This window comes from Engystomops pustulosus, chromosome 6 (assembly GCF_040894005.1).
Source record: "Engystomops pustulosus chromosome 6, aEngPut4.maternal, whole genome shotgun sequence".
In the NCBI taxonomy this organism is placed as follows: domain Eukaryota; kingdom Metazoa; phylum Chordata; class Amphibia; order Anura; family Leptodactylidae; genus Engystomops; species Engystomops pustulosus.
The window spans coordinates 88,385,865-88,674,222 of NC_092416.1; the positions used below are offsets into that span (position 1 = coordinate 88,385,865).

At 41.5% G+C, this 288,358-nt stretch overlaps 4 protein-coding genes across 9 annotated transcripts; 2 read left to right on the top strand and 2 right to left on the bottom strand.

The window, feature by feature from the left end:
• Nucleotides 1–23,508: 23,508 nt before the first annotated feature.
• On the top strand, nucleotides 23,509–38,128 carry SPIB (Spi-B transcription factor). The gene is made up of 6 exons (XM_072110291.1): nucleotides 23,509–23,647; nucleotides 27,668–27,689; nucleotides 30,330–30,417; nucleotides 34,547–34,749; nucleotides 35,994–36,147; nucleotides 36,775–38,128. The coding sequence occupies exons 1-6, from the start codon at nucleotides 23,625–23,627 to the stop codon at nucleotides 37,092–37,094; spliced, it is 810 nt and encodes a 269-aa protein (XP_071966392.1). The 5' UTR covers nucleotides 23,509–23,624; the 3' UTR covers nucleotides 37,095–38,128.
• A 1,333-nt stretch (nucleotides 38,129–39,461) lies between these two features.
• Nucleotides 39,462–84,422, bottom strand: AP2A1 (adaptor related protein complex 2 subunit alpha 1). 4 transcript variants are annotated; one of them, XM_072110290.1, is made up of 24 exons: nucleotides 84,319–84,422; nucleotides 66,592–66,660; nucleotides 65,576–65,718; nucleotides 63,908–64,101; nucleotides 63,672–63,801; nucleotides 63,214–63,315; nucleotides 61,044–61,152; nucleotides 59,684–59,834; nucleotides 58,531–58,699; nucleotides 58,287–58,424; nucleotides 57,342–57,524; nucleotides 55,197–55,294; nucleotides 54,454–54,685; nucleotides 54,156–54,320; nucleotides 53,864–54,021; nucleotides 53,339–53,401; nucleotides 51,094–51,159; nucleotides 49,828–49,910; nucleotides 49,621–49,711; nucleotides 47,805–47,927; nucleotides 47,607–47,723; nucleotides 46,482–46,551; nucleotides 46,102–46,236; nucleotides 39,462–44,150 (listed from the first exon to the last, which is right to left on the bottom strand). In XM_072110290.1, the coding sequence occupies exons 3-24, from the start codon at nucleotides 65,624–65,626 to the stop codon at nucleotides 44,073–44,075; spliced, it is 2,706 nt and encodes a 901-aa protein (XP_071966391.1). In that variant the 5' UTR covers nucleotides 65,627–65,718; nucleotides 66,592–66,660; nucleotides 84,319–84,422; the 3' UTR covers nucleotides 39,462–44,072. The 4 variants fall into 4 exon arrangements, with proteins under 4 accessions (XP_071966391.1, XP_071966388.1, XP_071966389.1 ...); XM_072110287.1 differs by lacking the exon at nucleotides 84,319–84,422 and adding an exon at nucleotides 83,894–84,260; XM_072110288.1 differs by lacking the exons at nucleotides 53,339–53,401; nucleotides 84,319–84,422 and adding an exon at nucleotides 83,894–84,259.
• Nucleotides 84,423–84,447: 25 nt separating this feature from the next.
• On the top strand, nucleotides 84,448–116,766 carry TSKS (testis specific serine kinase substrate). Its single transcript, XM_072110292.1, has 8 exons — nucleotides 84,448–84,459; nucleotides 104,514–104,595; nucleotides 106,744–106,887; nucleotides 109,580–109,763; nucleotides 112,153–112,251; nucleotides 112,798–112,881; nucleotides 115,035–115,333; nucleotides 116,519–116,766. Exons 3-8 carry the CDS (start codon nucleotides 106,760–106,762, stop codon nucleotides 116,715–116,717), a joined length of 993 nt encoding a protein of 330 aa, XP_071966393.1. The 5' UTR covers nucleotides 84,448–84,459; nucleotides 104,514–104,595; nucleotides 106,744–106,759; the 3' UTR covers nucleotides 116,718–116,766.
• A 2,510-nt stretch (nucleotides 116,767–119,276) lies between these two features.
• Nucleotides 119,277–177,494, bottom strand: CPT1C (carnitine palmitoyltransferase 1C). Of its 3 annotated transcripts, none has more exons than XM_072110294.1 (19): nucleotides 177,354–177,494; nucleotides 155,652–155,815; nucleotides 155,292–155,431; nucleotides 153,121–153,292; nucleotides 152,213–152,314; nucleotides 150,156–150,293; nucleotides 148,944–149,021; nucleotides 144,433–144,540; nucleotides 142,907–142,994; nucleotides 138,591–138,786; nucleotides 136,274–136,462; nucleotides 135,508–135,613; nucleotides 134,635–134,751; nucleotides 129,740–129,904; nucleotides 126,224–126,358; nucleotides 125,658–125,810; nucleotides 125,450–125,563; nucleotides 122,832–122,924; nucleotides 119,277–121,981 (listed from the first exon to the last, which is right to left on the bottom strand). In XM_072110294.1, exons 2-19 carry the CDS (start codon nucleotides 155,790–155,792, stop codon nucleotides 121,904–121,906), a joined length of 2,313 nt encoding a protein of 770 aa, XP_071966395.1. In that variant the 5' UTR covers nucleotides 155,793–155,815; nucleotides 177,354–177,494; the 3' UTR covers nucleotides 119,277–121,903. The 3 variants fall into 3 exon arrangements, with proteins under 3 accessions (XP_071966395.1, XP_071966396.1, XP_071966394.1); XM_072110295.1 differs by lacking the exons at nucleotides 142,907–142,994; nucleotides 177,354–177,494 and adding exons at nucleotides 142,100–142,184; nucleotides 162,185–162,314; XM_072110293.1 differs by lacking the exon at nucleotides 177,354–177,494 and adding an exon at nucleotides 162,185–162,314.
• Nucleotides 177,495–288,358: the final 110,864 nt, after the last annotated feature.

Consider the following 288,358-nt stretch of genomic DNA (forward strand, 5'->3'; position numbering starts at 1 on the left):
ACCATAGACACAACTACACACACATGTATGCAACCAGATGTACCCACATGACTACACAAATACAAGGCAACATAAACAAACAACAACAGACCCTCCTAAAAACTGACAGGCATTTATACGGCCATATGAGAGTTCAGGTACCATTGTGACCGGATGAGCTCCAACTTATGGGGACACTTCCTGTTAATATACACTGAATGATAGTAGCAGGATCCATCAACTCAGAGGAGGAGCCTCCTGGTCCTTCCAGGACATAATCACCACCTTGCGGGCAAAATATAAGATGAAGCGGAAGAAAATCTTTTCATAATGACCATGGGCTATCTCATTTAGTATTTGATTAGTATAGGGATTGGTTACAAGAGTAGTGGGTACGGCTATTGGTATTCATCATATCTCATTTAGTATACTGAGGAGGCAGACCTGCGGGACATAATGGGGCATATTTATCATTTCTAGTTTCCCATGGCAACCAATCACAGCTCAGCTTTTATTTTACCAGTGCTCATGAATATTTTAAAGGGGAGCTGTGATTGGTTGCCATGGGCAACTAGAAATATTCTGACTTTCAGACAGCTTGATAAATCTGCCCCCATGCATGGGAAGTGAAGGTGTATTTTAGGAAAGTTCAGTACCTCCGACCAGAAAACGCTAGTCCAAAGGGCAAGCCCATACACAATGTAGGAAGCAGGAGTCACCTGGCATCACACCCATGTGGTGGAGTTTTGCAGGAGTACAACAGATGCAGTGTAGTGGCGCTCACCACTGAGCCAAAAAAAGACATCTCGACTTCACTCCAATCGTCGTAAGAGAGATCAGGAATGTCTTCTTTCCAGCACAGGAAAGCCTTGTCAAAGGGTCTACAGCCGTGATGCTGCAAGAGAGTATAGACCTGGGTTAGGGAGGGCTGGAGTTCTAAGCAGGGACTCAAGTTTAGAAAATTCCCCTGTCAGGGTGGTGGAGCCAAACTGAGCCCTAAATGTGTGTCTCAATTGTGAATAGTGAAAAGAGGCTATGGCATGTAGAGTAAATTTTTCACACAACAGGGTGAGAGAGAGCAACTCGGAGTTTAAAGACAGGATTTGGCCGAGAAATTTGCCCCTAGCAGCGCCCCACATCGTCCATCTTGGTAGAGGGAGGAAATGGGAAAGCCAGGGGTTGATCCACAGGGAAATACGAGGAGACAAGGGGGGACTGTGACTGCCAACCAGTACTTGAGCACTACACAAGCACACCACAACTATTTGCAGAACAGCAGAACAGAAGACTGAGACTTGTACCGATAAAGAAGATCACAACAGGGACACAAGAGAATCGCCAGCATCCCCAAGGTATACCAGAGTGCTGTCGGCATATGGAGTATAGAGATACTTTTTCTGTGTTGCCACCACGAGTAATAACCTTGGTATTGTCAGCATGGCAAATAGCCACTGCAAGGGGTTCAATGGCCAGTGCAAAGAGTAGCGGGGACAGTGGGCACCCCTGTCTGTTACCCCGGGTCATTGGGAAGGAATACGAGATGTTGAGGTTGTTCTGACTCTTGCTTGGGGAGCACGATATAGAAGCTGAACTAAAGCCATGAAGCATGGACCCACTCCCATTTTGGGCATGAGGGCCAATCAATAAGGCCACTTGTCAGAGTCGAAAGCCTTACAGTTGTCTAAAGAAAGAATAAAACCAGGGTCCGGTGAGCCATCAGCCATTACTATATTGAAAAATAGCTGCTGTATGTTAATATCCGTCCACTTACAGTGCATAAAGCCAGTTTGATCCGGATGAATTAATGACAAGATGATTTCGTTTAATATCATGGCCAGGATTTTTGCAAATATTTTAATATTAAAATTTAAGAGTGAAATAGGGAGATAGGAGTCAGGGACTGTGGGATTCTTCCCCGACTCAGGGAGGACTACAATCAGTACCTCACATATAGAGTCAGGAAGGAGGCTGCACTCCAGGGCTGTAGAGAAGAGGTCTAGCTTCCGTGAGGCAACCAGTTCACCACTATCCCTGAACATCTCCCCCCAAACCAACAAGGACCGGTGTCCTACCCAAAGGGAGAGATTGGATTGCGAGTTCCACCTTTTTCCGCCAAGACTGGCGAATCCAGACCAGCTGAATGGGCAGGTGACAAATGCCAAAGTGGAAGCCCATTTAGGAAATCATCAATCTCGGTCCCCGAGGCGGAAAATCTGGGGCTATAGAGAGAAGAGTAATAAACATGAAAAGCATAATTTATGGACCGTTTATCAAAAGTCAAGACACCCCTAGCATCTACTATAGAGGGAACAAAGGCACATGGGCGTTCAGTAAGTTAGAGATATGCAAAAAGGTTACCATTTTTATCCCCAAATTCAAATACATTGTCCTCAGTTGCCAGAAGGCGCTATTTGTACGTGCTTTAGCCAATGCCAGATGCTCCCTTTGTGTATGGCCCCACACTCACCTGTTGTCCTAACAGGGGTCCTCTAGATACCGCTTTTCAGAAGCTAGCAGGGACCTAGATAAGTAAAGAAGTGAAGGCTAGGTCTATATGAGAGAAGCTTCTGTGGACCAGAGAGTAAAAGGAGTACTCCCTATCTATGGGATGTTTGCTCCACCAGATGTCAGTCAGGCAGATGCAAAGTCTAGGCTGTTTCCGCATTCAGGTTTAATATTACTTAGTAAGTGACAGGTTCCTTTTAAAGATCAATTCTAGGTGTACGAGGGTCCTGATCTGCCACCCAAGCATCTGTGCCTAGTATTCTACTTCAACACCATTTATTAAGAATTTCTTCCTTCTGTATCCACTGAAATCATAAAAGTTTCTGTTTAAATTAATTTGCTGAGTTTTTTTTTCTAAGGTATTATGCTACCCTGTTTCCCCGAAAATAAGACAGTGTCTTATATTAATTTTTGCTTCTAAAGAGGCACTAGGTCTTATTTTCAGGGGATTTCTTATTTTTCCATGAACAAGAATTTACATTTATCGTTGAACAAAAAATCAACTTCTCCAACTTCTTTATGACTCTCCAAACTCTGAATTTCATGCAGTATGTCTTGTGACTCGATTTTTATTGGTATCATTGGCCCCAATCTCTAATGTTTAGTAAAAGTAACTTTACATAAATGACCCTTCTTATCCTGGTAAATGCTGGTATCACGTTTGCAGCACAACAACCAGTGATTTACTTCCATGAATTCTTCCCCATGTCACATCCTTCTGCAGCATCTAAAAGATTTCCATATACTAATGTATGGCGCGAGGGGAGCTGTAGCAATGACTGCCGCTAGGTCTTATTTTCAGGGGAGGCCTTATATTTCTAAGCCTGAACAAAATTGTACTAGGTCTTACTTTCGGGGGATGTCTTATTTTAGGGGAAACAGGGTATCACCTCTTCACTGTACATCACTTGCATCATAGCCAGGGGGTATTCATTTCGAAGTAATTCTTTTAAGCCATTCTAATCATTTGCTGGATATATGCAGGGGCTTTTTATAATAAGTGACCGCGCAACAGGTGATTTTTCTTTCTTTTTTTGCTGCAGTTTTTTTTTCCCTGCAAACGATTAACAGCAATGAATGCTAATAAAGGCTTATCTAAACTGTAGTAGTCTAGTGCAAAATAAATTACGTTGTAATCCAAAAAAAATGGGGTTAAAGATGTTTCACATTTAGAAATGTGCCTTTTGCTATACTTGATAATCTGTAACTTGTTAATGCTAGAGAATAACAGGTATAGGACTAGCAATGTGTGGCATCAATAAAATATCAGAATACATATCTATTTGGAAAAATAATACTACAAGAATAGATTGAGCTATATTTTAACTTCAGTATGAAAATAATACAATTATCTGTAAATCAATACCTATTTATCTCTACATGCATCTATGTGCCCTTCTATATTTATATTATGTTACATTTATCTCTTTCTACACTTCAAATTTATACTATAAACCTATAACTCTGCCCTTCAACTTGCTAAACAGGTCTATTTTACTTATCTATTATCCTTTCTCTCTAACAACCCCGAAAGGCTCTTTGATACTCTTCACTCCTTACCAGGGGCGGACTGGCCATTGTACCCACCGGGAATTTTCCCGGTGGGCCGGTCGGTCCTGGGCCGGTCTGGGGCCGGTCCGGAGCTGGTGCGGGGCCGGTCCGCACTCGCTAAAACTTTTCACATAATCCATAGTACCTGCATCGTACGATCGTTCGATGCAGGTACTATTGATTAGTACACAGACGCAGCGCAGCACCGCTGCTTCTGCGTCTGTGTATAAACCCAGCTACACAGGTCGCGCAATCGACGTCATTGCGCGACCTGTGTAGCGTGGAGGAGGCTGGCACTTACCATGTCAGCTGTCGCCTGCCTCCCTGTAGCTCCGCGGCTTGGTGTGGAGGCGCGGAGCAGTGACGTCACTATCCCGCGCCTCTACACCAAGCCACCGAAGACCGAGGAAGACGGGAAGAAACTGCACCAAAGGGGTGAGTATGATGTTTTTTTTTTTAAATTACAGAACCGGGGGCATTAATTATATGTCTGGGAGGGGGGGCTGCATTATTCTATATTTGGGAATGGCAGTGGGCATAAATTATATGTCGGGGGGGGGGGGGATTATTATATATATGGGGCTGGCAGGGGGCATAAATTATATGTCTGGGGTGGGGGGGATTATAGTATATATGGGGCTGGCAGTGGGCATAAATAATATGTCTGGGGGGTTATTATTGTATATATGGGGCTGGCAGTGGGCATAAATTATATGTCTGGGGTGGGGGGTATTATTGTATATATGGGGCTGGCAGTGGGCATAAATTATATGTCTGGGGTGGGGGGATTATTGTATATATGGGGCTGGCAGTGGGCATAAATTATATGTCTGGGGTGGGGGGGATTATTGTATATATGGGGCTGGCAGTGGGCATAAATTATATGTCTGGGGGGGATTATTGTATATTTGGGGCGGGCTGTGGGCAAAATTATATGTCTGGGGGGGATTATTGTATATATGGGGCGGGCTGTGGGCAAAATTATATGTCTGGGGGGGATTATTGTATATATGGGGCTGGCAGTGGGCATACATTATATGTCTGGGGGGGATTATTGTATATATGGGGCTGGCAGTGGGCATACATTATATGTCTGGGAGGGATTATTGTATATATGGGGCTGGCAGTGGGCATACATTATATGTCTGGGGGGGATTATTGTATATATGGGGCTGGCAGTGGGCATAAATTATATGTCTGGGGGGGATTATTGTATATATGGGGCTGGCAGTGGGCATACATTATATGTCTGGGGGGATTATTGTATATATGGGGCTGGCAGTGGGCATACATTATATGTCTGGGGGGGATTATTGTATATATGGGGCTGGCAGTGGGCATAAATTATATGTCTGGGGGGGATTATTGTATATATGGAGCGGGCTGTGGGCATAAATTATATGTCTGGGGTGGGGGGGATTATTGTATATATGGGGCTGGCAGTGGGCATAAATTATATGTCTGGGGTGGGGGGTATTATTGTATATATGGGGCTGGCAGTGGGCATAAATAATATGTCTGGGGTGGGGGGATTATTGTATATATGGGGCTGGCAGTGGGCATAAATTATATGTCTGGGGGGGATTATTGTATATATGGGGCTGGCAGTGTGTATTAATTATATGTCTGGGGCGGGGGGGGGGGCATTATTCTATATCTAGGGCTGGCAGGGGGGAATTAATTATATGTCTGGGGCGGGCTGGGGCCATTAATTATATGTCTGGGGATGGCAGGGGGCATTAATTATATGTCTGGGGCGGGCTGGGGCCATTAATTATATGTCTGGGGATGGCAGGGGGCATTAATTATATATCTGGGGCTGGCAGGGGGCATTAGTTATATGTCTGGGGCGGGCTGGGGCCATTATTTTTATGCCTGGGTCATAGTAGGAGCTCTATCAATACTGGGTTGGGTCAGTGGTGGGGGGGGGGGGGTGTTAAAGGAGAGAAAGAAGAAATAAATTATCCCTCCCATTACAGTTACATTATGGGGCACTATTTGTGTGGTACTAATATTGTAGAGGGCTCTATTACAGTATTTGGGGCACAGTATTGGTGGTAGCAGAAGAAGGGACAGTTAAGGGACAATGGGAAAGTGCAGAACATAAGACGTCTGTGTGGTAAACTCTGCAGGAAAGCTGTGTACCTGGAGGAAGAGACAAGGTGATGGTGGAACTAATGGAGAAAATGAGGAACGAGAACAATCCGAGGAGACGTCACCTGATGTCACTGGATGCAAAAGGTGAGGATCTCATGTGTTTTCTGTATATGATAAATACTGATTTTTTTCATGTTCGCTTCTGTGTATATATGTAGTATTATAGTAGTTATATTCCTGTACATAGGGGACAGTATTATAGTAGTTATATTCTTGTACATAGGGGGCAGTATTATAGTAGTTATATTCCTGTACACAGGGGGCAGTATTATAGTAGTTATATTCCTGTACATAGGGGGCAGTATTATAGTAGTTATATTCCTGTACATAGGGGGCAGTATTATAGTAGTTATATTCTTGTACATAGGGGGCAGTATTATAGTAGTTATATTCTTGTACATAGGAGCCAGTATTATAGGAGTTATATTCTTGTACATAGGGGGCAGTATTATAGTAGTTATATTCTTGTACATAGGAGCCAGTATTATAGTAGTTATATTCTTGTACATAGGAGCCAGTATTATAGGAGTTATATTCTTGTACATAGGGGGCAGTATTATAGTAGTTATATTCCTGTACATAGGGGGCAGTATTATAGTAGTTATATTCCTGTACATAGGAGAAGTATTAAAGGAGTTATATTCCTGTACATAGGGGGCAGTATTATAGTAGTTATATTCTTGTACATAGGGGCAGTATTATAGTAGTTATATTCCTATACATAGGGGGCAGTATTATAGTAGTTATATTCTTGTACATAGGGGGCAGTATTATAGTAGTTATATTCTTGTACATAGGGGGCAGTATTATAGTAGTTATATTCTTGTACATAGGGGGCAGTATTATAGTAGTTATATTCCTGTACATAGGGGGCAGTATTATAGTAGTTATATTCCTGTAAATAGGGGGCAGTATTATAGTAGTTATATTCCTGTACATAGGAGGCAGTATTATAGTAGTTATATTCCTGTACATAGGAGGCAGTATTATAGTAGTTATATTCTTGTACATAGGGGGCAGTAGTATAGCAGTTATATTCTTGTACATAGGGGTCAGTATTATAGTAGTTATATTCCTGTACATAGGGGACAGTATTATAGTAGTTATATTCTTGTACATAGGGGGCAGTATTATAGTAGTTATATTCCTGTACACAGGGGGCAGTATTATAGTAGTTATATTCCTGTACATAGGGGGCAGTATTATAGTAGTTATATTCCTGTACATAGGGGCAGTATTATAGTAGTTATATTCTTATACATAGGGGGCAGTATGATAGTAGTTATATTCCTGTACATAGGGGGCAGTATTATAGTAGTTATATTCCTGTACATAGGGGGCAGTATTATAGTAGTTATATTCTTGTACATAGGGGGCAGTATTATAGTAGTTATATTCTTGTACATAGGAGCCAGTATTATAGGAGTTATATTCTTGTACATAGGGGGCAGTATTATAGTAGTTATATTCTTGTACATAGGAGCCAGTATTATAGGAGTTATATTCTTGTACATAGGGGGCAGTATTATAGTAGTTATATTCCTGTACATAGGGGGCAGTATTATAGTAGTTATATTCCTGTACATAGGAGAAGTATTAAAGGAGTTATATTCCTGTACATAGGGGGCAGTATTATAGTAGTTATATTCTTGTACATAGGGGCAGTATTATAGTAGTTATATTCCTATACATAGGGGGCAGTATTATAGTAGTTATATTCTTGTACATAGGGGGCAGTATTATAGTAGTTATATTCTTGTACATAGGGGGCAGTATTATAGTAGTTATATTCCTGTACATAGGGGGCAGTATTATAGTAGTTATATTCTTGTACATAGGGGGCAGTATTATAGTAGTTATATTCCTGTACATAGGGGGCAGTATTATAGTAGTTATATTCCTGTAAATAGGGGGCAGTATTATAGTAGTTATATTCCTGTACATAGGAGGCAGTATTATAGTAGTTATATTCCTGTACATAGGAGGCAGTATTATAGTAGTTATATTCTTGTACATAGGGGGCAGTAGTATAGCAGTTATATTCTTGTACATAGGGGGCAGTATTATAGTAGTTATATTCCTGTACATAGGGGGCAGTATTATAGTAGTTATATTGTTGTACATAGGGGGCAGTATTATAGTAGTTATATTCCTGTACATAGGGGGCAGTATTATAGTAGTTATATTCTTGTACATAGGGTGCAGTATTATAGTAGTTATATTGTTGTACATAGGGGGCAGTGTTATAGTAGTTATATTCCTGTACATAGGGGGCAGTATTATAGTAGTTATATTCCTGTACATAGGAGCAGTATTATAATAGTTATATTCCTGTACATAGGGGGAAGTATTATAGTAGTTATATTCCTGTACATAGGGGCAGTATTATAGTAGTTATATTCTTGTACATAGGGACAGTATTATAGTATTTATATTCTTGTACATAGGGGGCAGTATTATAGTAGTTATATTCCTGTACATAGAGTGCAGTATTATAGTAGTTATATTCTTGTACATAGGGGGCAGTATTATAGTAGTTATATTCTTGTACATAGGGGCAGTATTATAGTAGTTATATTCCTGTACATAGGGGGCAGTATTATAGTAGTTATATTCTTGTACATAGGGGGCAGTATTATAGTAGTTATATTCTTGTACATAGGGGGCAGTATTATAGTAGTTATATTCCTGTACATAGGAGGGCAGTATTATAGTAGTTATATTCTTGCACATAGGGGGGCAGTATTATAGTAGTTATATTCTTGTACATAGGGGGCAGTATTATAGTAGTTATATTCTTGTACATAGGGGGCAGTATTATAGTAGTTATATTCCTGTACATAGGAGGCAGTATTATAGTAGTTATATTCTTGTACATAGGGGACAGTATTATAGTAGTTATATTCTTGTACATAGGGGGCAGTATTATAGTAGTTATATTCTTGTACATAGGGGGCAGTATTATAATAGTTATATTCCTGTACATAGGAGGCAGTATTATAGTAGTTGGCTTGCACATGGGAGAAGGTATTGTAGTAGTTTTATTTTGTATATAGAAGGCAGGATTGAATGTGTTATTCTAAATGTGTTATTGTAGCATTATTCCTGTACATAGGAGGCAGTATCAATATATTCTTTCTCTGAATTCTACATGTATGGCACAAGGGAAAGGTAATTAAGGCATAATTTACTGATCCACAGGTCACAATCCTTGCACATTCTATTCACTTACTAGCAAAAGATGTTCTTGTTTTGCATTAAGGCCATCTACCAACAATTTGTCTGTTATAACTCCACCCACATTATCTGACCACACCCACTTGTTTTGACTCCGCCCATAAGATGGGGCCACTTTTATATTTTTTTCCAGGGCCATTTTAAATTCCCAGTCCGCCCCTGCTCCTTACTAACACCAAAGGTGCAGCCACTTGTCACAGACATTGGGGCTGAAGATCTGGCCCCCTACTTTAAAGATAAAATTGATTGCATTCGCCATGAACCAGCCTAAAGTGGCAAGATTTGTTGGACCAATACCAAAACAACTGTAGTGTTTGTACACACATCCCCTCTTTTTTTCAAGCATGCAGTTGTTTCTCCATTACTAAAGAAACTGTCCCTGGACCCATCCTGTGCTACTAACTACAGACCAGTTTCTAATCTCCCTTCATCTCCAAACTCCTGGAACGCCTGGTCTATTCTCGACTTACCTACTATCTCTCAGCTAACTTACCTCCTACAATTTGGTTTCTGCTCTATGCACTCCACTGAAACTGCTCTTTCTAAAGTCTCCAATGATCTCCTCACTGCTAAATCCCAAGATGACTATTCGCTCCTCATTCTTCTGGATCTATTGGCAGCGTTCAATACTGTGGACCACCAGCTCCTCCTCAGGATGCTTTGCTCCATTGGCCTGAAGTACACTGTACTCTCTTGGTTTATTTCCTATTTCTCTGACTGCACTTTCAGCATCTCCTATCCTGGATCTTTCTCTTTTCATCTTCCTTTCAGTGTTAGGGTTCCTTAGGGCTCAGCCCTAGGTAGGTCCTCTTCTCTTTTTTCTATATACTGCACACATTGGACAAACCATGAGCAGATTTGGTTTCCAGTATCCTCTTTATGCTGATGACACCCAGCTATATACTTCTTCACGTAACATCACCCCTGCCTTAATCCAGAACATTAGTAAATGTCTCTCTCTTCTTGAAACTTAATCTATCTAAGACTGAACTCCTTATCTTTCCACCATCTACAAACAGACCCAACCATGACTTCTCCATCTCGGTCTTTGTAATCACTATAGCACTGAGGCAGCAGGCCCACTGTCTTGGGGTTGTGCTGGACTTTGACCTCTCCATTGCACAGTATATTCAATCTCTTACTCCCTCTTGCCTCATGCATCTTAAAAACATCTCCAGAATCCGCCCATTTCTGGCAATTGAAACTTCTAAAATGCTAATCGTTGCTCTGATTCACTCTCAACTAGACTACTGTAACTCCCTACTAATTGGTCTTTCACTCACTAAACTCTCTTTTTAATCTATTCATAATGCAGCAGCTACGCTCGTTTCAGACCAAACGCTACACGGATGCCTCCAGTTTGTGCCAATCACTGCATTGGTTCCCTGTCTCCTTCCGAATTCACTTTAAAATAATAACCCTCATCCATACAGCTCTGAATAATGCTGCACCTCCTTACCTCTCTTCTCTCATCTCAGTCTATCGTCCAACCCGTGATCTTCAATCTGCCAGTGATATTAGATTAATCTCTATCTTAACCCCTTAACGACCTGGCCTTTTTTTGTTTTTTTTTTTCATTTCTATTTTTCACTCCCCACCATCAAAAATAACTTTTTTATTTTTCCATGTACAGAGATGAGTGATGGCCTATTTTCTGTGTAACAAATTGCACTTCATAGTAACAGTATTGAAAATTCCATTCCGTGTACTGGGAAGTGGGAAAAAAATTCCAATTGCAGTGAAAATGGTGAAAAAACTCATCTGCGCCGTTTTCTTATGGGCTTGGATTTTACGACTTTCACTGTGTAGCACAAATTACATATCTGCTTTATTCTCTGGGTCGTTGCGATTATGGGATTCCAAATTTGTATAGGTTTTATAATGTTTTCATACATTTACAAAAATTAAAAACTTCGGTACAAAAATATTTTTTTTTATTTTGCCATCTTCTGGCACCAATAACTTTTTCATACTTTGCTGTACGGAGCTGTGGGTGGTGCGACTTTTGGTGACGTTTTCATTGCTATAATTTTTAGGACTGTGCGACCTTTTGATCACTTTTTATTGATTTTTTTATATTTTTTAAAATGGCAAAAAACTGCCATTTTCAACTTTGGGTGCTATTTTCCGTTACGGGGTTAAACGCAGTGAAAAACCGTTATTATATTTTGATAGATCAGGCATTTTCGGACATGGGGATACTTTTACTATATCTTTAATTTCACTATTTTTCAGACTCCCTATGGTACTTTAACCCTTGGTTGTCTGATCGATTTTCCTCCTCATTTATTACAATGTGCTGATAGCACATTGTAATGAAGGGGTTAAAACGAGAAGGCTGTCATGGCGTCGGATCACCACTCCCCGATGAGGTCATGGGGAGCGATGATTCACGGCAAGATGGCGGCGCCCATGTGCCGGCGGCGATCGGCGGGAAAACCTAATTATACTATTTAATGACCTCTGCTTCATAACATAACATCCATTAGTAATTTATCTTATCTTATGAATTTGTATATTTTTACTATCCACTACTTTTTTTTTTTTAAACTCGTTTTATTGAAAGTGTACAACAATCACAATAAAAAGGAATTTACCACAGTATATGATATTATGTTTTACATATCATGCGTACACAAATAAATACAACCAAAGCAAAAAAAACAGCAAAAACAAACTAAAAAGGAAACCAAAACTCTGCAGTGCTGCTGCTAGACCACCTCCATAGTTTTCAATTGTAGATGGGGTATCAGTTTGGAAGACCAGTTCCCACAAGTTATTTAATTATTTCATCCCTCCAATTCTTTTAATATTCGCGTTGTTAAACATCCTGTAATGCCCTTAACTGTGACGTGAATGTATTCACGGAATAAAGTGTAGCCGAGGAGTCACACCATTGTCCCCACACCTTATTAAACTTATCTGGACAGCCTCTTCCCTTATATATCAGGTCATGAAAAGGGAGGACTGAATTCACTAATTTTCTCCACATTGATAGGGATGGTGGTTGTGTCGCCATCCATTTTAAAGCTATGACCTTCCTAGCCAGAAACAGTACCTCTCTAAGAAATATCCGCTTGTGATGTTGCCATGCTTCTTCATCAACCACCCCCAATAAGCAGAGCTCTGGCGTAGATTGAACAGGCATATTAAGTACATTAGTTAGCAGTAATATCACCTCCTGCCAATATGCCTGAATGGTCGTACATGTCCATACCATATGCCAAAAGTCAGCATATACTGCAGAGCATCGCAGACATCCAGGAGTCTGCTTCCTTCCCATTCTATATAGTCTGGCTGGGGTCAAATAACATTGATGAAGAAAGAATACTTGTATTAGCTTATTATTAGCTGCTGGAGACACTAACATGGCTGACTCCAGGGCTTCCGCATATGTCTCGTCCGTCAAACTAGGTATAAGGGTTTTCCATTTTTCCAATGCTGAAGAGGGATTGGCCGAAATCTTGTCAGTAATAAGATGGGAATATAATGTGGACACTAGTCCCCTAGGACCTTGTGATCTAAGCACCCCAATAAGTGGATAGCTTGATATGAGTAGGGGAGAATTTGGGTATTGTACCCCTAGGGCGTGCCTGAGTTGCAAATATCTGAAAAATTGTGTCTGTGGAATATCATTAGAGCTTTTCAGTTGCTCGAAGGAGTATAGAATAGAGTTATCATAGAGGTCTCGCAATTCTCTAATACCAAAATCAGCCCATATTCGCAGGTCTGGGAGTTTAAATATTTCAGGCAAGCTCGGATTATTCCACAGTGGAGTCTCCGCAACAACTGCCGTAAATTTTAACAAAGACTTAGCCTGCTGCCAGATTGACCTAGCCAATTTGTGTATTGGCAGCAATCGGCCCGCAATAAGATGGGGAGTTTCTAAAACAGGCCACAAACAGTCTATCTTCAAGAAATGAGCCAAGTGGTTTTCTGAATTTGGCAGCGGATCGGGAAGAAGCCAGTGTCTAACATGCCTAAGTTGTCCTGCCAAATAGTAAGTATGGAGGTCCGGAAGCGCAGTTCCTGCCATACTTTTTGGGCGTTGAAGGGATGTCAATTTTAATTTAGCTCTAGAGTTACCCCACACGAATGAAATCATTAAACTATTCATCTGTGAAAAAAACCTTTGAGGAACTACTACCTCCATGTGTTGCAGGGCATACAGACATTTAGGTAATACAATCATCTTTATGAGATTAATCCTGCCCGCTACAGATAGTGGCAGGGAACCCCATGTTCTAAATTTGGCTTTAAAGTGCTCCAACAATGGGAATACATTCAAATCTAAAGGGGCAGAGGGAATAGTCGATATATAGATCCCTAAATATTTAAATGTGTCTGTAACCTTTAGTCCAAGTACTGAACTGGGCCTTCCTTCTGGTGGTTCCGGAGAGAGAAAGGTTAACGAGGACTTAGTCCAATTTATTCTAAGCCCAGAATATTTGCCAAAAGAGTCAATCTGCTCCATGGCAACTTCTAAAGTAGCTAATGGATCTGACATAAATAACATCATGTCGTCAGCATATAATGCCGTTCTGTCTTCCCTTGGACCAATCTGCACCCCCTTATATTGTGGATCTCTTCTGATTAATATAGCCAGCGGCTCAACTGCCAATGCGAACAATAAAGGCGACAGGGGACATCCCTGTCGTGTTCCTCTATGTAGAGAAAAGGGGAGAGATGGTAACCCATTCACCAGGAGGGCCGCTTTCGGATGTTTATATAGTATGTCCAACCAAGAGATAAGTCCCGGGCCGAACCCAAATTTAGTTAGTACTATCCACTACTTTATTACATATAATTCTTCTACTTGTCTGATGTATTGCTTCATTGTGGTTGTGCTGCAGGAAAAGTGATGTGTTGTCACATGTTGCACTTTCCCAGCAGTTAGTTGTGGTGGCTTATGTTATGGCAATGGAACTTTCCTGTTTTACTGTATTTCAAGTGTCTGTATTCTTCTTGCATGCTAATTTATTGGCTGCCCCCCTTTATGATCTAATGTCTCTAATAGATACAGTAGTATTGGAAGGTACCACTAATCCTTTGAGAAAACTGAAGAGTTTGTTTGTGAAGTGTTCAGTTGCCTACAGTCTGTGGCTTTCCATTATGCTCTGACACGCCGCACGGCCGCACACACGCCGAAAGATAGAGCATGCTCTATCTTTTTGCTGTGTGCGACCCGGATCGGTGCCACACCTGTGTGGCACCGTATCTGCGCCGTGCCCCTATTGCCGTCTATGGAGAAGTAAATGCAGCCACAAATTTGCGGCCGCATGTACGTCCCCGCAGACGGCCATGTGAATGAGCCCTCATGTTGTAGATCAATTCAGTGAAGAAAGTTTGGTTTTCTGTAGACCCTATGAAGCAGATACAACTGAGAGGTCCTCAAGGCTTCACTGGTAGATCTGTGGGACTAGAATAGTTTTCCAATGTTCCTCTGAAAGTGAACTAACATTATTTTCCCATTTCTGTTTAATAGCGGAAATGTTCAAGATATTCAGTCAACAGAAAACTATAAAGTGTAGAAATAAGTCCTGAGGTTAATCCTTGGCCAGCCAGAATTGTTATAGCAGGAAAAGAGGTAACATCCAGCTCACTATTCTCCAACTGCATTTGCCAAGCGTGCTGTAATTGTAAGAACCTGTAAGTTTGGCTATTCGGTAAAAGGGACAACAATTTCAAGAAAGAAATCAGGTACAGGTTACAGGTAACTTGCTTGTAGCTCTCATAAGTAGGTCAAGATCAGGGCTGCATCTGCCAACTTCTGGGGTACTGAGGGTATTGGGGGCCTGTGCATAATACTTCTGGGTGAAGGGAGAAGTATATACTACTACTAGGGGAGGGGGATGTGCATACTACTACTGGGGGGGCCTTACGTGGAGTACTGTATATAATTTAATTTGGTGTATGTATATGGGGGCTGTTATATATAAATGAGGGGAACTGTATATAAATAAAACAGGTATGTATATTAATAAGTAGGGTGCTGTAGTTCAGGGTGTCTGGTACATATAATAAATTGTGGGTGCTGTACATACTATCACTTATTCAGGGGGATTATATAAATTATGTTTTATGTGGGGAATAGTTTGTTTAGTGGTGTTATGAGGATAATAGATATTTAGGAAAATGCCTTATTTTACTGTAGGTGACTGTGGTATTTTTAGGGGCACCATGTGGAGTTGTGCTGCATGGAGCTGAAGACGTTTGATTGTGTATTCACCAGAGATAAACCATGGCCTGGAGAAATGGTAAAGAAGTCCTCTTCCTGATGGAGCAGAGCATCACTTGTAAGGTACTAGATACTGTATGTCACTAATGCCTACTATGTCATTGACTGACCACTGGGCAGGGTCAAGATCATTACTAAAATATTAATGAAAGGTTTTAAAGAGCTATTAGTATTGGTAGGTGGAGGAGCTAGACTTGTCCTGTCTTTCTCTTGTGCTGGAGCTGTTACTAAGACATTTGTATTTTTTACCCTTTTTTATATTTCTTAATCTAAAAGGTAAAGTTGAATAATCCCAAAAAATCACCAAAGTGCATTAAAAGCAAATCAACTGCTTAAATAGGTAGAAAGGCAGGGGAAAAAAATAAACAAACATCTTTTTTAAATAAAGTCAAAGTTTCCTATAATCATTTGCACTATTGATCTAGGCAGTTTTGTGAAAAATTTAGTTACACTTTAAAATGATTTGGTTGTTGCATTGTGCTTCTAGTAACCAGACAAGGGTGAAGAGCAGCTTTGCAATAGCCAAGCCATAAACAAATACTTGTTAGTCGCTCCAACTACAAGTTGATTGAAGTCTAATTTACTGAATGGTCTGTCTGCCTGCCGCAGTAACATGTCATAGATTGCATAATATCCTTTCCTACTAGGCGGCTGTAAAGATATGGGATGTGTCTACAGCTGTCTGTACTAGATAGACCAGGGATTGCTTCATCCTTTTGTAAGTGTTAATGGTAAGTATAAGACCAGTAAATTTCCCATTTCACTTAGGTGTCAAGCTCTAAGGGGGGTGTCTCGGAAAAGAGAGCGGCAAAGATTTACTATTTCTGTTCAATTTTTAAATTCATCAGCATTGTCCTCAGTATGATCCAGATCCCACTTGTGAGAGATCTCATGGCCACAATCAGGCAATACTACTTGAAGGATCTGTAATTCAGCCAGCGTCTAATGTAAAACATAACCCATCTTTACCCATATTATTGCTCTTTATTGGGTGAGTTACTAAGGCTAGTAGTAAACTACCAGCCTCCCTGGGCAATCTGAAATACTGCAATCTCCTCACTTAAGAGAACAGAGCTGGGGAATAGAATGGTGATGGTCCATCACACAAACGCTGGAATGAAGTCCACAACAAATAGTCTATAAGAGCGTAGAAATATATAGACTATTTGTTACTAACATAAGCTCATTGCATTTTGCAGGTTTTTGTCAATGAATCCCCATTAATAACAGTGGACCTGTAGCACACTGACTTTGTTTTATATGTGATGTGTCCTACATCTGGGGTGGCTCTGACAATACATTCCAAATTTTCCAAGATAGCCATCATACAGCGAATAATGAAGATAAAAATATTTTTTACCACAGGAATCTATTATAAACTTATGGTTATTAGTGGACAATTTAATTAAAAGAACTAACCTACAAAAATAATCTACCCGATAATTACTCAAGTACAAATATATGGACCAGATATGTATTTACATGAAAAGTAAGCAAACAGAAAATCCAACATTTATTCATGATATAAAAAATATATAACACTTTATTATTCAATTAAAAATAGCATGAAACAGAATGAAAGTCCCAATATAAGGATATCTATGGCTACCGCTCCCTGACCACTATACACAATAAGATGTACCATTTTAAATTGGATATCAAGTTAAGGAAAAATGGGAATTTTATTGGATCCATACCCTTTAATCCTTGGCCTCTAAGGTACTAAATAGGAAATATGACTTACTAATATGCGATAACCATAGAGCAATGATGTGCTCACTGTATTCAGATATCATTTTTTGACCCATAATCTTTTACCTTATTACCTCATGTTATTTTATAACCAATATGTATTTTTCTCATATAGACCCACATATAAAGCTAAGAACTCTAATCCACTAACAAGTAATAAAAACTGTCCAAACTCCTTTGTATTCTATACTTAACCGCTTAATTCCTCTAATTGTTAATTGCTTTATTCCTAAACATATAACATTTACTGCCCCTCACAGATATTGCACTTATACAATTAGTATATTCAAGTTCTATGTCCATCTACATCAGTTATTATGAGCACCGCCCCACATAAATGTGGCCCCACATAAAATAGTGCCACTTAATTAGATGAGTGGCCATCACAAATGATGTCACTAGCTGATCCTTCCTACTGGCTGCTCACTACTGCCACCACACAGTAAGAAATAACAAGGTAGGGGACTGTTTATGCTTATATCGCTGCACATTCAGTCCTAATAGGTTTGGGAAGTTACACTTATTCATCCTTATTGACCCATTTACTATCTCGGTAATCCTTCTCTTTTTGGGTAGGTATGAATATATACACAATGGTGCATGTATGTGATATGCACCATTTCAATATATGTTGATTTGCACAAAAACAAAGGGCACCTTTATCATTCTGATACTGTATTTTTCGGACTATAAGGCGCACCAGATTATAAGGCACACCATCAATAAATGCTTGCTAAAACGTCTAGGTTCATATATAAGGCGCACCGGATTATAAGGCGCACCTGACAGACCTGTCAGTCAGACCTGTGTTCAAGGCAGCTGTTGTGTGTTAGTGCGGTTCATATATTAGGTGCACTTGACTATAAGATGCACCTTTGATTTCTGAGAAAATCAAAGCTTTTTTTGTGCGCCTTATAGTCTGAAACATACGGTTCATTGATTTGAGTGCTGCGGTATAAAGTCTGAAGATAAGGTTCCACATATTATTTAGTGGAGTAACCCCATTATAATTTTTTGAGTATGACAAAGGTGGTACATTTTTAGACAACTTTATTCCAACTTTCATTTTTAAGCCAAAGTTTTTGCACTTTAGGCTGGGTGGAGAAGGGAGCACTCCTCACCCCTTCATTCTCCATTTAAAGACGAGCGGCTGTGTCGCAAATCTGACCAATTGACCCATTTGCTCACTACATCAGGACCGGCTGCCATAGACCTCAATTGTGTGGCCAGATCAAGGCCACCATTATGGTTTACACAAAATTGGTAAGTTTTAAGTTAATTGGAAATGTATGTTTTTTCTGTATATACATCTAACAAGTCTTAAATAAGATGCAACACTGTGCAAGTAAATATGGCACATCTGGACATATTTGCAGCCAGAATTTAGGTGCTGCAATAATCCTCACTCCTATTGTTCCATATGACTGTTTGTACTTTGTAATGTAATATTATATTTGTATATGTCTCCTATGATCTGCAAAGCACTGTGAAATTTGATGGCGCCGTATAAAGATGTTTATTGTTATTAATTTTAAATGCTGGCCAATGCCTAGAAAGATATTGTGGCACTTAAATGTCCAGTTAATGCTGCTTGCCTCATTTCCAACCATGCTGAATTTAGAACATTTAGTTAGGAACCATTTGTTGGAACCCAAACAGACTGTTATGCTTTATATTAAGGAAATCTACCACCAGGATGAAGGACTGTAAAAAAGCACACTGACATACTGGTGTGTGCCCCCTCTGGCAGAATCCGCTGTTCTTTTAGCTTTTTATGCCCTTGTTTATACAATAAGTGCCCCTCACGCTCATTTGCATAAGTTTCTAAGCCTTTTTTTTTCCAAAAACAAGGGCATAAGAATCTAAAAGAAGAACCGATCCTCCCAGCATGTATGTGTGCGTAGTTTATCGTCCTGGATCCTGGTGGTAAATTTCCTTTAAAGTGGCTACTTTAAAAAGTAGCCAAGAGGAAATGTGTTCCTTATCCCATGCTGGGTAACATATTGGCATACTTCACAGAACCCCCCAGTGGATTGTCAGTGGCTGTCAGTCCCCACACACCTATAGAGGTGGCCTTTAATGGCAAAGTCTTCTTACTTCCCTGAACTATTTCAGAAAATATTGAATATAATATTGAAAACATACTTCATTAAAATTTCCTTTCAACTCTCTAATACTGTTTATTGTGTATAAGCAAGTGATTCATTGTCTTAATAGGTTGGAGATTAGTCACACAAGTTTTTAAAACATAATTAAAAGACAGAGCACAATCTGTAACTCTGCTAACAAATTTCAGGAACTTCCCAGTCAGTATTGTTTTAATAAAAAATAAACTCCAGCTGCGCAAAGCAAACAGAGAACTTCCCTATCAATGAAGTTACACATTACAATACAGTATTACTCTGCTCAACTGTCCATCCACCTTACACATATACACATAGAGGTTGACAACCTGTATAATTAAATTGTTATTTATATCAGGGAGCATATATTGAATTAGTTAACTTAACAAAAGGCGGATACATAGATGATGAGATAATACTTTGAAAATGTACAGTTATACTAATATAAAATGCACAAATATCTAAAATTAATTTGCACTGGATGAAAGATGTGTTTAGAAACTTATTTTATAACTTTACACCACCTATAGACTAACTTATATCTAGGGGCATTGCTTGGGTAGTAAAAGATCTGGGGCACGGGTCCCAAAGCATGTGTATTGTACTTTCAGTAATGCCCACTCCTGTACATGACGGCACCTTTGGTTGTACCAATAACAGCTATACAGAAAATACAGGAGAAATTGTTACATCCAGTGACTGCAGGTGATCCAAAGCCCCCCAGTAATGTCCTCACAGACCGCAATAGTGTCCTCACACAGCCACCGTAATGTACTCACAGCAACCATTTATGTCCCCCACAGCCCCCCTGTAATGTGCCCCACAATACACGGTAATGTCCTCCACAACCCCTAGTTATATGCACACACAGCCCCCAGTAATGTCCCTCACACAGCCCCCAGTAGTGTCCTCACACAACCACCAGTTATACACTCACCGGCCACTTTATTAGGTACACCTGTCCAACTGCTCGTTAACACTTAATTTCTAATCAGCCAATCACATGGCGGCAACTCAGTGCATTTAGGCATGTAGACATGGTCAAGACAATCTCCTGCAATTCAAACCGAGCATCAGTATGGGGAAGAAAGGTGATTTGAGTGCCTTTAAACGTCGCATGGTTGTTGGTGCCAGAAGGGCTGGTCTGAGTATTTCAGAAACTGCTGATCTACTGGGATTTTCACGCACAACCATCTCTAGGGTTTACAGAGAATGGCCCGAAAAAGAACATCCAGTGAGGGCAGTTCTGTGGGCGGAAATGCCTTGTTGATGCCAGAGGTCAGAGGAGAATGGGCAGACTGGTTCGAGCTGATAGAAAGGCAACAGTGACTCAAATCGCCACCCGTTACAACAAAGGTAGGCAGAAGAGCATCTCTGAACACACAGTATGTCGAACTTTGAGGCAGATGGGCTACAACAGCAGAAGACCACACCGGGTGCCACTCCTTTCAGCTAAGAACAGGAAACTGAGGCTACAATTTGCACAAGCTCATCGAAATTGGACAGTAGAAGATTGGAAAAACGTTGCCTGGTCTGAGTCTAGATTTCTGCTGCAACATTCGGATGGTAGGGTCAGAATTTGGCGTCAACATCATGAAGCATGGATCCATCCTGCCTTGTATCAACAGTTCAGGCTGGTGGTGGTGGTGTCATGGTGTGGGAAATATTTTCTTGGCACTCTTTGGGCCTGTTGGTACCAATTAAGCATCATTGTAACGCCACAGCCTACCTGAGTATTGTTGCTGACCATGTCCATCCCTTTATGACCACAATGTACCCAACATCTGATAGCTACTTTCAGCAGGATAATGCGCCATGTCATAAAGCTGGAATCATCTCAGACTGGTTTCTTGAACATGACAATGAGTTCACTGTACTCAAATGGCCTCCACAGTCACCAGATCTCAATCCAATAGAGCATCTTTGGGATGTGGTGGAACTGGAGATTGGTATCATGGATGTGCAGCCGACAAATCTGCGGCAACTGTGTGATGCCATCATGTCAATATGGACCAAAATCTCTGAGGAATGCTTCCAGGACCTTGTTGAATCTATGCCACGAAGAATTGAGGCAGTTCTGAAGGCAAAAGGGGGTCCAACCTGTTACTAGCATGGCGTACCTAATAAAGTGGCCGGTGAGTGTATGCTCACACAGCCCTCAGTAATGTCCCACACACAGCACCCAGTAAGGTCCTCCACAGCCCCCAATAATGTCCTTACACAGCCCCTGGAAATGTTCTTACACAGCCCCCAGCCTGAAGCAGAAGACGCTGCATGATGGAGTCAACATCTCCTGCTCTATGTAGTGGAGGGTTTTTAACCTAGCAATCCCCCTGCTTATAGGCATCAAAATTCATATCAAAATATATGTCAAAATATGTATGCATCTTAAGCAGCAGTATGTGGGAGGAAACTGAAGAAAAGATTATACTTACCTTTCCAGAGGATGTTCCTGTTTTTTTTCCACAGTGACCATCCGATGACAGTTGAAGATGACATCATATTAATTGTACATAAGATGTCTGGGCCAATCCTTGCATTAATGTTTGAGGCTAGGTATTGGTCCAGGCATGTGTTGAGGAACACACTAACTGTGTTGTAAGCATTGTGCTGTCACTGCAGGAGGCAAGGACACCCTCTGGAGAGGCAAGTATAGATTTCACTTCTATCTCTCCCAAAATCCTGCCTCTAAAGGGGTTTTGTGCAAGAGCAGAAAACTTCATTAATGATCGCCATCTTGATTGACCATGTTGATATGCAGTTCCTCTTATTCCATTAGGTTGCAGCCCAGGGAAACCAAAGTGCAGAAAAGATCTAAAACATATGAAATGGAATGTAATTTTTTTTGGTGCACAGTAAGCAAGAATTACGGCACATTTAACTTAGCAGGTGTATTTCCTTTATTCTCTAAGATCAAGATCTCTGCTTCCTCTCAATACATGGAAGCATTCTAGCACAAACATGCAAAGACCTCAAAAGTTCTATTGGTGACAATAGATCTACAGTGCTCAAAAAGCAGTACAAGTAACCAGATAACATAGTGATAAGTCCCCCCCCCCCCCCCCTCCAAATTGCTTCATGTAGCACACTACCATCAGGAGAGAGAAAGGTAAATCACTGGTGGGTTTAGTTTACAAATGGTAATCCATAAAACCTATATTTGTAAAGAAGAACAGACAGCTTAATTTTTAAAGGCTGCTGGAACCCTAAGATTAAAATAAAGGAAAATGGGATAACATTTAGCTGTTAACAGTATACACATTGACCAGTTAAAATTAGAATAGGTTTATAATGGGTAGAAGCCTGACCCCAGAATACTATCCTAAGTACTACAGTTCATCCTCACCTCTGAATGGAAAACTAGTGACCTTAGCAATTACCTGCTGACCGGACTGTGATTTTGCCTGCTGTTAGGACATAGCCTACCGTGGTAAATATGCACAAATATTCTTTTTCTAAATTTTTATATTATTAATGTATTAAAATATTGAGCAGGAGGAGCCAAGCAGCTATAAACTAATGGGACCAAAGTTTTGAAAGTACATTTCAATAATAATATTCTCATTTGTAATATTAACAAAATACATTCTTTGGAAAAACCTAAAGGTTTCGTAAAAATGATAAAAACCCATTACAACAACCGCAACAGAATAAATATAGACATTTACATGTAGTACTTAATTATCAAAGAAAAATTAAAAATAAAAGTTATGTAAAAATTTCGTTGGATGGTAAGAATCCAAAAAATTAGTAAGGTCCTAATATACAAAGTTATCCCCTCTGTGGTAATCTCTAAGAGGTTAAACATCTCTGTTGTTCAGTATAGGTGAGTGTCAGTTCAGTAGGCATTGTCAGTTTAGCAGTGTTATCACTGTGTACATGTGCATCTCCTCTATTGTGAAACCTAGGACTCCTCCTATCACTTGTAGGGATCTTGTCCCTCCCTCAAGCAAAAAAGTTAAAAAGCACGCCTCAGGTACATATGTGTGATATTACACAGTGCAGGGGGTGCCATAAACACTGACATTTTTCTCTGCAGCAAACTTTACTGCTAAAGGCGGCTTCACTGTCCTGCCAAAAATATGCTGTCTCTGGATTCATTACGGTAGGTGATTTTTACATTTTTTAATTCACTCTTATTATCGTTTCTACTAAACATATGTAGCAGAGTTGACTTATGTATACCACAAAAAGGTGATTCAAAAAGTGCAACTACAGCTAAGTCTATCCTATTCTCAGATGGCATATTGTGATATTATATTAAGCTTCATCAGTAGAGGTACTTGCCATAATCTATGTTTTCTTCTGAGAGAGATGTGATAGATGACCAGTAGACATGGTTATATTAGTTATAATTGAGATGATACTGTACACACTGGTTCTTCTACTGAGCTGCAGTCCACGGTAATGCAGGAATAATGTGATTTGTTCCTTATCACTCCATATATCCATTTTAAAGAGTTTTGTCGCTTTGTATTTTTGTTCCCCTGGTTGCCCTTTGCACAGTATGAGCTGTAGCGACATGCCAGTGTTATACTCTAAGTATTAATGATTCCTAAAATATTGATCTTTACACAATGGAAAACTGTTTTGGGCCTAGACAAGATGGTAAAGATTAAAATATATGTTTAGTTGAAATCTCCCTGAATATTAAACTATATATATATATGTTAGTAATGTGTTTTCTGAACGTGCAAGTAATAATTCATATAATTAATGTATATATATATATATATACATATATATGTATATATATATACTGTATATAAATATATATATATATATATATATATATAAATATATATATATATATATTGTAATATCATATAATTAGGATTATTATGTTGCTAGTGCAGTTTCTATTCAGTATTGAATGATTTGGTTAATGCTTTGTGATTGATGCATTAGCATCAGTGTAAGGCTGAACTTCATAACTCTAGTACTAATAGACAGATAGATGAATAGAACTAGGAATAGCTAGCACAACACAGTTAGAAAGTGAAAAAATCAATAGATCTTTATTACATATTCAATTTTACAGTTCACAAAAGAGAACTTATTCAAACATAGATAGCTATAGCCAATGTTTTTATTCATACATATATCCAAAAATTCTAGAAAGCATCACCGATAAGGAAAGAGAAGGTGCATACAAGATCACAAAGGCCAGACCTGATCCAATAATTCCACATAAAAAGCACAAAGTAGGCACAACACCCCAAAAAAAAATGTAAAAAATTAAGTGGTTCTTTTATTAAGTGCGCAGCAGTTCAGCTCCTGATTCAGAGCTTTTCTTAAGTTATTTCTTAGGAGGAAAAATATCCTACATTAAGGTGAATAAAAGAAAATAGCACTCTTTTTTGGTATATGTATGGCGATTGTTAGACAACCTGATGCCACACATGAAAGTCATTAAGTGTTGGGAGGAGAATATATTTATTTTGGAGCCAACTACAACTGATAGGAGGCCCCAAACATACAGGGTACATGCCCCTCCACCAAATCCCCAGCATGTGCGCAATCAGCCTGGCTAGAGTTTTAGTACACAGTGCATTGTACTGAGATAAGTCCTCACCTGCTCCCCCTAGTGGTCAACATTGTATCTTTTTGGTAATGAAAGAACCTATGTATTCAATTGAAAAAAAAGTGTAGGTTAGAACACGTCAGCCACTGCAGAATGTCTTAAAAATTAGAAACATTCCATGTATCACATGATATCCTGCATATTATACATGCGCTATGTGTATTTCTGGACCCATATTAGTTTACTTGTGGTTTTGCAGCATATGTCTGTGTAGGATCAAGATGGTGAATGATAATTTAAGCCACGACATCACTTGCCAAATTTAGACACGGCAGTGAAGCAGAATTATAGACCCACCAACTCATCTATCTATTCTGACTGCTGCATGTCTTTGCACTCAATTGCAGCAAACAAGATTATATTTTTGTAACTTTTATGGTATCACCCTTTCCCTGTTATGCAAATACTCTCCCTTGGGGTAGTAAGAAGCACAGAATGAGAGCCAATGTGGGCGAGTGGAACCGTATAGGCTGTGATCCATGAAGTAGAAGGTAGCACAAATGACACACAAGTCTAGCTTTTTCGTGGTGTTGCACTTTCCATTTGCAACTACAGTGATTCCGGCAGGGCTAGTACTGTAAATTAGAGAAACAATATATAAATATAGGATATGTATTTATAGATATTTTAAAAATCCTCAGCAGAGACTTAAATAGTCAAATCCCGCCTACAAAAAAATGCATTTTTTTCATAAGCCTTTTATATGATTAATGTGATGGGAGATTTTAATTAATTTAATTGTAAAAGTGCTCCTACGCCTTTATTAGGTGTTCTTCACAATCCCATCTAGACACACACAGGCATGGCATGGTCAATGGGAGAGTAACCCTTTTCTATCAGCAAAATTGAATTGAAAAAAAAAATCTGACCTTATTCATAAGACCTCCTATTGATTTCACAGTATACAAAATGCCCAGGACCATTGTTGCCAATAAACAAACCAGGGTTTTGTTTCAGGTCATTATTTTCAAAGTAAATCATTTTGTGTGCTTGAAAAACTTGGGGTGCTGTGATATAAAGCCCAACTTCATCTTGTCACCCAAGGGCCCACAATTGGTAAAGTGAAGACCAGATCAGTCATGGTAGAGGCAGAGGGCTAAACCACTAGTGGAATGTTTTAGTAGGTCATGTCAAACAATCATTACATATAACATTCCAGAATATCATTAGAATAGCAATTCTTGTGTTGCCATGTTGTTATAAAATGGTCTCCACAAATTATATTAGGCTTCAGCCGTCTTGGATTCTTTTATTAATAGTATAAGCCCAGCACTCAAATATTAATCAATTGCAAATATACCCTATTGAAACACACACCGATTGGCAAGCCACAATTATTTTTAACGTTTTGGTCACAAGACCTTCTCCAGAAACCGGATTGTTTGTGGGTAAAAGGAAGGGAAGTTAGATGGCCCTTAGTGGGATTGATCAGCGTCTTGTGTAGTGTGGTGCAAGGACCACTCAGGAAGCAGAGCTCGGGGCTCTGTTCAGGGTTCTGCTTCCTGAGCAATCCTTGTGCCGCATTACACAAGACGCTGATCGATCCCGTTACAGGCCGTCTAACTTCTTTTTATATATATATATATATATATGTATATATATATATATATATATATATATATATATATATATATTACTTCTTTCCCTTCCTTTTGTCCACCAGCAATCCGGTTTCTGATGAAAGTGTGTTGACCGAAACAATATGAATAGTTGTGGATTGCACATTGCTGTGTTTTAATAGAGTATATTTGCAACTGATCTATATTTGAGTTCGGGTTTATACAATTAATTTGAATTAAGTATTGGTACCCTTCTCGTGCACCTACTACCTCCCCATTACCTATGGTGAAGTGAAGTGTTTGAACATTTTGATTGGATTCTCTTATTGTCTGTAGGCAATTAAAATGGCAGTACCCATTCTATATTTGGAATAGTCACCAAAAATCTAGCTTTCAATGTCTTTTTTTTAACAACCCCCCCCCATAAAATCACAATGCATTATCTGTAAATCTCTGTAAGAGAATGTAGAAAAACACACAAACTTTCATGTATGTAAATCAATGATCTTTCAAACGTTAAATTTTTAATCAGCACATAGCCCCTCATTTCAATCTTACAACATCATATCTTTATGCATTTCCATGGAATAAGGCGAATCCTTAGCATCATGTTCACTTCTCATGTGTGTGGCAGACAACTTTCTTATGCATGCTTGCTAGTCCTTCTGCATGCTTGCTAGTCCTTGATATAGAGACCTGCTACATCTGTACATTTATCAAAGCCTATCTCAAGATGAAAAAGACCCATGAAAGTAACAAGTATTGTTAATGCAGAGTTTACCTCCTCATCACCTCAGAACTTCAGCTATTTCTGGCTATAGGATAATAACATTATTCACTTCGATCGTCTGTCTCATTCGTTAACCCATTTCAGGAAGTGTGATAAGGATATTAATTGGCAGTTAGGAAGCATTGTGCTCAGTGCTCAGTGCTGTGATGTGGACTTCTTAAATGACTCCTTTTCTTTTTCTTATTCCCACAGTTTTGACACTTTCAGTTGCTCGGTAAGTCTTCTCTGTATGCACTAATTATCTGTTATTTATGTATACATTTATTTAGGTGTTGCCATAATAAAAACTCATACATGTAGCTATATATAAAATAAAGTGCATGTGGCATATGACTTATTTGTGGCTACAGAAAAATCTGCATAGAGATAACCAAAGGAATATTTTTCTGTATTGACCTCTGTTTAGTATAAAATAGTTGATGATTTATCCCTAATATGTCTTATTAATCTATTGAGTGTATATGAGAATGGACCTTGCTCACTATAATGCAAACTGTCCTTTGTACTTAATGCAAGAATCATTCATATATAAAACAGTTAATGGGTGGTCTATGTGTAATACATAGAATTTCCCTGGGTGTTTCAATTTCTCTCAGTTTAAATCTGCCATCCTGCTTGTTGGCGGTTTCCAGATAACTGTAGACATTTACATTGCTATTTACACTCCCTTAATGCTTCTTCTTATGAAAGGGACTCTGTCAGCAGGATAATGATATGGATAATAAGGATAATGTCAGCTGCTGAATGTCCCATTAAACACAACAGAAACTTTGTATTTGACCAAGATATTTGCGGGGCTCGGGCTCCAGGAATCACATTGAAATACATAGTTTTTATAAATGTGATTTCTCAAAATCAAATCAGCGGATAACTTAGTCAAATATAAGTTTATGTTATGTATAATCAGACCTATAGTAGCATGCCATTAACCTGTGAAATCCTACTGATAGGTTTCCTTTAAGTGTGCCTATACAAAAACATTCAAGTATCATCATGTATTTGGTCATTTAAGGGATGAAGGTATGACTTCTCCAAACTGACCTTATATTTACCCATCAATGGGCACTATAGGGCAACTATAATATTTCAAGGCAGGTAATAACATAAATGACTTACTTTATACAACTGGGTAAAACTGCAACTATGTGAATGTCATTTTAGTAAAACTACAATGCACAGCGATTTTTCTACATGCTCAGGGTAGAGTGTCAGTACGTGGTGAGCCAGGGCATGCATAGTGTGCAGCAGGGTGAAGGCTAATAATAACTTCCCTCTATTTTAATGTTTATCACTAACACCAGGCAGGACATACATCGATATAACAGATAATACTTGGTATTTTGTTCTTACTATGGCAACTGTACTTTTCACTCTTTTTTAGAACATTCATGACTTTAACACTTCTAGGGTGTATTCACATGTGGCACAGTTGTTGTATACTTTTAAAATGAATCCTATTGTTCTAAATACAGCTCTTTTAACAGCAGCACATACTTTTCTACAAGCCACATTCAAATAAATGAAATATCTTGTAAAAAGCCACTCTGGCACCAGGGTTAAAATTTTTAAACATTTATGGAACCCTTGAACCCCACCAGCATGACTTCCATTGTGAAACTAAATTGGCAAAGACTAAATGGAGAGCTGGCCAAATGGATCTCCCAATTAAAATTGCGGAGGATGCCATAGATATATATGATAAAGTAAAACCTTAGGCTAGGCCCAAGAACACAATAATAAGACCCAGTTACAATTATGTACAAGGATTCTACAGAGGACAACACTGTTTAAAGTTGACCATATCATTGGCTGATAGGTGTACGATGTTGGGGTTCATTGACACATGGGGTCACATTTATAAAGCAATCTGCGCCTATTTTCAGGCATAGATTGCACATATATACATGTGCAAACTGTTTGCACATATGTTTATGAAGTGTGTATTTAAAAGACATCTACCACCAGCATGAAAGACTGTATGCAAATAAGCCTGAGGGGATCCAGGCTCCATTTACACCTATGGAGCCTGGAGCCCCTCAGGCTCATTTACATACAGTCCTTCATCTTGGTGGTAGATTTCCTTGAAAACAATACTGTGCACAGAAAAATGGTGAACTCAGTTTAAGTACCTTGGTGCCCACAGTTTGCGCCAGATTAATGAAGATTGTACTCACATTTGCAGTTTGCCTCGCTATTAGTAAATGTGGGCCATTGTGTGTTATTTGACATGTGTGCCTGACAAGAAAGAGGGTCAAAATGACCCACTAAGAAATCCTGTAGTTATCCCAGGATCTGCTAGGTCAGTATATTTGGTGCTCCCTAAAGTATGTTCCTTAAGGTCACACATGAATCCCAAAAAAAAAACAATCAGGGTATTGATCATAGGTATGCACATGCTTTGAGTATCTGGTGAGCAGGAGTGGAATAAGACCGCCATGGGCCCGGGGATGTATGAATTCACATCATACATCTGGTACTAGAATCAGCTTCTTGGAGAATGGAGGATGTGTCCCTTCTACCTGATTTCAATCTGCGGTTTCAGGACTGTTGGCGGTCCATCAAAGGTCCTGGCAAGGATTTCATAAAATTTGTTGGGGGGTTTGGGTGGCTATGGGCCTCCAATGCCTATATTATAATCCACTAGTACTGGTAAGCTCTCAGACCCACTTCCTTTTATGGCTCCAAGAAACTAAACATTGTCAACTAAGTAATAATTAGTAATATCTGTGTGTTTATAGCTGCAGAGTTTTCCTTCAGGACTAATTACTCTTGTTGGTCTAAAGTATCCAACCCTGCACATTTAGTACTTCTTTTTTTTTTTATAATCAACTCTTATTTGCCTCTTTTTGCTTAGTATTCCGATACCATGCTTCAAGACTTGGAGAACTTCAACAAGCAACCTAGCAACTTAACACAGACCATGGAGGCAGAGCCTCACATAGGTAAATTGCACATCCTTCCCCCTATTATGCCACTACTAGTTACTTTTTAGGAGTTCTGATATCTTCCTTATTTAACTATCAAATTTTTAGGATACCTGATGCGTAAACAATAGACTGTTGTACTGTGTAGCTGCATTGTCCCCTCAAAGGCAATCCATAAGCCATGCAGTATGGTTCACACATCAGTAGGATCGCTTGTTCCCTTGTTCATATGTAGCTGTGCAATTGTTATCTGGGGCCCCACTCTTTTTTCAGTCTTGGACCTATGGTTATATTTTGCAAAGCATTACTGTCCCTACTTTTCCTATTAAAATGATGGTGGACATTACAACCACCGATTTAACCCCTTAGTGAACTGGCCTTTTTTCGTTTATTCATTTTTTCACTCCCCACCATCAAAAATCTATAACTTTTCATAACTGTGTGATGGCTTGTTTTCTGCGTAACAAATTGCACTTCATAGTGATGGTATTTAATATTCCATGTCGTGTACTGGGAAGTGGGAAAAAAATTCCAAATGCTGTGAAATTGGTGAAAAAAAACATTTGTGTCGGTTTCTTGTGGGCTTGGATTTTACGACTTTTACTGTGCGCCCCAAACGACATGTCTACTTTATTATTTGGGTCGGTGCGATCACTGGGATAACAAATTTGTATAGGTTTTATAATGTTTTCATCCATTTACAAGAATTAAAACCTCCTGTACAATTCTTTTTTATTATTTTGACGTCTTCTGGCGCTAATAACATTTTCATACTTTGGTGTACGGAGCTGTCGATGGTGTATTTTTTTGCGACTTTTGATGACGTTTTCAATGCTTCTATTTTTAGGACTGTATGACCTTTTGACCACCTTTTATTGAATTTTTAATATTTTTCAAAATGGCAAAAAAGTGCCATTTTCGACCTTGGGCGCTATTTTCCGTTATGGGGTTAAACGCATTGAAAAAACATTATATTTTGATAGATTGGGCATTTTTGGATATGGCGATAGCTAATGTATTTATGTTTTTTTACTATTTATATGACTTCTAGGGAAAAGAGAATTTTTTGAAATTTTTTTTTACTTATTTTTTTTTTTCAGACCCCCTAGGGTACTTTAACTCTAGTTTGTCTGATTTATCCTACCATATACTGCCACACTGCAGTATGGCAATATATGGGGATTTTCCTTCTCATTCATTACGATGTGCTAATTGCACCCAAATTGCAACCAAAGACCCAAGGCTGCCATGGCAACCAATCGCCGCTACCCGATGATGTCACGGGGAATGACGAACTTCACAAAGTTGGGCGCCACTATTTTTTTGAAGCCGCCAGCAACTTTGCAGGCGTCAATGGACAAGATAACATCCACGATGAGTGCTAGCACTGATCGCAGGTGTTACCGCTATGTGTTTGCTGCAATATGCAGCAAAGACTTACTGGCTCTGGAGAGGGCTCAGCCCTTGAGCCCTCTCCACGCACCCACAGCCGAGGTTAAGGTGTTTTATTGAAATTATATGTGATAGTGTATTTGTGAAGTGTTAAAAAAAAGTATGCATGTTTTTCCAAACAAAAAAAAAAGAAAAGCATTTTGTGCAAATGACCCCCTGGAGTCATTACTTTGCGGGACCACCTTTAGCTACACTGACAGCTGCTGTTGGAAGGTGTCTCTAACAGCTTCGCCCAACTAGATGCTGGAATTTTTGCCTATTTTTGTTTGCAAAATAGCTGTAGCTCAGTTAATTTGCTTGGAGAACTTTGAACAGCAATTTTTGGGGCAATCCAAAGATTCTGAATGGGATTACTGTATATACTTGTGTACAAGCCGAGTTTTTCAGCACAAAAAATGTGTTTAAAAAACGTCCCCTCGGCTTAAACACGAGTCTATTAAAAAAAAAAATTCCCACTTAAAAAAAAAAAAAAAAAAAAATAATATACTCACTCTCCGATGACGGCGCGGCTCCCTGATGTCAGCACGTCCTGTCTTCTTTCTTCTTGCTTCTGTCACGGACGCGTTCATGTTTTCTTCCTGGCCGTGCATACTATAACGTCAGCAGCGGCCGCGTTATAGTATGCGCCTGCTAGAAGAAAACATGCCGGAAGAAAGAAGAAAGAAGAGGAGCCGCGGAGAAGAAAGAAGACGGGACGCACCGACATTGGGGAGCTGCACCGACATTGGAGGTTTTTTTTTTAAGGGCTGTGGGGACAGGCTGTATGCTACTAGGGGCTGCTGTATACTACATGGGGGAAGGCAGTATACTACTTGGGGGCAGGCTGTATACTACTAGGGGATGCTATATACTACATGGGGGCAGGCTGCATACTACTAGGGGATGCTGTATACTACATGGGGGAAGGCAGTATACTACTAGGGGCTGCTGTATACTACTAGGGGATGATGTATACTACATGGGGGCAGGCTGTATACAACTAGGGATGCTGTATACTACTTGGGGGCAGGCTGTATACTACTAGGGTATGATGTATACTACATGGGGGAAGCCAGTATACTACTAGGGGATACTGTATACTACACGGGGGCTGGCAGGCTGTATACTACTAGGGGCTGTCAGGCTGTATACTACTGGGGGCTTGCTGGCTATATACTGGGGGGGATTTGACCAATGCATTTCCCAACCTCGGCTCGAGTCAGTAGTTTTTCCCAGTTTTTGGTGGTAAAATTAGGGGTCTCGGCTTATACTTGGGTCGGCTTATACTCGAGTATGTACGGTAGGTCTGAACTTGGACTAGGCCACTTCGACACATAAATATGTTTGGATTCTGACTCATTTTGAAAAGTATTGAAAATGTATGCGTTTTGGTGAAAACACATATGTTTTTATAGGATGTGTGTTTCAAATGTGTTTTAAAATGCAGCAAAAACACTACATGTGAACGTGGAGTGAGGGTGGTTGTCCTTCTGGAAGGTAAACCTACATCCTTAAGATTTTCCTTCATTGCCCTGTATTAAGTGTTCATCTTCCCATCAACTCTGACCAGCTTTTAGCATACTCCATCCATTTACACAAGCAAGGTTGGACAGTGCTCCATGAGATGTTCATAGCTTGGGCTATTTTTTGTTTCATTTCTGTTTTTTTAAACCTAACCTTGCAATATAATTTAGAGCAAATCTTCACAAACAGCTGTGGTAATACTGGGAATAAATGACCTACACAGTACAATACTAATTGACTTCTAAATGTTGGACACACTGGGGGAGATGCATCAACCCTGTCTCTGGAAGAAGAGAGTTCATTGTATCACACTCGCAAGTGTGGAACCAGCCTTAGTAGCCCATCCAAATGCTCACATACACATCGGAGTAATGGTGATGGGATTGTTTTTCAGGACATTTCAATGCTCCATTGATATTGGCAGACGTTGTAGCACATAAAGCAATTAGATCTAAACCTTCCTAAGCTTTGTTCCCAAGGGATATAGACTGCTCCCTCTCTCCATGAAGCAAGCAAGAATGATTGTCTGAGCTAATAATGTAATAATGTATGTAGTAATGTATATGTACAGCAGAGGGATTGTGAGAGGGACACAGAAGCTGCTCGGCACCAAACCACAAAGTTTGTTTCATTCTACAATCTATCCTTCTGGGCCAAAGTAGGAAATGTAGGTTACGTATGAGGATTCAGGTGGCAGCCGATCAGACAATAAAACTGTACAGAGATGGAGATAGTGAAGACAGAAGTGATAGTGATAGGGTTTATTAGAAGGGAGAGGACAAAGCTTCCTTTGTTACTAAACTGTTAAGAAACTGCCAGCTCCCAGTTTCCATACAGTCTTGCAAATTTCCAAGAGGATTATTTGCATGTCACATTAAGCCCTAAGAAGGGCTTTGTATTTGGGCTTGGTGCATGAGAAATGCTTTACAGCTTCTAGTAGATGTGTTACATCTAGAGTTGGTATTGTGGTGCCTTGGTGCCTTCCATCAACCGTAAACTTGTGCAGGAAATAGACTGCATAAATTTGCATCTATTACAATATTTTTAGTATAGTAAAACACGCAGTGCATTATAAATTTACATGTTATATCCTGAGGGGAGAACATTTTCGTGTAATAACTGGCCTTGTTGTACGGTCAGTAATTGTCTTTCCTCATTTGTAAAGCGTTTATGTCATCATGTTCAATTCTAGACTTTCTTTGGAACTGGTTGGATCCACAGGATGCCTGTAACGAGGAGTATGAGAATGGTCAGCTAACACAACTCCAAAATGTTCAAGTTTCCTATGTTCAGGGAACCTACCCCAACTACTGCCCAGAAAACAGCCAGAACCTCAATGGGCCAACCGCTTGTCTAACACAATGCCCAATGCCTGAGGATTTCTACAATACTGAGGTGAGGATGTGGCTACTTTTGTTGTTAGTAATACTGTATGTAGTCTGTGTGAATCTTCATATATTTAGATTAAACTTCCAAAGCCAAAAGTAATCTTTATGTTTTTAATCTCAAAGTTGGCAATCTTAAAAGTTCATCAGTCATGTTAAGCTGAGGAAGTACATATTTGCCTGACTTTGGGTAATAAGTCACATAAAAGAGGGGATTCTAGAACGGACATTTCATACCCCACCTGAAGGGAATAGTAGTTTCATAGGGTAAAACCTGGTGACAGGTTCCATATGAGCCACTTACTAAACCATTCCACTTGAAGATATTGGTGGACTGGTTAGACAATCATATTTTCAATTAAAGAGGACCTTTCACCACCTCACGTATGTGGAGATGAGCATGCCATTCAGTGGCACTTTGAAATTTCTTTCTACACGGTTGTGGAGACCATTATAATCTATGTTTGGTCTGGAGGGGGCTGGAGGCGTGTGTTCTGCTAATCTTCTCTCATACTACAAACAGTAGTGAACTGTAATTTTTTTCTATGTTCACACAAAGGCTATGCTCACACACAGTTGACATTGTGATTATGTAAACAGTGTAAACGCAATGTTCTGAAATTGCATTTGTGCCACGTTTACACTTACAAGGCATTCACGATGTGTTGCGTTTGTGTTCCATTTGAGTCATGATTACACCACTGAAGGGTAACCGTAATTGTGAATCAAATGCAAAAGCCTTTAGATGCACATAGAGAAATAACATCTCACTACTGTTCATAGCAGTTTTTCTGACATTGCCTGCTACTAATTGGACAGTATGAGAGAACATTAGCATAACCCTTGCCTCCAGCCCCAGCCACTCCCCCTTCTCTCTGACAAAACACAGATTAGAATTGTCAGATTCAGGGACTGATATTTCCACAACAATAGGGGGCTAGAAAGAAATCTGTAAGTGCCCCTGAATCTGTGTAGCAGCCCCTACAGAATAGTATCCTATTCTTCACATGTGTGAGGTGGTGAAAGGTCCTTTTTAACAATTAATAGATATCTACGTACTTCCATTTTCCACTGCCTATCATTTTTCTTTGCAAAATCATGAAAGCATTGAATTAATAGGTGTCCTTTTTCTGTAGAATGCTTAGTTCTTGAGTCTACATAGTATAAAAAAAAAAAAAAAAAAAAAAAAAAATTATATATATATATATGATCTCCTCTATGGTGACTATACTCAATACTTTTGTCCTCCTACAGCCGTTTAATCCATACTCTCAGGCCTATCCGTTACCATGTAGCCTCCGGAGCCCTTCCCTTTCTGAAGAAGACGAATTTCCAGACACAAATCTAGAGGTGTCAGACAGCGATTCTGGTGTGGGTTCTCCTCTGGGTTTTGGGGGTTATGAACCAGGTATGTGATAATTACATGCTATTATTATATATTAAGCAGAAAAGCTTGCATATTTTATATTTCATCACTGAAACAAAATCCCAAAGTGGCAATTTTACTCACCCATGAGTATGAATAAAAATCGCCATTTTCTTCAGGAGTGGCGGTTTATTATGATCATATTAGACTATAGAGTCCAGTAAAATCTGAATTGGGCACACAAAATAACGACACTATCCGACAAAGGACAACCTGAAGGTCATGCATGCATACAACAGGCCATTAATCTTTGTTTTTATCAAAGAATGACATGTGGGTAGTTCATCATCTAACAACCGTTATCCTGAGCTAGTCAGTGACAACATTATAAACCCCAGCCATGCTAAATACACATAGGAAAATAAATTATGATGGTCACATAAATCTAGTAAGATGAGTAACATATCCATCACTAAACAAGAAATATAGCTACCATAAAGTAATTTCACACACAGCTATGGCATTTCTTCAGCCAAGGATTAGTTGTTTAAGCAATCATGAAACTAACAAAAATGTATTCATCTTTTGCATGACACTAACTTTGAACTTAATGTTAAATCAAGGTCTTACTTTATTCATTGATTTTATTTAAAAAAAAAAAAAAAAAAGGTGTTCGGAAGAAGGTTCGTTTGTACAAGTTCCTCTTGGAGCTCCTGCAGAATGGTGACATGAGAGATTGCATCTGGTGGTTGGATCGTGAGAGAGGGACCTTTCAATTCTCCTCAAAGCACAAAGAACTGCTTGCCCATCGATGGGGGCAGCAAAAGGGAAACCGCAAGAAGATGACCTACCAGAAGATGGCCCGGGCTCTGCGTAACTATGGCAAGACTGGAGAGATCAGGAAAGTGAAGAAGAAGCTGACATACCAGTTTGATAGTGTATTACTGAATGAAAGGAAAGCAGAACCTGCCAGGAATCCACTTCTTTAAAGCAACCATCGGCTTTCATTTATCTTTTTTTTGGTCTCCTCTTATTCCAGTAACGTTTTTTTTGGATATAATGCTGGCCAAATATATATGACTGACTACTTCCATATTAATATTGCTGTAGAGAATTCTGTTTTGTACACCATGAATAAGTGGCAAGGAAGGCATATCATTCCCACCACAGACCTCCTTTAACCATGGTACCTGAACATCACATCTGGATTACGCCTCCACAGATTTGTTGGGGGCATTTTTCCTCAACTTGTCAAAACTAAGCAGTACAGTTATTCATTCATACGATGGACTTTTCAGTAAAGCTATTATCTTCATAATAGAATTACACTCTTTTATTATATGCTGAGAGCCCCAAGTTGAAGGTACCATAGAAAGACATTTGGGCACTTTGAATTATTTTTCTTGGCTACAGTCTAAAGTGCCAGGCTAGTCAATTGCCTTCTAAACTCATGTCATAAGCTTTTTCACTTTTCCCTTCCTGTGTTTAAGGATTTTTTTTTTTCTTCCATATTGGACAGATAAAGAATACAAATAATATCCATTGATGGGAGTGTAAGCATGTCTGCCTTAAGAATGTTTTTTCTATACAGACGATTTGCAGTGCATGAACTCTTGTCTTGTTCCCTCTTAGTGGAGGAAACAAGGGTTTAATACAAGACAGAGTCCAATAAGACAACTGAAGGATTCATTCTTATCTATGTGGAGTTATGCACAGCAATGGTGTAAGGGCGTTTTACACATGAATATCAATCATAATGTAAAATGAAATAAAACAAACATCTCTGAAATAACAATAGTTCTGTTTAAAAAAAGTCAGAGAATTGCAATTTATTTTTTTTTTTTGATACAAGAGCATTATACTCAAATGGTACTAATGTCATATATAGAGCTCCCAGGTGATCATACATATGATGGAGATGTTATATGTACATACTTGTATTTTTTTTTAAAGGATGTTAATATATAAATAAATGTAAATTTTGACAGCTTTTTCTTATTTTAAAAAATAAAATGTATCTTTGTGTGTTGATACATTTCACCATCTTTTGGCCATTCCTCGTGGATTTAGCTATCCTCTATGACAGGGGTCAGGAAACTTTTTGGCTGAGAGCCATAAGCGCCACATATTTTAAAATATAATTCTGTGAGAGCCGTACAATATTTTTAAAGCTATTTAATTTATAGCAGTGTCCTAACATTTGGCAGAACTCTTATAGAAAATGGGTCCACGGATTGCATCAACAGCAATATGCGATGAAATCTGCGAGAAAAAAAAAGTTGAATCCAGCTGATTTTATCTGCCGCTCAATAGGCAGCAAATCTGCTGTATAGGGTTTTCCCGTAAACAAGACCCCTCCAACAGGCCTCACCCAGGGCTCTCCCGGAGTAAAGGCCTAACTTTTGGGAAAGCCCATATATTATATAGTATTTTTTTCTAGGGTGTTTCAAGAGGTTTTTGGGGAGGGGGGTGGGGGCTGCATAAATTATATTAATATAATTATAATCTGATGTAATTTCACGACTGTGTAGAATGAGGTGGGTCCAGGATTCATACCTGCCATAATAATCACCTTTGAATCTGCAGTTATATGCTACTGCAGAACAGGGGGTTCTGTCCTGCAGGCAGATGGAAAAGGTGCTTGACGCAGGTGCCGAGTCAGTGAAGCAGGCGGTAGGACTACAGAGGGAGTGATGGGAAACGTAGTCTGAGCCACTGTGCCACTCATCACTGCCTTCAATGGGGACAACACCAGCCGAAAACTACCAATACCAGCGTGTACCGCGCGCAGCCTGTAGGAGCGCGGCGCACGCACGCATCCATCCTATTGCCAGATTGGAGCCCTGTCTGAGAAGCCATCAAAAGATTCATCTGGCTCGTGAGCCTCATGCTTGTATCTGTGAGGTTTATATGGTGTATATACTGTATGTGTGTATAAATACTGTACATCTGTATAAGGCACCGTGTGTATATGTGATGTGTATATGCTCTATATGTGTATAAGAGTGTAAATGTGTATATGAATGTAGAAATGTATGTACATAGGCATGTTGAGGAGTGCAATATGTATATTTTTAAGCGGGAAAAGGGGGCACCATTCCGAAATCTGCCTCTCCAAGTTACGCCCCCGTCTACACCACTAAGCAGTATTAAGGTCAGTAGTTTCCAGAGGAGATAAGCAAGCACATGTTCAGCCTTGCTCGTAACATAAAAATTGTAGTCGGATGGATGGACAAAACAGAAGTGATGTTTGCGAAAGTTTTTCCACTATGGTCTCTCAACCTTGATGCAAACTTCAAACGTTATTACCAACAATTTTAGCACAAATCACTAATTGTCGAAAAAAATAAAAAGGATTCCATGGCTCAACCTTTTATTCCAGGACTTTGGGTGGAAATAATACAGTTTATAAAATACAGATAGAAAATATGTAAGTCTAATATGATACAGAACACACTAAGCTTCAGCAATACATCCATATGCAGCTACACACACTCTCAGGAGCCGTTTTAACTAGAAGTGCACTACACAAAGTAAGGAACAGCACCAGCGAGAACCACACTTCATAACCACATTATAAAAAAAAATAATAATAAAATAAAAGGTAATAAAAGCTGAAAAGAAAATAACTGAACTGACTCCTATTGCCCTCAAAAGCATGTGAGCAATGTCAGGATAACAAAAGAAGCTGGTGTCTTTTATCCAGCCATTTAAAGGCCACCACTGCTAAAAAATGGAGGAAAGAGGGGATACATTTTTATAAAGGTTAAATGAAAAAAAAAAAAAAAGTTTGATTCTTTCACAGGCTTTGGGGTATAACCTCTAGGTATGTCATCTGGTCAAGCCAATTATAACTCCAATACCAGATACAACCCATACACAGGACTAATGTTATAAATAGCATTATAACAGATGAACTATGGTGGATAGATTTCTAAGCGTTTTTCAGAATGTTTGGATAGGATCCATAGGCCCCCTGAGGACCAAAATATTCAACAGATTGTCTTTTTGATAAAAGCAGCGTATGGAACAATTTCCAAGCAATCACTTTTTTGGTGCACAATATACTGTGAACACAGACTGCTGAATGGAGAGGAGTGGACTTGATGTCTGCATTTGGACACTACCCCCGGGGGTATTGCCAGTCGAACAACCAGTCTGGCAAATAAACGTCCCCCATCACAACTACTAGCCATGGCTATTATTGGCCAGGGGAACTCCTTCTAGCCAACCATAGCTATGACTACTGGCGTTCATTTGCCAATGGAACTCCATCTTGCCAATCATAGAAAAGGCTAGTTACTAGGGACGATCAATTGCCAGATTTGCAGTTTGGGCACCAATCTGGCAATACATCAGGGTCAGGCAGCAGAATTCGCTCATCAAGTTCGCTCATCTCTAATGCTGAAACAAAGCAACTTCGTTACAAAGAAATAAAAACAATAAAAAAGACAAACCACTTTAAGGCTACATTCACACTACCGTATGGAGGACGTATATACGGCCGATAAACGTCATCCATAGACGGCAATGGGTGCACGGCACCCTACGCGAGCGGTACGTTGCTGCACACGTGCGGCACCATACCCGGGAAAAAGATAGGACATGTCCTATCTTTTCCCGTAATATGGCGCCGTGCGCCATGTATCTCTATAGAGAGGGGCGGTTGTGAGCTGTGCTCACCTCCTCCTCTCCCCGTGCACTGCCGTTGCCCGCTAAGGTACGGGCGGGCAACGGCAGTGTGAATGCAGCCCAAGGGTTTCCCACAGCTGCAAATATCAACCAGATCTCTCCTAGGCACAGCCCGTGCATGTACAGTCATGGCCAAAAGTTTTGAGAATGATACAAATGTTAATTTTTACAAAGTCTACTGCATCAGGTTTTATAATGGCAAATTACATATACTCCAGAATGTTATATAGAGTGATCAGCTTAACAGCAATTAATTGCAAAGTCAATATTTGCCTAGAAAATGAACACATTTCAACTTCTTTGCAGGCCTGCCTTAAAAGGAGCAGCTAACATCGTTTCAGTAACACAGGTGTGGGTGTTGATGAGGACAGGGCTGGAGATCAATCTGTCATGATTAAGTAAGAATCACACCACAGTGCTTGGAATCATTGTTTCTCTTCTGTTAACCATGTGTTTAACCATCTCTAAAGAAACACATGCAGTCATTATTGCACTGGACAAAACTGGCCTAACAGGGAAGAGTATCGCAGCTAGAAAGATTGATGACTGAGGTGCAATCTATTGCATCATCAAGGAATTCAAGGAGAGAGGTTCCATTGTAGCCAAAAAGGCTCCAGGGCGGCCAAGAAGGACCAACAAGTGCCAGGACCGTCTCAAGTGTGTTTCAGCTTTGGGATTGGACTACCAGCAGTGCAGAGCTTGCTCAGGAATGGCAGCAGGCAGGTGTGAGGCGGAGACTCTTGGAGCAAGGCCTGGTGTCAAGGAGGGCAGTAAAGAAGCCACTTCTCTACAGAAAAACATCAGGGACAGACTGATATTCTGCAAAAGGTACAGGGAGTGGACTGCTGAGGACTGGGGTGAAGTCATTTTCTCTGATGAATCCCCTTTCCAATTGTTTGGAACATCTGGAAAACAGCTGGTTGGGAGAAGACAAAGTGAGCGATACCACCAGTCTTGTCTCATGCCAACTGTAAAGCATCCTGCAACCATTCATGTGTGGGGTTGCTTCTCAGCCAAGGGAAACGGCCCTCTCACAGTCTTGCCTAAAAACACATCCATGAATAAAGAATGGGACCAGAATGACCTCCAAGAGCAACTTCTCCCAACCGACCCAGAGCAGTCTGGTGATCAACAATGCCTTTTCCAGCATGATGGAGCACCTTGCCATAAAGCAAAGGTGATAACTAAATGGGAACAAAACAGAGATTTTGGGTCCACGGCCCGGAAACTCCCCAGATCTTATTCCCATTGAGAACTTGTGGTCAGTCATCAAGAGACGGGTGGACAAACAAAAACCAACAAATTATGACAAAATGCAAGCATTGATTGTGCAAAAATGGACTGCTATCAGTCAGGATTTGGTCCAGAAGTTGATCGAGAGCTTCCAGGGAGAATTGCAGAGGTTCAGAAGGATCAACACTGCAAATATTGACTTGCTGCATTACCTCATTCTAACTGTCAATAAAAGCTTTTGTTACTCATAATATGATTGCACTTGTATTTCTGTATGTGATAAAAACATCTGACAAACACACATAAAAACCAGAGGGCAACAGATCATGTGCAAATATAATATTTGTGTCATTCTCAAAACTGTACTGGTAATAAATGGGCAATGTGATAGTGCCAAAACAGTAGTATCTTTTCTACAGTGTTGATGGCAAAGGCGCATGACCACTCTGTGCTGTGGAATCCCAGGACTACAGGATCAAACCGGCCTCTTGAAGAGCAAGTGGCTGCTGGGCGAGTGACTGTTTCACCGGGCTGGTTGTGTGTGAAGTCTAATTCCGGGATGTGCATGGATGTAATTTTTGACATTATCTGTGTACCTCTTGATTATGTATTAACATTTATATAATATCTTATATATTTATATATACCTATATACACTGGCAGGTAAAATGCCCACCTAAAAAGAAAAAAAAAGTGGCAATTACAAGCCATAAATGAGAATAAAACTAAATAAGCAATAAATTGCATGGCAGGTTTTAATGACCTTCAAGGGGAGGTAAATGAGATAACCTGCAGCAACTCGTTACGAGATGGATACGAGAACGTGACATTGAGCTTCCATTTCTTGTTACAATGCGGGGCTCGTACTTCTGACTAAAAACTAGGATATGTGCACCACCTTCAAAAGTTTGATGTAAGGATTTAAAATCCCCAGACAGGGATGGGTCAGACATTCATTTGTGCATACTTGGAATGACAATACGAGGTAAAAGATCAGTGTGAAATCACTGGATACAATACAAAGGCATGGAATGCTTCAACAAAAAACAGACATGACCGCATGGACATAAAAACATACAAGGAACTGCGGGGGTTCATCTAAGCAACAAGGCCGCAATGTACAGCAATACTCATTATTACTAGGACAGACTGAGGACTCCTCACTTGAAAACACTAGTTCACTGCGCAGACAGACCCAATGGACAGAAGAGATGGTCTTGCATATTTGTGGCAGTGACTTTCCCTTCTAGAGGTATCCCATGGAATTCCCACACTGAAGTTTGGCAAAGTTTTTAAGAAACATCTTTTCAGGATACTATGAATATTAAAAAAAAAAAAAAGGACCCGTCATAAATCTTGAGCAAACCCTGGTCACCTTCCTTCTATCACTCGTTCTACATCAAAGCTTAATGATAGGAAGTGCTGAAATGCAGATCACCCTTTACTGAACTTCTCTTTGAGAAGAGGACTTTCAAGACATAAAAAGAGAGCACATGGGGAGCTCTAAAGGAAGAATACAGAAGACTTTTGCTTTAGGCTTCACATCTACATCTCAGTAATGTGATAACCTCCAGGGTTTTCTCATTGCATCCTTCTGATAAACAGCATTTCCACTGTTCAGCAAGTGCCATGCCTGTGGGTCAGCATGCTGACTTGTGATCCCTTATCCACAGGTGGCATGGAGAGAGGTACCCCATGTCTGCTTTTCTGAGGGTCCTCGACTTCATGTATCCCTTTCAGTCTAGTAAATGTATAGTCACAGCAAGAACAACAAAATCTAGTAGAACAACCACACTTCATATGACGATAAGAATATTAATAGTTAGCCTTGTCTTGGTTTTTCTTTTTACAAGTTCAAAAGTCTTTTAGACTTTACTGGACATGGACCGCGCACACACACACAAAATAAAGACAATCTGTGGAGATAGGCAGAAACCCCCCGCCATCACATGCACACGGACACACATTTTCTTGATGCATGGTGAACCCTCCTTGTAGTGTTTGCCAGTTTTACTGTCTTTAGCAATCACATTTGTGTTGGCTTAAAACTGCTTGGACAGGAGCTCACATAGGTGCTTGGAAACACTTTCTTTGCTGGTCCTCAATGTAAGTCGGTACATCTAAAAAGGAAAAGACAGGGACAACTTGTAATCTCTTGTTGAAAACTATTTTCTAGTCTCAAGTCAGCAGATACCAAACCCAAGAACATTGCACACAAATGAATATATAGGAGACAGTTCCATTCCAAATGTGCTTATGCCCTGCCCTAACTATCAAGCTTAAAGGGGTTGGCCTCTTTACCTCATGTTTTATGTATTGTGTTTTGTAAGTGTGGGGGCAGGGTATTAGGTAATTTACCAATATACTGTACATCTAGTAATAGTGCTGCATTGCTTTCTTGATATGTGAAGTGAAGCCTCCTGTCTTTTACCTCATCAGCCAGACATCTCTGTCCATAAAATGGCCACAGAATGATGGACAATCAACTTGCCAGAACCTTGAACTTGTATTCAAATATGGTCGTGGACAGACAGAGATCACATGACCCTCCATCTGCAGTCATTTTATGGACAGGAATGTCTGGCTGATGAGGTAAAAGACAGGAGGCTTCACTTCACATATCAAGAAAGTGGTGCAGAACTTTTAATAGATGTTTACTGGAAAATTACCCAATATCTGGCCCCTCATAAAGTAAAGTGGGCAACCCCTTTAAGAGCCCAGTGTTTTTTGTTCTGCAGTAGGTGTGGAGAGTGAGTGGGCACTGTGAGATGCTTCATTTCTTCTGGGGTAGTGTTGCCATGAAACTGAAGACTTATTTATAAATTTGCCCACTAGAAGATTACAGGCAGTCCCCTACTTAAGGACACCTGACTTACAGTCGACCCCTAGTTACAAGTGGACCTCTGGTAATTGGTAATTTACTGTACTTTAGTCATAGGCTACAATAATCGGCTATAACGGGTATTAAAAAGGTGTCTGCAATTAAGATTTATTGTTAATCCTTTATAAAAATCCAATGGTCACAGAGACCAAAAATTTTGACTGGAGCTACAATTATAAAGTATACAGTTCCGACTTACATACAAATTCAACTTAAGAACAAACCTGCAGAACCTATCTTGTACGTAACCCGGGGACTGCCTGTATAGGCGATCACAGAGACCCAAGCACTGTGTAGAGAGCTCTTTTTGAGATAAGAGACCCATCTGATAAGCAATGATTTCCAAAACACACAAGTCATTTTTGTTTTTTTGCGTCTCCATTTTCACTCCCTGTCTTTAAAAATCCATAGCTTTCTTATTTTTACTTTTACAAAACAGTGTGAGGGTTTATATGCCTAGCAAGTTGTACTTCTTAGAGGCGGCATTTCATATTCCATGCCCATTATTGGGAAGCTGGAAGAAAATGCTAATGAAAAAAAACGCTTTTAGGATATTTGGGCACAATACCAAACAGGTTTATGATTTTATTTGTTTTTCTTTTTTTTTTTTAAAGTTTCTTTATTTTTTACATTAAAATATGAATAATAATCTTTATTTATATATCAGTGGCTCATTGTAATGAATACTGTGTAAAGATGCCATATTAGGAAAATCAAGGGTTAACCCTAGAGAAAAAATAAGTAAAAAAAAAAAAAAATCTAAAAATTCAAATCACCCCACTTCCCTAGAACTAATATAAAACGTAATAAACATTAAAAATCAAACAGGTTAATATCGCTGCATCACAAAATGCCAGATCCAAATATAAAAACAGTTATTGCCGGCAGTGAACCTTCTACTGGAAAATAGCACCAAAATGTCCGAAACACTACTTTGACACCATTTTACATCACATAAAACATTTGATAAAAAGTGATCAAAAGGGCGCACAGTCCTTAAAATGGCAGCAATAAAAAAAATCAGCCCTCATTGCAAAAATGACACTTGATACACCATAGTATGAAAAAGTTATTAGTAAAGGCGGTTTTAATCTTAAAACACAGCTATTCTGAAATTGAAACTATTACTTTTAAGTCTCTAAGTTTTGTCAAAAGTTTACCAGAAGACCACCGGGTGTAACTCATCTTACCTGAGCTTGGATATTGGGTTCTAAACGAAGCAAGCATCCCACTTGTACAGACTTTGTCTGGATGATGCCAGCGCCAACATAGTTGTCTGGATTAGGATCCACATTTTCTAGTAGTGCTGTGCCAAAGCCTAATAACTAGGTAAGACAAGAAAAACTTCTATGAGTACAAGAGGCAATCACCCAAAAGAGAAAGTCCATTATTATACCGAGATTTTACAGTGGTAAAAAGCAGTTTTTGTGCCTTTTTTAAAAGTTTTTATGTGTCATTGACAACCAGAGTGGTAAGCACATTGCCGAGTAACAAAATAACCAAGCTCACTACAGTCCAGCTTATTCAAGAAATAAGAAGAGGTGAAAAAATACACAAGCACAAAACTTACCTTTGCTTTTGTCACTTCAGAGTCCATGGGGTGGTTGGCCTTAAAAATCTTCTGTGCTTCTTGTTGTGGCCTGTAAATGAGGAAGGCACTGTTAGTGGGCTCGGTACTTCTTGTGCAAAATGAAAAAAAAACCAAAAAAACACTATCTACAGTTCAACAAACAGGTGAGGTCATTATTATATTTACTATTTTTTGTATTGAGTTTTAATGTGCAATAAAATTACGCTTTTTGTAATTGTGTCTTTTTATTGTTTCTAATGTTCTTGTGTGCACAATAAGCTGTTTTTTTGAAAAAAAAAAAAGAAAAAAAAAGAAAAAAAAAAAAAGGAATGCTTTCAAAGTGCTATTGCTACCTCTGTGAGCCACCTTGTACAAGGAGACAGCACAAGCATCCTTTCCGCAGTGGACTAATACTCAAATATTAATCTCTCCAAAAATAGTAGCTTAACCGCAAAAAAGGCTATTGCAAGAACAGACTATACATAAACCAATCACTTTATTGAGGCACAGTAATAAAAAAAATATATATTACTTTCAAGACCAAATAGAAGAAGCCATAAAACGTGCCTCCTGAGAAGCCAGAGACTAAGAGTGCCCTGGGCGCACACAAGGATCCAACGGAGTTGCCACTAGTACATTGTAAGAAGGGAATTCATTTATTTAATCTTTAGGACGTACATCATTGTGTTAAAAATTTTCCTGGCCGGTTAGATACAGCAGGCATGGTTTTCCATATAGGTTTTCATTAAAACACTTGTTTTTGTGGATTTCTGCTGACACCTAGTGGTCTCTTATGGCTATACATTCTTACACTTGCATACATTTTTTTATGGCTTGCAAATAATATATTTTTTTATTATTTTAATATAAAGTGATGATTTTTAAATGGACTGTTATTGCAATAGCCTTTTTTGAATTAGAGGGCCACTATTTTTGGGGGGATTATTATGTGTTGATCCGGGACGCCTCCGTAGGTACAATTTTGGATAATGTCCTAAGTTTGAAAAAACTCAAATATGTATCCAATGAGAAGAGTACAGGAACCTCTTTAGTTTTACTTGAGGACAGCAAAAATGCTTATACAAATATTAAACATTGTATTGTAGAATTAATAGTCTCAATTACAGGCTAAGTTGTTTCCAGCGCTGGAAAAAGTCCTGGGATGGCATCTCGGTTGCTTGGAAGAACTTGTTGATGGTAATCGGCAGTTTCAGTGTAATGTTTTGTAATGTTCCTCCATACCTACAGAAGACAAAGACAACATTGAAGTACTTGTGATCAAAAACATCCTGTGTTAGCAATCACAAACTGTAGATGTACTACCTGAACTTTATATTAATGAGAGGCGCATCATCAAAGTCTGATAAGCATTCAATGTTCAACACCTGCTGAACTTGTGCTCCTCCTTCCACCATCGGGTCCACTGGCTTAGTCTGAATATTGAGCTGTAATGCTGGATGTTAAGAAACACTACACAACGATTCTCCTGGTACGACAATCATGTTCAATCTCCCTTATGTCTCAGGTACTGTAGATTCCTTATATCCTTGCTACATTTACAGATACCTGCAGATCTTGCATGCAATTTCTTATCCCTAAAGAAGAAAATATGGGGCCATTGGCCATAAATTTAAAGTTGTACGGAGAGGATAGCCCCCTCCTCTGATGCAGATTAAAGGAAACCTCTCCCATGAAACTGCATCTAAAGGACATCTACCACATGGATTGAGTGGATTCAGCACGTACACATGCTAGGGGTGTGCCTCCTGAAACAGGATCAGTTGTTCTTTTTGCGTCTAATAGCTTCATTTTGAGAGAAATGCATTTTAAAATTATGCAAATGGGACTCAGGGGCTCCTGGCTACATCACAGAAGCCGCTCCTGGCTACATCACAGAAGCCGCTCCTGGCTACATCACAGAAGCCGCTCCTGGCTACATCACAGAAGCCGCTCCTGGCTACATCACAGAAGCCGCTCCTGGCTACATCACAGAAGCCGCTCCTGGCTACATCACAGAAGCCGCTCCTGGCTACATCACAGAAGCCGCTCCTGGCTACATCACAGAAGCCACTCCTGGCTACATCACAGAAGCCACTCCTGGCTACATCACAGAAGCCACTCCTGGCTACATCACAGAAGCCACTCCTGGCTACATCACAGAAGCCACTCCTGGCTACATCACAGAAGCCACTCCTGGCTACATCACAGAAGCCACTCCTGGCTACATCACAGAAGCCACTCCTGGCTACATCACAGAAGCCACTCCTGGCTACATCACAGAAGCCACTCCTGGCTACATCACAGAAGCCACTCCTGGCTACATCACAGAAGCCACTCCTGGCTACATCACAGAAGCCACTCCTGGCTACATCACAGAAGCCACTCCTGGCTACATCACAGAAGCCACTCCTGGCTACATCACAGAAGCCACTCCTGGCTACATCACAGAAGCCACTCCTGGCTACATCACAGAAGCCACTCCTGGCTACATCACAGAAGCCACTCCTGGCTACATCACAGAAGCCACTCCTGGCTACATCACAGAAGCCACTCCTGGCTACATCACAGAAGCCACTCCTGGCTACATCACAGAAGCCACTCCTGGCTACATCACAGAAGCCACTCCTGGCTACATCACAGAAGCCACTCCTGGCTACATCACAGAAGCCACTCCTGGCTACATCACAGAAGCCACTCCTGGCTACATCACAGAAGCCACTCCTGGCTACATCACAGAAGCCACTCCTGGCTACATCACAGAAGCCACTCCTGGCTCCATCGTCTGGTAATTATTCACACATCCATTTTGAGAGTGAGGAGGTGGGCAGAAATGCAGAATAGATCTGTGAATAACTAGCAGACAACTGAGCTAGAAGGGGCTTCTGTGATGTAGACAAGAGCCCCTGAGGCCCAATTACAAGTTGCAAAAACTGAATAGCAAAAAAGGTATGAGTAGCCAAGGAGAGAAAACTGACACATTTAGTCATCTACTGAAAATGATTCCTGCAATTATCAAACAAAAACAGAATATATTACAGCTAAAGGTGAATAAACCTATACCTCAGATATCGATACATTACTGGTTACAATAGGGAAACCCCTATAAAACTTATTAGTAAACTGACTTCATAAAAGGATATGATTCTGTAGGTCACCTGGATACGATACATTAGGAGTAAAGCTCTGGAACTGTACAGATGTTTTGTTACCATAGAACAGATACATGCGACCTAAAAACAAAAAGAAAATACAGTTACCTAATGGAAAAGAAGCATGCAGAAGAAATAATAGACAACTTATTTGAAAAGTCAATTTGAACTTTTCGGCTTCTATTATCACTGCTTACCAAGGTTTTGTCGGAATTCAGACTTTACTCCAATCTGCAAAAGTTGGTTCTCAAACAGGACACCATTATTCTTACACACAAATCTAAAAGAGCAACAACAAAGCGTTATATTATCCAGTGAGCAACAATACATTTGGGAGACCAAAGGAGGTGGAATCTACACATGTTGATACATGTACATGCAAGGAACAGAAGTGCTGCCATCATGGGGACACATAAAGAAAAGCAGACAGAGATTCCACAAGGGGAAATCTATGAAACAAATTAGCCAAGTGATCTGAAAGTCTGTAGCTAACAGGCGTTTCAAACAACTCCCCTCTGAGCTTTGCACCTGCTCTGTGTGTTCAGCCAAACATGGCTTTGGCTTACAACAAAAAACGGATGAATATTTTGAACAGGTCCATACTTGGAGCCCTCGTTTTCTACCAGACAACCACATTTCAGTGCAGGACTCAACCTTCCTGGGACAGTAAAGCGCGGCTCAGATATGTTGAAAACACGCGTTAAGTATTGTCAAAATTGTAGTTATGGCTGGAGCATTTCTGTAATATGATGAATAACAGGGGTAAGGTCAAAACACTTCTGATCCAGGTTATAAGTTAGAGATATTATAATGCCAGTGGTGCATTAACAAATACTGGACTGCCTACATTGAAGTGCATAACAAAACGGTACTCCAACGTAATCACCACTAATATCTAGAAAACAGCTTTTCTCAAAAAACAAAGGGGTTCAGCACTCTATAGCGATCCGCAATAACTCCTCAATGGAGGTGGCATAGAACACACGGCCTTGAATGCTTTGTTGATCACTGACTTTGTGGTGGCCAGATTTCACAGACCATACACCACGACAGGACTCATATAGTTATAGATGATGCAAGAAGCCCCTTACTTGCAGATGTGTCACACTGCATTGAAGTTTTATACAGAGGGGAGGGGGAGCAGTCAGAGCAACTAGGTCTACACCCGCCAGCTCTGACACACCCACAAATGACACATAGAACATGCAGAAGGTAAAATAGATGTACTGTTCATGTGTATTCAATTGATTAGTAATATGTGGACAGAACTGTCTGCTTACAGCTTTATCCCTGGAGTCAGCACTAATAAACTATAAAAAAAAGGTCATTAGTAGTTAGAGTGCCAGGAAAACCACTTAAACTAATATGAACATGAAAAGAAGACAGCACATTAGTTAACAAACTGGCCCTACGTTAAGATCACCTACAGGGGTGACATGCAGGAGTACACATGCCTGTCTTACTTGTTTAGGAGCTCATCAGCCTCTGCGATAGGTAAAGCAGGATCCTCGGAAGCAGCAGAGCCAGAGCTGAAAGCGAGGAGGGAGAGAAGAGAATGGAAAGAGACGAGGATGTAACCAAAGGAAAAAAAAAATTAATGTATTTGTTAGAGACACAAAAAGTATTAGTCCCAACATTAATAGACCACAAGGATGTGATAGAAAAAGGGCAACTGAGGAGGAAGAAACCTTCATGCAACACATTTATCTACAGGAGTAGAAATACTACATTTAGTATGTAAGGTGGCAATAAAACATTCATATAGAAAATCAATAAGGGGGAATTGCCTGCAATGATGTGCCCTTAAAACCCATCAAAATATATACCTCAATGTTAACCCTAGCCTATTTTCAGACCATTTTCATTTAATCAGTCACCATCTTTTAAGTGATTTAATCTTTTCATTTTTGTCTTTTTAAGCCAAAAGTTGGTATAACATTGGAGATAAGAACATGTATAGTCTTTGTAGCTGCATTTCAAGACCTAAATGTTTAGCATTTTCACTTAACTGCAGTCAGTGAGGAAGGGGAGCTTATCAGCATTTTTAATACTCATTGCAGACAAGAGGAAGACTGGCAGGTCAGTGGCTGACAATTCATCAACACTTCAGTGGGCAGAGAGTGAAAAGCCCTCTGCTGCACCAATGACAACACTGTGAATGGTGCCAGTAGAGCAGCAATAAGCACAGGGCCTTCCTGTCCCCACTGTCAATATGACACTAACTTGATTGTATTATAAGGGTATAGTTTGTTAATTTCATTGGATTGGCGTGACTGGCTTGCCTACCAACAAAATTAAGCATGATAAAGCAGGGACACTTACTCATAGATCCAGGTAGTATGACTGTAGTAATCTTCTTATATTTTGTTTTTCATGGCTACCTTCCTTCTTAAATCAACTTTTAAAATGATAATCTATCAGAGGGCTCTGGGGGCATCAAAGGCTGTAACATTTTGACAGAGCACTCCCCTCCCACTGTGTGCTCCCGGCTGCCGAATTTACAGGAAAGGCAGGGGAGGGAGAGAATCACGCATGCTGCCGCAGTGTAACAACAGATTGTAAAAGCAGAACAGAGGAATTCTGTAACATACTCATAGCTCTTCAGGCTTATTAACATAACGTTAAAAGTTTATTTTAGAAGAAATTAGGTACTGAATAACAAATATAAGATTACCACAGTCATGTTGCCTGGATCTAGGAGTAAGGGCTCCTGGATTAGGATATTTGATTTTGATGGTAGATTTACGATAAGGGTTAAACCCACATGGCAGAGCTTGGTCTGTATAGTGGCTTCATTTCACAGACTGAACAGGGCCCTGGATACAGGATTCCAAGCATTTTATAAACTTCCACAAGATGCTGCAGCCAACGATGGACGATGGCAGTCACCAGCAAGACATTGGCTGCAGCTGGCACATACAGCATAACATCGCTATAGGAAAAGTAGTAGTTCATTTAATTAAAACAAAACAGACATTTGGAAAATGGAATTCTCTCTAAATGAAAGATTGTTGGGGAACCAGAAAAGTTTGTCTAAAAAGCTTATAAAGTACCACGTACAATTCAGTTTTCACTTGTAGGGTGTTACACGAGCTAGCAGATTCCCATTAAATATCAATAGTGTGCAACAATTAGATGCCAGGTACAATTCATTCCTTCATAATTGTGTAATGGCTACTTTACTTTATATACTATGGTTTGCTATAAATCATTTAATACTTTTCAATGTCTCAAGGTTTTTTTTTTTTTAATTTCCATTCAGCATTGTATTGCCCAGAATGCCCCATGCATCCCCACCTCCCCCCAAGAGGAAATGGCAATAAAAGAAAAAGAGTCCAAGATTTTAAAAATAATTACATATGACTAATGAAAGCAGGGGGCTATTAAATATTAGCCACCATAAATCAGTCACTACCGTCCTCTGGCACTTCCTTCCCCTCTACTGCCGCATGTCTCCTACAGCTTGAGTTTCATTGTGAATCAGACACCAGAATACAGTGTTAGTATACACCAGAGTATACAGTGTTATTGTTTTATAGCCGCACCCAGCCATGTGGTGTTGTTTTTTGTTTTGTTTTTTTTAAATCCCAAACAAGCCCTTTAAAGGATCATTTTATACTTGAAGAAAGAATGTGGCAAAAGAAAACAAAAAACTATATAATATGAAAATGTATGAACATGCTATAAGGTTACTGAATCAGCCCTTACTCTGCAGGCTGGGCTGCATCGACCAACAAAGATGAGGGACTCCCGGATGGCGGCTCCAAGTCACTGAACACCATCCAATTACAGGCACAGAAAGACAGACATAGACAAGAAACAATCCCACCAGCGGCAAGATAGAAAGAGAAAAAAAAAAAATAAAGACCAAGGGGGAAAAAAAAAAAAACACAGGAAACTGACATACAATTAGACAGTCAACAGACAGAAAATCAGGATACATACAACAATGTAAATGGGAGAATGGACCGAGTAATCAGCATACACAGTGAGGCAGACTCAGTGAAAGCCTTTAGTAGAATATTCTAGCTCGTGTTGCAGTCCTACACACTGTTTCATGTCAAAAGTATGTACACAAGTTCTCCTCCGCAAAGATGAAGGTCTGTTGTGTCAGAGACCTTTTTTACCCCGTTGGGCAAAATTGTTTTTCAATGAAGTAAACATATTTATTTTTAACTCCATGTAACAAAGAATAAGTGACTTGTTCTGTGATGAATAACAGGAGGACCATACCTGAGAAAGTTCTCTTCAGTTCCTGGAGCTAGTGAGGCAGCGGCAGATGGCGTATCTGAGAACACATCAACCAGGAGATTGCCAGAACTTGGTGCCGCTGATCCTGTGACAGGGGCACTCCTCAGGTTCAGGAGATCAGCAGACGGTGAAGGAGTAGACTGTAAAAAACACAAAATTTAGCAGAAACAGGTAAAATATGTGAAAAAAGGCATGTAAAATTTGTACAAATTTTATGTGGAGTCTGAAGCCAGACTCCTATTGCTGCTTCACTGCCCTATATTGAGAATCTTACTGCTGTGCTTGGTGTCGCTTCCACTCCGCCATTAACTTCAGAGTTCTGATCTTTTTTCCCTTCTTCAAGCTCACTGACAGCACCAGGTCCCTTCTTCTTCTTAAGTTTTGCGAGAATAGAAGACTCCCTTTCAGGGAAAGGGGGCATCTCTTCCAAGACTGTAGCCTACACAACCAAAAATGAGACAAACAATCTTTACCCTGCCACATGTACTTGCATATGTGAAACATACATATGTGACACGGAAATCTTTGACAAATCATTGCAAACACAATAAGGCAGAAACAGAACTGCTTACCAGGACATCTGTGCTGGCAATGGAGCTGAGCTTTAGGTATTCTACTGCCCTCTGCTGAAGCTCCACATCTGCATTTCTGATTTGACTATCTGAGCGCAGCACATCTTGGATAGTAGGTTTAGTTTCCGGAAAAAGGTTTATAAACTTTATGTATGTGGACAATAGAAGGGCTCGGGTGGATACACTGCACAGGTGAAATTTAGAATGCAGGAGGTTAAACTGCACAAGAGGGCTGCAGAGAGAAACAAAAATAATTGAAAACTACCATGTAGCCGCATGCATTCACATTAATAAACATACAAATAAAAGACTAATGAAAAAAAGCCATTTGATTCATCCACATAGGAAGGTCTCCATCAGAAGCTGTATTTTACCCATATTCCATAAGATCACACAGTTATTCTGGGATTGTAAACCCGTGTTGCAGTAATCAAACCTCTGCCATTAGTTATCCGTAGAAAAGCCTTTATAACTCGTTCTCACCAACAGCAGATAAGCTTTAACATCTATATTTAGATGTCATTGTCCCCCAAAAGCTTGGGCAGTGGGTCAATAGTAAGAGTTAGGTAAATACTCTCCCCTCTATCATAGCTCACGTATGCACTACAAATGTTGTCCACTTAATAGGACACGTTACTGTTGTATGTAAAATTTATTTTTCTTTGGAAAATCAAAAAATCTTTTACAAAAAAACCCCCACACATCTAAATTTAGAGGGGAAAATAGAAGGCTATGTGTCTCACCTTGATCTAGGGTCTCCAGCAATAAGGTTACCAAATTCACCCAGGATATAACCACCAACTTTAACCATGTTCTCATGACATGCAGGGGCCTGTAAAGCCTGCAAATATAATATAATATAATATATAGTAGGTTCAGCAGTCTTTTCAGAATTTACTATTTTGGGGATAATTACCAGTCTTTATTAAATTTTAAACATATAACATTGAACCCCAAATAAATCAACCCATTTTTAAATCTGCACCCCTCAAACTATCAGAAACAGGAAGATTGTTAACCCCTCAAATTTTGTTGGAAATGTGTAAGATTAAGGGCTAAATGAACGTATTACCAACAGATAAAAACGATCTTAAAATTTGCTATGCAATTTCTCCCAATCCCACCAAATGAGATGCATTTTCCAGTGTTAATAGCTATCCCTATTGTTGAAAAGTTACCGTAATTATTTTTTTTTTAGGGTAGAAGTAGAAATGCATCAATTCGGTTCTTGATTTTTTACTCTTGGTGTTCACCATATTGCCAAATAAACATGTTATCTTTATTCTATGGGTCAATACGATTACGGGGATACCACACTTAGATCCCCCCCTCCGCCCCACCTTTAGGTTTTATTTAGCAAACTTAGTAAAAACGTAAGAAAAAAAAAAATCTATAATTTTTGCATCACCGTCTTCCAAGTGGCATAACATTTTTACTTTTTTGGATATGGAGATGGTTGATGGCTTGTTTTTTTGCGGGGCATATACTTTGCAACAGTATTATTCTGGAGTACATGTTTTTTTAAATCACTTTTTATTGGATTTTTTTTGGTGGGATGAAATCTATAAAAATCATAATTTTTGGTGGGATGAAATCTATAAAAATCATAATTTTTGGTGGGATGAAATCTATAAAAATCATAACTTTTTTTTTTTTCTTTTATAGCTTTCATTGTGTGGATTCCATAATGATTATTTAATTCTACGGGTAGTTACAGACACGGTGATGCTATATATGTTGGGTTTATGTTATGATTCAGAAGTTTTTTTTGTATTACATGTCTCATTGGTGGTCAGGCATGTTAAATACCCATGGGAAAAGTAGGTGAATCCAGCAACCAGGCAAAAAATATATTACCGTATTTTCTGCCCTATAGGGCGCACCGGACTATAAGGCGCATTAGTCCGATGCGCCTTATATATGTAATAATTACATATATAAGGCGCATCGGACTATAAGGAGCGGGGTCCGGCGGCCGGGGGCGTGGCGGAGGTCCGGGGGCGTGGCGGAGACCCGACGTGACGCGGCGACGAGACGCGACGCCGAGACGCGACGGGGAACGCGGGGAAGGTGAGCGGGGAAGGTGAGGGGGAGGTGGAGGAGGGCAGCGGACCATACTTACATAGGTCCCCGCTACCGGAGACAGCAGATCTCCCGCTGGAGATCTCCGGTAGCGGGGACCTATGTAAGTATGGTCTGCTGCCCTGTGCCCAGCGCCATACATAGGGCGCACCGGACTATAAGGCGCACTTTGGATTTCCATGGAAATCCAATGCTTTTAAGTGCGCCTTATAGTCCGGAAAATACGGTAAATCATAAGTATAAAACTTAGTTTTTATTTCATCCTTTTAAAAAAAAAGGTACCGTGGTAATGACATAAACTGACGCGTTTTGAACTAAATGCTGTTCTTAATCATAGTCAACGTAGTTTCTGTCATTACCATGGTACCTTTTTTTTTTTTTTTAAAAGGATGAAATAAAAACTAAGTTTTATACTTATGATTTTATATATTTTTTGCCTGGTTGCTGGATTCACCTACTTTTCCTCCGAATATGCACTGAATCGGCTCAGTTTATCCGAGCACCGGCTCTCAACACATGGCTACAAGAAATGGGTGAGCTGAAAAAAAACTTCTTTTTGTTTAAATACCCATGTTCGGATGTTAGTTACAGCCGACACTGTATTCTGATGCTGGCCCAGCTCCGATCTAGACGCTGAGCATTAACTGGTTAAGAAAGGTTCTCAAGATTTTTATACTGGAAGGGAAAGTCTAAAATTAAACAAAGTTACAGTTCTATGGATTTTAGGTCTATATGATAAAAACATTTAATAAATTAAAGCCTATTATGCCACAAAAGTACAAAAAAAAAAAAAGCATCACCCTTACTTCGAATACAGTTTTGGCTGCATAACCTTGCACATCATCCCGGTTTATCACAATCTGGATGACACGGTACCAAACTTCTTCACTGACATAATCTCCAGCAATACGGATCAGGTTCAGAATGGTGTCCACATACCAGCTGTAATCCACAGCATACTTTTCAGCAAGGATGGCTACTTTCAATACCTGTGGAACAAATCCATTTGAAGGAAGTTAAAAATTTACAAAATAAATAAAATCAGTTTGCCATTACCACTAAAGGGGTATTCCCACGAAAAAATTATTCTTAAATATACTAAGGATAACAAACACAGTCTCTAATTCTCGTTTAACAGCATTTCAGAAATATAATTCAACCTAACCTGTCCCGGTGTTTATAATTTTGGTTGCGCTGTGATCCGACCCTGGTCAGGCAGGGCAGATTCTTCTCATGAATAGCTGTTCCCGTCTGCTGGAGACAGTGTGACTATCCCTCCCCCCTGCTTTACAAGACCAGCTCACATAGACACTATCTGCTACCAAGCCGCATCATCCAGAGACTTACTCTACAAGCTACAGACAGCATAAAAGGTCTTTATAGTAGGGGAAGAAGTTTTAGCAGAATAGACTGTGTGTGTTACAGTCTAGATGTAGCAGTGCTGGAGTGTCATTGTGAGTTATATCAATCTCATCTAATCTCTAATCTGTCTCATCTCTTTTTTCCTATGTGTCAGATACTAGTAGAATGTTCAAAAGCTAAATGAAGGTGTAGATAAACCTTGTACCCTGATAATCTAACCACCTAGTCAGCACACAGCATCTCATAGCACAGAGGGGTCATAATGTGTCTGCTTAGAGAGTTCCCGCCCACACTTACCATCAACGAGTTATAGGATCTAAAACAGCAATGTGTGCGTGCAGCCTGAGATTGCAATAAATTCAATTAAATCTGCAGTACTAGTTACTTACAATCTCCTCCCGGATAGAATAATCTGCCGTTTCCAGATAGCTCAGCATTTCAGACACAATCTGCTTTGCATTTGTACGGTCACACATTGCATAGAGGAGATCTGCCGCTCGCTGCCGGACGCTAACATCTCTCTCTGTCTGTTGCAAAACATAGCAGAAAGAAAAGTAGAAAGGCATAAAATGACTACCACATGTCTAACCCCCCCCCCCCCAAACAAAAAAACTCTCACTCTTGGACTCTCACCTTTAGAGCATTAATGACTGTTTCGATGTGTGTTTTTACAGCTTCATGAGAGAATTCAGAGCTGGCCAGTGTACACATGCTTTCCAAGGCTAAATATCGCAGGTTAGTCTCTCTGTGTTGTAGAAACTGGCCCAGCTGGTTGCAGGCTCTCACCAAAAGGTTGGGTTCGCTGACGAGAGAAAAAATAAATAGAATTCATCATTTGATTTCATTGAGGATATTTGTGGCAACTATACAGGAGATGCTTGTTTTGTTCATAGGGCTACAGTACCCTACAAAGCTGAGGAATTCAACAGAAAATGTGAAAAGGGTGATATTGTAAGCAATGGTTGTTGCAAGTGTTGAATAATTCACAATTTAATAAATAGGAAGAATAATAGAGAACAACACACTTAGGCCCCATTCATATGTTGTGTGTGAATATAGGCACTAAACCGGCTGGGGAAAGGGGCGGGGGTGAGGCGTGAGTGCCCTCTCCATAGGGAGCTGTGTGGCCACACTGGAAACCTGGACAGGAATAGGGACTGCCCTATCTTTTGCAGCACGGCTGCGCGGCTCAGGTGTGGATAGACACGGTTTGCTCACTGCACTCATGTATAGTGCACCTCTATGTTGCCTGTGAGCTAGCCGATTTTGCGGCTAGCTCATGGCTGCCATATACAGACGTCAAAGAAAAAGAATCTCTAGAATTGTTAGTTTCAAGAAAGCTTAAATATTTATACAAATAGACATAGCAGTGTGGTATTTTTGTAGTGATCAGTTATGATGCATAGAATTTTGCATTATTAAAGGATGCACATAAAAGCAATCTATCCGATGTCTACATAACTGAAAGCGTAGCTTACCTTTTGATAATCCTTGTATAAATAAATACAGGTCACTAGTCTAATATGTGTATGTAAGGGGAAATGCCATTTCTACTGCATAATGGGACTTGTTTTCTGCAGCTTCTAGGCGTTATCCCCTCTGCAGGCTCACTTTGTAATCTGCAGTTGCCTCTGAAGTGAATTCAGCAGCAATTTTATCAAAAAGGGGCAGAGCAGGAGGAGCCAAGCAAGTGCACATATAGAAACCTTACAATAAGATATTACCATTTCTTTCTTTGTACAATTTGTTTAATATATTAACAAGCAAGGTTATTCCATACACCTACCTGTCATAATGTATAATAAGGCTAATAGCCTCAAATAGTATAGCATTCTTTGCGTTTGAGTGCTGTACTTTTTTTGACTTTGGGGGCTCTTGGGCTTTGTTTAAGATGGTCTCCAAGCATTCAACAAGTCGTCCTTTCACTGCTGCATCCTCTGAGAACACAAAGGTTAAAATTTAAGACACACGGTCAACATAACGTTTTTAGAGGAATAAAACAAAGACCTGGAAAATCACAAAACTACATTAAAATCAAGAGATCTATGGATCGATTTACAGTGCTTTCTTTATTAAAGGGCTGTGTGTCTGATCCTTTAAAACCTACAACATGTCACAGTCTGGTCCATCTTTCACTGATGCCTCAGTCTACAGTTCATAAGGATCAGTGAAAAATTAAAGCAAACTGAAAGTGTATCAGCATCGTGTGCGAATATAGCCTGAGACAATGATTACAAGTAGTAGAAATTCCTGCAACTGAAACTGTCCCATACATGTGCCAGTCCCATCAGAAATATAGAAGAGACAGAAAAGTCTTTAATTGCCCATTCCAAACCTAAAGACAAATATGAACAAATGGATCATATAGAAGATATGAAAATGTACTATTAATTGGAGAATAAAATCTCTAAGGGGGGGCATGTACTTGCTGGCTATATACTGGGGAGACTGTGACCAATACATTTCCCACCCTAGGCTTATACTCAAGTGAATAGATTTTCACCGTTTTTTAATGTTAAAATTAGGAGCTTCGAGTTATACTCAAGTATATACGGTACTCACTGATAAAAGCACTGTGACTGTGGAAAACTGTTATCCATGGCCTGCTTCTGTCTAAAATTATGTTAATGAGTCTGAGGTGGTGTTACCTAATGAGGCAGAGTGGTGTTTCCAGAGACCCTTTAGTGTTTCTCCCTCCCTCTGCTCCCTCATTGCATCCAACTTCCCTCCACCTAATGTAATCCAACTAATGTAATCCACCTAATGTAATGCCTGTAAATCTGCAGCATGGAGGGGCTCAAGGAACACATCCCTGAGCTCTTCAGCTTAATTAGGACAATTTGATTTTAGAAGAAAGAAGGCCATGTATAACAAAGAATATTTGATGGTAGATTTCCTTTAATTACAATCGGATTTGTTATACAGAAGTCATGATCTATATCATATAAAATATGGACTGAACTATAATATTGAGATTTGTCATAAAAAGGCAGCAATAATGCAGTCTTTAATAAATGTTCAATGTTAGGACAGCAGATGTGCCGCTACCCCTTTCTGATACCTTAGTTTTTTTGCACTTTTAACATATTGTCAGACCATACAAAAAAGTTCAAATAAAAAAAAGTGGGCAAAAAGTTCTTTATTACCAGGTGGAGGGTAACACTGAAGAAGACGTAGCAGCTTAACAGAAAGCCATGGTGCTGGGACAAAGTAATATGTATAATCCTGCAGGTCAGTTGATGCTGAAGACACAATCTGTGTAAAGGGGAAAGAAGGATTCTAATAGGAGCCAGCATAAAATATTCATGTGTTGTCATAAAATATTTGTTCTAGTTTAGCAGCTTTGGAAAATAGAACCCATTTGAATCTATATAATGCTTCCTTTAGTAACATTTCTGCTGTAAAAATTCCCAGCCGTGCATCAGATTTGTTGCAGGGTTTTAAGGTCTTAACTGGAAATCAAGTTGGTATTACAAACCTTTATGCCATTGATGTCACATCTCAGAAGCCAGATGTGTCAGGACCAGAATACAGATTTGTTGAAAGATTCCCTTTAAATAGTTACTGATAACATATTTTATTACAGTGGTATTCCAGGAATAAGCATAATTCATATACAAAAAAAAAATGTGGACATACACTATAATGAAGAATTAAAATGCTACTGGCCCCTTAATAAATCCATTGATTTTGTCCCTGTAGACACAAGACAGAAGATGGCTGCTGGTCACATGTCCACATCACATGTCCTGCACCTGCCTGGGAAGGTCATGTGATAATCACTATGTTTGGCTGTAGTTGTAGTTTTGTAGGGACAAAATGGCGGCACGCTACGTGATCCCCCTAAGCCACACCCCCAATCACTCCCTGGCCACGCCCCCCAAATTTTAGCCATATTATAATAATAAAAATCATCTCAATAAAAAAAAAAAAAATACCCTCATTGGGATTTGAACCTAGAACCTGCAGTGTCCATGAACAATAATGACGCAGCGCCCCAACCAACTGAGCTATGACCTCTGTGATTGTTAAGATTTAGAATTTTGGTAACTAAGAACTGTGACTGCTACTGTTACACTGTGATAAAAAGGCTGGTATATGGGGAGGGATCTTCTCAGAGATTGTAATTATAGCAACTATTATTATTATGGAGATTATTATTATTATTTTTACTATTATTAATAATAGTCTCCATAATAAAATTTATAATAATAATAATCTCAATAATTACAATAATAATCTCTGAGAAGATCCCTCTCTATCAGTGGATTAAGTCACAGTGTAACAGTGGCAGATAACACTTCTTAGTTACCAAAAATCCTTTAATAAATATCACTGGGCTTATAGCTCAGTTAGTTAAGGCTCCTGTCTGCAGTGCAGAGGGTCCCAGGTTCAAATCTCAGCCTGGGCAAAACTTTATTTAATTTAATGAAATAAAGAGCTTGTGTCTGGGGAAGTCCTAGGAGACCATATATGGACAGATGGTGATCTGAACCTGATGACGTGGTCCCTGCTCACTGCTAAGCCGACACATCTCTGAAAAGGATTCCCTGCCCGATGTCTGCTCTGGGGAACCCTAGGAGATGCAGTGACCATATATGGATAGAGATCTGAACCCGATGACGAGGTCCCTGCTCTCCGCTAACCCGACACTTCTCTCAAAAAGATTCCCTGCCCGATGTCTGTAGAAGCCATTCTGTACTATGAATTCTGGTTTTAAAAGTATTTACTATGGGGACACAGCACCGGGACATGCGGGAAAATCCGTGACAATCTGACAGCTGCCCGTGACGCGGGGCAGAGGTAAGAAAAACGGGACTTTCCCGGCAAAATCGGGATGGTTGGGAGCTATGTATAATGTGCAGTGATGGCAGTTACACACAGCATTTCTATGGTAACAGAGCAGGACATGTTATATAATCACTGGGAGAAAAGCATACGTGGGAGGGGCTGTTACTGAGAACTGAGGGATCATGGGAGATGTAGTGTACTCAACCTATTTTAGAGAGGCCGTAATATTTTGTGAAGCCTAAAACCAAACTAAAGCTCCATTTTCTGATAAATAGCATTGAATTTTGTTGTATTAATTTATTCATATATTCATTGAGTTTTTGTATCAGATGCTCATATTCCCAGGATACCTATTTAACCATTTGAACCCAGTTTGTAACTCACAAGATGCACATTAGGTAAAAGCATCTGATAAAAGCTGGTAATGAGAGTAGGGGGGAGGGTCAAGCTGCATCGCAATGTCTAAGCCTACACAGTGAACATAAATGAGAAAGGAAAAGGGAAAAACTGTGTTATGGTACATACCCTGCTAAGTCTAGACACTGCCAAAGAGACACATGTCTTGAAGTCATCTGGATTCTTCCTGCAGAGGCAAGTGATGAGGCTTACAGCTGCAGTCACCACTCCCTAGTAAGATAAAGTGGAAATATATCAAACATTCTTCAAAGATGCAAATAATGTAGCCACATATGCTCCACACCAGTAAAAGAAATACACCTATACTGTCCTTCTTATAGAACTGTTTTAGCAGATTTATAGTTTAATGGTTTAGTAATCTATTAGCCCTTATCATTAAAACCATCAGTACAGCAGAAGCCAAGCAGGATATTGGAAGAACTATAGAGTAATATTTACTTGCTGTCATGTAGTTCTAACACAGAAATCATTGTGAATTAACCATTCATCCGATGGAAACGCCTTCATATTTTTATTTTTATTTAGCCATGAGCCCTGTATATGTTCATATACCAAAAGCCAAATACCATGTGTTGATCATTCAGGAGATGAACTACTCGTGATGTCCATTCACCCATTGGCACAAGGTCAGGTGACGTCTTGTATAGTCTTAAGAGGCAAAGAGCAGCACTCTGCTTCACACTATCCATGGTGTCTCTATAAAAGGACAAAACATCAACTTTTGTTAGACATATGCCTGGAAGCATCCAAGAAATGAATAGTAGAAAAATTAATTAAATTGAACAGAGAATTGAAACTGTACCCTGCAACGAGAATTCTAGGGATCTCCGATGCAAAAGCTTCTGCCATTTCCCTGCTGCCAACATTTGCAATGCAATGCAGAGCCAGGCACATGAAGGTGGGGTTACGGCTGGCCAGGTCATTCTTGATCGCATTATTAATAAGACGAATAAGCTCACTGTTGGAATTCACCAGGACAGAGATAAAAAGATAACCCTAAAATCAAGAGAGAAAGATTCATCATTATACATTATAAACACGTTAATCACATATAACGTATTCCTACTTAGAGATTGGCGTACATTCCCTTAAGCTACAAGCAATGTATTCCACGGCAAGTGGATAACCAGGAAACATGTAAAAGGGATTTTTTTTTTTAGAGATATCACATGCACAAAAAGCTGCCAGGCCCTTTCAAGTAGAGTGATCAGCTAGTCACTCTTTCATCTAAAGACAGAGACTTTGGGTCAAGCCACAGACCATTAAAAGTCTAACTGTATCTTCAGTGAAAACAGAGCAATTCACTTTAAAAAAAGGGCTATCCTCACGTCCCATTGATCCACCTACCACCCGATCTACCTTTATAGGTAGATTTGTGGTGGTAGGTTCCCTTTAAATTGCTGTGCTGCCACTTTGTAATAAATAAGTGGCTTTTGGTTGAATTTTGGGCACTCAGGCTCTAAAAAGTTCGCCATCACTGCCATATGGGGAACCTGGCTTGATACCCCAGGCTTAGCTCCTTTAACCCTTACTAGGGACAGAATAATTAGTGGTAGTGTAGGATAAGCATCATCGCCTTTCTACTAAACCATGGCAGATAACGTGGATAAAGATCTATGACTCTCGCTAATTGAAGCTGTATCATTAATATTTGTTCTCTATGCATCTTATTGTTTGCTCTAGTGTAAATTGTGTAATGTATGAAGCTTGCAAGGCTTATGGGCGTCTTGGACTGACTTTCTCTCAGGAACTTATACGCCCAAACAGATGAGCACTGGCTACGAGCTATATACGAACGCTTGTTCTACAGTGATACCTGGACATTCTACCCTCTAAGCAGGGGAAGGGAGGCGGGTGGGGGAGAGTGTTTGTTTACGGTTTGTAACGTTTAAATGGGGAAAAAAAATGGAAAACTACTGTCTGGTTTTAAAAAAAAATAAATTTTTTTTTATTTGACCAAAAAAAGAAGCCATGCGAATCTACAAATCAAGAGAACACCTATTCATGTTTACAGTGAAGAATAAATAATATTCTGTATCTATGTACCTAAATAGTAGAATAGTACTAAGGGTAAACAGTACTAAGTGCTTTTGTTCTAGTCTGTGGGCGCCATATAAGTCTCATATATATGCCATATATGGCTATAGTGTCTGAAAAATGGCATGTATTAGCTGAAAAATCACACTATGGAGATTGTGAAAGTGAGATGTTAAAAAATCCTCCAAATTCCAACAACCAGAATCAGCAAGCTAACGCCTTATACCACCTCCGATAACTTTCACCGTTCATGGATTTTATTTATAAGGTCCCCTTAAGAATAATCCTTGATTTAGCACAAATTAACTTGCATGCATATTAGTGATCATTACATTTTAGAAAAGTAAATAAATAAGAGACAAACACCGGATACATCTCCAGGTTAAAACTTGGAAACTGGAAGACAACAAGGAAAACTTGTCGGGTTACTTACTATCTGCTTCTCGGTGTACTTATTTGAGCTCAACAAGTTTACAGCTTCCATATGCCCAAAATCAATGTCATGGCCGAGCAGGAAGATGAAGAGGAGCTTACACACATATTTCTTCTTACTGTAGCCATCCAGGGCTTTGTCTCCTAGTAAACAAATTCAAAATAATCAGTGTAATAAAATATGTAAAGCAGCCTTCTATATCTCACTGCATAAACAACAGAAGCCTAGAGTACTACACATATACGAGGGCGGTTCAATAAGTACCCGTGTTTGACAACAGAGGGCTTTCCTGAGGGAAGTTGGCGTTATCATTGTGTGCTGCCAACTATCAAGTGAGGGCAAAAAATTGCAGACTGATTGATTGGTTACTTTGGATTTGGCAGCCGTTTGAGTAAGATGTGTTTCGTGATCAGTATCGTTCGGTAATTCGCTTTTTGTTTTTGGATGGGAAAAATGCGAGGAGATAAAAGCAAAGTTGGATGCTTTTTATGGGGACACCTTGCCATCTATGACCACAGTTAGATATTGGTTCAACCAACTCTGGCAGATGTGGTTACCGAGGAAATCATTCAAAATGTCCAGAACGTGATACTCACTGATCGACGATGGTAAGTGCATGAAATAGGCTGTAGTTGTGTCGACCAGAACGGCAGTTAATATTTTACATAAGTTGGCGATTAAAAAATTGCCGGCCCAATGGGTGCTCACGGTGGAGAACAAGCGGATGCGGCTGTTAACTTTGAAGCAGTTTTTGGAGCTATTTAAGTGAGATTCGAAGGAGTTTTTGCGTTGAGTTGTCACGGTTGATGAAACCTGGATTCATCATTACACACCAGAAACTAGGCAACAATCAAAACGGATTTCTCCTGATGAATCTGCTCCAAAAAAGGCGATGACAGTCCCATTGGCCGGAAAGGTCATGGCGGCGATTTTTTGGGATGCAAACAGGGCCATGTTCATGGATTTAGGGAGCCAACACACAAATCACAAGGCATCCATGAAGTTTGGCCACTTACCCTTAAATTTTGAACGGATATTGGCCAACTCTTTGTTTATTCTCTTAATTTCTGCTTCTTTGCTCTTACCTGAAGAAAAAAAAAATGACATACTTAGTCCAATGAGACCACAGTATATGGGTGTTAATCTATCATTTATACCGAGAATGGAGTCCTATTCTCTTTTCTAAGACAGAGGTGGACACATATACAGCTGCCCCATAACAAGCATCTCTTATGCCATCCCAGCTGTCTACACGTACTGCTAATGTCTTCTGAGAAACCCTGACTAAGGCCTCTTGCACATGACCATAATGGGGTCGTGACCTTGCTGTGCAATTTGTGGTCAGATCAAGGCCTCCATAGAGGTCTATTGCACCCAATCATGGAGCAGTGAGCACACAGTGTTTTAATGAAAGTGACTTCGTCGTGGCTGTATTACGGCAGCAGATGCTTATCTTTCTATGGAGAGGGGAGTGGTGAGGAGCTCTAACTGCCCCTTTTTCTCCACCCAGCCATGTGCTATACCAAGGTTACAGCCAGGTTAAGCACATGGCCGTGTGTAAGGAGCCCAACTATTGGACTCCACAAATGATTCAAACAAGTGAAGCCAACAAGGGCGCCAAATGGATTTTTTTTTTTTTTTATTGTGGCAACCAAAGTCCCAAGCAGGGCAGGGCAAGATGGGAGAACGGGAAAAGATTGAACTGTCTAACCTACAGGAAAGGACCCGTTAATCACGTTGTACGTATTTCTAAATGGGAATTCTATGCACTGTACCATTTATATTCCAGTTATACAAATTTGCAATACTTGCTGTATCAATTTTTTTTACATTTTTCTAGATCTCGGCTTGCTGTAATCCAACGATAAGCTTCATGGTTTACTTCCTTTAGAGAAACACCAGTGCATGGCCGCAGTGGCATGGTGCGCAGCTCGTTATATCACACTGCTCCGATTACTATCCGATATAACGACCCGTGTACCTGTGTGACGTGACATCACATGACTTATAGACCAATATTTATTTACAGGTAGTAAACAATGAAGCTCTCTGTTGTATGACCGCATACAGCGATTTAGAAAAACCGTATTACCGTATATACTCAAGTATAAGCCGACCCGAGTATAAGCCGAGATCCCTAATTTTACCACCAAAAACTGGGAAAACCTATTGACTCGAGTATAAGCCAAGGGTGTAGTATACAGCCAGCCTGCCCCCCTCATGTATACAGCCAGCCTGCCCCCCTCATGTATACAGCCAACCTGCCCCCCTCATGTATACAGCCAACCTGCCCCCATGTATGTTGAGCACATTTAAAAAAAATAAACTTAATTCTCACCTTCCAGCGATACTCACCCCCGATGCTCTGCGGTGGCTCTCGATCCCCGGCAGCGTCTTCTGTCTTCTTTTGCCGGCGGAGGCGCGTCCATGCGATCTCCCCGGCGGCGCTCACTATGATGCGGCGGTGTCGCTGCTGATGACTTCACACCGCCGCATCATAGTAAGCGCCGGCGGGGAGATCGCATGGACGCGACTCCGCCGGCAAAAGAAGAAAGAAGACAGCCGCAGCCGGGGATCGAGAGCCACCAACGAGGATCGGAAGCCGGCGCCGTGGATCGGGGGTGAGTATCGCCGGAAGGCGAGAGCTAAGTTTATTTATTTAATGTGCTGAACTTCGGGAGCCGCCACCAGTGGATCCGGGCACCGGAGGGTGAGTATTAACATTTTTTTTAATTGACTCGTGTATAAGCCGAAGTGAGGTTTTTCAGCACATTTTTTGTGCTGAAAAACTCGGCTTATACACGAGTATATACGGTAATAAGAATTAATAGAGAAAGTATATTGGATAATTGTAAAACTTTTTTTTTTGCTCGGTACAATCACAGGAATACAAAATTTATACAGGTTACAAATTTTAAAATAAAATTCACCATCTTCTGATGCTATTAACTTTTTCGTGTGCACGCCGCTGTGCGTGTGGTAATTTTTTTTTTGCGAGCTGACATTTTCATTGCTACCATTTTGAACACTGTTTGACCTTTTGATCGCTTTTTATAAAAAACTTTTTATGTGATGCAAAAAGGGCGAAGAGATACACGGCTAGAAATAACTTATATTTTGATAGTTTGGAAATTTTAGGATGCAGCGATACCCAACATGTTTATGATTTTATTTGTTTATTTTTATATTGATTCTAGGGAAAGGGGGATTGGTGATTTGAACTTTTAGTTTCTTTTTTTTAAAACTAATTTTTTTAGAACCTTATGGATACTTTATATAATCCGATTGTTCCTATCACATACAGCAATAGTATTCTATTTTGGTATATGGATAATTTGCTATAGATCAAGGGGTTAATGACTGCTGCAGTATGGAGCACACCTCAAGTCTGTATGAATACTGTTTAGCCAGTGAACCTTCTTCATACAATCTTGACATCTCCATTACATACACATCCGTCATAGAACGTCAAGTGGTTAAGCTCTCATGCACACTAATATGTTTATGTGACCCAACTTCAACTGGAAGTGTCCAGCCAGCAGACGCACTGCACCGTGACCACGCACAATAGACCTCAATAGGGGCCGGGAACAAGCTGAAAAATAAAAAGGATTGCATTTGCCAGGAAATAAGCCCCCTTCTCACCGGTACCTCACCCTGTTCGCTCTATTCCTTGGACCCAGTCACAAGCTCCTTTCCTCTGCTCGCCACACTACCTTCATTAGTGACCCAATCCCCTCACATTTTGTACAGTCCTTTTCACCTCACCAAAATATTCAACCTCTCTCTTCTGGCGTTGTTCCCTCTTCTTTGAAGCATGCAGTCGTTACCCTATTACTAAAGAAAGATTCCCTAGAATAATCCAGTGCTAGTAACTAACGGCCAGTCTCTAATCTCCGTTTCATCTCCAAATTCCTGGAACGCCTGGTTTATTCTCTATTAACCCGCTATCTCTCAGCTAACTACCTCCTAGATCCCCTACAATCTGGTTTTTGCACTATGCACTCTACTGACACTGCTCTTACTAGTCTCCAATAATCTGCTCACTGCTAAATCCAAAGGTGACTATCCCTCCTCATTCTCCTGGAATTTCTTCACAACTTTGACTGCACTTTCAGTGTCTGCTTTTCTGGATCTCTTCTCATCTTCCTCTCACTGTCGGGGTTCCTCAGGGCTCAGTCCTGGGTCATCTTCTCTTTTCCTTCTATAATGCCCCTGTCAGACAAACCATCAGCAGATTTGGTTTCCAGTATCATCTCTATGCTGATGATGCCCAGCTATATACTGCTGCATGTGACATCACCCCTGGCTTAATCAGAACACTGGAGATGGTCTCTCTGCTGTCCCTAACATCATGTCCTCTCTCTTCTTGAAACTGAATCTTTCCACCATAAACTAACAGACCCAATCCTGACTTCTCCATCTCTGTCTGAGGGATCACTATAACCCCGAAGCAGCAGGCCCGCTGTCTTATGGTTTGTGCTCGACTCCAACCTCTCATTTGCATTGCATATTCAAACACTAGCTCACTCAGAAACATCTCCACAGTTTAAAATAACCCTCACCCAAAACGCTGCACAATGCTGCACCGCCCTATGTCTATGCTCTTATCCAAGTCTATTGCCCAACCTGCGCTCTTCAGTCTGCCATCTTAAATCGCTACCTTTTTTTTTTTTTTTAAACATTTATTTGGTTTTCAATACATAACAGAAAAAGAAAAACTTAAATGTAAACATTTTGCCTTTTGCTGGAGGCAGAGTTGACGCTCCAATATCATTGATCTTGATACATTCTCCGGTATTACAGGTGAAAAACCATACAGAATAACGCATGAAATGACATGAGATACCTTGCCAGTAAAGGCTGCGGATATCCCTTTACGCTTCTCACTATATTGCTAGGACCCACTGCTTGGTCTATCGTGGGTTGGGGGGGGGGGGGGGGGGAGAGCATTGTTTCCCTGTAATGTGACCACTCTGGATATTATATTTGTAGAGCTCCCAATGTGCCTTTCAGAAATTGTGTGTTGTACCATTCAGTTAGACGGAATGGTGTGACTAGTTCTATAATTTCTGCCCTTGACATATGTGTGGTAATAAACATTTCCAATTTTCTGAAAAACCTTTGGCCTGCTTTTCTTTATGTCGTAGGGTTTCCAGTCGGTCTAACCTAACCAGGTTTCTCATTTGTGATACTACATCCGTAACAGTGGGTATAGACGGTTGAATCCAATGGTTCATTATGCATCGTTTTGCTACTAATAGTAGGGCATGAATGTCTAAGTGAATGTTGTAATCCTCTTCTTGATCGTCCCCTCCCTCTTCAATATGCAAGAGAAAAAGCAGTGGGTCCATAGGTAAGTTAACTTTCCAGTGAGTATGGATATGGTCTTTGATTGATTGCCAGTAGTTTTGTGAGTGATCGCATTGCCATAGGCCATGCCAGAGGTCAGTATTTGGTTCGGAGCACTTCGGGCATGCTGTTAGTCTATCGCAGTGATGGTGAACCTTTTAGAGACCGAGTGCCCAAACTACAACCAAGACCGACTTATTAATCGCAAAGTGCCAGCACAGAAATTTAATTTGTGATTTATTCTCCCTGTTCTGTCACAGCTTCCATTGATACCAGCACCTGGGGAACACCAATAAAGCAGAAAATAGAAGAAATTTGGATGATCATTGTAGTTTCCCTCCAGAGTCCCATAAGCAGGAAGAATTGTCAGGGTCGGAGCAGGAGCTACAATGATAATCCAGATCTGTCCTGCTCCTCCAGTAGTCCCAGGTAGAGCTGTCACTTTATAATAGCTCTGTGCACAGCAAGTCCTGGACTGTCTAGGACTGCAGGAAGATACCTGGAGTCATCTCTGGTGATGTGGAGTGCCCACAGAAAGGGCTCTGAGTGCCACCTCTGGCACCAGTGCCATAGGTTCGCCACCACTGGTCTATCGGGTTTTGAAGGTGTCTTGGGTATGTTGAAACCATAGTAGGCGTGATGTAAAATCCTAAAAAAGGTTTCCCTCCATTGTTCGCTCGCCACACATCTTCTGACTTTGGCCCATCCCTTCATGCTACCCTCATAGACTTCCCTCTCCGGGAACTTTCTAGCCCAGCATTTTCCCACTTGTAATTGGGTCCCTTTAAGCAACTGTGTTTTTATGCCTGTGTACAGCGAGGAAATGGATCGAATGCTCTGTGGGGTCCCCATGAAGGATGTAAAGGAAGTCTCTGAAGCTTCTTTTGTTACATCAGCTACTCTTTCCCTGAGAAAATGGTGTCATTGGTGGTATGTAAATGTTACGCACCCAGTCAGTGTGTATTTATCCTGCAGCGCCTGTTCCGTTAACCATCTTGGTTCAGTCTCGTGGAGTAAATCTCCTACTTTCCTAATTCCCTTTTCTTTCCATGGTCTGTATAGGGTGCTTTCAGTGCCTGGAGTGAATTCTTTATGTCCCCATAGGCCCAGGGGCATGTGCTTAAGAGAGGAGGAAGGGGAGAGAGTATAGTTTGCGCACTTCTTTCCATGCTATCAATGTGTCTCTCAATACTACCGAGGCCTTTGCCATTGTTGGCCATTTATTGCATTTTGTGTGTAAAAGTGATACTAAATCATGTGGCGCTGCGAGGGCTGATTCTAGTTCCACATTGGAGAATTTGTTAGTGGTATGGACCCAATCTATTACGTGGCGAAAGAGGCTCGCCAAGTTATAGCCCCTAATGTTGGGCAGATTGACTCCCCCCTCTGATTTATCCAGCATAAGTTTTCTGGCTGTTACCCGGGGTCTCTTCCCCCTCCATATGAAGGACTGGAATGCTTTCATGAGTTTGTCTACATCAGAATGCTTTAATAATATTGGTATGGTTTGCAGTGGATACAGGAGTCTGGGGAACGGGATCATTTTAATTAGGTGACATCTACCCAACATTGTGAGAGGAAGTCGTTTCCAGCGCATTAATTCTGCTAGAATTTTGGTTATGAGTGGTGGGTAGTTGAGAGAATAGATCGAACTCGGTGATCTGCCTATTCGTATCCCCAGGTATGTTATATGTGCATGTGCCCACTTGATGTCAATATTATCAGGGGGCCAGTCGGGCCCTCTATGTTGCGCGCAGAGGTCAAGGGCTTCACTTTTTGTTATGTTTATATGTAGGCCTGCAAAACTCCCAAATTCTAGTACCCTGGTCTAGTACCCTTTGGAGTTCTTGAGCCGGGTCAGAGAGAAAGAGAAGTATGTCGTCTGTGAACATAGCTAGTTTCACTTCTTGTTCTCCCACCCTTATACCTCTGTATAGGTCTGTGTCCTCTAGTACTCTTGCCAGTGGTTCCGGGCTAAATCAAAAAGCAGCGGAGATAATGGGCAGCCTTGGCGAGTGCCTTTTTGCAGTTTAAATGTGTCCGACAGGAATCCCGGGGTGTGGATGCGTGCTTTGGGATTATATAGGTTTCTGATGAATCCGTAAAATTTCCCTGAGAATCCAAATTTTTCCAGTGTCTTCCACAGCCAGGGCCACCTGATGTTATCGAAGGCTTTTTCAGCGTCCAACGTCACTAAGACTGGGTATTCCCCCGGCTGTGGACTGCACTCTATCTAGAACCGTTAGCACCTTCCTAACATTTGTCACTGCCGCCCTCCCTTTAATAAAGCCCACCTGAGCTTTGCTTATTAATGATGGCATGAATTGTCTGCCATGATTTTTGACACTAGCTTCACATCTTGGTCGATGAGGGATATGGGGCGGTAGGAGCCCGGATTTAACTGGTCCTTCCCTTCCTTGGGTAGCAACTTTATATGTGCTGTTTTAGAGTGTAGAGGAAGTGATTCTCCCCTGAGCAGATTGTTGTAGTATGGTGTCAGAACTGGCAGGATTTTACTCCTGAGTGCTTTATAAAATTCTGCCGTGTACCCATCAGGGCCCGGCGCTTTCCCATTTTTTAAATCGGAGATGGTTCTGCTTATCTCTTCCGATGTGATGTCTGCGTTTAGGATATCTAATTGGGACTGGGTCAGTCGTGGAGTGTTAATGTTTGCCAGGTATTGGTGCGCCTCTCCCTCCTCTACCACATCTGTGTATAAGTTGGAGTAGAATTTTTTAAGCATGGTATTTACTTCCTTTGGGGATGAGACTAACTGACCTGATGATGTACGAAGCGTGTTGATGTGGGTCGGTTTATAACGACCTTTAGCCAGTTTCGCTAGCATGCGTCCCGATTTGTTCCCATATCTGAAAAGCTCCGCTTCGAAAGGTTGGCGATATTGTTCCTCCTTTCTATCTAGCCAGGTCTCATATGTTGCCCTAGCATCTTCCCATGTCTGTTTGTTTATTGGGGTGTTTATTGGGTTCAAATATGCTGTGTAGGCTGAGAGTAGTGTGGCGCTGGCTTTGATATATTGGGCCTCTATTTTCTTTTTTAGTTGTACACCATAGGCCATGAGCTTGCCCCTGATCACTGTTTTGGCTGATGTCCAGAATTTCCCTGGCTCCTCTATGTGTGCCCCATTTTCAAATTCGTGTTCGGTCCACCACCCCTCAAGCAATTGTATAAATGCGTCATCTTTTGTCATGTAAGAGGGAAACCTCCACAAAATGTCAGTGCCTTTAGGGTAAGTTTTATGGAGGTCAATTTGTACTGGTGAGTGGTCAGATATAGCTAGGTCTCCAATTTACGCTGCCAGCAGACGCCTGCTGGTCTTTTCTGAGAGGAGAAAGTAATCTATGCGTGACCAGCTCTCATGAGGGTTGGAGTAATGTGTGAATTCCCTAGCATCAGGATGCATTGTACGCCAGGCATCACTTAATCCTGTCTTAAGAAAGTTGGTCAGTGTCTGATCATTTGGGCGTACTGCTGTTCGTGTTACCTGCTGTGTGGCGTGGGTGCGTTTACGATCTTTGGCTGTGGATGAGACCGCATTCATATCTCCCCCTAGTATCTTCAGGTCATTGCTGTCGTTTAAAAGAGTAATAGTAAGTTGATCAAAAAAGGGCCCGTTTGCCTCGTTGGGACCATATATGTTGTAGATAGACCAGGTCTCTCCCTGATAATCTATCTGGAGACTAACCCATCTTCCTTCTGTGTCATGTGTCTGGCTGACAACTTTCCCGGTAAAATTCTTATGTAATAGGATCAATACTCCTGCTTTACGGTTTTGCACAGGGGAGCCCACCACCTCTCCTACCCAAAATTTCTTGAGGCGCTTAAAGTCCTCATCTTCCAAATGGGTTTCCTGTAGCAGGGCAACATCTGGTCGTGCCCGCCCTAGGTGTCTCCAAATTTTTGTGCGTTTCTGTGGGGAACGTAGTCCCTTAACATTCCATGTTATAACTCTCATACTTTGCTTGTTATGATACTATCATGGTACCGGAGCTGGTTTATTGTTTGCATTGGGGCAGATCGATGGTGAGCTCCCTTTTCCCGCAATTTTTGGATCAATGCCAGTTGCCCGCAATGCCAGTTGAAATCGTATACGTTTCTGCACTAGTGCTGTGCAAATTTGGCTGAAAGCTCTTCTCCTCTTGGTGACCTCTGCGGAGTAATCTTCGAATAGAAGCAGTTTTGAATTTCTAAATATCAAGGGGCGAGTGTGTTGGCGAAATGCCCTTATGATGTCAGTTTGGTCATTAAAGTCCAGGTAGCGCATGATCACTTGCCTAGGCCGTAGTGTTTCCAGATCTCTGGTGGAAAGTTGTGAATTTGTGAGTTTCGGATCTGGGCCTAATCTGTGGGCCCGTTCCACCCTGCATCTGCCCGTGATGCCCGAGGCCCGAGGCATCGAACGGTTTTCGATGTCATCTATTTTATCATTCATGCGTTTAACTTCCAGGGAGACTTCCTCCAGCTTGCGTCTCGTTGTTTCTTGTGAGTCTTCTGTGTATGAGACTCTTTGCTCCATTACTAGTATCTGGTTAGCCTGTTGTGTTAATTCTTTTTGGAGCGATTGCACTGCTGTTTGTATGGATGATTCCAAAGCTTTTTGTATATCTGGAGCTAGTTTCGCCACCACTTCTGCTGCTAGGAGCTGGTAGTTCAATTGTAGGCCTGTTATGGTGGTGTTGCCTGTGTTGGTTGTTGTGCACATCTGCCTCTCATTCTCCTCAGAGCCACTTGCAGTTGGAGTGTCGGATATAGCTCCCTGTGTGGGTGGCAAGGAGGTCAGTTGTTGGCTCGGCATTGTGTGGCCCTCCCCAGGTTCCTCTCCCGGTTTACTTTTTTGCGCACTGCGCAGTAGATATCTCTCCATGCACTCTATGGCTAGGGGTGCCTGGCCAGTTTAAGAGGAGGAACGAGTCTGCCCTGATGTTTGCGTAGCAGCTCGCCTCTTAGGGAGAATTATGTTCTCTCAGCAATCCCCGAATCAGGCAGGTCTGTCCTGAAGGATGCGTAGCAGCCTGCACTGAGGGTCAGTATGAGTAGAGATCGTCGGCTTATGAAGCTGTGATCCGGCTGGAGTGAGGGACAGGGCTGTCCTGATGTCTTTGTGGCAGCCTGCCAACTTGGACAGGGCTATCACTGTGAGCAGTGCTGCCCTGGTTACTGTGAAGCAACCTGCTATTAAGCCAGGGGGGGAGGAGGGGGGGTTCCCGCGGTGAGGGCTTAGCTGTGGGCAGTACACCTGTCTGATTTGTTGGTGCTACCTCCTGGGTTTGGGGTGTCAGTGGCCGGTTTGGCTGGCTGTGCTGACCTGTTGGCCCTGGCCAGTCCGCGGGCGATGCTGCAGGCTGCTGTGCTCTTAGCTTTCCGCCACGTGGTAATGGCGTGCTGCGGCTCCAAGAGGTCGCGGCTGCTCTAAACTACCGCTCCCGCGGCTTGTGTCCACTCCCGGACACTTTCCGATCCCCTTATGTGTCTTCCTGGCCTAGCGGCGGTCGGTACCTGCGGGTATTCTGTAGCCGGGACGGAGCGCTCCTAGGCTGCGTCCTCACATCCCCGCGCCGGAACCGGAAGCCCCTAAATCGCTACCTTAATTCAAACCTCTCATACACATCTCCAGGAGATCTCTCCCGAGCTGCACCAATTCTCTGGAATGCCCTTTCCCAGCCTCTCAGACTAATACCCACCCTCCAAAGTTTCAAACATGCTCTTAAAACCACATCCTATGGCCTCCTCCCATCTGGCAAACACCAAATATATACCAAGCTTCTCTGCAGTCCCACTGACTTTGGACTTTGTATACAAGACCATGGCTGATGGCTGGTTCAAGAAGAAGCATTTTTATTTATTATTTTATTCTGTTTCCTTATAAAAAATGGCTAGATCATTATACAAGCTCTTATACCTATTGTGTCATCTGCTTCATCCTCAGACTGTAAGCTCTTGCCATCAGGGCCCTCACTCCTATTGTTCCATATACCGTATATACTCGTGTATAAGCCGAGTTTTTCAGCACAAAAAATGTGCTGAAATACCTTGCCTCGGCTTATACACGAGTCAATGATAAAAAATAAAAAAAATTAATACTCACCCTCCGGTGTCCCCAATGTTCGTCGCGGCTCCCCGTGTCTTCGCTTCTGTCTTCTCTAGCTGGCAGAGTCGCGTCCCTGCGATCTGCCGGCCGTCGCACACTGTGATGTGACGCTGTCGCCGCGGATGACGTCATCAGCGGCGACAGCGCTGCATCACGGTGTGCGACGGCCGGCACGATCTCCCGGCCAGAGAAGAGTGAAGAAGCCGCGGTGGGTTTCGGAAGCCGCGACGAACATTGGGGACAACGGAGGGTGAGTATTAAGTTTATTTCGTTGAAGATTTTGGCACAGATCTCCCAAATGGCAAAATCTGTCTCCCATCTGGGATATTGGGTATGTTGGTCAAAATTTGTGTCAAGGTTTTGAGCAATTATTTTATGAAATACATTGACCTGTACCACCATATGAATATATCTCATGTTCAAAACTATGTCTGCAGTACATTTTTTCTGGATGACTAAAAATACCCAGTTTAGAATTTTGAAATAATATTTTTAGATGAGGAAGAGTATGCAAGATTGAATAATGTAAATACGTACATAATGTTAGAGGGAAGCGTCACTGGATTTTATCCCATTAAGCTACTGGCACCTCAAGTTATGGTAGTTAGAGGCTGAAGGGGTAGTGTCTCCTCTGTTCTACAGTATCAACAACAATTTTTGAGTCATATTAAAAAAAAGAATCTCATAATTCAGCCAATATCACCCGTGTGGTTCTTGGAGCTGGTTCTAGATACTAGGGATACTAGTGATGCGACACTATCATACTAACCTAATTTTTATATATTTAGGAGGTAAAATGGGGGAGATTTCACATAAAATTGTTAATTTTAGAAATGACATTTCATACCCTACTAGTCAGGGCTGCTAGTTTAAAGGGGTAAAAAATGGACATTGATTCCCTTTAAAAGGGAACCTGACATATATTGGCTGCCCCATGTTCCCATAGAGAATAGTGCACACATTGCCAAAGAGTTTTTATAGCAAAACTGGCTTTGCCCTTAACAAAATAGGTAAGTTAGATCAAAGTTTACCCTTCTGTTTGCAGAGCAGTGTCCCTAGTCACATAGGGGACTGGCCAGTGAGGAGTGGGACAGATATGCATGAAGTCCTGAGGGGGGGGGGGGGGGCTAGATATGAGGGACAAAGTAGTCTTTTTTTACTTGAAATCGACGGACAGAGGGTTTTCCCAAGGGGAGGGGAAGCACTCATCACTGGCCACTCCTATGGGACTAGGGACACAGCTCTGCATATAGAAGGGTAAACTTTCATCTAACTTATCTTTTTTCAGAAAAAGACAGTTTTATTATAAAAACTCTTTGGCAATGTGTACACTATTCTCTGCGTGGGAGCCAGAAAAGGGGCTCCTAATGACAGGTTCCCTTTAAGGTGGTCACTACATATGGCAAGAAATCTTTCCTAAAACAATTGATGTTCCTGATGACAGCAGGATAATGGACACTGAGCAAAGATCATGCAGTATATGTTGCCGGCAGTCCCATGTAACATAGCAGATAACACATAGTAATAGCTCTACAAGTACAAATAATGAAGAAGGTTTTACCAGCAGTCCTAAACAACACTGCAGATGACAAAAGTAAAGTAAAAGTAGTTAATATTCCTGCTCTTCTACTCAATACCACAGCATTGCTCCGCTATAAACTGTGAAAAGTCGTTTTATAGTATATACTCCTACTGCAGTAGAACTGGGCACATACATACACTATAACAGTGGTGGCGAACCTATGGCACTGGTGCCAGAGGCGGCACTCAGAGCCCATTTTGTGGGCACCCGGGCCATCGCCCCAGCACACCAGACAGGACTCAAAATTCTTCCTGCAGTGTACAGAGGGAAACTGGAAAGAAGCTAAAATGATGAAAATTTTCCATCTTTCTACTGCGTTGCTGTCCTCAGGAGGCCAATGTGATTGAAAGTTGTTGAACAGGGAGCAATAAGTTACTGCTTTAATTTTTTGTTGGCACCTCGCGATAAATAAGGGGGGGTTTTGTGTTGCAGTTTGGGCACTCGGCCGCTAAAAGGTTCGCCATCACTGCACTATAACCTTCATAGTGTAAGGTATACTCATGCATACAGTCAGCGATGGTATCAGAGCTGAAAACTTTAGAAATGCCTTTTCTATATAGCTCTGACTGTATACATAGGCTTTTTTATTGTAAATACAGCTCCTGTATGATATAGAGCTGTTATAGTTGATGTATACATTACATTAAGTCCTAGGTATACTATATAGTGGAACCAAAAGGTGTCCTATTGTCTGCAGACAGCTCAGTGCACACAGCAGACAATGGTTCTCCTCCAGCATCCCGCAGCAGTCAAACTATCCTACTTACATACTTACCCCATCAATTCTATACAGCGGATACCCTACTATCTACACATTAGATGAAAATTAAATAGATTAGGATGACCATGTAACAGCAATAAAACTGGAAACGTTGACATACTCCATATGCCTGTGCTGCCAAATTATCTGTTTCAGATTAAAGAATATGGGGTTTCCTTGAATTTCTGTATGATATTCATCAACAACTTCACCAAACAGTAAGAGCCTAATTTATCATCTATTCTCAGATAAAAGGAGAAGTATCTAATTCCCTGGGGTTCCCACTGATTGCCAATACAGGGAGCCCAAAAAAAAAGTCCTAAAACTTTGCAAATAAGAATCTCTATTGCCAGAATGGTAGTTAGAGGACTTCTATCACCAGATCAAAGATTCTGGGAAGTATGCAAATACGTTTACCAGGGTGTTAAATGGAAAAAATGCCTCTTTTTGCAGCCCCCTTAACACCAAGTATGACCTACATGAAGTCTAATAACATGATGTGGGTTTAAAACCAAACCAGTATATCTATTCCAGAAGAAACAGACTCCCAACTGTAGACAGTTCTGTGTCGACCTGGTTAGGTCTCCTCAGTACAGCAGTACAGTACAGTTCTTGTAGGTCATACTTGGTGTAAAGGGGGCTGCCTTTCAAGGTAGCAACAGGAGGCATTGTTTTCCATTTAACACCTTGGAAAATGTATTTGCATACTTTCCGGAACCAAGCACAATGACCTACTGGTCTGTGCCCCCTCTGCTAGGATCTGCTGTTTTTAGTTCTTACACCCTGATTTTTTTAAAGGCTTTTCGAATTATGCGAATGAGCCTGAGGGGCTCCAGGTTCCGTAGGAGTTAATGGAGCCCCTCAGCTCATTTGCATAATTTTTCAAGCCCTTTATTCTTAAAAACAAGGGCATAAGAAGCTAAAAGAACAGCAGATCCTGCCAGAGGGGACACACAGCACGTCTGAATGTTTGGTTTACAATCCTTGATCTGGTGATAGATGTCCTTTACGTTCTGCCAAAATACTGGCTCCAATCATCTGAGGCCACTTGAATATGAACGTATAACCCGGGAGAGTACAGGGCCTGGTTCAAGAGGGAGGAGCGACGAGCATTTCTTACCCCTCCCCTCTCCATACAAAACTGAGCAGCTGAGACACAGTGGGGGAGGTGTATTAATGTGGGTTGGTCTAGACAGTTTTCTGCTGCGCCTACTTTGCACCTCCTATTAGTCGGCCTAGTTTGTCCCCCCCCCCCCCCCCACGGTGTGGATAGATACTGTCTTTCCTGTAAGTTACTGGAGAACGCCTTTAAGTATTCCTTAATTTTTAGTATAGTACCCAAGTCACTGAGGTAGTGGATAAAGGCAGTGTCAGGCACTCTAATCACACACCTTGAGCAAAAATGTATTATTATTAATGAAGAAAACAGCTTGGAAAACATCTGTTGATTTTTTTTTTGTCAAAGTTCAATATTTCAAGTTTCTGACAAATGAAGCAATGACAACAAGGGGAACTAGGAAAAAGCAATCTATAGGAGGGAGACACAATGAAAGGAAATACAGAAACTCACCCCACCCCATTTACAGTGTCTAACTGAAGTGTGATAACTATGTGACCAGGTAAAGTTTTATGCACAGAGTAGGTTCAGAGTACGGTATACTGTCAGGATAGTATCCCAACATATTCCTCTAAAAAACTTAGATTGACACCCCAGTATCTGCAGGGAGTAGGTTACAGTATATGAACATGGAAGGAAAAGCTCCATATACAATACAGTGGTCAGGTAATGCTACTCCTGGAACCTAAAACTTATATCTCCATACAAACATCAAAGCACAGAAGAATTAGGTAAATTGGGCTTTATGGATACATTTGGTTATCCATCTAGTGCAGTGATGGCAAACCTTTTAGAGACTGAGTGCCCAAACTTCAACAAAGACCCACTTATTTATCGCAAAGTGCCAACACAGAAATGTAATTTGTGATTTATACTCCCTTCTCTGTCACAGTTTTCATTGATACCAGCACCCTGAGGACACCAATAAAGCAGAAAATAGTCCCAGGTAGCGCTGTCACTTTAAAATAGCTCTGTGCATAGCAAGTCCTGGGCTGTCTGGGACTGTAGGAAGATACCTGGAGTCATCTCTGGTGATGGCCTGAGTGCCCACAGAAAGGGCTCTGAGTGCCACCTCTGGCACCCGTGCCATAGGTTAGCCATCACTGATCTAGTGGCTCTGAACACTTTAAAGCTGTATCACAGGATGCTACATGTAATGAAGCGCTATTTCCAGTTGTATTTTCCTTAGTCTCCCTAACAATTCGCTCCAATGGGAATCCGATATTGTACCTCATATTGTTTCTAGGACACCCTTCCAACTGTTCTCCACTAACTTTTTCCACTAAAATTCATCAGCAAAAATGCAACTTGCACAGGGACTACATCTTTCTATAAATCTAAGATGTATTAAGAATTGCCTGACATTCCCTGACAACTACTTTTTGTATAGGACCCATGTTTCCAGCTTTTTGTGTTTATATTGAAAATTAAAATATTTTTCAAACAAAAATAAATTCCCTCATGCTCAAATGACATATGCAACAAGGCATTTTTCTCAAATGGAGACACTACTGCTCCAGGATAGTTCATCAACAGATTTGTTGAGGTGCTAACCTGCAGACCGCCACTGAACTGTAAGCTTCCCAGGCTCTTATATGTCAGTGGTCACATGGCCCATTCAATTGAAATGGTCTGAGCCCTAAATCTTTCCCACCAGACACTCCAGAGAAGCACTTTCAATCCTCATGCTCAATGCTTATCCATTGCAAAGCTCATCTATAATGCAACACATCACCGATCCATGAACCTCACATCTGCAGATCGCCAAGGGATTTGCCATTATACAACATGTCGCCTACGGATACATCACCAGAATGTAGAGGTGGCATCCTTCTGTAAGTTTACTGCCAACCTAGCTGTCATTCATAGTATTGATACCAGCCCTGGCCCTTTCCATGGTTTTCTGTATGCCAATCTGCACTTATTACATTTGAAGCATAATTGGCTGTCCTTGTGCAAAATTAATTTCATGTTTTGGGCTTTTGAAACGTGGCGATAGAATAATGCAACAGAATCAAAATCATTGGACAAATGTACTGTGTCCGGCAACACCAGAAATAAAGACTGCAAAGGAGCAATGGAGATAAAACCAGTCACCCATCGTATAGCACAAATGTGATATCTCCCCAGCACAAATAATAATAATTCTTTATTTATATAGCGCACACAGATTACGCAGCGCTGCACAAGGCATGTCAAATTGGTCCCTGTCCCCAGGGGGCTCACAATCTAAGCAACCTAACAGTATGTTTTGGAGACTGGGAGGAAACTCATGCAAACACGGAGAGAACATACAAACTCTTTGCTGATGTTGACCTGGGTGGGATTCAAACCCAGGACCCCAGCGCTGCAAGGCAGAAGTGCTACTCAGCCACCATGCCGCTTTACCAGCTTAAAGCCTTACTGAAGCACATGGCACCATCCAACACTCTTCCCATAAAAGGTTTGTAACATGAGACGCTGCAGATCTTGCAAACTACAGCTCCCATCAGGAAGATTACAGACAGGCTGTAAGTCAAGGTTTCAAAAGCTGGGGAGTAACGTGGAATAGCCTACTGCTGTATGCCAGCTTGGCTGACAATATACTGCACGCCCAGGGCCAACTTAAATGCCACTCAGTGCTTTGGAACTGCACTGGAACATGAAAGAATCAGTCCCTTGCTTGCCAAGCAGGAGCCTCTATCATTTATCTCAAGTGTTTACCTAGTGCCAGTTACACAATCTTATGCCAGATCATCCATGGATATGATTGTCCTGCACCAGTTCACTTGACAACACAACTGATGTCTATCTAGTTTCAAGTTAGATATCAATGCATAGTATTTGTGCCAACTAGAACCACCCTCTACCATTATTTCCAATGTACGCTTAGTTACACAGAATCCCGCACCAGCTTACATGTCAATAAAGCGGATATCTATAAAGTACCAACTTGAGCATCAAGGCCCACCACATGTCCACTAGCAGATCATGACTAGTGCCAACCACTATCATCACTTCCAATGGATGCCTTGTGCCATACACAGTAATGTACGCTTGTGCTGCAGCAGCTCACCCATTGGAGAGAGCGCATCTATAAGGCACCATATAACTGATATACAGGTACTTGCCAATGTGTCAACGTTCGGTGGGAACATTCTGATACGAAGATGGCATCCTGATCTCGTGCTAACCCACCCTGACCATTTCCATGCCCCCTTGTGTATGCCAGTCTCCATGTTACCCTCCCATACACAGGTGATGTATCACACAGGAGCAGAGGTCACTTCAGAATGACAGGATCTCCCCACACCCCATTCAAACTTCCTCAGCAGTGACAGGAACCGGGAGGAAGCAGGCCGCAGCCCATGCCCAGCCAGCAGCATGCCGTACCCGGCCCCGCACCCTCCAGCCCAACTTACAGTTCCTAATGTCCGAGATGAACACGGCAAGTCCCCGCATGCCATCCCCTTTTGACACGGCCGGCATCTTTCCTGAGCAGACCTGGGCGGGGGCTAGAGATACTGCACCGAGGAGGAGGAAGGCGGGAGAAGTGCAGGGGGCTTATTGTTCCTATGACAGCGGGCACGTCACTCCGGTACACGGCGCCGCTTTCTTTATGAACGATATAATACAACGAGTGAATGTGAGAGCTACAAGCTGAGGGAAAGCAGGGGAACAGCAGGAAATCCGCCGCAGGGGCTTCTCCCGCCCTTTCCGACCTTCCATTGGATGGTGATGGTAGGAGCTGTGCGCTCATTACACAGGCTCCACGTCAATCACCCGGGCAGCAGAGGGAGGAGAAGAAGGGTGTGTAAATGGGAAATGACGTCACTTTCTAACTTACAGTATTAGCGTACTCTCTCCCAGTTTGTTTGCTATTGGCTGTGGTATCCTGCCTGGTCGGCGCTTATAGGAGATACGTCACCGTGTGGGAGGGGCTTCTAGACGCTGACTCCCTGAAGCTGGTGCACCTTTGGAGTTAACGGTTCGTGTAGTCGGTGACTTGTAGGTGTCATGTGATAATACAGTGCAGATGCTGCTTCACCTCGGAGCCCGCACTCCAAGGGGTATTCTAGGGGTAGCGTGATGACCTAGCGTTAGGATGTCGTAGGTTCAGTGGACATCTACCTCCTCTCCCTACATCTGCTTCACTGTGTAATACCCATGCATGGTGACAGGGTGGAAGAGGTATCGGACATCCATCAGTCTGATATTAACCCCCTAAAGATTGAGCTCATTTTCGCCCTGAGGGCGCGTTCACACGTTACATTTTGACCTGCGTTTTCATTGCGTTTGAAACGCATATACAACAGCTGAGGAGGGGTTGATTTGCGTAATTACATCACTGTTAACGTTTCCGTTTACAAAATGCATCGTAAACGCGATGTTAACGCACGCGTTAACAAGCGTTAATGCATGTGTTTTGTTAACGCATGCTTTAACATTGCGTTTACAAACGTAAACGGTAATGTAATTAGGCAAATTACCTCACATCAGCTGTTGTATATGCGTTTCAAACGCAATCAAAGCGCAACGTGTGAACGCGCCCTGACGGTGATGCCACACATGGCGTTTTGTGAAAAATTTTAATTAAGATCATCTGTAAAACCTGTCAAAAACGCATGTGTTTTTCAACGGACTGCTTAAAAACAGGTTCAAAACGCCATGTGTGGCATCACCCTGAGCCCAATTTTTCAAATCTGCTCTTGTCATGTGCAACATCCCACCGGGGCCAAGCGTTTTCTTAGTGGCCTGGAGGCAGCCGTGACTCTGAATACTGTTGTGGCTGGCTAGTGCAGCCTTGGACACGCTGTGGTCACGGTGCTCGGTATGGAGACCGGAGGGCTGTCCTACACTCTGGCAGGTCTCCAGCAGGTGGTGTGTGCAAGAAATATGGAGAGAAAGGCTGATGTAGTGGCTTCTCCCTGGGGCAACCCCTGAGTGCTATAGGATGATTCCCTGGGTGATGGATGGGGAAGCCCATGGTGGTAAGCGGTCGTGTCCAGAGATCAGACGTTGTGCAAATCAACTTACAGTCCTTTATTGAACTGCAGGCAACAGCCAAACAATTAACAGCAGATTCTCAAGCTGGAAGTCATGAAGAGCCGGTCCACAGAAAGATTACACGCAGCCTGGTAGTAGGTTCAGGTTGGGTTGGTGCATATGGAACTGAGTCTGGGTGGTGGATCTCGTTTCTGGGCTTAAGTCTCCAGACTTGCTCTGGGTGCTAGGCAGTAGGCTTGAGGCACCTGAAGTTCCTGGAATTAGGACAGTGGCTGTGGCAGACAAACCCTGAGGTCTGGTTCTGTCTGCAGACTCTAGCTCTGACTGAATAAGACCATGTGCTTCCGCCTAGCAGGGGTTTATATACTCCCTGTTCAGGTGGTAGCACTTTTCCAATCACCTTTCAGCTTGGACAGTCGCATATCACAACGTTAAGGCCCCTTCCACACTGGTGTTGCATTTCACGTCAGGGTGCTATGCGTGAAAAACTGACGTTTTTGGCTGCGTTTTTGTTCCATTTTTCCTTGGAGTAATTAGCGTTTTTGCGTTTTTCACGCGCGTGGTGTTAGCGTTTTTTTGCGTTTTCGGCACATTTTTCACGCGCGAGTCAATGGGAGACTCGAGCATTTTTCAAAGGGACCATGGTTTGGGATTAAAATGTGTTATTTAATTGAAAAATAATGTCTTCTGATAAGTTGCAAACATCTGCGATCTATTCTTCACTGTTCCCCGTGTATATTATCTCCCGACAAGTTAGCAGATGTGAAGAACAGTGAAGAATAGAATAAAAACAGTGAACACAGGATCATTTAAGAGAAAAACACAGTGCAGAACACAGTGCAGAATAGATTACAGATGTTCGGCACATCTGCTTACTTGTCGGGAGATACGCGCGGAACGGTGCGCCCAAAATAGCATGTGAAGAACAATATATATGTGTGAAGAACACATTGCAGATGTATTTAAATACATGTTTAAATACATCTGCAATGTGTTCTTCACACATATATATTGTTCTTCACATGCTATTTTGGGCGCACCGTTCCGCACGTATCTCCCGACAAGTAAGCAGATGTGCCGAACATCTGTAATCTATTCTGCACTGTGTTCTGCACTGTGTTTTTCTCTTAAATGATACTGTGTTCACTGTTTTTATTCTATTCTTCACTGTTCTTCATTGTGTTTTTTTAATTAAATGATCGTTCTCGAGCAGGGGAAATACTGTTATTCTGGTCACCTAGCAACCCTTACGTTTAAAACGCATTGCACTCGCATTGCACTTGCAATGATTGCGAGTGCAATGCGTTCTTGATGCATCTCCATAGACTTGAATGGGGCGTGAAAAACGCGTGTGACACGCAAAAGTAGATTTCATTAGCTGCGATTTTGACGCGTGTGAAAACGAACGCAAGCACGCGCGTGAAAACCAACGCTAATGAAGAAAGACCCATTGAATACAATGGGACAGAGTGCAATGCAAGTTCTGCGCGTCAAATGCACGCGCAGAACTCGCGCGTGAAAAACGCCAGTGTGGAAGGGGCTTAACTGTTGCCCTACCAGGCAGTGGCTACAGCTGAAATTACTCAGTTCTCCAACACCTAAAAACTTCCTAAAGAGATGATCAGTCCCCCTAACAGCTCCTGACATGGATAGGGTGCTTTTCGCAACTACCACCTTGTCCATGTATTGGCAGGGATGTTGCATACCCCCTGGTAATTGAAAGAGCCACCCACGGCTAGGCTATGGACCGGATGGGAATGTAGACTGAAGCTGGCCAGCAGCATACAGCTTCCAGAAGGTCCATACACACTACAACCTGTAGGGAGGGAAAAAATAAAGTGCACTTTGGGTGAAGTGTTTGGCTATGTGCAGTGTAGGGTAGACAAACCGCTATAGGAACCAGGGTTGTTGTTGGACTAAGTGACATAAATGAGGACCGTACAGTTGGTAGCTAACGCCCTTAAACCAACTTTTTTCTAAGAAAAGGCATACAAGTAAACTTTTTCCTCAAAGTGTATTGAATATCAGTCTCTCAGAGAGCTTACGTTCATTAGAGTCCATACTCTGGGCACAATCCTTGATGAAGGAAAAAAAATGCAAAGGATATCCTCTTAATATTAGGGACACAGTCCTTTGAAGAAGCAGTGGCTCTGCATTCAGCAGAGAGGAGTGCTTTGAACTGGGGAGAAGTCCAGCAATGTCTCTGGCTTTTTAATAAATTAAGAAAGAGGAGTCCAGAAGAGTCCCTGGCTCTTTAAGGATAATGGGTTCAGCCCAACTGTCAGTAAAAATCACAAGCAGCAGAATATATACATAGATGATAATGGGCTTCAGCCCATCAGGGAGTTACTCACTGTCTGAGATGGAAGTTTCCAATTCTGGACCCTGTGGTGGGACTGAAGCGGGCTTGGGACACCTGGTGGTGATTTCGGCAACTACAGGTTCCTCTGCATCATCACTGGTCTCCTTATATTTAGAACGCTGGCCTCCAGAATGTCTGCAGCATCAGCTGGTTATTCTGCATGGCCCGCAACCATGGACTGGTCTAGGAACAAGTAGATGGGAGCTTGTGGCAGAGCCATAGCTCCCTCCACATCCTCTAATTCTTCTGCGGCCGGGTTGCCCCACTGTTAGGAGGCCGCTAGATGGGGGGGTCTCTCATTGGGGAACACAGAGGAGGTTTATCTGCCAGACCGTCTCCCGCCACAGAGGAAACACTGGCGGCTGGAGAGACGGACGGTTGTTTCCCTGGACCAGACCTGAGCACTCATGTGGGTCACTGCCTGGTAGCTGCATCCCGGGAAGAGATGGGAGGATCCGTCCTTAAGATCTCACAAGAGTGGTCGCAGTATAAGGGCTCTTCGGGTTCCAGAATCGGTGTGACTCCGGCAGCCCAGGGCCCCAAAGGCCCCTCCTGGAGACTAAACTCAATCCACTCTCCCGGCTTGAGGTTATGGATTCGCTGCAGGAGGTCGAGTCGCTAGACAGAGCGGTGGGGGAGATAGACACCTCCCACCCGGTATAATCCTCGGTGTCGAACCCATACCACCTGTTGTATAGTCCCGTTGCACCCCGGCACCTTTGGTGGATCGACCAGACGAAGTGTTGGGCCTCCCGCTTAAACCGATGCTTCTCCACGATGGCCTCTTGGAGGTTCCAGTGGAGCGTTTCACCACACCTACTGAGGCACTGGGCGTGTGTCCTGGGGCGCAGGCTTGGGATGACAGCTTGGACTGATCTGCTGGAGGCTCCGGCAGTGTATTAGTACAGTCAGGCTGACAGCTGCTCTGCTGGGTCCAACCCAGCAGGCAATAAGACAAGGCAGCCCTAGGGTCCTTCATCGGACCTGGTGCTGCCATGGAGACGATCGGCACCCCCATACTCGGTAATAGATTATCACTATTTTATGTGTTTTTCTAGAAATTATGGAAAATAACTTGGTGGGGGCATGGGTGGCCCAAAAAAATAAGTACACTTACTCTGCTTAGTATATCTGAAGTAGAGTCCGTGGCACCACCTCTTCACTATCTTACATCCAGTCACCAGTAAGATCCAAACATGAAAAGGAAAGAGTAAAGCAAGGCAGCACTCACCAATGTGGATGTTCTCTTTATTCAAAACTTCAGCATGACAGACAGCATGCAAGCCAATGCAGGTGACGCCGTTTGACGTCGGCCGTGACATCATCGGGGAGCATTGATCGGTCAACCATGAAATCCTCGGGTCTTCCATATCGTTTTAACCCGTTCATTACAATGTGCGATTTTCACATATTAATGAATGAGGTGGAAAAATCCCCATACGCAGGCAGTCCCTGTGTTACGTACAAGATAGGTTCCATAGGTTTGTTCTTAAGTTGAATTTGTATGTAAGTCGGAACCAAATACTTTATAATTGTAAAGCCACATTTTTTTTGGTCTCTGTGACAGTTGGATTTTAAAAATGTTGGATTCTCCTCAGAACCAGGATTATCACTAAAGCTTAATTGCAGACACCTTTAATAACTGTTGTAGCTGTTTATTGGAGCCTGGGGCTAAAGTACAGTAAATGACCAACTACCAGAGGTCCATTTGTAACTAGGGGTCGTCTTTAAGTCGGGTGTTCTTAAGTAGGGGACCGCCTGTACTGCCATACTGTTGTGATCAGTTGGCCCAGGCCACACGCTCCTCCAAACCCCTCTTCGTCATCTCGGAGCCCTGGAGAGAGGAGGAAACAGAACTGTGGGGGAAAGATGAGTAAAGGTTTTTGTTTTGTTTTTTTAAAAACACTGAGGAAGCAGCAGGAGATGGTTCTGTCTCCTGGTCTTGGCTCTGCACCTCTAGTGTGTCGGGGCGGAGACCAGGCGGGACAGTGTGGGACATTCTCCCTACCACCTGAGATATCTATGGGATATCGCCAAAAAGCTGCGACTGTCCCGCCGAATCCAGGACAGCTGGGAGCCGTGTACTAGTCTGGGGGAAGTCTGGAATAAAGAGGCGGAAGGAGGCAGGGGAAAGGTAAAGAACTTGGTTACATGTACTTGGCTATACCTCCAGCCAACTTGTCCAATTTTTCTTAAAAGTGGACAATTTATGGGTTTGTATGGCCACATACGTTCAAAGGAACATGTTTGCTCTAAAGAACTCAGTAAGCTTTTTATTTTTGTTCTTTTATATAGCGGCATTACTCTTATGCACCTTTAGGGCAGGAGTCCATAAGAGGAACCTGTCATGAGATTCACACATTTTTAATTAATTACAGGTCTCCATAGCCTTTTTAATTCAAATTTGGGCTTATAAGTACATTGAAGTATAACTTTTGAGTACCTGTGTCTTCATCATCATTATCTCCTCTCTGCTCTGCTATCTCCGACTCCATTATGCAGCCGTTCACTGACCTTGTGCTCTAAGCAATTCTCCGCCAGCATACTCACATCGCTAGAGGCCCCCCGTAAACTTCACCCATTTTGGCTGACGACTTTATCTACAACTGACCACACCCCTGCATTGATAGCCGCATACCTGGCAAGCAATAGACTTGGCTTGCAGACTTCTATTCTGAATTATATACCTCAAATAGCAAATGCTCTAAGGCAGCTGCCAAAATCAATGGGGAGTATGGCACTTCCAGATATGTTATTGTATCGCCTATCAGGACAACTTAAGTATTTTCCTCCTGGTTGTTCCCCGGTTTTCCCTTATATCCTGAGAGAAGGTTATCTGAATACCTTGACACCAAATGTCTTTGGTCAGTTCTGGCTGACAAGGAGGGATGGAGTGAAAGTATTGTTCCCTGCCCACAAGGTAGCATAAGAAAGCATTGAAAGCTGTGAAAACCTTTTATTAATTTAATGATATCCCTGGAGAGATCAGTGATCAGTTGGCCCAGTATGGTATAATAATGGCCTGCCACAGATAAAACCGTTACATGATGCCCCTTGTCGGGGTCGGTTGTGGTAGACCCATGGAACTACCACGAGTGATGACGTAAGCCGACACCTGGGAGCGGAGTCTAAGTGGCACCCGGTATTCACCAGAGCCTGCCGCAAAGCGGGTTGGACTTGATGCAGCAGGATACCACCAAGTCACTCCAAAGGCGTGACTTTGCTCACAACAGTGGCTAAGGCAAGGTACAGAATCTGCAGGCAGAATTGGAGTCATGGTCAGGCAGAAGATCAGGACAGGTGACACAGGAACGGAGTTGGGGACGTAAAGGAAGGTCAAGACCCGCGACAGAGATAAGTCAGGAACGGAAACAGAGGTCACAACGGATAATCACAGAAGTCACAAAATCAAGCTTTCTCTCAGGCTATGAGGCACAAAGATCCGGCAATGGTCACAGGAAGAGGCAGGTTATGTATTAGGGCAACGGCCAGCCAGCGCCAATTAGTGCCGCACTGGCCCTTTAAATGTCACAGAGCCAGCGTGCACTGGAGCAAGGATAGGTGAGTGAGGCTGCCGCCAGCATGGAGGGGCACATGAGTGCGCCTGTGACCCGAGACATGGGTCGTAGGAGCACCTGTGACACACCCCTCTGGAATTCTGAGAGCACAAACTCAAGGAGATCTGTTTCGGGGTAATGTGTTTGTCTCATTTGATCAACTAGAAACCCAACTCCAATTACAACATACCCACTTTCATAAATTCTTACAATTGAGACATGCGGTACAGGCCCAATTCCTAGAACCCAGACCGGCTGTGTCATCATATCCTCTTATAGGGGATTGCGAAATTTCAAGGACCAGGAGGCATCATATCAACAATTTACTCTTTTGTAATTAATGCTAAAGTACAGGGAACAACCCTAAAGGCAGCATTCTCTTGGGCTGAATTGAAATTATGTTAGAGGTTTTGGAGTCGCACCAGTACGTTTCCCCATAAACAATAAATTAATACAGCTGTATATCATTCACCAGAGCTACCTGACACTGCACTGCCTACACAAAAAGGGGAAGTTACCGTCTCTGCAATGATTTAGATGCTCTAACACGCCACAAGACTACTTGCGTATGATGCGGTCGTGCCATTATATTTCTTCGTTCTGGGCTTCAGTTACGAACGTTCTCTCTAACTTATTATGACATCCATTACCTACTACCCCACTGACATGCCTGTTTGGTATATTAGACAAGGAAGCATGGACCCATCATGAGCGCATAATCATTAGATAGGCGTTGTTTATGGCTCGGAGGTCCATTGCCTTACTTTGGATGGGGGATTCTTCCCCATCCTGCTCACAATGGAAACGATTGGTCAACCAAATTATTCTGTATTACAAGATAATATACAAAAATAGGGGCGCCCAGACAAATTGAATAAAATGTGAGATAAACTGTGTAGATACCTTGTCTAAGACAACAGCACTGTAATGTAAAATACTGTAACATTTAAAACAGACAATGGGGCTTATTTAGTAAGGGTCGCGGTTTGCACTTTCGATGGACTGTTCATAGTTTTTGGGGATTGCATGACTTTTACAGGTATTTAACAGGTGTCTGCACTTGCATTGTGTCACATGCGTTCGTGTTTTGCGCAGTCCGACTGATTTGGAAAGAGCGTGGGATTTAACTTTCAAATTGTGTTGCAAGACAATGCACTTACATGTACCACAAAGAAGAAGGTGAACTCCGTCGGACCTGAGCGGGGAAGCGACACATGCACGATGTCAGGAGCACGATCTAAGTGAATGGTGGCACAGTACATTATCAGCGGACAATGCACTTTCGGTGAACTCAACGGACGGGTAAGTAATTTGGGACACTTCAGAGATTATGTTCTAACAACACTCATTTTTACAAATTGTACAGTCTGTGTATTGTTCAATAAACAGCTTTAAAAAAAGGGCACCAAGAATGGACCAAAAACTGTCACGCATCGTGTGACAGCACCCTAAGACGATGTTTATATAAATGCAGTGAATTTTGTTTACTATGCATTAAAAGACAAGTGTGAAAGCGGCTGTACAGTTCCAGATTTTAGGGACAGTGTGGGGTATGCTCTACACAGGGCCACCATCATGAAGGGTCTAGTGGGACTGTGTTCAAGGGTTCTCCCTTGGCTGTGTCCTTTTGGCTTCTCCGTCTTCTCCTCTTCCAGCTTCACACGGCATGGTGTCACGGCCATGTCACATCATAGTGTATGCAAGTGTGGGGGGCTGTGTGTTGACTCGGAGGTCTTTTTATGGACTGAGGGGGCATATGCTGGGGGGCTATCTACTGAGTGGGCACGAGCAGGAGCAATCTATATACTGAGTGGGCATGTAGGATGGCACAAAAATTTTCCATTCTGGCGCCCCAAGATACCTAGTAGCAGCCCTGGCCCCACATTGTCTATTTTTACTGCAAAAAGGAGGAAAAATAGGAGGTTCAGCAGAAAAGGAAGATTTATAAAACGGCGGTTAACATAAGGGGGGAATTTTAAGGAAGGGCTACAGAAAATAGTGAATTTATGTGAGGGAGAGTAACAAAGGTGGAAATCTAAAAGTGAGTGCAAAAGGAAGGTAGATATTACAAGTAACAGGCTTATTAGTGCATTGTTAGTTGGTTAGGGAATTATATAGTGTATGGGGGAGATGATACAGTGGAGGCCATAGGAAGGTCGGATTATTTAGTGGGCTGTGGCGAGGGGGCTATTATACGTTGTGCGTACAATTGTAAAGTTGGGAGGTATGCATGATCAGGCATACATTCAGAGTATAAGTCATATGTTTCATTTATAGGACAGTCACCTTCATTCATATAGAGTTCTATGATTACATTACAGTATCATTAAGCTGAATGTTATTCACAGGATCTGAAACCAAATCACAGCTGTCCTAGTTTTGTGTGCTTGTAGTAGATCTTGCTGACTAAGGGGAAAGTTATGAGTTCCTAAGAATTTTTGTAGAAATGTTTTCCTGTGATTCAGCAGAATTTCACCATAAGAAAACCGTGATCCGTGATTTGGTGCTTTCCACAGATGCCTCACAAAGCCTCTGGAGTTTTCACATTGCCTTGTATTCTCACTGACCCGCTCGTCATGAAAAAAATGATGAAACATGACACGGATGCGGAGTACAGAAGGCAATAGAAGTCTAGGGGGTCAGTTTATGTTTTTACTGATGAGGCTGAAAAACCAGGTGTGATGTTTTCAATGCAATGTTAAACCTTTAGTTTTTTTTTTTTGCAGACACAGAGACAAAACGGAAGTAAACTGGAGACGAAAAGCAATGGAAGCTGAGCACCAACGCCAATGTGAAAAAGCCCTAACTTTTCAGCAATAAAATAAATAGTACATGCAAATATATTGGAGAAAGTGCCTTTTTCCCACTTCCCATCTTTTTCTGCCTATCACCTAAGCCTTGTGTGTTTTCCCTGGGAATCTCTATGGGTCTTCTCTAGCTTTCAACCAACAGCAATAACTGATGTCTTGCAAGTTTTATAGCTACAGCACAAGTCTCAGGGTGCTGTCAACAAGCACCCGGTGATTTGCATGAAAACAATGCAAAACACTGGGTGTGCGTTATCAATTGTATGCATTTTCCCTGGAAATGCAGATGCTATCAGGCCAAGCAGCACCCTCGGTTGCGTTTCTAAACAAAATGCAAGTGCTGCGTGTGACCTGGTAGTTGTGCACTGTCCACCTACCAGGGATGACCGCACTTTGGGGTCAGCTGAATTCTCTGGGACCAGAGTGGCTGGCTTGTAGTGCGGTCTAGAATCAGGTATCTTGGTCCAGGTGAGCACACCTCATTAATGGCCGTCCAGGCCAGCGAGGGGATGGAAGAAGAGGGAGAAGCCGCAATGTAGAGAAGGGGTCCCCTGGGGCACTGCCGTGTACATGTAGTGATGGGTCACCGAGCAGGTGGTGAAGGGGAGGCCTCGTGTTGGCCGCAGCAGCCAGGGATCACATGTGGAGACAGGGAAGTTGAACAATAAACTTACTGGGGCATATGTATCATTTGTTTTCCTTTGCGACTTTTTAAAGTTGGCTGAAGTCAGTATACTTTAGCAGTCTTTCTAAATTTGCTGTTGTGATGCATGTCTTTTTTTCCCCTTTTTTGCGACTGTTTAGGTACATGTATAAAACTAAGCATGGAGTCAATTGTACTTCGTTTTGCACCTAAAAAGTTGCAAAACAAAGAAAACATCTGTCTTGGAAAGATACATTTAGGAACACTGCAACTGACACAACCACTGGCTAGCTTCTTACAACTTCGTAAAAATGCACACGAAAGCCTGCAAAAAGAAGTGGAAAAAACTGATCAAAATAAAGATACATGTCCCCCACAGTCTCTTTAATGGCACATAGTCCAATACAGCAGCAGGTAACAGCCTCCTCTCTGCAGAGTTCTACTCGGCAGTGGATTAGTTGGATCTGTACCTAGGCTTAGTAGAGCACCTCCGCCCTGGTAAATAGGGGCTGGATAGTAGCTTAGGCAGCTATCCTGGTGCAGTCTCTGTGGAATTAGGCACACAGAGTCGCTGGTGTAGCAGAGGGATATCCCTCTGAAAGGAGACAGTAGCTACAGACAGATAGAAAGACACTGACCCAGTAGTGATGGGTCGTTCACGAATGAGCCATGCAAAATTACACAGATTCAAGAATCAAATAAATAGATCCCTTGTTGCACCAAGGCTGTTAAATTAAAAGTTGGCCCTAAATCCTAAAATAATGTACAATACAGTCACATTGTAACGAATCTGCTGAAGCCATACAGCCTCGGGTCTTACTGATTGCTGCACCCTGATGACGTCTCAACAAAGATGGCGGCACCCACGTGACTCTGTCTTTTAAATACCGGCTGCGCAATCAAAAGGGTTAATAGCACTGATCACTGGTATTAGCAGTGGGTGTTGGTATGAACATGCCAGTTATTTGAAGACTTTGTGGATCCAAGAAGATTTTGTGTTATTTAACTTTAAACCTTACAATATTGAACTTGAATATTTCTAGACATAGATTAGAAAGAATTCCTAATAGACTTTCCCTCCAAGGGAGTGGATAGATGTAGAAAGACAGGGTTGAATGACCTTTATTGGTCCGAGGGCATTGTCATACTGCTCAAGTGGCTGCACTAGTAACCACTACCCTAGAGGCACATACTAACACAGTACAGCACAAAATTCTACCACTGAAATTATAAATTTCACAGTGCATAACTAAATATAAGCCAAGTAATCAAGGGTGGGATCCAACAGGTTCGCTCAGGCCAGCCTGAGTCAGGGTGAACCAGGTTGACAATCTGGCTCCCACCCCTTGCATTCAGCAGCTTATTATGGGAGCTTTTAGCTGCTCCCTCCATCACACGGGCGACCAGCATTGCGATTGTGTGATAGTGGATCTGGCACAGGTGACGCGTCAAAGTTGACATGGTGCAGGCTGACATGTGATGTCATCAAGTGTCCCCTGTGCTGCAGCTCTGGGATCAAGGCGGAAGAAGAGGAACAAGTTAAGTATGTTTTTTTTATATACCATTGACTACTGGGGGCATCAATGTGACCGCTGGCTACTGGGGACCTGTAATGACTTGCTACTGGAGGAATTATTGTGGCTACAGGTTACATCACTGTGACTTATGGCTACTGGGGATGTCAATGTGACTACTGGCTACTGTGGGGCATCACTGTGACTAATGGCTACAGGGGGCATCACTGTCTTATGGCAGCTGGGACCATCTCTATAATTACTGGCTCTTGGAGGGTATCACTGTGACTACCGGGAGCAGGCACTGTGACTACTTGCTACTGGGTGCAGGTACTGGGGGCATGCACTGTGACTGGTTAGTGTGGGGCAGGCATTGCATCTATTGCCTACTAGGGACAAGCATTGGGACTAATGGCTGACGCTGGCTGCTGGTTTGAGTATTGGCTACTACTGGGTTGGTACTGTGACTACTGTGGATGACTGTGCCTATTGGCTGCTGTGTGGGGACTGTGTGACTATTGGCTTCTTTATGGGGGCAATGTGACAATTGGCTTCTGTGTGGGGACACTGTGAACCATTTGCAGTGACCATGACTCGATTAGCTACTGTGTGTGGGCACCATCACAGTTTTGTCGGCTTTAAGGGCACTGTAACTATATTGGCTACTGTGTGGGGGCACCGTTACTATGTTGGATACTGTAAGGGGAATGGTGCTATATTGGTTATTGTTGGGACATAAAAATGATCAATATAACAGTATTAAGTTTGTGATAAAGAGATAGAGGACATGATGAGGTGCAGGGCTGTATGAAGAGAGCCCACTCCATGGCTCATGCCAGTGGCTCATTGTAATGAATACTGTGTAAAAATGTCATGTACCGCAATACTGTAGTATTATATGGCAGTATATGGTAGGAACGATCAGACCATCTAGGGTTAATGTACCCTAAAGAGCCTAAAAAATAGTAAAAAAAAAAGTTTAAAAAATGTAAAAAAACTAAAAATTCAAATCACCATTCTTTCTCTAGAACTGATAAAAAACATAATAAACAGTAATCTCAAAATGTTTGATGTATCAAAATATGATAACGGTTATTCCCGTCGTTGAGCCCCATAATGGTAAATAGCTTACAAATGTCCGAAATGCTACTTTTACCCCATTTTGCATCACATAAAAAATGTAATAAAAATGATAGAAATGTCACACAGTCCTCAAAATAGTAGCCATGAAAACGTCAGCTCATTTCTCGAAATATGACACCTCACACAGCTGCAAAAATGTGCATATCACAAGTTCAAATAACGGAACACTAGCTTTTAAAATAACGGGAAAAGCTAGCGTCCCGTTATTTGAACTTGTGATATGCTCATTTTTAATTGACTCTTGTGAGTATGATGAACTGAAATAAATTTTAACTTTGTTGGGACATACCACACCATCTGCCTGCATATTTTCTTCCAGCTTCAATATAATTAAAGGATGATAATGAAAGCGCGATGGTGCTAGTCTGAATGGTGACATACTTTCAGCAGGAGAAACTGAGGATTGGTGCTCTTCATCGGTGATTAAAGATGGAATAACGTATAAGAAGAATAATTTTGGGAGCTGCGGTCATAGTGAAATTATTTTCTCTATTTCTATGTCCATATCCTGTATGGAAATCAGCAGTACAAGACACACAGAAAAATATTTATATTAAAAGAGTCAAAAACACTCTAAAAAGATCTAACAATATGTCCATTATACAAATTAATGACATTGGTCCTCACACCTTCTGATATTCTCAGATTTAGAATGAAGACATTGCTCATATGAATGCTAAACATGCTAAAGTTTAATCATTGAGTACAGTACTGTTCAGATACAGGCAGAAGTAGCATCTAGAAACGTACAGGTCCCATCTTTGCTTCATCAGGTGCCTGGATAACAACTATGTCCAACACTGTGCTCCCAAATAGTATATACCCCTCATATCAAGGCACGTCACTGGGCCGTATATATCATATAAAACCTTCACACTGCAACTGATCCACATATTTCATACAGTATATAATCCTCTTAAAACCACTGCCTATGCATATATAATGACCTTTACTTAGATAGCGCCATTCAATTCCACAGCTCTTTACAAATCATGGGAACATATACAAATAAAATAAGACAATACAGAGTAAAAACAAAGTCATATGGAAACAATAGGAGTGAAGGATCTGCTCACAAGAGCTTGTTGTACCCCTCACCTACAAAAGAATTCCCCATGCTGAGCACCCGACATATACAAAGTATAACCCTCACTACACAACTCGCCACAACTCAAGCTGTGCACCCCACATATATCAAAAATGTGCCCCTTGATATATTATTATCTATGTCCCTGAATACAAGATATACTGTGCCTGATGAATAAATAATTGACACAGATTCTACTTAAAGGGAACCTACCATGAGGAATCTACTATCAGAAGTAGATGTGATGGTAGATGCCTCCTTTCTTCCTCTGCCCTTATCTATAATTTAATAATCCTGGAACAGAACCTAATTTGTTAAAAACTGTATTTTAGTAATATGTAGATTAACTGCAGAAGCTACTGGGGCGTGTACTAGCCTGGCCGGTCCCTACAAGCTAAGGCTGCTCCATGCTCCAGTAGCCTCTTCAGTTAATTTACATATTATTAAAATACAGTTTTTAACAAATTAGGTTCTGTTCCAAAATTATTAATTTACAGACAATGGCTATGGGGCTGTGATCTGGACACATATCATGTGACCAGATCACTGCCTCCATGACGACCGTGTGAATGAGCCCTTAACCCCTTCAGGTCTCCTCATTTTTCAAATCTGCCCTGTGTCACTATTATTGGTTAGAACTTTGGAACTCTTTAACATATCCAGGGGATTTTGAGATTGTTTTCTCCTGACACATAGTTCTCCATATTAATTTAAAAATTTGGATGACATCTTTTGTGTTAAGTTATGAAAAAAGCTGAAATTTGTAAAAAACTTCTCCATTTTCAAAGATCTAAATTCTCTAATTCTCTCTGCAGAAAGTGATACCACCTAAATTAATTCATATGTTGAATTTCCCAAATGTCTGCTTTATTTTGGCATGGTTTTTTAAGTTTCCACTAATTTTTTTTGAATGTTATGAGGCTTCAAATTTGGGTGCAATTTTTCATATTTTGTGGAAAATGGACAAAACCTATATTTAGAGGCAACTATCAAGTGACTGTGAGAGGCCTTAATAGTAAAACCCCATAAATTACCACCCAATGGAAACTACACCTCTCAACGTAAGAAAACTCACTTTTAAGACATTTTTTAACCTTTTAGGTATTTTACAGGGGTAAAAACAAAATGTCTGGGTGCGATTTAGACATTTTTTTGGACTATAGATTCATTTTGGCCAAAAACTCAACCATTCACAATGGGTTAAATGAACAAAAAGCTCTTCAATGTTTGATACCTAATTTCTCCCATGTATAACAATACCCCATATGGTGGTAAACGGCTGTATGGGCACATGGCCGGGGATAGAATGGAAGGAGCACAATCCAAAACAGATTTGTATTGTCACATTGTACAGGTTCTTATATTTATTCTATGTGGGTATATGGGGGCTTATTTTTTGCCAGATGCAATGCACTTTTCAGGTACATAATTTTGGGGCATATATAGCTAATTGATGAGATTTTATTAATTCTTTCTTGGTGGAGGAAATGAAAAGCATCAATTTTTGTTACAATTTTTTTTGCTTTTTTTTACCTCAATTATACCTTAACAATACCTCATTTATAAAGCTTTTTTTATTTTTTTCCAAATTTTACTGCATAAAAACTAATTATTTAGAAAATCTTGTTTATTTTAGTTAGCATCACCATCTATTCAGAGTTATATATTTTTTTTTATTTTTGAGCTTATGTTTTGGGAAAAGAGTTGTTCTTTTACGCTGTCTCATTTATTTTAAGGGTATTGATGAAAAATCATATTTTTCGGAAAGATTTTTTATGGTGTTTACCATGCATGCATAATCATTCTGTTTTGTTATGCAAATTGGTACAGATGCAGCAACATGAAATAAGTGTTTATTTGTGTATCTATATTTTTTACACTTTACTAGGTCCAGGTGTACATAAACCTCATTCCCTAAAAAGAATATATGTATATATAAAATATTATATAAATCATTACTTGATTAAGAATTTCTCATGCAAATGGATTCCAACTTTATGTTTGATCTGTTTTTAATAACGTTTATATACAATAAACAACATATAAAACAAAACTTTCAACTAAACATGTGGTCACACAGCAGGGAGAATTCCCAAGCATTTTCATGGTACTGAAGAGATGCAACCACAATGAAACAGTGCTGTCTACAGTTTGGAATCACTTCCTTATAGAAAATATATACTGGTTTGGCTTTCATAATGTATCCTAAAAGTCATGCTTGATATTAAGGGGGCTGCCTTTCAACGTAGCAAAAAGAAGCATTGTTTTCCATGTCCCATCCTGGAAAACATATTTTTATTTTTCCCAGAATCCTCTAGTAGAGCTTCAATCTACAAGTCTCCAAATGCCTACAAGACGGCCCTAATTGGCAAAGTCTCTGTATTTGCATATATCCCGCAATCAATTATATAACATGGTATATAGATCAAGTCATACAACTCAATCAACCGAAGGCATCCATGTTAAAGTAAGGGAAAAATTTCTTTGTTTCGCTATATTCTGGTGCTAGTACCTTTTTGGTACTTTGGTGTAGGGGCCAGTGTCAGGTGTAATCTTTTCATTGATAACATCTTCATTGCTATCATTTTAGGGACAAAAGAACTATTTGATCGTTTTTCATTATTTTTTTTATGTGTGGTAAAATGGTGAAAATGTGGCATTCAGACATTTAGGTATTTTGTTTCTCCATTACAGGAATCACCATCAGGAATAATGGTTATATTTTGATTTATGAAATTACATAATTTTTTTTTTTACCTTTTTTTATTAAATTTTTAAAACTGAAATAATAATAATTACAATCAATGCATTCCAACATCAAGTAATCAAGTATAACTTTAACATAACTATTATCATGCAATCAAGGCTTCAAACACAGGGGCTTGACGCATTTTCGTAAATTTCTTTCGTCACTTTCGGTATTTGCAACGCTGGGAAAGGTATTTAACTGGGGATTGTGTTGCACATGATCAGATTTTGGCACGGCTGCGCTGGCCCGTTCTGTTTTGAAGCTTTTCTATTCTGTCTAATGTCATCATATATTTCTCTCTTTCAATAACCTCCACTATGGATACTGATGGAGATAACCAGTTTGCCATGATGGACCTCTTTGCAGCTAGTAAGAGTTATGTATTATGGTGGGAAGTGGGTTTAGGAGAGAGAGTAACCTCATTGACACCTTCAGTACCATCTCTTCTATGTGAAAGACTAAAAATAGTAGATCACATGGTAAGTGTATGTTCCAGTGATGTGAAATATGGGTAGTGAGCTGTGTCCGGAAGTATTTATATGCATGCATTCCCATAAACTGTGCCATATTCTGTTATCCTGTCAGGGTGGGCTGAAGTACGCAATAAGTCAAAACCATAGTAAGCATGGTGCATGATGCGCAAAATGCGTTTCACACCACTGTTCACTGGGTATGCAATAACTAACACTAGCTCACCCATTAAGGATCTATGATTAGATTTTCTCAACAGGAGTTTTGTAATTTCACTGCAGATATACTCAGTTTTCCAGAGGACAGTCCAAAAAAATATCCATACACTGTATTCTTTGCTTTTCCCTCTACAGCTCACATCCTTGAGTTTAGGAAGTTTCAAAAGGAAAAAGAAATTGGCTGGGTAGGGCACATTTATTACTCATCTCTTGCATCGTCAGCCACCTTTGTTCAGCATCGTATAACATGCCTCCTGCTATTTTTATGCCCTTAATCTTACAAGTTTGGTAGAGGGCGCTATTTGACCACCGGGTACTCCAAATGCAACCACAGAGTTAGGTGTCTGGATAACAAGAAAGGAAGGCCAGTTTTCTTGTTTCCTTCCATGTTATCAAGTTATCTTGCAGTATGATGGACTGTTACCTTAGGGACTCCTAGGGTACTTTGTATGTAGTAGTGCTACCAAGTCATAGGGAGACGCCAGAGCCTTCTCCTGATTGGTGTTCGAGGAGTGTTCAGAGTTATGCGTCCAAGTCAAAAGTCTTGCAGGTTGTAGCCTCTTATATTTGGAACTCATCCTTCCTACTTGGTGAGCATTAATTTAGTATTTAGTCAGCTTCCCTCTCCAAATAAAAGTCTGAAATGCTTTTTAAATCTTTAACTTTATTATTCAGTAAAAGTGAGATCATTTGTAGGGGGTATAATTGCCTGGGGAATGATATTATTTTGAATAGGTTAAATCTGCCCATCATGGTAAGAGGAAGCTTGTGCAATTGTTTTAGTTTGTCCTGAATTGTTCCCAAATAAGAACAACTGTAGACAGTGTCGGGCAAGTTCCCTGATTTTACTGCTATGGCAACCTGCAGTTGTGTATCTAGTCTGGATGTGGTGGCCTTGAGGTCCAGTAGTTAGCTTTTGGATATGTTAATCCGGAAATCAACAAATTGGCCAAAGTAAGAAATGTGTGGGGTTTGACAAGAATAGAAGAATGTCAACTGGGAATATCACTAGTTTCACCCCTTCCTCTCCAATATTGATTCCTCTGAAGAGGGATGAATCCTCCAGTGATCTGGCTAGGGGTTCTGGATCACACAACAGGGGTCACAACAGGCACTCTTGCTGTATGCCTCTCTTTAATGGGAATGTCAAGGATAGAAACCCACCTGGACCATCATATCTTTTTCGGCGTCTAAATTTAATACAACCGGATGTTCTCCCGGCTGTGGAAGGTTGTGGATTACCAATTAACATGGAGATTTATTGGGAAAGCCAATCTGCCATTATTTTAGATAGTAGCTTGACATATTGGTTTATGAGTGAGATTAGTTTATATGATGCTGTATCTAGAGGATCTTTTTCTTTTTTGTGTAAAAGTTTGATGTGGACCACCTTTGAGTGCGGGGTTAGTGTACCTGTGCATAGTAAATGGTTGAAATAAACTGTGGGCACAACTTATGCTTTTAGTGGTTTATAGAATTCTGCTGTATGGCCATCCAGCCCTATTGCCTTTCTGTTCTTTAGATGACTTGGTCTAATTCTTGTTACGGGATATCTCTATTTAACTGGGCTTGTTATTCTGTCGTAAGTTTGGGAAGTGTAAGATGCCCTAAAAAGTCAAGGCCTTCTATGGGTCGGTATATAGGGATTGGTAAAAGACTTGGAAAATTGAGTTTACCTTTTTTGGTGCTGTGCTGACTATCCACGTCAGGTCCTTCAGGGCAGATATATGTGTGGGGGTTTTGTTCCTTTTGCCAGTTTAGCTAGTAAGCGCCTACCTTGTTTCCAAATAGGAATAGGTCGGCCTTAAAGGGCTTACAATGTAACTCTCCCCTCATATCTAGCCATGTGTCATATTCCGCTTTGGCCATCTCCCACACTGCTCTTGTGGCGCTCATAATCCATTTCAAATTCCAACTACCAGCAATTTAACAGCTCAATAAAGGACGCATCTTAAGTAAGAAAATTTGGGAATCTCCAGAGAGTATCTGTTCCCTTTGGGTAGACAGACTGGAGAGTGTTGGGATATCACCATTTGGTGGATATCCGCTTCTGAGAGGTGCTAGGAAGCCCTTGTTGACAGAAGTACATAGTAAATACGAGACCAAGAGTTAAGTGGGTGGGAGAAGTGTGTGACTTCCCTCTCGTCTTGGTGTTGCAGTCTCCAAGCATCTGTAAGTTCTGTGGCTAGTGTCGTGGTTGTCATGGTGTACATAGTAAAAGAGGGGTTGATACCCTTCTGCGGTCTTCTACAGAAGAGAGGACATTATTTAAATCTCCTCCCAGGATTTTGAGAGCGTTGTGATAGTTCTGAATCTAGTTGGACACACCATTGATGAATACTTTGTGGTGAAGACCACACTTCACCATTATACTTGACTGTTATGTGTATCCACCTACCCTCAGAATTGTTAGCCGTTGCCAAAATTTCACCTGCAAAGCTTTTGTGGAATAGTACGAAAACCCCTGCTTTGTTGGCACCGCAGGAGAGCCCAGCACTTGGTTCACCCAGAACTTCTTGAGGCGAAAGAAATCTGATGTTTCTGTGTGGGTTTCTAAGAAGACAAGGTAGGTGAGGAATCAAAAATTGCTGCTACAGACATTTGTCCCAGTGAGGACATGACAGATACTGTCTCTTCTGGTTTTAACTTTTGCCAGCTCCATTGGAGATAGAGCTATATAAATAAAGATTATTGTTATTATTAATAATAATATAACAACAGTATGGTACACTATGTTCTCCATAGTTTTTCCTCATTGGTAGTTGTCTTTGGCAATTTTAGGCTATTCTGCAGAAAAACTTTGTCTGAATGTGATTTCAAAAAGGCAAATTATTTAAAAAAAAAGTGCTCTGTATGGAGTGCCAGTTAACAAGGTTACTTTTTTATATACTTGTGTCATTGGAAATGGTGCTATATTTTACTATTAATTTAACAAAAATCCAGGCTAGCAGACACAGGCATTATGCTGTGGTTGCTTTTAATGTAACTGACCGGAGCCGTCAGTTAGTCTGTTTGAGGTGTGGGCGTGAGCACCATAAGTCAGTTGTCCATTGCAGTGCAGCAGGTAAGGGCAAATTGAGCTCCCAGTGGACCTAAGGGATGTGAATGGCTGTATCCCACCAATTACAGTAAGATCCAATGAGTAGAATGAGTCTTACAATTCTCTCAGGATTTGATGTCTTGCCAGATAGCTGAAGCCCACAACCCAGACAGAGTAACTGCCTAGAGTAACATCAGTTACATTATATATACTGGATTAAGTGACTGATATCCTGGATACTGGGTTATACCGAGTTATTGTGTTTAGTTTCTGGTAGAGAGAAGCTGAAGCCAGAGGCGTATATAAAAAGAAGCATCCATTCACTTATGTATGTATTGTGTATGATAGAATAACTATGTTGTTCATGCCAATATCTGAAATAGTCTCTACTCCAGTTGAGATGAGAGATACATTCTAGGTCTGCATAATATTATTTATGTCTCAAATGAGTAACCTATCATAGTATGTGTTTTAGGCCCCTTCCACACTTGCGTTTTTCACGCACGTGCAGAACTTGTATTGCACTCTGACCCATTGTAATTAATGGGTTTTTTCTGACTTGCATTTGTTTTTCACACTTTTTTTAACGCGTGTTTAAATCTCAGCATGCTCTACTTTTGCAAATCACGCACCATACAAGTCTATGGGGATGCATCAAAAACGCATTGCATTCTGAGACACATGCAAGTCCAATATAAGTGCAATGCATTTTTCATGCATCAATTGCTATGGAAAAGATCCTGAGTCCTTTTCATGCGCGTTATCTGCGTGTGAAAAACTAATTGAAAATGCGTGTGAAAAACTGAGACACTAAACAAACTCTGACTGAAAACTGATTGCACTCTGATGCAAAATGTCAGTTTTTCACTGACCAAACCTTGATCACTCCCTGATCAAACTCTGACGTGATCTGCAACGCAAGTGTGCATGTTTAGAAAATGGTACTGGAACTCTAAGGCCCCTTTCACACTTGCGTTTTTCACACACGTTTTTTCTGTGCGTGCTTTTGACGTGCAGAACTTGCATTGCACTCTGACCCATTGTAATCAATGGGTCTTTTCAGACTTGCATTTCTTTTCACGCACACACGCGTGTTTTTTTTAACGCGCGTTTAAATCTCGACATGCTCTACTTTTGCAAGTCACGCGCGTGAAAAAACGCACCATACAAGTCTATGGAGACACATCAAAAACGCATTGCACTCTGAGACACTTGCAAGTGCAATGCGTTTTTCACGCATCAATTGCCATAGAAAAGATAGAGCTCAGTCCTGAGTCCATTTCACGCGCATTTTCTGTGCGTGAAAAACGCATTGAAATTGCATAAAAAACGTGCGTGAAAAACTGAGACACTGAACAAACTCTGACTGAAAACTGATTGAACTCTGATGCAAAATGTGCGTTTTCACGGACCAAACCCTGATCGCACCCTGATCAAACTCTGACGTGAAATGCAACGCAAGTGTGGAAGGGGCCTAAGTGGTTGCTGTGGGCACATAGGACACTTCATTTCTGAAACTACATTGAGGTAGTCACATAATATCCACCTCTTTATTCTCCTTCTCCTGTAATTTATAATCACTTTACATGTCGATAGTATGAAATGTGAAGAACCAATGTATAATTATTCTAAGAATGAGATCTGAAGGAATTGACCACTTATTTCTTCAATCAGGACCTTCATAGAAATAATGTTGAAGACCATCTTCCAGTCGAAAGAAATAAGAGGAGCAGAAAAGGAGGCCATAGCAGTGAAATCACCTCTTAATTTACCTAACAAGCACAGAAGACCAAAAGTTGTCTCATTTCACAGGCAAATGTACAATTCACACTTCTGAAATGTAGAATAGAGCTTATTGGGTATTGTGTTATTATTTGAACACTCCATGCAGGGCTACATAAAGGATGGTCAACAGGATAAAGACCTTCTATCTCAACCTCCGCATTAACAAATCACTATTCAGTGCTATTTGTAACTTAGTAATGCTTTTCCAGTACATTATTATTAATTACATTGTGATATATATTCAAAAGGGGGGTTACATACACAGTATAAAAACAAACACAACTAAGGCCCCTTCCACACTCGCGTTGCATTTCACGTCAGAGTTTGATCAGGGTGCGATCAGAGTTTGGTCAGTGAAAAACGCGCATTTTGCATCAGAGTGCAATCAGTTTTCAGTCAGAGTTTGTTCAGTGTCTCAGTTTTTCACGCGCGTTTTTGATGCAATTGCAATGCAATTTCAATGCGTTTTTCACGCGCAGAAAATGCGCGTGAAATGGACTCAGGACTGAGCTCTATCTTTTCTATGGCAATTGATGCGTGAAAAACGCATTGCACTTGCATTGCACTTGCGTGTGTCTCAGAGTGCAATGCGTTTTTGATGCATCTCCATAGACTTGTATGGTGCGTTTTTCACACGAGTGACTTGCAAAAGTAGAGCATGTCGAGATTTAAACGCACGTTACAAAAAACACGCGAGTGTGTGCGTGAGAAAAAACACAAGTCTGAAAAGACCCATTGATTACAATGGGTCAGAGTGCAATGCAAGTTCTGCGCGTCAAAAGCACGCGCAGAAAACGCGCGTGAAAAACGCAAGTGTGAAAGGGGCCTAAGTAAAAAAGACCCCATAATAGACTGAACTGGCACAAGTGGAGGGAAGTCCATACATATGAGGGCTTACAATCTAATATATATATGTTGTTTCTGCAAATAAAAGATAGACCTTGTGCTTCTACTAATGAGAATACATTCACATTGCCCGGAGTACCGTAGCACGGCCGGCACAAGGCAGTGCCAGGGAGTGAGGAGGGGGAAAGCGCCGCTCACCCCCACCCCTTTCAATAGGAATATATGGCGCACAGCGCAGGATTCCGGAGAAAGATAGGACAGGGTAGGGAGCCTCACGTGTGCTGCACCGCACTGCTCCCATTGGGCACCGTGCGCCCATTGCCGACTATGGGGGGGGGGGCGTATATGTGAATGTAGCCTAAGGCTAGTGCCTGGACCTTGCTACTACCTTTTGTCTGATAGCTGTAGTTTGCCCACACAACCCTTTCACTAATGAAACAGCCACTAATAAGAGAGATTGTTAATTTATCGTATACACAGTACATCTCCACAGCTCCATTTGGAAGTGAAGATCTGGACTGTAGTGAATAAAATTTGTGTTTCAGATAATAAGTGTCATCTTTGTATATATACTGTTATTTCTTGTTTGATGGTATACAAACTCACCTAGGCTGCTGTATAAGAAATATAAATATATGAACCTTCAGTCCTATATTGCTACAGTCCCCAGCACTCCCCTTAGCTTTTTCTTTGTAATAAATAGCCAGGATTAGTCTGAACTGTGTATGCACTGCCTTGTGTTATTGGCCCATGGTAAAGCTTTGTTGAAGTTTTTGAAAAAAAGGGTTTAGCTGAGAGAGTTATTAGGAAGTGGTGGCACTTGGACCTTGGTTTCTGAGGCAAATGGTGGTTGGATACCTTTTACACAGAAGTTAAAGAGATTAAGGCATCTTACAGATGTATTAGCATGGCATTCACATGCTCCACTAGATCTGCTAAAATATCTGCAGGGATTTATCATTAAATCTACTACTTAATGCAGACATATCTTTATCCCAGATAAAAGCAAGAAGGAATCAGCTAGCTATTATCCTTGTTGATGTCGCTGAAAGGCTCTTGGGGTATTACCGGAGCCCCTTTCAGCATGGCATCACGCCCCCCTGCAGCACTCCTAATCCCTCTGTTGCCTTCTTGACCTCCAAAACAGTTTTAAGACTCATGAGCTTTATGTATGTCATATGTATCATAATGGCTTAGATTGCCAAATGTGGCATATAAGGGTTTATATTGTATTTGAGACTTTTTGATAAAGTCACAAAAAAGTAGCAAATTTTCACCAAACCAAATTGTAAATATGTACTACACCAGGAAGGACTGAAGTGAATTTTGCATAAATTTTAGGTCCCTCTTCATAAATCTGTCAACCACATCTGGATTCCCCTGAAGAATGTGGTGTAAGTAGGATAAAGTGAAAAGTGGAGTCGGTTGGCAAATCTCACTAGATTTTTAACATTTTTAAACAAATAGGCAATTAAAATAATTGTAAGAGAATCATTGAGAATTTTTGGTGAAAAGTCGCTAAAAAATTAGATCAGATTAATCAGATTTAGCAGGTCATAATTATATATAATGCAATAAGTCCTATCTTTCCTGTAGAACAGTAATGTCGATCAGCTGTTTATCGCAGTGTAAAAACAGGAACCTGGGGATGGAGCCATTGGTTCTGTGATCCTGTTGCAGGTGGAAGCTGTAAAAACAGTTATGTCTCCCATTCACATTTACTGGGATTGGTTATGGGGACAGGCGTCAGCGTCAATATTAGCCAACTACATCAAGCCATCTTTTAGGGTACTGCTAGTTTGAAATTTGTTGAATTTTAAATGATTTCAAATAGACTTATCAAACATACTTCTATATGCAAATTATTTGTAACCTACAGAGTGGAGGGCTCTAAAGCCAATGACAGTATGTCCTGGAGTCTTCAGCTGAAAAGATCCTCAGCCTCCACCAATGTGTCTGTATTAAATTTAACCGAATCTGAGAGCTTTGAGTTTGAAAGATCAGAAAATACACAGTCATCTTCTTCAGATTCAGAAGGCAGGGAAGAGCATGCAAAATCACAGGTATCATGCTTTTTTGTTTTGGCTAGTTACTTTGAGAACATTAAAGGAAACCTACCACTTGTAGTGGCAGGTTTCCGATGGAAATACCGGGCACCAGCTCAGGGTGAGCTGGTGCCGGAGCTTATTTTAGTTAGTGTTTTAAACCGCGGTATCGCGGTTTAAAACACTTTTTAAACGTTATAGCCGGCGCAGGCAGGTACGCGCTCGGCGCTTACCGTGCACGCGGCTCTCATTCACTTCCTATATAGCCGCGCGCACGGTAAGCGGCGAGCGCGTACCTGCCTGCGCCGGCTATAAAGTTTAAAAAGTGTTTTAAACCGCGATACCGCGGTTTAAAACACTAACTAGAATAAGCTCCGGCACCAGCTCACCCTGAGCTGGTGCCCGGTATTGCCATCGGAAACCTGCCACTACAAGTGGTAGGTTTCCTTTAACTTACAAAAAATTGGAAACAAATGAGTTTATCCTTGGGTATGAGGACATAGGTAATGACTTATGGGTTCTGGTTAAAAAGTTCAACTTGGCCACAACTCCTTCCTTACCCGGGTCTTTAAAGGAAATCGACCATCAAAATCAAGCATAATAAACCATGTGCACTTACTCATAGATCCATGCACCTGACCAATGTAGCATTAGTAGGCTGCTGGCTTAGGGGCTTGTAGTTCAGGCCAGTCCAAGGGAATAAGGCTGAAATACAGTCTGGTTGGTAGATTGTGTATTGGCTGAAACCGCTCCATATTAGTTCTCTCCAGTATTATATAGCAGACACCCGCGATTGGTATGCACAGTGCCATCTTTGTCGCCCCACTTATTTTGGGTATTTATTTCTAAGATAGCTGGAAGTCTATTCACTCTGGAACTGCAGGTTCTAATACAGATACAGATTATTTGCAACATACTGCAATATACGAGGGCGGTCCAATAAGTACCTGTGTTTCACGACAGAGGGCGCACCTGAGGAAAGTTAGTGTTATCATCGTGTGCTGCCATCTATCAAATGACAGCAAAACAAATTGCAGACTGATTGATAGGTTAGTTTGTATTTGGCACCCATTTGAGTAAGACATGTTTCGAGATTTTTGCTAAGATGGAAAAAGAGCAGTATCGTTCGATAATTTGCTTTTTGTTTTTGGATGGGAAAAAATGTGAGGAGATAAAAGCAAAGTTGGATGCTGTTTATGGGGACACTTCGCCATATACTTTATGACCACAGTTAGATATTGGTTCGATGAATTTAAACATGGGCGAACATCAGTTTTTGTTGAGGAGCGACCAGGATGCCCGGCAGACGCGGTTACCGAGGAAACATAACATGTCCATGACATGATCGACGAATGAAAGTGCGCGAAGTAGCAGAGGCCATAGGTGTATCAACCGGAACAACAATTCATATTTTACATGATAAGTTTGCAATGAAAAAATTGTCGGCCTGATGGATGCCGCAATTGCTCATGGTGGAGAACAAGCGGATGCGACTGTTAACTTCGAAGCAGTGTTTGGAGCAAATTAACTGAGATTCAAAGGAGTTTTTGCATTGCGTTGTTACCGTTGATGAAACCTGTATTCATCATTACACAGCAGAAACTAAGCAACAATCAAAACAATGGATTTCTCCCGGCGAATCTGCTCCAAAGAAGGCAAAGATGGTCCCATCGGCCGGAAAGGTCATGGCGACGATTTTTTGGGATGCGAACAGCGTCATCCTCATGGATTTTTTAGAAAAAGGAAGAACGAGCACTGGACAATACTACAGTGAGTTATTGGACTGTTTTGACACAAAATTGAGCACATTTAACTAGAGTTGTCGCCGCCAAACTGCATGAATTGCGTTATGAATTGCTGCCGCACACCCCGTGTTTCAACCGATCTGGTACCGTGGGAGAAAGAAATGGCTTGCGTGGAAAAAATTTAGCAAGTCATTGCCAAGAAAGAGGCGTATTTTGGAGTTCGACAAATCCTATTTTTTGGAGGGGTTAAAAAAATGTCAGGAACGTTGGGTATGAATGATGAAGTGTATCTTTCTAGAAGGGGACTATGTTGAAACATTTAAAAAAAAAAAAAAATATATATATATATATATATATATATTGGTGTCTTCAATTCTCACAAGGGTACTTATTGAACCGCCCTCGTAGTTGTATTGCAGGACATTGTATAAGCAATCAAATCCCCTTGGTGGAAACAACCTAGGGGGCATGAATAGTTAAAAAAAAAAAAACTAAAAATTTTATATCTCCACCTTACCTAGAACACAAATAAAAAAGTAATCCCTGCAGTGCTAAATGTCTGGTCTATCAATATCTTTAAAAAATCATAAAGATTGACTTGTAGCCATATTAAATGTGTTTTTGCTATGGCAATCTAATTGTGTGTGTTGTTTCTCTCTCAGAATACTATGAAGAACTCTGGCCTAAAGTTTGCTAAGGACTCTGTCATCAACCTAAAGGGAAAAAATTCTAAACTCAGTCAGAAAGTTCACCGCATTAAGGTCTGTTGTTTATAACCATATTTGTTACCATAAAACATTATACTACACCACATGGGTGTCTAGCTTCCATATTAAAACCCTTTCTCTTTCTAAGGGTACCATAGTGCAGTAAGCCAGGGTCTATACCAGAGTCATATATCCTTACGTATAATACACATTTCTCAATAAGAATTATGTGATGTTGTTTCTACTGTGATCCTTAAAGGTCATCTACCAGATAACCTGATGCCACAATTTGGCATCATTTTCATCCAAAGCCTGTGTTATAATACCTGATGTTTAGCAAACCATCTGCCTCTTACCACTTGCCATTGAAATCTTGCCAGTTTTTTCTTGTAACCAAGTTTTGTGCAAGAGCAGAGGAGAGTGGCAGTATACTTTATTTAAATTTTATGTTGCTCTGCTGCCTGATACTGAGGGCCAGAAACTAAAATTTATTCTTAAATACTCCTTGTGTTGAAACCAAATGCATCACATATTATTGTACGTGGCATAGGTTTATTATTACCTGTTGCCAGTGTATGATTTCCTAATTTGTGCTTGTAGACTGAAAGTGCAGCATTAAGTGATAGCTTGGAGCAGAGACAACAGGAGGTGGAAGAGCTGGATAAGATGTGCAACAAGTTGGAGGTAATATTTATTTTGGGGTTATGTTGGGGTTTATAAAAACTTAGAAAGTATCTTAATGCTGGGGTCCTGCGAGACCACCCTTCATGCCTTGGAAATTCTATTCGCAATTGTTACTCTTTTTCACCAATAAATGTTGATTGAACATAAAAACTTAGAAAAATAATATTTGAAGGTTTATTATATAACATGGATATAGCCACCATACAAGGCTAACATTTTAAAGGGAAATCAACATCTACTTTTACCACATTAAACTAGCAGCGCCCCAAGGGAAGGTAGGAAACATCTTTTCTAGAATTCTGTCTTATGTGAATTATTGACCATGTACCTATAAAGCTTCTGCAAAGTCATAAGGAAATAAGCAGAGAACAGTTACCTGAGATGAGTCACTAATAGAGGCTGAAGTGGGAGATTCACTTCAGATTCCCCTTTCTTGGGCTCCATTGCACCTAGAACCATGCACATCACGTTATATCAGGCTGATGTAACCAGAGATACAGGCAGTTAAGACATGAGGGGACAATTATCTTAAGTATGAAAGCATGTATTGTTTTTGAACTTGCCCGAATAACCTTAGTGTTTGGTAAATGAGGTATGTGAGTTTTTGGGAGACTTTTGTCTGAAAAGCTGCACAAAAGTCTCAAAAAAGTAACCCCTGGACTGGAGATTATTTGCTTAAAAAAATTGTGACTTTAAGCCGCCGTTGAGTTAAAATGTGCAACTTTTCCATACGTCCACATCTGGATTTTTATGAAAAATCAGGCAGTGTAAAACTGTCACTGCAAAATAGGTGCAAAAGTCAACTACTACTCCGCACTATTACTGCTCATCCACTCTACTACCTCTTCCTCCTTCTCCTATTAGATCGCACTTAAAAGGGGGGGGGGGTATAGTAGGATCTACCCCCCAGGGTCATAGATCACTGTCATTGGCCAGCCTGGATTTCCCAGAGAGAAAAGAGTTAGAGGAAGAAATGTCACCAATAGATGGGTAACTTCAGGGAAGAGATCTTGTTATAAAGAGATGTAGTGATAAACACAGACTGATACAAGCACAAACCAGGATATCGGACATTAAGATTTTTAAATTCCAAAAAGTATTGAAAGCCCTTTCAATATGAGAAAATGAATGAAAAAGACATTAGTTGATTTGGAAAATTGATCTGGAAGGGCAAATGTAAGATGTCTCCATCTGAGAAGATGATAACCCAATCAGTTTTATGGAGGATTAGTTTAAGGAAACCTTTAGACAAGAGATTGCTTATGTCCAATATAATTAAAAGGACACATTTGTTCACATTTAATAATGACTTTGCCCTTTCTTTTAAGTGTAAACTGCTTGCACATGTATTTATGAAGCGTCTGCCACATTTGTGCCGCACCCGGACGTTTCGTGGTTACTGCTGCACTATTCTTCACGCAACAACAATTTCGGCACTGAAATGGGTTTTCCGGTGCTCAGTCAGACTGCACACCAGATTTAATATGCAAAGTTTGACAGAAGTGTGTAGCACGGCCCATGTTAAAGGTGCACAAAAAAAGGTGATGCACTCTATCGGAGCTCTATAGGAGGCGCCAGATTCATGAAGAACAAGCGCCAGAAATTCTAATTCTGGCACACCCTGGACACTACACAGGCAAATTGCACATAGGGAAGATTGCACTGTTTTGGTATATCTGGACCATTGAGTTCCCTTTTAAACCCTTAAAGGGGTTGTTCCACGAGCCAAGTTAGGCCTATCCTCAGGATAGGCCCCAACTTGCTGATCAGTGGGGATCTCAGTGATGAGACCCCTACAGATCAGGAGAACGAGGGGTCCAATGGGGTCCCAGGTACATCATTAGGACCCCTTGTCGCTCATGGAGTGAATGCAGTAGACGGTCGTGCATGACCGTTTTGCTCCATTCATCTCTATGGAGCTGACAGAGATCGCTGAGTGCTGCGCTTCGCAATTTCCTTTGGCTCCATTGAGATATATGGAGCAGAATGGTCATGTGCCCCCACCAATCAGGGTCATGGGCCCTAACCTGTGGATAGGGCCTAACTTGGTTCGTGGGACTACCCCTTTAACACCTGGTAGGGTCATGATAACTGTAATTGCAATATCAATAATGTTATTACACAAGAATCTTAGTTTAGTCATTCTCTTGAAGGAAAAATTAAACCGTATCACTAAGAAGATGGAAGACATCTGTAAGAAAAGAGATAGCCTGAATAATCTGAAATATGAATTCCTGAAAGATATGTCAGCCTTTCAAAGCTTCCCACACAGTGGAGAATGCAGGAGTGATACCACTCTATTGTGGGATCTGAACCGAAATATGGCCTCCCTGTCTGGTGGATTAAAAGAGTTGCAGCATAGCATGGAAACCTCACGGCATGAAGCAGAGTCCAATGGTGAAGTAGAGAAGCAAGAGATGACAATACTCATGAGTGCAATGGAGGAAATAAGGTATGCGATGACTTTATCACTACTCAATGTGGCGTTAAAGAAAGGTCCCAATCAGTTATGCATCCAAGACTCTGTAAGGTCCTCTTCCCTGCCCTACAAGGTTTCTCATGACATAACTTCCCGTTCATAGCAATAGTGGTTTCTTATAACAAAACATTGACTCGTGTGTCATCTGAAATGATAATAATGCCTCAGAATCACTAGTGCCTTTCAAGGTGGCTGAGTAGTCCACGCCTCAAGCCACAAAACTTGGAACATTGGAAGTAGGAAGTTGTAAATGGAAGAAAAACTTCTTCTGGTCACCCTGTTAAATAACTCCTTTGGTAAGAATGCTGAAACTTGTGCAGTGTTGCCCCTATTTGTTGTGACGTACGGGGAAGTTAATGGAAAGGCTATTGAGTCTTCAGATAACAGTTGTAGGTTACATAGGACCTGTTACCATACATGAACCTAGTTGCACAAATAGCTTTGTAGACATTTAGCTTGGTTTAACTTTCATTAAGGGAACCAGCCACCAAACGAACAGTACCACCAGGTAAGGCATGTTAGAATCACCCACAAAAAATTGTTCTCAAGAACATGAAAATGCAATTTTCAGAAGAGTATCCCTACATGGCTTTCAAGGTGCCAAGCTTCTTTTCCTGGTGGTTAATTTTTGGGATAGGTCCCTGCCAAATAAGTTTCAATAAGTGACTTCTCTCTGCGCTACAGCAATGGAGAATACATGAGGAATCATTTACATATCAAGGAACTTACCTATGTACTCTATTGACTACAATCTAATTATAATTTATTATATGTAGTCAAAATAAAAGTGTCTAAGTGGAACACAACATTATGTGGCACAGGTGAAACTAATTTTAGAAAACCTTCCAATAGAGTTGAGCGGAAACACAATTCTGCTTCACCATCTTTATGATAGAAGTATTTTCATTAATACATTCCCCTGTATGACTGCAGATTTTTTGGCATCTTTATCTGCCAAAATTGGTAGAAGACTCAAATAGAATAGAAAATACATTTGCCATTCTACTAGATCCACTAAGAAACTACATTTACTTTTACACCTCAAACTGCTCCAAATTCTGCATGTATTTCCAGCCCTACTCTGCAATAATCTTATAGTTTGCTGATAATTAGGGCTGTGATCATCTTCTCCAATCCTTATCACAACTACTTTTACAGAGACGGTGTGGCTCAAATTTGTGTGAACTTTGACGCAGCGAGCACTTTACTCAAGAGCATGCAGAGAACCGTCTTACACATGGACACACGGATTGAGTCTTTTATATCTCCAGAGAGTTCTACTCAGAAGCAACAGGAGCATCTAATGCATAACATCCAGGAATTGGGAGCCAGCAGGCAATCTTCTCCTTCTCTCTGATTGTTTTCTATCTTGTCTCAACTTCCAATAAACTTTCAGTCCTATAACATGTCGCCAGTATTGGGAGGTTTTTTTTTTTTTTTTTAGTAATATGTTATGTTACACCCTGCCATGACACATTAAGATCTGGGAGCATCTGGGGAACCCGCAGTAGCTGGGTGTAGGTAGGCCACAAGTGTCACAGCAGCGTGGGTTCCGTTGTAGGCCTTATGTGTCGACGAAGAAAAGCAAGAGTCCCCCAGCAGATGTTATGAGTGAGGCCTTTTGCTGGTAGGCCACAGTTCTGTTCTAACTCCAGGACATTACGGATTCTCTGTGGATTTTAGAAAAAAACAAATTAGTGCATCATTAATTGACATGGCGATTTGTCATCAATCTGGTGGATTAACCAGTGGCAACGTCATAGCTACTCCACTATGTTCTCTGGAAATCCGTCCTGAAGACCCCCATAGGTATTACATTGACATTTCTTCACAAGACAGCCATCTCAATATAGCATCAGCAATATAATTTGTAGTCTTCTTGAAAAGGGACAAGGAAGACAAAATTTCATCTCTAGGAGTTCCAGCTGTGAATTGTTCTAACCACATCCACATGCATCTTTCTGTACAAGATTTCTGTTTCCCAAGATTTCTTCATGAGCAATTCTCACTTTTAGGGTCCTTTAGTAGACCCTTATCTTCAAATGAAAGGGACGACTTCTTATAAATGGGGCAACTACATTTGGGACCTTGTTCCAAAGAGTTGCATCCTCTTCCTCAACGGATATTTGCATTTGAAGGGTTCTGGTTTCACCATTAAATTTTCAGGATCTTTCCATTTCTTTATCAAACCTACATTTTCATTTACAGGCTGAACTCTAATTTTCTTCTCACCCAGTCAGGATCCTCCGGATCCATCATAGTTCTAACTGCCTGTACAACTTTGTCATTATCTTCTAGTTTACATAAAGCTTGATCAGTTTATTCTTCTTGAGATTGCAGTGCAAATCTTATCCTTTATAAACATCTATATATTATTATATAATTATGGCAACTCATCTGCCAGAACATTCTGTATACACTTGGCATAGAGCGCTATCTAATAGAACGATGACCGTGATTTTCAGCATTTACCACATTCCTTAGAGGGTTGCTTAGGCTGAGTCGCCTCCTATAAGAAATATAAACACAAAAAGTTTTACCCTTAGTAATTACCACAGCAAGTCAAGTAGTCTAAAAGGGAATAGTCTCATAGGAGGGACCGACCTGCACAGGGGCATTCAAAGTCTCTGCAGCTTTGAAGGTTTGTCACTTGATGAGCCTGTGGTTCGATGGTGAAGCTTGAAGTGAAGGAACCGGAGAGAGAGATCCTATCCCAGAACTCTCCCAGCAATACTGAGCCATCCGCCTGTGGGAAACTCCACCACACCAGGTCAAAGACCTGCTTTTGTCTGCCCAGACGTATCTTCATACAGTATTACCATCAGGAGACAGGGGAAGGCCAATTGCCTCATGTATCCTGCTCCCTGCAACAGTCCTGTGGCCTGTCTCCCCTCTGACAGGAGTGCCAGTTAGGATCCAGGGTAGGCTGCACGCTTTCCTACACTACAACTGCACCAACAGGAGAAGAGTTCAATTTTACTCCAGGGACTGAGGTATGGAAGGGGAGAACCTTTCAAAGTGTTCCATATTCTTTCCTGTCCCAAGGAGGTGGGGAATTTCTCCTGTCAGTTCTGTGGTGGACGTCAGGAGAAAATCTCCCTTTTCCATTACTGTTTAGACTTGTGTATAAGCCGAGTTTTTCAGCACAAAAATGTTGGCTGGCTATATACTACTGGGGCCTGGCTGGCTATATACTACTGGGGGCTGGCTATATACTACTGGGGGCTGGCTGGCTATATGCTACTGGGGGCTGGCTGGCTATATGCTACTGGGGGCTGGCTATATGCTACTGGGGGCTGGCTGGCCATATGCTACTGGAGGCTGGCAATATACTACAGGGGGCTGGCTGGCCATATACTACAGGGTGCTGGCTGGCCATATACTACAGGGGGCTGGCTGGCCATATACTACAGGGGGCTGGCTATATACTACAGGGGGCTGGCAAGCTATATACTACAGGGGCTGGCGAGCTATATACTACAGGGGCTGGCGAGCTATATACTACAGGGGCTGGCGAGTTATATACTACAGGGGGCTGGTAGGCTATATACTACAGGGGGCTGGTAGGCTATATACTACAGGGGACATGCTTGCTATATACTGGAAGGCTGTGACCAATGCATTTCCCACCCTGGGCTTATACTCGATTCATCAGCTGTTCTGACCATACAAAGCTGCAGACAATGTTAGAGTCCTGTAGGTTTGTGTGTAATCATACCGTAGGGTACACAGATCTCCAGGGCTGCTACCTAACTAAGCTGTTGTTAGTATATCATTTAAATGGAGTCTAACAAACATATTAATCAATTAAGATGCTTGGGGATTTCAGGAGCAGGACCTAGTGCTTTGGAATGTTAACGTGGCCCCAATACAAGTAACATTTGGCAATATGACATATATCACAAATACATCACACTTTAACCATAGGCTTTTTTATTGCCATTGAGTCCTTCTTAAAGTGAAATTGCATTGATAATGGCAAAAACAAAATATACATTTTTTTTTTCATAACAGGAACCAAAAAAAGCAAGTAACACCAAAAAGCAATTTGTATGTAATAGTAAAGAAAACATGTAATATATAAAGGAACAATGTGTGAGTCATGCAAAAAAAAAAAAGAAAAAACTGTTCCATAAGTTGCTCCAGAGTGCAATTAAATATAGAAAGCTGACATTAAATATCTTCACTGTAAAGTCATCCTATATAATATGGCAGCAAATTAAGATTAGCTGGGTCCCTGGATGCTATTAGTGATGCCAATAGTGGAATTTTATGTTTCTCCTTCACCAATGAAACAATAGCTGCCTCCTCACTAGTGTCATAAGTGATATCCCATATTGCTGAACTTGTTACTGGTGTTGCTAATTAAATATCAAGTCGCCCAAATACTGATTAATGAACGGCTGTGTCCACAACATAACACCACCATAATATAAGGGATAATCTACGCTTCACTAGTGAATTGCTAAGCTGCCCTTTTACTGGCCTCAGCAATGGAATTATTTGCCACCCATCTTCACTTGTGAAACAATAAGCTGCCCTTTTATTGGTGAAATCACTGACTGTACTCTCACTAGTGGCGATAAACTGAATGTCCAAAGTCAAATAATGTGCGATCAGAAATGATGTGTAACAAACCTGTCCTTTACCTCAGGAGGCAACACAAGGTATAAAACTCAAGTAAAATAATAAAAATGAGGTACAAATAGAAATGGAGGTTGGATTTGTGTATGGATACAATTCCCACATCAAACAACACAACAGAAATAATAAGAAATATAATAGGTCTTCATTTTTTTCAACCAGTTTTGCCTCATATATGAATAATTTATCAATACTTTGCCGTGAGGGAAAAGAAAGATTGAAGATTATTTTCAAATTAGTGGCCCCACCCTGGAATATACAAGAATTCTACTACTGTGCTTCCATTCACCCTAAAATGTCTCCAGCACCTGAAGAAATGGAGATCTTGATAATTGAGGATATGGAAAAAGTGTGAGATACAATATACAGAATAGAAGTGAGAAGTATCTCAGGTCTTGGGCTATTATGTAGAGAATGTGTGTCACTTTCAGGTCTTTAAACACGGGTCAGTGAATAATGCCTTCAATAAACAAATTCAATCAAATTTATTCAAGTTACCGTATACCTTTTCCTTGTCGCCATAAACACGCAAAAGTTGTCAGCAAAGTGATTGTCTTTTTATATGTATATGTATATAAATATGTTATCAGGTAATTTTAACCAGACACTAAAATCCATATTAACACAAGAATATTAATTTTTAGACATTTTACATTGTACAGATACATTTTTTCAGGATTGTATATTTTTCTTTTTCTATTGTGCTGCAATGGCAATTTAAATAAATATAATGTAAATCTAGTACTTGCAATGTCCTGGAATTGTTGTAGTAGGAGTTTTGTGAATTTTTGCATCTTCCCTTTAAGGCAAACCATGCTGGAGTTAGTGGCCATTAAGAAGCAAAATATAGCAATGTAGTAACCAATGATAAAAAGAGGAGTCTGCGGCTCTAAAACAAAGGGGCTTTAGATGGAAATGTGATAGTGGTGATATGGGTACATTTACCTGGACCACCTGTGGTTATAGCTAATAGGTAAAATAAGAAACATATAATACACCCAGGTGACTGAAAAGTGATCAACATTGTGGTACTCTGCTGCTGATGCACCATCAGGAGAATAGAATAAAATGGTGACTTGGTGTTAAAATTCCTGCAGCATCACTAGATCAGGCATTGCACATGCCCATCTCTATAGAGATGAACATGTCAGATCCTCTAGAGATATACTATTTGTAATCCCTCTCTACCAAATGTGGGCACTAAACAGGGGCCCCTTTGCCCTTCATTAACTTAGAATTCTGTACTGAAAAAGCTGAAAATATACCTAGGTTAAAGTAAACAGAAAGTATTCCATGAATAGATTATAAAACAAAGATTGGTCTGTTAATAGAATAATGGTAATAAACAAAAGCAATAAAAGCACAAAAAGAAACAGAAACTGCTGATCAAATACTTCTGTAAAGTTACCACAACAATAAAGCAAGCCAAAAAAATGACAAACTATAAATGAGGTATAGGGAATCCAAGGAAAGAGAATGGATGGAGCCCAAAGGAATGGCTCAAACGTGAAAGGCATACAACAATTGCACTGCGCTTCACTATAAGCAATAAGAACAAGAGAACATGTAAGGCACCAGCTCACACTTGGGACTTGTCCAGTCTCTAGCTCCCCTCTCATGATGCTCAGTCACACTGCACCTCATACAATAAGTTGTCAGCCATAGGACTGCACCAGGATTGCATCCCTCATAGACCTGTGAGGTCCGTGAATGGCCACTTGCTGCCATGATTGTACTGCATGTAAGGCAGTTCTTACAGTCTGCTGAGTTATTGTATGTCTTTGTGGCTGTGAAACAAAATGGTCCCTGTATTTGGCAGCAATTTATTGTTGCATTTTTTTCTTGCTCCTTTAAGGTAACTTGTAAGATGCTTGAAAGACTGGCATGAGAGGAAACATTCTACTTCTTATCCAGCTTGAACAGGCTCAGAATATCGAGCAAAGCTTGTCGAATGTTTGTGCCAAAACGGTGGGAATCCTGCAGAGAGGGAAAACACAAAGATAAATGTGAAGGCACCTTCAAACCACGCAGGGCAAAAGGCCGACTCCTAATGCAGATCAGTGTACTGTACTATCACAAGGAACCAGGCGACTAACTACTCCCCGTGCAGAAGTAGAAGGAGAAATTGTGGGATATATTCAACATACAATGAAACTATTAAAATATCATTATCCTACAATTTAGAACCAGGCGTCCAAACAGTCTAACCGTAGAAACATGACATGAAATGCAGCTCTGTCCTTATATTAGAGTATAATAATAAGTCTGCTTGTTGTGAATCTTACTGTGGTCATTGTGGAAGGGGGGACTGATACAGAATTGTAAGGGCATTCTGGGATTATTGCTATATGAAAAAGAAGAATTAGGTGGTCTACGAGGGAGTTTGGAGGGAGAGCTCCTGTGACTTCTGGTGAGATGTGGTAAAGACTAGCTATGATCTCAAGGAAAGCTTCAGCTGCTTTTGCAATGAAGAAAATGGTAGGGCTCTCAGGGAGTCAGGGAACTCTCAAGTGCCATACACGGCCAAGCCCAGGCATGTCCAGCTGCTTTGAATTTCAACCATATTGTTTGCTTTTTAAACTTGTCATATTTACTACCTGGCTTTCCAGATTTTATGGTGTAGATACAAATTTTTGTTACTACAGTGCAAGAATGCTGGAACCCTATGTCAGCACTTAATGTCTGATTCTAGCTAAAAGAGGCGTGGTTATCCTTATTCCACCCTAGAAAACTATGCATATTTTCCCTGATTCTGTGAGTGCTGACTTCATGTAATTGAGGGATGATTCAAGAGGAGGAATCTCTGGCAGAAAGTCAAGAAACTCACTGTCTCATGGCTGGAGAATTTGCAGGACACATGGAAGTTGATAAGATTTTCACCAACAATGATGTAAGAGACTCCATATCCATCATCGGCCACCTGTAAAAACAGGAAACAGACATAGGAACAAGGAACACCAGAAACATTGTTTTCCTGCTGCGAGCCATGTAATAGTGATACACATGGAGGGGACATGGAGCGTATAAAATATGGCTCATGGCTACTGCATTTCCTACTGCTAATTAAAACATCTAATTATACATAGAAGAATCATGTAACACTATAATAAGCAAAAAAAGATCCAAACCTGCCAAAATCGCTCTTTAAAAATAGACTATGTCAATATAAACTAAGTAATATAAGGATTCCTGTGTCGGACCCTAATAGAGATACATTATTGCATACTTTTAAAGGGGTTATCCGGGGGGCTATTTAAAAATAACAAACGTGTACTTACCTCCTCCGCCGCCGCTGATGTCTCACGCCGCAGTCCGTCTGATCCATGCCCCTGTTTGTTTACAGGAGGGCACAGAAGACGAGCACAGGGAGCTTCTGGCCGGCAAGGTGGCTGGCTTCTCCAGTCCGTCCCCATCTCTCAGGGTTGCAAGGGCTGGGAGATGGTGTCGGATGGGAGCTTCCAGACAAACCGGGCACAGATCAGATGGACTGCGGTGCAGGACATCAGCAGCGCAGGAGGAGGTAAGTACACGGTTATTATTTTTAAATAGCCCGCCCAAGCCCGGGCCTAAATTATTCCTAAGCAGATATTCGGATAACCCCTTTAAAGTTACTAGAGTATTTCATCAATATACAAAAGGTGAATGGAACAGCCTTCCTGCCAGAAAATGCATCACAGTTCTCTGATTGTCCCTCAGGAAGTGTAAAGGTGGTCATCCATTTGAGATAGACACTGATGGTTGAACAACCATTGAACAAACCTTTGCCCCATGTAAGATCAATGTACAAACCAAGTGAGTCTACAATCACATCTGTGTTTTGGATATGATCAGGGTATAAGCCAGGAAAGGTAACAAGCACTGAACATATCCATAAAACTATACTGGCATGTGGAGGCAACCTTTTCTGCCTGCACATTAGAAATCACATTCAGCAGGAAACACAAGCAAGCTACATTGTTACATCCTGCTTCCTCCTGCTGAGAGACATATACAATCCGAGGAAGCCATGAAAGCATATGGGGAAAGGATGCAATAGTATTGCATCCACCCCGATCTCTGCTGAGCGTACACTCTGGGAGGTCCCCAGTGATGTAACTATCCATATATGGAGAAACCCTGAATATAGGCAGCAGCCAATCACTGGCTGCTGCGGTTGTTCACTACTCCCCCTGCTTTAAGGGGGAAGGGGTGAAACAAGAGGGAAAATCATGCAAAAAATCATGCAGTATGATCATATGTAAGGACATTGTATCCCTAAAATGGAGGGATAAATGAATGATTGAACTTAAGATGAATGAACTTAAGCCAATACCAGTGTATATTGACGATTACAGTTATTCCAACATCCCATGCATGTTCAAAAAAAAAAAAAAAGGGGTGGGGGGGGGGGGTGAACAGTCATACACTAGAAGGTTAGTGTAGTGTACTAGAAATTATTTAATAAAAAAGCTTAAAAGGGGTTTACCACAAAGAATTTTTTCAAATATATCGGGCAGCAAAATAAAACTTTTAATTCAATGTAAACAAAATACAGCATTTAACAGACATAATTCCAATCTGTGGTTTGTAAAGCGCTGCAGAATTTGATGGTGCTATATAAATAAAGATTATTATTATTATATATCTGTATATTTTGTTTGTCCTTGGCTACGAGGAGCAGGGAAAGAGGGGCACGAGGCAGAGAGCATTAGAGCAAGAGGCACTTCATGTCCCAAGGTAGGGGGGGGTATAGCAATGCTGAGTGTGTATTTGGTTAGGTAACATAGCAGATCTGATGATTCATGATTCTGATCTCTCACATCTCTCTTTTTCTGTGTCAGATATTAGTAGAATCTTCAGAAGTTAAATGAAAGTGTAGCTAAACCTTGTACCCTGATAATCTAAGCACATTGTCACCATGCAGAATCTGGTGCACAAGCATAGCTCAATCTGGCATTGCAGGGCCTCCAATGCTGCCCATTTCCCATGAAACCCATCCTAAATCACTGTTTCATGAATCCATTTGTACAGATAATAGTAACTTTATTTCTTCTCCATGTCATATTTCCCTTCCAATCTCACACTCTCAGATGATAAAGAGAAGCTGATAAGTATTTACTTTTTACAGAGCTGAATTATCATTTGCAAATTTTCTCTGGGTATGGAAAGTGTATAGCTGCAGCCATAGCTTTAAAGACTACTCATAGCAGAAGAAAGGAGCAGAAAATAGGGCGAAGAAGCTTTCATCCTTTACAAAGTATATTACAAAGTTAAATTTGCATCACTGCACTACAATTTAGAAAAATAGCTTTGTTGTTTTAGTTACACACACTATACACACACACAGATATGAGTAAAACATGGTCCTATCTAGAAGGCCTATTCTGCCTGAAGGCAATCAGTTAACTACATACATGTTTAAAATTTATATGTTTTTAATCCCTGGTGTATAATAAGTTTACTTACGGGTCCAAAGCCACCGCCACATGAGACATATTCTGGGTGATTGACTAAATCAAATAGCTCTACCTGCTGAATAGGTGTTTGGCTGGTTGAGAGGCGCCATGGCTCAGAAAGAACCTAGGAAAAGGCACAGACATTAATTTCTGGGTACTCAATGAGTACAGTGGTTCAGTCATAGATAGATTCATTATCATATTTCAGTATTATATACCTCTTTCAGGAAAGGCGAGTCCACTCCCAGGTATTTAGACACTACGTAGAGACAGAAGAGATGTCGATCAATCCCAGCCCCGGTCATTGCATTTCTGTAGAGCAGCTGGTGCTTCTCTGCAGCACATCTGAAGAGTTTCAGTCTGTCTTCATTCTGTCAGCAAGAATGGTGCATAGTTATCCATCATAAAATACATTAACAAAACTGGAGCTTAGATGATATATAAACAATAGCCACTGATGCCATCCTCTTATTTATCATTTATACACATTGGGGGAGATTTATCAGAAGAGCAGAATTGTTCTAGTTGCCCATGGCAACCAATCAGCAACTAGAACAGCTTTACCTCAGACACTTATGATAAATCTGCCCAATTGTGTGCCATAAACAAATGGAGTTAATATGTGGTGTATTTGTACAGTAAAAAAAACTGTATACCAATGTACAAAAGTCCAAAGAATGTTTCTGTGCTATTTTGAGTAAATGGCCCATTTGCCATGTGCACCAGTGCATTTGTCTAGTGCACAATACAAACAGTGTGAAAGCAGTCTTATTTGTATACTTACTGTTTTAGAGGCATCCAACATGGCCTTGACGAAGTTTGAGGACTCTATAGTACATGAGCGCACGGTTTCTGTTCTTCCTTCTCTGAAAAGTCTAGTCATCGAAGCTTCATACGTTAGACAGAATTTTCCTTTATCCTTAAAAAGACAGGTCAATAATACATAAGTCATCTTCTGTGATAATACAAAAACCTGCCCTTGAGTTATTCATAATCTGGTAATAATCTTCACTCCAACAACTTCACAAAAATTATACAAAGATGCCATTATCAACACATCTGGTCTCCGAGTTCACATTTGGCATTTACATTATGTTTTGAAACGCGATACAACATTACATTGCTGTTAACATCTGCGTTTACAAAAATGTTAACGTGTACATTAACATTATGTTCACATTTGTTTTTTTGTAAGCGGAATGTTAATGTGATGTAAAAGAATGCATTAGCATTGAATTAACACTGCAAACGTTTTCTAGATCTCTATTTCCTGTCCTTCCGGACACGCCGGTGCACAATCTGTTATTAACACAGAGAGTGATCAGAGCTGTGTGATAATAACCGCTTAACTGTATTTGGCCCACTTGAAGCATGTGATTCACATGCTTGTGACATCACTACAGGTCCTTTTCATCGAACTAAGTACTTTCAAATGATGCAGTCCAGCTTGTTTGTAATTGGCTGGCCTGAAGCATGTTATGAGTAACATACTTGTGACATCACTACAAGCCCTACAGACCATCTCAACAAGCCTCCTGTCATCTCTAGCTGTACTACATGGTTTCCCATGGAAACCAGAAAACATGAAAAATGGAAATTAGCCTGGGAGGAACGTTAAGACCTCTGCTAGCAGCTAAACAATCGCACATAGCTAATTAATAGAAGAACATGGATTGGGAGACTGAAATGAGATAGGGAGGTGCAGCATTATGCAGAGCTTTGTGGATGAGGGTTATTATTTTAAACTGAATTTGGAAAGGAGTCAGGCAGCCAGTGCAGTGATTGCCACAAACTGGAGGCATCAGTGTAAGTTTGATCTGAAAGAGGAGCCTGGCTGCTGCATTAAGAATAGACTGTAGATGAGAGAGTTTAGTGAGTGGAAGACCAATTAGTAGGGAGTTACAGTAGTTTAGTTAAAAGTGAATCAGAGTAACATTAGATTTCTGACAATTTAAAATGCTAAATTGTCAACCAATTGTCGGGAGCTGAGAGGTGGGTGGGGAAACAGGAGTGTTAAGAGGAAGGTAAAAAGTCTCCCATGATGATGGTTGGAATGCCACAGGATTGAAAGCGAGGAAGCCAAGAGGCAAAGTGGTCAAGAAACTGGTCGGGTGAGCTGGGAGGATGGTATATTACAGCCAGAAGAAGAGAGAATGGGTGGAAAAGTCTGAGGGTGTGGACCTCAAGGGGTGTGGGCCTGGGTTAGGAGAGATGTCCCCTGCAGCAAGCAGGAGGATAAAGAAGAGACAAAAAAGCTTCAAAGATTTAATTAAAATGTAGGATTCCTTACACAAACAATATAAATTATTTGTTGAAAGTGGACAACCCCTTTAAATATATACTTCAACTACGAGCTATTGCAGTCTCGGCATATGAACTGCTGGTGTATGTGCCTGGTAGTAAAATAAGTATCCCCCTAAGGCTGGCTACACAGAGAGTGAGCTCCATCTGTGCTGGTGAGATCACATGGAACAAGAACAGTGCAGTGGATGGGAGTCCTTGTATCATAAGAAGTCGGTTGAACTGCAGGATCAACACAGTAAAACATTACACATAACAGTATACAGAATATAAAAAGGTGACACTAGGAAGTACAATATTTGTATGCAGGCAACAAAAACAAATGGTAGAGAGTTCGAGCACTCTTGTTCCAAAAATCGATAAGACAAATCAGCAATACAAAGCTCAGTGTTATGTCAGTTAAATCTTTTTGGCGCGTTTCTGGTCATAGCTTATCTAATACATGAGGCAAACACCCAAAATAACACAGTTCAGAAAGAGGAGAGAATAGAAAACTTGGAAAGGGAAAACAGTTTTGCTGCTGCACAAAGTACCAAACACATTTTAAAGAAGCAAAATTGCAGTGCGACATATATATATATATATATATATATATATATATACATATACACATACACACACACAAATAATACAAAATATTAGTTGGGAAAGATGAATAAAACCTAACTTTAGTTAAATAAGGTCATATAGTAATAGGTACAGTATAGTAATAGTAATTCACTGGTACTATCGAATCCATCAATAGGATCCAATATTCTTCTCTTAACTGCAGAGGCTACTGGGGCGTGGAGTAGCCTTAGATCCCAGTGCCTGACCAGACTAGTACTGCCCCAGTAGCCTCTGCAGTCAATTTACATATTACTAAAATAAAGTTTTTAACAAGTTAAAGGGGTATTTTTGTCTGGGCATTCACATTCAGTTTCATTAATCTGCAATATATATATACATATATACACACACACACACACACACACACGTATATACACATTTAAATAACATCCAATTGAAGAAATGTTTACATATGGCAAATGAATTAAATTAAATGTGAATGCCCAGATGGGAATATACCTTTAAATTAGGTTCCAGATTAGAGCAGAGGCAGGCAGGATGAATCTACTATTATGTCTACTTCTGATAGTGGATTCCTCATGGTAGGTTTCCTTCAGGTTTTTGGCTCTATTCAGACACCATCCGTTATTGACAACTCCTAGCATCTGTAATTAATTCTACCTTTTTATTGAAAATTGATCATAACATTCCACTGAAAGTTATCCCATTTAGGGTGTTTTTTAAATGACATGAATGGGCATGTAAAATTGTGTCACATGCAACACGTTTGTAATGTGTAAATGTAATAACCATACTGTTCTCTAAATCTACTTCCAAAAACAAATTCAAAATGCTATTTTGCCAGAAATCTGTGGTAGCTTAAGACTGTCTGATCTAACTCTTTGGCTTAAATTATGCTAGAAAAATGTCAGATTTTGGTACACTATAGGCCAATGGTGGCCAACCGATGGCACCCAACTCTGTAGGCACCCACCCCCACCAGAGTTTACTAGACAGGACTCCTTACTGTAGCCTGAGACTGAAGGCACACTTAAAGGAAACCTACCACTGCTGATGGTAGGTATTAGATGTAAACACCGGGCACCAGCTCAGGGTGAGCTGGTGCCGGAGCTTACCTTTGCTAGTGGCAACACATTTTGATTTACAGCCACGTGGAAGTGCCGGAGGCCTCATGCGCTCAAGGCCCCGCGCAGCGCCGAAGCTACCTCGGGGCTGTTCATCAAAATGTGTTTAAACCGCGATATAGCGGTTTAAAATACTAGCAAAGGTAAGCTCCGGCACCAGCTCACCCTGAGCTGGTGCCCGGTGTTTACAGCTAATACCTACCATCAGCAGTGGTAGGTTTCCTTTAAGTGCAGACAACATCTAAAAAGATTAACATGACAGTGAAAGGTGATGTGTTATAACGATAAAAACTACAGATCCTTACCCTATAATGTGCAAGCTGCAGAGCTATCTGGATGAAAGCGTCGGGGCTGGTCTTACACTTCTTTATTAAACCTTTGCCAAAGTCTTTGAAGGGAAAAGTGTGGAAATCAACATCGTCTGCTAAAGCTTGGGCAACTTTTAGTGAATCGTGGATGACTTCTTGGCACTGTAAGAAAAACACATTAACATTGTCAAATAAAACTGAAAATATAACAGCAATGACCTGAGAAGCCGGTTCTCCATTCTTGGAATAAACCCAAAATACACTAATCTCAGAGATGACAATATTTGTTTAATAAACAATTCCTGTAAACTTAAAGGGGTTTTCCCACAAAGACAAGATTCTTAATTATACTCAGGATAACAAAATAACACATTTTTTAAATTCACAAATAATACAGCATTTCACAGATATAATTCCAACCTGTCTCTATCAGTCCTGGTATATACAATTTACGGGATCCGACCATAAATCTTCTGACTATGATTGGGGAGGGAAGAGTCTTCTTATGAATAGCTTCTCCTGTCTCCATCCAGCCCTTCCCCCCTCCATTACAAGACCAGCTCACACATAGACACTTCCTGCTGGCAAGCAGTATGGAGAGTTTACTCTACAAGCTACAGATAAGTTCTTTATCCATGGATGGGAGGCACTCTGTGTGTGTGTTATCACACACACCACTCATGACTCTGATGTCTTTTTTTCTGTGGGTCAGATACTTGAAGATTGGTTTAGAAGCTAAATTAAAGTGCATATAAGGCTGGACCCTGATAATCTAAGCACATTGTCAGCACACAGCATCTCAAAGCACTAGAGGGATCATGAAGTATCTGCTTAGAGAGTCCCCGCCCACCCGCTGGTATTTTACACTGACCATCACTGAGTTATAGCAGCTAAAACAGGAATAAAACAAAGTAAAATTATAAGGTAAGGGGTTAAAAATGAGCTTTATTGTGTAAACATCAATAGTGGATTCAAATTTGAGAACTTGATTTCATGGGTAAAACCCTTGAAAGGGAATCTACTAACTACACCAAGCTTTAATAACTGCTGACAGCATGTTGTAAAGAAATATGATTTTCAATACACCTTTATTTTTTATGTTCATTCTGCATATCATGATATTCTAAGTTTATTTTGAATGATAAAGAGGTAGTTAGTGCACCAAGGTTGTGTATTTTAAGAACTTCTATTCCTGCCTCTTCTTCCAGTGTTGCTCTGTGCTTCTTACACGGCTAAATTCCCCCTCTCTAATAGAGAGGGGATATCCAGGCAGGGCTAGCAGTGCTCAGGGTGTTTAGGACACAACCTTGGGCCACCAACTGCCACATTAGCATGCAGTTTCAAACAAGAATAACAACTGACATAATGGAGAGGAATATTAAGAATATTTTTAAAATTACAGTACAGTACTCTACACCACTTTATATACTTAAAGAGTAACTGTAAAGGTTTGTTTTTCCACAAATCAATGGCTCTTGGGAAGTAAAACAACTTTGCCTTTTATCTTTGTTACCTATACACAGTAGTTTCTTTGCTATCCCCCTTAACATTACCTCAGAGCTGCAATGGCTGCTTCCTCTCCCTCTGCTGATAAGCCCTGTGAATTCCTATGTTGTTTACACTTTGTTTCTGAGTCAGTTTCATGGGAGGGGAGGAGCTGCTGCTCCCTGCTCACGAGGGAGGAGGTCATGTGTAAGTGTCTGAAGCAGAGCTGGATGTGTGAATGCAGATATCTCCTGCACAGAATAGTGAGGTACAAGATCTCCCCTTTTTCCTATCAGTCCCTCCATCACAGTCAGTGATTCTACAGAACGTTCTCTGTCTCTCTACACCTTATGCTGCTCCCTTCCATCACCTTGTCATCTGCAGTATCAGCTCTGTGCAGAGAAGCTATTAACCCTTAGTCTTCACACAGCACAGGCATAGAATTCATGTAGTAATGGTTTCTACCACTTATAACATGTTCCCTGCTCCTCCATGTGATGGAAGCTGCCAGGCTCTCACCATATACATCCTGTATGTGCAGTGTTCAGTGGATTTACTTGTGGGAAACTAAATGGATTTAATGCTAAATTACTGTGAGAGAGAACACAAGGCATCATGGGATCTGTGGGCAAGCTAGCTGGCCTCAGCCTGAGGGCACAGACATTAGTCTCTGCCCACTTCACCTCTAGTGAGAAAGATTTTTGTCGAACACTTTCAGAACAGAAAATGCCAAAACTTTGGAAAGAAAAGGATGAGCAGCACAAAGGATGTTCTGTTTGTTTTCAAAGGGGGAATCACGATATAATAATTTGGTAAAATCACTATAGCTTTACAGTTATGCTTTAAGGAGGTGGTAGACTCCCATTAATTCATCCTTGGTTTACTCTTCCACCTGAAGTTTTATCTGATAAATCGACCAGCGTGGTGACCATGTTTAGGGCAGCATCCTATACTTAATTTATTTTAGAGGAGCAGCAGAGGCAACACCACCTACAGTAAGCATTCTTGATCCAATCACATATCAATTATAATAAATATCAGATGACGAAAAGTTTAACCGGTTCGCGACCGCCCGCCGTGTATTCACGGCGGCGGTCGCGTCGCGCTGCATGGAGAGGGCTCACGGGCTGAGCCCTCTCCATAGCCGGTAAGTCTTTGCTGCATATTGCTAGCACCGATCGCGGATGCTTTTACAGCGTGGGCTGCCGGCAAAGCTGCCGGCAGCCTCAAACAGATAGCGGCGCATGTGCGCCGCCATCTTACCTGGGATCGCCGCTCCCCGTGACGTCATCGGGGGGCGGCGATCCGTCTCCATGGTAGCCTCGGGTCTTCCGAAGACCCGAGGCTATTTCGTTTTAACCCCTTCATTACAATGTGCTGATAGCACATTGTAATGAATGAGGAGGAAAATCCCCATATACTGCCATACTGTAGTATGGCAGTATATGATAGGATGGATCAGACAACCTAGGGTTAAAGTACCCTAGGGAGTCTGAAAAATAGTAAAAATAAAAAAAAGTTAAAAAAAAAAAATTATAATAAAAAAAACCTAAAATTTCAAATCACCCCCCTTTCCCTAGAACTGACATAAATATAAATAAACAGTAAAAATCATAAACACATCAGGTATCGACGCGTCCGAAAATGCCCGATCTATCAAAATATGATAACTGTTTTTCAATGCGTTTAACCCCGTGACGGAAAATAGCGCCCAAAATCGAAAATGGCACTTTTTTGCCATTTTGAAAAATCTAAAAAAATATATAAAAAGTGATCAAAAGGTCGTACAGTCCTAAAAATGATATCATTGAAAATATTATCAAATTTCGCAAAAAATGACATCACGCACTGCTCCGTACACCAAAGTATAAAAAAGTTATTAGCGCCAGAAGTTGGCAAAATCAAAAAAAATTTTTGTAAATGTATGAAAACATTATAAAACCTATACAATTTGGTATCCTCTTAATCGTACCGACCCAAAGAATAAAGTAGACATGTCATTTGGGGCCCACAAGAAAATGGCGCAAATGCGTTTTTTCACCATTTTCATTGCATTTGGAATTTTTTTCCCGCTACCGAGTACATGGCATGGAATATTTAATACCATCATTATGAAGTGCAATTTGTTACGCAGAAAACAAGCCATCACACAGCTCTTTACGTGTAAAAATAAAAAAGTTATCGATTTTTGAAGGTGGGGAGTGAAAAATGGACATGAAAAAACAGGAAAGGGCCCGGTCCTTAACCGGTTAAAAAGTTGTCCAACATCAATCTTTTTGTTTTACTACTGGCCATAGTGGTGTAACAACATAAAGAACTAATGCTTACTTTGGTCCTTGCCTCTGATCCAGTACGGCAACACCCCTCACCACGACCTCTGCAAGTATACAGAGGCTCAGTGGTGACACTGTGTCATCAGTGTGATCCTGTTCCAATCAGCAGCCTGTACAAGGTTTGGCTGCATGCAAAAGTGATGTCACTGCTGAGTCTGTATACCAACAGAGGTTGCGTATTGTATAACATTTAGACCCACCTCATGACACCTCTTTGTTTTGCTTTGTATCATAGTTTTTGTTTTTTATTATAGTTTTTGAGTGTTGGCTATTGTACCACATTTAGAGCAGAAACCCCTCCTGTTTTGGCAGTGATGGAAAGCACCGTGCTGGATTGGAGGAAAGGACAAAGGTAAGTATTAGGTTTTTTATTATTTTTACACCACCTCCAGCTAAAAGAATAAGGAAAGTGCTAAGAGTCAGCAGATGATGGGGCACTAACATATAGTGAATGTGCACCTCAAGGTCATCCAGGTGATGTCCCACATGATGGCCACATGTCACAGGCAATGGACTTACAAGTCCTAGAGCAGATGATAGTGAGGAGAATCTGGATACAATTGTATTATGGTTTGAACAGTTACCCTGGCCCTGGATTGTATTAGGCAAGATGTTAATCAATTAACCTCATGTTTTTTGGATGTTGAACAAGTTATTAATTTAATGGCCAGTAGTTTAGAAAGCTTGGATGGTAGCTATTATTGCTCAGCAGCAAATACAGGCCCTTCAAAGCACTGTGAGTATGAAGGGGATCCCAGAAAATGGTGTTCATGAGGATCTCAGAAGAAAGGTCTAGACTATTTTTAATCTGGTCACAGACAGTCCTCGAGTCTGTCCAATTTCAAGTCACCGGATGCAACCATTTGGAAGACCATGAGATGTGTTTTGTAGGTTGCACTATTTTAGGGATAAGGAGAGAATTATACAAGCTGCCTGAACATACGTGAAGAATCACAAATAAAAATTCTTCCAGACGTCTCAGTTAGGACTTTACATATGAGGTGTATTACAATAGTAATTAAATGTTAAATCCCGAACATGCAGACAAGAAAACCCAAAGCCTCTGAAACTCACCTCGTCAGATATTTCCCACTGTAATCTCTGTGGTAAAGGCAATGTGGCATCTGCTTGCCCTTTGCAGTGACCTTCATTGTTGTACCCAAGCTGAAAGCAATCTGTGGCCAACATGGACTTGGTGGAAAAAGAAATATGTTGATAAAATTAAACGCAGATACAGTCTAAAGAAACATAATACTTTATTCCTATATCATCAGGTCATTGGTTAGCACTGTTCCTTTGGCATACTTCTAGCTTTATCTGACCATTGTGAGGCACACTACCCATAGTGTATGAAAATAAAATGTACATCCTTCCCTGACAACATAAATTTATTCATCCTTTGTTTGATAACCTACATATGTAAATAAAATGTATTTGTAGCTTTCAAAGTGTCATGTGGTGTGATGATCTTAGACAACTTAAAGAACCACTTTAGCCATTTACTTTTACACCTGCTGCTTTACTGTATAAATACCAAAAATACTGAAAACTGATCTCTGGTTCACCCAGCAGACACTATAGGACGGAAGGTCAGGATTTGCAGGCTTATACCATTAATTACCTATTCATTGGACTGTTCATTAATATGCAATAAATGGGGGTATGGCATCCCCATTAAACAGTTGTGATGAGCAGATGGCATCCAGGCTCAATGTACCTATCACTGAAGTGAGCCTATTTGTAAAAGTGTGCCTGCCTCTGTAAACAAACAGGGACACGGCACCGGCGTTCAGCGGCGCGGGACACCAGGAGCACTGGAGAAGATATGTACGAGTTGTTTTGTTTCACAGCCTCCCAGGCCAGCTACATATTTTTTTTAAACACCCGCACAACCCCTTTTACCAGGAGTAGCTTGGGATCAGCGTTTTAAGATTCCTTTGCTCTTACCTCCCACATATGTCCAATGATGGGTGCATCTGCCCATGAATGCTCAGCGTTCAATCCCACTTTTCCATTTGGGAATATCATAAAGGAAAAGGACTTATCAAACCATCTAAAAAAAGTAGAGGAAAAGAAGGGGTAATTTGTCAGTGACAGAACAAGAGAAGTATTGATCTATAGGCACACATGCTTCAGCAGCAGTAGCCCGTGTGCCTCTGGGTCCTCCAGCTCCTTCACTCCTCCCCACTTCCTGTCATGTGCATTGAGGAGGCAGGGGAGGGAGGGGGATGGTGTGGAGGTAGAGGAAGAATGCATGAGGAGACAGATACAGGCACACAGGCTGTGCACCCCCCTCCCAAGACTCACCCAAGCTATTGGCAGGGAGCCAGGTAACATGAAATGAGAAAGTACTGAAATGATTTGGAATGATGACAAAGGCATTTTTAAAACCAGCATAGCATAAGCTATTGGAACCTGTCACCAAATAAAAATGACATTCCTGGTGACAGGCTCGCTTTAATGAATATTTGGCCTCCTCATATTTTCACCCATGTTAAAAAAAATGGCTAAAATAAATCACACATATAATCCTGTTTGGCATGCTGTGATGATGCACTACAACTACGCCATCAAGGCCACATCACAATAGACCGAGCTGGTTCCAGCTCTGGAGTCGGCCAAGGACAGCTGATCGACTAGGGTGCTGGATGTCTGACCCCCACCAAATTGCTATCGATATCTTTATCAAAAGGCAGTCAAAAAATTTCCTCACCTGTCATAGCATTTCCCATGGAGTAGAGATTTGGCATAGGAATCCAAAGAGTTAACTGGGTCTTCTGTGCGTAGACCCTGCTCGCTGTCATCTAAAGTAACAAAGAAGGCTGCTCTCTCTATAAGATCCAGGGACTGCAAGTTCTTCCCACTGCGGAAATAAGCCTTACGAGCTTTGGCCCACGTTGTTCTTGAAGAAGGAAAATCAGAATGAGTAAAATCAGGGCACATCTATGACTATTAAAGTGAGAATATGAAAACGACATGAACAAAAATAATTATCAAAGGGGTCAGAGACTTCCTAACTTCTAAGAAAAAGACTGAAATTCGTTGAATGCGTTCTCCATTGTTGGCTCTGGTTGGCCAGCGTACTGGGGCATTGTCAAAACTCCACCTTTCCCTCCCTGCTCTGGTGAACTTAGTCAAGATTATTCTTCTACCCAAAGTCCTGTATGTCCTGCTGCAGTCACCTGTATACATTACATGCCATTTTTTTCACAAATTAAACAGCTGTGTGGCCTCCTTTGTTTGGGGGGGATAATAGACCACGGGTGGCCACTCATTTGCAGTTCCGTTCCTGGGAAGAGGGGGTCCCTGATTTTAATTTATACTAATAATAATAATCTCATTTCCCCGAGATGTTTCATCTTGAAAACTATTCTGACCTTTTTGTGTCACCTGAATACCTTCTGTTTGTAGAAAAACTAGAGGGGCACCCCCCCCCAAATTGCGCCAGTTCTTCCTTTTATGGGCCAGAGTGCGCTCCCACTGCTATTCGACTGGGTTTGATAGGTACAACCCCCTATGAAATAAACCTGCCCTGCCTAAGCTTTCTTTGGTGTCTAGATATCTGTACGGATGTTGTTCTTTGTCATTCCAGCAACTAAAAGGATTAGATGGCGTGCCATACTCTTTCCACATGTTGTACCTTCAGCTTCGGCACGCCATAAATGCCCAGTTCCCAGGGGATCAACTGGTAGATAATCCTTTCCCTATCCATCTCCTTTTTTTCCCCTGTATAGTGATCTCTTATCTACCCATATTAAGCAAACACCTGTCCCAGTAAGGGCACGCTGGGAGAGCAGCCCTCTGACTGATAAGGAGTTGGATATTGCGGTCTCTTATGACTAAATTGGTTTCTCCTAATCTTAGAGACCAAATGTTACAGATGTACATACTCCATTGTGCATATCTAACGACTGCCAGAGTTAATAAACTCGTCCCAGGCTTTCCAGACTTGTGCCCCAAGTGCTCCACAACCTCAAGTACCTTTCTTTACCTAAAGTGGCCTTGTCCTGAGGTTAAGGGGTAATGGGAACAGGTCTGTAGATTCCTGTTCCAAAGGATGGGAGTAGCAGTCCCTGAAGATCCTAAGGTATGCCTACTACTGGTGGACCTGGAATTGTTCCATTCTACCACAGACCATGCTTTCCTTATTTAAGCCCTTTTCTGTGCCAGGAAAACGGTGGTCAGTATCTGGATGGCTGAACTGCAAACTGGCTTAAATAAGTTAATGCTGCTCTCCCCCTTAAAAAAAAGGATATTTATCCACTGGGGAAAAAAATTACATTTCATGCTATCTGGGACAAATGGCTTGAATTGCCATTTACTGCTGCCACTCAAATTCCTACTTAGCTACATAGTTGGGTCCTTACTATAAGTCTCTGCCATCTCTATTGTGTCTTGGATCTGGATCCTTTGGCGGCCATGGGCTGCAGGTGCACGCTGGGGAAATCCTTTTGTGTATTTCACTGCTTGTTATACCTATTTTGTCCTGCTGTATAAGCCAGATCGATACCTCTGTTTTCTATTTCTGTTTAAATTTGAGGACAGTTACAGTTTTGTGGAGATGCATCTTTGTTCGCTGAGGCCTAATTATGTTTACTTTGGACTCATGCCTCCCTTTGGTCCTTCTAAATTGGGTCTTGCAAGACTGACCTATGTATGCTTTATCTCATGTGTATGCTGTATCTCCATGTTTCCCTTAATAAAGTTTATTGTTGATTTAAAAAAAAAAAAAAAAGATTTCAATGAACATGCAAGGCGACTTTTCTGCCAAAGGGATCAAACCACCTATTTTTAGAAATTCCCTGATGGTAACCAAATGCCATGACTGATGCTTCTGTGCCGTCCCTTTCTGACTTATTTATACACAGGTATCTCTATTCCTTAAAGTAATAAAATGAATAAGCACTTTAGGGAGCAGAAAAGTGTGTTATATTTATTTTCACATCACCATTATATCGTTGGCTACTATAGGCATCCTAATCGCTTCCCTTACATATAAGCACCCTACTATAGCCAAAAGGACCTCTCACCTGTCTCCGGCAGTTAAAGCAGCCAACTTCTCTTCTCCCAGCAGTGGAGGGCCTGTGTCATCTAGAATATGCTGGAATTGGATCTCAAGTTCCTTAGGATTCAGCAGGCGTCCACCATGGTAAACCCAGACCTTGAAGAAGCGGCCTTTGTGGTACACCACAATATGCTTGCTGTCTGAAAAGTGCTGGATGGTATCTGGCCATAGAATACAGGCATTGTTAGTAAAGAGAACTATGCAGAGCAGTGATGTTAACATGTATAACTTCCTATATGCTACTTGCTGATGGCAAAGGATTTTATAAAGTGTATTGAATTCCATCACATGTACTTTATCGTGAGATCTGCTATAAGATTAGGAATAATGATCTATGAAATCTTTACAATGGAGTCATTAACAGGCATTTACGTTTCTGTCCACTAGTTTAGAGATCGGTAAATGTATCTTTGGTATTGAGTGCTAAATTGCTTGTCTGTATACAGCAATTTCTTTGCGTTCATCCTTAGTTTAGACTATTCCCAAAGTAGCTTCTTCCCGTGGTTATGCTGATCCTGTGAATCCTCATCTTGTATACAACTCTACGGACTCACAGAGGGAGAGGGAATGCTGCTCTCTGCCTGATCTGGAAGATGGAGGGGGAGGTCACGTGACTGTGCTCTCTATGTGTAGGTGAGTGTGTTCTTCTCAGTGGACACAAAAGTCTCCTACACAAAATGGTGTGGAACAATGTCCTCCCTGTTCAAAAGTACCTCCATCCTGTCTGTGATTCTGCACTTCAAGCTGTTTCATACACTCCTCTACAGCCCCTCCTCCCACCATCAATCTCTGGATACTTTTCGCTCAACTGATAATTTTTTAACCCTTTATGCTCCCAAAGCACAAACTATAACTTTATATATTTCACTGCTGGTTTCTACTACGTATTACATTCTCCATGCTCCTCAATGTGAGGAGAGCTGCCAGGCTATTCCCTATATACATCCTCTAAATACACAATGCAGTGTTCAGTGGATTTACTTGTAGGAATCTCACTGGACTTACTGCTAAATTACTTAATTTTTAAAAAACAGAAGGCTATGGGCAGACTAAATCTGACTCTAATTCAGGGCAGATACAGGAAGAGGATAGTTTTGGCACAATTCACTTTTGCTAAAAGAGGATTTTTCAAATGGACCTTCACAACACAAAATGCCATAACTGTGGAAAGGGTGAGGAACACAATATGGACATTGTTCTGTTGATTTTTAAAGGGGGAATCACACATGACAATTTGTTAAAATTCTTTATGACATCAGAGTTACTCGATTTCTATGCTTCTTTCCAAGCTACAAGACATTCCTTTACTAGAGAAGACTATAGGAAAATTAAGCTGAATGCAGATGACAAACCCCCAGAGTGGTTATTCCTATTTCAGCAAATGAATGTTAATGTTTAAATGTATAGAAAGATTCTATGTTTACTACCATTGGACAGAACTCTGATCATGGTCACACAGGTGCACTGCTCGTTATATCACAGAGATAAATCCATACTGTGTGCTATAGTGAGATGAAAAGGACACAAAGCTGCCACTGGCAGAAAAAAATGTACCCATATCCGGACAAAGAAGTGTGTCATAATGTATTATAAAACATCGCTTTTATTATTCACAAAGCTAAAAAATGTGTGTGGTAGCATTGCTACAAAGTACTCTGGGGAATTGATATTAAAAGCACAGGGGGGTAGGCTCAATAAGTCAAGGACGAGTGTTCACTCACTACTAGTATGTCACAGTATCGCCAAAAGGAGATGTGTGCGATCTAAGATCTCTGGGACATAGATGTTGCGTGACTAAAGAGATAGCAGACTCCGCTGGAGTAGCTGGGTCTAAAGTGTTGTGACAGATGTTTACCTGTTCACACACTGCACTAAATCATGTTTCATAGAATCAAATGGACATCTCACTTGTATTCATATATAAAGATTATAGACCAGTTGATGCTACCCCTCTGTCAGTATATGTGGGTTAGTCATATGGCATGACCAGAGCCCTGCACTACGATGAGTCTGTGAACAGATAACGTCCTATTGTTCACACTATTGCTGTCCCTAAGAGACCAAAGCTAGGCTAGCTGTATATTGTGATTTGACTTAGAACCTAACCACACTGCTGATTAAAAAGAAATATGCACTTTAGCCCCCCAACATGTTTCACCAGCAAGCTAACTTCATCAGGGGTAGCGCTATTAGTGTCAGCGGCGAGACAACGCCGAACATATAATGATAAAGACACTAATAGCCCTACCCCTGATGAAGCCAGCTTGCTGGTGAAACATGTTGGGGGACTAAAGTGCATATTTCTTTTTAATCAGCAGTGTGGTTAGGTTCTAAGTCAAATCACAATATACAGCTAGCCTAGCTTTGGTCTCTTAGGGACAGCAATAGTGTGAACAATAGGACGTTATCTGTTCACAGACTCATCGTAGTGCAGGGCTCTGGTCATGCCATATGACTAACCCACATATACTGACAGAGGGGTAGCATCAACTGGTCTATAATCTTTATATATGAATACAAGTGAGATGTCCATTTGATTCTATGAAACATGATTTAGTGCAGTGTGTGAACAGGTAAACATCTGTCACAACACTTTAGACCCAGCTACTCCAGCGGAGTCTGCTATCTCTTTAGTCACGCAACATCTATGTCCCAGAGATCTTAGATCGCACACATCGCCTTTTGGCGATACTGTGACATACTAGTAGTGAGTGAACACTCGTCCTTGACTTATTGAGCCTACCCCCCTGTGCTTTTAATATCAATTCCCCAGAGCACTTTGTAGCAATGCTACCACACACATTTTTTAGCTTTGTGAATAATAAAAGTGATGTTTTATAATATATTATGACACACTTTTTTGTCCGGATATGGGTAATTTTTTTTCTGCCAGTGGCAGCTTGTGTCCTTTTGAGCAATAAACCCCCTGCCGTGACAATTGGTCCATTTTTTGTAATAAAACTATAGTGAGATGTGCACCAGTGTGACCATGGTCAGATTTCTATCCACTGAAAGTAAACAGAAGTTTTCTAAAGAATGACAGAAAGTAGAGATTTAGAAAACCATGTTGAATTGATACAGAAAATGTAGTGGAAAGTTTTATAACTTTTTATAATACAAACAATAAAATTAATTTGCTGAAGTTGGGATTCCCCTTTAAGCACCCACTTGCATTCTACTTAGTGAATTTACCTAATAAGGCAAGAGCTTCATGGAGAAGAAGATAATTCCTAGTCAATGCATAACTACAACTTTTTCTCGAATTCATTATGTCCCTATAGAGACAAATTGCCAGTGAGACCGATGCCATTGGGGTGGTCTGTAAGCCTTTCATAATCTTTTAATCCATTTATATTTTATGTTCTAGATATTAAAGGAATGTGTTGTACTGGAAACTAGTATGGAAGCCACCCTCGGCTGTCCTTTTTCCTACCATTAGTCAAAGGTTTTAGTAATGGACAAGATAGTTCCTACCTGTCTCTATTCCAGGGATACGTGCTGTGTTAAACATGCGCTCATACTGAGCAGAACACATTGGCAAACAATCTTGGATCATCAGCTGCATAAGGAGGAAAACAAGAACCACACACCAACAAGTACAGAGAAAGGAGGAGAAGGTAATAGAAGGTGTAAGATTGGAGATGGGGGTGTGAAGAAGATGGAAAATTGGAGAGATGCAAATATAAAATTAAATAAAAGATAATACAATAGACAGAGTTTTAAAATGAGATTGTGTATATTGAAGGTGGAGGGTATGAGTTAACATTGTGGACAGAGAATGAAACAACATAAAGAGTGAAAAGTAAAGGAGAGGGAAGGGGAAAAGAAGGTAGAGAGAATACCATAATCAATAGATGTTCCGCTACCATAGAAAGATCTTTATTAAAATCACTATAACATAACTTTTCCATGTTAGCTTGTACATGCAAAGACAAAGTAAGGCAAACCTTCACCCGCCGGCGAGCTCTGGTTGCTGGTTTAATGGTCATTAGGTTTTGCAGGACACATCTGGAGCTTATTATTTAGATTAATATAACTCATCTGAACAGGAATATTGTGAGCTTTTCTTCTTTCATGCAACATTACACAATGGTTAGCATATGAGTGATGCCAATTGAACATGTTATCTAAGCTCCAAATGCGGAACCTAAAACCTACTTGCAGCAGTCTTACACACAAATCTCATTAGAAGAAAAGGAGAGAAAAACTCTAGTCTTTGTTAAGTCCTGTTCACCATAAGGGATGATAATGACTTTGATTTAGTTTCACCCGCTCACTTACCTGTCTCCTCTCCAGGGATACGGGTGGTGTTAAAGGTGCGCTCCCACTGGGATGAGCACAGCGGGATAATGGATCCTGGGACCCTGCTCTATACCCAGTTATTACAGTGAGTAAAGATGCATCGCAGAGATACCATAAGGGGAGATAACACAATGCAAAAGAGTTGATATGCATATCTAACCGAGACCCCCAACCCAATGATGACATCAAAAAATGTGCCATACTTGGAAGCTTTCTGAAGTCTACCAAGACTTTCATAAAAGTTGATTCAAGAAAACCACTTTCATTTATTTATGCACTTTTCTTTACAGTGCAGCTATTTTTTAAGGACCATTACTACATGAATCAGTAAAACATGCAAATATATGAAACTATGTAATGCATAGTATCCTAAATGTTCTCCTTCTTCCTACTTGTTGGCTCTGAAGTATTCAGAAATCTCTTCAGTCCCTTTTATTATGTGTTGATATAGTTAATAGTAGACAATATGTACAATATACAAGTACAAATACTATACAACAGTCGGAAGGGAGAAGGACTATGGGACTTGTGAGTAAGAATCTATACATAAGTAATAGCAAATATCACACCAAGGAGAATATACAGACTTATAAAAAGAATTAATAAGCTAGTTAGACACATTGCAGTCTGTCCTACAACTAAAATACAGTTATTTAAAGGGGTTTTCCCACAAACTAAAGTTAGGCCCTATCCATGGGATAGTGCCTAAATTGCTGATCAGTGGGGGTTTCAAACCCCCACAGATCGCAAGAACGAGGGGTCCATCTGACGGCTGCGCATGACCGCTCTGCTACATTAATCTCTACAGAGCTGACGTAAATTATCCGTTCAACCCTCTGTTAAACTCTATGCAGCTGACGGAAATCGCAGAGTGCCAAGCTTGACAATTAAGCTCAGTAGAGATTATTGGAGCAGAACGGTCATGCGCGGCCGTCCGACGGACACCTTGTTCTCGCGATCTGTGGGGGTCTCAGCATTAAGACACCCACTGGTCAGAAAGTTAGGCCCTATCCCGTGGATAGGGCCTCACTTTAGTTCTTGGGAAAACCCCCTTTGAAGGACTTATCCTAGGATATCCATTAATATCTATTGGTGGGAGTCACATATGAAATCTTCAAGGCGAGTGCAGTGTTCAGAATAGCACTGTGGTCTCTTCACTACTTGGTATCAGAGCTTAATCCCTACGAAGTGAAGGAACTGAGGCCATGTGTCATACTCCCATCAATATGACATTGATGAACTGTCCAAAAGATAGACCATCAATTTCTTATTTCTGGAAAATCCAATATATTGAGCTATTTTTTTTTTATATAACAGGCACAAGGCAAGCTAAATTTGCAAAGGTAAAGGTGCATCCTGCACCATGTTTTGAACTCAAGTTAGTAGTCTACCAGAACACAGCTGAATTTGGATAGAAACATCTTACAAGATAATCTAATAAAAATACTATAAAAACATAACCGTAAACATACTTTAATAGCACATGAAAATCTTTTTGTTCTTACCGGTTTTAATTCTTCACGGCTGAGCTTGCGTCGATACAGAAGCAAGGCATGGACTGTGTTACCTGCTCGAGCTGCCTGAATTGGTGTTGGTGTAACATAAAGAAAGTCCTATTGTAAAAAGCAAGAAAGCAAAATAATGAAAATTATATTTTTCCGTGGAAGTGCAGGGTTTGGACCCCCACCAATCTGACACTGGTAGGGGTTGTTTTACAAGCAAAATCATCAGATACTGATGATCAGAGGATAGGCTAATAATATAAAATAATGAACAGCTCCTTTAATAAAAGTTACTCAACAAGTGTTATACATACCAAAATGGTGCAAGATGAACAATTACAGAAAACATATTCCATAGTGTCATTATTTATCAAATAATAAGCCTCAAAGAGTAACCGTCATTTCAAAAAACTTTTGATATGTTGTAGGGCAGAATGAAGAAAAAGAATGAAAATTATATTTTTATATATCTAGATGTCAAAGTGCACTACAATCTGCTTATAAAGGGGGTATTTCCATAGTATACTGCTCCGATTTGCTATTACTTTAGGACTGATGAGGGTCTGACCTCTGGAACAACCACCACTCCTGAGGTAAGTTAAGAGTTAAAGGGGTTTTCCCATTTTTGTTATTGTTCTACCATTTTAATTCTACAGGTAATTTTACCCGAATTCACACAAAATATGAATAATAAACAACAGAACGTCCGTGACAATGTTTCAAACATTGTCACGGAAGTTCTACTGTTTATTATTCATCATATTTTGTGGTCACATTTTTATAAACATTTGTAAACTAAGTTTTAAACATTTTGTAAACATGTAAAAATTTTATTTGCCACTCGGCACAGTCACTTCTGCGCATGCCACTTTTTTGGCACACGCGTGGTGTGATCTTGATGCGGATAGCCAATCATAGGTGAAATCAGCAGTTCCACCCTGGGTGATCTCTCCCACAAATATACTGGGTAATTTTAACCCTTTTGTGTACACTCAGTAACACAATACTTGCACTTTGTTTTAATTATGATGCACTTTATTATTTTATGTATAACATATGGGGATGTTAATATACCTCTGTATTACTCATGCACTTTATTGTATATGAATTTTATGATAAAATTATAATGTATGTTCACAATCTCAATTGCACTTTAAGGACACACCCTCTTATCTGCATTGCACACCATGTTTCCTTTATATACCCTGTGTGGTTCACTTGTCAAATTGCTTGAAAAAGGTGCCCAACACCGAAACGTTGCCACTTGCCTCAATAAAGATCACCAACTTTTGAATTCTACCTCTGGAGTGCTGCTCGCTTTTTCCAATTTGTATCTGCGTAAGGACCAAGCCAGGACCTTGGCGGGCTTTGCACCCCCCCCCCCCTCCTTAGGGGTTCCACAAAGCTGTATAGTATATATAAGGCTGGAAAAAAGGCTGGATACAACCTTGCCAACTTAAAGGGAACTGGTCACCAGGGACATAATTTTCACCAAAGATAGGTTGCAAAAGCAACTGCAGTGCAAATAAGGCTTTCTGCGTTCTCTAAATATTTGCTTTACAATATAGTTGTGTGTTATAACTTACCTGGCACTCTGACAGAATCCTCTGTGTAGTCCCAGGGGTTGGGCTTTGGTTTGGATGCATTTCATAAAACAACACGTGACTGCATGTGCTGCAGACTGTTCAGCTCTCAGCCCCCACGTTTGTGCTCCTGTACATCCCTTCCCACTGATGTCCTCTCACCAGGCTGTGAGCTCTGTGGAGGTGCAGGAGAGAGGAGCTCTACAGGAGCACAAAGGTGGGGGCCAAGAGCTGAGCAGTCTGCATCACAGACAAGTCACGTGTTGATTTTCGAAATGCATCCAAACCAAAGCCCAACCTCTGGGACTACACAGATGATTCTGTCAGGGTGCAAGGTAAGTTATAACATGTAATTATATTGTAATGCAAAAGCTTAGAGAAAGCAGAAAGGCAGATTTGCAATGCAGCTGTAATGGGCTTCTGTAACCTGTCTTTAATGAAAATGAGGTGCCTGGTGACAGATTCCCTTTAATTCCTGCTGACATGTTCTTTATCTAGAAAGAATTGCTTTATTCTGGCAACTCTTCCAACGACAATACTTGGCGTTTTTCTTGCTGTAGATTCATGTACCTGCAACATTTGACATGACAAGACTTGTGATCTGTTTTGAATAATCTTTCTTTCTGAATAAAGGACTTCAAGTTGGGATTTATATACAGCAACAATTGCTTATCTAAAATTGCTGATGCCTTTTCTTCTAGGCATATGAATTTATTATTGCTCCTGTGCCTAAAAGTCAGTGTAAAATGTCTTCTAATACATTTACCAAAGCTTTTAGACCATAAACTGGCAATTTTCCATCTCATCCGACAAAGGGAGCATGACCTCGAGAAATGGGGTGTAATCTTAGAAAGAGGGGCCTGCTACGACTCAGGGACCACCAAGACCACCCACTTTTCACACTTTATTTTAGGATATATGCACATAATTAGAGGCACAATTCACTAACACTACCATCTAAATCACAGATCCAGCTAAGTTGCACGTGAAAGGCTCAGAACTCTCAAAATCCCTGTCCAAGCTCCTGGCCTACTTGTACCTGTCCCTCTTGACACCCATCTAAATGAATGGGCCTGCCTTTAATCCTGCTAAAGGAAGCCTGCTAGACATCTGCTGGGCCAGAACCGCCCCTGCAGCATTGGGCCTGCACCCACCTTACTGCTGTGGCCCTTCCCCCTCCTCTCCAGCAGACCCAGAGCTTGCCATTGATGCTGGGATCTCCCTACGCCATTCAAGGTATCTGACTCCCTTGTATCCTGAAGTACTCTCTTTGGGGGTCACATTGCCCCATTCCAGGGTGTTTCGAATGCTGCAGCTGCATTCTGATTTGTTTACGGTGCTTTGGGGAAGATCCTCCCCTGTGGTCCTCTTCGTGTACTGCTTCCAAGCCTGCTAAGGTCTGCAGCCCCCCCATCATGCCAAAATTGTTGCTGGACTTCATAGTTCGAGGCACCCCATGGTCACTTGGTTACAGCCTGCCTACCCCCGGACTCCCCCACCCTAACCTGTGTCATCCTTCTTTCCTGTATGCTATTCTACTGATTGGCATGGACTGCTCCAGAGGGTAACCCCCCTTTTTAAATTGGCACTGTTCAATCGCCAGCAAGACTTTATGTATTTCAAATGGTCTTCTCTATCAGAATTGACAAAGTGAAAGTGGACAGCGCTCTTTTTAGACAAGATGCTAAGCGAGTGGGTTACTAATGTGGAACAGGAGAACCATCTCTGTAGATATAACCAGCACTTTGTTTGCCTGTATGATGGGAATGATCTTCCTGAAAGATCTAAGATCTAATGGTCTCCACTTATAGTCGTGACAACTTCTCTACTTACTTTGCAGTAGAGGGGCTCGCCGCATACATCCTCAAAGCAAACCCTCTACAAGCATGTCAAGAAATGCCTGAGAGAAGCTAATTTAAAATATGCCATGCTGGAATGCACATTGTTGGCAAGGATCCAGATCGCTTCCTTGGTACTCCAGAAGAATGTGGTGATCCCCTTACTCCTCTTCCCATGCTCAACTATAGCTATTACGTTTTAATTGTGTTTTTTCTCTACAGGTACAGAAATGGTTAGTCTTTGTCTGTGCTGCCTTCTAGTCCTGTTATCAGATTCTATCCACTGGAGGTAAATAGAGAAACTTTCTATAGAAGTACAGCGAGCAGAGATATAGAGAACCATGAGGATTGTATACTGTACAAATGGAAAGTATATTGAAAAATTGTATAACTTTTAATTACACAAGTAATATCAATTATTTACTGAAAGAGGCCAACCTCTTTAAGTTATACTATTGGGTCATCTCTTTGACAGGATGGTTGTGACAGTTTCCCAGTACCCTAAAGTAGGTCTCCTTGTAGATCCAGAGTTGTTCCAATCTACTGCAGACCGAGCCTTCCTTACTGGAACTGTATTGTGCTAGAGAAACAGCAGTAAGAATTTGGATGTCTGCACATGCCCCAGCCCTCCATGACTGGATCAAATCAGTCAATGCTGCCCTTCCCCTTAAGAAAGAAATATTTATACCTTGTTTTGTTCTATGTAATAACTTTTATTGTACGCTATCACGGTCTGCATTTTATTCCTCCTGTCATAGATCAGTGGTTGTGAACCTATGAGAATTGTGCCGGAGGTGGCACTCAGAACCATTTCTGTGGGCACCCAGGCCATCACCCCAGCACAGAGTTTGTCAGACAGGTTGAGTGACTCAAGGCCTCCTCCTGCAGTGGGATTTGAACTGCAATTTAGGCAATCTGCCTCTGAAAGGATAACCAGCACTGCTCTAGATCATATATATTTATCTGTGCTTGTGTCTTTCTTTTTGGTCCTGGGGTGACCAACCTGCTTGTGCCTTTTCTATTACACGAACTGTCTCTCCACATTCCCTTCGATAAAAATGTATTGTTAATTGAAAAAAATACTACATCTTACCATTGCATAATAATTGCTGTTTACCATAATGGGGCCCCTTCCACGCAGATAGATGTATTCTTCCCACCAATCACTTACCTACCAAAATGGGAAAACAGTGTTAAAAAAATGTGATTAAATTTAAGATATCAATCCATTAAGTCTTCCAAGACCGTGCAAATCAAATTTTTAAAATTTAGTGCTTCCGGGGTAGTTACCAGAGTTGCTCTATGCTGCATCTTCACAGGCTATTACACTGTGCATGAGGACTACCCCCTCCCTCTACTCTTTTGGAAACCTCCCCCCACCCCAATTTGGTATCCTCCGGTTTGAGAACTGCAATCCGATCTCACATTTACCCTCTTTCACCTTTCATTTTTGAAGAGCACTGTCCATATTCATACTCCCTTTAAAGGAAATATCATCTGAGCCCTTTTTACGGCTAATCCTTCAGTGCCCTCCAAGTTTAGAAATCTTTTATTACCCTAATAAGCAAATATGTGAAAGAGGCTACTGGAGGTGTCGAGTAAACAAAGCTGAAGCTACATGGTGCGGCTACTCCATACCCCAGTAGCCTCTCTCAATCCTCCTACTATATCTTCAGCGCACAGCTCCTGGTAGCTGTCTGCACACTCGTCCTCGCTTGAGCAGGCGGCTGCGCATACTCAGTTCTGAAGCCGAGCCGAGTACATGCAGAGAGTCTATGCAGAGTGCGGACGAGGATGTCATAGTAAAAGGATTGAAAGAGGCTACTGGGGCATGGAGTAACCGTACCTTGTAGCTACAGCTCCGGCTACTCCACGACCCAGTAGCCTCTTTCACATATTTCATATTAGGGTAATAAAAGATTTCTAAACTTGGCGGGCACTGAAGGATTAGCCTTAAAAAGGGCTCTGATGATATTTACTAGATGAACCTGCCACCGGATCTACCTTAATAGGTAGATCCCAGATGGTAGGTTTCCTTTAATTGGCAAGTGGCCATCATCTACTGCCGCCAGGGACAGGATTCTCTTTCCACCTGTGATGGTTTGGTTTAGCTTTGTGTTTTTGGTGCTTATTTTTATCATATGCATCACCCATATTCATAAATAACAACAATTATAATCTAAAAATGAATAATTTAACATAAATGTCTAATTCAATAAAGAGATAACACTTGAGCATATCCCCAAAGAAAAAAAAAACATTCACTGTTTGAAATAAATTTGAAATAAATTTCAAAAATTCTTACATAGTTAGATGCCCACCAGGATTTCAGTTTCAGGTACCACTGCAGCTTTGGTGCAAGTTTAGCTTCAAAATCTTTGGCGAGTCCTGTCATACGTTTGTATTCTTCATCGTTCATCAAAGGCCTCACAGATTCCAAATACTATGGATAAAGAGTACACATGCAGGTTACATGGTTCTTTTTTTAAATGTTTAAATAACTTCACCTTTTTCTGACTGTGTAGTTTCATATAGAGATGAACTGGGATAATTTTCCTTTTTAGAGTGGATTTAATGAATCATCATGACAATATTAATAACTTTCTATGCCTTAAGTCACATGTAGCATGCAAATTCATAACCAAGGTCTTGCGCATCACAATAATAGAACTCATAGATGATATGGAGAGATCCAGAAGGGTTCTACATATTGATGGCATCACTGAGCTCTTCAGATCCAACTGACTCTATGGCTTTACATTGACTATAAGCAATAAATGTCCAAATAGTTTTTGCTATGAAGCATATGCATTACCATTGAGCAAAGAGCGCGCACATAGACCTCTTTGCGAGACCCGACATGGTAGTATGGCAGTAGCTTCATAAAAAGACAGGAGCGCGGCTGGTGCTTGTGTACAGCCGCAAGTCAACGCGCTAAGAGGCGGGACTACAAAGGCTGCTGGGGTGTGGAAGAAGCCTGAGGAGGCGAAACCTAGCTCGGGAGAGGTGTTTGGCGTTTTTAACATTGTGATACACGCGTTTTTTTTTACCTTTCTTTGTGAGTATATGCAATAAACTATTCTTTCCTTAAAGAGGACCTGTCACATAATTTATCAAACGTCACAGTGTTAGAGTGATAGCGTTACCGGAAACCTCCGGTAACGCTATCAAACACTGCGGCGGGGTACAATGAGGGGGCGGTGTTGGGGCGTGGCTAGGGGCGGTGACTGCCGCCCAGCAGTCACTGACGGCCTATGGAGCGAGCGGGACGGTCCGGGGAAGAGGGAGCGCCTCAGACCGCCCCCTCATGAATACATCGGACAGTTTTGCAAGCTGTCCGAGGATTACACTGTAGCTCGCCTCAGTGTTTGATAGCGTTACCGGAGGTTTCCGGTAACGCTATCACTCTAACACTGCGGCGTTTGATCAAGCACTAGGAGCTGCTTACTTTAGTAAGCAGCTCCTAGTGCCGAAATTTAGGTGACAGGTCCTCTTTAACTGGGTGATCTACAATATCTGTCCATAATACTTAACACAGGATCAGCAGTGAATTTTGGACATGGAGGGGAGACGGGGTCCACGCTTAGATCCAGGGAACAGAAAGATGAGAGAGAACCTAGGAAGATCTTCCATTTCTTTCCAAAAGAAGGCCCCCAATAGCCTCTGCAGGTCATTTACATATTATTTTAATAAGTTTTTAAAACAATAGGTTAGGTTCTAGGATTAGTAAAATAAAAGTTTAGGGCAGAATTAGGCAGGAGGAATCTAATCAGATCTACTTCTGATGGTAGACTCCTCATTGTAGGTTTGATAAGCCAAAAACAATTCTACATATACTGATTGCCCTTAATATTAAAACTGAATTATATATTATATAACATATAAATATATAATATTAAAAGTAAATATCTGCCTAGTGTAAAACACTTTACAAGTCATTATTGAGAAGACACAAATGAGACTGTAAATACAGTTTTTGCCAATAGGATACAGAGACTGTGTTGGCTCCTCCAAGCTGTTAAGTCCCTCCTGAAGCTACTTATATAAACTAAATACTAAAGGAGGAGTAGAAGAAACCAAAACCTAATAAAATGCAACAAAGGGCAGGAAGCCAAAAGAGAACACCATAAAATAATCTGTACCATTTATCCCAAACAATGTAATGATAAAAGGATTTTATGGTAGGTATCAAAAATCTAAGTCTAGTAAAGACTTTGGGTAGTTCTAGAGTTGTCAAATAAGTGGGAAGATTATGTGTGAGTACTGACATCAGTGAACCGCTACCTGTAAGAGGTATATCAGAGGATGCAATGTTAGGCAGGTGGGTTTACGGTTATGGCTGATCGCTGTATCTAAACTTACCCTTTGCATTGTATCTTTAATTTTTGGAACAGGAAGGCGAGGAAGTGATGCCTGGTAACTGTACAACATGGGCTGACGGCCAGAGAAAATCTTCACCAATGCCTATGAAAAAAAAAAAGAAAAGTAACGTAAGGAATATACTGTAAGTCTTTTTTGTATAAGATATGTGTAAGTTGCATTAATAAAATCCCAATGACTTTGAATCCTTTATATACATTGGCTAGTCAGCAAATGTCAAATTTTGCATCATATGTGTCACAGATATGCCGTTTTGCTGCTTTCACAGTTTATTTTTATGCCGTGCCATGCGTTCCCCGAGTGAACGGTTTAGGCAATACTATGTCATTAAAGTAGTCCCTTAAAACCCCACAGAGCAACAACGCCTTGTTCAGCAGGGATCCCTTGCATAATATGGAACAATTATGCTAATACCTATTTATATTTTTCTGCTGACAGAGCTGGTTGAGGGCTTGTTTTTGTGGAAGGAGTTGCACTTTATTATAGGTACCAACTCCTTCCTGTATGGTTGCATGTGACTTCTGATTACTTTTTATACTAACTTTAGTGAGTGGACCAAAAATAAAAATTTTAATTTTACAGTGTTCCCCATACAGGTTACATGATGTCTAACTCCTATTTTACCATAATACAGACACGGTGATAACTATGTTCATTCATATATTTACTTCTATCGGACCAGCATTTGATCACTTATTCAATATAGTATTAATGTATTATTTCTTTGGGAGTCCCTCTTTAAACCAAAGGTTCTAATGGCAGACACTCCACACCTAGTAATGTTCACTGAAGAGTTCAAAGTTGAAGTTAATGCACTAAAGCTGTGGAAATGTGGAATCATAGAAAAACAGAGCTGTTAAATGAATTTAAATTCAATAAATGTTTAATACCAGCCATAACTTGGTGGTGGCAGACATCTTGCCATGCTGCTCATACATCCAACCATGGTAGGATAGAAGCTGTTTTAGTATATAACGCATGGTCATGATGAGTGCAAACCAAAGAGCTGTAGAAAAGAGCAGGGCGCTAATAATACTCTGTCCTTGGTGTGATAGGTAGCCACTGTAGAGAGAAGACAGGGAAAACACTTATGAAAAGTACATGAACATTACATTAGTATAAAATACATTACCAAACAGAATCCAATTACAGGCGGTCCCCTACTTAAGTACACTCAACTTACACGACCCCTAGTTACAAATGGACCTCTGGATATTGGTAATTTATTGTACTTTAGTCCTAGGCTACAATAATCAGCTATAACAGTTATCACAGGTGTCTGTAATGAAGCTTTATTGTTAATATTGATTCTTATGACAACCCAACATTTTTAAAATCCAATTGTCACAGAGACCAAAAAAGTTCTGGCTGGGATTACAATGATAAAATATACAGTTCCAACTTACATACAAACTCAACTTTAGAATAAACTTACAGACCCTATCTTGTATGTAACCCGGGGACAGCCTGTACTATAAATGAGGCATAAATATTCTGTATCAAATCTCTGACAGAAAGACCACGGGTAGGGGGGGGCTGTGTACATACATTAAAATACTAGGCTCCTTGAGGCGCTTAGATTATATAGCCTGAGCGCCCCAATCTAATATGCATTTAACTAATATAACTCTATATTTCCACAATCATGCAATATAGAGTTATAATAAGAGAAGTTCTCACTAGGACACATCACTAAACTGATGGTAGATGTGCCTTAAAGGGGTATTCCCACAAAGACAAGTTTCTTATATGTACTCAGGATAACAAAATAACACATTCTCTAATTCACTGTTATTAACAAAAATGCAGCATTTCACAGATATGAGTCCAACCTGTCTCTATCAGTCCTGCTGTGCACAATTTCACTTTCCCCTAGAGACAACCCAGCAACATCTTGGATTTTTGTGCGAGATCGTGCAGATGAGATTTCTGTCTGTCTGTGCTGTGTGTCTGTAGCCCTGCCCCCTGCACAGAGCTCAGAGACACTCACTGACTATTTCCTGCCAGGACAGAGCCGAGAGCAGAGAGAGAAGCTGCAAACTACAAGCTACAAGGAGATAAATGATCCGGGTGAAGGAGGAGGCAGGAAGATATCTGGGTGATGTAGCAGGGCTCACAGTGTAACAGTGTAAAATGTGTGATAGGCATCATGCACCTTATGCATCTCTTATCTGTTTCATCTCTCTCTTTATGTGTCAGTGTGTTAGTACATAAGCCAGATTAGAGTGTATTTACCCCTGTACTCTGACAATGTAACCACATTGTCTCCCCACAGAACAAGATGGATCATAAATTGTTTGCTTAGAACAGTGGTGGCGAACCTATGGCACGGGTGCCAGAGGTGGCACTTGGAGCCATTTCTGTGGGCACTCAGACCATCACCTCAGGACAGAGTTCACCAAATATGACCAAATCCACCAAGTCCCAGGCAACTTAAGAGATGCTGCTCTCAGCGCTATTTTAAAGCAACACTTCATTGGCTGTTAGGAACTGCGGGAAAAGTGAGAAGGTGTTGACAGAACTGCAATATCTTTGGAGGTCATCCTGCTGGACCAACCACTTTTCCTCTACAGAGAGACCCTGGAGAGAAGCTACAACGAGAGTATGAATGTGCCTCCTTCTTTCAACTGTATTGGTGGCCTCAGGGGGGCGATACAATTGAAAGATGTGGAAGAACAGGTAGCAATAAGTTACTGCTTAAAATGCCATGTTGGCACTTCACGGGAAAATAAGTGGATTTTGGTTGTAGTTATGTCCACACCATGGAATCTTAAACTGAGCAGCCTAGAAAATGATAGGAGCCAAAACAGCAATAACACTGATCTAAATTGTAAACTAAGGGGTTAAAATGAGCTTTATTGTGTTAACATCACTAGGGGATTGAGATGTGCGAAAACCCCTTTAAATGGAAGTTGAAGTACATGGTCACAGCCACTTCCCGGTGTGCAGAGCTATCTTCTTCCAGCTCTATACACTGCGGCTCCTAACATCAACTGAAGGGTAGGAAAGTCAAGTGTCAGGGTGTTATTAATCTGATGCTGATATGAATACAAATACATACCTTACAGGTAGATGTTCTTTGATTTTGCCGATCATGCCCATGGATGGGTCTACTCGAGCATACATGGTCCCCATGATTGCAATAACCACAAAGAGCCAGCTGGAAGGACTGGCAGGGTAAACTCCAGTGATAAAACTATTCTATAAGGCAATAACATAGAAAATTAGCAGCAGAACATTCCAATACTATAGAAGATATACTGTACATATCCATAAGTACATATATTTTTCCAACCATCGGTAGACTTCAATAAGGAGCATTACTTTGCCCTTATGCAATAATAATGATTTACTGAATAGTTAGCATGATCCTATGTTCCAGGCAATGCTATCTGGTCCCATCATGGGACATATTACTTACCCTGAGTCGAGCAAATTTCTTCTTCCATGACCGCAGTCCTGAGAGGTAGATCTGTTTAAGTGCCTCATGGCTCAGGCGAAGGTCAATACCATCTGGAGTGACTGTAAACTGGAATGCCACAGCCTGGTGGGCTTCAGCCATGTTGATAACACTTCAGTCCCAAACTATAAATAGAATAACAAAAAAAACACACATAAGCAATAAGGCAAAAATAAATCATCTGTATTTTCACACTATTTATACTGGTAGCTATAAACAACTCACGCTCCAATAATAATCTACAATTCTTTTAAAATGACGTAAAGAGGACCTGTCACCTGTAAAAACGGCACTTGGAGTTACCCAAATAGCATCCTATGACAACTTTCAGCAGGATATCCCTTCCCTCCAAACAACAGGTTGTTCTTGATATTAACCGGATCTGTGCAGGAAAGACAAGTCTGACCATAAAGCCACCCCACCCCAGCAACTTACAAGGCTGAAAGTATCTGCTAACATATTGATGCCACATACCACAGGACCAAAGCAAGAGCTGTCTGACTAGTACATGTGGAACCTACACAATGCAAGGCTATAGGGATCTGCAGATTATAGATGCCTGAAACCTATGACTAAAAAGCTAAAATTACAGGATCTGCAGATATTGAAAAATATGTAACAAGTAACAAGTTTCTGCTGCAGATTCACATCAGATCTATCCTCTATGGGAGAGAAATCCACTGAGAATCTGCAATGAAAACATATGTTTTACTTGCAAATTCCCTGCAAATTGATTCAGTGGCAAAATCAAAAATGTTGTACAAAAAAAAAGGTGAAACAATGTAAAAAAAGTTATACAATATTATGTACACCTTTTGACGTTTCTATGGGCAGTGCTAGGGAAATTTTGGGGGCTAAATAATATTAATTGAATAAACAACTTTCAAACTACTGTATATACTCGAGTATAAGCCGAGTATTTCAGCACAATCTACTGGCATAGAAACTATTACACGGCAGTGTCGCTGCTTACCGACGTTTAAGTTCCTGTGCCTGCAGAACACATAGACATCTGCCGGAGTCAGGGCCAGAAGGGGAGTACTAGATTTTTTGTTTTACGAGGGCACTCTGCTGGACATTTTATTGCTGAGGGGAGACTGTTGCACATTTTATTGCTGAGGGGAGACTACTGGGCATTTTATTGCTCAGGGGAGACTACTGGGCATTTTATTGCTCAGGGGAGACTACTGGGCATTTTATTGCTCAGGGGAGACTACTGGGCATTTTATTGCTCAGGGGAGACTACTGGGCATTTTATTGCTCAGGGGAGACTACTGGGCATTTTATTGCTCAGGGGAGACTACTGGGCATTTTATTGCTGTGGGGAGACTACTGGGCATTTTATTGCTGTGGGGAGACTACTGGGCATTTTATTGCTGTGGGGAGACTACTGGGCATTTTATTGCTGTGGGGAGACTACTGGGCATTTTATTGCTGTGGGGAGACTACTGGGCATTTTATTGCTGTGGGGAGACTACTGGGCATTTTATTGCTGTGGGGAGACTACTGGGCATTTTATTGCTGTGGGGAGACTACTGGGCATTTTATTGCTGTGGGGAGACTACTGGGCATTTTATTGCTGTGGGGAGACTACTGGGCATTTTATTGCTGTGGGGAGACTACTGGGCATTTTATTGCTGTGGGGAGACTACTGGGCATTTTATTGATGAGGGGAGACTACTGGGCATTTTATTGATGAGGGGAGACTACTGGGCATTTTATTGATGAGGGGAGACTAGTGGGCGTTTTATTGATGAGGGGAGACTACTGGGCATTTTATTGCTGTGGGGAGACTACTGGGCATTTTATTGCTGTGGGGAGACTACTGGGCATTTTATTGCTGTGGGGAGACTACTGGGCATTTTATTGATGAGGGGAGACTACTGGACATTTTATTGATGAAGGGAGACTAGTGGGCGTTTTATTGATGAGGGGAGACTAGTGGGCGTTTTATTGATGAGGGGAGACTCTATATATCAGTGATGGCGAACCTTTTGGAGACAGAGTGCCCAAACTACAACCAAAATCCACTTATTTACAGGGAAGTGCCAACATGACATTTTAAGCAAAAAATTCAGACTGGCAAATACAGACTCTTATTGTAGCCTCTATCCAGGGTCTCTCTGTAGAGGAAGAATGGTGGGTCCAGCAGAATGACCTCCAAAGATAATGCAGTCCTGTCCACACCTTCTCACCTTTCCCACAGTTCCAATGAAGTGTCGCTTTAAAATAGCGCTGATAGCACCATCTCTTTAGTTGCCTGGGACTGCAGGAAGATTTGGTGGATTTGGTCCTATTTGGTGAACTCTGTCCTGGGGTGATGGTCTGAGTGCCCACAGAAGTGGCTCTGAGTGCCACCTCTGGCACCCGTGCCATAGGTTCGCCACCACTGCTATATATGGTACTTTATATGGTATTTTAGAGATCCATTTTTTTCTCTATGAATGTTATAAAGATTCTAAAAGTTAGACAGCACAAGGCAAGATGAATAGAGGGTTATAACATTAGCAGAAAGCACTTTTTATTCACTGACACTAGAAAAGAAAATATAAACTATTTCTACAGAAGAACAAATGATCGGATTTGGGGCATTACAAACAAGTAGGCACTAGATGGCAGGTCTTAATAACTCACTGAAAATTCCACGGATACAAATCTCACACGGCTGAATGTCAAATACACTGGAAAGCAGAAGTGAAGCTACTACTCAGTGTGTAAACGTAGCCATGTGATGGTGCATGTATATAGAGCAGAGGTCACGCTCATCTCAGTATACACACCCATAAACCACATTCCTCTGGAGCCAAGACACAAACTGACTAAACCTCAGAGGAACAACCTTATGACTGATAAATTACACAGCCTGCTACTTCATCAAAGTGCCTGGAAGCCATAGTAAAGAGGAACACTCACACAGAGCGATGAATGTACACAGAAGGAATCTTGTGGGTGACAACTCTCACCTCCACAAGAGAAAGGGGACCCTGTATAGGCACTTGCCACAGGAAACCGTATAGTACCAAAATAAACAATCAAATGCCCCTGTATCCTTAAGTGTCCCATAACAACAGACCCTTTATGACCAACCTGCTTGTGACAGGAAGTCTGCGCATAGAGCTAAACTAATATAGACCTGGCACTATCATCAGTCAGTGTGGAACTGCTGCTGCCCACTAGAAGAAGAATTTGTGTTAACGCAAATGTTAACAATCGTGTAATTGGGCAGCTGTTGTAACGCTTTTCAAAAACCTGGGTCTAGATAAACAATTTAAGTTCACATTTGGCGATTTGATTTACCAGCATAACGCCCAATCAGCTGAACTGAACAAACTAGCTGCGTGTGGTTCGGGTCAGTAAATCCGGACAACACTCACAATGAGTTTCGTGATATGAACATGGACATTGTCAAACAGTCCTTATTTAGTTTTTCGTGGTTTTGTGTTGGTTGCCATTCTCTACATACAATAATCATTTTTGTTGTTATGAGGCCATTCTCGAAGCCTGATGTTAATGAGCAAGAACAAAATTGCACAAAATATTAAAAATGTAAAAAGCCACGTAGACGGCTAGTAAAAAGCACGACACATATAGCAGGAAACTGCCGTTTACTTGCACTGTATTTCAGTGTAGATTGTACCAAAGTACAATAGGACTAGTTTTATATGGAAGTATTTTACATCAGTATACATAAGCCCAAACCAGGAGTGGATCATATGGATGGAAAAGTTCTTGAAGGATTTCTGTATTTAAAGCTCCTGAATGCTGCCATGTAAGGGTGGTGGCACACGTGGCGTTTTGAACCCATTTTTAAGCAGTCCGTTAAAAAACGAATGCGGTTTTTGAAAACGCATCCGGTTTTTTCACCTATTTTGTCCGTTTTCCAATTATCGTAATTAAGATAATTGGGAAAAACGGTCAAAAACTGATGCATTTTTAAAACGCATGCGTTTTATAACAGACTGCTTAAAAACTGCCTAAAAACGGGTTCAAAATGCCACATGTGCCACCAACCTAAAACTGGCCTCATGTTCACTCTAGTGTGCAGAATGCATCTACAGTGGCATATAGACTTATAACTACAACACAGCTATTCACTTAACACTGAGCCTGTATACAGATCTGTACAACTTTTATGTTTTAGGTTTATAGAATGGTGTAGTATGCAGATTTTACATTTCAATTCATTTACATTTTAAATTTATTTAAAGGCCATCTACCATCAGTGTGACTGATGGTAGATGTCCAGCATGACATGCTTGTTTCTTTATGCACTAGTTGCAACTGTTTTAGTGCACAAATAAAGGGGAATATTTGCATCCAGAATGACAAAATATGTAAATGAGCTGGAGGCTCTCAGGCTTACATCACCTGAGTGCCTCTTGGCAATGCTGGGTTTCAATGTATGCACACCTTCCCCGGCTGTAATCCTACCTCCTGCTCCCGGCTGATGAACGAGGAGGGTGCAGTCACAAGTCGCGTCTAACGCATGGTTTTAAAACACATTTTATGAGCTGGAGAGAGATTTGCTTAATTAAACAGCTGTAAATATTTGCGTTTAAAAAACGCAACCGTTAACGCATGTGTTGACAGCTGTTTAATTAGGCAAATCTCTCTTTAGCTTTTTGAAACACATGAATTAGACGTGACGTGTGACTGCACCCGGAGAGATCACTCACCAGCCGGCTCCTTGACCAGGACTAGTTACAGGGTGGGAGGCGTCCATAAATAAAAACCCAGCGATGCCGAGGCGCTTAGGCGACCTTAGCCTGATCGCCCACGGCTCATTTACATATTTTAAAAAAAAAATTTTCGTAGCAAATATGCCCTTTCATTAAGCATTAAGTTCCAATTAGTGTATAAAGAAACAAGCATGTGATTCTGGACATCTACCATCCGTCAAACTTTTGCTAGATGTCCTTTAACAGAAATCCTGTGCCTGTTGCTGATGTAAAGCAGCCTCAATTCAGTAACAGGATGGACACAGAAACAAGTTTCATTTGCGTGTGACATGAGAAGCTTCTCAGTAGTTGGCAAATGGCTCTGACTACAGTTATTACACAATATGATTTTCTGGTTTATATTAAAAGAAAATGAAAAAAAAAAAAAAACTAAACACACAGGCATATTGTGCTGTAGTTGGCACTACATGCCAGTAATATATTCATTGTCAATAAAAGATCAGATCCTGTATGGAGTCTTTCCCCAGACAAGAGCATGGAGATCCATGTGTCACCTGATGGTCGAGGGCACTGTTACTAAGCAAAAGCCTACTCTTATTTTAGCAGCTAGATTTCAAATATAGCAACACCAGAAGTAAAGCTATAGGGTATTAAACAGAACTAGTTAAAGGGGTTCTCTAGTTAGCTCCTATCCACAGGATAGGGACCAATTTGCTGATTGGTTGGGGTCTCAGTGATGAAACCCCCACAGATCATGAGAACGGGAGAAGGTTTACCCCAGTCTTATCCCAAGATAAAGAGAGCAGCCGGTCGTGCTGGTTGCTCTCTTCATCTCGGGGGTATAACATCACTGAGACCCCCACCGATCAACAAGCTGGCCCCTATCCTGTGGTTAGGGGCTAACTTGTATGTCACTGGATAACTCCTTTAAATAGATGCCCTTCTAGTGACGTTGCTGGTTGCACTGCAATTGTAAGCTGGCACATCTGCAATGCTGAATATATAAGGAGGCTGGAGCCTTTACCATATGCTAGCGCTAAGATAAATGTCCCCCAATAAGTGTATATTCACACATAGTAGACTATGTTGCAGAAGCTAAAACTGTCCATATACATGTGAAACAGATTCACATGTATAAATATGTTTTAAAGCTGCCCATAAATGCAATATTTAAGTTATTTTTTCCAAGGAATGTCACCAAAATTGGAGGTTGGGATCTAATCCGAGGAGAGCTGTACAATAAACAAAAAGAACTGTAAAACACTTACTTCCGTTACAAGACGTGTACAAAGAATAAATAATGTCCGGCCTATATAGCAGATTCTCTTTTTTGGAGACTCATCACTACTACACAGCAAACTTACTAGCAATCATCAGCGCTGGTAAGTAGTTACACGCATGGATGGTTAGTTGTTCCGCATACACCCTTATACAATTTATGTACATATTCCTCACATTATTTTATATTTATTATTATACGCTTTCTGTGGCGCTGTAGCTGTAGGCATCTATCATTTTCCGAGACAAAACATGACAATGACACTTATGATAATCGCCTCAAGGTTAACGTTACACACTATGTCACCTGTTATCGGATAAAGCATCAGCATCACTTCTACCGGACACTATGAATCCAGTATATTGCTGGATCATGATGTCACTCATTACCCCCCATTTCTGTGAAGGCTATGACGTCACATACAGCCGCCAATCAGACATGAGCAGTTATCAGTCATCACACACCCTAAAATAACGACCCCTGCAGCTGTTACCCCGGTAATGCTCGGTACCGAGTAAGAGCATCACAAAACTCACCACACGGGACGGCGCATGAGCCGGGAGGTGCCGATCTCCGCTGACCAGATCGCGCACGCGCGCTCCCAAGTGGAAGGAAGCGATGAGCGGAGGAAGCTTGTGCGCATGTGCGTGACGTCACCGGTATCTGCTGTGAATTATGGAAAGAAACAGAGAACAGCAGCTTTACAGATGTAGTGGCGGTAAATGGGAGGACGGAAATAGACAGTATGAGGAGATGAGGGTTAAACAGGCTGTGGGCAGTGAAGGGTTAGGTAGATACGCTACTCCTCCTTTAGTCAGGTCGAAATTCCTTTGGTCAAGTGGTTGCCTTGCCCTGTGGCTGATGATAAGAAGTGGGATCATGATGTAGAATGTGAACAGGTTTAACCAGGAAATTAGAAGGTAATAAGTGCTTGTTCCCAGTTTGTGGGGGGCATGTGTAATATAACGCTGGGCAGTCCAAAAATGTACTTGAGGCATTATTAGTGTCCAGGGTGGGGCTAAACTACAGCGGGAGCAGCCATAGCAGCTGCTATGGGGCCCACAGTGTCAGGGGGCCCGGCATCTGCCTGCCACACTAAAGAATGGAGGATGTGCACCTTTATATACATATTACACTGTAGAGCATAATATATATATATAACGTATGTGATGTATATTTGCTGTATGTGTGTATCTGTGATGTGTATAAGCTGTATATGGTGTATAGTGTGTATATGTACTGTATGTGTGTACATATGCTGTACGTCTGTATATCACACTGTATGTGTGTATATGCGATGTGTATATGCCCTACACGCGTGCACAAGTGTATAAGTATGTGTATGTACAGCATATGAGTGCATAAATATGTGCGAGTCTACAAATATAGATTTTTTTAAGCAGGAGGCGAGGTCCCATTCAGAAACCTGCTGTGGGGCCCTGCCTCTCCTAATTATGCCCCAGGTCCAGGCCACAGGTAAACAATGTCTCCAGGACATCCCACAGCTTTCTCTGCTGAAAAATTGCAGCAAAATGCATGAATAATAGGCAGTGCTCCTGAGCAAAAATTCCATCTCTGCCCTCCCATAGAATAGTCTATGGGAATTTGGAGCACAAGTGTCGTGTGTGTTCAATTTCTAGGTAAACCACACTCATGTACCACTCTGAGGCTGTGTTCACAAGTTCAGTTTTTCAGATGCAGTTTTTGATGCCCAGGCCAAGAGTGGAGTTAAAAAAGAGGAGGAGCAGCCCATGATATGTTCTCACCAATTATGAACCACACCTTCTTTTGACTTCAAAAATTGCATCTAAAAAACTGAACACATGAACGCTCCCTAAAGCTGCGGTGACAGAGTGCTTTTTGATTGCTAACATTCAAAAGCTCAGACCATGATCACTTGCTGAGGTAACATTGCAGTTCCTCACGGTTACTAAACTCAAAACGCACCAAGTGAATGCATCCTAAGTTAGTAGGCTAAGCTACTGATGTGTTTTTCAACATTAACTCTTTGTTGGGTGAATTATTAAACAAAAACACAGTCTTAAAAGGCACTTGTCTAATTTAAGGAAATCTTACGTCAAAATCAAGCATAGATAAATCAGTAACACTTACTGATAGATCTGGGCACTGTGACTGTAGTAATCTTCTTATATTTGTTATCCATGGCCTCCTTCCTTTAAAATCAACTTTTAAAATTATGCTAAAGAACCAAAGGGCTCCAGGGGTTGTTACCAAAGACCCTCCGTGCTGCAGCTTCACATTCTGTTACACTGTGTCAGGATGCGGAATCTGTGGCTCCTCTGGACCACCGCGGCAGGTGGTAGTAGCCGACAACTGGGACTGGAATCTTAAGTGGCACCTGGTCTTCACCAGATCCTGCTGCAAAGGGGGATGGTCTTGCTGCAGCGGGATGCCACCAGGTCGTTCCACAGGTGCGACTAGCCCACAATGGCAGCCAAGGTCGAGTTACTTTTTCAGGAGACAGTTTTGTGGTAAAGTTCAGGCACAGGGTCAGCACAGGCGGCAGAGATGCAAGATCAAGTCCAATCTAGGGTCAGCAACGGGAGGTCCAGGCAGATGGGTACAGGAACACAGGAACGGACTGGAACACACAGGAGCAGGAAGGCAGGAAAACACAGGAGCACGGGAACAGGAACGTGGGAACAGTAATGCAGGAACACACAGGAATATCGCAGGGAGACTTTCACAATGGCATAAGCAGAAAGATCCGGCAGGGAATGCTAGGAGATGCCAGTCTTTATCCATTTCCTGTAAAGGGCCAGCGCACATCCTCCCTAGGAGACGGGACCACCTGCGCACGGCCGATGGGCGGGAATCAGGAACCGGGAGAGATAAGACATGGGGCACACCAAGGATCACAGGTGAGCCTGCGACCCAAGTCGTGGGAGCACCCGTGACAGCCCCCCCCCTCCTTCAGAACCTCTGCAGGAGACTGCGGTCCAGAATGTTATCCTCGTGTTCCCAGGATCTCTCCTCCGGCCCAAACCCCTTTGAGTCAACCAAGAAGAACCGGTTCCCTTTCACCGTCTTCATATCTAGGACCTCCCTTACCTCAAAGACGTCGGTGGAATCAGCGTCAGGAGCAGGAGGAGGTACTTGCCGGGAGAAACGGTTCAGAATAACAGGCTTGAGTAAAATAGATATGGAAAGAGTTTGGGATGCGCATGGTGGGAAGGAGGCGCCACTGGATTGATGCGAGTAAGCACCTCGAAGGGACCCAGGAAACGACTACCAAGTTTATAGCCAGGGATTTTTAGTCAGACATACCTGGAGGACAGCCAGACTTTGTCACCAGGAGAGGAGACAGGAGGAGACCTGCGCTTCCTATCCACCTGGAGCTTGGTCGAGCAGAAGCCCATAGCCGGGAAAGGCGAGTCTCCTCCCAAATGGACTTTAGATCCTGTACCAACTCTTCAACCGCAGGAACGTCCAAGGACACAGGTAGAGGAAGAGGAGGGCATGGATGCAGTCCATAGTTGATGAAGAAAGGTGCTGAGCCGGTAGAGGCAGAGTCTAGGGAGTTATAGGAAAACCCTACCCATGGCAACAGAATAGACCAGTCAAAGATAGCAGTCCAGAGTCTGGTTAACTCTCTCCACTTGACCATTAGACTGTGGGTAATAGGCGGAAGAGAAGTTCAACTTTACTTTTAGCTGGTTACACAGGGAACGCCAGAATTTGGAGACTAGGTGCAGGGAAGTCAAGAGCGGGTGGCGCACAACAAGACCGGGTGATGGTTCCAATAGGTTCTCTTTTTATTTAAATCATAAAAGGTACACGGAAGACACACAACGCGTTTCGGGGATCTGTGGTCCCCTTTTTCAAGTGGATTAGTGATCTGTTAGTTGACGAAGAACAAAAGTATACATACAAAAATAAGAATTGGTGCAAGGGGCTACTGGTTGATGTAATCGGTGAAGGAAGAGCAGGGGGTAATATAGGTGAGAATAAATCAGTTTAAAAATATATGGTATAGATCATGATATGATATGAAAATAATTACATAAAGGGACTAATAAATAAAAAGTTAAAATCCAGATCACACGGTATCTGTGACCTGATGTCAATAGGGCATCATTGATAAATGAGAAATATATAAAAAATATATAAAAACGTAAGTCCATACTAATAGATAGGGTAACAAAATGATATAGGAAAAGTACTTAAATTGGGGGACTGTGATAATCAATTATTTCATTCATTATTGGTTGGTAATTGAGAAATGTATAATAAAAAACAAGACGATATATATGACATATAGAACATAATGAATCAATAATAAATAGTAAATAATAAATAAAGTGGTACTTAAGAATCAGGTAAGATCAGTGAAATAAGAGATATGGGATCGATATATAGATAATTGAATAAATAAATAAATAAATAGATAATTTCATAAGTATATGACCAAAAATAATTATATAAATAAATAAATGATCAAAAATACATGGCCAAAGGTTTGTAGGTTGAATAAATAACTAACAGATGAACCTATTCTTATAATGAGAGGTCCCTGTTTGAACTGGATGGGGTAAGGGGATGTGACTTACCGAGCCCTGGAGAAGCGTGAGGATCGCTCCAGTGCGTGTGCGCTCACATGCTGGTATATATGACAGCGAGTCTATCAGCGTTGGCGGGTGAATGTGCGCTGTGCGCATGCGCACTAGCCTGCGGGGAGCCAAGAAAATGGCGTCCCGCATAGCGGCGTCATATAGAATCTAAGTGCACGGGGCGATTCACTGCGATGTTAGTGAATCGGGTGCCGGTACAAGAAAGGAGGTTATGAGGTTTAGAATGTTTGGGAGGTGTGTTAATCAAAGAATTTGAATGGAATGCTGAAAATGGAAGTTTATAATTTGTTGAAAGAAGGGGGGGGTATTGAATTGGATATGCTCAATGTTGATAATAATTTAAACGAATACATGGATTATAAGTGGTATAGTTAAGAGCCCATATAGTGAAATATAAAATTATATAATATATATTATATAACAATCGGCGGTGGCCAATAGATACTAGATTGGATGTGTTTAAGGAAGCATAGATCTAAAATATGGTATATAAACATGAGTAAATAAAAATTAAAATTAAAAACATTTCAATTGAATGAATGAATTCATAAGTCGGTGAATCATAGTGGATACATAATTTGATGACCGATCACAAATAGGTTGTGGATATATCTATATATACATATATATGAAAACATACACACACGCATATAATATAATCACATATGCATATGCATACATACATACACGCACATATACACATAATGGATTAATTGATTAAAATTCATTGTTGGCTTTTGAGGTTAATTTGGCAAACCATTGGTTATCAGTACGGGGTGGGGGAGAGAAAGAGGGGGTTTTGGTGGTGGTATGTTAGAAATTTTCTTCAAACATTTCGTTGGGCCCTGCTGGGTTGAGGCTGTTCAATTTAAAAATCCAATACTTTTCACGTTTACGCAATTTTTGGAAACGGTCACCGTCGTCTTTGGGTATGGATTCAATGGGTGTAAGTGTGAAAGCTGACATATTCTTATCGTGACAGACTAGAGCGTGTTTAGAGACACTGGGGCAGATTTATCAAGCAGTCTGAAAGTCAGAATATTTCCAATTGCCCATGGCAACCAATCACAGCTCCCCTTTAAAATATTCATGAGCACTGGTGAAATGAAAGCTGAGCTGTGATTGGTTGCCATGGGCAACTGGAAATATTCTGACTTTCAGACTGCTTGATAAATCTGCCCCACTGTGTTTGGTATATCCATTTGTTATTTTGCTTCTGTGCCCATTCATTCTGGTGCGTAAAGTAAGGCAGGTACAACCTACATACTGTAGGCCGCATGTGCATTCCATCAGATAAATGACATAGATGAACAGTTGAGAAATTGGTGAATTTTGAAGGTTTCTCCGGTTTGATTGCTAGTGAAGGAGTTTTTTCGGTGTTGGATACTCATGCAGCATTTACAGTTCGCCTGGCCACATCTAAAACTTCCCGTTGTTTGTGGAAGGAGTGATGTTGTTATTGCCGTGTTTTTCTTTACCCATAGTTTGGAGACGAGTTGAAGCCCTCAATCAGAAACAATGTGCTGGGGAAGTCCATGGAACCGGAAGATGTGGTGGAAGAAGAGACTGGCAAGACGTGGAGAAGACTGCAGACCTGGAAGAGGGACAAAATGGGACATTTTGGAAAAACAGTCTGTTACCACCCAGATGACGGTATTGCCAGAAGATGGCAGCTGGGTATCGGCCACGGCAGAAGGAGACCAGCAGGCTTGAGACGCAATGGCTTATTTTGGGCATAGGAAGCACATGAAGCCACAAAGTCCCAAACATCCTTGACCAGATCTGGCCACCAGTAGAATCGGGACACGAGAGTGAAAGAGCGCTGCACCCCATGGTGCCCAGGCACTCGTGAGCAATGTCCACAACTTAGAATTTTCTTCCGTAGAGCCGGTCTGACATAGGTCTTGCCAGGAGGTAGTTGATGAAGATCCACTGGAGAAGCAACAACCAGCTGTTCAGGAGTAATAATGTACCGAGGAGGTGGTTCCTATGACATCAGAGGCACAGGAAAGAGCATCAGTCTTTATATTCTTCTCAGCAGGACGGAAGTGGATCAGGAGGTTGAAGTGTGAGAAGAATAGAGACCAACGGGCTTGCCTAGGGTTGAGACGTTGGGCTGTCTGGAGATACAGGAGATTCTTATGGTCTGTATATCCGCAGACTGGATGGTGAGCCATCTCCAGAAGATATCGACATTCTTCCAGGGCAAGTTTGATGGCCAGAAGTTCTCTATCTCCTATGGAATAATTCCTCTCTGCAGGGGAGAAAGTCTTAGAGAAAAAAACACAGGTGAGTATTCGACCTTTGGGACCCTTCTGCGTGAGCACTGCACCGGCCCCCACTGAGGAGGCATCCACTTCCATATGGAAAAGCTTCTCTGTGTCGGGACGCACAAGAACTGTGGTTGAAGCAAACGCAGACTTTAAGTTCGTAAAGGCTTCTGCAGCGGCGGGATGAACTGCCGGTAGTAATTTGAAATGCCCAGAAACCGTGGTATAGCGTGTAGTCCTAAAGGACTAGACCATTGAAGAGCATTAGATAGCTTGGCAGGATCCATCAGGAGACCTCTGTCTGAGATAATATAACCAAGTAAAGGAAGACTCCGCTGGTGAAACTGGCACTTTTCAAGTTTGGCATAAAGGTGATTGAGGACTGAGGACTTGCCGTAAATGAGAGTGGTGGGACTCGAGATCCGGAGAAAACACCAGAATGTCGTCAAGATAGACCACTACACAGGTATATAGTAGATCCCTGAAGATGTGGTTAACGAATTCCTGGAATATTGGATGAGGAACCACCATGGAACGGGACTGGCAATCTGGCCCCCAGCGAAGAATCTCCCCCGTCCTCCAATCAAGCACTGGAGCATGGAGCTGCAACCACAGAAGACCCAACAAGAGGGGCGAGGTGGAGTAAGCCAGTACATAGAAGGACAGACTCTCCTAATGTAGGGCTCGAACTTGCAGGTACAGAGGCTGTGTGCGGTACCGGACTGGATCGGAGAGAATCTGGCCACTGACCGAGGGGATGACCAGGGGCTTCTCGAGGCGGACCACTGGGATGTGATGCTGAGAGACCAGGGCAGCATCCACAAAGATTTCAATTCACTACATTTCACTACTTCGATTTGCCTCAAAACTCCTGGAACAATATGTCCATCTAGAACTATCTTCCTTCCTCTCGGCCAACTTTTTCCTTGACAAACTACAATCTGGTTTTCAGCCCAATCACTCCACTGAGACTGCCCTGACAAAAGTTTCTGATGACCTACTGTCAGCTAAGGCAAAATATCACTACTCTGTTCTCCTCCTCCTTGACATGTCCTCTGCTCTTGACACAGTCGACCATTCTCTCCTGCTGCAGACGATTTATTCTCTAGGTATCACTTACAGTGCCCTCTCCTGGATCTCCTCATACCTTTCCAACCGGACATTCAGTGTCTATCACACTCACACCACCTCTTTACCTCGCCCCCTCTCTGTTGGTGTCCCTCAGTGCTCTGTCCTGATCTTCACCCTCTACACCTCTCGTCTGGGACACCTAATAAAGTCATATGGCTTCCAAAACCATTCATATGCAGATAACACACAGATCTATATTTCTGGTCCAGATATCTCCTCTCTTCTAGCCAGTGTCTGTCAGCCATATACTCCTTTTTCTCTTAACGTTTTCTAAAACTTAACATGGACAAAGCAGAACTCATAATATTTCTTCCACCTAACACATCCCTCCCACCTGACCTAACCGTCACAATTCATGGATCCACACTCTCCCCGGTACCTAAAGTCCGTTTCCTTTGAGCCATCTTTGACTCTGCCTTCCGCCTTCATCTCAAGAACATCTCTCGCATTCAACCCTTTCTCACTCCAGAGTCTATAAAATTACTAGTCCATGCCCTCATCATCTCTCGCTTGGACTACAGTAACATTCTTCTCTGCTGTCTCCCAGCTAACTCCCTAACACCCCTCCAATCTATCCTAAACTTTGCTGCCTGGCTAATCTATCTGTGTCCTCAATTCTCCTCTGCATCTCCTCTCTGCCAGTCTCTCCACTGGTGACCCATTGCTCAGCAAATTCAATTTAAAATGCTAACCATGATCCACAAAGCCATCCACAGCATGTCCCCTCCATATATCGCTGAACTCTACCACTAGATTGTGAGCCCTGATGGGCAGGGTCCTCCTCCTCCTTGTCTCCTGATCACTGTAGTTTTTAATTTTGTACTTGCACCTGTTTTTGTCTTAATGTGACCCACTTACTGATTGTACAGCACCATGGAATTAATGGATCTCTATAAATAAATGAATAATAATAATAAGCATCACTAGTGAATAGATATTTGGTTTATATGGTTATAACGTTTGATTATTTTATTAAAGCGATTTTAAGTTTTTTCGTCACATGTTGACATGGTAAAATTTGGTAAAAAAAAATTAAAAATGGTGAGTTTTTGACATTTTCAAAATTCTCAATTATCTTTTTTTTCACCTAAATTAGTTGCTGAATAACATTTCCCATCAGTCTGCTTTACAATTCAGTCAATGTCTGGATAATTTATTTTGATGTCACGCGGCTTCCAAATCGATCATCGGTTTCCGTATTTTCAAGGAGATTTCAGAATTGACTTTTTTGGGGATCATTACTGTTTTTAATGATATTTGAAATATATAATTATAGAAACCCCCCATATATAAGTCTGCACCCCTCAAACTATCAGAAACAGCTTTTAGGAATATTGCTAGCCTCTTGAGATCTTCATAGTAATGAAATCAATATGGAAGTGAAATTTAGAATGGTCAGACTTTGTTGGTAATACGTTTATTTAGCCCAGATATTTACACATGCACAAAAGATAAAAAGTGAAAACCCATCTTAAAATTTGTTATGCAATTTCACCCGAGTATGGTGGTATGCCACATGTGGACGTTACTTTATGTAGGGGTGCAAAACAAGGCAAAGAAGGGAAGGAGGGCCATGCATTAGCCAGTTTTGCCTTATAGAATTTAGTGGTTTTTAGTTGGTTAATGGCGCACTTTTTTGAGCTATAAAACATTTGTTTTTCCAGTAATGTTGCCATGCAAGAGCTCATTATTTGCCGGAGGAGATGCAATTTTCAGTGGTACTATATTGTGGTAGCTATGACCTATTGCTGAAAATGTATGTACTTTTTTTTGTGGGGGCGTTTTAGAAAAACATCAACACTGTAATTGATTTTTGACTTTTTTTGGTATTCACCATATATTCTAAGTAATATTTTTAGTGTATTCAGTGGGTCAGTATGATTACCGTGATACCAAATTTCTATAGTTATACTTACGTTTTACTACTTTTGTACATTAAAACCTCTTGTGGGGAAAAAAAAATCTATAATTTTTGCATCACCATTTTCCAACAAGCATAACTCTTAATTTTTTCTAAATAGCTGGATGAGAGGTTGTTTTTTTGTGAGACAGGTTGTGCTTTACAACAGTGCCATGTTTGTGTTGATACAGTTTTTAATCACTTTTTTGCATTTTATGTGGGATAACATAGGTAAAAATCATAATTTTTGGTGTTTTTAATTTGATTGATTTTGTTTTATTGTACTGGTCATTACAGATGTGGCCATACTACATATGTGAGGTTTGTATTGTGATTTTCACTTTATTTATGTGTAAGTGTAATATGTAACAGGGCTGTTTGATTAATTTATTAGTTTATTTTTATTTGAAACTTTTTTTTACTTTTTAACTTGTCTCACTATGGGACATTAACAAGCTATCGTTTATTGCTGGTTCATAATAATACCCTGCAAAACTGCCAGTGGACTCCCTGGTCCACCGCGGGAGATAACAACCTTAGCCGCACCCGGGAGCGGAGTCTAAGTGATCTCCTGGTCTTCGCCAGAGCCCGCCGCAAAGCGGGATGGTCTTGCTGTGGCGGGGAGTCACCAGGTCGCTCCGCAGGTGCGACTAGGCCCACGGCGGCAGCCAAGGTAGGGACACGGAGACCACAGATGGCAGGCAGGACCTCGGATGGCTGCTGGATTACCGGAGCGCCACAGGATACCGGGAACGCCACAGGATGCCGGGAACGCCACGGGATACCGGGACCGCCACAGGATACCAGGACCGCCACAGGAACAACATGAAACACCACGGAACACGGGAATTACAGAGGTGTCTGGAAACGCTCGAGAACACGGAGGAGCCAGGTTATATAGCAGAGCCAGGTATGCCAGCACCAATAAGGAGGACGCTGGCCCTTTAAATTCCTAGAGAGTAGGCGCGCGAGCGCCCTAGCAGCGGGAGCGCGTGGCCTACACAGGAGACAGACCTGCAGCCTGGACGGGACCGCGGCGGAGCCAACAGGAGCCGGGACAGGTAAGTACTGACCCGAGGGGGATGGAGCAGCAGCAGCAGCAGAGCACGGGAGCACCCGGATCCGCAACATGGATCGCGGGGACACCTGTGACATATACGGAGATCCGCCATTGCTATTGGAATAAAACCTTCCTAAAACCTGTCAGTTCTGCACTTTAGTGACATGTACCTACCACTGAAAGAACTCAGCTGTCTGATTACCACATCAAACAGAGGGTGTTCTGGATTACTAATGATCTTTTGAAACCTTCCTACTAAAGTAGAGTGGACTTTATGTCTGTCAAAGACTGCCATGGGCCTTGGGCTGTATGAATATTATAGTCCCCTACAAGTCTGGAATTCACTTTCCATATATGGTACCAGAATCAAACTTCTTGGGGAATTGAGGATGTGTCCTTTTTGCCTGCTTTCAATCTGCAGATTCAGGACCTTTGGAGGATCTTCAAAGGTCATGAACTGGCTCTTGTGTACATGTGTATTTAGAGTAAGAACAGGTTTATGAGGATTTCATGGGTATAGGCCAGTGATGGCGAAGCTTTTAGCGTCCGAGTGCCCAAACTGCAACCCAAAGCCCCCCTTACTTAGCAGTAACTTATTGCTCCCTGTTCTTCAACAACGTTCGATCATATTGGCCTCCTGAGGACAAGATGGAAAATTTGCATCATTTTAGCTTCTTTCCATTGTCCCTCTGTACACAGAGAATTGTGGGGCCAGCAGAAGGTCTTCCAAAGATAATGAGGCCCTGGCTACTCATTCTCCCTCTTCCTACATACCCAATTAGTAAGTATTACTTAAATATATGACTGAAAGCAGCATCTTTTAAGTTGCTTGGAACTGCAGGAAGATTCTTTTGAGTCCTGTCTGGTGTTCTTGGGTGATGGCCCGGGTGCCCACAGAAAGTGCTCTGAGTGCCGCCTCTGGCACCCGTGCCATAGGTTCGCCACCACTGGTGTAGGCTGTTCTCAGTATAAAATCTGGTGGGGGTTTGGGTGACAATGGACCCCCTTGAAGGCTGGGCCCCAGGCTATACACTGAACTTCATATTTGATAATCCACTATTGCTTCTATTAATCTTCCAAGGCTCCAATCTCAGACCCACTATTGAGCTAGTTCTCCTAATAAATTTATCAAGCTACAATTTATCCCGAGAATTGATACATACACCTCACGCCACTGCCACTCTCCAACACTGTTTGGTAAAAACTTTTCAGTAGCCTACAGCTAACTGAAAATTACCTGAGAGACCGTAGAAGATAAAGCAAACTGGATCCTTTATTTTTTATGGCAACTCCTACACGGAAGAAGATCTTTGGTTGGGTTAAGGTGGGACACTTGCCACACATACCTTTACACATACACATATCCTCCTGCAAATATATAACTGCAGAAATAGTAATATTTTCATCAGAGTTAGTTTTCAAGCTTAGTTCTCAGTCAGAATTAGTACCAGTGCCAATTTATCCTGTGCAGTTTTCAGCTTATATAAATAATGTTTTCTTTAGCAATGGATAAGGTTCGATTGCATGCCAGTAGAAAAAGACTGCCCAAGTCAAAAACCCAGGTAGGAGTAGAGCCTGCTTTCAGGTCTTTAGCTTTTCAGAGAGGGCAGTTGGCTCATACACATGGGTATGTGTTGGAGCTCATGGAGGTGCATGCTAAAAGTTAAAGGGGTATTCTCGTCTGGGCATTTACATTTAATTTAGTTAATCTGCCATTTATATACATTTCTTCAATTAGATGTTATTAAAAAAAATTACCTGTGTGAAGACAGTTTATCATAAATGTAGGGATATGCTCCCTTAGAAACAAGACTGTGTCCTTGCTGGAGTGATTGCATAAAGATACAAATAGTTTTTGTATATGAAATGTTTGGGAGTTACTGCATGTCCCACAGCTGTCCTGTGGTAATGATCGCTGAAGCCAGGTGGTCGGGAAAGGTTCAAAAGCGCTTGTTTGGCCACCACTCACACAACACAGGCTATAGACTTCATGTACTAATGATTTCTACCACTTATTACATGTTCCCTGCTCCTCCATGTAAACTAAATGGATTTAATGCTAAATTACTTTGAGAGAGAACACCCGGCATCATGGGATATGTGGGCAAGCTAACTGGCCTCATCTTGTGGGCATAGACCGAGAGATATTAGTCTCCGCCCACTTCACTTCTGGTGAGAAAGATTTTTGTCAAACACTTTTAGAACAGAAATGCCATAATTTTGGAAACAAAAAGGCGAGCAGCACAAAGTAGGCGTTGTTGTGTTTATTTTCGAAGGGGGAATCACATAGAATAATTTGTCGTGGTGTGTGGTAGTCGAATCCTAGGAAGATATCTTGTTTCTGAGGGACAACATGGTTGCATTTACGAGAAATTATCTTCACACAGGAACTTTTTTTTTTTCAACATCCAATTGAAGAAATGTTAACATATGGCAGATGAATTAAATTAAATGTGAAAGCCCAGATGGGATTAGCCCTTTAACTGTAACAGTTAATACAGTGCCGGCATTGCATTCCGGCTGGCAGACGAGCCCGTTTCCACAGGCTGCACACGTTTACACAACCTATTAGTTTTCTTATTTTGCACCCAACTTTTTGCCTGATTCTGAGGCCTTTTACTTTAATAAGGTTACACTAAGTTTGATTGTTATCCCCTGTCCACATAATAGAGGACAACAATCTGAATGATTGGGAGTTGACTTCTGGGACATCCATTGAGAACATCCATCCTTCTGCTCTATTCAACATACATACTAATGGAGTATCTCCGCCCCATCAATTAGTGAGGGTCCTCCATTCTCACAATCGGATTGATTCCCAGCAGTTGAACACCCCCCCCCCCCCCCCGATCAGATGGCTGACAATCAAAGTTGGCACAACCACTTTACATTTTGGCAGATAAGTGTCAGCCATGCAAATAGAAAATGGAGCCTGAAGTGTGTAGTGGCTGGTCCTAGGAACTGCATCTCAGATCATATTAATTTGAATAGGAACACTTATTCAGAAATGGGGAGATTTATTAGGAGTGTCTGAGAGCGATACTAGTGTAGTTGCTCAAGGTAGCCAATCAGTCACCAAAATGCCTGGTCTTCTAATTTATTCACTCCCCCAAGTCCTGCCTGCCTACAGCGCAAAGAGCAGGTGATGGGGTGGACAGGTGAATAAATTATAACACAAGGCACTCTGAGATGCTCCGGCGTATAGAATTATAATAAAAGTAGTCCTGAGGAGCATAGTTCCTCAGGAACTTCTAAGTAGGATACATCAATCTTCAGTAAATCTGATGGTAGATGTCCTTTATGCCTGAATTCTCATTGCTTTTAGCTTAGCAGGCATTGTGCTGCTCTTCTTGGTGTATTTATGGTCTATGACTTAAATATTAATTTAATCAGTTTAGCTGCGGGTTATGGAGAAGGGAGTGATGTAGCATAATGTGTAGATTTAAAGGACAACAATTAAATTGTTCTTTTTTTCTTGCTTTTTGATATGGGATGGGTGTATATGTTCAGTGAATATTGAACATATAAGACACAACGCAACTATATTACAAAAATATTTCCAAAACTCACTTACTGGAGTAGTGTAGTGCTTTGTATTTTGCTATGTACTGTTTAATGACTTGGTCTTGTTACTTAGCAGCACACTAATAACATTCATATTCCTTACATATATGCTGTGAAGGTTATAATCATTTGCCTGTCATGTCTAAAGGACAAATCTGCAGTAAAGGTGTCACGTGTCAGTAATGTACACACCTGGTACCTGGTGGCACTTACGCCAATATGTAACATGAATAAGAGAGGTATAGTCAACCTCCTTTGTAGACAGCATTGCAGCAGGGCAACGTTTATCGCTGCACAAAGGCTAAGGGTGCTGTCACGTCGCGTTTACCGCATGCGTTTAAAAACGCATTGCAATAGCTGGAGAATGATTTGCCTAATTAAACAGCTGCTAACACCTGTGTTTACAAAACGCAACCGTTAACGCATTGTTAACGCATGCGTTAACATCGCGGTTAACGCATGCGGTTGTTAACGCATGCGTTAACATCGCGGTTAACGCATGCGTTTTGTAAACACAAGTGTTAAGAGGTGTTTAATTAGGCAAATCACTCTCCAGCTATTCCAATGCGTTTTTTAACGCATGCGGTAAACGCGACGTGTGACCGCACCCTAAATTCCCCAGGACAGATTGACTGGCAGATTATAAAAAAAGGAGTTCCTCTTGTGACTCAGGAGGACTGGTGGGTTAGAAAACATGGCCAGCAACTTGCAAGATTTTTGGCAATTTTACGTCTTAAAAATTCTAAAGGTACACACTAGGACAGAGAGGAAAAGAAATACTTCTTAAAGGCAAGTAAGGCTCAGTTCACACAACAACAGCATATACACTGGAAATAGTGCATAATTTTCTGCATTCCAATTCATGGAAACATAACAGAAGGGGTGCCTTTCACTTACATAACGATATGCATTCCATATTTAGTCTCCATTATTTTGTGGTGGAGTGAACTTGGCAAAATCCAAAAGTCATGTAAGAAGATATATCTAAATCAGCAAGGTTCCAGTTTTAATGAAGGAGGAACAGATATCAGAAACAGTAGCTTGTTACAACAGTAAATAGTATCTACAGATAAGAAGAAGATCTGAAAGCCTTTCACTCTGACCGGCTATTTAAAACACTTATCTCATACTTGAAGTCCTATATCCAGGTTATATTAATCTACCTCTTCTCACTCATTCCCGTCTTACCTTGGTGCTTTGACAATTTTTCCAAGGAAATGAAAGAAAGTGACGCAAACCTGTAGAAAATCCACAGTTCAGCTGAGTATCCTGTCTGATAGGTCTAGGTTAGCTCCACCAAACAGGTTTGACGTGTTTGTATTAATCAAGTCAACGCCTCAGATCCTTATTTTACAACAGTGACACGGGAGAGCAGTCATGATTGAAGCACAGAGACAGAGGGTATGTTAGATAGGAGTGGCTTGGAGGTACAGCCTCTTAATGTATGTCCCAGTACAAGCAGCTGATGGAAACTTGGTGTTTGGTTACACTTCTATAATATGTAACTGGAAATTCTAAACCTACAGCCGTTAGACAGTTTAACCTTTGGCCTCATGATTTTTACCGTTTAAACAGAAAGAAAGTATATGATAAGTGAAATCTAGTGTGTATGTTTGAGACATTATGGATCCTGGCGTTCATGGTGACAAGCTTCTCAGCCTAAAGGCAAAATCTGTACAATGACCAGTGCAGCCATTGCATGTCATTAATATTATGTTTGTCCTTCTGTATGGTAGATGATACCCTTGAGTCTTCTCATGCAGTAATGGAGTAGATGCAGTCGCTGAACTGGTGACCTTAAAAAAGGAAGATTGGTTCTGTGATTATACATGGGATCCAAATTTGGAGACATATAACTCAATTTACTTTCCATTTAACTTTTTAGGGCTAAACATGGCCAGAGCCTGGAATCTTATGAAAGGGCTGTACCTTGCAGGGCCGATTCTAGCATTTTTGCTGAAAATGCTGCCTCCCCCACCCCCAACACCCAATGATGCTACCTTACACACACTAGTAGTCAGTCATTGTACACAGACATTAGTGGCAACTAGTACCTTACAGGTGACGATCTGCTTCATCAGGATGAGGACTTCTTTATGATTTCTCCCAGCCATGGTTTATCTCTGCTGAATTAACAGTCAAATGTCTTCAGCTCCATGTAGGACAACTCCACACTGCGCCCATAGAAAACCCACAGTCACTTACAGTATAATGGAGCATGTTCCTAATATATATTATCCTCACAACATGGCTGAACACACTATTCCCCACATAAAGCATTCTCTACGTTCCCCAGAATAATTTATAGCATCTACAGCTCCCCCAATTTATTATATGTACCAGGCCCCCTGAACTACAGCACCCAACTAATTTATATACATAACCGATTCATATACAGTTCACCTAATTTATTTATAACAGCCCCCATATACATACTCCCAAATTAAATTATATACAGTACTCCGCATAAGGACACCTAGTTTAATTAAAATCCAGACTCTATTTACAGATTCCCCCATAGACAGTAAATAGAGCTACGCCAACCCCAGTACCACACAGCCCCCCATGTATTACACAGCCAGCCCCTCCAGTACAAACAGCCTGCCCTCCCTCAATATAAATAAGTTTTCCAAGGTGTTAAATGGAAAACAATAGCTCCTTTTGCTACCTTGAAAGGCAGCCCCTTAACACCAAGTATGACCTACAAGAACATGGTGTGGTATTAAGCCAAACCAGTATATCTAATCCATAAGGAACAAACTTCCAACTGTAGACAGCACTGTTTCGACCTGGTTGGGTCTCCTCAGTACAGCATAGGAAACTGATTTGGCTGTGTGAGTTCCCTAGTGGAGCATCTATGGCTTTAAGTCTCCACACGCCTTTAAGGTGGCCTTAATTGGCAATCTCTCCTTAGTAGAACACCTACTGTCTGACTTCCTCAATATACACAGCTTGCCCGCCCCATTATACACAGACTGCCCCCCGCAGTATACAAAGCCTCCCCCTGTATATACAGCCTGCCCCCCCCTCAGTATACACAGCCTTTCCCCTCTCAGTATACCCAGCCTGCCCCTGCAGTATACATAGCCCCCCCCTTCAGTATACACAGCCTGCCCCAGTACTAGTATATACAGCTGACACCCATTAAAAAAATAAACCTTGTACTTACCTCCAGCCCCGGCGTTTCTCTCCCGCCCTCAGCTGCGTGCATAGTGCATTTTGAGATTGTTTTTTCGTGACACATTGTACTTCATGTTGGTTGAGAAATTTAATCAATATGTTTAGTATTTATTTATGAAATAAATGGAAATTTGGCAAAAATGTTTAAAAAAAACCAATGTTTTCCAAATTCAAAATTTTCTACTTTTTGGAAAGTTGGTCATATCACTAAAATAACTTGATAACTAACATTTTGCATATGTCTGCTTTAACTTGGCATCATTTTTCAAAAATCTTTTTTCCTTTTTTTAGGATGTTAGGAGGCTTATAACTTTAAGTGCAATTTTTCAGATTTTCACGAAAATCATCAAAACCTACTTTTGGAGGGTCAATTTTGTTAGAAGTGACTTTATAAGGCTTACATGACGGGAAACCCCCACAAATGACACCATTTTAGAAACTACACCCCTCAAAATATTCAAAACAACCTTTGGGAATTTTGTTAACCCTTTGAGCATTTCATGAGGGTGAAAGATAAATGAAAGTGAAATTACAGAAATGTAATTTTATCTTACTATAGATTCATTGAACACTAAAATTTGCACCTTCACAATGGGTTAAAAAGGAAAATGCATTTTACCATGTTTAGGGCAATTCCTCCTGAGCATGCCAATACCCATTTTGTCACTGTACCCTGCTGTACGGGCACAGGGGGGCACTTGGAATAGAAAGAGCGTTGTTTCGTTTTTGGAGGGCAAATATGGCTGAAAAAGTTTTCATGTGACAGGATGCATTTGGAGAGCCATAATGGTACCAAAACAGAGGAAAGCCCCAACAAGAGACACCATTTTGGAAAGTGCACCCTTTGGAGAATTTAGCAAGGTGTAATATATGTATTTTCCCCTACAGGTGTTTGCTTCAATTAGGTCCCTAAAAGGAAAAAGATGAACATTTTCCCATAAAACTCACTTTTACGGCTAATTTTTGTATCCCATAAGGCATTAAAGATGAAACAACCCCAAAAAATGTGTACTAGCATTTCTCCCGAGTATAAAATTGCCCTACACATGCAAATAAAATGTTTTATGGGTACGCAGTGAAGCTCAGAAGGGAAAGAGGGACGTTGACCTTTTAGAAGCCAAATTTGACAGACATCCTTTACATGTGTCAGGATGCATTTAGAGAGCCGTAGTGGTACCAAGACAGAGGGGGACCCCAACAAGTGTCACCATTTTGGAAAGCACACCCCTTAGAGGTGTAATATGTGTATTTGTCCGTAAAGTTGTTTGATTTCATTAAGACTTAAATAGGAAAAAGGTAAAAATTTTCCTATAAAGGTCATTTACCCCTAATTTTTTATAGCCACAAGGGATAAAAAAAATGTAATAACCCCCCAAAATGTGTAAACCTATTGCTCTTGAGTGTAGAAGTACCCCACATGTGTATATAAAATGTTGTATGGGCGCACAGTAAAAGGAAAGGGGGATGTTTGCCTTTTAGAAGCCAAATTTGACAGAAATGTTTGACATGAATTTGGAGAACCGTAGTGGTATAAAACGGATAAGAATCCAAAAAGTGACCCTAATTTTTGAACGCACACCCCTTAGAGAATTTTGCAATGTGTCATATATGTATTTGCCCCTACAGGTAAATGATCCAATTAGGCCCTAAACATTAAAAAGGTGAAAATTTTCCTATAAATGTCACTTTACCCCTAATTTTTGTAAGCCACAAGGGATAATATATTAAATAACACCGAAAAATGTGTAAAACTATTTCTCCCGAGTGTAGAAGTACCCCACATGTGCATATAAAATACTTTATGGGCGCACAGTAGAGGAAAAGAGGGATGTTTGTCTTTTAGAGGCCAAATTTGACAGAAATCCTTCACATGTGTCAGGATACATTTGGGGAGCCGTAGTGGTACCAAAACAGAGGAAAACCCGAAAAGAGACCCTAATTGTTGAATGTACACCCCTTGGGGAATATAGCAAGTGTATTATGTGGTGTAGTGTAATACACGTGGTGAAATGAGCATTTTGAACATGTAGGTGGTTTCCAAATATGATGTGCAATGGAGTCCAAGATGGAAATTGCAATTATTTCTGGAAAGTTCAGTGCCCGTTATGTGGCGCCCCTTATGAAATAATGGAGGGGTATAGCGAGCAACTGGACATAACAGTTGTTACAATTATTCATTTTACTGAAATTAATTCACAACAGGTTGGGCGTGAATTGTGAATGTGTTGCGTATAAGGAGGTAGAATATACCAGGGGACCAACTAAACTTTTGTCACTCTGGAGTTGTCGCAGGTCTCTTAGTAGTATGTAGTGTCCATCCTAACTCCTCTTTTGGAACAGACTCTTTATTGAGTCCTACCTTTAGAAGCAGCAGAATTCACCGGGAAAATGCTGTCCTGGCAAAACACAGGAACATCTAAACCAGAGGTACTGGGGCCCCGTCCTTCTTGTCCCAATATTAGTTTCCTAATATCTTCCTCTTGAAAATGGAGAAATGATACGGCAGGACCTGCACATTGGAACAGCACGTAAGAGTTGTACAGCGTAATCTGTACAATGTGCACGGCCAGCGCTTTTGTACCAAATCTTCGTTTTTCGTAAGGAAATTATCGCCAAGTGTTGCTCTTATTCACCCTAGCGATGCCCATTGTGACGAATACTGCTGCTTTTGGCTGGACCAAATCGACCAGCCAATAGCGGCAAACATGGACAGAGGGGGGCAACAAAACCCCTCTGGACCGCAAGGCATAATTGGTGGCTGTCAGGAACAGCCGCCACCCTGCCCCGATCACTGTGTCTGAACCGTGTTGTCAAGTCACTACCCGCCGCACCGTTCTATAACAATGCGCATTGGGAACAGGCTATACAATCTTTACTTTTTAAGCAATTTAGACAAATAAGGGCTTATTTTTTGCTAGATGAGATGCACTGTAAAAAAAAACTTCATTTTAGTGGGTTTTTAGCTTATTGAAGCAATTTTATTAACTTTTTACGTGTGGAGGAAAATAAAATCATTAATTCTTGTTTTGGATTTTTAGCATTTTTTTTGGGGGGGTGTTCACTGTAGCATAACAATAATATATTATCTTTATTCTACGGATCACTACGATTACGGTGATACCTCATTTATATAGTTTATTTTATATTTGTCCAATTTTATTGAAGGAAAACTAGAATAGAAAAAATTGCATTTGTTTTAGTATTGCCATTCTTATAGCGGCATAACTATAGTATTTTTTGGTTGACGGAGCTGGTTGTAAGCTTATTTTTTGCGTGACAAGATGTTCTTTTCATTGGTATCATTTTGGTGATTGTAACTTTTTCGGATCACTTTTTAGAACATTTTTTTGTAAAGCAATTTGATAAAAAGTTTTCATTTTTGGCAAGTTTTTGGTTTTTTTTTTTTTACGACGTTCACCGAGCGGGTCCAATTTTGATTAGTATTTATTGTACAGATTGTTACGGACGCAGCGATACCAAATAAGTGGTTTTTTTTTGTGATTTAATGTTTTTTATACTTTATTACTTGTGTACAGGGAAATGTGGTGTTTGGGGGGGACTTTCACTTTCTTTTATTATTTATTTTTATTTAAAAAACAGCTTTATTTATTTTTTTTACTTTTTTTACAGTTACTGACATCTAAGCTTGAACAAGTGATCTTCTGATCACTTGTTCAAGCTCTTTTACAGGTTACACAGTGCAATACAGATGTATTGCACTGTGTAATGTAAGACACTGAGCATGCTGTGCATGCCCAGTGTCTTACAGCCGGGTCCTGCCAGAAGGCAGGGACCCGGCTTCTGGATGAAGATCGCGCAGCCCCGGGCACCGGCAGTCCCGGGGCTGTGATCGGAGGAGCGGAACCCCCCGGTAAGCGCTGCGGGGGGGGGGGGGGTCCGATTGACTTTTACTTAGCTTTAAATGCCTCTAACACCCGTGATCGCAGAAATCTCCGATCGGGGGTGTTAGGGGCGGGTGTCTGCTATAATATACAGCCCACACCCGCAGCTTCTGGCGCCGGCTCCGTTCACTAGCTGGCGCCAGAAGCTTGACGTAATAGTACTGCATTTTGTGGGAACGCACCTCCCGCCATGCAGTACTATTACGTCAAATGTCGGGAAGGGGTTAAAGGAGCCAAGTCATTAATTTTTCAGGTAGTACAGACTTGCCAGCATTTGGCGAGTTTGTACTACCAGCGGCAAAATGCCGCCTCTTAAAGGGTCCGCAACCTGCCACCTGAGGTGGGGACTTCACCTTGGGTATTATTTAACTCATATGTTTAACGATTTAATAAATTAGGATTCTTAAGATTTCTTTCCTAGTGACCTACTGCTTAAATATCCTCAGATGGATATTTATCATTAAGTAGGCTACTTTTTTTGACCTAGGGCAGTGGTGGCTAACCTATGGCACAGGTTTTCTGTGGACACTCAGACAATCTTCCCATTACAGAGTTCGCTAAATAGGACCACATCTTCCTGCATTCCCACGCAACTTAAGCCACACTTCATTGGCTGTTTGGAACTGCGGGAAAAGTGAGAAGGTGTTTAGAGAACTGCATTATCTTTGAAGCTCATCCTGCTGGACCCACCATTATTTCTCTACAGAGTGACCCTTGAGAAAAGCTACAACGAGAGACTGAATTTTCCCTCCTTTTAACTCTATTGGTGGTCTCAGGCAGCCGATAAGATTGAAAGATGTGGAAGAACAGGCAGCAATAAGTTACTGCTTAAAATGCCATGTTGGCTCTTCACGGTAAATAAGTGGATTTTGGTTGAAGTTTGGGCACTCGGTCTCCAAAAGGTTCGCCATCACTGTCCTAGGGGCTCTGCTGCCCCTAGATGTATTAGACTTTTTGATACATCTGGTATATGAGGTGTTCATGGCTTTTTAAGTGTAAAGTTGCACATAAGTTCCTATACCAGGAGAAGTATGGAGTGGATTTGCTTCAAGATCACATCTCCTTTGCCTCAATATATCTGCAATTGAAAAGTGGAATAGGTTTGCAAAAGTTCAAAAAAAAACTGATGCAACAATCCTGCGACCTTTAAATGCCAGTGTTTGATTTTTTCTGCCTTATTCACCTAATATTTATTTCTAAAGTAAAAGGTGTCCATAGAGGTTATTAAAGTTGGCCATGACAATGTGATGGATATCTTGAAGTACTTTGGCTCCCTCACAATACACAGCCTGCCCTCCCTCAGTATACATAGCCTGCCCTTCCTCAGTATACACAATCTGCCCTCCCTCAGTATACACAGCTCCTCCATCCCCTCTGTATACACAGCCCCTCCACCCCCTCAGTATACACAGCCTCCCCCCCCTCAGAATACACAGCCCCTCCACCCCCTCAGTATACAAAGCCTCTCCACCCTGTATACACAGCCTGCCCCCAGTATACACAGCCCCCCATAGTATACAAAACCTCTTCCCCCTCAGTATACAAAACCTCTTCCCCCTCAGTATACAAAACCTCTCCGCCTCAGTATACAAAACCTCTTCCCCCTCAGAATACAAAACCTCTTCCCCCCTCAGTATACAAAGCCTCCCCCCTGTATACACAGGCTGCCCCCCCTCAGTATACACAGCCTGCCACCCCCCTCAGTATATACAGTTTGCCCCCAGTGCCAGTATATACAGCTGACACCCATATATAAAAAATAAACTTTTCACTTACCTTCAGCCCCGGTACAACCCTGCAGCTTCTGTCCCGCCGCCATCCGTGTGTATAGTGTCACAGGCTATTACGTGTTATGACATCATCATGTGAGCCGACCTGTGTCCTGCAGAGCGGTGAGCACAGACGCGATGTGCTGCACCCTTATGCCTATCAATTACGTTAGTGCCTTAAAGGAGCTGGTGTAATTGATTTTTCTGGTAGTACGGGCTTGCCAGGGTTTGGCGAGTTTGTACTACCGGTGGCAAAATGTCGTCTCTTAAAGGGTCCACAATCTACTGCCTGAGGCTGGCCCTGGTACCTTGCGTATTACATAACTACTATGTTTAACCGTTTCCTAAATTAGGATTCTTAAGATTTCTTTCCTAGTGTCCATCTTCTTAAATATCCTCCAATAGATAGTTATCATTAAGTACGCTACTTTTTTTTTTTCTTAGGGGCTCTGCTGCCCATCAGATGTATTAGACCTTTTAAAACATCTGGTATATTGTCACAGATACTCCCGCGACCTGCTCACCTGTGCTTTTCTCTGCTGGCCAGCGCGGCACCCGCGCCACTTACCTGTCCCCGTCCTGTTCCGGCTTTGGGGGCTGTGTGTGCGCATCACCAACTCCTAGGGCACGCGAGCACCGGCTTGCAAAGGTTTAAAGAGCAGGTGCACCACTGATTGGTGCTGGCTCTTCCCAGAATCCTTTATTACCCAGCCTCTCCCTGCTCACCACGCAGGATGCCTCACAGCCTTAGAAAAAGCTTGTTGGATGCCTTGTGCTATTGTTATGTATTCCCGTTGTGACCTCGGTTCTGTAAATGACTTTGATCCTGTTCCGCCTGCCTTGACCTATTGCTATGTTCCTGACTCTGACCCTGTGCTGCCAGTCCTAACCTCCTGCCTGTCCCCGACTATGATTCTGCTCAACATCTGTGTACCTCGTCTTGGATGCCACCACGCATAAAGTCGCACTTGTGGAACGACCTAGGGGTACCATGCCAAGTCCAACCCTCTTTGCGGCGGGCTCTGGCGAAAACCGGGTACCACTTAGATTCCAGTCCAGTGGGTCCACTACCCCTCGAGCCTGACATATATGAGGTGTTCGTGGCTTTTAAGTGTAAAGTTGCATACAAGTTCCTACACCTGGAGGAGTATGGAGTGAATTTGCTTCAAGATCATACATCATAAATCGGACTTGCACATCTCCTTTTGCCTCAATATATCTGGAATTAGAAGGAAGAATTGAAAAGTGGAATAGGTTTGCAATATTTCACCCCCCCCCCCCAAATTTTTCACCTAATCTTTCTAAAGTAAAAGGTGTCCATAGAGGTTATTGAGTTGGCCATGACAATGTGATAGATATTAGTAGTACTCTGGCTCTCCACTGACCTCAAAATCAGAGATGGGCATGTTGAATTTTTGCTACTAGAGGTTTCGAGGGGAGCATACTCCATACTGTAGAACAAATGTATGGTCAACCAGGTATTTATGGGCAGTTATCTTGCAGTTACATAATTTCTCAGAACTCTAGCATCTCCCCTTTTGCGCCATTTAGTGACTTTTTAACAAAAAAGTTGCAAATCTACACCTTATCAACCAAATTTTTAAACTGTTGAAGCCACTTGATAAATATGACATGCAAAAGACATGTAGAGCTCATAAGGCACAATAATAAGTAACAGTAAGATCCTGCCTAATGATAAATCTGTCTCCTTGTGATTAGCTACACTTCTATCACAGTGTCTTAATAACTTTAACAGCAATCCTGTAATTAAATACGGAAACAATTGAAGCATTGTGTTGCCAAGGGCTTATTCCCATATCAGTCCTCTTTTTCAGATGTCAGATACTAGAAGAAAGTTCAGAAGCTAAATAGAAGTGTAGATAAACCCTGTACCCTGATAATCCAAGCACATTGTCAGAGCACAGCATCGCATAGAAAAGAGGAAACATGAGGTGTCTGCTTAGAGCAGGGGTGCACAAACCACTGCCCACAGAGCCTCAGGTTGCGGCCCCCTACCCTGTTGTCTGCAGCTCCGGCTGAGAATCACAGAAAAAATGAAGTCAAATATGTGGGCAGCAAGGGTAGAGTCAAGCATGGAGTTGTTCCTGGCAGATATGATGTCACAGAAAGGGGTGGAGCCTCTGTGAGTGGGAGTAGAGGAGTTATGTCTGCCTGCACGTAAAACCCCTAGTTTTCGCGATCTGTAGGGGACCCCGAATGATCAGCACGTTAGGCCCTATTCTGTGGATAGGGCCTAACTTTAGTTCGTGGGAAAACCCCTTTGAGCACATAAATGGACCTGTATAGTCCTGCCTTGTTCTGGTTTTGTTTTATTCCTTAAAGGGTTTTTCCCATAAAACCCCTTTAATGTTCACAACGTGGACAAGATATCTTTGTCCTACATTGTTTTGTTTGTCTCATGGTCCTTTTTTTCTCACTTTGGTCTATGTAGTCTTAGCACTGTTTTTATGAGACGTTTTACCTTACCTAGTTCTTCTTTTTATAAGTCCCTTTTCAGCAATTTGGCTTCAAGCTTTTTTCTTCATGTTCACTGTGAAGAGGGATTAAGCTGCACACCCATGACAAGGTCAAATGAGGTAATGAAGAAACATTGTAAAGCGGGGGCGTTCTGCTCAAATATTTTTGAATAGTATTTTCTGCTTTTCTGTGAATAGAAAAGCCTTTAATCTTTAGAGATAACATGAGGTATTAATACAAAGGCAGAAGACCAAACTTAAAAACTTTTCCATTAATTATCCATAAATGAAATGTGACATCAGAATTTACAAGGTTATAAGGCAATAGAAAACATGAAGTAAAGCTAGGCTGCATTACCAGTGGCAAAGTGTCAAGAATTATAAGGAAGCAAAAAAACTAATTAAGAGAGCAGCAAGAACTAGGAAAACAGGGAAGGGAAACTGTCCCTAACTCTATGGCTAAGCTAATACCTGTCTTCGGGTGATGGTCAGCTTGCCCGGCTAGTTCCGTAGACCCGACAACTTCTCTCTCTCTGAACACGGAGACCTATCCAGAAAGTAGGGAAAAGGACTTAAGGATACAAGGTTCTGATGTACTAAATTTGGGCCTCCCTAACGAAACGATTGCTGCACGAAAACTTGGCGAACAAGCAATCCCAGCATGCACACCAACACACAACCGAGGCAGAATACAGGTAGGAGGGCAATAGGGAGGACAGGAATAGTGAGTAACAACCAGAGAAGATCCTCAAAACACTCACTATTAAATAAACACAGACAAAGGGGAACAAACAGGAAAGTGGTGATAGAATACATGAGAAAAAGACAAATTTCACAGAATCTCTCAGCGCCGACAAAGAAACAAGCTACTAGAAAGTATAAATGTTCCAACAGAACAGAGCCAACAACAATACCTAGCAAATACTGAATGACAAAGCCAGCCTTAAATGGAGCCCGACTACTCATAGGATAATACAAATTAACACAGCTGAGAACTAAAAACAGCAGCAAGTAATGCGGAAATACGGCAACAAGAAGACTGGTATAAAACAATCAAGGTACATAGCACAGTGGTAGGGAACCGACTAGTAAGGCCAAAGGACACCGGTTTAAATCCTGACACAAAGGCCACAAGAAAATGGCACATCTATATTTTGTTTTCTGTTCTTTTTAATTTTCCTGTACATTGCATGGAATATTAAATGTTGCCATGCAGTAGCGGATTAAGTGTTCCACGGGTCCTGGGCTGTTCACACGACTAGGGCCCCTCGGTGTCCAAACCTACTTTGTGCCCCAAGGCCTTATCTCCTCCACCCGACGACACCACTGCAACGCATACTGGCACCTCTTTCATGAAATGTCAACAACAAAGCCCCCCCTTTACAGAAATGTCCACAGCAGAGCCCCCTGTGAAGAAATGTTAAGTGTTCTGGACTGTTGAGGGCTACTCAAGGCCAATTAATTATTATTTTCTGGGAGGTGCAGAAAATGAATTAGAGTTGTCCACAGAACCTCCGGATATGGCACAACACCATCTCACAACCCTAAATGACTTAAAGACCCCTTTCACTAGCCTCAGTTAAACAGAACCTTATTAGTCCAATAAACTGCCACAAGCTCTCATTTAATATAAGCCCGGACCATAATGGGATTATATCAGGTGAGGAGCCAACCCGGTAGCATTTATAACCGAGACACGGACATAGGGATTTGTGGATTGAGATAAAAGAGCAACACAGGTTAAATTTTATATTTAATGAAATGGCCACAGCAGGGCCCCCCTTTAATGAAATGGCCACAGCAGAGCCCTCCCCCATAAATGAAATGGTTGTAGCAGAGGCCCCTTTAATGAAATGACCACAACAGAGGCCCCTTTGATGAAATGGCCACAGCAGAGCCCCCTTTAATGAAATGGCCATAACAGAAGTCCTCCATTTAATAAAATGGTCACAGCAGGGCCCCCTTTTAATGAAATGTCTACTGCAGAACCCCATTTTAAAGAAATGTCCCTTTACAGAAGGGCCTTCCTTTACACCAATGGCCACACAGAGCCACCCTTTAACCCCTTAAGGATGCAGCCATTTTGTAGCTTAAGGCTCAGCCCCATGTTTTGGATTCTGACTTGCGTGATGAATCCTATGAAAAATTTGACATATTCGAAATCATCGCGTTTTCAGGCAGATAGGTTTACCACCTAAATAAGTTGCTGAATCACATTTTCCAGTTGTCTACTTTACATTTTCATCATTTTTGAAATGTTTGGATATATTATTTTGATGTCACGTGGCTTACAAATTGAATATTGCTTTTCCGGATTTTCAGAATTGACTATTTTGGGGATGAATACAGTTTTGAATGAAATTTTTCATATTTAGCATCAAAACCTCCTATATAATCAACCCATTTTCAAATCTGCACCCCTCAAACTACCAGAAACAGCTTTTAGGTAGATTGTTAACCTCTTGAGATCTTCATGAATCAAAATGGAGGTCAAATTTAGAATGGTCAAATTTTGACGGTTATACGTTCATTTAGCCCTAAAATGTATACATTTCCAAAAGATAAAAAGAGAAAAACCCACCATACAATTTGTTCTACAATTTCTCCCGAGTACAGAGACCCCCCTCATGTGGCTGTGACTTGTTTTATGGGCGCAATGAGAGACGCAGAAGGGATGGAGCACCCTGCAGCTGCCAGGATTCCTCATTGGCCCCTTTTGTAGGTGATAACATTTTCGCTTTTTTGTTATTAGGGCCTTGTGGCCTTTTTTGCGGGATGAGATGCTTTTTCCAGTGTTACCATTTTGGGGTTGGTATCCCCTATTTTTTTTGAGGGCAGGAGTAGAAAAGCATAAATTCTCTACTGGATTTTTTACTCTTTTTTTTTTTGGTGTACACCGTATAGGCAAATAAATCATGTTATCTTTATTCTATGGGTCGATATGATTACAGGGATACCAAACATGAACATTTTTTCTTAGATTTTACTAAATTTGTCAAATAAAACCCTAATGTGGGAAAAATCTATCATTTTTGCATTGCCGTCTTCCCAGTGGCATAACATTGTTACTTTTTTGACTACGGAGCTGGTTGATGGCTTGTTTGTTGTGGCACATGTACTTTTTTTGATCACTTTTTATAGCATTTTTTGTGGGATTGAATAGGTAAAAATCATAATTTTTGGAGGGTTTATAACATTTTTTTTTTTTAACGGCGTTCATTGTACGGGTTTAATAATGATTTACTTTTATTCTACGGGTTGTTACAGATGCGGTGATACTATATATGTGGGGTTTGTGTTATGATTTACACTTTTTTTTGTGTTATATGTCTCTTTATATGTTATGGGGCTTATGGGCATTTTTATTGATTTCTTACTTTATTTTTTATTGAATAACCTTTTTTTAACTTTTTTACTGTTTCCACCATGGGACATGAACAAGCAATCATCTGATTGCTTGTTCATGATAATACTCTGCAATGGTGATGTATTGCAAGGAATTAGCAGTGTCAGCCTATGTACATGCAGAGACCCCATCTTTCAGGCAGTTCTTACAGGCAACTCTGGGGTCCAGATCGGACCCCTGGGTTGCCATAGCAATGATCGGCGCCCCCAGAAAAGTGATCTAGGTCACTCTTTACTATAAATTCAAGTAAAGGTTATGTTTTAGGCCTGACCGTAAGGCTTTTTACTGTGTTTGGACAGTTTGGAATTGAACTACACAACACAATACACTTTTCATGTAAAATCCACAGCAGCTTAACTTAGAACATCTAAATTTACAAATCCCATCATGCAGGGATTGAATATAGAGAAAGTTATTGAAAGTTATTAAAGATAACCTAATTTCTCATGTTTATGGAGAAACTGTACACGTGACATTACAGCCAGTAGACTAACACTAGGAAATGGCATAAAAGTGAGAATGTTATTTCCAGAAAACACAAGAAAACTGTCCCTGCATGCTATCCTCTCTATGCAGGAAGCATTTCTAAAGGGAATCACAATCTATTCATGATTTAATCATTTACCATGTAGAATGGAGAACATGTTACAGGGAATGTCTTTGTTTCTATGGAATTTTCCAATGCATGAATGTGGCATCTGCTTATCACTGCTATAACTGATTTGCATGAGTCAAGTTCCTGTGTGTTACTGACTGTAAATGTGACATAGCGTAGTTACATTTATGCATATAATGTGCCATCTTTGTATATAGGTTGAGCACAGGAGCAGTATTATGATTCATGGGAACAGACATATAGAACACTGATAGCATGCTATCAGACCCTACTGTCCTGCAAGTCCCATAGAGTTGAGTAGAGGACCACTATGAATTTGAGGACCTTCAGGAATCCGTTTTCATAATTGCTGGGGTATCAGTGGTGGGACAGCAAACTTTTTAGTATATAGGAAAAGGTGGCTTTTGTGGCATTCGTAAGAATCAGCTTTGCTGGTATGCACTGTACCAACATTATTAAGAAACTCATATCTATGCTACATTTTAAAAATTACCTGTGCTAGTGTTATGGCATAAGTAGTGTTAGATGTTTTCTAGTTTCTGTAAATAAAAAAAACCAAAGTAAGCATGTGCCAAATATATTTACATTATATAATGTATAATTTATAATATGAATTATATTATAAAAACAATAAAACTGGCATAAGAACTTGTCAATAATACAGCAACTTTTAATGGATCCCAGATAGCAGCAGATTATAATATGTTTTGCCTCTCTTTGATAGCACCCATCTCTGATGGCATACTACCTAATTCTATTTGTTGTTGGGTAAAAGTGGTAGCCACGGAATACACAACTTACCAAAAATGTATAATATAGAACTGCCTTTCCAGGAACATGTTATTGACCGAATACTACTCTGTTGGTGCCCTTGAAGGAATGTCCTTTTACAGCTAAGGAAAACTTCTGCCATAGAAGGATTGCTGACTACATCTCCTATCTCTCCTAATTTATGTAACAGTTTAGTGAAATCAGACTGGAATGTTGAAGATGGCCAAACAAATATATTTGAGAACACACAAAAGGGAAATTTTCTCTTTTTAGTGTGCTGATTTTGTTGTAACTGCTTAAAGGGAAAGACCCCTTGTTATGCTTAGGGTGGTTTTTCACTGAAGCCTTACACACCCATTCTTTTCAATGGGCTTTTTTTTTAGTTTTTTTCCACTGATCCACTGTTGTCAGTGAACATAAGAAGAACAGGTTCTAAAGTGATCACTAACCAGTGAAGAAAACCGAAATATGAAAAAGCCAATTGAAAAAGGTTCAGTAAAGCATCACTTAAAAATCACTGAAGCCAGGAAGAGAAAACCAACCTGTGTATGTGCATCAACCCTGCCAATGCATAGGCTAGGAGGTGGTTGTTGTGAATAGCGCCCTCACCTTGTCAGAAGCTACTGCCCTGGTAAACTTTGTAATTGCAGCTGTAAGTCATTACCTAGTAAGGCAAGAGTTAACATGTGAAATGTTATCAAGCAATAAGATCCTGTGTACAGTTGCAAAGCAAGCTAGAAGCTGATTGGAGACACCTGACACCTGAAAAAAACCCTGGTGGGTGGGAGCACATGATCAGTCATGCAGTTTAGTCAGTCAGAGTAGAGAGTCAGACCTCATGGTCTAAAGTTCTAATACATTCCAGGAGTAGGGTGAGAAGCAGAGTTGCCATCCAGACACAATACCAGGAAGCAGAGGTGTCTCACACTTGCCTGACACCTTGGGCAAGTCAGGATACTGAGACCCAGAGCAGAGGTCCACTGTCTGGACTCGGCTCCATCTACCAGACCAGCTTGTAGCTACTACCAGGCTGTGAGCAACCATTCCAGCAGACCACTGTGCCTCTGTGTGATCCCTGGATCAGGCTGCTTCACCATCACGGGCTCATTATCACCCAGGGATTCCCACATACACCTTAGGGGTTGCCCCCGGGAGAAACTTCCTTCATCAGCCTCTCCCTCTACTTTTCTTGCACACACCACCTGCTGGAGACCTCCTAGGCCAGTGGTGGCGAACCTATGGCACGGGTGCCAGAGGTGGCACTCAGAGCCATTTCTGTGGGCACTGAGACCATTGTCCAGGACAGAGTTCACCAAATAGGACCAAATCCACCAAAACTTTCTGCAGGAAGAGATGCTGCTCTCAGCACTATTTTAAAGCAACACTTCATTGTCAGTTTGGAACTGCAGGAAAAGTGAGATGGTGCTGACAGAACTGCAATATCTTTGGAGGTCCTCCTGCTGGACCCAACATTCTTCCTGTACAAACACCCTGGAGAAAATTTGCTCTCCTTCTTTCAACTGTATTGGTGGCCTCAGGGGACCGATACGATTGAAAGAAGTGTAAAACCAGGTAGCGATAAGTTACTGCTTCAAATGCAATGCTGGCACTTCATGGTAAATAAGTGGATTTTGGTTGTAGTTTGGGCACTCTGTCTCCAAAAGGTTCGCCGTCACTGTCCTAGGCTGTAGGCCCGTCCTCCGGTCCCAATACCAAGCACCATGACCATAGCATGCCCAAGGCTGCATAATCCAGCCACTCTAGTATTCTGGGCCCCAGCTGTCTACAACCACCAAAGAAAGGCCAGGCCCCGGCAGGGAATGTTGCATATGTCAATAGGCCAAAATGGGTTTAGTGAAAAATGACTGATGTGAAAAGAAAACGCCAATGTGAAACCATCCTTATACCAATCAACAATATAGTATTAGGCATCAATACATATAAGCTACAAACAAAGACCGGCTAGCACAACCAAAGCATGTATGCAAATGAGCGGGTGCACAATCAAGTCAACTATACAACGAAAAAGGGGGAAAGTGTGCACCAAAATTGGCTCAGTAGACACTATATGCAGAAAACATAGTAAACTTTATTCATTACCAAACAAGAAACATATATGACACACAATTAAAAACATCTAAAACATGTAATATACATACATAATCAATTGGTGACCACGGTGCAGGTCAACCCAATACAGACCCCTGCTGAGTCCCCCTGTGGTGGACTGAAAACCTACCAACCAAAATCTATATGGAAATGTCTCAATAAATATCAATGAACGGTAACAGTGCCTCCCTAAAAATTCATGAGTCCTGTAAGCAGCCAAAGCATGAGTAAAATATTAAAGGAACCTGAAAGTGCAAGTGCGTGCAATGTGCAAATAATACCCAGGTATAGTAACTTAGGTGCTCTCAAAAGGCTGGCAAACAGGCGGTAGGGAAATGCAGGGGTGATGAGCTCCCCACGCGTATCGTCGTCCTAGACGACTTCCTCAGGGGTGAATGACTCAAACAAAAACCGACTCACCTTTAAATAGCAGCGATCCCCCCTCCCCCACAGAGAGAGTGACATCTGTTACTGCACGTAGCTAAGTATGCCTGCAGTTTCCAAGTGCCGGAAGTGGGTGTGTTAAGTTGAAAGGACGAAAATTACTGCGCATGCGCATCCCCGGCCGGGGTATCACATGACGACGTTGCCTGGGTGATCAGACAAACAGGAAGTAAATGCACTGTCTAAATGCTGATCATATGGTGCTGCACATACGGCGGATTGCAGTAAAAAAGCACTATTTTGAGGGATGAATCGCTGTATTTAGGTAACAAACGCAATATAGAGCAGACAGTATCAAAGAAGTAAATGCGCTGTGGCGAGAAATACCAGCGTCTTATCACAAGATGAACGAAATACATTTTTTGCCGACGTAGTACTATAGATTCATAGAGCATGCAGGTACAGGGACGGTATAGCCATCCATTGTATGTGTGGACTTCCCCTGTTATGCAATACTCTGAATATCTGTGACCAGATTATTAATCTAATTACATTGTCTGTAAGAACACCCAGATATAGAAGGTACAAAAAACAAAAAATAAGAAAATAATGAAAAAGGATGAATGAAAAAATGCAAAATAAATAAAATAAAGCATGAAATTGAAAGCACAGGTATAAGCAAGAGAAGATAAGAGAAGGTATAAGCAAGTGACATAACCGTAATTCTAACGGGGGGGGGGGGGGAGGACGCTGCCATCCATCACAAGTCGGTTATGGTAGACATATACGTAAACTCATTTAGTAAATGACAATATTCTCTATCAATCCTATACTTAGGAAATCACGAAAATAGAGGGAACGCCACCCCACTCCCACATTTGGTGGAATCAACCCCCACCGAGGGGAGAGGGAAGTGAACCCGGTAGGAAACAAAATATATATGCATGTAATTCTTATCAATTGAAAGTCCGTAAAAAAATCTGGAAAGGAAATCAAATGCAGAAGTCCAGATGGTGCAGCAACGCTGGTTCAAATGACAATGGGGCAATCCCCAACAGTATGGTCCAGAAGAATAACTATTCGCAGATGTGTTGAATGAAGAGGCAACTGGTGACAACTTGAGGCGCTTCATAGGTCTGTACCACAGATACTGGGGAAGAGAAGGTTTAATATGGTCCAAGATGTTTATTTTAGGGCGGACTGCCAATGCATAGATGGATCCTGGTGAATATAATGCAGGGGTGGTTTTGAAAATCAGTTCCAAAAATCGTTATAAATAAAAAACAAGGACAAAAATGCCACTAACAATCCCTTGAAAAAGACTGTGAAGTAGGGAGCCATAAGGGCTCAATGACTATAAGGGGCTGCAGAAAAAGATACCTAAGGTTATATAATATGTGAAACCCAACCAAGTGCCTCCTAGTGAAATATGGAGAAAAAAAAAATTATGTTATATATATATATACAAGCATGTAACTACAAATAGATAATTAAATGAATAAGATGTATACAAAATTACTTACCCCTGCATCATTAGGTCTACCCATATCAGAACCACACATAAATGTGTTGACAGTCCAATATGCATGATGGTCATTTATCTCTGCCTGTAGAAACCCATAAAAAGGAGTTCCTCATTCAGGCCCGGTGGATAAAGACAATGTAAATTATAAATCCACTGGGCTTCCCGTCTCAGTAGTTCGGGCGTGACACTCCCTCCCCTAATGTTGGGGTGGATTTTGTCAAGGCCAACCACTTGTAGACCATTTGTCTTACCCCCATGCTGTGTCCGAAAGTGTGTGGCCACCGAAGAGAGAACTTTGCCCTGCGAGAAATGCAGATGGGCATTATTGATGCTTGACAGATGTTGCTGTATCCGTTTCCTCAGTTCCTGTGTAGTTTGTCCAACATACACCTTTCGACATGGGCAGATAATCATGTAAATGATGTTTCTGGATCTGCAGTTGATATAATTGTGTAAAACAAAAGTACATTGGTCCAAGGGATTAACAAATTCTCTGGTGACCCTCAATAAGGGGCAGACTGAACAGTCCCCGCAAGGGAATGAACCCCTCAATCTGATACCTCTACCCAGCAGGGTGGTGGGTCTAGAAAAGTGACTTCTAGTCAATTGGTCCTTTAGATTAGAGGCCCGTCTAGCTACAAGTTTGGGCTGATTATCCAAGAAGGGTCTCAATCTTGGTTCAGAGCTTAGAATATTCCAATTTTTCATCAGAATGTTGCGTATACCACCCCACTGGTTATTGTATCTGGTGTAAATTCCTACCTGTGAGTTGGACCTGGGTGGCTTGGGGGTGAGCAAATCTGGCCTCGATGAGTCACGGGCTCTACAATAGGCCTTAGAGATGATCTTCTTCGGATATTTTCTCTCCCTGAATCTTTGTGTCAACTCAGATGCATTTCTCCTGAAGTCTCCTTGTAAAGTGCAGTTGCGTCTCACACGTATGAATTGCCCCACTGGGATTCCTGCTTTTAAATGGTGGGGATGGAAACTTTCAAAGTGCAGTAAGCTGTTGGTAGCCGTACTTTTTCTATGAAGATCCATGCATAAGGTGTTGTCCAGGATTGAAATTTTTAGATCCAGGAATTCGACAGCCGACTGCGAAAAAGTAGAAGTCAGGATGATATTAAACGAGTTGTTATTTAAATCACTCACGAATCGTTTGCACAGATCCAAAGGACCATCCCAAAAGAACACCACGTCATCGATGAAACGATGCCAACCCCTCACATGTTGCACAAAGAGAGACGATGGGTACACGTGCACGTCCTCCCACCAACCTAAAAATAGGTTGCCGTAGGAGGGCGCGCAACGCACACCCATCGCTGTGCCAGTAACCTGCCTTTAAAATGTACAATCGAAGATGAAATAATTATGTTTTAAAATAAACTCAAGCAGGTCCAACAAGAACGAATCAAATCTTCTGTCGCCTGTTGAATTACGATCAAGAAAATAGGCGACTGCGTATAAGCATATATCATTGTGCAGGATGTTCGAATAAAGAGATTCTACGTCTAAGGTAACCAACCAAACCTCACTTGACACCTGTGTATGGTTAATTTTCAGCATTAAATCAGTAGAGTCCCTGATGTACGAGGGAAGTGTCAAAACCAATGGTTGCAAAAAGAAATCGATGAACATGCATGCCTTCTCACAAAGGCCACAAATCCCTGACACTATCGGTCTGCCCGGAGGGCAGGTCAGGGATTTGTGGACCTTTGGTAGCATGTAAAAAGTGGGAATTACCGGATGTGCAACTGTTAAAAATTGATGTTCCTTCTTGGAAATTATACCATATTTCAGTGCAGCATCCAATAATGAATTGAGCTTATTGGAAAAGGTGGATGTTGGATCCGAAGGGAGGACCGAATAATAGGTTTGATTTTCCAACTGTCTTTTGGCTTCCTTCACATAGAGCTCTGTTGGCCACAAGACTATGTTCCCCCCTTTATCAACCTCTTCCCTCTCCCCTCGGTGGGGGTTGATTCCACCAAATGTGGGAGTGGGGTGGCGTTCCCTCTATTTTCGTGATTTCCTAAGTATAGGATTGATAGAGAATATTGTCATTTACTAAATGAGTTTACGTATATGTCTACCATAACCGACTTGTGATGGATGGCAGAGTCCGTCCCCCCCGATCGTTAGAATTAAGGTTATGCCACTTGCTTATACCTTCTCTTATCTTCTCTTACCTTCTCTTGCTTATACCTGTGCTTTCAATTTCATGCTTTATTTTATTTATTTTGCATTTTTTCATTCATCCTTTTTCATTATTTTCTTATTTTTTGTTTTTTGTACCTTCTATATCTGGGTGTTCTTACAGACAATGTAATTAGATTAATAATCTGGTCACAGATATTCAGAGTATTGCATAACAGGGGAAGTCCACACATACAATGGATGGCTATACCGTCCCTGTACCTGCATGCTCTCTGAATCTATAGTACTACGTCGGCAAAAAATGTATTTCGTTCATCTTGTGATGGTATTTCTCGCCACAGCGCATTTATTCTTTGATACTGTCTGCTCTATATTGCGTTTGTTACCTAAATACAGCGATTCATCCCTCAAAATAGTGCTTTTTTACTGCAATCCGCCGTATGTGCAGCACCATATGATCAGCATTTAGACAGTGCATTTACTTCCTGTTTGTCTGATCACCCAGGCAACGTCGTCATGTGATACCCCTGCATTTCCCTACCGCCTGTTTGCCAGCCTTTTGAGAGCACCTAAGTTACTATACCTGGGTATTTTTTGCACATTGCAAGCACTTGCACTTTCAGGTTCCTTTGATATTTTACTCATGCTTTGGCTGCTTACAGGACTCATGAATTTTTAGGGAGGCACTGTTACCGTTCATTGATATTTATTGAGACATTTCCATATAGATTTTGGTTGGTAGGTTTTCAGTCCACCACAGGGGGACTCAGCAGGGGTCTGTATTGGGTTGACCTGCACCGTGGTCACCAATTGATTATGTATGTATATTACATGTTTTAGATGTTTTTAATTGTGTGTCATATATGTATCTTGTTTGGTAATGAATAAAGTTTACTATGTTTTCTGCATATAGTGTCTACTGAGCCAATTTTTGTGCACACTTTCCCCCTTTTTCGTTGTATAGCATCAATACTTATGCTATTCATTCTTTTTGATTGTTGTGTGCCCCTAGGTCTTACTGTAAGTGGGGGAGACCTCAATGAAAGGCAAGTTTTAATAAAAGTACCATCGTGATGAAGAAGATAGAGATACCTGTCCCTAGGCAAAAAAAAACTTTTTATGTTATGTAATTTAGGCCATTTTTATTCTAGAAGTTGGTAAGGCTGTGGAATATATGAATTAGTACTCAGCATCTTCTTGATTATTGATAACTTTTAATCAATCCCATTTCAGCAAATGTTATTGTTTGTATTATAAAAACTTATACAACTTTCCAATTTACTTTCTGTATCAATTCCTCATGGTTTTCTAGATCTCTGCTTGCTGTCCTTCTATAGAAAGCTTCTGTGTTTACTTCCAGTGGACAGAAATCTGACCATGGTCACACAGGTGCCCGGCTCGTTATATCACACAGCTCTGATTACACTCTGTGAAACTAACGAGCTGTGCACCTGTATGACCATGGTCGGATTTATATCCACTGGATAAATCTCCCTCTATGTCTTAAAGGAAACCTACCACTTGTAAATGGTCATTATGACCCACACTAACCTGCACATAAGGGTAGCTGAGCTGTTGCAGGCACATATTCTCGATACATATTTCCAAATCTAGAAAATTTAGCTTGTTACTGTTTGTCTCTAAAGTAAATGAAGTTAAATTATAAGAGTTCTGATTTATATAGGTTCCCAGTAGCGGTTATCCTCTGCATAGACCATTTTATTTTCAAAAGCTTCCATATATAAATTAGCAATTGCTGTTCAGGTTGTTTGATTATAGAAATTTCCATACCAAAAATAATTTATCCTCTAACAATATCTTATAGCTATATTCTTTATGGTCTGCAGATATATCCTGATTGTCTAACAGGGTTTTACTGCCCTTATCCTATGGTATGCAGGTGTATAAAGATCCAAAGAGCTGATCTGAGGCCTCATCGTTCTGCTGCCATGGCTGAGGAAATGGGTGACTGCCCTTCGCTACCAGTCGCAAGTAACCTGCGGCTTATGGTTCAGAGGAACAATCTCTTTCCTTTTATATATAATTCTTATAATGTTACATATTGCTCTCTCTCTTAGGTAGAGAAAGATGTTGCTCCAAAACCTAGGAAGGAAAAGGAAAAAGAGAAAGGGATCCCAAAGAATTAGTCTGGCACTCTCTAGATGTTAGACGAGCAGTTCTTAAATATTTAGAGGTCACAACCCCTTGGAGAATAGATCAAAATCTCTTTGTGTCCTTCTCAGGCAAAAATAAAAGGAAGGTGGCCTCCAAATCTTCAATTGCAAGGTGGCTATGTACAGCTATTAAAGACTGCTATAAGGTTAAAGGTCTTCCGGTTCCCACTAATGTCAAAGCACAGCCTGTATAATAAAGTGACATATAATGGTGTAATGGCTCCTCTATGTGCTTCCTGGTTCTGGCGACCATGCCCCCTGCAGCCTGTGTGTGTATGAGATACTCCTATACAAATGACTGACATCCTGTATAATGCTGTGACACTCCAGGTGATGGCTCCTCTATGTGCTTCCTGGCGCTGGCGGCCACACCCCTGCAGCCTGTGTGTATGAGATACTCCTATACACATGACTGACAGCCTGTATAATGATGTGAGGTATAATGGTGTTATGTCTCCTCCATGTGCTTCCTGGTGCTGGAGGCCACGCCCCCGGCAGCCTGTGTGTGTATGAGATACTCCTATACACATCACTGATAGTCTGTATAATGATGTGAGGTATAATGGTGTAATGGCTCTTCCATGTGCTTGCTGGTGCTGGCGCCCCCTGCAGCCTGTGTATTTATGAGATACTCCTACACACACGAGTGACAGCCTGTATAATGATGTGAGGTATAATGATGTAAGGTCTCCATGTGCTTCCTGGTGCTGGAGGCCATGCCCCCTGCAGCCTGTGTGTGTATAGGAGAGATACAACAGCTCCAGTCAGCCATGATATAGCAGAACATGTCAGGTTCATGTGTAGCTGATGTCACTATCTCACACCTGTATATTAGGAGGATCTCAGCAGATAAAGCACAAGCACCAGCAATGCTTTACCAAATGCTTTACACCCTGAGGAAGCGACGGCAAAACGTGCGTCGGGGTTGTGTCGTCCATCGCCATTCTTACTGAGCATGATGCAGCCTGGTCGGTATACATGAATTTCTTTGCACTAAGCACTTCATACTTTTGTCCCTGATTGTCAGGTGTTTCCCTACCAGGATCTATATTTTATATGGCCAGTGATATATATTGGGCACTATTGTTTACATTACCTATGAAATTGTATATTATATTGGTTTACTAGCACTATGACGTGTGACTTTAATAATGTTTACAACTTGTCCATCTAAATTGGCTTGCACAAATGTATAGTGAACTTTTGGCTATTTATTTACTTGTTTTGTGATACCATTGTTTCAGGAATGTCTATGCATCTTTTTGTCCACCAGAGATGTTTTTATGGGTTGGTTTTTAGTCTTGGTTATCATACGTATGTAACTTTATGTGTTTTTTTATTAATAAAATATACTCTTTGTACAAAATTGATTTTGGATAGTTTTTTATGAGGTCTGAATATAGGTATAGCATATCTGCTCGTAGCAGGCCTTGTGTTTCATAAATCTGCCTGGATAATTGGTATTTATTTTTTTAGTATAATGATGTAAGGTGTCCATGTGCCTCCTGGTGCCTGTGTGTGTATAAGAGAGATACACCAACTCCAGGCAGCCATCTTATAGCAGAACATGTCAGATTCATGTGTAGCTGATGTCTGTGTCTCACACATGTGTATGGGAGGAGAGAGGATGTCAGCAGATAAAGCACAAGCACCAGTGATGCTTTACCGTATGCCTGGAGGCAGCTGGGGCCCAGAATACTCGAGTGGCTGGCAGTTGCGGCCTAGGCACGCTGGGGTCACGGTGCTTGGTATGGGGACCAGAGGGTTGTCCTACAGCCAGGCTGGTCTCCAGCAGGTGGTGAATGCAAAAAAATGTAGAGGGAGAGGCTGATGTACTGAATCTCCCTGGGGCAACCCCTTTAATGTCTGAAGAATGAGTCCCTGGGTAATGGATGGGGCGCCTTGGTGTTACAGCCGTATCCAGGGAACAGACGGAGGCAACCTTGAAAACAACCCATGGTTATTTATTCGAACAACTGTCATTCCCCCCAACTTATTTTATTAAGTTCCCCCATGCACACTGCCATCCTCCCCCCAAATATTTTATTAAGGCCCTCCATGCATGCTGCCATCCCCCCCTCCATATTTTATTACCCCCCCCTCATACACATTGCCATTACCCCCTCCTTATTTTATTAATGTCCCCCATGCACACTTCCTCCACCCCGTCCAATATTTTATTAAGGCCAACCATGCACACTGCCATCCCCCTCCATATTTTATTGGCCCCCCTCATACACACTGCCATTCCCCCCTCCTTATTTTATTAAGGTCCCCCATGCACGCTGCCATCCCCCCCTCCATATTTTATTAGGCCCCCCCATACACACTGCCATTCCCCCCTCCTTATTTTATTAATGTCCCCCATGCACACTGCCCCCCCAATATTTTATTAAGGCCACCCATGCACACTGCCATTCCCCCCCTCCATATTTTATAAAGGCCCCCCCTCCATATTTTATTAAGGCCCCCATGAACACTGCCACCCCCTCTCCATATTTTATTAAGGCCCCCCCTCCATATTTTATAAAGGCCCCGCCCCATACACATTGATATCCCTCCCCTGCATATTTTATTAAGGCCCCCCCTTCTCCCCTTCATATTTTATTGAGGCCCTCCCCCTCCCCTCCATATTTTAATAAGCCCCCCTCCCCTCCATATTTTATTAAGGCCCCTATTCTCCCCTCCATATTTTATTAAGGTCCTCCCCCTCCTCTCCATATTTTATTAAGCTACCACCCTCCCTCCATATTTTATTAAGGCCCCCCTTCTCCCCTCCATATTTTAAGGCCCGCTCCATATTTTATTCAGGCCCTCCCCTCCATATTTTATTAAGCCCCCCCCTTCTCCACGTTTTCGGCCGCATCGAGTACTATTGAAGCCACTGGCAGGGGCCTCCGATCAATACGAACGGAGGGCCCTGCCATAGTGCCAATGTTTGGGGCCCCCGGCAGGCCAGACCGACCCAGTAGAGAGTAGATTCACCAGCCTAGTAGTAGGTGCAGGCTGGGAGGTAGCTGTGTCCAGATACGGAAGCTACAGCTGGGTGTTCTGTGTGTAGCACTGAAGGTGTGCGTCACACTATCTCTCTGGTCACTGACAATCTGTGCTCTGTAGTGAGAGCTGAGGCCTAGGAGGCCTGTGTTAAGAGCATGTGCTCTAAGTTCTCTCTTGTAAGAGAGCTTGCTGGAAAGAGCTGGTCCTGTGTCAGGAGCTGGCGAATACTGGAGTGGCTGGCGGCTGCGGCCTAGGCAACCTGATGTCACGGTGCTTGGTATAGGGACCGGAGTGGTCCTCAGGAATAGTGTACCAGCTTGGTAGTAGATGCAGGTTGTGATGGAACTGTGTCCAAACTGTGGAAGCTGCAGCTCTGTATTGGAGTCTCCTGACTCTTCTCCTGGGATTAGCTAAGTGTTAGTACTGATGGTGTAATGACATTGGGGGTCATTTACTAAGGGCCCGATTCGCGTTTTCCCGACGTGTTACCCAAATATTTCCAATTTGCGTTGATTTTCCCTGTATTGCCCCGGGTTTTTGGCGCACGCGATCGGATTGTGGCGCATCGGCGCCGGGATGCACGCAATGGAAATCGGAGGGCGTGGCCGAACGATAACCCGGCGGATTTGGAAAAACCGCCGCATTTTTTAAAAAAAAGTGTCGTGGGACATGCGCTTACCTTCACCAGGTATAGGATGGTGCATTCCGGAGGACCACGGGAAACTTCCGCGCAGCAGCGACATCGGGTGGACATCGGAGGAACTGCCTTAGTGAATCGCCGGAAGACCCGAATCCACCGAACAGAACGCGCCGCTGGATCGCGAATGGTCCGGGTAAGTAAATCTGCCCCATTGTCTCTCTCTTCACTCTGTCTCTGTAGGCTGGAATCAGACTAAGACCTGTAGCCCTCAGACTGGAACTGCCTGACTTCTAGCCCCTCCCTGTCTTGGGGTTTTATTATCCTGGTCAGGTGGTGGCTACGTCTCCAATCACACTCCAGTGTACATTGTAGAAACACAATTGGTTGATAACTCACATGCAATTAACCATGATTTTGGAATGATTAATGTATGAATTGAATAGATAGTATGGGGCGCCGTTTGTTCACAATGTATTCTGTGCAACAAAATGTGTTCAGTGGCACAAAATTAATTTTGTGATCACAGAATTCATACTATGGACACAGAATTCAATGTTGTCATCACAAAATCTGTTTTGTGCTTACAAAAGTAATATTTATCGACCCTAATTGCCTTTTGTCATTACAAAAATCATTTTTGTGTGCACAAAATCAATTAGACTTTCACAGAATGCACAAAAATAATTTTGTGATGCAGTTTACTTTGTGTGAACAGAATGTATTTTGTGTCACAAAATATAATTGTTTGACTACAAAATGGCATTTTGTCGCACAAAATAAAATTTTGTGTCACACACAATATTATTTTGTCATACAGAATTCATTTTGTCTCACAAAATGTATTCTGTAACAAAGACTTAATTTTGTCTCACAAAATGCATTCTGTCACACAGAATTAATTTTGTCACACAAAATGCATTTTGTCATACAATATTCACAAAATGTATTCTGTAACAGAATTAATTTTGTCTCACAAAATGCATTCTGTCACACAAAATTCACAAAATGTATTCTGTCACACAAAATGCATTTTGTCATACAAAATTCACAAAATGTATTCTGTAACACAGAATTAATTCTGTCACACAAAATGCATTTTGTCATACAAAATTCACAAAATGCATTCTGTCACACAGAATTAATTTTGTCAGACAAAATGCATTTTGTCATACAAAATTCACAAAATTTATTCTGTCACACAGAATTAATTCTGTCACACAAAATGCATTCTGTCACACAAAATGCATTTTGTCATACAAAATTCACAAAATGTATTCTGTAACACAGAATTAATTTTGTCACACAAAATGCATTTTGTCATACAAAATTCACAAAATGTATTCTGTCACACAGAATTAATTCTGTCTCACAAAATGCATTCTTTCACTGTGAAATTTTTTGTTGTATCAAAAAGTTAGTAAATACAAAATTACCAAATAAATGAAGTAATTAACCCCTTGCTAATACGGCGCTGGCTCCCGGCGATTAGCGCTCAGCACTGTTCTCGTATGGCGCAAGTGCACCAGGGCTATCCCGTGCCACCAAGTCACGTGATGTGGTGACATCACGATGGGATGCAGGTGACTGAGGCAGGAGAACCTCCAGCCAATGTCACCCAACCAATCGGATCAGTCCCGCCCGCTGATCGCTGCGATTGCAGCGTTTTTGGGCTAAAAAGCTTGTTTTTAGCTCCTTCCTCTAGCGGCACCATTTTGGTTTGGTACCGCTGGAGAGATGAGCAGAGCATTACTGTGTGCACCAAAACACATTTTCCCTATCTTATCCCTATTGATCCCTATCTGTTCCCTCCTGCATCCTTTGTGTTCCCTGTGTGATCACCATGCGTGATCACACTTGTCCTCCGTTTTTCCCATTTCCTGTCTGTCCCTTCTGAACCCAAACGCACTTTTCAGTGCGCTGTGTTAGCGTTGTTCTGCACCGGACGCACTTTTCAGTGCGCCGTGTGAATAGCTGTATCTTTAGCGGTAGTTAGGTTGTCTTAGGGCAGCTAGGTGCATCTGTAGCGCCATTTTGCGCGGTGCACATAGGTTTTTTTTGGTGCCTGGTATTATTTTTTTCCAGAGCGCCGTAGGTGTACCCGTAGTTGGGTGCACTTATCTATTTTTTGTGTGTGCCATCTGTGCGGATTGTCTGTGTACGTTCTCTAGTTTTTTTCTGGTGCACATTCTTATTTATTTGCGTGCAGTGTCTCAGAAGACGAGCACCGTGTTGGAGACATACAACATGCCGGCCTCTGACACCGAGTCAGCTAGTGGGGATGATGTCCCCTTTTACCGATCATCATCCTCCTGCTCATCTCCCAGTGACCTGGAAGGACCCCGAGAAGGCGCCGTAGGGTTCCTGTGCCTGGGACTTCTGCGATTAACGTGTCTGCGGCTTCCACTGACCCCACATGGGTAGCCCCAGATAATTATACCCCTCAGCTCCCCGACTTGGGACCTGGAATTAAATTTGACACGGCAGGGCTCAGAGCTGTGGACTTTTTAAAGTTTTCTTTTTGATGAGGAGCTGTTGAATTTAATTGTAGTCCAGACCAATCTCTACGCTGCACAACATATGCCCTCATCATTTTATGCACAACCCTACAGGTGGACCCCTGTCACTGCAGCAGAGATGTACAAGTATTGGGGCATAATACTTCTTATGGGGATTATAAAGAAGCCATCGATCAGGGACTCCTGGAGTCCAGACATTCTGTACCGCACCCCGATGTCCCGCATGGCGATGAGCAGGAAGCGCTCTGAAGCCATCCATAAGTGAGAGGAGTGAGAGGATCCACACTGACAACTAGGAGTGAGAGGATCCACACTGACAACTAGGAGTGAGAGGATCCACACTGACAACTAGGAGTGAGAGGATCCACACTGACAACTAGGAGTGAGATTATCCACACTGACAACTAGGAGTGAGAGGATCCACACTGACAACTAGGAGTGAGAGGATCCACACTGACAACTAGGAGTGAGAGGATCCACACTGACAACTAGGAGTGAGAGGATCCACACTGACAACTAGGAGTGAGAGGATCCACACTGACAACTAGGAGTGAGAGGATCCACACTGACAACTAGGAGTGAGAGGATCCACACTGACAACTAGGACTGAGAAGATCCACACTGACAACTAGGAGTGAGAGGATCCACACTGACAACTAGGAGTGAGAGGATCCACACTGACAACTAGGAGTGAGGGGATCCACACTGACAACTAGGAGTGAGAGGATCCACACTGACAACTAGGAGTGAGAGGATCCACACTGACAACTAGGACTGAAAGGATCCATTTAGAGATAAGTCACTCGGGGACAGCAATGATGGAGAGAGAGGGATAGGTCACCATGATGAGAGAGGCGCCACCTACAGTCGGTGATGTGTGCGGTGACCTGTATATAGTATCAGGACAGTCTCACTATTACTGGTCTGGGTCGTATTCTTTGTAATCTGCTAATGTGATACCAAGTATTAAATATATAAATACAGGATTTTGGCCTATTTTTCTATTTTTTTTGGGGGGGGGGGTCTGTGTATGTTTCTATTGAAGCACGTTCTTTTTTTCTGGGGGGTATGGTATGGTGATACATGCGTGTCCGTGCACTCCGCACTTTTATGGCGGCCGTATTCTGGCTGAGATTCGTTAAAGGAAACCTACCATAATAGAACTACCTAAAAAGATCTTTATCAAGGGGAGGGGAGTCATATAGCAGAGCTGACTGTGTGTGTGAGATGTAGCAGAGCTGAGAGTGTCATTGGGGAAGATTTATCGAGCTGTCTAAAAGTCAGAATATTCCTATCACAGCTCCCCTTTAAAATATTCATGAGCACTGGTGAAATGAAAGCTGAGCTATAATTGGTTGCCCTGGGCAACTAGGAATATTCTGACTTTTAGACAGCTTGATAAATCAGCCCCATTGTGTGTAATAGGCATCTCATGGATCTCATCATCTCTGATCTGTCTCATCTCTTTCTATGTGTCAGATACTAGTGAATGCTCAGAAGGTAAATGAGTGTAGGTAAACCCTGTACCCTTATAATCTAAGCACATTGTGAGCTCACAGGAACTCACAGCACAGAGGACTCATGAAGTGTCTGCTCAGAGAGTCCCCGCTCACAGCACAGAGGGATCATGAAGTGTCTGCTCAGAGAGTCCCCACTCACAGCACAGAGGGATCATGAAGTGTCTGCTCAGAGAGTCCCCACTCACAGCACAGAGGGATCAGGAAGTGTGTGCTCAGAGAGTCCCCGCTCACAGCACAGAGGGATCATGAAGTGTCTGCTCAGAGAGTCCCCGCTCACAGCACAGAGGGATCAGGAAGTGTGTGCTCAGAGAGTCCCCGCTCACAGCACAGAGGGATCATGAAGTGTCTGCTCAGAGAGTCCCCGCTCACAGCACAGAGGAATCATGAAGTGTCTGCTCAGAGAGTCACACTCACAGCACAGAGGGATCATGAAGTGTCTGCTCAGAGAGTCCCCACTCACAGCACTAGAGGGATCATGAAGTGTCTGCTCAGAGAGTCCCCACTCACAGCACTAGAGGGATCATGAAGTGTCTGCTCAGAGAGTCCCCGCTCACAGCACAGTGGAATCATGAAGTGTCTGCTCAGAGAGTCACACTCACAGCACAGAGGGATCATGAAGTGTCTGCTCAGAGAGTCCCTGCTCACAGCACAGAGGGATCATGAAGTGTCTGCTCAGAGAGTCCCCGCTCACAGCACTAGAGGGATCATGAAGTGTCTGCTCAGAGAGTCCCCCCTCACAGCACAGAGGGATCATGAAGTGTCTGCTCAGAGAGTCCCCGCTCACAGCACAGAGGGATCATGAAGTGTCTGCTCAGAGAGTCCCCGCTCACAGCACAGAGGAATCATGAAGTGTCTGCTCAGAGAGTCCCCCCTCACACTCTGGAGTCTTACACCGACCATCACTGAGTGATAGGAGCTAAAACACCAATAACACTGAGTAACATTGTACAGTAAGGGGTTAAACATGATCTTTATTGTGTAAACATTGAGATGTGAGAACTTTATTTCATGGGAGATCTCTTACTACCCAAAACCTTGTGGGCTCAGGGACCCGGTTTTGCCATCCAGCATTTAGTTTGCTAAATCCTAATGGGCTAAAGAAGCGGCTCCCCCTATCCACCAGGACCTGCAATTCCTGATGGGGAAAATCCTGACCCTCAATGTAGAGACTGATCTACACCCCACATAACATCCATGTCACCCTGCACCCCACATAACATCCATGTCACCCTGCACCCCCACATTACATCCATGTCACCCTGCACCCCACATTACATCCATGTCACCCTGCACCCCCACATTACATCCATGTCACCCTGCACCCCCACATTACATCCATGTCACCCTGCACCCCCACATTACATCCATGTCACCCTGCACCCCACATTACATCCATGTCACCCTGCTCCCCACATTACATCCATGTCACCCTGCACCCCACATAACATCCATGTCACCCTGCACCCCCACATTACATCCATGTCACCCTGTACCCCACATTACATCCATGTCACCCTGCACCCCACATTACACCATGTCACCCTGCACCCCCACATTACGCCATGTCACCCTGCACCCCACATTACATCTATGTCACTCTGCACCTCATATTACATCCATGTCCCTCTGCACCTCACATTACATCCATGTCACCCTGCACCCCCACATAACATCCATGTCACCCTGCACCCCACATTACATCCATGTCACCCTGCACCCCACATTACATCCATGTCACCCTGCACCCCCACATAACATCCATGTCACCCTGCACCCCACATTACATCCATGTCACCCTGCTCCCCCACATTACATCCATGTCACCCTGCACCCCCACATTACATCCATCTCACCCTACACCCCCACATTACATCCATGTCACCCTGCACCCCCACATTACATCCATGTCACCCTGCACCCCCACATTACATCCATGTCACCCTGCACCCCACATTACATCCATCTCACCCTGCACCCCACATTACATCCGTGTCACCCTGCACCCCACATTACATCCATGTCACCCTGCACCCCACATTACATCCATGTCACCCTGCTCCCCACATTACATCCATGTCACCCTACACCCCACATTACATCCATGTCACCCTGCTCCCCACATTACATCCATGTCACCCTGCACCCCACATTACATCCATGTCACCCTGCACCCCCACATTACATCCATGTCACCCTGCTCCCCACATTACATCCATGTCACCCTGCACCCCACATTACATCCATGTCACCTTGCACCCCACATTACATCCAGGTCACCCTGCACCCCCACATTACATCCATGTCACCCTGCACCCCACATTACAACCATGTCACCCTGCACCCCCACATAACATCCATGTCACCCTGCACCCCCACATAACATCCATGTCACCCTGCACCCCACATTACATCCATGTCACCCTGCACCCCACATTACATCCATGTCACCCTGCACCCCACATAACATCCATGTCACCCTGCACCCCCACATTACATCCATGTCACCCTGCTCCCCACATTACATCCATGTCACCCTGCTCCCCTCTCCCTGACTCCCCACCTTCTCCTCTCCCTGACTCCCCACCTTCTCCTCTCCCTGACTCTCCACCTTCTCCTCTCCCTGACTCCCCACCTTCTCCTCTCCCTGACTCTCCACCTTCTCCTCTCCCTGACTCTCCACCTTCTCCTCTCCCTGACTCTCCACCTTCTCTTCTCCCTGACTCCCCACCTTCTCCTCTCCCTGCTCCCCACCTCCTCCTCTCCCTGCTCCCCACCTTCTCCTCTCCCTGACTCTCCACCTTCTCCTCTCCCTGCTCCCCACCTTCTCTTCTCCCTGCTCCCCACCTCCTCCTCTCCCTGACTCCCCATCTTCTCCTCTGCCTGCTCCCCACCTCCTCCTCTCCCTGCTCCCCACCTTCTCCTCTCCCTGACTCTCCACCTTCTCCTCTCCCTGCTCCCCACCTTCTCTTCTCCCTGCTCCCCACCTCCTCCTCTCCCTGCTCCCCACCTTCTCCTCTCCCTGCTCCCCACCTTCTCTTCTCCCTGAATCCCCACCTTCTCCTCTCCCTGCTCCCCACCTTCTCCTCTCCCTGCTCCCCATCTTCTCCTCTGCCTGCTCCCCACCTCCTCCTCTCCCTGCTCCCCACCTTCTCCTCTCCCTGACTCTCCAACTTCTCCTCTCCCTGCTCCCCACCTTCTCTTCTCCCTGCTCCCCACCTCCTCCTCTCTCTGCTCCCCACCTTCTCCTCTCCCTGCTCCCCACCTTCTCTTCTCCCTGCTGCCCACCTCCTCCTCGCCCTGCACCCCACCTTCTCCTCTCCCTGACTCTCCACCTTCTCCTCTCCCTGCTCCCCACCTTCTCTTCTCCCTGCTCCCCACCTCCTCCTCTCCCTGCTCCCCACCTTCTCCTCTCCCTGCTCCCCACCTTCTCTTCTCCCTGACTCCCCACCTTCTTCTCTCCCTGCTCCCCACCTCCTCCTCTCCCTGCTCCCCATCTTCTCCTCTGCCTGCTCCCCACCTCCTCCTCTCCCTGCACCCCACCTCCTCCTCTCCCTGACTCCCCACCTTCTCATCTCCCTGCCTCCCACCTCCTCCTCTCCCTGCCTCCCACCTCCTCCTCTCCCTGCCTCCCACCTCCTCCTCTCCCTGTAGCCCACCTTCTCCTCTCCCTGTACCCCACCTTCTCCTTCTCTCCATGCTCCCCACCTCCTCCTCTCCTTGCTCCCTCCTCCTCCTCTCCCTGCTCCCCACCTCCTCCTCTCCCTGCTCCCCACCTCCTCCTCTCCCTGCTCCCCACCTCCTCCTCTCCCTGCTCCCCACCTTCTCCTCCTCTCCATGCTCCCCACCTTCTCCTCTCCCTGCTCCCCACCTCCTCCTCCTCTCCCTGCACCCCACCTCCTCCTCTCCCTGCTCCCCACCTTCTCCTCTCCCTGCACCCCACCTCCTCCTCTCCCTGCTCCCCACCTCCTCCTCCTCTCCCTGCTCCCCACCTTCTTCTCTCCCTACACCTCACCTCCTCCTCTCCCTGCTCCCCACCTCCTCCTCTCCCTGCACCCCACCTCCTCCTCTCCATGCTCCCCCCCTTCTCCTCTCCCTGCTCCCCACCTCCTCCTCCTCTCCCTGCACCCCACCTCCTCCTCTCCCTGCTCCCCACCTTCTCCTCTCCCTTCACCCCTCCCCCTCCTTTCCCTGCACCCCTCCCCACCTTCTCCTCTCCCTGCCCCCCACCTTCTCCTCTCCCTGCTCCCCACCTCCTACTCCTCTCCCTGCACCCCACCTCCTCCTCTCCCTGCTCCCCACCTCCTCCTCTCCCTGCTCCCCACCTTCTCCTCTCCCTGCACCCCTCCTCCTCCTTTCCCTGCACCCCTCCCCACCTTCTCCTCTCCCTGCACCCCACCTCCTCCTCTCCCTGCTCCCCAACTTCTCCTCCTCTCCATGCTCCCCACCTCCTCCTCTCCTTGCTCCCCACCTTCTCCTCCTCTCCCTGCACTCCACCTCCTCCTCTCCCTGCTCCCCACCTCCTCCTCTCCATGCTCCCCACCTTCTCCTCTCCCTGCTCCCCACCTCCTCCTCCTCTCCCTGCACCCCACCTCCTCCTCTCCCTGCTCCCCACCTCCTCCTCTCCCTGCTCCCCACCTTCTCCTCTCCCTGCACCCCTCCTCCTCCTTTCCCTGCATCCCTCCCCACCTTCTCCTCTCCCTGCACCCCACCTCCTCCTCTCCCTGCTCCCCACCTTCTCCTCCTCTCCATGCTCCCCACCTCCTCCTCTCCTTGCTCCCTCCTCCTCCTCTCCCTGCACCCCACCTTCTCCTCCTCTCCCTGCTCCCCACCTTCTCCTCTCCCTGCTCCCCAGCTCCTCCTCTCCTTGCTCCCCACCTTCTCCTCCTCTCCCTGCATTCCACCTCCTCCTCTCCCTGCTCCCCACCTTCTCCTCTCCCTGCTCCCCACCTTCTCCTCCTCTCCATGCTCCCCACCTTCTCCTCTCCCTGCTCCCCACCTCCTCCTCTCCTTGCTCCCACTTCCTCCTCTCCCTGCTCCCCACCTCCTCCTCTCCTTGCTCCCACTTCCTCCTCTCCCTGCTCCCCACCTTCTCCTCTCCCTGCTCCCCACCTTCTCCTCTCCCTGCTGCCCACCTTCTCCTCTCCCTGCTGCCCACCTTCTCCTCTCCTTGCTCCCCACCTCCTCCTCTCCCTGCACCCCACCTCCTCCTCTCTATGCTCCCCACCTTCTCCTCCTCTCTATGCTCCCCACCTTCTCCTCCTCTCTATGCTCCCCACCTCCTCCTCTCCCTACTCAGCACCTTCTCCTCCTCTCCATGTTCCCCACCTTCTCCTCTCCCTGCTCCCCACCTCCTCCTCTGCCTCCATTGCTCCTCTATCCGTCAGGGCTGCAGCTTCTACCAGGGATCTCCATGGTTTCTGTGTAACTCTAGAGTTGCTCCTCCCACACAAGTCACATGGCGATGACGTCATCAAAGGTCCTTTACACCTCGAGGAAATATCTTGTACAGTAACTTCTTAGAGCAGACACTTTCCTGTGAATATACAATGTGCAGGAGATCAACACAATCCAGTCCCTGCCCTATCTATAGACCACAACCAGGGCAGAGCAGGGAGACCTCACAACCTCCAGTCTGACAGCAGAGCTGGGGCTTCACTGCTGTCTCCAGGACCTGGCAATAAAGGAAGCATTTCATTGGTTGGCTGGTCTGTTTGACTGACAGATATTTCTCACAGAATAAGAATTCTGTCTCACAGAATAAGAATTCTGTCTCACAGAATAGTATTTTGTAGTACAGAAGTAGAATTCTGTCGCACATAATGCCATTTTGTAGTACAGAAGTAGAATTCTGTCGCACAGAATAGTATTATGTAGTATAGAAGTAGAATTCTGTCGCACAGAATAGTATTTTGTAGTACAGAAGTAGAATTCTGTCGCACAGAATAGTATTTTGTAGTACAGAAGTAGAATTCTGTCGCACAGAATAGTATTTTGTAGTACAGAAGTAGAATTCTGTCGCACAGAATAGTATTTTGTAGTACAGAAGTAGAATTCTGTCGCACAGAATAGTATTTTGTAGTACAGAAGTAGAATTCTGTCGCACAGAATAGTATTTTGTAGTACAGAAGTAGAATTCTGTCGCACAGAATAGTATTTTGTAGTACAGAAGTAGAATTCTGTCGCACAGAATAGTATTTTGTAGTACAGAAGTAGAATTCTGTCGCACAGAATAGTATTTTGTAGTACAGAAGTAGAATTCTGTTGCACAGAATGGAATTTTGTAGTACAGAAGTAGAATTCTGTCACACAGAATGGCATTTTGTAGTACAGAAGTAGAATTCTGTTGCACAGAATAGTATTTTGTAGTACAGAAGAAGAATTCTGTTGCACAGAATGTTTTTTGTAGTACAAAAGTAGAATTCTGTCGCACAGAATAGCATTTTGTAGTACAGAAGTAGAATTCTGTCGCACAGAATAGTATTTTGTAGTACAGAAGTAGAATTCTGTCACACAGAATAGTATTTTGTAGTACAGAAGAAGAATTTTGTCAAACAGAATGGCATTTTGTAGTACAGAAGTAGAATTCTGTCACACAGAATAGTATTTTGTAGTACAGAAGTAAAATTCTGTCACACAGAATGGCACTTTGTAGTACAGAAGTAGAATTTTGTCGCACAGAATGGTATTTTGTAGTACAGAAGTAGAATTTTGTTGCACAGAATGGTATTTTGTAGTACAGAAGTAGAATTCTGTTACACAAAATGATATTTTGTATCACAGAAATAGTTTTTGTTGTACACAAAAAGAGTTTTGTCTCACAGAATGGCATTTTGTAGTACAGAAATGTAATTTTGAAAAGACTCTTATACAAAAGTCATTTTGTTAAAAAAAAATATTCTGTGCCACAAAATAAAAAATCTGTGTCACAGGACGAGTTTTGTGTCTACAAAATGTAATTCTGTGTCACAAAAAATTATTCTGTAAACACAAAATCGTTTTTTTGTTCACATAATCTATTATGTAGGCACAAAATAAATTTGGTGTTCACTAAAAGTAGATGTGTAGTTTTGTGCAAGTGTAATGTATTTTGTCTTCAAGCAGAATATTTTGTGAACACAAAATTATTCTGTGCTTACAAAATGGATTCTGTGTCACAAAATGCACTGTGAACAAACGGCGCCCCATAAGATAGAGGCTGGGATGGGATCCTTGTGAGCTGCTCCAACAGGTAGTGGTGACAGAAATAGTGACAGAGACCTGATGACAGGTGTCCTGTAACCTTTGTAAAACACTGCTGTCTAGATCTCCAAAACAGTCAGGACTTGTCCTTTGAAACGAAAGTATTACAGGCAGTAGTGCCTCCCTAAATATGATATTTGGTATATCTACATGTGGCCGTCACGGGGGGTGACATGGAAGACATAAATTAGACATCTTTTCCATGAGTCCACCATGATGACCCTATTGTTCCTTCCCTTGTCACTACTATTGTTTAGTTAAATTTATTTACTCCTTTCGGTTATTTGTAAGTACACTGGGGTACTTACTGGGGTCAGGGGTAGAGGGAGGGGTTTTTAACCAATCTCAGTTTCCTGTCCTTGCAGGGGGTCAGAGGTCAACCTCCACGTGGCCATCGTGGTGGACTCATGGAAAAGAATTTTCTTTTCTTTTTTTCTTTTTTCTTTATTTCTTATCGTTTGCCAATAAGGTATTTTTTCTTTAGCACTTTTGCATTTTTCTTACAAAAATTTAAAAAACAACAACACTGCTGACTTGTGAGAATGACAATTCATTTAATTTATGGTCTAGTACAGCGGTTCTCAACCTGTGGGTCCCGACCCCAGCGGGGGTCGAAAGCCCAAAACACAGGGGTCTTGATTCGCGGCAAAAACTGAATAAAACATGTGTGCAATAAGCACACACTGCTTGAGGACCTGTGGCTGCTGTATGCAGCGGAAGCTAGGGGACCTGTGGTGATGTCATCATCACATGACCCTCTGCCTTCTCCTCTATACAGACTCCCGCGGAACAGGACTGCTCTGCTCACAGTGAGGAGAAACTAGAATGTGAAGTGACAGGAGGGGAAGCACTACAACTGGGGACAGGAGGGGAAGCACTACAACTGGGGACAGGAAGGGGGGGCAAACCAGAACTGGGGACAGGATTGGGGTGCAAACCAGAACTGGGGGCAAGAGTTGGGATGAAATCTAGGGGAAGGAGGGGGTAACTAGAACTGGTGGCATAGAGGGGACTAGAACTGGGGGTAGCAGGGGAGGGCTAGAACTAGGGGGCAATATTATAGTAGTTATATTCTTGTACATAGGGGGCAGTATTATAGTAGTTATATTCTTGTACATAGGGAGCAGTATTATAGTAGTTATATTCTTGTACATGGTTTGGGGTCACTGCAACATGAGGAACTGTATTGCGGGATCACAGCATTAGAAAGGTTGAGAACCACTGGTCTAGTATATTATAAAATAGAGGTTGCTATTAGAAGTCTTATTGGTGCAATAGCTCCCTCTGGAGGCAATTCCTGAGACAATATAATATAGAAAAATGCGTCACACCATAGGTCAGTGAGCATATATGATTATGTATTATGAGGAATATGAATTTTTGGTGTAAGCTTCAGTTTATGAATAAAAGGGTTTTTTTGTTTTATTTTGTATACATGTATGTGATATCTACTTGTTTTGTGCACCTGCGAAAAGCTCTTTGAGCTGAAAAGTCATGTGCACTATTCTACATGCAACACAAATTTCTGCATTGAAAGGGGCATCCCGATGCACAGTCGGACTGTGCGCCAAATTTAACATGCAGAGTGTCGTGCGCCCCATGTTACAGGTGCACCAAAAAAAGTTAGTGCACTCTGTCGAGGCAGTGCGGAGGGCGCCAGATTCATGAAGAACTGGTGCCATAAATGAACCTGGTTCCCTCTCTTATAGATTTTTATCTGAGGCTCAAACCTCTAATCATTGTAAAGGTGACTTTCAAATTATAGAGTTTGTATTCCAGCTTGGAATGGAGTAAACCAGGAAAGACACACTGTCCTTTCTGAAGATTAGCTCAAGACTGCTTTATTCTCTTTGGCACTGAAACTCTTATCTGGAAAGTCGTAACACACTCTGCAAGGGGCGGGAAAATACACAAGCGGGCAATACTACTGGGTGGTTTGACCCTGGAAATTCAACACTATTGGATGTAAGCACACAAAGGAATGTAGAACCAATGGCTGTCTTCACATAAACAAAATGTCCAGATGTTCACCTGGATACCTTCCTCTTGGTGGTGCTAGCGAGCACTAAGTCTTTGTGTGCTTTGCTCAGGGATGAACCCCACCCTACTTCAGTTATCACTACACAAAGTTATGTGAAATGAATACTGAGTCTTAAAAATGTCTGACAGTATGTAAGATGGCATTCAAGACCAGTGTGATATCCTTAACACCTCTGAACACAACACAGGCAAATTGCACCATGTGTTCTTAGTAAATGAGCCCCATTATTTTGGTTTACTACTTTTCCTGGTGCAGCCAACTTCCTCTTTTGTGTTTTGTCTATTGACCCTTGGAATTCAGGGTTGTTTGGTGTGCAACAATTCAATGCATTCAATGTATAATGTTTAATAGGATTCTGCTGTGGACGTGCACTTTCACTATGTTTTATATTGTTGGCTTCTCCAGGTTCCATTCCCGCACCTCATGTATTCCCCTTCTCTCCCTTGTATATATGTATTGTCTATCATTGTGCAACATCCCCCACTAGGCCTAGCCTTTTCTTGGGGCCTGGAGGCAGCCAGGGTCCAGAATACTGGAGTGGCTGGCGGTTGCGGCCTAGGCAACCTGGCAGGCCCGACGCCAGCATAGAGGCAGAATGTAAAACTCGCCTGTCCTGGTTCCCACGATGCGGCACTCCGCATGGTATGCAACGGCTCTAAAGCTGGCGCACATGGTGGCATCATCGGATCACGTGTGCTGGCTTCAGGGCCGATGGGTACGGGAGGCCCAGGCCGAAGACAGATGGAGGCTGTTCCTGTGTTGCTCCGGGGGAACCAAGAAAGGTGAGTTCTTTTTTCTTTCCCGTAGGGGGCCAGTGTGTATACAGGGGGAGTGTGTGTGTGTGTGTGGGGGGGGGGGGTCAGTGTTGTAACATACAGCAAGCATACATGTCTCTTTTAGAATTGAGAACATGTGACAGGAAGTTAAGGGGTGTGGTTTGCTGGGAGCTAGGAGAAGAAATGATGGATGTCTGACTACACATGTTATAATAAAAGAAGTTTCTCAACCTGCTACTATCACATGGAGACATTACAAGTGTGTATACAGGGAGAGGGTTGGGTCAGTGTGTATACAGTGGGAGGGAGGGGGCAGTGTGTATACAGGGGAAGGGGGGGGTCAGTGTGTATACAGGGGGAGGGGGGGTCAGTGTGTATACAGGGGGAGGGGGGGTCAGTGTGTATACAGGGGGAGGGAGGGGCTCAATGTTTCTGCAGGGGGGGGCCAGTGTTTCCGCAGGGGGGTCAGTGTGGACAACTGGATGGGGCCACAAAGGCTCTGTCACCCGGGGGTCCACTAAAACCTGGAGCCGGCCCTGCAACCTGATGTCACAATGCTTGGTATGTGGACCGGAGTGGTCCTCAGGAATAGTGCACCAGCTTGGTAGTAGATGCAGGTTGGGATGGAGCTGTGTCCAAACTGTGGAAGCTGCAGCTCTGGATTGGAGTCTCCAGACTCTGGTCCTGGGATTAGCTAAGTGTCAGTACTGATGGTGTACTGACATTGTCTCTCTCTTCACTCTGTCTCTGTAGGCTGGAATCAGACTAAGACCTGTAGCCCTCAGACTGGAACTGCCTCACCTCTAGCCCCTCTATGGGTTTTATTATCCTGGTCAGGTGGTGGCTACCTCTGCAATCACAATCCAGTGTACATTGTAGAAACACAATTGGGCGATAACTCACATTCAATTAACCATTGCCTGTTCAGGCAGGATCTACAGCGTCTGATTACCTAATGACCCAGTGTTAGAACTTACTAGAAGGTTCATGACTCCTTCTGTTAGCTCCTAACTTGGAGAGGGCACTGTTCGCAACTACCAGCCTGCCTATGTATTGGCAGGGCTGTTGCAATTGCATCTGTGATTATTCTCTTTTACCATATCCCCTATCATGTGCCTGTAAAATGTGTACTTAAGTACAATGTCAGTGTAGTTTGGAGCTCAGGCTATGGTGTAGTCCTGTGTCTGACTATAGCCCCAATACACCTGTGGACTGAAAAGGACCATGAAATCCTCATACATCTGTTCCTGCTCTCAATACACATGTACAGAAGAGCCATTTTAGGACCCTTGAAGGACCTCCAATAGTCCTGAAACCGCAGATTGAAAGCAGGCAGAAGGGACGCATTGTGCATTCCCCATGAAGCTTGATTCTAGTACCATATGTAAAAAATAAATTACAGACATGTAGGGGCTATAATATGCATACAGCCATGGGTCTTAATCCACCCCTGCTGAGAGCGCTAGATCTGTGTTTCAATACTTACCAGTGTGAGGATAGCATTGTCCTATTCTATATTTGGCAGCTCTACTACAGTTTCCTGATATTCGGCAAGATTCAGTAATAGGGTAACTCCTCAACAAAATTGGCATAAATTACTTTGGCAAGACTCATGCTTCACTGCTATCTTGCTAATAATAAAATAGGACTGTGTATACACTCTTACACATTTATTTGTGGCAACATGCAAGGTGTCTGTCTGCTGACAATATTGTTGTAAATGCTATAATTCACCATTGCTCTCCTGGGTCATTCTCTCTTACTCCCTCGTGGTGACAAAAAACAGGAACAGACAGGATCACGCATCATTGATTTTAACCTGCCTCATGTAGGCCAGCATCATCAATACCCATTCATCATACCCATTCATAATACCCAGTTCTTTTAGACTGGAAGGTAGGTTATGAGATAAAATGCTTATAGATGGATTATTTTTCCAAAATAACAGACCTCTTCACAGAAAAAAAGATGGATGATCCGACAAATTCGGACACACCACGGTATTTATCTTTGAATTTGTGACACAAGACCAAGCACTTACATACACCAGGAAGAAGAAGGTAAACTCTGGCGGACCTGAGCGGGGAAGCGACACATACAGGATATCGGGCGCACGATCTTAGTGAATAGCGGCAACTGTGCATTGGAGTCAGGGAACGCACCTCGGGGATCAAGCAGGGACGGGTAAGTAAATCTGCCCCAGTGTCTTTTGTTGTTTAATTGCTGCAGAAATACATATCTGATCGGGCCATGGAAAGCCCCTGTGCACTTTAATTCTGCCTCTAAATGGTACTTGTAACCGCAGTGCCCTCTGTTATAAAACGTTTCAAAGCACATGATCAAGGGCTCAAGCTGCCTTCTATCACAATTGCTTTAAAGAATGTTTCCCTTTGTGTAGGTTCCATATTGTTCTGTGAATTGTATGTAGTTGCTATGGCCAGGAAAGTTCATTTTTATTTCTTTTTAACCAGAAGATGATGATTGCTGCGCTTTGGCTATGTAATGTTCAAGCAGTAGTATTCATTGTTGACAGTGGGTGTCACTCTTATATAGGTGATGAATAAAGTTTGCAACAGGAAAGAGTAAGCAAAAGTGGCTAAAGCTAAATTCACACATGAACTTCTGTAATTATAGAGGAAAAAATGTTGCAGTAGCCTGCTTTTATTTTACGCTAAAAATAAATGAATGGAAGGTGAAAGGAAGACCTTCTGTTCTATGTTTTTTGTTTCCCTTATGGTTCTTTAAAACAGATAAATGGTAACACCAGACACTGGTTTGAACTGGGAGACTTTGCAGACAGAAAGTCTGGGTGATGAGAGTCCTGGTCTAAACCCGCCATGTGAACATAGTCCAACACTATTGTAAATAAAGAATGTTTTGCAATTTCAAAATTTAGCAAATCGTTGCCATGGTGAACATTTTATGTAAACCTCAACTATGAGAGAAAAAATGTGGAAACATATCCAAAAAATCACACTGTTTGATTTCTTAACCCCTTAAAAACGAGGCCAGTTTGCAAGTTAAGGCTCGGACTCCGTTTTTTGTAACTGGCATGTGTCGCTTTATATGGTTATAAAATTTGAAGACTTTAACTTACCAAAATGATTCTGAGATTGTTTTTTCGTCACACATTGTACTTCATGTTAGCAGTAAATTTTGGTTGATATGTTTTGCGTTTATTTATTTATGAAAAAAAGTAAAATTTGGTAAATTTAATGATCTGCTTTTGCGACGGATAGTTTTACCACCCAAATTAGTTACTTATTAACATTTCCCATATCTCACCTTTTATGTTTTCATCATTTGTAAAAGTTCTTTTATTCTTATATGTTGATAGACAGCTTACAAATAGAACACACTTTATATTTTTTTTCCCCAGAAATTACTACATTGAAATTTTTCAGATAATTTTTGTTTTAAATGCACTTGAAATATAAAATTATTAGAATCCCCCTATGATTCCCCTCATTTTCATAACACCTGTCAAACTATTAAAAACTGCTTTTAGGAAGATTTTTAACCCTTTAAGCGCTGCAGAGTAATGGAAACAAAATAGAGATAAAATTTAGGATGAAAGTTAGAATGGTCTAATTCTGTCGGTAATACATTCATTTAGGTCTAAAATGTATACATTTCCAAAAGATAAAAAGAGAAAACCCATCTTAAAGAACGGAGACCCCCAACATGTGGACGTTACTTGTTTTACGGGCGCGTAGCAAGCCGCAGAAGGGAAGGAACGCCCTGCAGCTGCCAGTTTTGTCCTATAGAACTTAGTGGATTTTAATTTCCTCATTGTCACCCTATGCTATAAAATTTTAGTTTTTCCATTAGTGGGGCCATGTGTAGGCATATTAACTTTTTTGGGGGTTGGAGGAGTAGAAAAGCATCAAATATCTAATTGATTTTTGACTTCATTTCTTTTTGTGTTCACCATATATCCTAATAAACATCTTATTTTTTTTCTATGGGTCAGTACAATGAAGTGGATACCATACTTAGATATCTTTTCTTACGTTTAACCCCTTAATGCCGCAGCCCTTTTTAGTTTTTGCGTTTTCATTTTTCACTCCCCACCTTCAAAATCTTTTTTATTTTTCCATGTACAGAGCTGTGTGACAGCTTATTTTTGTGAAACAAATTACACTGCCGTTTACTGGGAAGCGGGAAAAAAATTCCAAATGCAATGAAATTGGTAAAAAACGCATTTGTGCTGTATTCTGGGCTTGGATTTTACGGATTTCACTTTGCGCCCCAAATGATAAGTCTACTTTATTCTTTGGGTCGGTACGATTATGGGGATAACAAATTTATATAGGTTTTATAATTTTTTCATATATTTAAAAATATTAAAACCTCCTGTACAAAAATTTTTGGGGGGATTTTGCCATCTTCTGGCGCTAATAACTTTTTTATACTTTGGTGTATGGAGCTGTGGGAGGTGTAGTTTTTTGGGGATTTTGATGACGTTTACATTGTTATCATTTTTAGGACTGTGCGACCTTTTGATCACTTTTTATAGAATTTCTGTTACTGGGTTAAACGCAGTGAAAAACCATTATCATATTTTGATAGATCGGGCATTTTTGGACACGGCGACCTAATGTGTTTATAATTTTTACTGTTTATTTACAGTTCTAGGGAAAGGGGGTGATTTGAGTTTTTAGGTTTTTTTATTATATTTTATTTTTTAAACTTTTTTTTATTTTTATTTTTACTATATTTCAGACTCCCTAGGGTACATTAACCCTAGGTTGTCTGTAAGATCCTATCATATACTGCCATACTACATTATGGCAGTATATGGGGATTTTACTCCTCATACATTACAATGTGCTGATAGCACATTGTAATGAATGAGTTAAAACGAAGTATCCTCGGGTCTTCGTGAGACCCGAGGCTACCATGGCGACGGATCGCCGCTCCCCGATGATGTCACGGGGAGCGACGATCCTTGGAAAGATGGGGGCAGTCATGCAGCGATCAGCCCGAAAACACCCACAAACGGTGCTGGGACCGATCGCGGCTGTTACCGGCTATGGAGAGGGCTCGGCCCGCAAGCCCTCTCCATGCACCGGGACCCGGCATGTGACGTAATACTTCATCACATGTCGGTAAGGGGTTAATTATTTCTCACAATAAAACCTAAAGTCTATCTTTTTTGCAATGCCGTCTTCTAATTGGAAGACGACATTGCAAATAACCCTTTTTGCAAATAACCCTTTTATTTTTTGTCTATGAAGCTGGTTGGTGGCTTGATTTTCGCGGGACATGTATTACTTTGCACCAGTATCATTCTGGAAGAGATATGTTTTTTAATCTCTTTTTATTGCATTTTTTGTGGGATGAAATTGGTAAAAATCATAATTTTTGGTATTTTTCTTACAATTTTATTTATGGCGTTCATTGTGCGGACTCAATAAGGATTTCATTTTACTCTACGAGTTGTTAAGGACACAGTGGTACTATGTTTGTGGGGATTATGTTATTATTTTGACCTTTTTACCATTATATGTCATTTTATGTGTCGATGGGGATTTTGGGCATTTTTATTAATTTATTAATTTTTTATTGAATAACATTCTTTTAAAACATTTTTATTATTTCCACCATGGGACATGAACAAGCAATTATCTGATTGCTTGTTCATAAAAATACCCAGCAATATTGATGAATTGCAGGCAGGGGTGGACCATGCCTTTCTGTAGCCCGAGGCGAGCCATAGAGTGACGCCCCCCCCCCCATATATGTAATATATCAAATACAGCGTGCCACCAAGAGGTATAAAATAGATACAGCGTGTCACCATGTAGTATAAAACTAAAATTTGAAATTATTTCAGGGCTTCTACTTCACTGACATGGCGCAGATGCCCTGATAAATATCACCAATACTGAATATACATACAGCATATATACACACACATACAGTATATACAACATCTACCCACATACTGAGTAAACATACAGAAAATACACATATACATACAATATACACAGCATATATACACACTGCACATACATACAGCAAATATACACACACATACATATACCAAATACAGAATATACATATATACAAACATACATACATACATGGGGGGAGGTGCCCTTGGGAGGGTGGATGTGCCGGCCAGCAGTCATGGGGACGTGGAGTCATGGTGGACGTGTCAGCCGATGGGTGGGGGGAAGTGGTGGGTGGCTGACATGGGGAACTGCCAGGCGGCAGATATGGAGATGTCCCGGCTTGCAGGAGATGTTCTGACCGGGGTGGGGGCGGGGGGCAGGTACATCTGCCAGCTGGAGGAAGGATGTGCCAGCCGGAACTTGTGTCGGTCCACGAGCCCGGTGCCGCCCTTTCATCCAGCAGGAGGCGCACCGCCTGAGGCGAGATTCTCAACTCCCCTCATGGCAGGTGCACCCCTGATTGCAGGGTATTAGCTCAGCATTAGCTCAGTGCAAATGCATAGGCTGACACTGTGTCTTTGAGATTGGACCCTGAACGGACCTCAGGGCTGCCCCCGAGGACGGGGCAAGTGGGGCATTATGGGGAGAGACTCCCAGCAGGCAAATGAAATGCCACGGTTGCACTGACCGCAGCATTTAACAGGTTAAACACCAGTGATCGGAGCTCACTCTGACCGTGGGTGTTACACCAGGGTGTCAGCTGTTAGTTACAGCTGACACCACACGTTTTATCATGTCGGCTCAGCTCCGATTACGAACGTCTGATATATTGGATGCTGATTGTTAAAAGCCCAGTGCTCATTGTCCAATATATCATAGTATATAAGGCTGGAAGGAGACGCAAGTCCATCAAGTCCAACCTTTAAGAATTAAATGTTTTATCCCCATAACCCGTGATATTTTTTCTCTCCAGAAAGTCATCCAGGCCTCTCTTGAACATGTACATAGAGTCCGCCATAACAACCTCGGACGCAGAGCGCTAAGGTGTTAACGAGTTTATGCAAACTATTGTGGAAAATAAGTAGTTGGTCAATAACAAAAGTTCATCTCAATACTTTGTTAAATATAATTTGTTGCCAATGACAGTGGTCAAACGTCCTCACAAGGTTGGCACACCCTGTTGCTGGTATATTGGACCATTCTTCCATGTTTTTGGGCTGTCGCTGGGCAACACAGACTTTCAACTCCCTCCAAAGGTTTTCTATGGAGTTGAGATCTGGAGACTGGTTGGGCCACTCCAGAACCTAGAAATGCTTCTTACTCTTTTGTTGCCCTGGTGGTGTGCTTGGGATCATTATCATTGTCAGCCACGTTTCATGCCTCCTTGCTGATGTAAGGAGGTTTGCACAATACTAGGTAGACAATACTTGCAGAGAAACCGCCCCAAAGCAGGATATTGCCACCCGCATGCTTCATAGTAGGTATGGTGTTCTTTAGATGCAACCCACTCTCCTCCAAACACAACAAGATTTCTACCAAGCAGTTGGTTTCATCTGACCATATGACATTCTCCCACTACTCTTCTAGAACATCCAAATGCTCTCTTTCAGACTTCAGATGGGCCCAGATATGTATTGGCTTAGGCAGGGGGACACCTCTGGCACTGCAAGATCTGAGTCCCTGGCAGTGTAGTATGTTACTGACGGTAGCCTTTATTATGTTGGTCCCAGATTTCTGCAGGTCATTCACTAGGGATTTTTGCTCACTGTTCTTGTGATCATTCTGATCCCACGGGGTGAGATCTTTGGTGGAGCCCCCTGATTGTGGGAGATTATCAGTGGTCTTCGATTTTAAAATTATTGCTCCCACAGTTGATTTCTTCACACCAAGCTGCTTGCCTATTGCAGATTCAGCTTTCCCAGCCTGGTGCATGTCTACAATTTTGTTTCTAGTGTCCTTCTACAGCTATTTGAATAACCATAGTGGAGTTTGGATTGTGACTGAGGTTGTGGACAGGTGTCTTTTATACTGATAACAAGTTCAAACAAGAGCCATTACTACAGGTAATGAGTGGAGGACAGAGGAGCATCTTAAAGAAGAAGTTACAGGTATGTGAGAGTCTGAAATCTTGCTTGTTTGTAGGTGACCAAATACTCATTTTCCACCATAATCTGAAAATAATTTTTTTCAAAATCACACAATGAGGGTAATTTACTAAGGGCCCGATTCGTGTTACCTGAATATTTCAGATTTGCGCCGATTTTCCCTGAATTGCCCCGGGATTTTGGTGCACGCGATCGGATTGTGGCGCATCGGCGCTAGCATGCATGCAACGGAAATCGGGGGCCGCGGCTGAACGAAAACCCGACGGATTCGGAAAAAACGCTGCATTTAAAAAAAAGTGTCGTGGCATTCGCGCTTACCTTCACCAGGTATAGGCCGGTGAACTTCAGGACATTCCGGCGGGCCTCGGGGAACTTCAGCGCAGCAGTAAGGGCTCTGTCACATTGGTGTTGTCTTTCACATCCGTGATTCAATGTTTTCCATGGATCCCTAGGGGCGTTTTTACAGTGACTTATTTTTTTTTTTTTAACTGAGTCGTGTAAAATTTTTAAAACATGTCCTTTGATTTTAACTGATGTGGATAATGGAAGGCAATAGAAGTCTATGGGTCTCCAAAAAAACTGATGAAAGTTTTTTCACTGATGAGGCTGGGAAACCAGGTTTGAAGTTTTCAAAGTGACGCTAAACCTTCAGTTTTTTTTGCAGACGTGAATAGAAAACCGAAGCATCACAGAGACAAAACACAACAATGGATGCACATTATACATGCCAATGTGAAACCTCCCATAATGCCTTGTGTGACTTCACCCTTAAGTCTTCATTTATTTCCTTCTGTTATTGGCAGATCCAAACCCAGTCTTTATTCCTATCTCATTAACCCCATAGCGCAATAAGACGTACCCTTACGTCTTGCTGCGCATGGGGGAGTATGAAGAGGGCTCACGGGCTGAGCCCTCTTCATACTCACCGGGCATTTGCTTCATGATGAAGCAAATGCCCGTCGCTAACACCCGCGATCAGTGCTTGCACCGATCGCGGGTGTTAACCCTTTGATTGCCGCCATCTTCGCTCCGACCGTCACTCCCCGTGATGTCACCGGGGAGCGGCGATCCGTTGTCATGACAGCCTCGGATCACATAAAGATCCGAGGCTATCATGATCTCGGCTTTCTATTACAATGTGCGATCTGCACATTGTAATAGATGGTATGCAAAATCCCCATATACTGCCATACTGCAGTATGGCAGTATATGATAGGATCAATCAGACAACCTAGGGTTAAAGTACCCTAGGGAGTCTGAAAAATAGTAAAAAAAAAAATTAAAAAAAGTTAAAAAAAAAATTATATTAAAAAAACATAAAAATTCAAATCACCCCCCTTTCCCTAGAACTGATATAAATATGAATAAACAGTAAAAATCCTAAACGTATTAAGTATCGCCCCGTCCGAAAATGCCCGATCTATCAAAATATAATAACCGTTTTTCACTGAGTTTTACCCCGTAGCGGGGTATAAAAAGTGATCAAAAGGTATAAAAAGTGATCAAAAGGTCGCACAGTCCTAAAAATAAAAGTGTTGAAAATGTCATCAGAAGTCGCAAAAAATGACACCACCCACAGCTCTGTACACTAAAGTATGAAAAAGTTATTAGCGCAAGAACACTGTAAAATGAAGAATTTTTTTTCTGTACAGGAGGTTTTAATTTTTGTAAATGTATGAAAACATTATAAAACCTATACAAATTTGGTATCCCCGTGATCGTATTGACCCAATGAATGAAGTAGACATGTCATTTGGGGCGCACAGTGAAAGCTGTACATACCAAGCCTACAAGAAATGGCGCAAATGTGTTTTTTCATCATTTTCACTGCATTTAGAATTTTTTTCCCGCTTCCCAGTACATGGCATGGAATATTTAATACCATCACTACTGTTAAAGATATTACACTGGACTCAGACGCCATCTTACGTATTGACGGACATTTTAAAGATTCAGCATTATTTCACATAACTTTGTGTAGTGATAACTAAGTTTGGGTGTTTCCCTCTTCAAACAAAGGCTTAGTGCTCACTAGCACCACCTAGTGGAAGGTATCCAGGCAAGCACCTGGGAAGTTTCAGTATTTGCATGTAGCCAATAGTATTAGACTCCTTTGTGTGCTTACATCCAATAGTGTTACATTTCCTGGGTGAGAACACCCAATTATAGTTGTTGCTTTCCTACTTACACGCCTTATGTAAAGTACCTTATGGTTTTCTATAAATGTCGGTCCCTCAATAAAACTTATCAGTCTTGTTTGCTAACTTCAGTTAAGGACAGGTCTTGTCTTTTCTTTCAAGTTAGTCAAATTCCAGCGCTGGACACAGACTCATTTAATTTGAAAGTCACCTTACAATGATTAGGGGTTTGAGCCCCAGATATAAATCTATGAGAATTGGCGTCTCCTGGTTGGCCATACTTTTATGGGCATCTAACCATCGAGGTGACCTCCGCAAGAGTCCAGGCGGCCAGTGACCAGAACTGACAATGAGCGCTCGTCGGGGTAAGTCAAGTCTATTTTTGTCTACCTTGACTGTAGTTCTGTTTCACTGGCCGAAAGGGACTGGGTAAGGTCATCTCCTTGTGTGATAATATGTACTTTGCCTTACATGTCCATATATAATAGTATGTTCACGATGATTTCGGCAAAGGATCACTTGTACGGTGACCGACAGAGACTGGACGTGACAATGTATGTTGTAGAAAAAGGTCTGCAGTGCCCTCTTGTGGATTGTTGAGATAGTTCAGAAAGTTTGTGATGGTGGAGATTTTTGTTCATGTAAGCGCGGATAGAATCTGGAAGTTTGCAGAGACAAATTCTGGCCAAATTTACGTATCGTTCCTTCGGGATTGATGCGGCCCCGTGATGCGGAAAGGACAGTAGAGACAAGAGGGACACTGACGTGAATTTTACAGTTGAGCGTTAACTCCTTGATTTCTGAAATATTGTGTGAAGGTCTCTAATTTGTACTTACTGATAGTTAGCGGGGTAGTCTGGAGCTGTATGTACGGAGGATATCTATAGCCCTTGAACAAAATCAGGTATTCCACAGATTCCACAAAATGGGTAGTGAGCAAAGTAAGACTGTAGCTGGACACTGCAGACCTAAAAAGGCAACTGACATAGAGTCACACAGGAAAGGTAAAGAGTGGGTAAAAGGAAGTTATGAGGTATTGAAGTTTTGGGTATGTTAGATGATCCCCTGAGTGTGCAAAGGTAGGAGACAGCACTTGATGAAAATGGTGGCTGGCTCAAAGACAAAAGTGGCACACCCAGGCAGAAGGTTGTTTTGATGTAAGTAGAGAGTTAATGACAAAAGAAAGTGGATAGGGTTGATTACTGGAGACTTAGACCAGTGACTACGGACGGACCAGGAGAGAGGGACAGGAATCCTAGGGAGTGCTCATTAAAAAAAAAAAAAAAAAAAAAATCTTTTGGAATGCTGACCAGCACCCTCTTAGACTCCACCCCCGTATCTGGAGGTTAGAGAAGATGACACGCCCTACCATTTTTCAGTGGTGGCCATCTTAAGACAGTATATTCCCTTCAAGTCCCTGAAAGTTAATTGCCTATAACTCTACACTGTAGGCTGGTTCTAGGATAGCAGCCGAGTCACCCTTGAGGCATCCTGGCGGACGTTTGAAATAAATGCCGGCAGGTGAATATTTTCACCAATTTCAAACATTTGCTAAGGGTCTTGAGTGTGCAACGCTGTTTGTTTATTTTGTTTATTTTATTTTTAAACTTATTTGATCTTGACAATTGCAGAAAAATTACTAGAAAAAGTGTTGCAGTCTCTGGTACCTGCTTTCTGGAGTTGAAAGAGTTAATCAGGGGGAGATCTGTGGGCAGCTGGGCTTTGTTTTGTCTTATCTATGTCTGTGAGAAGTGGCCTTGAAGCACACAGAAAGCATCTGTGTTGAGTGGGGGAAACAGAGCTGACAATCTAAAAGACTTAAAGGAATTTGCTTGTGATAAGAATACTCTAGGAAACGTAGACGGCCCCAACAAGGCGGGACAAGGGGGGTGGTAATGGACAAGGATGTCAGCAAGAACAGTCCACCTCTTCTGAAAGCCCCCCCCAAATAGAGTTAGTGCCTTTCATTGTAGTACTCTTCCCTGTTGGCAAATGTTTTCCTCTCTGTGCCCCTACATGAGGATTACCAGGACCTATTTGCCTTTACCAGTGGTAGTATTCCAGTATATCTGATGTAGACTCCCACAAGGGGGGTAAAACTCCCCCAGCCAGTACTCCATTCTACACGGCCCTACCGGGAGTAGACTGGCAGACTAGCCCCTTACTGGATGTTTGCGGAGTTTTCAGTATGCGGAGGACCTACTGTTGTTGTTTGCCAGGATGCATTTATTGACCTTATGTGTTTTCTGTTCCAGAAGGGTTGTAAAGTTTCCGGAGACAAACTCCGGTACTGCCAAGAGAAGGTGGTCTTCCTAGGCCACTGCTTCTCAGCCACAGGCAGACACCTGGCAGAGGAAAGAAAGCTGGCAGTCCAGAATGTGCCCCTGCCCTGAGGCCCTAAGCCTCTTCACATGTTTCTAGGACTGGCCAGCTCCTGCAGCCTGGGATAAGGTCTGCTGCCTCCAGCCTGATGTTGCCCCTTGATAATTGAATTGCCTCTTCCCCATTTGCCCTTAGTCAAGAGGCAATTGATGCATTTCATGGCCTTAAGCTGAGAAATCCTGTCTGCACCGGCCCTAGGCACATCCCACTGGATAAAACTTTTGTTTTATTTTGCACTGAGTATCTAGGCCAACCCAGAGGTGTCGAGTCCAGGAACGTGGTGGCCTCCCCAGTGGCCCATTATTAGGCCCGGTTAGACTCAGTCGTGAGGGGAGCCCCTCATGTGTCAGTAGCTGCAGCAGTGAGGCCAGTGAGTTGATCCTAGATCACTCAGTTACAGTGCAAACGCTATATACCTTGCACAGTGTCCTCACCCAAATACAGCCCAAGCATCTGAGCAAAGGCCAGACAGCTCAGACTCCAGTGTGCACTCCTGATGCCCCAGGATACACTGATAAGGTGCACAGCTCTGAATCCTTCAATCTGTCGCCAGTCTTCCAGGATTCAGAGAGGGGGGAGAGAAGGGTGATTAACCCAGATGTTGAGTTTTTTTCTCATAGGTGGCTCCAGGTCTGCTTGAGAAGACAGACGGTTCTATGCTGGATATACAGTGGTCAGTGGCGCACATGAGGTAGTACAAACAGAACCACTCCCTCCACACAGGTCAGCGCAGGAGGTGAAGTGATGGCACTCAGGGAAGTGCTACAGCTGGTGGAAGGTAAAAGGGCAAACATCTATACTCAAGGTATAGTTCTGGGGTCTAAACACGACTATGAACCCATATGGAAGGCTAGAGATTTCCTCACCTCTGCAGGGAACCCCTTTAAGCATGGCAAGCTGGGTAAAGAGCTCATGGATGCTCTCTTACTTCCACAAGAGGTGGGGATAGTAAAACTAAAAGCACACACAATTTGGTAACTCCACAAGCCAAGGGCAAGTATGTGGCTGACGGGATGGCGAAGGCAGCTGCACAGATGGAGCCCGGAGACTGTCCAGAAGTCTCAGCGCTGAGTTCTGAGCCAAAAGTTTGATCCACAGGTGTTCCAGTCCCTGGTGGCCCGAGGGTCATCAGAAGTGAAGGGAGTGTGGAGGAAAGCTGGAGCCCAGATGCCTATGGGACCTGGATGCTGGGGGAGACGGTCAAGTCAAGTAGCCCACGGACACACACACGTATCCAAAATGGCCATGCTAGTGCTCATAAACCATCAGTGGTTTGCCCGGGCATTACTACCCCTGTCACTAGACTAGTGAAAGCCTGTATAGTCTGTGCACGCCACAACCTGGGTAAGGTGGTAAAGACCCCACGGAAGGTGACACTCAAGCCGCTGTATCCCTTCCAAAGACTGCAGATGGATTTTATCCAGCTACCAAAAGTGGTACGTAGGAGTACGTGCCTGTGTGCATTGATCTCTTTCCAGGGTGGCCAGAAGCTTTTCTCATGACCAAGGCTACTGCCAGAACTGCAGCCAAGAAGTTGGTGAGTGAGATTTTTCTGCAGGTTTGGACTTCCGGAGACCATAGAGTCCAGTCGCAGAACCCACTTCACTGGACAGGTAAAGACCTAAAGCCTTGTCCCTCCTGGGTGTAGAAGAGGCCCTGCACACCCCTTCCTGAATTAGTGGGTTTGAGAGAATAAATGGCACTCTTAAGTTAGAGATCCGGGAGGCCATGGAAGTAACAGGGAAACCATGGCGTGAGTGCTTTCCTGCTGCCCACCATACAGTTAGGAACACCCCCAACAGAAAGATGGGATTGTCCCCTTTTGAAGTATTTTTTTTGGCTATGCACCCAGACTAGACCCCTACTAGGAAACCAAGTGGAACATGCCATACAGTTGAGCCAGGCCTTGAAAAAGGTCGGCAAAAGTGTTTCTGATTACTTTTTCAGATCCAGACAGAGACCTCAGGACACATAACCTGAAGCCTGGAGACTACGTGGTGGTAAAGACACACCAGAGAGAGAGTCTCTCTCCACGTCTGTGAAGCTAGAGGGAAGTCATCACGCTTCCACGCTTACATATTCTTCTTGCTAGCCAGTCTCTTCTGACTGACTGTATGCTCAGGGACACCCCAACCATGACTATCACTGTATCTATAGGGCTGACCAGGATGCCCCCAGGGTAGGAGACTTTACCTACGGTTGGTGCAACAAGACAATGACCTTCTTTAACATTGACAGCACAGATAACCCTGTATTAGCAGTGTCTGATGTGTACAGGATTTGTGGGGATAGGAGAGTCAGGTCAGGCCTAGAGGCTGGGAAGGTGAGTGTACTGTGATAACACTTGTGTATTCCTTCTTCGTGATCCCCAGGGATAAGTTTGATCAGACACATAAGAAAAGGTGGAGAATCCCAAAGGATTCTTGAGGTCTGAGAGGAGCACCTAGATGACAACCTTTATATAGATACAGTGGGAGCACCAAGGGGGGTCCCAGATGAGTACAAGGCCCACAATCAGATATGGGCAGGTCTAGAGTCCATTATTCCCCAGAGAGCTATGAGTAAAGATGTTGGTTGGGTTAACTGGTTTTATTGTAATCAACAGAGATTTGTGATTGTATCCGAGATGCTTCCCAGAACCGCACGGCTTTGGACATGATCCTTGCTGAGAAGGGAGGAGTCTGTAAGATGGTGGGAGTGGCTTGTCGTATGTACATCCCGGATGACATCGCCCCCTTGGATCCATTACCCATGCACTTGAAGAGATTGAAGGACTGTCCAGGGAACTCAAGAGAAACTCTGGGGTGGACACTTTGTCCTTCACTTTGTAGTTGGGGGATTGGAAGGGTTTCCTTTAAGTGGGGGTGATATTGGGGATTGTGATTTTGCTCTCGTCACTTATTGCGTGTTGTGTGGTCCCCCTCATCAAGTCCACCATGTCCCAGATGGCCTCCATGACAGGAGAAGTGCTGGTGTGGAGGATACCATCTTGTTGAAGAACCAGCCTGTTAATAAACCCATAAACTATGGAAACACAATTATGTAATTTGAGTATGCAGGCCTGTAACCCCCGAGTGACTGGCCTCCAGGGGATCTGGTGAAGAGTTAACAAGTCCAGTAGGTAAGGGCTTAGCCTACCTGTGGGTACCTGGAGTTTGAGGAGGTCACCCTGGACAAAAGTTACAGGCCATGCAAAGCTCAAAAGGGGGGAATTGTTAAAGATATTACACTGGACTCAGACGCCATCTTACGTATTGACGGACATTTTAAAGATTCAGCATTATTTCACATAACTTTGTGTAGTGATAACTAAGTTTGGGTGTTTCCCTCTTCAAACAAAGGCTTAGTGCTCACTAGCACCACCTAGTGCAGTGATGGCTAACCTATGGCACTGGTGCCAGAGGTGGCACTCAGAGCCCTTTCTGTGGGCACTCAGGCCATCACCAGAGAGGACTCCAGGTATCTTCCTGCAGTCCCAGACAGCCCAGGACTTGCTGTGCACAGAGGTATTTTAAAGTGACAGCTCTACCAGGGACTATTTTCTGCTTTCGTGGTGTCCTCAGGTGCTGGTATCAATGAAAACTGTGACAGAGAAGGGAGTATAAATCACTAATTACATTTCTGTGTTGGCACTTTGCGATAAATAAGCGGGTCTTTGTTGTAGTTTGGGCACTTGGTCTCTAAAAGGTTTGCCATCACTGACCTAGTGGAAGGTATCCAGGCAAGCACCTGGGAAGTTTCAGTATTTGCATGTAGCCAATAGTATTAGACTCCTTTGTGTGCTTACATCCAATAGTGTTACATTTCCTGGGTGAGAACACCCAATTATAGTTGTTGCTTTCCTACTTACACGCCTTATGTAAAGTACCTTATGGTTTTCTATAAATGTCGGTCCCTCAATAAAACTTATCAGTCTTGTTTGCTATCTTCAGTTAAGGACAGGTCTTGTCTTTTCTTTCAAGTTAGTCAAATTCCAGCGCTGGACACAGACTCATTTAATTTGAAAGTCACCTTACAATGATTAGGGATTTGAGCCCCAGATATAAATCTATGAGACTACGAAGTGCAATTTGTTACGCAGAAAATAAGACATTACACAGCTCTGTACATGGAAAAATAAAAAAGTTATAGATTTTTGAAGGTGGGGAGTGAGAAATAAAAACGCAAAAACGTAAAAGGGCCTGGTCCTTAAGTGGTTAAACATCCATTTCACGATAGCATGGTATATACTCGGGCAAAAACAAACACACGAAATGCTCAGCCTACGAATCTTGGAAGTTAATTTGTCGTCATGGCTGATTTTCCCATGTGATATTGTCTAGATAATCACAACCATTTTGTTGATGTTATACCCGGACCTTGCATGTAGGTAGCAAAAAAAAATTAAAATGCATAATAATATAATATAAAAACAGGTGAAATACATTGGAAAACAAGCAAGTAGGTGGAGGACTACATTTATATATGTAGGGCATAAGAGAAGAATAACTCTGGGATTGTGACATATTAGTATTTACATTTTGGTTCACTATGTTAGATCTGATATATAATATCCTGTCTTTTATTTAGAAGCGTTTTAACCCTCATCTCCAGGGAAAAGCTCCAGCGGGTCTAACAGTTTAGTAACTCAATGCCTGTCACCAAAAAAATCAGATAACCAAAAAATTACAAGACACCATGGAGATTTTGACAGTTCTCTTATTTTTTGGCGTCTGACATAATGTCTGATTTAATACATGTCCATTAAAAATAAGAATAAGAAAGCACCTAGCACAAATCTCTGTACTGAAGGGGGTGTTCTGGTGCTTAGTCTGACTGTGCAACAGATTTAGCATGCAAAGTCTGACAGAAGTGTGTTGCACGGCCCATGTAAAAGGTACACCAAAAAAAAAGTGGTTCACTCTGTCGGAGCAGTGCAGAGGGCGCCAGATTCATGCAGAATGGGTGCCAGAAATCCTGAATCTGGTGCCCTCTGAACACTACACAGGAAAACTTTACATAGTGCAGTTTGCACTAGTCTTAGTAAATGTTCCCCATTTTCTAAGTAGCAGCATGTGTGCGCAATCGGCAGCTCCGGGAGCTACAGGAGAAAACCATATAAAGTGCATGTACACAAATGCCAGAAGCCTCAGAAACACAATGGAGGAACTGGAACTCTTAATGTTGGAGGGCACATATGATATAGTGGGTATAAGTGAGACATGGCTGGACAATAGCTATGACTGGGCTGTTAATATAGTCATTACAGTGAAATCTTGCCTTAAGCACATCCTGTGAGATTACATAGATGACAAAAATGAGAATGTGGAGTCCCTATGGGTGGAGATAATGGGACGGGAAAAGAATACAAAAATATTATTAGGGGGATGTTATAAGGCTCCAAATATAATGGAGACAGCAGAGGAACTAATGGATGTGGCTTCAAAGCATGGTGAAGTACTTATCATGGGGACTTCAATTACCCCAATACTGACTGGGGGCAGAAACCTGCAGGTCCTATAAAGGTAGTAGGTTTCGGTCAACAACAAAAGACAATTACCTGTCACAACCAGTCACGGAGCCAACAAGAGGGGGGCACTGCTGGACCTTATCCTAACCAACAGACCTGACAGGGTATCAAAATTACAGGTTGGGGGGAACCTGGGGAATAGTGATGACAATGTCAATGATTCTATATTAACCCCTACGGGACACAGCATCTTTTGGCCTAAAGGACGCGGCCCCATTTTTCAAATCTGGCCTGTGTCACTATAAGTGGTTATAGCTTTGGAACGCTGTGAGATATCCAGGGGATTTTGAGATTGTTTTCTCGTGACACATTGTACTTCAAATTAGTTTAAAAATTTGGATGAAATCTTTTGCGTTTAGTTATGAAAAAAAACAAAATTTGGCAAAAATGTTGAAAAATTCTTTATTTTCAACGTTCTAAATTCTCTACTTTTGATTCAGAAAGTCATAGCACCCAAATAAATTCATAACTTACATTTCCCAAATGTCTGCTTTATGTTGGCATGGTTTTTTCAGATTCCACATATTTTACTAGAATGTTATGAAGCTCAGAATTTGGGAGCCATTTTTCACATTTTTTGTAAAATCGCCAAAACCTGTATTTAGATGGACCTGCACAGTTTCTAATTGACACTGAGAGGCCTAAATAATAGCGAGACTCGTAAATTACCCCATTGTGGAAACTACACCCCTCAACGTATGAAAAACCACTTTTAAGAAGTTTGTTAACCCTTTACGTGTTTTATAGGGGTTAAAACAAAATGGAGGTGGAGTCTGCAAATTGTAATATTTTTTCACAATACACTCATTTTGGGTGGAAAATTAAACATTTGTAATGGATAAAATGAAAAAAGGCTCCACAAAGTTTGATACGCAATTTCTCCCGAGTACACCGATACCCTACATGTGGTGGTAACCTGCTGTATGGGCGCACGGCCGGGCATAGAAGGGAAGGAGGCGCCATCCGGAGCAGATTTGCTGTCACATTGTACAGGCTATAATTTTTTTCTTTTTTTAATGAGGACCTATAGGGGCTTATTTCTTTTGCCACATGAGATGCACTTTTCTAATACATAATTTTGGGGCATCTATAGCTAATTGGTGAGATTTAATTAACTCTTTGTTGGTGGAGGAAATGAAAATCATCAATTTTTAGGAAAATTTTTATGTGTTTTTTTTTTTGGCCGTTAACCATACCATGAAAATAGTATATTATTTTTATTCTTTGGGTCGCCACGTTTATGAAAATACTTCATTTATATATATTTTTTTATTTTTTCCCATTTTTACTGAATAAAAAGTAATTTGGCAAAATTGTTGTTAATTTTAGCATCACCGACTTACATATGCATAACTTTTTTATTTTTCACCTCAAAAATCTGTTTAAGGGCTTATTTTTTGCAAGAATGATAGCTCTTTTTAGTGGTCTTATTTTAGATTGCGTAACTTTTTAAAATCACTTTTTTAGAGCATTTTTAAAGGGCATTAATAAAAAATCATCTTTATCAGAGAGAGTTTTTTTAGGTTGTTTTTTACGGGGTTCACTTTGCGGATCTAATAACGATTCTGTTTTATTATACAGATTGTTACGGACGCAGGGATACCAAATATGTGGGGGTTTTGTGTATTTTATTCAATTGTACTGAATAAAAACTAATTTGGAGAAAATCTTATTCATTTTAGCATCACCATCTTTTTATATGCATAACTTTTTTATTTTTTGGCAGATAAATCTTGTTAGGGGCTTATTTTTTGCGAGAACAGTTGTTCTTTTTAGTGGGCTTATTTTGGAGTGCATAACATTTTTGAAATCACTTTTTAGAGCATTTTTTATAGGGTATTAATTAAAAATTATCTTTTTTCGGAACGTTTTTTGCGTTTTTTTCCTCCGGCGTTTACCGTGCGGGTCCAGTAACAATTCTGTTTTATTATGCAGATTGTTACGGACGCGGCAATACCAAATATGCGGGTTTTTTTTGTGTTTTTATGTTTTTTATACTTTATTAAGTTTTTTTATGGGAAAGTGACATTTTAGGGGCTTATATTTTTATGTATTAATTTTTTATTTATTATAATGTGTAGTGTTAAGTGTTTTTGCATATTTTTACTTATACATACTTGAACTTAAACCAGTGATGCTCTGATCACTGGTTTAAGTTCAATACACTGCTCTACAATACTATTTTATTGTAGAGCAGTGTAAACTGTCTGAGCAAGCTTGCGCATGCTCAGACAGTTTACAGCCAGACCCGGAAGGGGTCTGGCTGCCATGGAGACCGGGCAGCTCCGGGGCACATGCCAGTCCTCGGAGCTGCCCGGCAGAGGATCGGATCCCCCGGTAAGCGGCACGGGGGATCCGATCCACAGCGCTTACACCCTTACACGCCGCGGTCATGTTTGACCGCGGCGTGTAAGGGGTTAACACCCGCGATCGGAGCCGGCTCCGATCGCGGGTGTTAGCGCAGGCTGTCAGCTGTACTAGACAGCTGACAGCCGCTGCTTCTGGTACCGGCTCCGTTCGTGAGCCGGTGCCAGAAGCAGGACGTTATAGAACGTCCCCGTGCGCTAAGCATCTAGCCCCGGGGACGTACTATAACGTCCTGGTGCGCCTAGGGGTTAAGCTTTACTAAGGTGGTTAGTAGAGGGGCAAAGAACAATCTAAACTACAGGGGGGCAAATTTTCAGCAGCTAAGGGAGGACCTTATAGCCATAAACTGGGAAAATGTTCTCAAAACAAAAGCACCAAAAAATTGGGACATTTTCCCAAATATTCTAAGAAAGGTCTGTGAGAAACGCATACCATATGGGAAAAACTATAAGAGAAACAAGAAAAAGCCAATGTGGTTAACTAGTACTGTAAGTGAGAAAGATAAGTTATTTAAGGTGCTAAAATGCTGCCAAGGAGAGTAAAAATAATTCCAAATTATTTTTCAAGTATATAAATGATAAGAAGCTAAAAACAGAGAGTTTTTCCCCTCTGGGGAATAAACTTTGGGTCATTGTGTAGGGAGATGAGAAAGAGGTCAATCTATTGAATGTTGCCTTCTCAACTATCTTTACCCAGGAAATCCCATGATGGAAAACATGATGAAAAGTCAACCGTATAACCCGAGAAGAGATATGGTGCGCCTCACAAGAAATAAAATAGACAAATCACCTGGCCCGGATGGTATACACCCACGGGTACTGCATGAACTATGTACCGTGATAGACAGAGCATTATTTTTAATGTTTGAAGATTCCTTGAGGACTGGTTATGTTCCACAGGACTGGCACATAGCAAATGTGGTGCCAATATACAAAAAAGTATCAAAAAGCGATCCTGGAAACTACACACTTTTGAGTCTAACTTCTGTTGTGGGGGAAATATTTGAGGTGTTTATTAGAGATGCTATCCTGGAGTATCTTACTGTACATAACCAAGCATCAGAATAGGTTTACGAGGGATCGGTCCTGTCAGACAAATCTGATTGGTTTCTATGAGGAGGTTAGTTCCAGACTGGACCTGGGGGAGGCTGTGGATGTTGTATATCTGGACTTTTCCAAGGCATTTGATACAGTGCCAAGTTTAGTACATAACATGAGACTGCTGAGATTAGGGGAAAATCTGTGTATTTGGTAACCAATTGGCTTAGTGATAGAAAACAAAGGGACGTCATTAATGGCACATTGTCATATTGGGTTAATGTTACCAATGGAGTGTCACAGGGGTTATTGGGGCTACCTCTTTTTAATATTTTTTTAATGGCCTTGCAGTGGGCTGAGAAATGGTTGATCAGGTTTAATGAAGATAATGGTAAAGTTATGCACTTGGGCCATGGAAACAAAAAGTACAATTATGTTCTAAACACTCAATTACTTGGTAAAACTGGAGCTGAAAAAGACTTAGTGGTACAGTATTGATGGATTTTAAACTTAATTTAAGTGATGTCATGGGTGCCCATGCAACCCTTGCCTTGGGTCACATGTGCACCTGTGTGCTTCTCCCTGCCCATGCAGCACTGCCGTGTTGTCACTCACCTCTCCCGACTCTAGTGTGCGCGCACGCCGGCTCTTGCTGCTGGCAGCCTGCCCTAATAAATGGTCTGCCTCTGCCCCCTGCCGAATCTTTGTGCCTTGATGAAATGCTTGTTCCTTGTACCCGTTGTACCTGTTGATTGTTTGTTGAATTTCTTTTGTGACTTTGGTTCCATTACTGACGCTTCTCCGCTGCCTGCCCTGACCTCCTGCTCTGCCTGTGACCTTGATCATGTGCTGCCAGTCTCAATCTCTTGCCTGTCCCCTACCACGATTGTGCCTCACGACTCTGAACCGTGCCTTGGTCCCCACCGCAGATAAAGTCGTGCCTGTGGAGTGACCTGGTGGTACCACACTGCAGCAAGTCCAACCTGCTTTGTGGCGGGCTTTGGTGAAAAACAGGTGTCAGTTAGACTCCGTTCCCAGGTATCAGCTTATGTTATTGGCCTCGTTCGTTCAGGGGGTCCACTACCCCTGAATCCTGACAGTAATATCCGGCCATGGATCCCACCAAGGACCGAGCAGCAGGGTCCAATTCCCGGGGTATCTCCTGCTATGGCGGCTACATTACCCACTGCTGAACCCAGACTGCGATTATCCATGCCTGCTAAATATGACAGAGATCCCAAGTTATGCAGGAGATTCATCACTCAGTGTTCCTTGCACATGGAACTGATGTCGTTCACATTCCCCGCAGACTTCCAGTCCATCTTTGAGGAACCTGCTGAAATGGCTCTGCTGAACTTCCACCAAGAGGACTCTTCCGAGTCTACACGGTGCAGTTCCACATTCTTGCTTCCAAACTCTCCTAAAATAAAGCAGCCTTGGTCGTCTAGTAAGATCTGGTAAGATCAAAGGCTCCCTGTCTGCACGGGACCTGCCATCTTCCCTGAGCGGCCTGCTTTCTCTGGCCACCCGGATTTATGTACACTTCTCTGAACACTTGGAGGAACAGCGAGCTGAACTAGTGCAAGCCAGTCCTACGACTACCATGTTTGGCTCCAGTCTTCCTTTGCTGTCCTCTGTGTCTGTTCCCAAGGAGCCCATGCAGGTGGATAAAACCTGGCTAACACCCCAAGAGCACTCCAGATGAAGACTAGAGAACCTCTGTATCTATTGTGCCAGCCCGGAACACTTTCTCCAGACTTGTCCAGTTTGTTCTCAACGTCTGGAAAAAAAGCATTTACTTAGGGTTCTTGGAAGAAGCGTCCCTAGGTGAGAGCAAGGCTACTTCACATCTAAACATACTTGTTCTACTCTGGTCCAGGACAGGTAGTCAGTAGTCTGCCCTGATCTCCCATCATAACCTTCCAGTGGTCCGTTTTGAAAAGCTGCTGGTTATCTCATCCGTCAGTGGGCAGGTCTTCAGTGATCAGATCCGGTACCACACCAAGCCCCTTTGCCTGCAAATCGGGGCATTACATAAAGAAAGACTGTCCTTCTATGTGCTACACCGTTCCTCAGCACTATTGGGCCTTCCATGATTGCAGAAACACGCACCTGTCCTCGTCTCATACCTCTCCACTCGGTCTCCCCCTAAGTCATCCTCGTTGTCATCCAAGCCTCTGGTTGGTCTTCCCACTGTTTATACAGATTATGCTGATGTCTTCTCGGAGATGCAAGTAGAGACTCCCGTAGAGCTACTCCCGGGAACATCACCCATGCCGGGTGGAGTTTACCCACTCTCGGTGCCCAAAACTGCAGCCATGTCAGCCTCCATCAAGGACAATTTACAGAAGGTATTTATCTGCAACTCTTCCTCTCCTGCCGGTGCTGGTTTCTTCTTTGTGGCCAAGAAAGACGGTTCTCTCCGTCCCTGCATTGACTATCGTGGTCTTAATAAAGTTACAGTGAAGAACCGATACCCACTACCCTGATCATGGAACTCTTTGACCACCTCTATGGAGCCAATGTCTTCACTAAATTGGACCTCCGGGGCCATATAATCTTATCCGTATACATGAGGGTGACGAGTGGAAGACCACCTTTAACACTCGGGATGGTCACTTCGAGTATCTGGTCACGCCCTTTGGACTGTGCAATGTGCGGTATCTCAAGAATTTGTCAACAACATATTCAGAGACTTACTTTACACTTGTGCTGTTGTCTACATGGATGATATCCTGGTGTTGTCTTCTGACCTGGAGACTTATCATGCCCACGTAAGGGCATATCACCTATATGCCAAACTCGAGAAGTGCCAGTTTTCGGTTCCTCGGATATATAATCTCCTACAGGGAACTACAGATGGATTCTACCAAGTTGTCTGTGGTACTCCAGTGGCCTCACCCAGTAGGATTTTGTGCCTTAAGGAGATTTTTCCATTTTTGCTCTCTCATCTCTCCCATTGTGATCTCTCCCAATCCTAAAATCTGGCCTCCGGCGGCTGAAGGGTTCTTCAAGATGAAGTCTTGCCTTGCATTTGCCTCTGCTTCGGTTCTCACATGGCCTAATACGGAGAAGCCATTCCAGCTGGAGGTTGACACCTCCTAGGTGGTAGCTGGAGCAGTGTTCACCCAGAAGGGACCCAAAAGGCTGAACTCTGAAACTGTGGGTTCTACAACCTTTTCAGCTGTGGAGAGAAATTACTCCATAGGAGACCGAGAACTACTGGCCATAAAACTTGCCCTAGAAGAGTGGAGCTGTCTTCTGGAAGGAGCTCGCCATCCAGTTTGCATATATACGGATCACAAAAACCTCCTATATCTCCAGATTGCTCAGCGCCTCAACCCACGAAAAGTTCGCCGGTCATTCTTATTTTCTTGTTATTTTTTCTTGATTAACTTTCTATCTGAAAAAAAGAACCTCTATCGTGCCTCTGATGTTATTGGGGAAGAACCGACTCCTCGGCTTGTGATTCCTCCGGAACGACTGGTTGTTGCCGCTCCAGTGGACCTTTGCCAGCTTCCTCTTGGCAAGACCTACATCTGACCTGCTCTTCGGAAGAAGATATTAAATCTTGTGGCTGGGCACCCTGGGGTGCAATTCTCTGTCACTCTCATTTCCAGTTTCTACTGGTGGCCAGATCTGGTCAAGGATGTACAAGCCATCTTGTCTCAAACCAGCTGCTCTTCTCCTGCCGTTACCGATACCCAGCTACCTGTAGACTCATGTGGCCATGGACTTTATAACGGATCTTCCGCCTTCCTCTGGTAATACTGTCATGTGGTTGCTAATAGACCGGTTCTCCAAGATGTCCCACTTCATGCCTCTGCCAGGTCTGCCATCAGCTCTTCACCTTGCTAGCTTGTTCTTCATCCACATCTTCCAACTACATGGACTTCCTCTGCACCTCATCTCAGATTGAGGGGTCCAGTTTGGTTTCAAAGCTCTGGCGTTCTTTGTGCAGCCAATTACAAGTAAAACTGGATTTCTGATCTGCATATCATCCACATAGCTAATGGACAAGTGGAGAGAGTCAATCAGACCCGGGATTGCTATCTACGACACTCTGTCTCTGCTCGACAAGAACAACTGGTCTTCCCCCTTATCTTGGGCAGAATTCTCACATAACTCCTTAGACTCTGAATCTGCCGGTGCTGCCCCTTCTTTATTGTCTATGGCCAACTGCCACGCTCACCTCTCCCTCTGTCTGTTCCTTCAGATGTTCCTGCGGTTCGAAGAATTGATTCAGGATCTCAAATCCATCTGGGAGCAAACGCATAAGTCTTTTCTTCAGTGGTCTGCTTGCACCAAAATCCAAGCCGGTAAGAAGCACAGGCCTACTCCAATTTTGCACTTCAGGTGATAAAGTGTGGCTGTCTTCCAGATATGTCCGGCTGAAGATATGTCCAGCTAGAAGCTTGGTCCTCATTTCTTGGGTACATTCGAGTTGATGAGGCGAATCAATCCCGTAGCCTATAAACTCTGTCTTCCTCCCACCATGCGTATCCTGAGCTCCTTCCATGTCTCTTTTCTGAAGCCAGTCATCCTAAACCGCTAATCCCGGTAAGTTCCTCCTCCTGAGGCTGATTCCACCAATGTCTTTGAGGTAAAAGAAGTTCTGGACTTGAAGATGGTGAGAGGTAAGCGGTTCTTCTTTGTTGACTAGGAAGGGTTCGGGCCTGAGAAGAGGTCTTGGGAGACCGAGGACAACATCCTGGACTATAATTTTCATCACAGGTTCCTTCAGGTCAAGAAGAGGGTGAGGCCGAAAGGGAGGGTACTTTCATGGGTAACTCGGAAGCTCGGAACTGCCAGTGCCCGAGGCTGCGTGATCTGCTTCCTGGTGCCGGGTCCCTGCCTTCTGGCTGCGCATGCTCAGTGTGTTACATTGTTCAAGCTAACCTGTAAAAGTGAATGACAACAGTTAAAAACATTAAATAAAACATATTTTTAAAAAAAAGAATTAATTAAATAAATAAGTCCCCTAAACACAAACATTCCCTATACACATGTAATAAAGTAAAAGAAACACAAAATAGCCAAAAAACCCCCACATATTTGGTATCGCCGCATCCGTAACAATCTGTACAATAACTCAAAAACATTATTGGGCCCGCTCGGTTAACGCCATAAAAACAAAACATGAAAAACTTGCCAAAAATCTACATTTTTCATAAAATATCTTCACAAAAATGTTCTAAAAAGTGATCAAAAAAAGTTATGTGCGCCAAAATGGTACCAATTGAAAGGACAACTTAACACGTAAAAAGTAAGCCCTAAACTAGCTCTGTCAACCAAAAAATATTAAAGTTACGTCTCCGAAAAGATGGCGATGCAAAAACAAATGAGGTTTCATCTATATTAGTTTTTTTCCAGTAAAATTGTAAAAATGAATGAAAAACTATATAAATGAGGTTTCACCATAATTGTAGTGATCTGTAGAAGATAATATAGTATTTTAGTGTACGGTGTACGACCCCCAAAAAATACAAAAAGAAACGAAACCAAAATTGACAATTTTCTTTTCACCCATACAACAATTATTAAAATCTCATCAATAAACTAATGACCCACTAAAATGAAATATTTGTAAAGTGCATCTCATGTTGCAAAAAATAAGCCCTTATATGTCCAAATTGCCAAAAAAATTAAGATTATATAGCCAATAAAAAGTGACAATGCATAATCTGCTCTGAATGGCGCAGTTTCCCTTCGATGCCCTGGCGTGTGCCCATACAGCAGGTTAGCACCACATGTGGGGTATTGTTATACGCGGGAGGCATTGGGTATTACATTTTTTGGAGTGTTTTGGTATTTTATCCACTGAGAATTTGTAAATTTTTTGAAAAACACATTAATTTAGCCAAAAAAAATTTACTTTCAAAATTGTATCCGATTTTGTTTTAACCCCTGTAAAACAATTAAAGGGTTAACAAACTTCATAAAAGTTGTTTTAAGTACGTTGAGGGGTGTAGTTTTTATAATGGGGTAATTTATGGGGTTTTACTTTTATTTAGGCCTCTCAATGTAACTTGAAACCTGAGCAGGTCCCTCAATAGCAGGTTTTTCCCTTTTATTTTTTGAAAATGTGAAAAATCGCACCTAATGTTCAAAGCCCCATAGCATCCTACAAATATAAGAGTATGCATAAAATAAAAACCCATGTCCACATAAAGTAGATATTTGGTGAATGTTAGTTATTACGTTTTTTTGCTGTTATGATGTGTGGAAAAAGTAGAACATTTTGAAGTTTGAAAATCGAGAATTTTTCCAAATTTCCACCAAATATCTGATTTTCTCATAAATAAATGCAAAACATACCACAAAAATTTTTCAACTAACATGAAGTACAATGTGTCACGAGAAAAAAATTTTAAAATCACTTGGATATGTTAAAGCGTTTCAAAGTTATAACCATTTATAGTGACAAAGGCAGATTTGAAAAAATGGGCCGTGTCAGGAAGGTGAAAAGTGGCTTCGGCGTTAAGGGGTTAAGGCCTTTTGCACACAAACGTTACAGGTGCAGTGACCTGCCACAAAATTTGTAGCCAGATCACAGTTCTATGGCAGCCGATTTTGGTGGAGTGAGGACACTGTGTCACACCGACTGTAACCTGGCCCGGCAGCTGTGGTGCAAAATATGGGTTGGTGGTGGCTGCCTGGATTTCTATGGAGAAGGGAGGTGTGTGGAGCACTCACCCCCTCCCTCCTTCAACCTGCTATTCCAGGGATACGGGTGAGTACATGACCTTGTGCAAGAAGCCTAAGACATATGTAACATTCTATACAGATTCTGTATCTATAAAGGCTGTGGACCGAGCTAATCAAAATGGCATTACATCCATCCACATCCATTGTTTCTTAGCCTCATTCAGTTTGAGCTATAATACCAGGCACATCCTTTACATAGATATTTAATTGATATTGCACTTTTTGGAAAAAAAAATGCTGTGTAGCACATTTTAGAAAGTTCCTCTATAGTCCTGATAAAGTGACTTTTGAGGAATCCTGGAAATTCCCATGGGGTCCCAGGTGTAATCAGATAACTAAAAAGTAAAAAATATAATATTGTTGATATTTGGATGTTTTCCTTATTTACATTTCTGTTTTTATTTTTGTCATATTTTTGTATTGTGCAGGAGGCCATACAGAATGACAGGCCTGGCTCGTGTGGCAACTAATTGTTAGCAATATGACAGTGTCAAGTTCCCAAGCCCCCCATGGCATCGAATGGGTTAACAATTAGCAGTGGGTATCTTCTGTATCAAACCGATGTCTAAATATGCCCATTTAAAGGGAACCTGCCACCAAGATTCTACCTATAAAGGTAGAACGGGTGGTAGGTGCATGTATGGGACGTGAGGATAGCCCTTTTTAGAGCTAATCGTCACATCCCCGCTATCTTTTAGAAAACTTTATTGCCCTAGTATGTAAATTTTGTAAAGCGGCTTCTGGGGCTTGGGGTAGCCGGACCTGAGGCTACACGTCGTGGCTACTCCACGCCCCAGTAGCCTCTTTGGATTAGCCACAACGTGTAGCCTCATGTCCGTCTACTCCACGCCCCAGTAGCCGCTATACAAAATTTACATATTAGGGCAATAAAGTTTTCTAAAAGATAGCGGGGACTTGAGGATTAACTCTAAAAAGGGCTATCCTTGCTTCCCGTACATGCACCTACCACTCATTCTACATTTATAGGAAATGGTTGGTACTGCTACATAAGCAATGGTCTCATACCAAACACCCAAAGACCATCTATTACAAGTTTCATATAACATTTGTGTATACATCACATGACACTTTGGTTTGGATAAAATATCCTTTTAATTGGTGAACATCATACAAAGTGTGACACATAACGTGTCAACACATAATAATTAGGTTTATAAAATCATCAATTTCCAACCATTTATAACTTAGAATAATTAATTTAAAATACTTACAAATACATTGTAAAAACTATAAATATCTGTAAAGTGTGAATATATTTACATCTCAAATATGTTTACAATATATTCCTGAACAGAACATCTCTTATAATTATATAATACAGTGAATTCTACAACACAGTGCTCCAATGACTACATCTTTCTCTTCATGGATATATCAGATGACGCTGTCTTCAAATAATTGTCTAATGCAGGGGATATGTTTTCAGTTTAGAGGTTTTATGGGTGGTAATTACTTTGTAAATCAGATAAAATACTATGTAGTAATATACCATACTGGCCACCCAAGACTTCCAAAATATAGATATCCTATTGGTGTGTTTAGGGCATGACAGTAGTGTGTCTCAAGCCATTGCAAAACTCAACAGGTTATGTGATTTGATCAAACTGTTCTGATACTGTTGGTCCCTTTTCAACCATTTTCCATAAACACTCAGTATTATTGGGTAAGCTTTTTCTCCAGTTAGCGGAGAAGTGAACCCAATTACAATTCTGAACAACCAGTTTATTGGAACATGCTATTAATATTTATAATCGTATGTTATTATGAAAGTTGTGTTACTTTTCACACAGTTTTTTCTTAATTCAAATGCTGTTGTTTTGGGGAAATGATATGCAGGTTGTAATTGTATTGAACAACATGTTCAATTGAACATCCTATGACTGCAAAACCCTGCAGGACATGCTTATGTCATCCTCATCCACATTTTCTTCTATCTAGTGCAAAGGAAAAAATACTCGTCACTTGTGACCTTCATCTGAGAGGTAGAAAATGAGAAACTATTTTGTTTGGAATTGACCTCTCGTCTTGCGTAAACATCTCTTCCCTCCTCCGGCAGCCCTAAGAAGTACACAAGTGCAGAACAATTCCCTTATTTCCCCACCTGCATCCTGTAGGCACGCTGAGAGAACTTGGTCATTGTGTCATTCACAATAATTGCAAAGCATGACATTGATGTCACTCTAAATACAACTTTATAATATTATTCTTGGCACACTGAGATACACAGTAGCTGTAAAGCACATTACATTATTATTGTTGGAAAGCATACTCCTAGTATAGCAGTTTCAGTTTTCTATATGGGAAGGAGGGGGTAGGGGACAGTTTTACTAACACATGGATCAGGGCACAAATCTTGGTTCCTTCTATTAAAAAGCAAGTGTATCACCACGCGCTTATGTAATCTTCAGGGACTGTGATGGGTCGCCTGCAGCCTGAACACCCAAGAGCATAAATCTCTGAGCTTGGCTTTTGGATTTACTCCACGGGATAACCTAAAGACCACAAATTCAGCTCTGTGTAATGTGTACTACCAGTATCAATTCTTCTTTGGTTTGTGGAGTGAGCATAAAAGGTCCAGATTTATCTATGTAGCAAGAAAAGTTTCAGATAAGTCAGTCCGTTCCTTCTCCCGGAGCAAGGAACGGCGTCTTCTTCCATATCCTAAGGGGTCTTTAGTGTCTCTGTTTGACCCATCTTTGTAGTTGTTGTTCCCAAGTCTGTAGAGAAGGTTGGCTAAATTCTGGATTTGGCAGGTTCCCAAATGACAGCCTCGAGCACTTGTGGAAGCTGCATAACGTTTCTCTCTCAGGTGCAACAAGGAACTGGAAACCAAAAAATATATTTTTTAAATTCATGGTTAATGCAGCTGCATAAGCACATTATTGTAATCCTACAGTGAGTAAAAGCCAGTCATAGTAATCTATTAACAACAGGATGTGTATTCTTTTACCTTAGCACATTTTGACCTGTATGTGCATCTTCTTTTGTGACTTTCTCAGTGGTTATATGAGTGTCTCTTACATCTCGTCTTAATCTTTCGTTTGAAAGGACTTTAAGCTTTTCCATAAATGATTCCACAGGTGGCGGTATACGTCTACATAAAAAAAGGAATGTCTTAAGTCATCTAAATAGAAGTTACAACATAACTATCAATAACTATATCAATATGTAGGAATCTCGAATGTTTAGATTATATGCAGTTTGTTATTTTGGGGCTGTTAATGTCAAGCTCCACTAAAAATTCATTGTTTCCCCAAGTTGTAATGAACCTCTTCACCCTCAAAAAGAGCTGTTGGGGTTTCCTACTGCTTCATCCTACTAATATTTATGACCCTCTAGGTTCTGACACGTAGTACTGACCCATACTTATTGCATTTATAGGTTAATCCTGGCACAATTACATTGACATATTATCCTGTGTAATAGTATGAGGATAGTATGAGTATTGCTAGCCATTTTATGCTGGTCTGCAGAAATCATGCAACAAGCTTACCTGTCCTTGTTGCCCATCCAGTGAGTGGCGCAGACATTGATTGTTATCACAAGGAAATACAAAATAACCAAGGATCCACGGAGAGCCATGACTTCTGGAAAGAGAAAAACACTACATCAGTACACAATCTACAATGTGCTTTTCCACATAGTTTCCTTGAATTGAGCTAAATTTATACAATTTTTGTCTAACAATTCCTACGCAAGAAATAATTGTTTTGGAACATTTTGGCAACTGGACACCAAAAATAGTAATGTACAAGACATAATCCAATAGAGAAAGTAGACTTTGCTGTTTACCTCTGTGCAGCCAGTAACACAATGAACCAGGTCACGCAGTAGAGCTTAGCTACAGTCTGCATCATAATTGAAACATCAGGTAGTGACAAGACTGTGGAGCATAGAGCCAAATGTGTAATGACTAATGTAGGGAGAAGCCACCTGCCTAATGGCAACAATAAACCTACATATTTCACTGAAAAAGGAAAGGCAAGCTAAGTAGACATGTCTCCCATTTGGTACTGCAAAGCTGCAGTAACAGACAAAGCCACGGGACACAAGTGGCAATGTTTATGAAAATAACAAAACCTATATAGACCTATAATTTAATAACTGTTACATGTTTAAATGCTGCCAAATGTATGATTCTCTCCTGGTGTTTTATTCTACAGTCTACTACATGTCTAAAGTTTAAGGATTTCAAAGTGAACCAGAAAATGATTTTGGGTGGATTTTCCCTTTAGATGCAATCTTCATTGTTTCACAAAAGATGATCCCATTCCCTTTCATGTCATATTTAAAGGGTCTACCTGAGATATAGAGAGTTGATTGTTGGGTCCCCGAAATAACTCTTTTATTTTATAGTGTTACAGGCAGGCACAAGGAGAACTAGAAAAGTTCTGCTGTCCCTGCAAACAGCTCCTGGTGTATCAGCTCACTAGTGCAAAATCTTTAAAATATTTTTTTTCTCCATTGATAAAATTTTATCAGCATTTACTTACTACGTGGAACCGTTATTCAATATATTTAATGTGGAATACTGACCTGCATTCAATACAGTCAATATGCATATACCAAAGCTATTTATAAGTACAGCAAGCCTAAAATAAAAATCTGCTACATAAGCCGTGTACTAAATGATAGCACATAGCTAGATTTGGCATGCTCCATGTCAGGCTTGAGCCTTTTAAGATCCCTTTTAACAATCAATTGGACAGGTAGAGATGTAGCAGAATTGAATATGTTGGGATACGTCTTATATTATATAAAGTTGGTGGTTAGATCAGTGAATATTCTAACATCTATGGCAGCTTAGCTATATTGGTGTATTTTAAGCCAGGGGAGTTGTACGGGACCCCACTGAGTGCTCAGTGGATTATATTGCTTAGGGACATACAGAGCAGGCACACTGCAACCCTTATATTATGTTGCATCAGAAAGCCCAAGTCATTCCAACAGAATTTGCAAGTCTCTGGCCGCCGTAGAGAGATTAGCGCTGACTTGCTCTCTGTGTTTTATTGCTTGGACACTCAAGAAGGTTAATAATGGACACTATGCATTTGTATGAAGAGTATTACTAATAACCTTATAGTTAATTATCCAGTAGTGTTAACGTTTGACAATTCTCATCTTCTTATTACTATTTGTTATCCATGTTTTTACATGGTACTGTATAATAACTAACATTATACGCAAAGGGAGAAGCCCTAAAGAGTTAAGTAGCTTAACTCTGCTACATCTATATTGCCAGACAGAAATACATGGCATATGTAAAATAAAAATACAATTTCAAATAATAGCAAAATCAAGGTAAATATGTTAATTTTGATATTTGTATTAGACTAATATACATTGTGTTAAAATGTAGAATATGTAAATGTAGGATTTTGGATGAGCACCACTCACCTTAATTTATAACCTGCGTGTCTGTCCTCAGAAATTCTCTGACTTCTTCCTTGGTGAAGTGTTCAGTGCAAGAAATAAGTGCTGTTCAATAAGGCTTTGTCCCCCTGACTGCAGCTGTGCCTGTGACTCCTTTATATGCTGCCTGACCTACAGGGGAGGTCATGTGCAGGATGGTGATGATGATGACGATGACGTCACACAGGGAGGCAAAGAACAACACTGTTGAGTAAGTCTCAATTAAATATAAAAAATTCCTGGCAAGCTTATCTCCCATTCTCAGGAAGAGCATGTATGGTAGGTTTTAGATTTAGACATCTTTGTCATTTATAAAATAATAATGTTAAAAATCTCCAATCTATTCATCTTGTCAAAACCAGGGGAGGAAACAATACTAAATAACAAAAACGGAATATATAGGGATTTAAAAAAAGAAAAAAAATTCTTATACTAAATATATAGTTCTTTAACTAGAAACAAGCAATCATTGTACAATGGCTTTGACTGATATTGCTGCTTGTCTTTTCCAAATCTTTGTGCTATGCTGCTCTTCCTACGGCCAGGTAGTGCACAGGTACATTGGGGGTTATTTATCATATGCCGGCACTCGTCTGTACTGACCAAAGAGTAAGGGGGAGGTAGTGCAAATAGCAGATTAGTCAGGAAATGGGTATTGCTCTTCTCAACAAGGGTCCCTAAAAGTGGTGGAGTGCCACAGTGAGAAATAAGAGGGACAAGTATGTGCAGTGTGTTATAATAGTTACATTTACATTGTACTTTTTCACAATGGAAGCAAAGTTTGTTTGTAAAGTGTATATGTATATTTGTATAACAATCTTATTGTTAGTGTGCTCTGTATATATGCATGTGTATTGAATATACATATTTAGCATTATTATAAGCATCAATGTTAAATGCTGCACAAAACAGAAAAAAGTTTTGACTTTTGTTGAATCCAAAAATGGTGGACCCAAAGAAAGAAAGCATCCTGGGAGACCATATTTTTGTGCAAAGGGGAAACTTGATGCTTTTGAGTCTTTATCCAATAACAGGGATCCTGTAAAAGGGATCTCTAAATATTATACATATGTGTCTCAATGATTATGTTAAAGGGATATTCCCATTTCAACAAGTAATTGATATAGTTTCAAAAATGAAAAGTTATAAAATTTTCCATAATACTTTCTGTATCAATTCCTCACAGTTTTCTAGATCCCTGCTTGCTGTCCATCTATAGAAAGCTTCTATGTTTACTTCCAAAGGACAAAAATCTGCCCATGGTCACACAGGTGCATGGCTTGTTATATCACACATTTCTGATTACTCCGTATGATACTAATGAGCCGTGCACTTGTGTGACCATGGTCAGATTTCTGTCCACTGGGAGTAAACATAGAAACTTTCTATAGAGGGACAGCAAGCAGAGATCTAGAAATATGTGAGGAATTAATACAGAAAGTATCAAGTGTATGGAAAATTGTATTGTTTTTCATCATACAAACAATAACATTAATTTGCCGAAGTGGGAATACCCCTTTAAGCTTAACCAGCAAATGTATATTAAATACACCTAAATCTATTTGCTGGGTGGATTATGCTGCAATTATACCAATGTCCCTTCATGTTAATATTTTAAGCAACTTTTACACAAATTAACACATATTGGGGCTCATTTACTAAGGGTCCGGGGGGCGTGGCTGTCGGAAAACCCAACGGATTGGGAAAAACCACAGAATTTTTTAAAAAAATTGTGTCGCAAAAAATAGCACTCACATACACCGGGACAAAGAAGGTGAACTCCGGCGGACTTCTTCGCAACAGCGATACCTGGGGGATATCGGGCATACGACCTTATGAATCCTGGCAAGTTCCGAATTAACGTCGGACAACGCGCAGTGGGATCACGAATGGACCGGGTAAGTAAATGAGCCCTATTCTTTGTTATCCATTTCATAAAAATGACTGGTGCCCCACCTCAGTGGATTAATTCTTCCCTATGAACAGTAAGTCAACAAGAATATTCCTAAAGCAGAAATTTTACCTTTTATCAACTTATTATACAACTGTAAACTACAGCAGCGGTTATGGTATTTATCTCATATTGAACATTTCCTTGTGTAAAAGGATTAGGTTGCTTATAACCCTGTTCTTCCATCTGGTAAATTTTCCAGGTAGACAACTAATTTTATTACCTAGTTATGAATTAATTACCTGTTATACAATGCACAAAAAGTAGAGATTAGATTTGCTCACCCAATCACCCAAATTTTCTCCTCCAAAGCGTCCTTGTGGTGGTGCCTGCCACCGGATTCTTGACTAGGAAACTCTTGAATTTAGCAACAAAAACTGTGGTAAGCGGCAGCACTCCAAATCCCACGTAGGTGCAATGTTTAAATGGCAAAAAATCCTTTATTCAATAAAACATGTGCACATGGGGAATGACACACAAGTGCCTAAGATCGACTCTAGAATGTTTGGATAGGGCTGAAATATTCACCGTGCTGTTATCGATATCTGACAAATGGCGCCTGATTCTTGTCTTAAGGGGCCCCGTTGTGTGTCCAATATACTGCTTCTGGCATATAGAGCATCCAGCTAAATATACTGGGGCACATTTACTTACCCGGTCCAGTCGCGATCCAGCGGCGGGTTCTCCGGCGCTGATTCGGGCTCTGCCGGGATTCACTAAGGTCCGTGCGCTGATATTCACCAGGTGTCGCTGCTGCGCCGAGGTCCAACGGAGTTCACCTGCTTTTTTCTGGTGTATGTGAGTGCTTGATCTTGCGACACAAATGGCTTTTTAAATTCCGCGTTTTTTCCAAATCCTTCGGGTTGTCCGGTGGCCACGCCCCCGATTTCTGTTGCGTGAAAGTCGCCGCAATTGCGCCAAAAATCGATCAAGTGCGCCACAATCCCGTGAAATACAGCGCAAAGCGGAAATATTCGTGAAAAACCCGACGGATTCGCGGCTGCGGACCCTTAGTAAATGTGCCCCACAATGTTTTCTGAGTTGCAGTTAATATAACTGCGTATGTCATATTTGTTTTTTGTGACATATAAAATAAAAGTATTTTGAACTAGGATGTATGTACATGCCTTACATTTATTGTGCCCACACCTGTAACAACCGGGGAACCTCAACCAACTTGGAGTAGGGACGTCATATTTCAGCCCTATACAAACATTTTAGAGAATGCCACAACAGGAGTATGCAGGGGTTCTTCTGGAGTGGGATTGAAAAAGTTTTTTCCAAACAGAGGGGTGGCAATATCAAGCAGAAATTACTGAATCGGGAGAGATACTGGATATTTGTTCTTCACACCTGACAGCCAGAGGGTCTTAATAAAGGATTGGACTTGATATTAGCATATTAATTTTGTACTTGTTAGGGTCGATGTAATTTTTCCCTTTTTCCCTATAACAGTGATGGCTAACCTATGGCACTGGTGCCAGAGGTGGCACTCTGAGCCCTTTCTGTGGGCACTCAGGCCATCACCAGAGATGACTCCATGTATCTTCCTGCAGTCCCAGACAGCCCAGGACTTGCTGTGCACAGAGCTATTTTAAAGTGACAGTGCTACCTGGGACTATTTTCTGCTTTATTGGTGTCCTCAGGGGCTGGTATCAATGAAAGCTGTGACAGAGAAGGGAGTATGAATTACAAATTACATTTCTGTGTTGGCACTTTGCGATAAATAAGTGGGTCTTTGTTGTAGTTTGGGCACTCGGCCTCTAAAAGGTTTGCCATCACTGCCCTATAACATAGATTTGATATATATGTAGACCCTCTCTTTTTCAGTCCTATACATTTTATCTTGGATTTATGTCATCTAGTATTTATGTATCATCCTCTTTGGTTGGAGGTCCACAATCTCTATATAAGAGCTTCCATCTTAGTCTTCCCTTTAGATTTTTTGTACTTGTTGGTTCCTGAACATTAAATTTTATACTACTTTTGTTATAACCATTTTTCTGCACTTTTTGTACATGAAATGTTTTAATTTTTGCTTTTATGCATAATTACTTACCCGGTTGTTCAGCTGTGATACGCGGTGCCTACAATGTATCGTTCCATTATTATCACGGAACTTCGGTCATGTGACTTTAGTGTATCGTTTCATTATTATCACGGAACTTCGGTCACTTGACCACTCTTTGCGGTTACTGTCATCGCGCCTTGCCACGTCATGAGATGGCAGCACGCTCAAACCTTGACACAATGCTATCTTATTGGTTTTCTCATTTCCCCGCTTACAGACACTGCGCTTCCGGTCTGTGGAATTGAACACCGGGTAAGTTTACTCTTTTGTATATAAGGCATGAGTTGTCACATTGTAGTTGAGATCATGACTAAGACGCGATAGCGTCGAAACGCGTCGATCTTAGGCGCTTGTGTGTCATTCCACATGTGCACATGTTTTATTGAATAAAGGATTTTTTACCATTTAAACATCGTACCTACGTGGGATTTGGAGTGCTGCTGCTTACCACAGTTTTTGTTATACAATGCAGAGCCGTTTATTTTTTGAGGAACTCCATTCATTTCTCACTGTATCATTTTCTGTACTATTTTTCATAATTACTAATGGAATCCATTTTTTATAGGGTTCTTATAGGATTCTATTTTTAATTACTTAATGTAGGTTGGGTATACAAGTTGTAGCTTCAGATCCAATTTTGGACTGTGTCTTTAACTACCTCTGATAACTGTTTCACCCCTCTCCTCTCCATACAGAGCACGCTCTATCTTCTTTCCTGCGACGGCACAGTACAGTAACACACAGTGTGTGCTCATTGTACTGTGGCGTGCAAAATGAACTAGTTCACTAGTTGGTACAGCTAGCATATATGTTCGTCTCAAAGGGCACAAAGTTGAGTATTGTCTGGCAAAAAGTCTCTTTTCACATAATTTGCATATGACATTGAACTTTTTAAATTGGTAAATGGGTGAGCTTTAATGTAAAAGAGGGAATGCTAGAAAGGGAATTTCATATCTGAGGGTGTATTTAGTTTAATGATGTAAAAACTGTTCCCCTGTAGTATAACTTAAAGTATAATGTAACTTTCAATGCCTATATACATCTGAAAAGATTTGGTCAAGGTAGGTCGACACCTCAGCAACTGCCCTTTAAGGTCATCGGTAAAGGATGGGGATTGAGTTGTTTTGGGGACTAAATGATGGTGGTAACCCTAGATGTTGGTTATGGAATTTTATTCTCCTTAAGTGATTGCCATATCTCATGACTCTATCTACCTGCCACTGCCATGTATGCTGTTATATATGCTGGTACTTTTGTATATCTGAATATTCTCCAGGTATAGAAAGAGTTAATCTTTTGCCTGTTTATTTCTCAGAGTTGGCCAGGACCACTGAATCCTTTCATAAACGCTGCTCACTGCAGTAGGAAAAGCAGAAACTAGGAACAGAGAAGCTGTGGTTCTACAATCAGGCTTCTTGGGGAAAGGAGGATCCTTCCCTTCTGCCTGCCTTCATCTGTGGTTTCAGGACCTTTGGCAGACTTTCAAAGGTCCTGAAATGGCTCTTGTGTACACGTGTATTGCGATAATTAACAGGTGTGCAAGGATTTCATGGGGCAAGGTCCTTCTAAGTATAAAATTTGGTGGGTGGTTTGGGTGGCCTTGGGCCACCTACAAAGCTTGGGCCCCGGGATACCACCCAAACCACCTATGTTATAATCCACTACTATATGGGCAGGTAGGAGGTGGGTCAGAAGCTTTTGAATTTGCATTGCCTTTTATGTTCGAATGCCAAATGTTAAAGCAAATAGGATGTGGAAAAGATATTACATGTTGCTTGCCTTTGGTCTGCCTGCCTGGAGTGATAGAATTTAGACAAGAGTGATTTAGATTGTATCAGAATTTTGTTCTTCTTACTCCTCTTCTTTTTTGCATCAGTTAGTATACCCGAGGGACCTTCTATGGTTGTTTTGTTTTAACTTTGTTTTGTTTGCTTTATTTTGTTAAAGGAAATCAACCACTTGCCTTTAATTGTTTTAGGCTGAAGTCATAGACACATCATACATGTACAGAATCTTTTTTTCTTAAGCCACAAAAATTGGTATTAAGACAAAAGATTTAAAATTATGCTAATTAGAGAGCCTGGAGCTATATCACTCCTCCTTCCTCATTTTAGCACCTCCCCTCTATCCCACCCCGAAAGTGGCTTCACTCATTAAAGAGAGTGAGAAACCGGCTGCACAAAACTTGGGGAATCAGAGGGAGGAGGAGGTGAGAAGCAGTGGAAGGAGGCGTGAATAATTGGAGAAGGCAGGAGCGCCAAACAGCTTTGCTTAGCTTCTGGCAGTTCAGGTTCTCTGATTAGCATAATTTTAAAACTACATTTTCTCAGGAATAACAATGATTTGTGGCTAAATAAAGAATATTCTGTATGAGCATTTAAATGCTGATGTGTCCGGGATTTCAGCTTAAAACTACAAAAGGCAAATGGTTGTTTTCATTTTAGTTTGACATTTGTTTTAAAAAATAGAAACCTTCAATATGTTTGACTTTTGCAAATATAAGGGTAAATGTGCAAAAACAATAAGCATTGCAAATTCTGTTTTATATCAATGAATATTTTTTTGATGAATCAATTTATTTTCTATATAAAGTTTCTGAAGCTGATCACCTATACATGATCTGTTCCTAAGAGTTACTGGTATTTATCAGCCACACAGCTACATAAAGTAAATATCCAACATCAGATAAGTCATTTAACCAGTGAACTGTAACAGTGAGGGATTTCCTAATCTGTTTGTTATAGAATAAATAGCTTTAAGGACCACACTTCTACAAATAGTGATGGCCAATAAAGAGCAATATGGAATGTATGGAAACTACACTAATTTGTTTCCTGGTAAACATAAAAGAACATAAGCAGGATGTGTTTAATGAAGCTGATATATAATGGTGGTGAAGCAGATCATAGTCCAAAATTTAGATCATTTAGAACTCTATAGTTTTATTCATTTGTCCTCAAGTGGAACAATTTAGTTGTATATATTTTTGCACTGGAAAGCCCCCCTAGGTGCAAGGTATTGTGTTGCGGCGCACACAGTGCAGCCGCAACACAAAGCTGGCAGAAACCCTACATAAATACAATTATACACACAATGAAATGAATGTGTGTAATTGTATAAATGTGTGTGTAAAAATCTTGAGTCTATAAAAAAATCTAACACTGTACGCACCCCAAACAATGACGTCAACATGCAGCTAACGTCACAGTGCATGTGCTCCGGCCACATGTGAGTACCCGAAAATGGACTGGTAGGCTATATATTGGCGGCAGGAGCTGACAGACTATATACTGGGGGGGCATGGGCTGGCTATAAACTGGGGGCAAAGGGCTGACTGGCTATAAACTGGGGTCAGGGGGCTGACAGGCTATAAACTGGGGTCAGGGGGCTGACTGGCTATATACGGGGGGCATGGGTTCATTGGCATACTATGGGGCAGGAGCTGGTTGGCTATATAATAAGGGGCAATGGCTGGCTGGCGATGTACTGGTGAGCATCGGCAGGCTGGCTATGTACTAGGTAGCATGGGCTAGCTAGCTGTAGCTGTAGAGGGCATAGGCTGGTTACATACTGGGGGGACTGACTAACTATATACTGGCTGGAGGCTGTGACCAAAGCAATTCCCACCCTAGGCTTATACTCAAGTCAATAGGTTTTCTCAGTTTTTTTGTGTTAAAATTAGGTACCCTAGCTTGTACTTGGGTCAGCTTGTACTCAAGTAAATATGGTAGTCTTTTTTATTTTATATCCCCATGTTACTGCCACCCAGTTAACCTGAAAATCTCCAGTAAATCTTACTTGACTAGTATGTTGATTATCAGACTTGCATTGGATTAGCTGCACGTTGACTCTATTTGGACTGCCCGCTGACTTTAGACTGCGCTAGCTGCGGGAGCCACCTGGAGACCCTTAGGAGAAGGGAGATGTGGTTCGTTACTACTTCTCCCTTCTCCCCTCCTCACACCATGGCGCTGCCGGCTCCATAGACTCGGCGGTCACAACGGGTCTAGAGGGATTAATCAGAGCTGCTGGGTCTAATTAGACCCAGTCCAGCTCTGATCTCAATCCCCAGTCACAGTTGGTCATTTCCTTTGTAACTGAGGCTCTTATAGATGAAAAGTGAAAATGTCCCCCAGAGGTCTTTAATGACCTCATGGGGGACATATAAAGTTAAAACACACACAAAAAAATATTAATAAATATTCATAAAAACACAATGACATTTCTCCATATAATAAAAAAAATCCCTTGCTACACTACAAAAAGCATTGCCATAGTCACCCCCTTTGTCCAAGACTATACATATTACATATCAAAACGACCAAAACAAAATAGGGAATTTATTAATAATGTTCATTTTGAGTTAAGAAAACCAAAAAAAAGTACTATAAATTACAAAATAGCCTTTTTTCCACTTTTAACCCAAAATAAAAATAAAAATTATCAAACTTGTATTACCTTTTTAACTAGCTCTATGTGTCCCGAAAAAAAACACAGCAAAAAAATTCAAGGTAGCATGCGAAAAAAAAAACAGTTATGGCCCTAAAACCGTTGCAAACAAAAATTTGCTAAAAATGCCAGGTCACTAGAGCCTTTACAGTCCCCATCACTAAGGAGTTAAAAACTTGGTAGTGGTAGTAGATTGCTGGATAAATAAATAAACTGACCTAAAATGTTTGTCTTAATTATAACTCAAAGCAGCTGGCAATTTAATGACTGTTGATGATGTTATGGAGAGACCAGTAAAAATTTCCCATCCTTTCTTCTCAGTTTCAACAAAAAATACTAAACCATTTTCCAGCTATTGCATTTCAAAATCTAATGAGGCAAAGCTGCATAAAAACGTAGCACATGTAAGCTATATTAATTCACTGTAATGAAAATAATTTAAAGGATCTGGTAACCCAAATGAAAGAAATAAAACAGGAGGTAGAACTCAATAGGAGAACAGTAGGCTGCAAGAAAAGATTATGGATCTTGAAGACAAATCCAGGCAGGTTTGCCTGGTTTCCCAGAGATGGAGAACGAGAGAAACAAGTCGGTCATCATTCAAAAATGGCTTTTGGCACCAAGGGTTTTTCCTCTATCTTTGGTGTCAAAATGGCTCATTGGATCCCATTTAAAAAGCCCACTCTTAGCCTTTTCTCTAGAACTGTATCCTCAGCGGAGAAAGCAAAAGATAGACTGAGCCTATTACAGGACACAAATATTAGAGCAAATAATGCCAGTAATCTGTCCTACCTGTGTGAGGAAGTAGGTTGGGTAAATGTTTGGCGAAAACTGTATGGAAACTAAAGGGCATTTTCCTGCATTAGCAGATCATATCAATCCTTATCATGTATTGATTTATGTTTGAATAACATATGATTTTTTCAATTTAATCGGAAAAATGGTTTATGAAGATATAATTATTTCTGGACAATAGAAGTAATTGTTTTCAAAAGAAGCTTTTTTTGGGCACAGAATCACTTCATGGAGGAGAGAAGCCTGGGAAGTACTTAATAAATAGGATAAAAAATCCCAGTACTAAGAACTCTATAACAGTAATTAGGGCAGAGGATGGTAGACTCACAAATTACCCATTCATTTCCATGGGCAATACAGCAATCCATTTACATGGCTGTATTGCCCACCGTACCGCAAGCAAGCCGTATAAAAATATAGAGCATTTCCTATTTTCTCATGTATTTCCATTCCGTATGCTCCATTGAAGTCTATGGGAACATATAAAATATGGGTTGCATATGTGCTGCATACGGTTGTGCACCATATGCTACCATATATACGGAGGTGCTTTCTGTCAGACAGCCAATAGTAAGCCATCCATCATATGCCAGCCCACCGTATTTTATGCAGATAGATAGGGATACATGCATGTACGGATGAAAATTGTCACGTATATACGGATTCATACAGCACAGAAGAGGACTGGTGAAATCACTTCGTGATGAATTCTGCCTAATTTTATATCTTATGTCCCTTGTTGCAACATGCTGGCCCCTAAAAAAATATTACTTGTTTCACACTGTTCTTTGTGGTTTAGCGATGAAGAAATGCAACTCAGCTCCTTTCCACCTCTGGGTTCGTTCTTCAGAACTAGCCCAATAAAACCTAATCTGACTTATAGTAGTATCTCTCAAGCAGCTATATCAAAAAATTAAAGCAGGAGAACTCTTCTGCATGGAGGCTGATTAACCCCTTAGCGTTCTGTGAGTGGGATCCGATTGCAGGTGTTTAACCCTTTGAATGCCGCATTTAACTTGCCATTGGGTGGTCTTTCCCCCACGATCGCCCCCCCCCCCCCCTGGGGGCCGCCGATCATTGCTTTGGCAGCACTGGGGTCTGATCAGGACCCGTGGTGGAAATACTAAAAAATAATGTTTTTTCAATAAAAAAAATTAAGTAATAAATCATTACACAATCCCCACATATATAGTATCACCACGTCCGTAACAACTCGTAGAATAAAATTAAATAATTATTGAACCAGTGAACGGCGTTGAAAAAACTTTAAAAACACGCCAAAAATTATGATTTTTACCTATTTAATCCCACAAATATGCAATAAAAAGTGATCAACAAAACATATGTACTCCAGAATGATACTGGATGATAATGAATGTCCTGCAAAAAACAAGCTCTGTAGCCAAAAAAATAAAAATGTTATGCCACTTGGAAGAGGGCGATGCAAAAATGACAGATTTTCTCCACATTAGGGTTTTATTTGGAAAATTTAGTAAAACATAAGAAAAAATATTCAAGTCTGGTATCCCGGTAATCGTACTGACCCATAGAACAAAGATAACATGATTATTAGACTATACGGTGAAAAGCAAATAAAACAGATTTGATGCTTTTCTACTCCTGGCCTCAAAAAAAAGTTCATAAATTTTCAACAATACCAACCCCAAAAATGGTAACACTGGAAAAAGAATCTCGTCCCGCAAAAAAAATGCTGTCAAATGGCCCCAATAACGAAAAAGCTAAAATTTTATAGCCTGCAAAAGGGTCCAATGAGGAAAATAAAATCCTGGCAGCTGCAGGGCACTCCTTCCCTCCTGCACCTGGCTGTGCGCCCATAAAACAAGTAACGGCTACTTGTGGGGGGTCTCTGTACTCAGGAGAAATTGCATTACAAATTTTAAGATGGGTTTTCTCTTTTTACCTTTTGGAAATGTGTCAATTTTAGGGCTAAATGAACGTATAACTGACAAAATTTGACCATTTTAAATTTCACCTCCATTTTGATTCAATTACTATGAAGATCTCAAAGGGTTAACAATCTTTCTAAAAGCTGTTATTGAGGAGTACAGATTTGAGGAGTACAGATTTGAAAATGGGTTGATTATGTAGGGTGTTTTTAATGCTAAATATTGAAAATTTCATTGAAAACTGTATTTATCCCCAAAATAGTCAATTCTGAAAATAGGGAAAATCGATATTCGATTTGTAAGCTGCGCGGCATCAAAATAAGTTACCAAACATTTGAAATATGATGAAAATATAAAGTATACATGTGGGAAATGTTATTTAGCAACCTATTTAGCTGGTAAATCTGTCTGCCTGAAAATGCAATGATTTAGAATTTAGAAAATTCTAAATTCATCATTTTTCTTTTTTTTGTAAATAAACGCAAAACTTAGCAGCCAAAATTTACCACTAAAATGAAGCACAACATGTGGAGAAAAAACATTTTCAAAATCAGTTTGATAAGTAACAGTGTTCAAAAGTTATAACCATATAAAGAGACGCATGTCAGAATACAAAAAATGGGGCAGAGCCTTAAGCTGTAAAATGGCTGCGTCCTTGAGGGGTTAATAAAAAGCTTACTCATGCTTTCTTTCTGGACTAGATCATTAAACGTTTGTGAAAAGTTATAATAAGTGACCTAAAACCTGTTTATCATAGAAGGAATCATCAGTATTTGTTGATAACAAGGTCTGTCCCTGTGCTGGGAACCTGTCCAATTTGTAATGAAATGTGCTTTGTGCATAGAAAATTGTTTATATAAGAGATAGGAATACGTATATAATCTCCAGTAAGTATTATAAGTTTAAACAGTGATGTAATTTATCATAATTGCTGCATATCGTCATGCATATGTATACATTTCTTTATTATATATATAGAAATTGCTACCTAGGAGGGATGAATGGCCATAATCCCAAAGGTCAGTGCCTAGTATAATGTAATAGACTGCCAAATTAATACTCATACTAAGGCTATATTCACACTGCCGTTGCCCGCCCGCCCGTACCGTACCGTAGCGGGCAATGGCAGTGCACGGGGAGAAGAGGAGGAGGTGAGCGCAGCTCAACCCCGCCCCTCTCCATAGAAAGTTATGGCGCACGGCGCCGTACTACGGACAAAGATAGGACATGTCCTATCTTTTCCGGGGTACAGAGCGTACCACTCCCGTAGGGCGCCGTGCGCCCATTGCCGTCTATGGGGGACGTATATCGGCAGTATATACGTTGGCCGTATATACGTCCCCCATACCTCAGTGTGAATGTAGCCTAAGACTTACTAGTGTATCAACCAGCCTGGGCAGCAGTGCTAATTAACACTGAAAACACTGGGGTCTTCCTTCTCATGTCTTCATTAACTGCTCAGCTGACATGAAATGTGCCAAAACTATTAAGACGTGTACTGCAGCAGTCCACCTCTTTCCTTTTGCTGCTCTGCCCATTATTTTTACAATAAAAGTGTTGTAAAAGTTATCCCAACTGGTATTAATGGGAAGGCACTTGCCTTTAAATTCAATACTATAATATTTGGTCAATTTGATCTTTTTGCGTACCCCAGTCTATTTACTCACCACTATTGACCCTGTTGGTTTGTTCCACTGGGGGCTCTGGTCCCATAACACATTTTTAAAAGCGCCTGCACTGTTAGAAACTATGGTGTTTCATGACTACAGTTGTTCATTAAAGCTTTAAGCAAAAACATTTTACTTGATGTAGAATTCCACTCAAGCTGGTGGATTTTAATTGTCAAGTATTTATGGCTGTACTTCTTCAGTTGCAGCACTTTTAAACAGAGGCTCATCGTATGAAGTTTGCAGGAAATCAGGTCCTGCTACTGCCTCGGCACTAACAACAGGGATAAGAAAAGCTCTTAGGCTCTTACATTCACACAATGTATGCCCGCCGTACCGTAGTATGGTGGGCATACATCTGCGCCTGGAAGAGAAGTAGGGGATTCACACCGCTTACCCCTGTCCCTCTCCTAAGGAATACACAGCGCACTGCGCCGTATTCCGTCGAACGATAGGACATGTCCTATCTTTCTATGGGCTACGGAACAGTACGGTGCCAAACGCGTGCGGCACCTTACTGCTCCCATATGGTGCCGTGAGGTCACAGAAGTGTATGGGGGACATATATATGCCATATATACGTGGGACGTATATACGTCCCCCATACGTTCTTGTGAATGTAGCCTTAGACACTGCAGTTGAACATGGACCATGATGCAGGGTGTCGATGACGTAACAGGCAGCCTGGGAGACCCTTGGGCTACCTGCAATATTCTTCTATTAGGCCACGCCTAATACTGATAGTATAATGCACTGCACCACATGTAGTGCAGTACATTACAAAAAAGATCAAATGATCTCCTGACAGTGGCCCCTTGTGGGGCAAAGCAATAAAAAAAAATGGAAAAAACACACAAATTGCCGGCCCTTAAAAAAAAGCCATCACACGGCCACATTGACAATCATTTCAAAAGTTATGGTGCTTGTAATCTCCAAAATGATTTAATTATGCTAATGAAGGTAAAAAACCTTTAAATTTGATATCACTGTATATGAATTTTTTAGGTTTAACAATAAACGCAGAAAAAAGTTTTTAAAAACTATCAGGTTTGCCTTAAAAGTTCAACAGTAGGAGATAAGAAACCAAAAATTGTGCTATTAAAACCTACATTCATCCCAAAAAAGTCCATACAGCTTTGGTGACTGGACAATAAAAAAGCTCGTAGAAGGCTTTAATGAAAAAACTAAAAAATAGCTTGGGCATTAACGTGGAAAATAGTTGTGGAGATAATGGGTTAAACACCACTACAATGTTCTAGAATCAAATGACATGTAGATGTAGCATCTGCCTCTCTGCATACACCAGAAAATCAATATTTGAGCAGTCATTGTGGTGCAGGTGGCCACCGAGTTTCTATATTTTTTTTTTTATTGCTCCTTGAAGATATCCACCTGCAACTGGAAACTAAATCTCCTATAAGCTGTTCTGTTTGATTTGGTCCATACATAAGAATTACTAACTGGCTATGGATGTGTTTCCAAAACTGTTCCTTTCCTGGACAGTGCAGTAGTAGACCACTAGTCTGGGAAGCCATCCTGCTAGCCTTGTGTGAACTGGCCTCGTACCTATTGGTGTGCTTCTTCCTCATGGCCTGAAGAGCTTTTTCTAGCATGCAAAAGATGGTAGAGCTGATGCCAGCATCATCAGCACTGATCATTTTGGTGGAATATTGGAAGCAGCGCAGCACTGAACAAATCTTATGGAGGCCCAGTTGTTGGTAGTGAAGTGCGGCTGGACAGATCCTCTTCAGTAAAGATACGGAAATGCGAAAACACAGAAAGTACTTTAGGAGGGTTCGGCAGGTCTGTCTAGTCGGCCAGGTATCTTTGCACCACCAAATTGAGCACATGCACAATACATGGGATGTGTGTCAACTTTGCTTGGCCCAAAGTTATTCAGGAACCAATCTTTCTGCTCCCAGTGTGTGGTCTTGTCTTGTGAGAAAATATGCCAAGCTGCAAGCTGGATCCCCGGGCGTAGGCAGTAACAGTTGATGATGTGGCTATGGACTGACTCCTTGGCCCCCTTTTGCTTATTCTGAGGCTTTCTGGATCCCCGGGCGCAGGCAGTAGCAGTTGATGATATGGCTATGGACTGACTCCTTGACCCCCTTTTGCTTGTTCTGAGGTTGCATGTGCCTTCCTGGCCACAATCACTGCCTTCTACATATGTTTTTTCTTGGAACTCATCATCACCCCTCGTTTCTTCAAATACCATGCCCTCACTGCTGCCTGCCTTCTCCATCTGATCACAAAAAACCACAGCCATTGCCCATTGTTTTTATTCGTCATCATAGGTCTCTTCTGATGGTTCACCGCCCACACCCTCATCCTCTTATGTCTGGGGCAGAGACACGTTGGCCACAGATTTCCTGCTAGGAGAGTCATTGTACAGCATGACTGACTATTCCATGACTTGGGGCTGAAACGGTTTTGCTATTTTGAAAGGGGTGAGGGGGAGAGCTCTGCACTTTCAACTGAGGATGAGTATGGTGTAGATAATCCCAAAAAAGTTGATGCACTCTGCCATCTAAGTGACCAATGCATCAACTTTGTGTGGCCTATTTGGGCCACATCCCTGTCCCTTAATTCCTGATTTCCTTATTTTAAAAAAACCTGCAGTACCAAACCATACTGTTACAGCATCTCTACAATCAATGTATTACTGGATGTTATTCACTGATTTTTATGATCTATGTATTAAAGTGCAATATTCTCTGACAACACTATTATAAAGTAAGTATGAAAGCGCAAGTCTTTTAAAACACTGTTCTGAAGTGCGTATGAAAGCACAATATATTCTCTGACAATACAATTAGTATTGCAGTATATTACAATGAACAACTGATCAAATTATCACTTGTTCATGCTCAATCCTGGGACAGATGAATCCCCTGAAGTCCCATCCAATGCGATAATCAAATAAAACATACAAATTTGAAAATCACTCTAAAAAACACAACATATTTGGTATCACAAAGTCCATAACAACCCTTACAATAAAATAAAATTCCACTGAAACCGTACTGTGAACTCTGTAAAAAAAAAAAAAAGGCAAAAAACCCCACAAAAATTATGAAATTTTCACATCTGACCTGATAAAAAGTACATACAAAGTGTCAGACTTACGGGATATGGATCCTCTGGACCACTGCAGACGATGACTCAAGCCACTACCTGGGACCGGAGTCTAAGTGGTACCCGGTTTTCACCAGAGCCCTCCGCAAAGCGGGTTAGACAAGCTGCGGCGTGGTACCACCAGGTCGTTCCTCAGGCGTGACTTGTCTGCAGTGGCGGCCAAGGTTGAAGTACAGAAACAGCAGTCAAACTCGAGGTCACAGTCCAGGCAGAAGGTCAGGGCAGGCGGCAGAGATGCAATGTCAGAGTCCAATCCTGGGTCAGCAACAAGAGGTCCAAGCAGAAGGGTACGGGAACACAGCACACACGACAGCAACACGGAGGAACACTGGTACACAGGAACACGGAGGAGGTCAGGTAACACAGGAACACGGAGGGAGTCAGGAACGCAGGAGACACTGGAACGCAGGAGACACTGGAACTCAGGCAAATCGCAACAGAGCTTTCTCTAAGGCTGTGAGGCACAAAGATCCGGCAGGGTCAGATGGGAGAGGCAGATATAAATAGCCTCATGGGAAATGACCAGCGCCAATCAATGACGCGCTGGCCCTTTAAATTTTCTAAAGGGGCCTCGCGCACGCCCTTAGGCACGGACACACGGAGCGAGGACGGGACTCGGGAGCGGTGAGACGCGATGGCGCGGCACCTGCGGGGAGCGAGAGGCACGGGTGAGCCCGCGACCCGCGATGTGGGTCGCGGATCCACCGGTGACACAAAGTAATCAAAAAGTAACATTTATGATTACACGATTACATGATACCAAGAAAAAGTACAGCTTGTCCCGCAAAAAATAAGCTCTAAAACAGCTCTGTAAACAAAAAACTATAAATGTTTTGTCTATATTCTTACATGCCAATAAAAAAACACACACATTTCTCACAAAATGAGTTCTATATTCTGCAAAACAAGTTAACAAAAAAAAGCTATATAAATGGGGTATCGCCATGATCATGATGACCCATAGAATAAAGATAACACATAAACAAGAATGAATGATTTGTCTAACCACTACCAAGAAAGAGTTCATAAAATCGCATGATTAGCTATTGAACCCCCCATTAATGATGTACCTGAAAAGTTGATCTCATCCCCCCATATGTCCAAATTATAAAAAAATAAACATTTTATAGCCTGTAAAATGTGACAATGCAGATCTGCTCTAAATGTCGCATCCCTTCTTTTCGGTAGGCAACCACACACTCCAGAGAAACTGGTTATCAAACTTTGTGGAGTTTTTCATAATTTAATACTTTGTGGCGGTTTACTTTTTGGCCAACATTAATATACTGTAAAAACATATTACAGGTTGTAAATTACACATCCATTTTGTTTCAACCGCTGTGAAACATCTAAAGGGTAAATAAACATCTTAAAGTTGATTTTTTTTTTATACATTGAGAGGGTCGTTTCCAAAATGACATAATTTACGGGGTTTTACTGCTATTTAGGCCTCGCACAGTCACTTAAAACTGTGCAGGTGCCTCAAAATAAGGGTTTTGGCAATTTTCATAAAAATTAGATCCCAAAATTTGAAAATTGCACCCATAATTCTGAACCTCCTAACAACCTAGAAAAGGATGCATAAAAATCCATGGTGATATAACACAGACATTTGGGAAATGTAAGTTATAAAGTTACTTGGGTGCTATAACTATCTGCCTGAAAAGCAGAAAATTTTAAACTTTGAAAATGAATAATTTTTATAAATTTTTGCTGAATTTCCATTTTTTTCATAATTAAACACAAATGATATTATAAAAATGTTTCTATTACTTTGAAGTACAATGTGTGACGAGAAAACAATCTCAAAATCCCCTGGATATGTTAAAGCATTACTAAGGTATAACCTCCTATAATGACATTTTAAAAATTATGCCTGGTCCTAGGGCCCTTAAATGGCTTAAAGGAAATCAACCACTAAAAAAACAAAAAAAGGCTACAAATAGTGGTTGATTTTCTTTAATATTTCATAATCTTTATATAATCTTCTGGGAAGCTGGAAAAAGGAACATTTAAAGGAACATTAAATACATGATGAACCTTATTGTTGAGTGGCTTTAATTGGACAAAATGATTTTACCAAAGAAAATTTCAAAACAATGTAAAACATCCATTTTATGAAATGTATAGTTTTATGGTAGGAGCATGTTCTATGATTATATTATTCACATGAGCCCTAGTCATCCCAGCTTTGCGTAGGTGATTGATGCACCACTTCAATGATGTTCTCTAATTCCAATTCTGTTTATCCTTTTAAGCTCCTCAAGATAAATGTTTTGTTTGCTGAGTGAATCGTTTCTAACAGTAAACACACCGTTTCAGCACTACCAGTGTACAACTGTTACGTGGCTTCCCAGTATTGTATCTTCATAATCACCATATACAATGGAAGTAGTTGTAATCCCCACATTGCTCTCCTTTCTGCTATGAATGGTAAGATATGTAATATGTAAAGTAATATGCAATGTTGACACGGTGTACATATGATTGTAGTTTGGTGTATCTAACCTGTGGGTCTCAAATTGTTACCAAACTACAAACACCAGCATAGTTCAATAGCTAGCAACTAATAAAATATGACGCGCTTTACAATGTAAAAGAAACACTCAATAATGTGTGATCTCTACATAGTTTAGAATAATGTGGTATACACATAGAGGATGCACATTAACATATTATAACAAGACTTATCCTAGTATGTCTTGTGTAATAACTTAAAGAATAAGCCAAATATTAAGGTCTTGAACCTCTTTAATCATATATACACACAAACTGTAGAAAACAAATTGTATTTATTTTAACAACTATCCTGGTATCAGACATATTGTAGCCACACATTATATTGCTAAACTGCTCTGGATAAATGCTTAAAGGGGTTTGCTCATGAAAGAAAATTCTCAAATGTCAACCCCCTAGTGAAGTTTACACAATAAAGATAATTTTTAACCCCTTACTTTAGAATTTAACTCGGCTATAACACATACAGATCTGCTATATACCACCCTCCCCTCCCCTGGTGTAAAGATCTTATCTGTCTGTAGCTTTACTCTCCTCACAGTGGGGCAGACTTATCAAGCTGTCTGAAAGTCAGAATATTTCTAGTTGTCCATGGCAACCAATCACAGCTCCCCTTTAAAATATTCATGAGCACTGGTAAAGTGAAAACTGAGCTGTGATAGGTTGCCATGGGCAACTAGAAATATTCTGACTTTCAGACAGCTTGATAAATCTGCCCCAATGTGTTGATGTGTTGTTTGCCGACAGGAAGTTAGTGTTTATCTTTGTGAGCTCTTCCTGGCATGCAAGGGTGGGAGCTAGAGGGAAAGATCAGAGAGGTGCTCAGTGCAGGGTCAGACAGAAAAACAAGATGTCCAAATATTTGTTAATAACATTGAATTAAAGAATGTGTTATTTTGTTATTCTGAGTACATTTAAGAAATGTTTTCATGCAAATACACTTTAGTTTACAGAAGAGTTTCAGTTAGTTTATGGGGCTCCCCTAGCTGTATTTATGAAAATGTGGTGACAGGTTCCCTTTAAAGGGGTTCTAAGATTAGAAAACATCAGGAAGACGAATAGAATAATTTGTAGCCACGACCACCTCAACCGAATTGTTTGCTCTTCTTGGTGCAAGGGTTCGGTACTTGCAGGAAAGGGTTGATAATTTAACGGGAGGGGCTGTGGACCGGTAAAATAGGAGGCAGCCTATGCTGGCAGGCGGAGAAGTGGATGGTGAAGGGGGGAGTTAGTTAGTGGATAAGGAGATCCACAAGTTACAAACCTATAGTGAGGAAATATGTACCCATAAAATTACTGTAAATCCAATTTTGTAAAAATGAATGTGGAAAATGAAAACGTATGTCCGCAAATGCCAGAAGGATTGCAAGCAAAATGGGTGATCTTGAGGAACAGTTAGTTTTAGTTGATGTGGCTGAGACATGGCTAGATGCATCATATGATTGGGGTGTAAGTGGTACAGGTTTTACACTCTTTCAGGAGGTGGCAAGGCAAGGGCAAATAGAAGGGGAGGTGTATGTCTAAATGTCAGAAGAGATTGAGAGTGAGTGTGAATTAAACAGTAATCAATGAAAAATGTGAGCGGGCTGAAACTTTGTGGGTTCAGATTAAGAGAAAATCTATTTTTGGTGTATTCTATAGACACTCCAAAATCAATGAGGAAAAAGAGGGTCAGCTATATAAGCAGGTGGTCGCACAGTAAGGGACAGAAGTGATCATGGGAAACTTCCCAAATATTAATTGAAGGGGAGACATTTTATCAACTTTATGCCGGATCATTTTATGGACAGTTTGTAGAAGATCCCACAAGAGGTGATGCTTTGTTGGATCTTATGATTTCTAATAATGCAGAAATTGTCTGAAATTTCACTGTCCGGGAAACCCTTGGAAACAGTGATCATAGCATAATTATTTTCCTCTTAAATTGTAAAAACTAAATGCAGGCTGGAAAAGCAAAAACATTAAATTTTAAAAAGGCTAATTTTCCTAAATGTAGGTCTGCACTACAGTATATAGACTGGGATCAGATACTGTCACAAGATGTTAAACAGGAGACACTTAAATCTATACTGGGTCTTTATATTTCTAAATATTTTCCAATAGGCAACGTATAGACGGACTATATTACACCCCGCGTGGCTTACAGCTAAAGTTAAAAGGGCAATTAATTAGAAAAAGAGGGCATTCAAAAATAAAAGATAGGTGGCGAAAGAGAATTAAACAAATCCCCAAAAATTCTTTAAGAATATGAATGCAAAAAAGAAATTGGTCAGATCAGGTGGAACCCCTATATTCTGAAAATGAGGGGTTATTAACCCCTTCCCGACATTTGACGTAATAGTACTGCATCGCGGGAGGTGCGTTCCCGCAAAATATATATTATAGCTGACACCCGCCTCTAACACCCGCGATCGGAGATTTCTCCGATCGCGGGTGTTAACCCCTAACACGCCGCGATCGCGCTGACCGTGGCGTGTTAGAGGCATTTAAAGTTAGATATAGCTGAATCCGCTGCTCCGATCGCAGCCCCGGGACTGCCGGTGCCCGGGGCTGCAAGATCTTGATCCGGAAGCCGGGTCCGTGCCTTCTGGCAGGACCCGGCTGTAAGACACTGGGCATGCGCAGCATGCTCAGTGTCTTACATTACACAGTGCAATACATCTGTATTGCACTGTGTAATCTGTAAAATAGCTTGAACAAGTGATCAGAAGATCACTTGTTCAAGCTTAGATGTCAGTTACTGTAAAAAAAGTAAAAATAAATAAATAAAGGTTTTTTACAATAAAAATAAATAATAAAAGAAAGTGAAAGTCCCCCCAAACACCACATTTCCCTTTACACAAGTAATAAAGTATAAAAAACACTAAATCACGAAAAAACCCCACTTATTTGGTATCGCCGCGTCCGTAACAATCTGTACAATAAATCCTAATCATAATTGGACCCGCTCGGTGAACGTGGTAAAAAAAACCCCCAAAAAACTTGCCAAAAATTACAACTTTTTATCAAATTGCTTTACAAAAAATGTTCTAAAAAGTGATCCGAAAAAGTTACAAGCACCAAAATGATACCAATAAAAAGAGCAACTTGTCACGCAAAAAATAAGCTTACAACCAGCTCCGTAAACCAAAAAATACTATAATTATGCCGCTATAAAAATGGCAATACTAAAACAAATGCAATTTTTTCTATTCTAGTTTTCCTTCAATAAAATTGGACAAATAAAAATAAAACTATATAAATGAGGTATCACCGTAATCGTAGTGATCCGTAGAATAAAGATAATATATTATTGTTATGCTACAGTGAACAACCCCCCAAAAAAATGCTAAAAATCCAAAACAAGAATTGATGATTTTATTTTCCTCCACACGTAAAAAGTTAATAAAATTTCTTCAATAAGCTAAAAACCCACTAAAATTAAGTTTTTTTTTACAGTGCATCTCGTCTCGCAAAAAATAAGCCCTTATTTGTCTAAATTGCTTAAAAAATAAATAAAGATTGTATAGCCTATTCCCAACGAGCGTTGTTATAGAACGGTGCGGCGGGTAGTGACTTTCCAACACCGGTCAGGGTAAGACGGCGGCTGTTCACTGATCGGGGTAAGACGGTGGTTGTTCCTGACAGCCATCCATCCTGCCCCATGGACCAGAAGGGTTACGTCCCCCCCACACACCCCCAGTTTATTATCGCTGCTACTGGCTCATCAATTCAGACGAGTCGATAGCAGCGAATTTACTTATGACGTCAGTAATACCGGTCACCATGTCTATAGACACGGTGATCGGGGCAGGGTGGCGGCTGTTCCTGAAAGCCACCAATTGTGCCTTGCGGTCCAGAGGGGTTTTGTTGCCCTCCTCTGTCCATGTTTGCCGCTATTGGCTGGTCGATTTGGCCCAGCCAAAAGCAGCAATATTCGTCACAATGGGCATCGCTAAGGTGAATAAGAGCAACACTTGGCGATAATTTCCCTACTAAAACGAAGAAAAGCGCTGGCCGTGCACATTGTTCAGATGATGCTGTACAACTCTTACTTGCTGTTCCAATGTGCATGTCCTGCCGTATCATTTCTCCGTTTTCAAGAGGAAGATATTAGGAAACTAATATTGGGACAAGAAGGACGGGGCCCCAGTATCTCTGGTTTAGATGTTTCTGTGTTTTGCCAGGACAGCATTTTCCCGGTGAATTCTGCTGCTTCTAATGATAGGACTCAATAAAGAGTCTGTTCCAAAAGAGGAGTTAGGATGGACACTACATACTACTAAGATACCTGCGACAACTTCAGAGTGACAAAAGTTTAGTTGGTCCCTTGATATATACTACCTCCTTATACACTAGACATTCACAATTCACGCCCAACCTATTGTGAATTAATTTCGGTAAAATGAATAATTGTAACAACTGTTATGTCCCGTTGCTCCCTATACCCCTCCATTATTTCATAAGGGGCGCCACATAACGGGCACTGAAAGTTCCAGAAATAATTGAAATTTCCATCTTGGACTCCATTGCACATCATATTTGGAAACCACCTACATGTTCAAAATGCTCATTTCACCACGTGTATTACACTACACCACATATTACACCTTGCTATATTCCCCAAGGGGTGTACATTCAACAATTAGGGTCACTTTTCGGGTTTTCCTCTGTTTTGGTACCACTACGGCTCTCCAAATGTATCCTGACACATGTGAAGGATTTCTGTCAAATTTGGCCTCTAAAAGACAAACATTCCTCTTTTCCTCTACTGTGCGCCCATAATACATTTTATATGCACATGTGGGGTACTTCTACACTCGGGAGAAATAGTTTTACACCTTTTTTGGGGTTATTTAATATATTATCCCTTGTGGCTTACATAAATTAGGGGTAAAGTGACATTTATAGGAAAATTTTCACCTTTTTAATGATTAGGGCCTAATTGGATCATTCACCTGTAGGGGCAAATACATATATTACACATTGCAAAATTCTCTGAAGGGTGTGCATTCAAAGATTAGGGTCACTTTTCGGATTCTTCTCTGTTTTATACCACTAGGGTTCTCCAAATGCATGTCAAACATTTCTGTCAAATCTGGCTTCTAAAAGGCAAACATTCCCCTTTCCTTTTACTGTGCGCCCATACAACATTTTATATACACATGTGGGGTACTTCTACACTTGAGAGAAATAGGTTTAGACATTTTGGGGGGTTATTACTTTTTTTTTATCCCTTGTGGCTATATAAAATTAGGAGTAAAATGACCTTTATAGGAAAATGTTCACCTTTTATCTATTTAAGTCCTAATTAAATCAAACACCTTTTCGGACAAATACACATATTACACCTTGCTAAATTCTCTAAGGGGTGTGCTTTCCAAAATGGTGATACTTGTTGGGGTTCCCCTCTGTTTTGGTACCACTACAGCTCTCTAAATGCATCCTGACACATGTAAAGGATGTCTGTCAAATTTGGCTTCTAAAAGGCCAATGCCCCTCTTTCCCTTCTGAGCTTCACTGCGTACCCATACAACATTTTATTTGCATGTGTGGGGCAATTTTATACTCGGGAGAAATGCTAGTACACATTTTTTGGGGTTGTTTCATCTTTAATGCCTTATGGGATACAAAAATTAGCCGTAAAAGTGACTTTTTTGGGAAAATCTTCACCTTTTTCCTTTTAGGGACCTAATTGAAGCAAACACCTGTAGGGGAAAATACACATATCACACCTTGCTGAATTCTCCAAAGGGTGCACTTTCCAAAATGGTGACACTTGTTGGGGTTCCCCTCTGTTTTGGTACCACTAGGGCTCTCCAAATGCATCCTGACACATGTAAAGGATGATTGTCAAATCTGGCTTCTAAAAGGCCAAAGCCCCTCTTTCCCTTCTGAGCCCTACTGTGCACCCATACAACACTTTATATGCAAAAGTGGTGCAGTTCTGTGCTTAGGAGAAATAGTTTTACACATTTATGGGGTTGTTTCATCTTTTATCCCTTGTGGCTTACAAAAATTTGGGGTAAAAGTGACTTTTTTGAGAAAATTTTCACCTTTTTTCACTTTTGGGGCCTAATTGAATCAAACACCTGTTGGGGAAAATACACAAATTACACGTTGCTAAACTCTCCAAGGGGTGTACTTTCCAAAATGGTGTCTCATGTTGGGGCTTTTCTCTGTTTTGGTACCATTATGGCTCTCCAAATGCATCCTGACACATGAAAACTTTTTCAGCCATATTTGCCCTGCAAAAACGAAACAACGCTCTTTCCATTCCAAGTGCCCCCCTGTGTCCGTACAGCAGGGTACAGTGACAAAATGGGTATTGGCATACTCAGGAGGAATTGCCCTAAACGTTGTAAAATGCATTTTCCTTTTTAACCCATTGTGAAGGTGCAAATTTTAGTGTTCAATGAATCTATAGTAAGATAAAATTACATTTCTCTAATTTCACTTTCATTTATCTTTCACCCTCATGAAACGCTCAAAGGGTTAACAAAATTCCCAAAGGTTGTTTTGAATATTTTGAGGGGTGTAGTTTCTAAAATGGTGTCATTTGTGGGGGTTTTCTGTCATGTAGGCCTTCTAAAGTCACTTCTAACTAAATTGACCCTCCAAAAGTAGGTTTTGATGATTTTCGTGAAAATCTGAAAAATTGCACCTAAAGTTATAAGCCTCCTAACATCCTAAATAAAGGAAAAGATGTTTGAAAAATTATGCCAAGTTAAAGCAGACATATGGAAAATGTTAGTTATCAAGTTATTTTAGTGATATGACCAACTTTCCAAAAAGTAGAAAATTTTGAATTTGGAAAACATTGTTTTTCTCCAAATTTTTGCCAAATTTCCATTTATTTCATAAATAAATACTAAATATATTGATTAAATTTCTCAACCAGCATGAAGTACAAAGTGTCACGAAAAAACAATCTCAAAATCAACTGGATATGTTAAAGCGTTCCAAAGTTATAACCACTTAAATAGACACATGTCAGATTTTAAAAAATGGGCCGTGTCAGGAAGGTGAAAAGTGGCTTCAGCGTTAAGGGGTTAACCTGTGAACAAGAGAAGGTAAAGATATTAACCAGTTTTTTAAGCTACATTTATACAATAGAAGAATGTGGGTGGTGCCAGTGTGGGTCATGCATCCTGTAATATTCTAGACTGGATGAATGTAAACATGGTCCAATCTAAGCTCAATAAAATAAATGTTTGCAAAGCTCCTGTTTAAAATCTTCAGAAATTCCTAAATGACTGGTGCGATGACTGGAACGGTGCCAAGTGACTGGCGCAAGGAGAATGTGGTGCCAATAGGGATCTGCACAATGCAATTACAGGCCTTTAAGCTTAACTTCCATTGTAGGGAAAATATTGGAAGGGTTAGTAAAAGACTTTATACAGGAGTATGTGACATCAAATAGTATTAAAAAAAAAATGTAAATCTTTTGTGAAAAAAAATTCTTTTGCCATATTCTAGCACAGGAAAGAGAAATAAAGGCACCACCTTTCTCCCAAAAAGGTTATTTGATTTATTATGTCGATATAAACCTATATAATACAATAAAACACCCAAAAAACTAAAATTAATAAAACCAACTCTTGTCCACAATAGTCTTGTTGAATGTAGATTGATTATATGTACTGATATAGCTCTTGTGTTAATAGTAATAATGAAGGTTGGGCCCAACCATGTGTTTACACTCTATATGCTATATTGCATCTCACCTGACCATACATACCCAGCAAATGGTTAATAGACTATTAAAATTGCCAAACTATACAGGATAACCATGAATGCTACTGGATAAATAACCATACATATATAGAGACTATGATCTGAGGAAGTTTTTTGTTCCGAAACAACTCTGTTTCAACTTCTGTTGCAGCTCCCAGTCCTATTGCCTTATTTCCTCCTCAAACTTTTTCTTGCTATTCAAAATAAAATCTCATATATTGGTAGCATTCTAGTGTCTTATACACAATTGGCCTATCTTTCTGGTATGTAATGCACTTAGACTACATGTGTTTCCAAGCTCCCAGCTCCTCCTCAGTAGTCACTGGACTACTGAGGAAGGAGCTGGGAGCTCAGAAACGTGTCTAGTCTAAGTGCATTACATACCAGATGGATTAGGCGGTTTAATCTTCAAATAACAGTTCATGAGATGTGTCTGATATTGAAAGATTAAACCGTGCTTAAATGAAAGGCCCAACTAGGAGTAGAAGACTGTAACATATCCATATTTCTTTAGACTCTTAGACCTATTCCTGTTTGTCTACTGGAAAGTGTATTATAAGGTTTGCTATTGGCTTCCCTGATGAGTGGTTTAACAGGCACCAGGCAGTCCTGAGCAAGTGCTGGGGCCCAGAGCGTCCCAAATTGCCGAATCTCAGCCTGGCAGCATCTGGTGAGGGGAGGGCTGTATATAACAGAACAATAAGTGGGCTGTATATAATTAAACTATGAAGGGACCGTATATAATTAAACGATGAGGGGGTCTTATATAAAATAATAGTTTATGAATTTTTAATGCCACCACATGAGGCTCTTTTGCCCAGGGGCCTACTTAAAAATGGAGTCAGCCCTGTATATGAACATCTGTGTTTTCAGCTACATCCTTTAGTTTTACTAAGATGGCATACACTAGTATTGAAGTGGACTATTATTCTGGCCCTATACTTATGAACATTTATTATAGCCAGCAATCCTTGTGCACAGCATTTGATAATCGCCCGTTCCCTCACCGCAGAAGATACATCAAGGGGCTTAGATGTATCCACCGTGCAGTGGCGCCACCAGGCAAGAGTATGTGTATGTCTAAATTCAGTGGTGAATGTTTGCAGGCTTTAGCGGGTGCACAGGAACGCTCCATGCCACTTCACTGGCATCTGTGCTTCCCGCTATGCCCATATGCATAGCAATAATAATTGCTAATTCTTGCCGTGCATAAAATATTTCAATTATTTCAGTGCTTTTATGCCAGAAAACATAGAAGCAATGATAAATATCCATCAATCCTTTTAACTATATGGTAGTAACATTGTTTATGTCTAAATCTTTTACTGAGCTCCCATAAGTTATATAGATTATCCATTTTTATTTTTGGCTAGTCTTTGCTTGATATGTAAGAAACAACAGAAATCTTTGCTTGATATGACAGACACCTGCTTGGTAATCAACATTCACTTACAGGGACACCGGAGTTCACAGAACATTGTCCAACTATAATGCACCATGCGGTGATTCACTGCAGTGATTCAAGATCATGGGATCATTCGATATCATGAATGTTTTGCTTCCCCGCTCAGGTCTGACAGAGTTGACCATCTTTTAAGTGGTGCATCTAAGTGCTTGGGCTTGCAACACAATTTGAAAGTTAAATCCCGTGCTCAGTCCGAATCAGTTGGACTGCCCGACGGCATCGTCCCCTAATTTGTGTCGTATGGTAGCCAGTGCAGTGGAGCCACATAAAGGGATGCTTGCGCCACAATCCCAGTGCACACACGAGTGGAAAGTAGCCTTCACTATGCCCACAAGCCCTATAGCAATAGTCTGCCCATATATGAAGTACATTTGAAGCCAGAGATTTACATACAGAATACAATAAGACACACATGCATGTTTTTCTTACTATCTGACATGAAATCAAAATAAAACTTTCCCATTTTAGGTCAATTAGGGTTACCAATATTTGCCAAATGCCAATATAACGAGAGAGGCAATTTTATTGCTTTTTCCAAAGCCAAAAGTTTACATACACTAACATTTCTATGCCTTTAAACAATTTGGTACAGAATACATGTCTTTGGAAGCTTCTGATTAATTGGCAACATTTGCGTTATTTAGAGACACACCTATTTTAACTCCTTACCGACGCATGCCGTAATAGTAAGGCGCGTCTAGGGTGCGGGTACATGGAGAGGGCTCACGGTCTGAGCCCTCTCCATAGTCGGTAAGTCTTCACTGCATATTGCAGCAAAGGCTTACCGGTAACACCCACAGTCGGTGCTAGCCGACAACAAAAATGGAATCACATGGGCCGAGGATCGATGCTCTTCATGACGTCAGCAGGGAGCGGCGATCCATCAACATGACAGCCTCGGGTCTTCCAAAGGCTGTATCGTTTTAACCCTTTCATTACAATGTGCAATCATTACATTGCAATGAAGGAAGAGGAAAATCCCCATATTGTAGTATGGCAGTATACAGTAGGATCGATCAGACAGCCTAGAGATAAAGGGAGTCTGAAAAACAGTAAAAATAAAAAAAGTTAAAAAAATTAAAATCACTACCCTTTCCCTATAACTGATATAAATATAAATAAACAGTAAAAATCATAAACACATTAGGTATCGCCGCGTCCAGAAATGCCCAATCTATCAAAATATAATAACTTTTTTTACTGTGTTTAACCCCGTATCGGAAAATAGTGCCACTTTTTTGCCATTTTGAAAAATATAAAAAATTCAATAAAAAGGGATTAAAAGGTTGTACAGTCCTAACAATTGTAGCATTGAAAACGTCATTGAAAGTCGCATAAAATGACACCACCCACAGCTCCATACACCGAAGTATGAAAATGTTATTAGTGCCAGAAGATGGCAAAATCCCAAAAATACTTTTTTTGTACAGGAGGTTTTAATTTTTGTAAATGTTTTAAACCATTATAAAACCTATACAAACTTGTTATCCCCATGATCGTACCAACCCACATAATAAAGTAGACATGTCATTTGGGGCACACAGTGAAAGCCGTAAAATCCAAGCCCACAAGAAAAAACAACGCAAATGCGTTTTTTCACTATTTTCACTGCATTTGGAATTTTTTTCACCCTTCCCAATACATGGCATGGAATATTCAATACCTTCACTATGAAGTGCAATTCATTACGCGGAAAACAGGCTATTACAGAGCTCTTTATGTTTAAAAATACAAAAGTTATAGATTTTTGAAGGTGGGGAGGGAAAAATAGAAATGAAAAAACAAAAAAGGGCCAGGTCGTTAAGGGGTTAAGGCACACCTGTAAAGCACTACTTCTTTGCGTAAATCATAGTACAGTCTAAAGAAATCAGGAAAGATATCAGGAACAGAACTGTGGGCTTGTACAAGTATTGTTCATCCTTGGGTGAAATTTTCAGAAAGCTGAAAGTGTCTTGTTCACCTGTACACCTTACACACAAGTGAAAACAAAGGTATGTTGAGCCAAAGTTCAGCTCAGGAAGGAAATCGGTTCTGTGTCCCAGAGTTTAGCATGCTTTGGTCCAAAATGTGTATTTCAACCCAGAACAAAAGCAAAAGCACTTTTGAAGATCCTCACTGGAGTTGGTAAGTGTGTTAAAATAAGCACTGTATCGACACAAGCTGAAAGGCCATTCTGCCAGGAAGAAGCCATTACTCCAAAAGAAACATAATAAGCCAGACTAATGTTTGCAAATGCACACAGGAACAAAGACCTTAATTGTGGAGACACCCTGTGGTCTGAAAGAACTAGAATTAACCTGTTTTGTCATAATGTCAAAAATAGGAATAATTGAAAATTAGGTGTAGTAGGTACCCCTCCCCTCTTAAATTCCTCTGGAATTCCTGTAACCCGGACAAGGATGCTGGGGCAATAAAGCTTACATCTCCAGGTCCCAGACCAAATTGTAAAATTAATGGTGTGTGGATGAGATTCTCTCTACATCCATTAACAAGGTCAGCAAGAAGATGTGACCTCTATCTTCCAGCACCAGCTAGAATACCTCCCTCTTGCTATACACATCAAAGGATTATGCAGCACAATTCATATTTCGGACACATACCTTTCCCTAATAATTCAATTCACCTCTCTGCTGCTACTGTGTCAAAGGCAAAGAAATGGCATCCCAGCAACAGGAACCAATTACAGGAACTCCCAAAATATTAATACTAATATCCTCATAATTAGTATTAGGGCAGCATGGTGGTGGTGGTGGTGAGTGAGTAGCACTTCTGCCTTGCAGCACTGGGTTCCTGGGTTCGAATCCCACCCAGGTCAACATCTGCAAAGAGTTCGTATGTTCTCTCTGTGTTTGCGTGGGTTTCCTCCAGGTACTCCGGTTTCCTCCCACACTCCAAAACATACCGTTGGGGCTCACAATCTAAACAGCCTATGGGGACAGGGAACAATTTGACATGCTTTGTGCAGCGCTGCGTAATCTGTGTGCACTATATAAATAAAGAATTATTATTATTATGTGTGTGGGACATGATGATGGAAAATATGAAAAAAAAACATACAGAGGTCATAAACATCCTGTGTTATAAAATGCAATTAGCATACTAGCCTTCATCATGTCATCACAGTCGAGGGGAGTATGGGGAATGTTAGAATCACACTTAGGGGCATTAGTCATTCTTTAGGGATCCCAAGCGGATAGAGTGATCGCTTACTTTTGCTTCCCCAGATTCATAAAGTCACGTAATGTATTAAGTGGTGTTTTATCCCTTTATTCTATCAAACTGTTATTTTTACATTGTATGTATTTGTCTGTTTAATGCTACACCCTTTTTGTATGATAATCCCTTTATGTTTGTAAGCATTGACCTTTTTGATATTAAAACTTCAATTTAATAAGATTTTAAATTAATTATTCCATAACTCAGAAGAAACGCTACCTAAATTAATTGATTTATTAGTGAATGTAATATTATATTAAGGTATAATCAATGCAAGCTGTCAATGCAAGGACAGCTTTCTGTTTTAGCAAACAGGTCAGATGAAGCGCAGGGAGCGCGAAACAGCTGTCATGTGTTTGATTGTCTTGTGAGTCTACCCACGTCCTCCCTCACCCCCTCACCTCGATCAATTACATTTATGAAATGTTTTTGTAAGTATGCATCAATAAAACAGCATTGAAAAGGAGAAGATTGGTGAGTGCCGATTCCACTGTTTTTCTATATGCACCATTGGGACCTATTCCCATTAAGGGAATCAGAGCACCACTGCTCCCTTGATGTCAGATTTGTTATTTGGATTTGGTTATTTGATGTCAACACGATGATTATGAAGTAGTGCCACCTGACTCTAAAGCCTTTTGTGTCTCGTGTTTCTAGGACTTATATGCATGACTTTATTCTTTATTGAGACCTATAGGGTTTGTACTCCTGTCCTAGATGGCTGGTATTGAGTCTGATATATGCTTTCATATTTTTAACCAGGAGGGGTAGTTGCATATATATTTGTCTATAGAGAAGGCGTGTTGTTGATTGGCCTTACCTGGCTAATCCAACTAGGTGTTGGTTATATGAACTGCTGTATATTTTTTAGGTGACTTTAACATGTCCATTAATTTTTTTGTCAGGATAATCTATTTGCTATTTTTCTAATAAAGTATCATCTGCTTATACACCATTTATTGCTTTATTGACACACACTCTTTTCTTGTGGCATTGGTTGCCTTTCTGTTTTCCACTCGTAAAGAGCACTCTATGGCCCCACCTTCCCGGATTAATCGTGTTAGACCTTAATAACGGCCCTAAAGCCTCCTTAATGCCAAAATACACATGTATTACAATAACAAATTTAACAATGTCCAGCAATCATAAGAAAGGTAAAAGTCACTATAACAATAAAATAATAGTGAACGTTCAATGATTTTCTACAAGATAAAAAAGGGTGGAAAAATCAGGTGCAGTCAACTTCCTACCTTGTTGTTCCTTTACCCTTTGTAGTAACGGCAAGTCGACATCTGCATTTGTTTGCAGATCTTCTGGTGTATGAGGTAGATATGCCGCCTGAGGAGATGCCCATGTTGTGCCATCAAGATGAAAAATCAGGAGTGGCACTAGGTATTGCAATGTGAAATGGCCTTAAATAGTTGAGAAGACGTGTCAGAGAAAGATTTTCTCTGTCTGGTCACTTCAGCCAAATAGTCCGCAAATATAAGGAGTTTGGCTCCATTCAGGTCCTGACGATTTGACCCTGAAAGCCTGCAGGATGATGTTTTTGTTTGCGAAATTCAATTACTTGACAATGACTTGTCTTGGTTTCTGCTGGGTTCTCGCAGATGTCCCCTCTCCATTCTCATTGCTTTCTCTCCCGGGGCCTCTGTGGGCTTTTTCCACCACACACATTTTTGTAAGGCCCAGTGCACATGTAATAGTTGATTCACGCAGATGGAGGGGATCTTGTGCTGAGATGGATTCAAATATGTTAATTAGATGCAAGTTATTTCAGTCGGATCCCCACTGAACAGCAAATTAGGCCCTATCCCGTGGAGAGGGCCTTACTTTTGTTCATGGTAAAATCCCTTTTAGTCTGATGTTGCCTGTGAAGAAGATAATTTAGCTGCTGTCTGTGCAATACACTCCATCTTGCCAGGTGTGGTCATCACCTCTTGGTCCTCTTCTGTGAGGGAGTCTGTGGCACTCTCACATTCATTATGCACCAGTCCATTTAATGCCTATTCCAGGTTGTGTTCAGGGGTAAGTTGTTCTGGTTTTACTGTTTTTACACCCAAACTGGAAGTCCCATATTTGTATTTTCATATACTATATGTAAACTTCTGGTTTCAACTGTATGAAATTGTGTGTTTTGGTCTAGCACTTTTATCAACACAATGGGGCAGATTTACTTACCCGGTCCATTTGCGATCCAGCGGCTCGTTCTCTGCAGTGGATTCGGATCCGGCCGGGATTCACTAAGGCAGTTCCTCCAACGTCCACCAGGTGTTGCTGCTGCGCTGAAGAGCATCAGAACGCACGGGAGTTCACCGAGCCATCGTGGGTGAAGGTAAGTGCGAGTCCAGCGACACTTTTTTTTTTTAATGTGGCAGTTTTTCCGAATCCGTCAGGTTTTCGTTCGGCCGCGCCCCCCCTGATTTCCCTCGCGTGCATGCCGGCGCCGATGCGCCACAATCCGATCGTGTGCACCAAAATCCCGGGGCAATACAGGGAAAATCGGCACAAATCGGAAATATTCGGGTAACACGTCGGGAAAACGCGAATCGGGCCCTTAGTAAATGACCCCCTTTGTGTTTGACTAATTCATCGACTAATGCATAGTGCTGGGCCTGAAGGGATTAGCATGACTCATTTCATTTTATAGCTCTGTGCAACGCTGCGTAATCTGTGTGCGCTATATAAATAAGGGAATTATTATTCATAGAACCTTGGCAGGACCTAGAGTCATGCGCCTACTTTCAGGCCATGCATAATGTAAAATTCAACTGTGACTGGGGTGTTCCTTTAACAATTATTAAATGAGCTGTATATGCTTTAGAGATCAAACAAAAGGTTGGGGTCCCAAAGCCGTTTTGCTTTTTCCAGAACTTCCATAGACCTGAAAGGAATGATCTACTCATCTCTCCATAAATTCTGGGGCTCAAACCACCACCACATGCTCCCACAAGGTTCCTCTTTGGATATTCTATAAAAATAATCTGGTTAATACAAGTGTGCTATAATGAGTACCTTAACTCAATTGGGGATGGTAGAATATTCATCCTCATTGAACTTTTTTTCCCCCAAACTATGCAACTATCAATCAAGTGCACTGTGTTAGCTCCTTTTTTGTTTATTTTATACACTTCGGATTTTAGGAAAAATGATCCGGCTTGTTTTCTTCAAAAATACTCGGATGATTCGGTAATGGTGGGCTGTATCACAGAGGGGGACGACAGTGAATACCGAGAGTCAGTGAATACATTTACCGAATGGTGCAGCTCAAATGGTCTCGTATTAAACGTAAATAAGACGAAAGAATTGGTTATAGATTTCTCAAGGAAAAAGGGCATTATGCCCAAACCACTTATTATAGCAGGGACAGAAGTGGAGCAGGTTGGTAGCTATAAATACTTGGGCGTAATCATTGACAATAAATTAAGCTGGCATGAGCATATTGATAAGGTCTCTAGACGTGCTAATAGTAATCTATTCTTTTTACGTAGACTAAGGGCATTTGACATCCCGAGGACCATGTTGGTCGGTTTCTATAATACGGTTATGTTGAGCGCATTTGCATTTGCCCTAGTGGCTTGGGGCAACTGTATTTCTAGTAGGGACTGTCAAAAGATGGATAAAATAATTAAGAAAGCCTCCTCGATAGTAGGTTTGCAATTTGATAGATGGGAGAAACTTGTACAGTGCGGGATAATAAGGAAATTGGAAAAAATTAGAAATAACAGTGACCATCCAATGCATGGCGTGCTGCAGGCACAGATCAGTGGTTTTAGCTCCCGTTTTATTCTCTTGCGCTGCAGGTCGGAGAGATTTAAAAAGACGTTTATACCGGCCGCTCTCGAGCTGTCAAATACCGCAATTAGGGGTAAAATAGGAATGTTTTAGAAAATAAGACTGTTGGAAAAATGGGTACTATTTTATTACTTTTATAATCTATTTAAGTAACTATTTATTGAATATCGGGTGAAATTTACTTATGTGTATTGGTGTTTTTACTCTGTCTTATTGTATATGTGTTCTTTTCATGTGAGTTTTTTTTTTTTTTTTTATATATGTGATGTTTTGTCAATTTGATGTATTGCGGAGGTGACACTTTAAGTTGGGATAATAAAGTATTATTATTATTATTATTATTATTAGTGTACTGTATTTCTTCTAATACAGCTGAAACATCACTTGATCCATTATCATTTATAGTTAAATCTATTTTACAGTAAATCTCTCTTGCATTAAAAATGAAATCTTCATGCCAGGGTTTACTTTGGCCTTGGACAGTCTAAACTGCCTGAGGCTTCTAGGACGCCAGTCAGAAAGTAGGGTAGTCCCTTACCATAATTGACAGCTTATAAGTCTACAGAAAAGTGCAAAGCATCCAAACTCAGAGTAAAATGTTTGCAATGTATTACATTCCAGGATATAAGACAGGTCACAATGCCAGTAATTCTTAGCCTCTGAATGAAATAAATTGGGAAACTCCTAAAGGCATAGACAGGAGGATATCACTTAATCCAAAACAGACAGTGAAGGAAAGGTTGCAGACCTACCATTGTAGTGAATGTGATTTAGGATTCAACAAGGGTCATCTGTTGTAGTAAAACATACAAGTTTTTTTTTACTTTAAACCGACAGTATTGGTTTTTTAGAATATTGGCTTCCATTGTGTTAAACAATGAATAATGCAGTATTGTAGCATAATATGATCTAACATAGAAAATGCTATTGCTATTGAGAAGGGTACTGACTAAACTGCTTATCATGATTCTCAACACACAGTGGTGTGAGGAATGTAACTATGGTTCCCCTTAATTTTTTTTATTTCTTTCAAAGAAGGGAGAATTTCCTAATAATTTTCACAACAGAAAGTACCAGGCCTATGCCACCCCAGTTCCATATCACTTCTCTTAACAACCCCTCTAGGGTACACATCACTTCAGACATCTGTTCTTTTTATCAATTCCTGCATAACACTACTAGCTCAATCTGTCCGAGAGGGCCTGATTGTAGGCAGTAGAGAATATAGTCCTTCCATCTCAAAAGTCAATGTGAGCCAGGCTCTCAAAGAGGACCTCTCTTACAAGGATTTAGGAATTTCCACTTTTGTCAGATCTTTGTAACTTTTGTATTTTGTACTTGCATTTTGTACTTAATTTTGTCTTAATGTAATGTTTATGAACCCTTTATTGAATGTACACCATGGAATTAATGGTGCTCAATAAATAATAATAATACCGTATATACTTGAGTATAAGCCGACCCGAGTATAAGCCAAGGTACCTAATTTTAACACAAAAAAACTGGTAAAACCTATTGATTCGAATATAAGCGTAGTGTGGGAAATGTATTGGTCACAGCCAGTATATAGCTAGTCAGCCCCCTTCCCCCCTAGTATAAAGCCATCCAGCCCCTGCCCTCAGTATATAGCTAGTAGATGCTGTCCCCAGTATATAGCCAGTAGCCCCCTGTCCCCAGTATATAGCATGGAAGCCCCCTGGCCCCAGTATATAGCCTGGCAGCCCCCTG

What these genes read in the sequence shown, in the direction of transcription:
- SPIB (XM_072110291.1), top strand. Translation starts at nt 23,625, where the DNA reads ATGCTGTCTCTGGATTCATTACG. An exon ending in TTGACACTTTCAGTTGCTCG is followed by an intron (nt 27,690 to 30,329) that starts GTAAGTCTTCTC and finishes CTTTTTGCTTAG; the next exon opens with TATTCCGATACCATGCTTCA. An exon ending in AGGATTTCTACAATACTGAG is followed by an intron (nt 34,750 to 35,993) that starts GTGAGGATGTGG and finishes GTCCTCCTACAG; the next exon opens with CCGTTTAATCCATACTCTCA.
- AP2A1 (XM_072110287.1), bottom strand. Translation starts at nt 83,960, where the DNA reads ATGCCGGCCGTGTCAAAAGGGGATGGCATGCGGGGACTTGCCGTGTTC. An exon ending in AGTACACCGAGAAGCAGATA is followed by an intron (nt 64,102 to 65,575) that starts GTAAGTAACCCG and finishes TCTTGATTTTAG; the next exon opens with GGTTATCTTTTTATCTCTGT. An exon ending in CTCATTAATATAAAGTTCAG is followed by an intron (nt 47,724 to 47,804) that starts GTAGTACATCTA and finishes TGTCTTCTGTAG; the next exon opens with GTATGGAGGAACATTACAAA.
- TSKS (XM_072110292.1), top strand. Translation starts at nt 106,760, where the DNA reads ATGTTGAAGACCATCTTCCAGTCGAAAGAAATAAGAGGAGCAGAAAAG. An exon ending in GTCTCATTTCACAGGCAAAT is followed by an intron (nt 106,888 to 109,579) that starts GTACAATTCACA and finishes TGTAACCTACAG; the next exon opens with AGTGGAGGGCTCTAAAGCCA. An exon ending in AAGAGCATGCAAAATCACAG is followed by an intron (nt 109,764 to 112,152) that starts GTATCATGCTTT and finishes TTTCTCTCTCAG; the next exon opens with AATACTATGAAGAACTCTGG.
- CPT1C (XM_072110294.1), bottom strand. Translation starts at nt 155,792, where the DNA reads ATGGCTGAAGCCCACCAGGCTGTGGCATTCCAGTTTACAGTCACTCCA. An exon ending in ACAGCAATTATTATGCAATG is followed by an intron (nt 144,541 to 148,943) that starts GTAAGATGTAGT and finishes TTTTTACAATAG; the next exon opens with GACTTTCTTTATGTTACACC. An exon ending in CATGGGAAATGCTATGACAG is followed by an intron (nt 135,614 to 136,273) that starts GTGAGGAAATTT and finishes TACTTTTTTTAG; the next exon opens with ATGGTTTGATAAGTCCTTTT.